At 36.1% G+C, this 285,817-nt stretch overlaps 26 protein-coding genes, 6 long non-coding RNA genes and 1 other non-coding gene across 41 annotated transcripts in view; 20 read left to right on the top strand and 13 right to left on the bottom strand.

Annotated features, from left to right (window-relative positions):
• The window catches only part of LOC124435111, a 1,967-nt gene extending 45 nt beyond the window's left edge, over positions 1–1,922 (top strand). The window contains exons 1-2 of the mRNA XM_046985060.1: positions 1–1,156; positions 1,294–1,922. The exon at positions 1–1,156 is cut by the window's left edge and continues 45 nt beyond it. Coding sequence (XP_046841016.1) covers positions 1–1,156; positions 1,294–1,922 — 1,785 coding nt within the window. The remainder of the gene's footprint in view (positions 1,157–1,293) is intronic.
• A 5,530-nt stretch (positions 1,923–7,452) lies between these two features.
• Positions 7,453–9,337, bottom strand: LOC124433753. Its single transcript, XR_006944604.1, has 3 exons — positions 9,033–9,337; positions 8,659–8,704; positions 7,453–7,562 (listed from the first exon to the last, which is right to left on the bottom strand). It is a non-coding gene; the product is annotated as an uncharacterized LOC124433753 (long non-coding RNA).
• On the top strand, positions 9,258–18,803 carry LOC124433752. Of its 2 annotated transcripts, none has more exons than XR_006944602.1 (3): positions 9,258–9,275; positions 9,360–9,533; positions 14,683–15,054. It is a non-coding gene; the product is annotated as an uncharacterized LOC124433752 (long non-coding RNA). The 2 variants fall into 2 exon arrangements; XR_006944603.1 differs by lacking the exon at positions 9,258–9,275 and adding an exon at positions 18,409–18,803 and having other exon boundaries at positions 9,343–9,533; positions 14,683–15,283.
• Positions 9,994–10,643, bottom strand: LOC124433754. Its single transcript, XR_006944605.1, has 2 exons — positions 10,459–10,643; positions 9,994–10,269 (listed from the first exon to the last, which is right to left on the bottom strand). It is a non-coding gene; the product is annotated as an uncharacterized LOC124433754 (long non-coding RNA).
• Positions 18,804–22,197: 3,394 nt separating the features above from the next.
• On the bottom strand, positions 22,198–25,281 carry LOC124433750 (fez family zinc finger protein 1-like). The gene is given in 3 exon segments (XM_046983530.1): positions 22,198–23,471; positions 23,473–24,000; positions 24,999–25,281. Coding segments are annotated over 2 exon segments (663 nt in total). The 5' UTR covers positions 23,833–24,000; positions 24,999–25,281; the 3' UTR covers positions 22,198–23,168.
• A 10,252-nt stretch (positions 25,282–35,533) lies between these two features.
• On the top strand, positions 35,534–38,128 carry LOC124433749 (zinc finger protein 90-like). Of its 2 annotated transcripts, none has more exons than XM_046983528.1 (2): positions 35,534–35,660; positions 36,186–38,128. In XM_046983528.1, the coding sequence occupies exon 2, from the start codon at positions 36,304–36,306 to the stop codon at positions 37,186–37,188; it is 885 nt and encodes a 294-aa protein (XP_046839484.1). In that variant the 5' UTR covers positions 35,534–35,660; positions 36,186–36,303; the 3' UTR covers positions 37,189–38,128. The 2 variants fall into 2 exon arrangements, with proteins under 2 accessions (XP_046839484.1, XP_046839483.1); XM_046983527.1 differs by lacking the exon at positions 35,534–35,660 and adding an exon at positions 35,942–36,093.
• Positions 37,896–47,479, bottom strand: LOC124433748 (DNA/RNA-binding protein KIN17-like). The gene is given in 19 exon segments (XM_046983526.1): positions 37,896–38,748; positions 39,566–39,626; positions 39,628–39,664; positions 40,787–40,886; positions 40,991–41,034; positions 41,037–41,058; positions 41,583–41,640; positions 42,240–42,299; positions 42,382–42,459; positions 42,770–42,827; positions 43,933–43,981; positions 44,245–44,297; positions 44,382–44,430; positions 44,716–44,798; positions 45,194–45,236; positions 45,729–45,808; positions 46,496–46,539; positions 46,625–46,719; positions 47,193–47,479. Coding segments are annotated over 19 exon segments (1,200 nt in total). The 5' UTR covers positions 47,313–47,479; the 3' UTR covers positions 37,896–38,682.
• Positions 47,480–47,527: 48 nt separating this feature from the next.
• On the top strand, positions 47,528–50,909 carry LOC124433751 (ragulator complex protein LAMTOR5 homolog). Its single transcript, XM_046983531.1, has 4 exons — positions 47,528–47,826; positions 49,953–50,014; positions 50,128–50,245; positions 50,629–50,909. Exons 1-4 carry the CDS (start codon positions 47,792–47,794, stop codon positions 50,687–50,689), a joined length of 276 nt encoding a protein of 91 aa, XP_046839487.1. The 5' UTR covers positions 47,528–47,791; the 3' UTR covers positions 50,690–50,909.
• A 4,242-nt stretch (positions 50,910–55,151) lies between these two features.
• LOC124434207 (protein BRICK1-like) lies at positions 55,152–56,193 on the top strand. The gene is made up of 3 exons (XM_046984089.1): positions 55,152–55,300; positions 55,458–55,540; positions 56,013–56,193. Exons 1-3 carry the CDS (start codon positions 55,168–55,170, stop codon positions 56,037–56,039), a joined length of 243 nt encoding a protein of 80 aa, XP_046840045.1. The 5' UTR covers positions 55,152–55,167; the 3' UTR covers positions 56,040–56,193.
• Positions 56,194–78,271: 22,078 nt separating this feature from the next.
• LOC124434022 (protein MNN4-like) lies at positions 78,272–81,224 on the top strand. Its single transcript, XM_046983879.1, has 2 exons — positions 78,272–78,501; positions 80,332–81,224. Exons 1-2 carry the CDS (start codon positions 78,381–78,383, stop codon positions 80,628–80,630), a joined length of 420 nt encoding a protein of 139 aa, XP_046839835.1. The 5' UTR covers positions 78,272–78,380; the 3' UTR covers positions 80,631–81,224.
• Positions 81,225–82,229: 1,005 nt separating this feature from the next.
• Positions 82,230–87,412, bottom strand: LOC124434021 (ras-related protein Rap-1b-like). The gene is made up of 7 exons (XM_046983878.1): positions 87,278–87,412; positions 87,064–87,120; positions 86,767–86,835; positions 86,433–86,489; positions 85,101–85,241; positions 84,922–85,019; positions 82,230–82,719 (listed from the first exon to the last, which is right to left on the bottom strand). Exons 2-7 carry the CDS (start codon positions 87,118–87,120, stop codon positions 82,578–82,580), a joined length of 564 nt encoding a protein of 187 aa, XP_046839834.1. The 5' UTR covers positions 87,278–87,412; the 3' UTR covers positions 82,230–82,577.
• Positions 87,413–89,011: 1,599 nt separating this feature from the next.
• On the top strand, positions 89,012–101,799 carry LOC124434340. 2 transcript variants are annotated; one of them, XM_046984226.1, is made up of 13 exons: positions 89,012–91,070; positions 91,553–91,618; positions 91,697–91,841; positions 92,626–92,707; positions 92,827–92,905; positions 94,500–94,590; positions 95,273–95,337; positions 95,653–95,868; positions 97,544–97,711; positions 97,777–97,926; positions 98,780–98,832; positions 100,428–100,485; positions 101,451–101,799. In XM_046984226.1, the coding sequence occupies exons 1-13, from the start codon at positions 89,067–89,069 to the stop codon at positions 101,616–101,618; spliced, it is 3,345 nt and encodes a 1,114-aa protein (XP_046840182.1). In that variant the 5' UTR covers positions 89,012–89,066; the 3' UTR covers positions 101,619–101,799. The 2 variants fall into 2 exon arrangements, with proteins under 2 accessions (XP_046840182.1, XP_046840183.1); XM_046984227.1 differs by lacking the exon at positions 95,653–95,868.
• A 2,785-nt stretch (positions 101,800–104,584) lies between these two features.
• On the top strand, positions 104,585–107,877 carry LOC124434262 (sphingolipid C9-methyltransferase-like). The gene has a single exon (XM_046984143.1). The coding sequence runs from the start codon at positions 105,017–105,019 to the stop codon at positions 106,421–106,423; it is 1,407 nt and encodes a 468-aa protein (XP_046840099.1). The 5' UTR covers positions 104,585–105,016; the 3' UTR covers positions 106,424–107,877.
• Positions 107,878–110,457: 2,580 nt separating this feature from the next.
• LOC124434318 lies at positions 110,458–111,730 on the top strand. Its single transcript, XM_046984203.1, has 3 exons — positions 110,458–110,809; positions 110,881–111,430; positions 111,507–111,730. Exons 1-3 carry the CDS (start codon positions 110,694–110,696, stop codon positions 111,690–111,692), a joined length of 852 nt encoding a protein of 283 aa, XP_046840159.1. The 5' UTR covers positions 110,458–110,693; the 3' UTR covers positions 111,693–111,730.
• A 1,092-nt stretch (positions 111,731–112,822) lies between these two features.
• Positions 112,823–115,011, top strand: LOC124434414. Its single transcript, XR_006944768.1, has 2 exons — positions 112,823–113,003; positions 114,360–115,011. It is a non-coding gene; the product is annotated as an uncharacterized LOC124434414 (long non-coding RNA).
• An 867-nt stretch (positions 115,012–115,878) lies between these two features.
• LOC124434447 lies at positions 115,879–141,320 on the top strand. Its single transcript, XM_046984345.1, has 21 exons — positions 115,879–116,144; positions 118,583–118,666; positions 121,776–121,961; positions 122,323–122,371; positions 127,399–127,494; positions 127,953–128,020; positions 128,758–128,850; positions 129,414–129,509; positions 130,909–131,043; positions 131,748–131,816; positions 132,754–132,880; positions 133,055–133,113; positions 133,691–133,819; positions 134,336–134,374; positions 134,741–134,842; positions 135,375–135,438; positions 136,181–136,299; positions 136,978–137,183; positions 137,646–137,782; positions 138,504–138,666; positions 138,748–141,320. The coding sequence occupies exons 1-21, from the start codon at positions 116,058–116,060 to the stop codon at positions 141,194–141,196; spliced, it is 4,557 nt and encodes a 1,518-aa protein (XP_046840301.1). The 5' UTR covers positions 115,879–116,057; the 3' UTR covers positions 141,197–141,320.
• Positions 141,321–142,971: 1,651 nt separating this feature from the next.
• Positions 142,972–154,806, top strand: LOC124434427 (F-actin-capping protein subunit alpha-1-like). Its single transcript, XM_046984321.1, has 11 exons — positions 142,972–143,105; positions 143,207–143,270; positions 143,343–143,394; positions 144,105–144,168; positions 145,925–146,014; positions 146,360–146,476; positions 147,511–147,590; positions 148,995–149,079; positions 152,923–152,994; positions 153,086–153,148; positions 153,832–154,806. Exons 1-11 carry the CDS (start codon positions 142,974–142,976, stop codon positions 153,973–153,975), a joined length of 963 nt encoding a protein of 320 aa, XP_046840277.1. The 5' UTR covers positions 142,972–142,973; the 3' UTR covers positions 153,976–154,806.
• A 716-nt stretch (positions 154,807–155,522) lies between these two features.
• Positions 155,523–159,067, bottom strand: LOC124434429 (UPF0691 protein C9orf116 homolog). Of its 2 annotated transcripts, XM_046984322.1 has the most exons (5): positions 158,958–159,067; positions 158,805–158,832; positions 158,568–158,705; positions 157,614–157,680; positions 155,523–155,820 (listed from the first exon to the last, which is right to left on the bottom strand). In XM_046984322.1, the coding sequence occupies exons 1-5, from the start codon at positions 158,976–158,978 to the stop codon at positions 155,685–155,687; spliced, it is 390 nt and encodes a 129-aa protein (XP_046840278.1). In that variant the 5' UTR covers positions 158,979–159,067; the 3' UTR covers positions 155,523–155,684. The 2 variants fall into 2 exon arrangements, with proteins under 2 accessions (XP_046840278.1, XP_046840279.1); XM_046984323.1 differs by lacking the exon at positions 158,568–158,705 and having other exon boundaries at positions 158,739–158,832.
• Positions 159,068–159,153: 86 nt separating this feature from the next.
• LOC124434391 (nicolin-1-like) lies at positions 159,154–168,454 on the top strand. 2 transcript variants are annotated; one of them, XM_046984283.1, is made up of 6 exons: positions 159,154–159,386; positions 160,411–160,474; positions 161,450–161,658; positions 165,991–166,056; positions 167,805–167,915; positions 168,215–168,454. In XM_046984283.1, exons 1-6 carry the CDS (start codon positions 159,246–159,248, stop codon positions 168,254–168,256), a joined length of 633 nt encoding a protein of 210 aa, XP_046840239.1. In that variant the 5' UTR covers positions 159,154–159,245; the 3' UTR covers positions 168,257–168,454. The 2 variants fall into 2 exon arrangements, with proteins under 2 accessions (XP_046840239.1, XP_046840240.1); XM_046984284.1 differs by lacking the exon at positions 167,805–167,915.
• Positions 168,455–168,812: 358 nt separating this feature from the next.
• LOC124434392 (ras-like GTP-binding protein Rho1) lies at positions 168,813–171,946 on the bottom strand. Its single transcript, XM_046984285.1, has 2 exons — positions 171,803–171,946; positions 168,813–169,856 (listed from the first exon to the last, which is right to left on the bottom strand). The coding sequence occupies exon 2, from the start codon at positions 169,842–169,844 to the stop codon at positions 169,236–169,238; it is 609 nt and encodes a 202-aa protein (XP_046840241.1). The 5' UTR covers positions 169,845–169,856; positions 171,803–171,946; the 3' UTR covers positions 168,813–169,235.
• Positions 171,947–174,394: 2,448 nt separating this feature from the next.
• On the top strand, positions 174,395–175,868 carry LOC124434475. The gene is made up of 2 exons (XR_006944779.1): positions 174,395–174,775; positions 175,690–175,868. It is a non-coding gene; the product is annotated as an uncharacterized LOC124434475 (long non-coding RNA).
• Positions 175,869–175,910: 42 nt separating this feature from the next.
• Positions 175,911–176,997, top strand: LOC124434474. Its single transcript, XR_006944778.1, has 2 exons — positions 175,911–176,219; positions 176,705–176,997. It is a non-coding gene; the product is annotated as an uncharacterized LOC124434474 (long non-coding RNA).
• A 456-nt stretch (positions 176,998–177,453) lies between these two features.
• On the top strand, positions 177,454–180,158 carry LOC124435028 (cytochrome P450 1A1-like). Its single transcript, XM_046984972.1, has 2 exons — positions 177,454–177,712; positions 178,409–180,158. The coding sequence occupies exons 1-2, from the start codon at positions 177,598–177,600 to the stop codon at positions 179,791–179,793; spliced, it is 1,500 nt and encodes a 499-aa protein (XP_046840928.1). The 5' UTR covers positions 177,454–177,597; the 3' UTR covers positions 179,794–180,158.
• Positions 180,159–182,180: 2,022 nt separating this feature from the next.
• LOC124435422 (N-fatty-acyl-amino acid synthase/hydrolase PM20D1.1-like) lies at positions 182,181–193,610 on the top strand. Of its 2 annotated transcripts, XM_046985359.1 has the most exons (12): positions 182,181–182,508; positions 183,204–183,436; positions 183,534–183,620; positions 185,331–185,464; positions 186,234–186,353; positions 187,219–187,294; positions 187,393–187,454; positions 188,143–188,221; positions 190,230–190,301; positions 191,546–191,711; positions 193,023–193,242; positions 193,309–193,610. In XM_046985359.1, exons 1-11 carry the CDS (start codon positions 182,211–182,213, stop codon positions 193,220–193,222), a joined length of 1,527 nt encoding a protein of 508 aa, XP_046841315.1. In that variant the 5' UTR covers positions 182,181–182,210; the 3' UTR covers positions 193,223–193,242; positions 193,309–193,610. The 2 variants fall into 2 exon arrangements, with proteins under 2 accessions (XP_046841315.1, XP_046841314.1); XM_046985358.1 differs by having other exon boundaries at positions 193,023–193,610.
• A 750-nt stretch (positions 193,611–194,360) lies between these two features.
• LOC124435418 (inactive histone-lysine N-methyltransferase 2E-like) lies at positions 194,361–222,116 on the top strand. Its single transcript, XM_046985353.1, has 21 exons — positions 194,361–194,725; positions 197,381–197,520; positions 198,709–198,918; positions 200,170–200,357; positions 201,188–201,375; positions 203,693–203,735; positions 204,477–204,522; positions 205,516–205,591; positions 205,937–206,011; positions 206,252–206,358; positions 207,671–207,779; positions 207,884–208,138; positions 208,971–209,155; positions 209,863–209,919; positions 211,590–211,818; positions 213,367–213,592; positions 214,462–214,607; positions 216,275–217,144; positions 217,978–218,335; positions 220,416–220,627; positions 221,356–222,116. Exons 2-21 carry the CDS (start codon positions 197,459–197,461, stop codon positions 221,476–221,478), a joined length of 3,765 nt encoding a protein of 1,254 aa, XP_046841309.1. The 5' UTR covers positions 194,361–194,725; positions 197,381–197,458; the 3' UTR covers positions 221,479–222,116.
• Positions 222,117–223,089: 973 nt separating this feature from the next.
• Positions 223,090–231,936, bottom strand: LOC124435420 (ubiquitin carboxyl-terminal hydrolase calypso-like). Its single transcript, XM_046985356.1, has 15 exons — positions 231,867–231,936; positions 231,747–231,776; positions 230,822–230,876; positions 230,030–230,162; positions 229,837–229,956; positions 229,429–229,490; positions 228,245–228,396; positions 227,748–227,823; positions 227,515–227,610; positions 226,763–226,790; positions 225,785–226,166; positions 225,584–225,700; positions 225,338–225,456; positions 225,037–225,129; positions 223,090–224,647 (listed from the first exon to the last, which is right to left on the bottom strand). The coding sequence occupies exons 1-15, from the start codon at positions 231,904–231,906 to the stop codon at positions 224,465–224,467; spliced, it is 1,686 nt and encodes a 561-aa protein (XP_046841312.1). The 5' UTR covers positions 231,907–231,936; the 3' UTR covers positions 223,090–224,464.
• Positions 231,937–232,089: 153 nt separating this feature from the next.
• LOC124435419 (RNA helicase Mov10l1-like) lies at positions 232,090–249,451 on the top strand. The gene is given in 20 exon segments (XM_046985354.1): positions 232,090–232,669; positions 232,672–232,885; positions 235,404–235,553; positions 237,610–237,807; positions 238,016–238,237; positions 239,072–239,186; positions 239,479–239,577; positions 240,302–240,407; positions 240,566–240,609; positions 240,819–240,910; positions 241,598–241,659; positions 242,282–242,484; positions 242,668–242,736; positions 243,531–243,761; positions 244,159–244,224; positions 244,687–245,031; positions 246,223–246,372; positions 246,486–246,593; positions 247,117–247,257; positions 247,961–249,451. Coding segments are annotated over 20 exon segments (3,405 nt in total). The 3' UTR covers positions 248,171–249,451.
• Positions 249,452–250,152: 701 nt separating this feature from the next.
• LOC124435421 (alpha-2C adrenergic receptor-like) lies at positions 250,153–253,303 on the bottom strand. The gene is made up of 2 exons (XM_046985357.1): positions 253,174–253,303; positions 250,153–252,160 (listed from the first exon to the last, which is right to left on the bottom strand). The coding sequence occupies exon 2, from the start codon at positions 252,114–252,116 to the stop codon at positions 250,548–250,550; it is 1,569 nt and encodes a 522-aa protein (XP_046841313.1). The 5' UTR covers positions 252,117–252,160; positions 253,174–253,303; the 3' UTR covers positions 250,153–250,547.
• A 1,917-nt stretch (positions 253,304–255,220) lies between these two features.
• Positions 255,221–260,436, bottom strand: LOC124434957 (TBC1 domain family member 25-like). The gene is given in 7 exon segments (XM_046984914.1): positions 255,221–256,232; positions 257,391–257,792; positions 257,873–257,924; positions 257,926–258,250; positions 258,375–258,517; positions 259,980–260,083; positions 260,307–260,436. Coding segments are annotated over 7 exon segments (1,797 nt in total). The 5' UTR covers positions 260,352–260,436; the 3' UTR covers positions 255,221–255,506.
• Positions 260,437–263,043: 2,607 nt separating this feature from the next.
• LOC124435743 lies at positions 263,044–263,162 on the bottom strand. The gene has a single exon (XR_006945140.1). It is a non-coding gene; the product is annotated as a 5S ribosomal RNA (ribosomal RNA).
• An 87-nt stretch (positions 263,163–263,249) lies between these two features.
• Positions 263,250–277,861, top strand: LOC124433979 (GATOR complex protein NPRL2-like). Of its 2 annotated transcripts, XR_006944665.1 has the most exons (12): positions 263,250–263,414; positions 263,655–263,746; positions 264,083–264,251; positions 264,384–264,492; positions 265,367–265,503; positions 266,898–266,995; positions 267,075–267,111; positions 268,432–268,525; positions 268,593–268,710; positions 269,631–269,744; positions 270,349–270,514; positions 277,419–277,861. XR_006944665.1 is itself a non-coding variant. In XM_046983844.1 (11 exons), exons 1-11 carry the CDS (start codon positions 263,343–263,345, stop codon positions 270,461–270,463), a joined length of 1,155 nt encoding a protein of 384 aa, XP_046839800.1. In that variant the 5' UTR covers positions 263,250–263,342; the 3' UTR covers positions 270,464–270,880. The 2 variants fall into 2 exon arrangements, 1 of the variants encoding a protein (XP_046839800.1); XM_046983844.1 differs by lacking the exon at positions 277,419–277,861 and having other exon boundaries at positions 270,349–270,880.
• LOC124433980 (ras-like GTP-binding protein Rho1) lies at positions 271,522–276,184 on the bottom strand. Of its 2 annotated transcripts, none has more exons than XM_046983847.1 (3): positions 276,044–276,184; positions 273,515–273,872; positions 271,522–273,093 (listed from the first exon to the last, which is right to left on the bottom strand). In XM_046983847.1, exons 2-3 carry the CDS (start codon positions 273,858–273,860, stop codon positions 272,858–272,860), a joined length of 582 nt encoding a protein of 193 aa, XP_046839803.1. In that variant the 5' UTR covers positions 273,861–273,872; positions 276,044–276,184; the 3' UTR covers positions 271,522–272,857. The 2 variants fall into 2 exon arrangements, with proteins under 2 accessions (XP_046839803.1, XP_046839802.1); XM_046983846.1 differs by having other exon boundaries at positions 273,515–273,864; positions 276,044–276,107.
• Positions 277,862–278,918: 1,057 nt separating the features above from the next.
• LOC124434353 (ras-like GTP-binding protein Rho1) lies at positions 278,919–282,281 on the bottom strand. Its single transcript, XM_046984235.1, has 3 exons — positions 282,167–282,281; positions 279,695–280,053; positions 278,919–279,356 (listed from the first exon to the last, which is right to left on the bottom strand). The coding sequence occupies exons 2-3, from the start codon at positions 280,038–280,040 to the stop codon at positions 279,082–279,084; spliced, it is 621 nt and encodes a 206-aa protein (XP_046840191.1). The 5' UTR covers positions 280,041–280,053; positions 282,167–282,281; the 3' UTR covers positions 278,919–279,081.
• Positions 282,282–285,817: the final 3,536 nt, after the last annotated feature.

Raw genomic sequence — 285,817 nt, 5'->3', positions numbered from 1 at the left:
GAAAAGGAAGAAATCTTGAAAGAATGGATTTTGAGTGTAACAGGAGGCGACCAAAAAGCATATTGTAAGTATTGCAAAACTCAAATTCGAGCACATCATGGGGAACTAGTTTCTCATGCAAAAACTGAGAAACATAAGCGCAACAAGCAACCTTTTCTCAGTTCAAGAACCTTATTTGAGTTAGGTTGTCAAAGTAAAAAAGTAGACAATTTTCTCAAAGTTACAGAGATAAAGATCGCTGCCCACATCGCGTGTCATTCTAGCTTAAACACCGTGGATCATCTTGGCGAGTTATTTAAAGATGTCTCAGGGAAAGATGTTAAACTCCACACAACAAAGTGTACTGCATTGATTAAATGTGTGTTAGGACCAGCGATGTTAGAACAGCTACTTCAAGAATTGGCCGACATCCCTTATTCACTAATTATAGATGAAAGCACTGACATTGGCAATGAAAAACAACTGTGCATTATGGTTAAGTACTACAGCGCAGCCAAACAACAGATTTTCACAAGCTTCCTTGGACTTTTGTCTATTGAATCAGGAACGGCAGAGGCCATTTTTCAAGCAATAATTGAATTTTTGAGAGCAAAGGAGCTTGATATCAAGCAGTGTATAGGCTTGGCCACTGATGGGTGCAACACAATGTGTGGAAGGAACAATTCTGTAATCACAAAATTTCGTGAACTATGCCCTAACATAATACATATAAGATGCATTTGTCATTCTATCCAACTTTGTTCCTCACATGCTCTTAAAGTAATGCCACGGAATGTGGAGTTAATGGTGTCAGAAACGTACAACTGGTTTTCTCATAGCACTTCTAGGCAACGAAAGTATCGCCAGATCTATTCAGCTATCAACGTGGAGGAAGCAGCTTTGAAGATTTTAAAGCTCTCCGACACACGTTGGCTATCTATTTCTGCATGTGTTGACCGAATACTCCAACAGTTTGACGGACCGAAACTACACTTTCAGCTTGCCAAAGATGAAGATCGCAACTACACTGCAGAATTACTTTTTCAAATGTATGGTGACATGGAGAATAAATTATATCTAATTTTTCTGCAGCCTATCCTTAAAGAATTAAACCGAGTAAATAAGCTGTTTCAGTCAGATTCTGCTAACCCGTTGCAACTCCTCACTGATGTTATGAGTTTGTATAAAGCGTTTCTTTTCCGTACTATTAAGCCTGTGACATTTACAACATGGTGCTCCACTCTCACGTACGACATAGAGGATGAGAGAAATCATTTGCCTCTTTCTGCGGTCGACTTTGTATTTTATTTCAAGTGGCATTGGCGGAATCAAATTTAACTTTTGAAAAGGTTGATGTAATCAAATCTAGATGTCAACAATTTCTGGTTGAGTTGCTCAGGCAAATGAAGCAAAGGTTGCCATGCAATGTGGAGCTGCTTGAGTCTATTGCTGATCTAAGTCCAACTGTTGTTACAGGCAAACAGAAACGATCTCTTCAAGACCTGTCGTTTCTTCCACTATTTTCCGGAGATTTAGGTAAACTTGACCAACAATATAGTCGCATTGGTTCAATCCAGTGGATTGATGTCAACGACCAGAAGATTGAGCAATTTTGGTTTGTCGTCATTAATCATGTTGATGCTTCTGGGGATCACGATTTTCAAGAGTTGGGAAGCCTTGCACTTTCTATTTTGGCTCTTCCTTTTAGCAACGCAGCAGTTGAAAGAGCATTTTCTCTGATGGCTTTGCTAAAATCCAAACTAAGAAATCGAATGGGACAGTCGCTACTAGAGAATCTCTTGCACGTGAAATCATATATGGCAACGCAAAAAATTTGCTGCAACAATTTTACTCCTTGGCCTCAAATGATATCTAGGTTTACTTCAGAAATTTATGAAAGTACAGAAGACGTAAACGATGCGATATACGATATCAATGTGTAGTTTGGTTTAAATTAAATATTTTCAACAGACTTGGGCTAGTTTTTACTTGTTTTGATGCAAATTTGGGCTATTTCTTGCAAAATATAATTGGGCTATTTTTGGGCTACTTTTAAGGTTAGCACTATTTTCCACCCAGCAAACCGCCCTTTACTTTGAAATATAATATTTTACACAATATAATATTTTACACAATCTAATATTTTACACAATATAATATTTTATATAATATTTTACACAATCGTCGAAAAACGACATATTTTCCAGCCTGGATTATAAGTTTATAACTTAAGGTGGTTGCATGAAAATTTATACTGCAACATTTATCTGTAAATATTTTCTTATGTTGATATTAAAAACTGTATTATAAAAATATAAAATTACTCGCCATCTCAAAACGACCTAGCACCAGTGCATGCATGGCTTCCTTTTAGCTTTTGGTTCTTTCCCATTAGCCGCCATCTAATTTATTAACGATTGTGTAAAGTAAAGGGCGGTTGGCTGGGTGGAAAATAGTGCTAACCTACTTTTAAAGGTAGCTCGGGCGGGTTTGCAGGCTACCCATCTGGCAACACTGCACGGCAAGAAGCGCACATGGGAAAGTATACAAAGTAATACATAAATAGAGCAAAAAAATGTCAAATTCATCGAGATCTAGCTCGCTCTCTGAGTCTTCGATCGAGACAAACGCATCGATTTCTTCATCGGAATTTATGACGGCAAATTCGGACGAATCTAATTCGGAAATTTCGCCATTTGCCGATAATACTGAACCGCTTGCTTCGCCCGATGAAATTGCTGAGTACGAAGCTACAGTCGCAGAACGGCGGTTTGAAGACATGCTGCAAGATCGTTTTGATGCCCGTGTTGATGTTACTTCATGGTAAGATGTCATTCTTAGTGTGTTACTTTGATCTGAATCGTCTGCCGTTAGCTATGATAACTTTATGGAAACATACAATTTGGCCAATATTAAAGGTGTGAATGTGGCCATTGTTCGATGGATCTTGTTGTCAACCCTCAAGAGTGCCGATGCTGCATGGAAATAGAGCAATGCCGTGGTAAAATGTATCAGTTCGAAATCGATGAAAGGAAATGCATTTTGGATCACCCTGGCTTTAACGAAGTTTGCCTGAACGAATTTGTTCTTCAAGCAGCTTCGTTAGGTTTAAAGACCAAAGGTCATCGCATGATACAGACACTTCATTTTGTATTTCCTTTAAAACCTTAGTATAAATGTATATTATATATTAAAAGTTTGCCTGGATGTATTATTGGTTTTCTCAAATTTTAAAAATTTATCATCTGCAATATGTAAAAGTATATAATAATTGCAACTTGTGCTAAACTGACGCCGCTCTCTTGACGTTGTTGGTGTTTGTGATTTCTTCCAAATAGTAGGTACGGCACCAGGTTTGAGCCGTCTAGTCATACCACCCAAATGGAATAAACGCTCAAAACAATCATCCGAGAAGTGATTCGAACAAATTATAAATCGAATTTCGCGCGAACTCGGATTAAAGTTTGCGCGCTTCGTCTGAACAAATTTAACCCAAATTCTTCTCAAAGACTCGTCGTTTGGGCTTTTATGTAATGAAATGCCTGTACTTCTATCAGACTTATTACTGCAATCTTGCACGACACAGCGTGTTGAAGGCATGTTAAAAAAATTGAGCTATACAACCTTTTAAATCTCTATTTGTATATAGTGTTATATTGTAAACAGCCGCGAGTTAAGACTATGACGTCACAAGCACCTTCCTTCTTGAAAATTCAAATATGGCGCATTTTAATGGCGTCTCTTAAAGTTCAAGTTTTATCGCTACGTAACTCGAGCGGCATGAAATACATTGCGCTAAAATTTCGCCAGAAGAGATTTTTTACATACACTATTAATATATGAAAAAAAAACGAGAGGCAAAATTTTCGTCATAGTACCACTTTAACAAACAAATTCAGCATGTCAATACTATCTTTTACTTCTGAATACTTAACACCTTTAACACTACATAATTGTAAGCAGCTTCCGCTTCCATCCCCATTGTCTATACACATGTCTTGTATCAGATTTCTTTATATATTAACTCCATTCAAATATTTATTCATTATACTACATAGAAATGGCATAAGTTTACCGAAACATGTTTGCAATAAAAAATTTTAAAAAAGTTGTCGTTTACGTTAAATACATCATAAATGTTATTGCCCAACATAAAACTTTTCATAAGGCCATGAATAGAAGGTTTTATTAATAGTAATATATAATCTTTAACTTTAAGACATCATTAGACTGAAATGCATTCTACATAGGAAGTTTGAAAACGTATATCTAATTATACGATTGATATTCACAGAGATTCTCCATTCAAACCCAGTTTATCGCTTAACGCACAAAATCTCACCACATTGTCATCAACAATCATCACACTTTGTAACCTAACACTCTGTGAATATCGTATAATTAGTATTCATGTTTTCAAACTTTTTATGTATAATGATATATTTCTTAAGTTAAAGACGAAACGTTACTATTAATAAAATCTTCCATCTATGGCCTTATTGAAAGTTTAATGTCGGGCGATAACATTTATATTGAGAAATATAGAGAAAGCCGACGTCAATTCGACGTTGATAAAACAACGTCTATTCGATTTGCGTTTTCGACGTCGCATCAACGTCGATTCGATATCAGTTTGGACGCCGATTTGCCCACTGGGATAAAAAAAAATGATTACTGCAACATGACAAAGCATTTTTCAACATTCCATAGCTACAGCACTATATAAATGTGTTTCAGTGAAATCTTATTCCAGAGGAAGTGAATCACTAGCGTGAATGAAATTTTATGTCTTATGAAATTTTATTTATTTAGCGAGTATTTTCACAGGATAGTCACTTCAGATGTTTGTGAAATAACAAAACATCTGTTATCATGTGCGTCCTGCTGAATATATAAAATTTTGTAACTAAATAATTTAAATAATACAAGTATTATAAGAAAATTAAAAAGAAATGTAGAACTCAAAAGATATTCTGATCATATTCTGAAAGCAAATTTGGCAGTTGGAATCTCCTGCAGGCAACAAATCATTACGCAACAAATCATCTGTTTTTTCACTGACGTTTCGACAACCTTAGAGGTAGTTATCTTCAGAGTCAATACTGTCAATAGCTTAATATTGTCGATAAAAGTCAACATTGAGTTGCAGCAACGCGTTTTACCACCTTTTACTGCACCAAAAGTTATGGGGACAAAACATAAGTGAATACAATGATGCGAAAAGCCTTAGACTGTTTACCATTTCATTTCACGGGGTTTCATTTTTCCAAAAGATGAATAAATAGTCATTAACACTTTCATTCTCCCTGTAAAAAAGTTTAAGGACGTCGGTTGATTACCACCCTTCTGTCCGGCGTTCCTGTGACTGCCAAGTGAGAAAGAAGATTATGAAAAAAATATCCTATACAGAAAAATATGGTCATGCAAAATCAAGAGAGTAAACAGAAACAGAAGTATATTAATCAGATGGTAAAAGTACAAGTGGTTTAAATTAAACAACACACTATGATTTGTACCATCCGTTTGATAATACGAAAGAAGAGAATGATTTATTTAGATTAAGATGTCAGAAAAATACAATTTGCAAAGATGTTCAACTAACTAAGGTAGTCACAGTTTAGAATGGGAATGCTTAGAAAGATACCAGAAGTTTGTTAATTGCCTTGAGGCTATTGATTGACAAAATACCAAGAGCGTGAGATGAAGATGCATGGTGTGTTTATCGACTTGGAATAGCGCACACTCAAATTTTCAAAGCCAAAAGAGGAACTGTGGTATTGTAAGAAGAAGTCTTAAACAATAGAAGTATTTCTGAGCATAATAAAAGATAAGTTTGACAGCATTAAGACAGCATTGACACTTTCTGTAGGCATGTAGGTATGTTGAAGTTTGCTTTGAAAGTAACAGAGTCAGAGAGAATCAGAAGTGCCCTTATTTGAGATAATGCATATATGTGTATGATGCACGTTTTAGAGACAAAGGTTTAGAAGTCAAGCTAAGATGGTTTGAACATGTTCAGCAGTATCATGTATCGTAATTTGTGAGTTTGATATTTTGAAATAACCTTCGACCTTCTTACTTTAAATAGTGAAAATTTAAGAGCAAATAATCTCAATATAAGAGCACCTAAAGTTTCGGAATGTTTTTGGAAAAATTGAAGATTGATCTAATCTTTTGGCATGATTGTGTTATAAACTATTTATAAGACCACCTGAAGTGTGTATGTCACCAACATCACCTAGGATAACAGTGCACTTATTGCCCATAATAAATTCTGTTAAGAAAGGAATGTTCACTAAAATTACAGCTCTTGTTTTAGCTTACACTTATGTTAACGAGATGAACTATTTTTTGCAAATGATGTTAAATTTCAATAACATCAAAATAACGTTGTCTTCAAGAGAAGTTACTAATGATGACTTCTTTAGTTACACTGTACCATCAGACGATTTACACAAGTCTCGTCGTTAAAAAAGAACAGAAAGAGAGATCTTGTTTTACATATATTCTTAGAAAGGCTTACTCAACCAGCGCTTGTAAATGAAAGTATCGTTTGATAGCTATTTTGACGAAGTGAAAGCACGGCGTTAGTCTGTAATATCAAATCAATGATGTGTTTGCCAAGTAAAAATTTGTACGATATTCACGTGTTTTAATTCCTTCAGCGCGCGAGTTACTTTGTTACGTGAGTTTGATTCGCTTTCATGAATGTCCAGTGTACTGGACATTGTGCAATGAAAAGTTGTATGGTTTAGACAAATATTTGGTGTTTTCCAACAATACCGGGAAAAACAACCAGTTTTTGTGCTGATTCAAAGTGCCGAGAAATGTCTTTTTTAGACAAATATTTGGTGTTTTCTATCAACAATGGAAACTGTTTTCGTGCTGATATAAGACCGAGTTGCTGAGAAACTGTCAGGTTTACATTCCATAAATTGTAAATCTTGTGTTCACACACGAAGCGTCACTCACCAAAATTGCATGTGTTTTGACAGTAAATCTTGCGCAACGTATAATGATGTTAGTTGAATATAGATTTTATATATCCGCAACGACGAAAATAGTGAAAAAATACATTGCAACTTCCAATAAATAGAATATAGGAAAAAGTATACCATCCCATGTTACTGGATCAAATATAGTACAAAAAATAAAAGGGCAGTTTCATTGAATGTTGGGTGTTGAGCATGCCGTAAGTTCGGTTGGATACATCCAAATTTTCAAAATACGAAAAGCAAATTAAAGTGAAATGCTTCGCTAGATCATTTTCATGAATTCAATCATTAAGAACGTGTGTATAGCGTGAGTGCCGATGTTTTTATGAGTTATAGCTGGCTGCATTTGCAGGAAACGACAAAAGTGAAATCACTTGTAGTCGGTCATGCACATGTGAAAGTAAACCAAGAAACGTACGTTTTAATTAAAATATTTGCAAGTTTATCACTGGTAAACTTGATTAGAAAAAAGGCGCTATAAAAATGTTTTCAAGTTGTTTTTTTTAACAATTAACAGAAAACACAACAAACTAGAGACTTATTTTGCAACGTCTCTCATTAATGACACGACCAGTCTCTTCCTTTGAGCTAAATAAATAAAAACAATTCTTAATTAAGCTTGCGCACTCGAGCGCCAAGCATGTTCCCCAGCGTGAGGTGTCGTTCTGAACGCTTTCTGGCAAACATATTTAAACTGTGCCAGATGTTTAAAATGTAAGATAATTACATAGTCATGAACTATTTTCTTTATGTACGGGAACAAAAACAATCGCTTTGTAAAGTCTTATAAACACGCATGCGTTTCCATGGATCCATGCATTTACGGGTGAGTATGTGAATCTACTAAAGTCAAGGCGTTTCAAAAAAATAGCACTACTCTTTAAAGAAACCTGCTGTCATTGCTAGGTTTTTTAATAATTTGAAAAATAATTAGTATGCATTTGTTTTATTGGTACGCTGTGACACAACCAGTTTGTTTTATGGACATAGTATAGTGTCCAAATGTAAGCTTCTGTCAGAAGATGCCCAATCTGTCAAAGCTCTTCAGGAATTTGAAGAATATTTCGTAAGCACTAAATAACTTCACAAGAGTCTGGAGGAGGTAAAATGTAAGATTTACCATTCAATGCTTAGCATGAGCATTAACATGGCTAGGTACAACTTGCAACCTAATAAAGATTGTCTGGAAAAACACATCAAACGTGCCAATTAACAAGCAGCAATATAGAAATTGTCACTGTGCCCCACCAAATCCGTCCAACCATGGATGCAAAATTAACAAAAATAAGTATCTCCATTGACTAGATAGATGGCAGTTGTGCACTAATCGATGTGCTAAATATTTAGTTGTACGTAAATGCACTGCTGGTTCCTTAAAATAGATGTTCTGGTAATACCTTTCGTGCTTTAATAAAACAGACAAATTGGAAACGGATGTGTATGGAGAGGTTTTGGATGCAAAAATTCCAGACGAAGAATTGTCAAGTGATAATGAGTCAATGAAGTAAATGAACAGTGAAAATTAGCATCACGATTTCACATCTTTCTCGATTGAACCTTGTCTTCGTATTGTAACACCTCTTTATTAAATAATTCATAAATTGATTTGACCTTGTAGCAAGCTTCAATATTCTGTCGACTTGTATAATCTGTCTTACAAGAAATTGTATTTCGCTTTGCTTACCTCTCAAAATAAACTGTGATAAGTGTACTTCAAGTAAAAAGGTCCCCTAAACAACAAAACGGAACGATCTTCATCGTCAAAATTCTAAAAAACTGCGGGTTTTTTATCTAAAAAACTATACAATACCGTTCATAAAATTTAGCACCGCGATGGTGGCTACGAAAGTAAATATTTTGAGGCCACAAGCAACGGACTATAATATTAGAAAGTGGGTTACGATAATTGTAACATCTGTCTTTTAATAAACATTTAAGTTTTTATGTTGTCTATTTCAACTAGTGGCGAAGCTGTTAAATTATTCGAGATTCGGCAATAACGTTCGGATAGCATGTGAAATATTATGATTTTTATTGTGGAACAAAATAACAACTTACCTTTAAGCTAACAACGATATTACGATAACAAGTTCTTAATATCACTTAATATGACATGTGTCATACCTACGCAATTATGCATGCAATGCTATGTTGTCTATGTTTTTCGCGTGATATTCATATCTTAACAGAAGCAATTCCAAATTTATGACTTGCTAAAACATCTGGGAAATTATGATTTAATTTGATAGAAACCTAACTTCATTCACTGTATTTCCGGTGAATAAAATCGTTACATCAGAGGTGTGTAATGCCTAGCAAGCTTAAACCCACATAGCTGTTGAAAAAAACAGATGTGATTATTTAATTGCACCTCCTTCGTTTCAGTAGTGTCATTTGAGCCTCGCACAGTGACCAGTCTTCAGGCTACAGTATATAAATACCAAAAAATAAATAATCTTCATTAAGTTCGTGCGTGTGATGCAGATAAGAATGATGAGATTAACATCCTTCCTGATCATCTTGACCATTCTATTGGCTGTTCAAGCAAGATACTTTAAGGTATGCTTATTTTTTTAAGATTTTACCCACCCCAATAGCTTTCCCAAAGCATTGTAATTATCAAAAAAATCAATATAGTAATAATTAATATACTTCGTCACTAGTTTTCATGGACAAGTAGTCGGTAACTTGGAGATTCTTAGAACGACAACCCATCGGAATAACAAATTTGAACGACGTAAATTTGATCCGAAATTTAGAAGTCAGATCTCAAAATCCCACTGTATTAGTTTTGCTCCATGTCATATTATCTAAAACTAAACTAATTAGTTTGACAGCGTGATGTTTTAGGAAGACGTAAAAGTAGTTGACTAGAGCAAGACAGCTCAAATGAATATTACACCTCTATGTTTTTTCATCATTGCAAACAACTAAAAGCCTGCGTCAACGCTTTTTAATTTCTTAGTTCTTGTTATTTCGACTAAGATTTCGACAAGTAAAATGGCGAGAATGACATTCATTTTGTTCATCTTGACCTTTTAATGGTTTTTGCTTTCCATGCTAGACGCAGTCACGCATTATTCTATGCTGCGAACGCAACCCGTTTTGATTAGTATAAAAATTATACTTAGTGTACAAAAATTATATCTATATTATAAAAATATTGTTTGAAAAATGCTTAAGAACACATTGACAAAACAATGACACGACTGTCGTTGATCAAGTTACCAAAAAGATTAACTGTTTGTCGATAAAATTCAATGACATATTTTCATCAATTAATATCGGTGTTGATCTAAACGCAGAAGAAATCGACCACAATGAATCAACAGTGAATAGGTCAATCAATCGCATAACGTTTACTGGGTATAACTGAAGCAGAAATGAATCAGTTTTTTTTCGATTTCGTAAAAACTTTTTTGTTCATTCACTCGGAAGCGTTATGTCCATAAATCATTTCAAAGGAGACATTCGACTAACTCACCCATTTTATAGCAAAACAACAAATAGCCTTTCTTGACTATTACGCACAGTAATGGAGACGCCACGGATAAATTCCTTGAAGGAGCCAGTTGTAACCCTACACTAATATTTCACACATTAGTGCAGTAAATCCAACGTCCGTATTTTAAAGAAGCAATCTCTTGCCACGTATAAAAGGAAAGAGTTGTGAATGCACCATTATCAATATCAAATCAGTAAAATTTTATAAGTATAAAAAATAAACAAACGACTCATTTGCTGATATTTCATTTGCTGAAATTTCACTCAAAATAACTCATTTGCTGAAATTTCACCCACGTCAATTTTGAGACGTGACCTGTGATCAGGAAGTTACACATACAGGACCTTCAGAACTAACTGTAGGTCTTTGTCTAAAAAATTTGACATATTCTTTTACTAATTCAAAGATGAAATGGTAATCTGGTAAGAGAACACAGGAACGCAACCTAATAAATAAGTCAATTCAATACAAAGACTTTTGTAAAAATACAAGCTGCAAAGTAAGAATAACTCAATATGACTTTTAATTTGGTATTTATGACATTTTTAATCTATGTCTAGTTCGAGTGCAGAGAACGAATGTTACACGTGCAAGTGCGCGGGATATAAGTCGACTAATTAAATTGTGACGTGTGAGACAATTGAGACGTGTGTGTCCATTCCTTTGTCACTCTTCTAGCCTCCCACTGATTGGTTAATCTACTATTACTATTTGATTTATTCATAATTTGTACATACTGTCATTTATATTCTCATTTTGTAAATTTGTACAATTATTCTAAAGATGTCGCGCGTTGGGACGAAACGTCAATAAAATTCTTCCACTCCATTATTGTATTTTACAACGGCATTTTATATTATTGCAATAAGCTGGGCTCTGATGTTCGTTATAGTTACTGCTACAATAACATGGTCTTGTAGTCAAATAGATTTAACATCATCGTGCATTTTATTATGTAAAAAGTGCTTTTTGTTATGTCTCAACAACCGATCTCAGAAGGAATTTTCTTTAGCCCATTATTTTACACCTTTCGAAATTATATGTTTAAAATATTTGAAATATTGATATATGAAATATTGATGTAGCTAATAAGACAGTGGTTCGATAGTGAGAAAAATCAGCCAACAATGTGTAAGTTAACCTTAGAAACCATAAAAAATTTACAGGCAAAATAACTTCAATAAGTAATTAAGATTGTGAATATACATGTTGCTTAAAAGACCACCAGCCGATGACAGAAAAATTAATCACAAAAATAGGTCCAGATGTTATCCATCGTTTGTTTTATGAAAAATGACCAGAAGAGCAATTACTGTAGTAACTTTTTATCAGCGCCAAAATTTGACAAAGATCAAGAGGTTACTTCCTCCAGCGAATATTCAAACGATTTTTAAGAGATACGATTAAGAGGTTAATCAATTTAATAGCTGGACTTATACAAGTAAAGCAGAATCTTTCAATAGACAGAGCAAACGCATCGGGTGTCATAACTATTGCGGTATTTTAATGTGAACTTTGTCGATCGCTCCATAAATTATGGCTCATAAACATCACTCAAGCACATTAGCGGCACAAACACAAACACAGCAGCGTTCCAGACATTTACTTCTGAAAGAATTTCCATGCCAATTCCGTCACAAACTCGTTAAAGTAGTCAGGCATGTTAGGAATTTATGATGATCTCTCTGGTGCCAAACTTTATATAAAAAAAAATGAGCGAAAAACTATTTGTAAAAGTCCACCTTTTTTGATAGTTAGTTGATAAGCCATATTATAAAGTAAACTCAATGAAACACGTGCGCTGATTGGTCTAGAGATGTGTTAGTATTAGCCTGTGCAAAACGCGATCTGAGCACACCAATCAAATCATTCAATTAATCAAAGAGAATTTGCAAATCAATCATGAACACACGTTAGAAGAATATTAAAACGTTTTATTTGTATCGCATTATTGTTATTTTACAAAAGAAATAAAAGATGTTTTTCGTGTTTGCACTGGCTTATGCAAACCTCGGAGACGTTTGTGATAACACTCGAGCAGGTGATCAGTTCTAGAGTTCTCCTAATAAGCCTGTGCAAACACAGTAAACATCTTTTATTTCTTACATGAAAAAATGTCGCTCGAATTTTTTCCGTAAACTAGGAAATAGCTGCTACATTCCGTTTTACTCAATTTTTGTTGATAAACTATTGTTAATGTTGTTAGGTTAACAAAATTTAAGCCCAATTCACACGACATAAACTAATCGCAGGTTTAAATTAACCAAAGTTAATTTTTTCAGGCGTAAACACTACCATCCCAGGCTTAACCCGGTTTTAAGGCAACCCATCTCTTTAAGAGGTAGGTTGAATTAAACCCAGGTTTAATATGGTTTAGTATTAATACAACTCGTCTCAAGAGTTAGGTTGAACTAAACCCTGTTTTAACTGGGTTAGTAGTGTTAAGACGCAACAGAAATTAACCTCGATTAATTTAAACATGGGTTGAACCCATATTATGTTAATCAATTTTCACAAGCTCCCCAAATGTGTCTAAGCTCTCAGACTTAGTTTTTCATTGTTTTGAAACTGTACTAAATGATCATTTTTAATTAAGCAATAACATGAAAAATCCCCAAAATTACTACATATTATCTTTGAAATATCTTTAAGGAAAGCAAGGCAATAATTTCAATTTTATCTTTTTTTGAAGACTTTATAATTAAAACTTCTTTTTCATACCAAGTTGAGTTTACAAATGCTCATATTTTGCTTTCAGCGCTAAAGTGGCGATGCTCTCAAATATAGAATTATTGATTAGTACGTAAAAATGTACATTACTGCAAAGTTTCATAGTATCATAAGGTTTATGATCGCGTGTTTCTTTTACTAAGTGCAACACCATACAGTGTGTCCCCAAAAAAAACACAGAAACGCCTAAATTAATTATGCATTCGCTGAGATTATCATGCACAATATCGTATCAAGGATTTACAATACTTAAATGAAGTTAACAGTTCTGCGCCTCTGGATTTCAGAGGATTTCTAGAGTATCAGTTAAAGCAATATTGTATACACAGATTTTCATCTCAAATTTCAGAAGAAAAAGCTTTGTAAAATCATAGGGACATAAACTGAATTAAAACAGCCATGCCACAAAACATAACCATATTTTCCATATAAGCTGCAACGAACGTGGACAAACTCATAGAGATTATAATTAATACTAGAGGTGGCATTTTAATATAATCTATAGTTCAAAATATGGTATGCGTTTTGGGGGGGGGGCAAAATTCTTTCCCGGATGTTAAGCCACAGTGGCCGACTATGATTTTTTCACTTTTTTGTATATATTATGCGTAAATACTATAGTAAATACTATCAAATCTAATTGTTGAACAATAATTTCCTTTTTATTGTAATTTTAGATGGCTTGAACCACTGATATATTGCAAAACATGCTTGTGTTCCTTTTACACTCTTTCAGTAATTATAAGTCCATGAGTCATTGCTTGATGAAAACAACTCTTTCGTCTTTAATTCAACAGCTAACAAACTTCAAAAAACATACATTTGTCATCCATACCAGAAAAATGTTAGAAATAGTTAAACTATGTGAATATGTGAAAAAAAATAGAAAAACAAAAAGGAATAACATAAGTTTTCATTGTTTTTAGTTTAATTAAAAAACAAAGCATACGGAGATTATAAACAACATATAATCAAAATAACAGCTCGCTAAAAACAAGTACTAACGCTTTAAAATGACAAATTTTCTTGATGCTCGTACAAAAGAGCAAAAAACTTACTAAAGTATGTTAAAAAAGAACCCATAACTCGAAACAGACGGCAAAATCATCATTTGTTTACTTCGTGTTTTATTCCGGGACCTAAATTTACCCCCCATTCTGGCGTCGCCTAAATTCATCGTGAATGCCACCTCTAGTTTCATTTATAATATTTATGGAAAAACTAGCGTGTAATATAATCATGCAGGCAGAACAAATCGTAATGGCAGAATAAATTATCTTGTACAGATTTTGCTTTAATGCATACATAATTATTTAGGCGTTTTTCGTTTTTTCTTGACATACTGTATATAATGTGATAATTGTGTTTCATTATAGTAACACTTTTAGTCCTATCAGGAACGGAGTACATGCAGGAAGTTATCACATTAAGTTATAGCTAATAAGTAAGTAAACAAATATTTTCACTTCTCAGAAATGCAGTTCAAGTTCGGAGTGCAGAGTTGGGGAATGCTGTTCTCGAGGACGCTGCAAACAAAAAATTTTACCAGGATACCGCTGTAACTTGTATCGAATGCTTTTAAGCCTACAATGTCCATGCACCCCTGGATTTACTTGTATGGTAAAGTCACGTGTTAATAACCGAGAGAGACGAACCTGTCAGGCCATTAATTGGAGACCCAACTTAGATGGAGAGGAGGTTCAAGAAATGTTTGAGAAGTTTCATTGATGGTTAAACTGTGATATTACAATTATCTTCACAAACCAAAATTGCATGTATGATTAAAAAGATTTTGCATCATAGCATAGCTATATATTCGGACCAATAAAGAATTCTTTATGGAAAGTGCATAAATTCTTTATTTTGTTTTACCAGACCGCAAAGAATGTCGATTTCAATGTAATTTAGGATGCTCCGTATATCCCGGTGGAACTTTATATGCATCCTTCTCATACATTTGCCCCAAATATAATTAATCATACAGTTCCCTCCTATTTATATTTTAGGATCTTTATAGATTAAAGCCTTTCACGTGACTATTTCATCAATCTATGGCACAGCAACATTTTTTAAGGTATTGAAATTATTTGCCATAGCATGCAAACTTTCTCTACAGTTGACAAAGAGGCCTTTTCAATTACATTCACAATTTGTTTTCTATAGCCTTAACAACCTCATTCCATTCATTACGTGAGGAAGTTACTGCAATTTTTCTGACTTTTTCAATTGATAAAAAGAAGCAACAACTGCTCTTGGAGAGCGCTAACTTTAGCATTTGACAGCGCTAACTATCAACTAAAACAAATAATAGTACGTTTCATTGGTAAAAATGCAAAAAATTGTACAATTAAAATCATATTCACATGCAATCTTTCCTTTATCAGCTAAAACTGGTTTTTTGTTTTTTTTTACTTAAAAGGCCGTATTTTATTGAATTTTTGTCCTGTTTTTTTGCCTCTCTCTCTTTTGGGTTATTGGATTTTGGCGCAATAAAAGTTAGTACAAATCATTTAAAATCAAAATTCACTCGTTTAGTCTTGCTTTCTGTCTCTTCTCATAATTATGTTTACTACACTATTTCTGCTTCTTTTGCCAAGTCTAATGAAAATTTCCAGTGTCTTTCCTGGATGCCAAAGTGACTATTACTTTTTATTTCAAACAAAACGCAGTCGAGTTACTAGCCGTGTGTAATACTAATTATTAATTTGTCATGATGGATTTTTGTGATGAAGGTAAGCAAAGTGACGTATGATTATGTGCTAACAGCAAGCATGAATATGCTATTTCGACCAACTTGATAAAACCTATCAACCCAAGGAGTATGCCAAATTAAAGAAATGGCAAGAAGTACATGAATGCACGAGAGATATGATGCTTTCCTTTGAAGCCCTACTCTGGTTGTAGTGATAGAGATGCAAAAAAGGGAGTTTTCGTTGACCGTTTGTCTTTTGTAAGGAGTGCTATTGAGAGTACTGTTGGTATTGCTGCAGCACCACAATTCAGAGTAATCAGATCAAGACAAGTCAGATAGGTTTGCTTTTGGATAACCAAAGTAGTTGTAGCGTTACATAACTTTTATGCTTTTTGTTTTTTTTACCTACATGATTTATTCAAAAAGTATTCAAATAAAGGATGATTTTAAAGGTTTTTAATAAGAATACTTGTAAATGAAAAACGCTAAAAAGGCAAACACTCATGTAACAACTGACGTCATACAGCTGCAAATGCTAATGTAATATGCCCACTATAGATTTAACTTGTCTTCACAATTTTATTGCATTGTTTCTATTGTTACTCGTAAATGAAAAATCTATAATCGAAAGACTTTGTGATCTTCTTTCTAAATGTAATATCTGTAAAATATTACAAATTTTGAATTCGAGAACAGTTTCCTTTCACGACACGAAAGCGAAATAGTTAACTTGTACAGATAATTTGGCAAAGATTTTATGCAAAATGTTATATGTCTTTCCTGGCGTTTAATCCTTCGCCCTAGCCTTGTACAGAAAAACGAGATCTCTGAAACCGTAAAGTTGAGAAGCATCACATAGCTCTAACTTTTACAAACAAATTGCAATAACCTTTTTGAGTTTCCAAGTCTTTGGCGGGTCGCTTTTACGTGTGACTATGGGATGAAATACGTGCATAAGATGAATATTTTCCATCAAGAGAGTTTGAAATGTGAGAGAACATAAATTACGCTTTTCCCCTCAAATAATTTGAAGTTAAATAATGAAAACATCGAGTGGATTCTCACGGGAAAATATTGGTTGGCGTAGGATTTCGAATTTTTTCAAAATTACTACAGTATAAGTACAATGATATAAGTACTTTTTATATTCCTTTGTTATATATGTTTTAGAAAAGTAAGTATTTCATTAATTTACGCTGTTGTGAACTCTGTCTCTTTTTCATATTTGGCATATAAAACAAATAACGACTGAAGCCTCTGGTTATACTCAGTCATGATAAAGTAATTGTCAAAGTTCTTCTTTTATACTGACGTATTACGCTGCGTTTACACGCTCAATTTTTATGTGACAATTTGTATGTGAAAATTTTTATTTTATAGTGCACGTGAGAAAAAATAGTTTTTATGCGATTAGACAGTTTATCAAAGAGCTCTAGTATTTGCTTTTCTGTGACCATTAAAAGTTGCCACATCTAAGAATTGCTCGTGTAGATGACACTTGTAATTTTCATGTTGGAAATAACAAGTAGCTCATTATAATTTTTCATTGATATCTTGAAAATCACTTCAGGTAATTCGATTAGCAGAAGGAGTCCACTCTATACCCGACAGTTTTTGTTTTGAATCTACTTTAATAGGTGGATTATGAATATTGAATAATGAAGGTTTTGCATCATATTTAAGTTTACTGTTCGACTTATTGGAGAACGTGCATTCATCAAAATGTGTGGAGCTTAGCTATAAAATTTGGTGTAGGTATTTAGGAGCTTTACCTAAAGCAATGCATTCTTTCTATGAAAGGTAATTTTTTAAAGTTTCCGTTTTTCTGTTTTGTTTTCAAACCTATCTTGCACTTAGTACCTTCAGCTTTAGGGAATTTTTTGATAAGAATCACCTATGTCAAAAATATTTCAGAAAATTTTTGTTTCGAAAAGTTTTGTATTAACATAACAATGTTGCTGGCGTATGAATGCTGGTGCCTTCAATAGCATTTACAACATATTTTTTATTGCCAGGTCACAATATTAGATGAATAGCTAGTAAACAAATAGGAAAAGATGCTGCTAGTAAGACATGTAAATATTTTAACACAAATGTTTTTGGAAATTTGAATAATATAATCACATTAATAACTGTTTAAATTATGGAAACAGATGTTTGCATGGTTGCTCCATTTATTTATAATTCATTAAACGTTTTTGTTTGCCCCATCGCTTAGCTGAATTTTGTTAATGGATTTCTATGTTTTTCGATCAGCTGAATTAAAATTTTTTCTTCCCTTTCAAGTGAGCCACGTACTGCTGGAATAAGGGCTCGTAACTCGTATCATTAATGAAATAAAGGAAATAAATGAGATGAGCATGTAATGCCAGAGCAATCTAATATATGCCAAAGAAATGATACGCAGATATACACGTTTGCATGTAATGTTCAACATTTTGAGAAATAACGGACATATTATTTAAAAAATTAATGAATATAATCGTAATGAATGTTGTACGTTTTAGGAACATAGAAAACCAAGAAAAGAAAGTTGGATGGGCTGGTAACTACATGCAGAAACTTGTCATAGTGCCTTTTCTAAAATGAGATGCAAAAAAGAGAAGTGATGAAAGCATAATGACATATGCATGTCAAAAGGAAAGACTGTACGGCTATCAAAGTCATACACCACAAACCATGTCACCTAAACTACTGCCGCTTGTTGATGCAAAGAGAGCATAGAACTGCGGTTGAGAGTTTAAATCATTTTGAAGATCTTTACAGAACAAGTTATATGACGTTATTTCTTCTAATGTGTATGTGAGATTTATACAGTCTATTTTTTTAACAAAGTAAAAATTTGATGGTTTTGATGTAAATATCTATCGTGTAAATGAGTGATTATATTCAGCTTATTTTACATCGTCCCATGAGCAAACTGCGAAGTCAAAGTTATTTTGTATTCAATGAAGATATGTTTTTGCAAGATGTTGTGGACAGTCAATGCAACAATATTAACATCACTAACAAGTTAATAGACAGAAGTGATAGTGCTTTTCATGTTGCATCTGAAAAAGATGATGAAGTAATCCAAAGTCATCTACAATGAGGATAGGACTCTGTGAAAGGCAATGGAAGGAGAGCGCAACATGAACATGCCGTGTCCACAACCGTGTCAAAATGTTCAATTGAATCAGCTGTATGTCTTAATTTCTCCGATGTCCCTGATATTGCAGCACGCCTTTAAAAAATGATTCTCTGAATAAAAAAGTGTTGTCTATATCTGTCATAAGTGATTTTCATTTCCTCAAGGGGCAAAATGCAATGTGATATAAAATGAAATAAAATAATTTTGGTCAATGTCCAAGTCCTCTGTCTTGGTGTAATTGTGACATATAAAACCGAGATAGCAAAGCTCACTATTGTCTCAGATAACTATTCTCACAGATATTTACAAGAGACCATTCATTTTATAAAAGCTAACAACTTACAGTCTATAGCCCTCAGGTGAAGTACGAAAACAAGTGGAAGAACGTTATAAGCTCTTACATTACTATCTATCCAAAAATTTCCAACCACTTGTTGTCTCAAAAATATATAAAGCCTTTTGTTTGCGTCATCAATAACATTTCAGAACATTAGATTTTGCGTACATTTTTATGAAAATATACCGAGCACAAGTTGATCTTGATTTTCCCCCAATTGGATTGCCTACGATATCGACCATACTGCATGGGATGTAAGCAATACTGAAGAAAAACTTGGCCTGCATACTTCACATCTGTGTGAGCTTTTGTTTGAATTAACTGAGCAAAAGAAAATTTATTAACTTTTATATCAAAGCAGCAAACAAAGGTAGTGTAATGTTATAGGAAGCAATAAGGCTTGCTCGCTGATATTTGAATGCTTTCATGCCTTCACATTTCCTAAAAAGTATAAATCAGGACAACTGTTTGTACTTCTTATCTCACTGCTTATATCAAAAAATGTAAAAGAACGAAAACGATGTAAAATAATTTATAATAGTTTATAAACATGTTTGTAGATGTAGTTCGCCCAGGATAGTAGAGTTGTGGGTCCTTTTCGTCAATATTGCATATATCCTGCGCAGTATGATCTATAACGTAGACTAAGGTTCGACAGTTTCAACATGCTTTTGAACGACTAAGCATTGCACGTGTATCGAAGATTACATATTTACAAATTTTGGACAACCCTCCTATTGAATACTCTACCTTGTACAGTGCCGTTACAAAAGCTCTAAGATTCCTGATGAGCTTTTGTTGCAAAGTTTTTTTGCCAAAATACAACAAATCAGGTAGGAAAAACTAAATCAAGATGGTACAATGTGTTGTCAAACTGAGTGAATTTTATACTATACATTGTCATTTTTGAGCAGTATTAGCATTTTCTTTAGAGATGTAGGATTACAGGTAATATTGTATACAGTGATGATGATGATGATGATGAAACTTTATTAAAGAGGGTAACACGTGACACAACCAAGTGTGAAAAACTTGTGGCCCTCAAACTAACAAACTACGAGATCAATTACAATTTAAAAACCAGAATTACACAAGACTAAAATACTAAAAAACTAAATAATAAATTATTCTGTCAGCATATCTGAGTTAGCTTTATCATAAAGTTTCTTTTTAAAAAGTGTAGCTGATGAAAGTTTACGAATAGTAAGAGGTTAACTGTTTTAAAATCGAATTGCAGTAGCAGCAAAAGATCTCCCAGCATCGTTTTGTCTCTTAATTTGGGGTAAACAAATAGTTAAGTCTTTATAACGAGTATTTCTATTGTGGCGACTGGCATTTGTTGGTAGAATACCAATAATATAAGTTAGACAGTTACCATAGAAACGTTTATGACAAATCACGGCCTTTCTAATTTCCACTTCCTTACTATAAGGTATCAAGCCCAATTTGCAAAAGAGTGGAATACTCCTATCGCGTGTTGAGGCATCTAGAATTACGCAAGCAGCTCTCTTTTGTAATTTTGTAATTTGATCCGAGTTATCTTTTGTTGTATTTGACCAAACACAGCTACCAAACATCACAGAAGATTTAATAGTGGCATTATAAAACGCAATGCGTTCATCCAATGGTAGATAATATCTTAACTTTTTAAGAAGGCCAATTCCTTTAGCTAATTTGGAACATAGCTTATCAATATGATTTGAAATACTTAGGTCTTCATCTAAAATGATTCCCAGAAGCTTCTGGTGGGAAACCTGCTCTAACATATTCACAGTACAAGCGATAAAACTGTCTTGATAACATGCAATAATTTCATGCATGGATACTTGCTATGTACAACTGCATAAACTATTTTTGTTTCAAAAAAATGCTATGACTTGGAAGCTTCTCAAATAAAAAGATGTGACAAAGATGTATTAGTAGTTCAGAGAGTAGCTTATTTGATTTCCTTTTTGAAACATTTTTGATTTCAAAGTTTTCATTCATCAAACGTTGACAACTGAGGTGTAGTCTGTCGAAATGAATAGTGTCTTTTACCTTTAAAAAAAGTTCTTTTAGAATTGTTGGGTTAGTATTATGGTTATAAAAAATTCTTTTAAGAACTATTACGTCATTATTTTGACCATTCACCATGGTATTTGCTATTTTTAAAACAATTTTACCACGACAATGTCTTTATTTTACTACGTATCATTGGTTGAGCGATTTATTACCGAGATACAATCCAAAAGCGAATTTATTGAAAGTCAAGAGAATAACTGAATAAAACTAGAAAAAAAAAGTGCAGAACATTTGACTTCTGCCAGAATTTTTGTCGTCGAGCAACTTTATTTTGTTTTCTACATTTTCGTCATTATGTCGCCACCATAGAGATTAAAAATAATACTAGAGGTGGCCTCGTGAAAGTCATGTATCATATTTCTTTATATATTAACTTTATGTAAATAATTCATTCATTATACTTCACTGAAGATGGTATCAGTTTGCCAAAACATGCATGCATTAAAGAATTTTAAAAAAGTCGTCGTTTACGTTAAATGTATCATTTTAATCGTGCTGCTACAAAATCATGGAAATTCTTATTTACTGACCATGAATGTGTAGCAGTTGCTTGAGATATCTTGCTTTAATCATTTCTCTTTTAAATTATATTCTCCTTTCATAATTCAATGTATGTTAGTTCATTACGATAGCATGTTAGGATCATTAAGAATAAGACTCTTTGTGTCTTTATTATTTCAAAGCAAGTATGGAGTCTTTTTATCCATTATCCACAGCCAGGTTATTCTAATCACATATGGCAACCAGGAATAAAAAAAATCCATATTCTTTAATATTTCTACTTTTATTGTCTCTACTTTTGCATTTCCATTCTTCTGTATCATGTATTTAGCCTAATTTTACAGACAGTAACCATATTGTGACAATGAATTTGCCAGGCGGAAAGCAAATTCTTAGTATGAATATAATTTCCCAACATAAAACTTTTAATATGGCTATGGGTATATAATTTTATTAACAATAACATTTCGTCTTTAACTTCAGATCACAATACATACATGTAGGAAGTTAGAAAACATATATACTAATTATACATTATTTTCAGGGTGCTAAATTACAAGGTATAGTGATGACAGTGTTGTGTGATTTTTATGTTAAGGCATAGAGTGGGATTGAATGGAATTAGAAAATATTTAGTGAGATAGAACTGCCTTGAACAATAAGAGATGATTTAAGCTTGGAAATGAGGAGGCTTTCGTGGATGGATAGTTCGTATGCATTAGGAGAGGATGTTAGAATGACGAAGTCTTCAAAGTCTGTGGAGTAATTTGTAGTTTTGAGGTGGGTGAGCACACTGAAATTGATTGGACTGGATGAAGTTTTTTCTGCCAATGGAGAGACACCCAAATTTTCTAATACTCTGGTGTGTAAATGGCGCGTGATTTGACTAGCGTACGACGCATAGCATTGTCGACACTTAAATAGATAAACAACACCAGATTTCAGAAATTTGGGAACTATATCTTTCAAGAGAAAGTAGGATGAAAGGCGTTTAATTAGAACCATGTATTTTATAAAGAGTTTACACATGTATGAAATTCGTCGTATGATTAGTTTCTTAGTTGGTGTGTGTGGCAGAGGAGAGACTTTGCTTTCCATGTCTTGAACAACTCAGAAAAAAATTAATTAAATAAGCGATTACATAAAGGTTACTACTAAAGTATATAAAGCAGGCAAAACCGCCTCAAACAGCTGACATCATTATGCAGCATACAGAGAACATGCATTTTTTAACACGTTCATATTTCATCAATTTCGGTAAGCAAATCATTGCTCTGCTCTTCGTGTGTCGTGCGAATATGCTGTTTGAGATCACAACGGCGAGAGAAGGCCGTTTTACAGTAACGGCAACGATAAGGCGTGTTGTCCGTGTGAACGTGAAGGTGAAATTTCAGATTCGACAGTTTGTTGAATGCTTTGTTGCACAGTCTGCAATTGTATGGCTTTTCTCCAGTGTGAATAAGCAAGTGGTTGCGAAGATTGCCTTTTTGATGAAATCCTTTACCGCAAATGTCGCAAACAAATTCCTTTTCTCGCTGTGTGTCGAATGTGCGTCTTTAAAGTGGAGCTGCGGTTAAACGCTTTTTGGCAAACGTTGCACTTGTGGGGTTTGTCGTTTGTATGAATTATCTTATGTCGACACAACGTGCTCGAAAGACGAAAGCCTTTTCCGCAAATGTTGCAAACGAACGGTCGTGCGCCTGTGTGACTGGGCATCTTGAGATGAATCGTCAAAGTATACTTTGTTTTGAAGATTTTTCCACATTGTTCACATTTATAGACGGGTTTCCCCGACGAAGGCGGTGGAACTGACCGGCTACATATGCTTTTTGCCGTTTGCGGGTCTTCTATGCCATTTATATCAAGTGAAGATACGAGGTCAAACAATCTCCGATCATTCATAGCACGTTTGCTGTTTTCAAGTCATCACCATCGATGAAACTTTGATACGTGAAAGATGCCTTAGTTTTGGTGTCCCGTTGCCAAGCCAAAATACTCTCGACTGCGAAAAAGACCTGTCTCGTTCTTCCAATTTTGGTTTATCACATTGCAACAACCCTGTGTCATATCCTATGAAGAATTAATTTATCGATATCATTAGGTTCTTTGCGTGCAGATAATTGCACTAATAGGTTGGGCAGAATTCTGTAAAATTGCAAGGAATTTGCACGATTTGATGATAAGCAGAATTATTTTCATTCATATTGCTTTAGAAAGATGTCGACCTTTTAATTATGTTAAAGCAGATGTGAAAGGCTATAGCTACTAGCATAGTCTGAGTGCCCTTAGATAAATACAAACAAAACGCATTCACCACCAACCTACGGTTAAATGCAGCTTCAAAATGAATCACTGACTAGAGTAGCTGATTCGATAGACAGTGGATAAAATTTAAAAAGTTTACTTGCCTCGTCTCGAAAAAAGTATGTGTTCTGACACTTTATTGCCTACATGGTTAACTTTTCTCTGGCGTTTTAAAAATTTATAGTAATGAAAAATACAAAAAAGATTGCTCTTCATAATCACAGTAGAGATTAATTAATGTAAAATATTATTTGGTTTTCGGCTCTCCCAAAGAGTTTTGAAATGAGTACTTTTTTAAAGCAATTCAGAATTCACAATTAAATTTCCGTTGAAATTTTCATCGACACGGTTCAGCAATATAGATACATACAAGCTATTCTATACTCTATATTTTCAAAGAGTTGTCACTTGACAAGAGTAAATCAATTGAAATCGCCTCCATAAGGTAGCTAAAGTTCCACTTCAACGCTGAACTTTGAAAATCAATATTTGTTGCTACAAAAGTTTGTGGAAACTTTTGGAGGCCATTCGAAAGATATTTTATTTACAAAAAGAGTGCAGTTTTCACTGCTGTATGAAATTTTTAACTAAGCTCATAAAGAAAGTCGTTCGTGGATATTTCGAATATAATAATGTTAAAAGTCGACGGTCGCTTAAATTTATGTCTGGGTTGAGAGCTTCATGATTAGCTACAAGCACAAAATCGACTGATACATACTTGTACAGTTGAAGCTTGTTGTTCAGTTTAAATGCCGAACTCATACCTTTTTCGGGTAATATGGCACCATTGTCGTTTGTTTGATTTGACACATTTCTACGTAGAAGAAAAGATCTTGGCATGTCACTTGAGTTAAATGAGGACTGCGAGGACTAACGTTCAACTTATAAGTCGATGAAAAAAGTTTGGAATAAACTTTTCTATAGAAAGGGTCGCTGTGAGGATTGTCTCCAAACTTATCCCAAGTAAAAGATGTCTTTGTGCTTGACAAGCTGCAAGTTTATCACCTTAAGTGGATTGTACTCTTGCCTGCCTACTCAGAAATGCGTCAACGCTGGCCGCAAATTGAGCATATGAAGCATTCGAGTGAGCTGAAGGAAACCGCAATGCAAGGAAAGGTTACAAAACAATGTAGGGATTGACCAATGATGATCTTTGTCTTAATAAACATCGGGCCATCAACGGCAACTGGCATACAACTGGTTTTTGCAGAGATCATCTGTCTTCGTCATTAAATTGAACACTACATTTTTGGTAATTTTAGTCAAAAACATTAAGTTCAAATGCAATGTTTTATATTGAATGAATGTTTCTGATTTAGCGTTTGAAGTTGGGAATTTTTAATTTTAGCGTGCGCAGAGTCAATCTCCTTGTAAATCCACGGCACTCATTCAGACAACAAAGTGCTCAATGTACTCTTAAGAACAACGTGTTTGGAAATTTTTCAAACATTAAGGAAATGAGAACGTTTCCGATTGGAGACTGCTTGCAACGAACTCCACAGAAGAATGCACATGTTAAACAAAAGACTGTTGTAGGGTTGAGTAGTGTTTACAATATCCAAAGATAGAAAATCTTGTTCATGAAAATTGAGTTGTAGAAACTTTTCATTCATAATATGGCAGAACAATAGATAAGGAAATTCATCAATATATTTCGCAAACTTGTTTATTGGCATAATCACATGAAAGTTTTGTTTAACAAAATGCATAAATCGTGAAAAGTTTCTTTTAGTCGTAAAATTAACGTTCAGTGAAAAAGAAACCTGTCCTAATCTCCGTTACATGTTGCATTTTTCTGAGTCTATTGACTGAAATGCATGTGATTTCTTATCTTTCGACGAGATTCGTAGCAAGCTGTGACATTGAATAATATTAAAATTAAAAGCCAATTTGTATTATCATTCGGTCATTGTTTTGTAAACGCTGAAACAGTATCTAGTGCGATTGCCAATTTGAAACTCTGTGATGAGTTGGCCATGACAAGTAAGTCATACGGCGACGTCTAAATAGCGCCAAATCCACTTTCCGCAACTGTTGTGCCTTTTTAAGCATTTGAAATCAAAACAAAAAGCGCTGCATAAAAATTGTGAATAAATTGTGGTTAGCCAAGCATGCTGCATCCATGCGTGTCCTATTCATAAGCATGGCATCTGCGAAGCTTTCTGATTGCTGGCAACAGTTTCGTTCTAGGCAGACTCGTGAAAAGTTTCCATGACCTGACATAGAAATTTAATGTAGCAATATGGAATGCAACTGCATGATATTTAACGGCGTCTGTCATTTTGACTGCACGCTTTTTTCGCTCCATTTTCGTAGCTTATTAAAATTTTATTGATTTAAAAACATCAGCCGACTGACCTACGACCACAAGCGTGTTGTTCATATAAACGAAAACTAAAAATAAAAATGAAGCTTAATTGTGTTTTCCTATCACCGGTGTTGTGATAACGTTGTTTATTTGCCTGGAAAACGTTTCGAAATCGTCAAAGTAACGATATATTTTACATACACACAAACAACAAAGCATTAAACGTTAACAAAAATTGTATGATTTCGTTCGATGGTTCGAAGTCAATATGGCCGAGTTAGTTTTAACAGCTTGCGCAATACATTGACCGCAGCAGTAATGTCTCTTTGTTTAGCGACCGAAATAACGTCATTATCTTTCATTAGTGGCATGAAAAAGAAACGCACTTTTTAAGGTAAAGTCATGATTCGAGGTATTTCATTTAGTGCGATCGACAATTGACTTCATTTTCATTCAAAAAATAGCTTATGATATCTCTCTTTTAAACAGCATATATGATTAACCTTGATTGTTACACTTAGTACACAAATAAATAGTCTCTGACTAGGCCAGGCTGTACGTGAAACAATTAATTCTTTAAAGAGTTTCTGGCGCAGACCCATTGGTATATTCTATATTATACTAAAGGCTTCTAAATTTTCAAATCAAACAAGTCCGTTTCAAGGTGAAATAAAATGCACATGTTATTACAGTTTTACAATTTCGAATTAAGTTCATTCATGTAGAAAATACAGTTTACTAATTGAAATTTCGTTTTTTCTTCGTGTCCTGCGAACTATTTTATTTGTTGAAGAGAGAAAAAGTGCTCATAAAAGGCATCCTCAAATTGTTTTTGACTTGTCGATGTTAATTTCATAACCGCATCACTGAGTTGATGCCAATAGTTTGAACAATATTTTTTCGTGATTGGCTGTCAACTGTCATTGACTTAATCACAACAACACATTTATTTTAAAATCGATGTTGTCCTGCAAAACACCCTTATTCTTGAGATATTTAATGCACTGGTGTTGAATTGTATTCCATGTTTGAAAAAATAAAATGACTAAAATTACTCCAGGGTAGAGGACAGAATTGTGCCTTTTGTTCTATTTTTTGTTGTTGCACATGTCAAACATGAAATTTTTTCCAACCAATTAATTTGGTTCAATAAAACGACTCATCACATGTGAGCGAAGAAACTTAATAAACGAAAATATACGACCCTGTTCATATATGAGTAAGGTTGAGCCGCCGTACCAGCTCGCCCGGCACTGAGATGTCATGACTTAACTTGTTTGCCCGAAATAAAGAGACAAAATGATGATGGGAGACAGCCGACTGCCTGTCAATTTTAGAACAGTTTACCCATTACAACGCATAAACTTTCATCTATAGTCCAGTTCCTGCGAAAATAAGAAAATATAGTCCAGTTTTAGCGAAAAACTTTGCATTATGCAGGTCCTTCCTCCCCCCCCCCGTCCTCCCCCAAGAAAAAAATACAAGTTTTGACTGTGGTTCTGGACACCCTGTACCTTTATAATGACCCAGTAAGGCATTCTTCTATAGGTCAATTTTCAGAGAAAATGTTTTTCAGCTTAATTCATTAATATTCTTAACTGACACGTGCAACAAATTTTTCTGCTCATTTATTCGCGCAAAAAAATAGTACATTTCTAATAATATCGTTACAAAGTTCTCTCGGGAAGAGACTTTTGAACCAACGATCACTATACGTAGATCATACTTTTATGAGCATAAGCCAAAACTGATGTATCTCAGTTTGCTAACATCGTTTACGATATCTACCCTCAATACACTATATTTCTTTATCGATATATTTACTAAAACTTGTGCTTTTCATTTTTCGAAAAAATTACTTTTGTCAAGCAAATTAAAGTATTTGTCATTATAGCAAATGTAATATGGCAAAAACGTCACGACATATTTCATATTGCACGTTTCAAAATAATCTATTATAATTTCACGTCAAATTATTTTTAGTACATAGTCATGATTTTATATGAACTTTTTAAATCTTAGAGAAAATAGTTATATGTAAATTACGTAGGGCATATATTTACATAAATAATTGTTATAATCTTGTAAATTCATCAGTAACAAAGTTCACAAGACTGTATTTATTGATTTTTTAAACGTTCTAACTATCTATCTGTCAATCTATTGTATAAATTTTGCTGGTTTTAAAAACATTTGCCAGACGACTTGGAGGCGAAGAAACCTAATGAAAATATACGACAGACAGCTAATTGTTGATGTTGTAATCAGAGCAGGGGAGATGAATAACAAGAGCAGTCAAGGTTGGGAACTTGGAATTTGAACCTTATAGCAAAGTTTCAGTCAGAGTATGTAAAATTGTAGATTGCCATTGAAATACTTCATTATGTTGATAGATTAATGTACATAACATATGAATGAAGTTCGAGTAGGATTTGTCTTTGTCTTCGCAGAGCTGGAGCCAGGCCAGAGCTTGGGTACGATTTTCTGCTTCTTTCACAATGTAAAAGTAGAATGCAGTCAACAGCTTATCAGATCTTTGTCTTTTGAGAAAATGCATAGGTCGTGTAGCTACTGAGCGGGCTCCTTCTGAATTGATGTCACTGGTCTGCAATGTTCTACACAATAGCTCCATTGCATTGAACATCATGAACGAGAATCACAGACCAAAAAATGCCTGAAAGTTATCCATCCATCAGCGTCAATAAGCAAGATTATTGGCGATGATGGATGGATAACTTTCACATCCCTTTCGCAGCATCTTTGATTTTCGATCTTCTCCACCTCTGTACAAACAAGAGAACCAACTGCATGATTCTTGTTTTTCAGTTTGTGGTTTGTTGTGTATTTTGTTAATACTTTGTTGATAAAGTTTCGTGAGTAATTGTTGTTTATGAATGTAGAGTATAAGTAGTTGCGTTCATTCTTCTTGGCTTCTTCTGTATTGCAGTGTGTTTTAATCCTATTAAAGAGAGTTCGTATGCAACTAATTTTGTGTTGTGTTGGGTGATTGCTATTAAAGTTGAGTATTTGGTCTGTGTGTGTATTTTTGCGGAATACTTGTGTGTTTAATGTGCGTCATGTGATCTGGTAAGTAGAATATCTAGGAATGTAAGTTGTTTGTTCCGTTCTTTGTCCATGGTGAAGGTTATGTTCTGTGTGGTGTTGTTTATTGTGTGTAAAATGTGTTCTGTTTTGTCTTTTCGACGATAGCAAAGATGTCGTCAACAAATCTCTCCATAGTCTGATGTGTGTTGTTGGTGACTGACTGCTTTTCAAGGTGTTGCATAACAGTTGCATAAAAAAATCAAAATAAAATCCAGAGAATCCTTATCATTATCATAATATGCCTGGGTTACCAATTTTCAAATATATTAAATCGACATATGGGATGGATACTCTCAGAATAACGAGAAAGTGGGAATTATTTCGGACTTTAATGACAGATGCCAAATCCATTGACGAAACCATCAAAGAAACAACAAACGCGTATCGAACAAAACGACACAACGAATTCCAACGAAAACTACAAAAATCGAGATCATTTAAGGAAATTAACACCGACACGCATTCATGGGTCAAGAACATATCAAGCAAACCACTCACCGTACAGCAGACTAAAATTTTAAGCAAAGGCTTAAATTACAACATCAAAGACGCCAACAAACTTGACTTCGTTGCCGATCTAGAATCCACACTGAAATTCACCAACTTAAGTGATGAAATCAAAGAAGACATTCGCCACAAAGTAACGACAAACCTCTGCCTCAAAAGACCAGTCACACTTAACAACGAAGAACAAAAAGCTATCAGAAACTTACGAAACGACGAAGACATAGTCATACTACCAGCCGAAAAAGGACGCAAAACTGTAATCATGGACAAGTCAGACTACATCAACAAAGCACAGAACCTCTTACAAGACACCAACACGTATGAACCTCTACAAACAGACCCCAACAAAACCACTACCAATCGCATCAACAAGAAATTAAAACAACTAAAGACAAAAAGAAACTTAACGAAACCGTCTACAAAAGAATCCGACCCAACGACTCCTCCACCGCCAAATTCTATGGACTACCAAAGATTCACAAAGAAAACAACCCGCTACGACCAATTGTATCTCTTCCTGGATCTCCCACGTATGAACTATCAAAATATCTTTCTAATATTCTGCACCCGCTAGTCAAATCATCACATCACACTATCAAAAATGCCACAACTTTCCTCACCAATATTCAAAATGTAAAACTAAAACCAGACGAAATCATGATATCTTGCGATGTAGTGTCACTTTTCACATCCATACCACTAAACATAGCCAAAACAGTCACAAACGAACTACTTACTAACAACAACTCATGGAAAATCACAACCGAACTAGACCAAGACGATATCATCGACCTGCTCGAGCTCTGCCTCTCCACTGAATTCACCTTCCAAAATTCATAGTACCGACAAATCTCAGGAACACCAATGGGTTCTCCTTTATCCACCTCCCTTGCAGAAGCTGTTATGCAACACCTTGAAAAGCAGTCAGTCACCAACAACACACACATCAGACTATGGAGAAGATTTGTTGACGACATCTTTGCTATCGTCGAAAAAGACAAAACAGAACACATTCTACACACAATAAACAACACCACACAGAACATAACCTTCACCATGGACAAAGAACAGAACAAACAACTTACCTTCCTAGATATTTTACTTACCAGATCACATGACGGCACATTAAACACACAAGTATTCCGCAAAAATACACACACAGACCAAATACTCAACTTTAATAGCAATCACCCAACACAACACAAAATTAGTTGCATACGAACTCTCTTTAACAGGATTAAAACACTCTGCAATACAGAAGAAGCCAAGAAGAATGAACGCAACTACTTATACTCTACATTCAAAAACAACAATTACCCTCGAAACTTTATCAACAAAGTACTAAACAAAATACACAACAAACCACAAACTGAAAAACCTAACGAAGATACAGACGAACCAGTAAAATAGTGACATTACCATATATAAACGGAACATCAGAAATGACATCAAGACTACTCCGACCATTCAAAATAAACATCGCACAAAACCAACACACAAACTCAAATCATACTTCACTAAACATAAAGACCGAACAACGACATTTGACACAACCAACGCGGTCTACATGATACCATGTAAAGATTGCCCCAAACAGTACATAGGACAAACATCCAAAAATTGAAACAAGACTCACTGAACACAAGAATGCCATCAAACGACGCGACCCAAAATCACTACCAGCAGAACATACCTACGATACCAACCACACATTTGACTGGACAAAACACAACTTCTTGGACGCGCACAGACAAAACACGCACGAGAATTCAAAGAGGCATGGTACAGCAAAGACAACAACACAATAAACAGACATATTGACATCCCCATCATCTATTCACAACTAAAGACAAAACCAAGACAACAAACTGATAACACAACGACTAAAATAAAACACTCAAATTTCATTAACGCAATCCATACACCCGAAACCATGACAACGCATCTTATACCATCCAATAATATCAACTCAACTACTAACCAACCAATCAGACGCTCCAAACGCCTACAAAATCTTTGTAAATAATATATTCACATTCTGACGAAGGCTCGAAGCACCGAGTTGAAAGCTTAATAAAAATTTCAAAATAAAATCCAGAGAATCCTTATCATTATCATAATATGCCTGGGTTACCAATTTTCAAATATATATATATATATATATATATATATGATAATGATAAGGATTCTCTGGATTTGTTTTAAATTTTTTATTGCTTTCAACTCGGTGCTCGTCAGAATGTGACAATATATTATTTACAAAGATTTTGTAACGTTTGGAGAATCCTTATCATTATCATAATATGCCTGGGTTACCAATTTTCAATATATATATATATATATATATATATATATATAATTGAAAATAAAATAAACCACGAATTACTTCATCGAAATTTATTCCCGGAAATTCGTAATTTATTCATCGAAAATTATACCGCTCTGCCGTGGCATTGAGCACTCTATCCGTGCGATTTTGTTTGCGATATATCACAAAATCCCATTATATATATATATATATGTGTAGAGAGTCTCATATGGAGACGTTCACCGTGTTCGCGATATGCAAAGCTCACCTTTATAGGTTTGAGCACTGTGGTGACTCTACAATACAATCCATACAATGTGTAACCGTACGTCCTGTGTCCCAAGTGCAGGAGTCGCCATTTTAATATGGTGATAACGGGAGGGCACATTGTATATACACTTATATATATATATATATATATATATATATATTTGAAAATTGGTATATACATAAAAGATAAAAGTTTCTCCGGATTTTAAGTGATTTTTATTGAGCTTTCGACTCGTTGCTTCGAGCCTTCATCAGAATGAGAATATTTATTTACACGTGATATTTATTTACACGACATATCGACATACCCATCATATACTCACAACTAAAGAAAAAGGACAAAAAAACTACAAACAACACCAAAACTAAAACACTACACTCTAATATTATTAACACCAATCATATTCACAATACACCAAAACCCATGGCAACGCATTTCACCCCATCCAATCACATTGATCCACCCACTAATCCAATTAGACGCTCTAAACGTCTCCAAGCTAAAAAGCACGTGTAAATAAATATCCTCATTCTGATGAAGGCTCGAAGCAACGAGTCGAAAGCTCAATAAAAATCACTTAAAATCCGGAGAAACTTTTATCTTTTATGTATTAAATGCCTGGATTACAAATTTTCAAACTTATATATATATATAAAAGGAAATAAAATCGACAAGTTTTTGCTGTCGCTACTCGGAGTTTCACGTCGTAGAGCGATCTTCAGGCAACTCTGAGTTTCACGCAATCAAAAATTTTTGCTGAAAGGGTCATTTTGTGCGTGCAGTTAAAAGAAGAAAAATTCTAAAGTAATTAATATCAAGCCGTTTCATCATCGGTTTATGTACATTATGCTCGATCAAAGAGCGAGCATGGATCAAATACAGCTTTTGCAGTCTTTAAAAAACTCACGAGTGCATGTTTGGCCGTAATTTTGAGATATTCCTCGACTGTACCGTCTAGCTCTGTCTCGTTTTGTTTCTCTTTATCGTTTCAGAAAACACTCGTTACGCAGCCTTACTGTTAAAAACATTTGCCAGAAAAAATTTCTTCCTGTTTTGTTTTATTCTTTGCATTTTCTTGTATATCTTGAATTTCAAGCGATTGCAATTGTGGAAATCTTTGTTTTCATACAACTGCCGCCATGTTTTTGTTCTAAATTGAAAAGAAGTTTGTTTGTCACTGCTTTTCAGCCAATCAGGTTACAGTATTTACAGTGCAATTATACTTTCTACAGTGCAATTACAGATAAACTGCACTGCAATCAACAAATCGCAGTCGAGAATATCTCAATATATATTATAATACAGGTTATACTGTGGTAGTAAAGAAACTTGGTATGATGATGAAACCCCATCTAAAACAGCCAATGTTGAACTTTCTGAGCAATTGAAAACCTCGATGATGCAAGAAGTTAGGTTTGATTTGAATGCCTAGATCTTATTTCATTTGCTGATTTTACACAGAATCATAAAGAAAAGTTTAGATTTCGATGAATGGCCATGGGGAAAGGGGAGCGGTAGAAAATATAGAAGTGGAATGTACAGCTTAAGGTACGTATGCTTGAGCCAAAGCTAAATGATGCACTCATCTTGGAGGAATACAAAAGAATCAAAAGATTCAGCTGTTGATCTCTTATTACGACAGCAAGGAAGACGAAAATCACCTTTTTGCGAAGCGGAAATGTCAACGGTCTTAGATTTAGTTACCATAGCATTTAGCCACGAGGTCTGCAAAGGATGACTGTAATACGGCAATTTTTAATTATATGTAGTGTTAAAGATTTCATCTTGCATTAGTAAATTCAAGCTCGCAAGGCCGTTCAAAGAAATTGAGATGCTATGGACACAATCAATTTTTGGGCGTTTGCTCCCAGACAACCCCAACGAACGGCCCTGCAAGCTCGTTAGCTCGTTAGTCATTCTAAAATCATTCGAGAATATTTTACTTCGTAATAAAGTAAATGGTTTGAACCCCGGAGTATCGCTACATGTTTGTAAATGTCGATCGTCCAGGTTGCTATAGTCCTGAGAAGGACTGTTTTCGTTGTTGTTGACTGACGTTTCGACAACCTTAGCGGTAGTCATCTTCAGATTCAAAATGACTCTGAAGAGTCAAAATGACTCTTTTGACTCTGAAGATGACTACCGCTAAGATTGAAGTCATCGATGTTTCGCCTATACATATGGTTTTCTATCACATTGTCAACATTGCATGCAGTCGATGTAATGACGCCGAATGACAGCCGAGCTGCCGAACAAGAAACGAACTATTGTTAGCAATGAATTTCGTAAATGGTTAACGCGGGAAATTCATATTATGATTTATGAACCAATTTTTAAACAATGTGAAAAAACAACCGGTAATTTATTACAACAAAAGCTGCGCTTAACAGTGAGTCGGCGAACAGACAGCGTCGAAAAACATAAAAAGATGACAAAAGCGTGAGGTTATCTTTATGTAGACGTTGTAATTGGTGACTGGCATCAAGTATTCCTTTTCCAGAAAGAAGCATGATTTATTTTGAAAATGACACTTAATGTAAAGTAAATGGGACAAACCACGCCAAGAGTGGACCATCTGTCAAGCAAACTAAAGCAGTTTGTACGAGTGCATAAATTGAGTGGCAGGTGACAAAATAAATTAACATCTGACAATTTCATACTCAAAGCAAAACGCAGCAATATCATTGGGCCCGCGTCCTCGTTTGCAATTCAAAGCGCAATTCTATAAATGTTTAAAAAGTTAATTTAGGATTACAGCACGAGCTCTCGACAGATGATAATACATTAGAGTTCAAGCAAAGCGCAGCGGAGTGGACAAAGAACAGTCGACGTTTATGACATCCGAATACAACTGCCCCAACGATACGTGGAAGAAGGAAAAGCAAGATTTATAAAATTATCGTAATTAAAATTTTATTATCGAAGAGGTAAGTTTGAAGATGCCAACAAGCAACAGCCTTTACGATGTTTTGCAACGTTAGAGTACACCACTTGACAACTATATATCCTTGGAAACAAAAACAAAGCCAAGCGATACTGCATGCAGGAGCTAAGTCTGGTCACCGTGTGTAAAAAAAGGCAAGTTCATCTATTACATTTCAGCCAGAGTATCAAAGTGAATATGAAGTAAGACATAATACTATTTAAATAGCAACAAAATGAGTTCATCAATTATGAAGTAGGTGCATGCATAGAGCATGCGCAAAGAGCTCTACTTTCAGTGAAACTCGCTCTCGAAAAAATTCTTTCGTTCTGTCATTGGAATCTTACCACAAAAGTTTCTAAATGGAAAGAAAACTGCAGTGATAGGCCAACAAGAAATTCTATAGTTTTTGGTTACAGAACACGGAGAAAAAAATTGTAAGCCGAAATAAAATTAATGGTGAAAATTTATGTAACTCGCGATGCAGCATCCAACTTTTTCACCGATAGATTTTTCCTCTTTACTATAGAATATGAAGTCAAATAAAGACGTCCAAAATGGCAGTCGGAACGCTCTTCAAAATTCTCCCAAGTCAAACTCTGCGCTTTCTTGCAAGATGAAAATTTTGCGAAACGCATCGCAAACGAATGGAGCAACTGAACTATGCTCATATCTTAACATCCCTTGCTAATGAATCCATTCAAAACGACACAACTGTACTGGTAAAAATAACAAAACAATGTGTCAGAAGAGCCTTCCATGAGGAATCTAAAGACACCGTTTGTTTTAATCAAACGCGGAAAGAAAACGAAACAGAACAAAGAAAAAAGTTTTTGCAACGAAAAAAGCGGCGTATCACGCCCAGTAGAAAAATTCGCGATTTCCTAGAAGTCGATGATGTAAAAGGTTTTCATATCGATCTCATCAAGCGGGATGTTTCATATGCAAACAGGGACGGAAACACGACAAACACCAAAACAAGAAACAAGAGCTCAGCAAAAAGTTGTTATCAAATCATTAACGTGCGAAACAATGCACAAAGTCACACAAAGGTCCCACCACGAAAAGCTTTTCCAACCTCTAAACTCGCGGTAGATGGAAGAGAAAAACCAAGTTATCATAAGGAATTCGATGAAAATTTTACAGACAAAGTGAACGAGACAGGCAAAGAAATGCAAACTTTAGCAGGTAATATGATGCAAAATATGGAAAACGCGAAAATCGAAGTGGAAAAATTACAGATACTCAAAAATACTCATAAAGAGGACTGGGGCAAGAACAGCCCAGAGGAAGCTGTAAAATGTAGGGAAAAGTTTAACTACCAGTGTAAGCAGTGTGGGAAACACTTCAAAACTTACTATACATTCAGCATTCACGTGAAAATGCCAGTTCACACAAAGGAATATCCGTTTGTTTGCAACATTTGTGGGAAAGGCTTTCGTCTGTCGAGCACGTTGTGTCGACATAAGATAATTCATACAAACGAAAAACCACACAAATGCCAGAAAACTTTAATCGCTCTTCCACGTTAAAGATGCATGCGCACGCACAGCGCATGCAAGCAGCACGTATGCCACACGTGCGGCAAAGGTTTTCACCAGAGGGGAAATTTGCGCAATCACATGTTCGTCCATTCGGGCGAGCGACCATTTTGCTGCGAGACGTGCGGTCGTCATTTTAACAAGAAGTCGAATCTCAAACAGCACGTGAAGATTCACGAAAAAAACGGTAAATTTTCTTGCACGGTGCAAAAGATATTTGATGATCATTCCACATTGAAAGATCACATGAAGGACAAACATTTTCATTACTAACTACGAGTTGCCCACACATTCAGTCCCCGGACGATAGCACTGACGTTATCTCTTTGAGTGTATTCGTTTCAAGAATTTGATCCTGCCTTCCCACTCGCCTTAGAGCAGACTGAATACATGAATATAAACTTCCTTCCCCCACAAAATAGCCTTCTGCTTTCGCCCATGGCCTTATCCCCAGGGGCAAATATAGAGCAGCAATTGGGCGGATGATAAAATTTACGCTCCTCTTCCCCCCACCATCCACCACTCCCACCAACACAAACGCGGTATTAATTTTTATCTATAATCATCGCTAGTTCTCATCCAAAATATTGTGCCTGTTCTTTCTTCCTGTATTTTGACAACAATTTGAAGGGCAGTAACAACAAATATGGATTACGTCAATGATAAATCAAAGGAAGAGAGAATATAGTCAATGCAGATTGGTGTGCACATCGTTGTATTTAATTAAAAAGGACAAAAGAATGACAATAAATAACGTGAGTTTTCCGGGTTTCATTCATGTAGAATTCATAACAATATATCTAAGGGGTAAATTTACTTTTCATGAGGTGTTCAGTCAAATGTGTCTTTGCAAGTTTCAAAATCTTTTCTTTTCAATACATCTAGTAGAAATGACGGTAAATCTGAATAAAGCTATATGTTTTCAGCCGCATGAATGCATCGTCTTATCGATATTTCAAAATAATACAAGGATATTTCGACCATTCTCTCAACAAACGACACTTGCCGAGCAACCATTTGTAGTTTGTCACATTTCTCTGACAGATACGAGCTTGACCTTCGCATTGAAATCCAGAAAGCGCTTGCAATGCCAAACCAACTTTTTTCATTTTTTGACAACTATAAACTCCGAAGTGAATTTGTTCGTGGTTCGCAGTCTTGTTCGACAGCTTCGAAACGCGAGATAAACTATTTTTCAAATACTTTATATGGAGATCAAATTACGTTACAATTATTTTTAACTTCCAACTGCTTTCACCTTCCATCGGCAAATGGCGATCGGTTTTTGCCAAGTTTGTCGCTATTTTCTTTCATGAAACGACACTTGTAGAAGAATTTGAGAGTATCAGTCAAAAACTGTCATTTTTAAGTAGCCTTTTTTTCAAAAAACAATCTTTTCCAGTTCAAATAGCCTTTTGCCATTCACCCGGTCGGAACTATAAATACATAAACTGTACATACGTGATTGAGAGTAATTGAGAGTCGTTACAATTCCAACTTGGAGATGTCTTCATAAGGGAGTTTGTTGACGATTCGTCCCCGATGTTCACCCTAATATGTATCAAAAAATAAACACAATAAAACGCGTGCGCTGATTGGTCTATAGGTGTGTTTGAACGATCCTGTTAAAACCGATCTGACCTCAACCAATCAAAACAATGAAACAAACAGAATTTGCAAATCAATCAGGAATACATTTAAGGGGAAAAATTGAAACGTTTGTCTGTCTTTTTTCACATTTTGTTATTATAAAAGAAATAAAAGATGTTTTCGTGCAGGAGCAGGTGCGACCCTCGACCTTCGGTCTTGCGCTTGCTGATCTGCTCTCAAATTCTCCCAAAGGTCTCCTCGGTTGGCATATAAGCCTGTGCAAAGACAGTAAACGTTTTTATTTCTTAAATAATACACATCCTCAAAACATATGACTAGGAGGTGCGATTCGAACGGAACGACTACAGTAGCCTAGATTTCGCGGAAAACCTAACTTTATTTAAATCAAACATTTGGTGAGCTTTAACATAACGCTTGCACTGAGCTTTAACATAACGCTTGCACTGATTGGTCTATAGCTGAGTTTACATTAACCAGTGCAAACACAATAAACACCTTCATAACAGAATTACTTGGTCAACGGGGAAAAAAATATGTTCTAAAACGACAAGGGGTGAAACTAAACCGTTAATTGGGGAGGGGGGGAGAATATTCGTTTATTCAGCTCTCTCTGCCCGACTGTTTTTTTTGAAAACAATTTTAATTGGAAAAGAAATCAATAGGGCTGAACTAAATGTAGAAATATTCACCTCTCCCCGCGATTAGCATTCCAGTTTCACCACTGAAACGACAGTAACTTGAAACAATATTGAACTACCTCCGTCAACTCGACCGAGACACTGAAGGATTTCTCGTCCAAATCACGTAATGTCCCTTCATTCTCTATAACGACCATTTAATATCAACACTGATCTACCTGAAAAATGAAACATCACATCCATGTTCTTACAAAAAATATTGTTGAGCCTCACTCGGTAAGAAATATATCTTCAGTTAACCAAACATTTACTTTGATAAACACATATGCATGTATACAAAACTGGTGCTTACTGCAGATGAAAATGCATGAAACGTCCACTTTCTTCAATACTGCAATAATTTAAAGTGCCCATATATCAGGGTCAGGGAAATAACCTCTTTAGATAGTTAAATCCATTTTACGAACTTTTGTAATATATTAGATAGGTCGAAAATTTCATCTTATTGGGTTTTTCGGGCCTAAAAGTAGGTGACTCTGCACAGGAAGTGACGCAAAAAATAGAAAACGCTCGTTTCGTAAAGTATAAACACTGCACAAAAATGTTAATTGCTTCAACTGAGAACTTAAACAGCAACTTATTACAAATCACTGTTCATGCTAAATTAAGCACCTGACGTAGCTAAGTGGTTGGGGAGGAGTAAAATCCCAGTAAAATTAGTCACGCCTTGCCATGTGTCAGAATTCTTGTTTGACCCATAAAGTATATGATGACTTAAGTAAATAGATAAATAACGATAACAGAGGAAGTTAAATAAAGATAAGAAGGAAATAAATAAGGACAAGACAGGTAGATAAATAAGGATAAGAGATGTTGATAGATAAGGATAAAATTGTAGATAAATAAGGATAGGAAGGAAATAAATAAGGGGAGAAAACAGGGAGATAAATAAGAAGAGCCAATAGGAAATAAATAAGGGTGAAAATGTTTAGCTGTATATTAAATATATTTTCAATGGTGAAGTCAGCCCGATCTTTTACTAAGATTTTCACAGATTTCAACGATTGCAATCGTTTGAAATTCAAGTATTACATAAGAATGCAAAGAATAGAAACAAAACAGCAAGTACTGTTTTGAGTGAATGTTTTAAACTGGTGGGTTTTAAAGACTGCAAATAGTCCTCGTTCTTCAGTGCTATTTTGCTGCGGTCTTTGAAAACTCACTCATGCATGTTCAGCTGTAATTGCACTCAAAACTATACTATGACCTATACGGATAACGGACATATATCGTATAAAAATGGAGTGCTTATTCCACATCAAATTGGACATAGTGCTTACCTAATGCGGGAATGACCGTTTCCAAATACGTTTGATCAATTTTCAAAACATCTCCACTGTCCAGCATTTTCACAATACCGGTAAAAACATCTTTTACTTCCTGTAAATTAGACAAAACTTTTCAAAACGTCCGCGAGTATGGAAAATGGACAGCCAAAACGCGACATCATGACACATAAACTTTAACGGCAAGCATAATCATACCGTAACAACCGCTTTCTTTTTGTAATATTTCTCTCCTAGTTTTTATGCATAACTTTCACCACGATTCCCTACCAAAGAAACATCGACTTGAAAAGAAAAACGTACAAGGCCAGTAGCTAAACATTAATAAAATTGGATAAATCAGCAAACCACGTGCTCTGCACGCGCGAAGATTCTATTTGTCAATCATTGTTATCATTTCATGTCGAGACGAGAGGCGAAATACTAATTACGAGGCCTGTAGGCTAAGACAAAGTCGTTGGGCTTTAAGTAATATTTATTCCTTCAAATGAGTTCAGTGTCCTGTGGACATTTGCATTTCTCATGCTCCTTTGCTTTTGCCTTTAACCCTTCGCGTGGGTTAATAATATAAAAATGATTTATTTCACTGAAATGAAGTCTCAGCGATGCGTTTTAAAAAGAAATTGTTCGAACGTGTGCGTTTTGAAGACTGGGGAGAAAGCGGCTTCAAAATTATAGGAAAAGGTTTCATTCCAGTTATATTCACTTCAATGAGTTTAATTTATTCTAGCGCAAACCGCTGGCGCACGCGATAGCGGCTCGATGTATGATTCTGTAATTGTTTGAGTACCTTCATTAACCAATTGTCCTTCCTCAAATTTCCTTTTTGCTTTCTTTGCCTCCTCTTCCTTAAAACAGACAACATAATCTATCGTACCAATGTCACAACAATAATACAGCATTGAAGATCTAATGCAAATAAAATTTGAAATAAACAGCAACATACTTCCATATACACAAAACGAATAATTAAACTAAAGCTATATGTAAACTATTAATTGTTTATAAGTTTAATCTAGAAATTAGAGACTATATATAATGTCACTCGACTGTTAAATACTGTTTAATAATTAAGTTTGGGAGCTTGGAAAATTGAGTTTGGAGCATTGTCACATGACCGCTTACCTGCAATGGCGAAACTTGAACGTTTGGTGGGGGTGATTATTCATATATTCAGCTCCCCTTGCTAATTTCTTTTGAAACTATAATCGCTAACAATGCAAATCAGTCAAGCTGAGCTGAATATATGAGCATTCTTCCCTCCCCACATACACAAACACACACACTTAAAGTTCTAGTTTCGCCCTGACGACAGGTTCGACTGTAGTTTGGTTATGATTGCAAAACTTTGCAAATGGGCAATACATTGACGATGCTGTTGTTTATCGCAGGAGCTCAAGCAAATGAAGGAAAATGATTGATGTGAAGAAAATAGAAAGCATAATACCTGCATGATTTCATCAAGAGCCGATTTACGTTTCTGTCTGTTATAAAATATATCAGAAACATAAACAAGAACAGAAAATAAGCATGTTTATCATGAATGTCCTAAGCTGCACTCAACCTAATAAGACTGAACTTTAACTCACGATTCTTTTTCCTTCTTTTTGCTGTCTTTCTCCTTGGTCTTATCGAGTTTTACAAATGGATTTGAATTGCCAGCTTTGCTAAAATAAAAGTAAATAACAGTGATTCTTTGTCAGCCGCAAAAAGGAGTATATATAAGAACTCAAGTTTCAACATCAGATCACTCTTTAGAAGACATTTGACTGGAGGGTATAAGAATTCAAGTTTCAACATCAGATCACTCCTGATATAAACATTTAACAACAGATCAGTCTTGACGAATACCCTACGTACACTGTAGTATGTAAGGACTCTATTTTTAACATCAGACCACTCCTGATGAAGACACGATTGACTGGGAGGGGTGTGGGGTTAGTTTAAATTATTCACTCTGTAATATGGAAATTCAACCTCAACGGTTTCGGCATTTCTTTCTCTTTGTCAGATTTCAAGTTCAGATTAAGAGTAACTGAAACACAAAATATCAACACTTTATTATAACGAAGATACAAAAACTGAATGGCAGAAGCTATTGAATCTAAAAACTGAATGGCAGAAGCTATTGACACCCATAATTTTCTAATATAACAATATACTAGCAGGTTTAACTAAGTACTTAAAGATTTAACTAAGTACTTGCAGGTCTAACAAAGTACTTGCAGGTTTTTTCTAAATTTTTCCAGGTTATAGAGATTATAAATAAGACTAGAGGTGGCATCGTATTATAATCTATAGTTCAAAATATAGTATGCGTTTTTTTGTGGAGCAAAATCGATTCCCGGATGTTAAGCTACAGTGGAAAACTGTGATTTTTTCACTTTTTTGTACATATTATGCGTAAATACTGCAGTAAATATTTTTACAATCTAATTGTTGAACAATGCTTTCCTTTTTATCGTAATTTTAGATGGCTTAAGCCACTCGTATTTGGCAAAACTTGTTGTGTTGCTTTTATACTTATTCCGTAAATTATATAAGTCTATGAATCATTGCTTGATAAGAAGTCCTTTTCGTGTTTAATTCATCCACCAACAGACTTCAAAAACATATGTGTCATCCATAACGGAAAATGTTTAAAATTGTTAAACTATGTGAATATGGGTTGTAAAATAGAGAAACAACAAAAACATCATAAGTTCTCATTGCGTACAGTTTAACTAAAACATACAAAGTATACGGAGATTATAAACAACATACAATCATAATAACAACTCGCTAAAACAATTACTAACGTTTTAAAATGACAAATTTTCTTGATGCTCGTACAAAAACGTAAAGTATGCTAAAAAGAATTGAAGCAGACGGCAAAACATCATTTGTTTACTTCGAGGTTTAATGTGGGACCTAGATTCGCAAGTTTGCCACAATACTCGCAGTTTCAACAAAGGCATCACAGGTTTGAAAAGAGCCCACAGGTTTTACAGAGTACTAAAGCCGCATCTGTTTCTGAGAGGCGTCCGTAAGTAGAGATTCAACTGTATATATTATTTCGAGTAAAACAAAAGTTGAATCCCGGAAAACCAAATCAACTTGTGCTCTTGGTGGTGCGACACAGAGAGCAAACAAAACAATACCTTTCTCGTCTTCGTCATTTCTTTCCAGTTCTGTGGGACAAGATTGAGGCTAAAACAGAAGCAAAATCTCGTTTAGACAAAATTTACGTGGTAGAGATCTTCGAAAGAAAAAAACGCATTTAGAAATTGTGAATTAAGATTCGACTTTGTCAGGAGAACTTTCAACTGAGTTGGAAACACAGACAAAATAAAATGCACAGTGTAAGGTTATTAGGTTATTAAATGAACTCAGACGCTATGCTATGCGCTGCAAAATCTACATTTATTCTTTATTTTCTCATTCAAATGAAAAAAAAATCCCCATAGTACTACCTGATCAAGTTTCCTTGCTAATTCTCTTTCAATTTGTTTTTCAATGAACTTGGCTACAAATTAAAACTGTTGAATCACTAATAAAAAATATTGAACGACCAATGAAAACCAAAAAAACTCTCCCACGTGTGAAGTACCTGTTTTCTCATCATCATCCATCTCCATCTTTTCCTTACTTTCTGATGCCTGGTGATTGAAACAGAAAAATTAAACAAATTAGTCGGACAAAAATCTTCATGAACTATGTAAAAAATTTCCGCCTTTGACATCGATCTCAAGATTCAAATTCGAGAATCAGAGAACAAGAGAATTGAAAAGAAAATTTCTTTTGTTTTGTTTCCTCCAACTTTAAGAAAATATGCTTTGCTTTGATTTCTTTCTCGTTCTTACGTATGTCAGTAGTGAAAACTAGGCTTACTTGGTGTGTCTTACTTACAAGTAACACTTACTTGTAAGTCTTGGGCGACTTACCTTTTGCCTCGCGAGCGTCTCAGGATCTCTATCAATATACGTAATAAACCATCCTTTCTCAGTGTTGTCCACTTTACATTTACCTAATCAGTGAGAGATACATACAAGTAAATGGTCGCTCGCGTAGAAAAATATGCTTAAGTATGCATAGTGAGGTTACTTATTGATTAGCTAAATGTACTCAAAAGCCGAGGAAGGTTGAGAAAATATGATTGCGTTTTTGTGGATGGTATAAATCAGTTAATGTTGCTTTGATGTTACAAAGCTTTTGCTTCATAAATTTACGATGAAAATCAGTGTATACAGTAGTTTCAGTTTGTTTTGCATTAAAGACTTTAAAACCTTATGAAATCCTGGAGGCGCAGAACTGTCAAGTTTATTAAACTGTTTTGAATGCTATTTTCACCATAGCAAATGCGCTTTTCAAGGCAATATTGAGACTAGTCACAAGTATATTCGAGTTTAAAACGCACTTTACCTTCACGACCCAACCATTTCACAAACTCTGTCAATGTTACCCACTAGATAAAACAAAAATTACAACTCGAAAGCTTTCTTCGGAGATGGGGGAGTAATTACTTCAGTTTCCAGCACTGGCTGAAGGCAAATCATTGCCGTATAGCGCTTACGAAAAATTATCGAAGTTGACCTTCTTTTTGATATTTTTGGAGACAGCAGATCATCTTAATTTTTTTAGGAGGGGATTTATGTATTCATGTATCTTTCTAACATAAGAAATGTGAAAAAAAACTAATATTTTATCAAAGCAATCTTAGTCTTGTTATATTTGTACATTGGGTCTGAAAAGGCTCTTCGCGGAAAGTTAAGCAAATATTACATCACATGTATGTACGTATATTATATTGCATAGTATGTTATATATTTTATATTACTTATTATATTGTTATTTAATGTAAAACGTAGCATTCCCGTGATTTTGGCTGGCATTTTGCATTGGTTTATATTTACATTCTGGAACTCTAAACAGCTCAACAAAAATTTCTCTCACTGACCTGTGTGGAATTCATATGAAGATGATTTCTGTCACTAATATATTCCTGATATACAACATTGGCATGGACTCGTCGCGTACCTTTAAAAAAAAGTTTTCAGCCACTTCCATACATTGTAATTGACCTAATCTTGTACATTTAAAATATATTCTCTAGTTGTAAAATAAATAGGCAGTAATCAAAGAAATATGATGGCTGCATGATCGCAACTGAAAGTAGAAACTAACTTAACTAAAACAAAATGCTGTACTGTATTTACCCCCCAGGCAAAATTATTGCCAACATAAAATAATACGTTTTACTTACATCATACTGTTTAAACAATCTTCAGTTATGGCCCCATCTCCCTTTCAAATGCCACCCTCCCCCCTTGACACAAAATCCTGGCTACGCCACTGTACAGAATAAAGTTTATTAGTTCATGTAAACAGAAACCTGCTAACTAATTGCAGATTAAAATCATCTCTGTCATAGGTACATTATTAGAACTTTTGACTGAGAAAATCACTGAAGTATATTAATGGTAATAATGTTAAGGTAAGTTCAATCTGAATGATTGAAAAAGTCAATGTCGTACGTATAACAACATTAGGCTTTAAAGTTTAATCTTAGAGATTAAAAAATTACTGTTGTATATTTAAGCTAAGTTATTCTTAGTCATTAAAAAATCACACATTAATTTTAAGCTAAGTTTATTCTTGCAGGTCTAGAAAAATTGCTAGTGTTGTTTATCAGAATCCCAAAATTGCTAATTATTTGCATCTTACCAAACCTTCTTCTCAGTAGCAACATAAAATCATCTTCAAATTCCCTATGATGAAATTAAGATTGTCATTAGTCCTGTGTGAGCTATGCTAATGAAAGGGCCAAAAACAAAAATGTCCTTTTCTCCTTACTTTGAGAATGAATCAATGAATCTATTTGGATTATCAGCAAATATCAGCAACTGTCGTTGATGTGATTCTGACATGCAGTGGCATTTGAAACCATTCTACAACACCAGGTAATACATGAATTGGACTGTTTATGTTTGCTGGCAGGCAGCTTTGGTCAAGTTCTTTTGGACAACACTAGCAACAATGATAAACCTCCCTTGGCATAAATCTGCCTGCCAGCAAAATGCAAACAATTTATTTCATCTGTAATATTTAAGAAATTTTGTATATTTATGAAACATTTAATCATTGCTCGCAAGTGTAACGCATCAATGTGCAAATAAATTCATTTTGAATAGAATGGTAGCATTCTACCATCTGACAGATACAAATTCAATCAATTCAACTCGGTGTGGCTCGAGCATTTTACACGAGACATAGGAAGTTTGAACAGTCATTGAATTCGAATTAAAGATAAAGTTTATGACTAATCCAGGCCCAATTGACACCCTAGCATCAACCATGTTCACTGGTGCTTTTTTCAAAAGTAATCAAAGAAGAGTGTACAAGTCTTGACGTAATCATGTACCTCATCTCTACATTGTTTTTGACACATTTGACAATACCATCTCAATTTTTGCAAACCCTTGGCTTTTATTCTGTTGCTAATTGCTTTCGGCGTCAATGGACCAGCTTTTTCTTTTCCCATTTTATGGAAACTTTAAATGCCCTCTTTGCCAACCTTTACCACCTTTTTAGAAAATAACACTAACACATACCTTTCTCTCAGATATATTCAACTACAGTTTTACAACTTCTAAACTAACATGACGTCATTTCGCGCGACTGAATATTCTCGGCGTCCCGTCGGCTTACTCCGCTTATTTCCCGAACAAACACCTAAAGTAAAAGATGGGAGCCTCAGTAAACAAGTGAGTATTGTTCATCGGGATGAAGATGAATAATGAATAGTAGTTATAAAAAGTAGAGCATCAACACAAAATAGAGTTTGAGTTAGGTAAAAGTTAAATTTTACTTAAAAAGTTTTACACATTCCACATTACGTATGCCTGAAAGTTTGGCTAACGCACGTGACGTGCTCCTCGATATCGGCGGGCTTAATTTTCAATTTTCACATCAACAGTGCATCAAATAAGTTGCCTTATTTACAATATATTTTTGATCAAGATGGAATCTGAACTTGAAAATTCTGTGGACAGCCTGTAAGTATGACCTCATTGCCTTTGTATTATATATTTACAAATTCAACTCAAACTATACGAAATCGATTGCAAGCACTGTGAACATTCTGTCCGTCATTGTCAACTTTCAAGAGGAATTTGCAGAAGTCACCATTCACCAAACCTGACAATTTTTTGATTATCTGCATTGAAAATTTAAATTCAGGAATTCCTCATTTTTGCGTTTTGTCCTTTAATATTTTTGTTACCTACATATTAAACTTCTTACCTTTATTCAATTCAATTGTAAATTTCAACATACATTGCTGAAAACAAACTTGCCAATACTTGCTGAATCAAATGGGGACTTTTTATTTAAAAGTGAGATTGTCTTGAAAAACGTGAGACTTTAATGTGCTCACAATAATATAATATTGCCTGTGTTTATTTTCAATCGAAAAATAATCATTTGGTATTTAATCTTGCAACAGTGCGTAATTATATATTTATAACTACAGTAGAACCTTTACTAAGAGGTTACCTTTTGGGATTTCTCGTGTGACCACTTAATACCAGTTGACCATTTAATACACGTTTTTAAGAAAATCACAAGACAGCCTAAATGTAATACAATATAACTAAAATTGAATCAAGCATTGTTCCTCAACATCCCATTCTCTAAGGTATGTTTTTGTTTCATTGGCTGAAGGGAAATTTAAACGAGAAAAATTCAAATTGCTGTAGAAATATGTATGCAAAAACACTGCTGACACTTTAGTTTCAAGGTTAAATACATTACAATATAAAGCTTTGGCATGCTCCAGAATAAATACTTAACTATATAGTTTATTATATAAAGTATATATTTTTTCCAGACCATTTAATTGCAGTTTCAAAACATTGAAAAATAAACTTTGGGACATCGGAAAAGGTGACTGCATATGTATAATAGAGGTCACTTTTTAATAAAGGTCACTTTAATAGTATTTATATTATGAAATTTTTGGGACTTTGAGACATGACCGCTTTACGTAGGTCACCATTTCACACAGAGTCTCTTAATATAGGCTGAACTGTATAAACAATGCAAAACTAAAATTTGAAAAACTTATTGGAATCTTTTCGTTGTTTGCAGTGTGCGAATAAACAGTGTGCAATGTGCAATTTGCACATCGTTTTAGCTAAAATGAAAAATTGCACACTTTTTCAAACGATGTGCAAAATCAGCAGTTTTAACGAAAAACACTGTCGTAAATCATATGAATTTGTTCTCACTTAAAAATATTATATTTGCAATTAGCGCTATATGATAATTAAGGTATTATCAATTTGATAATGCTCTTAAGAAACACTTTTGTCAAAAAAATTACAAATCATTTTTTCTGAACTAATCCGCACACTGGTTGTTTGTATCCAGCTGGTCCTGCAAAGCCAATAAGCAGATAAGCCTGTCGAACAGCAAATTTAATGTTCAATTCAAAAATAGTTTGTTTACCTTTATATATAATGTGGGTTAAATATGTTTTTCTTTGAGTTCCATCATTTGGGTTTAAGTTTTCTATAAGTTTTACCATTCACCTCTTTATGTGAGAAGAATCCGAATATAAACATTGTAATAATAATGACCCAAAATACCATAATTTTCTTTTTTCAAGACAGTCATATGCACCCAATATTTCACATTATGGCAAATAATGTGAGATTATGTATAATAGCAGGAAAGTGAGCAAGTAAGAAAACTTGTGAGTCTCATCATCAAATCATGAGAGTTGACAGTTCTGTCATATGTAGATGTTGAGCACTCAATTTTCATATTCAGTGAGTCTTTGTGTGTATTTCAAAAGCTCGTCAATACTTTAAAAGAATTTTACACAATGAAATCAAAAAAATAGCTCACATGCCATGGTTTAAAATATGATTTAGCACATGTATGCTTTATATGATGTTTATTCCTAACTTGCACTGTGTACATGGACGAAGTTAAACAAGAATAATATCGTCACAATTGCAAGTAGCACACTTCAATTCAAACTCTTATTTTATCATATAAAATGTGCTTGGCATTTTAACTTTGACAAAATGCTCCATCATTTGTTGTCAAGACAACATAAATATACCAGTAGATCTTATTGTTTTCATCAATAACAACAAATGGGCATTTTTTATAGGATACGGGTGAGAGGGGTAATAGGAGTCTTGTGTGTGAATGACGAAGGGCTTGCACTTGCAGGTAACTTAAGCAAAAAACTTGTTGGAGAAAGTCAAAGTAGTGTTTTTCTTTGGTTTTTCAGTTTTTCAAAAGAATACATTGTGCACATAATTTCAGTACTTTCTTATTTTTAGTGGAAGGTTCAGCATCAGAAGTACATGCTGGTATAATATCGGGGATTGCTCAAGAAGCTGAGAAACTCTATCCTGATATTGATGAATCACCTGTTATTGTGTTGGAATCAGATACTTGGTAATTAGTTCAGGATTTTTGTTAGTTTTTTCTATAATTGATATATATGTAGATACACATTTTACTCATGACATCTTACAGGCAGATTGGGGATTTTAAGATTATAACAAATGCTTAATTTTCCACGACTTTAAGTTTGGCTGACAATTAAGTTTTTTCATGACAATTCATTGAAATTATAGATTTATGGCAATATATGTTTGTACATACTTTGTCATAGATTTCGGGTAAATTTTTGTCGTACATTTTAAATGGCATCAGAACTCACTCAGAAGTTACTTGAAAATAGACTATTCGTGTACGTACAATATATTTCTTCATTAATCCAGCCAAGCACATCCATTAAATAGGGATAAGTGGTAAAATAGTTTTTGTACTTTTAGTAATTTGCTGATCAGATCCTATGAAAATGCAACCACTGGCATTTACAAGGTGCCATCCTAAGCAGGATGTGTTTCCTACAGCAAGAAATCATTTATAAGTCCATTACACGTTGAACCAACTAGTTTCCTAATGATATTGACTTTATATCCAATTTGATTGTTAAAGAAAATTGTAAAATATTGATTTGGTGCAAAATGTTGGAAAAAAATATTCTGGTAGATGTAAACATTTACGTACGCATGACTATTTTTCTACAAAGAAGTCCTTGTCAAAAAAACAATTCAATGAATAATCTGAATTTTTGCCTAATTACGCATAAAAACATAAAAATGTTTCTGAGACCAATAGCAGTGGCGTAGCCAGCACGGAATTTGCTCCTGCTCAGTGGCGTATCTCGCAAAAAAATTTGGTCACGCTATTGTATGCAGAGCCACGCCTTATGACGTCGTGATTTTCATTAATACGTAGTATAAGACATAAGACTTAAAGTTTAATGAACAAATTTTTTATATAAATAATTTTTAGATAATTTTTTATATAAATAATCTTTAAATAATTCATTGTTCGTTAGCTTGCCGAATGGAGAAAAGATCGTCTTTCATAAAGCTATAGCTGTATAATTTCGCCTTAACTTCAGTAAAGCTTAAGTAAAATACTTGCGTGAGTCTGTGAATCCGTTACAAACCTATTAAGTATACGTTGTTTTGCCGATTTTTAGTGTTGAAGGCTCAAGTCGGGTTCTATAAAATGAGCGTGACTAGTTTCTCCAAATCTGTAAGTTTGAGCATGCTCAGATGTCATCAGCCAATTAGATTAGAATATTTTTTCTATAAAATATATTGTATGGTTGGGCTGAATTTTGAGAGCCCGACTAAGCTGCGAAAAGCATGGAACGGCACACTGTTGCTACGCAACATCTCACTAAATGCAAATTTTGAGTTTAATTAGACCAAAATCGCTCTTTAAAGATTTGGATTATCCTCTCAACATCCGCAGTAAATTGATTAAAACTGTTTTGAAATTCAAACTCATTTATTTTGAATTTTTAATCGAACAAATTCTTTCTTTTTGGGGAAATTTTTGTTCGGGCTGAGCCCGACCAGCCTGACCTCTAGACACGCCACTGGTCCTGCTATGTTAATTTTTCTGTGTTCACTCACTATAGAAACAACAGATTTCTACAGAAATGAATGATGTTAATGATCTAAAATTTACATAGCAACACCAAAACTTGGGGGCTGGCTACACCACTAACCAAAAGACAACCCACCATATTAATGACAATATCATAATTGTATGTGGAAGGGGTGCAAACTCACGTTCCCAAGGAGTGGGTAGGGGTGTTTATAAGAGGCGTTAATTTAGACCCCGTCTACACTAATACGTTTTCGTTTGAAAACGGATACTTTTTGATGCGTTTTTGCCTTCCGTCCACACTGAAACTCTCAAAAACGGATACACTGCCAAATGAAAACGGATCGATTTGAAAACGCTATCCAAAGGGGAGCGATTTGAAAACGGATGCGTTTTGTTTTAGTGTGGACGGTCAAAAACGGAGCCTTTTAAAAACGATGCCGTGAATGACGTCCTAAAATGGCGGAAAATGTCACTTGATGTCACAACAACCGTGGGCGTTTTATGTATAAGCATGCGCAGTGAAATCATTGAAATCAATATTAAAATAACTGGAATGATATCTGAAGCCAAAAATTGAAGCCAAAAAAATATTCGTCGTCATCAATCGTCATCACTCGTTTTTCTCGCACGTTAATAAATAATTTCTATTTTTTCGGATCTTAGATCTTTAATTTGACCTCATTTGATTTCATTTTACCAGTCAGTTTTATCTTCATCATGAAAATATTTTGAACGATGTTTATTTCAATTCTACGTTACCCACATAGCAAAAGTATTAGGTTTTTCAAATAAACTAAAAGGATTTGTCGGTATGATTTTTTTTCGACAAAATTTACATATAAAAATGAAAACATTGACAAAACAAAACAAATCTAGAGAAAAAACCAATCACTTTGCCGAACATCACCAAATCACAAAGCACAACATGACTGGGACTCGCCAAAATGCATTACTTACAGTACTGACTATAGACAACGGCTTACATTAGAAAGTTGGTATACCAACTTGGAACAAACCCCCCTGAGCAAATCACACCAATTACCGGCACCTTACAAACGACTTATTCACAATACAAACAAACCATCAACTAAAAACATTACACTTCACACTGATTCACAATGACAATACACAATTGACACCCACACATTACAACTGAAAACATCACAACTAAATCACACCTAAATCACACATCACAACTAAAAATAAAATATTTCACTTCACACTAATTCACAATGACAATACACATTTCCTGTACACACAATACGATGACGTAAGAACCAGATAACAAATACGGCTAACCTGACGTTTACTCCTCATTTGACTCTGAAGATGACTACTGCTAAGGTTGTCGAAACGTCATTCAACAACAACAAAAACAGTCCTTCTCAGGACTATACCAACCTGGACGATCTACATTTACAAACATGTAACGATGCTCCCGGGTTCAAACCATTTACTTTATTACGATCATTATAGCTGCTATATACTTTTGTCATACACTGTCGATCTGCTTTTAAGCTGCGATTCTCCTTTAAAACATATTTAAGTCTTTCAGGATATTCAATTATTGATACCGAGAGGACAACCATTTAGTATTTCAAGCACTATCCAAATCGATGAAAGTGACAAAAAATTTTCCCTCTGAATAGTAAAAATGCGAGTTATAGGCTCGGATATCCAAGTTTCTTTTTTTTTCGGAAAAACAGATTATTAAATCCACTGAAATGACAAAGAAAGACAAACACTGTCTGACACCGTTTTGAAATTTACCTTCCGATGAAAGAAAAATTTTGCTTGAATATTTCCTCGTCATATTTTCTTATTGTAGTGTCTTTTTAGCGTAGAATGTAATTTTCAGTTGGCTGTTCCTCGTTAGAACTTGTAAGTTACAACGAACTCAATGTAGTAAAGTTTTAGCTATAAAAAAAACCTTTTGCGAAGAGTTGGCTTTTGTGTGTTGTTTGTCGTGATGTTGTTTATATGTTTATACTTTTGCAATTTGTATTCAAATTTATATTGGCCGTGTATGTTTGGCACTCAGGGGAATGAAACTGACGTACAAACTGCGTGAGTATTCGGCAGTGAACTCCATATATATATATATCTGGAATGATAACTACAATACATTTTATACATAAAAAGTTGAAGCCAAAGTCCTAGTCTCTTGCGCGGTTTGTACGTCAGTTCCAGTCCTTCAAAGTCGAATATTCACGCGGTTTGTACGTCAGTTTCATTCCCCTGAGTGCCAAACATACACGGCCAATATAAATTTGAATACAAATTGCAAAAGCATAAACATATAAACAACATCACGACGAACAACACACGAGGCCAACTCTTCGCAAAAGGTTATTTTTTACAGCGGAAACTTTACTACAGTGAGTTCGTTTTAACTTACAACTTGTAACGAGGAAAAGCCAACTGAAAATTACACTGTTTGCTAAAAAGACAATACAATAGAAAATATGACGAAAAAATATTCAAGCATAAATTTTTCTTTCGTCGGAAGGTAAACTTTCAGACGGAAAACAAAAAAGACAGTGTTTGTGTTTTTTGTCATTTAAGTGGATTTAAAGATCTGTTTTTCCGAATAAAAAAGAAACTTGAATATCAGTTTCATAAAAATACGAGTCTATAACTGCATTTTACTTTTACAGAGCGATTGTATTTTCATCGATTTTGATAGTGCTTGAAACTTGAAATACTAAATGGTTGTCATCTCGATATCAATAATTGAATATCCTTAAAGACTTTGATATTTTAAAGGAAAACCGCAGCGTAAGAGCAGATCGACTAAGTTCACCTCATCTTGCTTCTCGATTTATCACTTTGATTCACTTTCCGTGAACCTTTTATTACAAACATTTCGTTATTTTTACGCTTCTGATCAAGATCCGAACTCTACCATTACCAAGGGACAAATGATTTAAAAAAAAAATGAACCGAGAGACTAGAGCCTGACGTGTGATGACGAATGATGACGACAAATATTTTTTTGGCTTCAATTTTTGGCTTCGGTTATCATTCCAGTTATTCAAATGTCGAGTTCACTGGTATTCGGCTTTGAAAGACTGGAACTGACGTACAAACAGGGCAAGAGACTATGACTTAGGCTTCAATTTTTTATCTATAAAATGTATTGTCCACTGATCTCGAAAAAGACTGAATCAAGCAACTTTATATTGTTAGTAACAATGAACTCTATTTAGTAACAATGAAATCTGGTTAGTAAACAAATTTTGAAGCCACCACCGCCATTACTAATGGCCCAACACATCGAAAGATTTTTAAAAAAACTCCAGTCTTATTTCGAGATCAGTGGGACAGGGTCTTAATGTGGCGTTTATTGGATCAATTACGGTGGACAATTATGAAGATAAAGGAGATTGAATTATGTAAACATGAAATGGAAACATGATGTCAAAATGGCGAATTTGACAAGTGAGCAGATTCAACAAGATTGGGAAAATCGCGAATTTATCGAGATTTTGTCCGAAAGCATAAAGAACATTGCAAAGTTTTTAAACAACTTTGGTGAGTAGTGTACTCTTCTATCTTCAACTTGCTCTTTCAATTTGATAAAGTGTAAAAATTCGTATCGTTTCGTACTAGATGTACTGGGCGTGTGATGTGTACTAAAAGATGCTTTTATTTTGTGATATAAGGTATATTTAATCGTTTAATTTATAAGACATGTCATGTCGTGGTAAATTGGCAAAGTTGGATGAAAAGTTGACGTTAATGGAGCAGAGAGTGGAGTATATTGAAGCGAGAGTATGTGAAAATAGTCAATTTTTCCTTCCAATCAAAATTTTTATTTCTGATATTAATTTTAGATATGATTTCTACCTTACCAGTGAAAAACGGTTTTTGATTTGGTCTAATCAGTCCATTTTTATTCTGGTTTAAAGTTGGCAAAAAGGTCTTTTAATGGATCTTGTCTGCCTAGAACGTCTTATTTTGTGACGTCATTCAAGGGCTTGTCATTACAAAATATATATACCAGCTTCCTTAAATGACGTCAGAATTTAGCTAGACTCAGACTCTCATTTTTCGCCCTGGTCCATTGAAAGCCATATTAAAACCAACCATAATGAAAAGACAGGTTGACCAAATCAAAGATTTTTCTTGCCAGTGTATTAAAAATCACACCTGGTTTTAACATTGATAATAATATTCTTTGCTTGCACTTGAAGTGCTTGTTGTCTTGTTTTTAAAAAATTTATTCCTGGTTTTTCCTGCTTAGGTAACAAAAGGAGAGGTGTTGTCATGAGCAAACATGCAAAGTAGTGAATCGTGAGTGATGCAAATATGGACACTTAGTAATTATATAATAAAGTTCATTTGTAAATGTCATTCTTTTGTAAATGTATGTTATGGGTTGACTGGTGTCAACAATTTTCAAATATATAAATGAAAGTCTTAAATGCAGAATTGATTTGACGAAACTTCTATGGAATGCGTGATGAAAGCTCTCTGCATGTTCAAAATTTTTTTACTGCAGTTTCTATTTATCATTCATAATGCAATCACATCAAATTACCTCTGCACATGCACACTATGATGTGACAATCTTTAAACCAAAAGCCCTTCTGTGCATATTTTGTCACATCTCTGAGACTGAATACCTCACTTCTGGACAGTTGGGAAGTCAGTCCAATCTTTACTCCTACAATGCAAATTTTTCCGTGAAATTATTATTCATTTCTTTAGAAAATTAATTAAATTCATTCTTTTTCCAGTGATTGAACTCAAAAATATTTCCATTATAAGAGAAAAAGGGGCTGGCTTTATTATTGATTTTGGACAACCTATTGGACAATTATTCAGTAGTAACCATGTGATCCTCACTCAGTAGTACCCCTATTATCCTGGAAAATAAGCCCTTTTACTAAAGTTTTAGTTGTAGTTCACTTCGAAGTAGCACATAAAGTCTTTCCAGCATGAATTTTACCTATCAATTTTGTTATTGTGTTTCGTGATTGTGCCTGTGCAGCATAATTATGATAATATTTGCTTCCAGCCACATCTGTGGTGGATCGCACTCTTCACTAGAAATGTTTTTTATATGTGGCATCTTGACAGAACTTGATGTTTACTGATTTTATTTGTCAATGTATTGATATGTACATTTATGACTTGTGACAAAAGCATGCAGTAAAGGGTTCGGCAATATAGTTTACTAAGGTAAACTAAATAATGGCTTTGGTAGCAAATGGACCGAGAACATTTGACCAAAGATGGCAATTGCCAAAGGTTTAAAGCAGTGTTTTTTTTTAATTTTAAACAATTTTAAAAGATATAGTGAAAAAAATTTTTGTAGTAAGAGATTTGGTAAAGTTTTGTCAAACGTCAGAGATTCGCTTATTTATTGTAACATTCTTGTTCGAATTCATGTTATCACTAAAGAGGTTACAACCAAGGCCACCGCCTGAACGTTCATCCGAGGCGAGGCGAGGGGGTGACTATTCATTTATTCTGCTGTGTTTGACTTATTTCTTTTGAGAGTAAGTCGACTTATGAAAGTTAATATTTGAATGTTCACCCTCGGATTAACGTGCCAGCAACCGCATGGATGCAACTTACGTTAGCTAAGGTGCTTACCACCTCACAACCCAACCCAACCCCCTATTCGGAGATTGTGTGTGACAATATCGCCATTCTTTATTTGACAGCCTTTATTCAAAAGGTGTCTTCAACTCTTCACATTTTTACTTCTATTGACGCTTTAATTTCAAAAATTGTTGACCAATATGAAAAACTTTTCTTTGTAAAAATGTCTTTCTGAGAAAGAGTTTTGATAACATAATTTCAACTTATAAGCTCAAGTTGATTATGAAATAGGATGATTTTTATTTTTAATTATACAGGCAGGTTAACTTCTTTTAATAATCATTTCATGGATGAAGGTCATGCTGTTTGTCTGATGGCTTCCTCTGATAACTTCAACTCTTTGGACTACAATTACGAGTCTCAATCTCTGAGAATTATAAATAAATTATTAAAATACAAGGAACATTTCCAAGTTCAACCAAATTTGAAAATAAAATGGTTAAGAGACTTAAAGATTTTAAAACTCTTGTTGACTGATTTGTTCGGTGATGGTGGCAAATGGACTTAATTTCAAGGCATTCAGGGTATAAACCTTAAGGACTTAATACTTAAAATATCAGATGACGGTTTTTCGATTTCGAGTAGCTAAATTTGTCGTGGGATGGAGTTTGTTGTTTCAAGTAACACTAATGTGAACCAAGTTGAAGTTGAAGCTACTATTACTTCTGGCACTAGTAAAAGCGATAATCGTAAAGATGATGTGCCAGGTACAAAATGAGATTCTTCTACTGTTGAAGAACTCAAAAATTTTATCGATATGTCATCAAAATATATTTGAAAGAGTCAAGGCTAATGATTTCCCTATTTCAGTTGTCAATGTTCTTCTACGCCAATTGCTGATAGTTCAGTAGACGCAGAAAATGTGGAAGACCGTTCTTTTCTCACTAAATGAAATAATATAATCAAAATTTAAAACTTTGATGACAAAACTTTCTGAACAAACCAAAATCATTCACCAAAACAAGCAAAATATATGCGAATTAACTAAAGAAAATAACACGTTAAAGTCATGCATGACCGATTTAGAAGGAAAAGTGTCCCTTAGGAACAGATCTGACAATGACCATCAAAATGCAATTAAGTCCAATAATTCCAACAACAGCAATTCCAATATTATTGACCCAAATAAGCATATAATTCTCCTCAAAAAAAGTTAACATAAGAAGAAATTAGGGTTATTAATCATGTGCACAATCCTGGTGAGTCTCGATCTTTCCAAAACCAACTGAAAAATTGTTTGAAACAAAAGAATAAAGCCAATTTTCGACATGTGAAATCAATTACAAGAAAAGTAAATAAAAAGTGAAAAAATGTTCCAACAGATCCCCCAACATTCCAAAACCAACTAAGCGCTTATCGAAATAAACAAAAGAATGATTTTTCTTCTCTTTGCAATCGGAATTTTCATGAAACCCCTTATGGGGAGGTATAGTTGCTCTTCCCCCGGAAGACCAAAAGCTCAGACGTATTAATGCACCCCAAGATCAGAACTTACAATGGAGAAACCACCTACGCTTTGTCAGTCTAAATACTTCAAAATAGTACATGAAATACCAGTAAGAATTACACAGCGAGGTAATGATAGCAAGTACAGACAATCGTATAATGTGGTAGAAGTTATGAATCACATTAAAAAACCTTGTTTAATAAGAATTCCTTGTACACCAACGAATAATGTTGGTGAAGCTTACAACTCCCTTATATTCGATATGCCAAAACAACGTTCATTACGTCCCTGCCTTCTTTTTGTCTAACGTAATGTCATTAGCCCCTAAAATCGACAAAATACAGGATGTTATCCGACGTGAAAATTACCAATGTATTAGCATCGTGGAGACTTGGTTGCAGAGCCATATACACGATGATGTGGGTGATCTCCAAGGGTATAACCTTATTCGCAGAGATAGAGGTAACGATCAACACGGAGTATATGTATTTACATTGAAAACACAATTGGCTTTCAAATAAGTGAAAACCTACATGACGACTCGTTTGAGGTGTTTTGGATCAAAATACTTATTCTAAGATTGCCGAGAAGATTCAATAACCTGGTTGTTGAAAACTGTGCCTGCAGGTGTTCCTCAAGGAACAGAGCTTGATCCTTGGCTTTTCTTAGTAATGATAAATGAACTCGACGTTACGAACAACAAGAATCTTTGGAAATACGCAGATGACTCAACTATGTCTGAAGTTGTTCTCTGAAGGCCAACCTAGTTTAATGCAAAATTACGTAAACGAATTTTTTCGCAAAATCTGAATATGATGGTATGCAATTAAAGGAATCCAAATGTAAAGAACTTCGTATTAGGTTTTCAAATGAAAAAGTATAATTTGATTCCATCATTATCAATAACAAAAAATTGAGGCGGTTCAGATTGCGAAGCTACTCGGATTAACCATCACCGACAATTTGAAATGGAATAAACACATTGAAGCAATTTGAAAATTTCAACTCGTTTATACTTTCTCCGACAGTTTTAAACGTGCGAAACTACCTCCAAAGGACCTTCTGTTGTTTCATACCACCTGCATACGACCGGTCGCTGAATATGCATGTTTCATGAATCTCTAACGAAATACCATTCAGACGAACTGGAAAGTTTATAGCGTAGAGCTTGCAAAATAATTCTCCCTGATCAGTCGTATCTCGCTTAATCAATTGGGTCTATTATCCTTGTTTGAACGTAGACAAACTTTGACTAGTAAGTTTTTTCGGAAAATAGTCAATGATCCGCATAACAAGTTGTATCAGTTATTACCGCCATTATATTTCTCTTAGCAATTTATGAGAGAAAGAAGAAAATTCCAGTCTCCAAATTTCAAAAAAATTAGATTTAAAGACGATTTTATTACTTATAACTATATTAATTATATTCAATATGATTCACCAAATCGTAAATAACGTAAGTTTTTTTTAATTGTAAATACTCCTAACAACAATTTTTAGTATTTGTAATACTTATACGTTTTTCAGCCGAAGTGATGCTACCGAGGCTGCAAGTTTTTTAAGTAATAAACTATCTTCTATCTATCTATCTATCTATCTATCTATCTATCTATCTATCTATCTATATATCTATCTATCTATATATCTATCTATCTATCTATCTACAAGTAAACGGCTAAAGACTCGTTCACACAATCCAATTTGTCAGATCCGATTTTTTGGATCTTAAAAAATGGTCGTGTGATATACACAAATAAAGTGAGCCTCCGACAGTCGGATCCATCAATTTAAAAAATCGGATGGAAATAGAACTTGCTCTATTTTCATTCGACAAGATCAAAGGAAGCCGACTACTTAAATTACATAGACTTGTAATCAAGAACAAAAATACGAAAAATCTCAATCTATCGATAAATGTACTGTATAACACGGGACATTTTACCAAATCACTCGAGGTATAAGGGAACATTTAATTACTAATTTCTACCTGAAAGCATGCGCTTAGATATCGTTCACAAGAAGCCGTTTCAAAACTCTATATAGTGCTATACCGTTTTGCACTGTTCACACCAAGCCGTTAGAAATTTGTTCCGTTCTGGTGTTGTGTTCACACTACCCTGGATTGATACCGGTTTTCGTTCTATTTCGTTTTATTTATTTGAAGTCTACGAATTTTTGCTCACAAAATTCATCACTAAGGTGCTCACACCGTTTATTGTCCGCTTTACTTTATTTCAGCACGCTGCAAATAAAATTTTCTTTGCACTGCTAACGAAAAAAGTTAGCACACTGCAAATAAAAAATTAGCACACTGCAAATAAAAGTTAAAAACTAGGACTTGCTTTCTCAAGGGATTGTATCTCTCCCCACCAGCAAAGATCAACACATCCATTAACACCAACAATTATATGGTGTCATATATGTATGTCTCAGTCTCCCAGGGTTGTGTGCAAGTATATTATTTGATTTTATCTGGATTCATGTTACTCAGTTGTTTTCAACAAGGAATAACTTTTATATATATACAACCTTGAATGGTACATTCAATGTTGCGGTCACTATTCATGGCCATCAGCATTGTAATTACATACATTATACATAAAGTGATTATGGGCATGGAATTGATAAGTTGTAGAGGACTGATTACACATTACATTAAACAAAGGGGAATGCGACCTATTGGAGTCCATGTCTTTCGCAAGCTGTAATGTTTGTTCTTTAAAATATTAAAATCATTGAGTTATATTAAGACTGGAGGGAATATCTCATCCAAATTACTATAAATTATAAGCGCGCGGCCCGTCGTCAAAAACATGGCGGATTTTGGCAGTCAAAGTCAGCAGAAAGACCCGGGCACATAAAATAAAATTTTTGTCACCCACCCGGCTTTGACCACCACGAATGTGAGCATAGGAAATATCAAAACTATTTATCCAAACAAAACACTTTTTTAAAATTTTATTTATTAAAAAATCTGCACATTACCGTGGTATGCGGATACCAAATAGCGGTGAATAGCATAGTACAGGGGCGGATCTAGGATTTTGAAGACCGTAGGCAAATTTTATGACGTCAGACATGTGACGTCATGTCATAATTAATTAAAGTTGAAAAATCAGGCAACTTAAGTATGTAAGTCTACACAGTCATGCTGACTTATCAATATGTACTTCAGTTAGCATTTATCAATAAAAACGATGACAACATACTAAAATGAATAAGTACACACTTGAGCAAATCTGATATCCAACACACCTTTTTACTTTTACAAAACAAAATAGACAGTAAGCCGATTGGATAGCAAGTAACATGAATACTATTCAAAATAGAAAAGGTGTTTTGTAAGAATTATATGTGGTTTCTTACATCATTCCATAAAATTATTATATACTTTACCACCACAACACAATCATTGAACTCCAAATACCCAACAATTAGTGATGGTTCATGCACTTTTGATTAAAATAGAGAACTATATAGAGCTATGTGTGATTTTTAATTTGAGTTTATGAAAGAAATATTTAGTGCAATATACTATATTCGCAAAATTTATTCTCACTGATGTTCATATTTGTAATTTTTTAGAGATTTAGAAAAAAGAAGATGTTCTTCTCTTTTCTAAATGACAACTGAGGTTGGTACATAGTTTAGGTTAAAATGAAAGTTAAACATTTTATTAATAAATCAGTAAGAGGAGTATTTCTCTACCCCAATTTTACATCAGTTATCTACCTCACTTTTTATATCAGTTATCAGTTATTTTGTTCAGACTATTACTAAAACCTTCTTATTTTTTTAACTTCCCTTTGTAATGTACACCGCACAATGTTTTATCTCTACATTTTTCCAGCGACACAAAACATTCTTCTGTTTCCGTACATATCAAACATCCAAAACTGATCAGGCAATCTCAAAAGATGTTAAAATAGCAACAGTGAACAAAAGATAGAAGATGGTATAAGATTGAAGATAGAAATCAAAGAAAATTGTAGGTACATGAATATTTCTGAATGTAATGGGACATGGCATAACAAAGACTAAGGGTTGCAAAAGTAGAGATAGAAGAATGTTCATGTAGCATTAAAAGTGAAAGTCAGTTAGGAAACTGTATTTGGAGATAAAATATGTATAGTCTACAACTACTGATGAAACGAAGTTATGAACTATGTATGTTTGACTTATAGTTGGAACACTTGAAATAATCTGCAAGAAATTCTGCATTTCGTTCCAATGGATTAAAAGTACCTCAGTACTGAGTACAGTAAACATCATGAGAAAAGTAGTGTAATACAAAAAAAAAGTAAATAAGGACGGACTTGAGAGCACGCTTTTGTTATGATTTGCATGATTTGCTGTTCATTTGATATAGCAATATTATATAAGACCCATTAAACGACAACAGGTAAAAACCACCTCCTATAGTTTGTCATATCGAGCAACCCCATTTAACATGTTTTTAACAATTTAAAAATTTTAAATTAAAATTAAAACCCGAAAGATTGTTTAATTATGTGTTTTATATATATATAGCAAGTCTTTGTTTCTTTGATCTATTTAAAGTGACCTTATAGTTTGAAGTTAACAATACTATAAAAACAAAAGTATTAGCGAAACCAACTCACTCACTAGTGATTAAAAAAGTTTAAAAAATTTGAGAAAGATCAGGTTAAGTCACTCAGCATGATCGTTTTATTGACACCACATGTGTGTGTGCATCACCTACCAAAATCCTTTGATTTAGATAATACATTTCAATCATGCATTTCAAATAGTATATTTAAGTCATTTAACACTTAGAGCTTTTGCTAAAGTTCTGCCCGTTTTTCAACGACATGAATGCAATTTTTAAAAAAATTTAAAAACCATGTATCTCGAAGTCTTCAACACGGATTTGTAGTTATGATGATTCTTTAGTATATTTACCTGCATGTAACGACGTATAAGACGTGAGAGACTGTTACATAATGAGCTACTAAAAGAACTAAGTTGGAATTGTAGTTATAATCAAATTTATCTCTATAACCGATCTCCTTGACTGTTTCTCCGAAAATCTGCAAAGTTTTCAACATTTTCTGATAAAGTTTTCAAAGTTCCATCACCTTATTTGCATGTCTTTATTTTTCTATTACCAACCACACATGACTTTCCTAACCCTACCCCTTACCCTGACCATGTCTCAGTCCCACCCCTTCTTGTTTGCCTATGATTTCATGAATAATTACAAATAATTTTCCTCGTAATCATAAAGTTCCTTTTCTATAAATCCCGTCGGAGGTGCCACGTTTTGTGAATCTTTACCGTCGGATGATGATTTTCCGTCATAGTAATTACTATATAGGTCAGTGCTTTCGCCTAAACGCTGACGGATAAGCTGACGAGTCGAAGTCACATCGACTTTCATCGCAAGCCATGCGCAACGGCAAATACAACATTGCGGTTATGTAGGAAGACATTATGCAGCAAGTGAATCAAGACGGAAACTTGCGTCACTTGCATGTTATAGTACCAAAAAACATTGAAGATGACGATAGTATAGATGAACTTTTAATCGAAGAGGTCAGAAACCACGGAATTCTCTGGAATACATCTTTACGTGATTACAAAGATATTGCAAAAAATTTCAGGCTTGCGGTGAAATTGCCTCTCGTTTGAACCAAAATAGTAAGTTTTCTTGATTGATTCTGTTAATTGTGTCGTTTAGTTTGTATTACCTTTATAAACGCTGAACAGTGAACACTATCAAGCACATGTTTGAGGATGAAGATCGTCCAGGTGACTTCACTTGACTCTGAAGATGACTACCACTAAGGTTTTCGAGACGTCGGTCTACATCAATAACAACAGTCCTTCTCGGGACTCTACTAACCTGGACGATCTTCATCCATAAACATGTTGCGATACTCCCGGGTTCAAACCATTTACTTTATTACTATCAAGTACCATATGCTATGTCAAATTTTATCTGCTAACTGAGACTAGTAAACATTTGTTTTCAATAGAAATTTTTTATTAATATGTTCTCAGGGTCAGGAATTGTGAATTGTTTTATTATTTTCTTCTGAGAAGTGAAATAGTTTTGCAAACATGTTATATACTGTTGTACTAATGGTACTCAGTACTGTGTTTACAGTTGTTTAATCAGATGAAATTATAATGTTGTTGAGGAAAAAATCTAGAATTGAATTTTTGTAGGTAGTTTTGAGTTGAGTATGACTTGAAATAGTAGAACAAAAGCCATCAACTTTGAATTTACAGAGCAAAAAATGCTGTCTAAGTTTTTTGTCTTTTTATCTATTTTAGATAAAATGCTCAAACGAAGGTGGAAAACCCTACGCGATGGCATGATGCGTAGCTTAAGAAGATAAATGATGGACAAAAGTCTAGAGTGGGTGCTACAAAGATACCCGCAGGCAAATTCTTAGACCAATTGCTTTTTTTACGTGATTTTGTTTCCGATCGTGAAACAGAAAGCAACATAAACGTCACCCCAATGAATATTCCAAACAATCAGATGCACGAACAAAAAACAGAATCTGCTGCACAGATATCAGTAAGGTTCACAACATACAAATATGACAGCCCAAAAGAATTTTGTAAACGGAAACTGGATGTAGATCAGTGTGACAAATGAAACTATCGGTCGTAGTGGAGGCGATTGTTCTGGTTCTCGTTTCTTGTGAAGTTTCGGTAAGCCATAGAAGCGTGAGGGTTGAGAACTTCTGGGGAAGATATCATTATAAACTTTGTTGTTAATCGAGTCTTTCTTTAGAAGCTTCCTTAACAGTCATTGCAGTTTCGCTTCACGTGATAGTGTGACGTCTTCTTTGAGTGGGGTAAACTTTGCTGTATTGTTAATGATTTTAAGGCAGGAGTTACGATACATTTGAAGATCCATGATTACGACGCCGTTGCCTTTGTCCGGTTTGAGAATGATAATGTTTGGATTGTTACGAATGTTTTTAAGGATACAACAATCGCCTCCACTACGACCGATAGTTTCATCAATTAACTTGTACCACTACAATTTAACTAAGTATCTTAGTTCTCTACTAACACCACTCATACCAGATGACCACTCCACTAAAGATTCTTTCACTTTCCTCGACGACTTCTCATCTTTCAACTCATCAAAATCTTGTCACAAATTCTTCATCTCCTACGACGTTGAAAGCCTATTTACTAACATGCCACTTAATGAAACCATCAACCTAGAAATTGACCTAATATTCACTCACAACCCCAGGTTCAGTATAAACAGGACAGACCTCACACAACTGTTTTTAATAGCAACAGCACAGACGCATTTTTTATTTAATGGAAAATTTTATGACCAGACGGACGGTGTTGCGATGGGCTCTCCCTCAGCACCCATACTTGCTAACATTTTCATGGGCTCACATGAACGAAACTGGCTAAACAACTACAACGACACTAAATCACTATTTTACCGCAGATACGTTGACGATATCTTTTGTGTTTTTACTAACGAAACTGAGGCCATGAAGTTTTATAATTACATTAACACACAGCACGCAAGCATTAGATTTTCATTTGAAACTGAACAACAAGATCAACTGCCATTTCTTGACATTTTACTAACAAAATCTCACGACAGCTGTACAACATCTACATACCACAAACCAACAAACACAGGACTGGTACTTCAAACTACCATACATCGGACATTACTCACGACACACACAACGCAGACTTACAAACATTATGAAACGCTTCTGTACAGATATTGACATTCGACTAATTTTCACATCATTCAAAATCAAAAACCTTTTCTCATTCAAAGACCCGATCCCTGATTCAATTAAATCTATGGTGGTATATGAATTCAATTGCGCGGGATGTAATTCCCGATACATTGGCGAAACTTCGCGCCATTTATCCACCAGAATCAGGTAACATACCACAACAGACAAAAACTCTCATATATACCGACACCTTCTTAAATCTCACTCATGTAAAACCAACTATTCACCCTCTTGTTTCAAAATCATCGACACTGCCGACACCTCATTCACCCTTAAAATCAAAGAAGCACTCCACATTAACAAAACTAACCCTGACCTCAATGTTCAAGTTTTTAAATTTGGTTTATAATACGCTCGGACGCTCCCCATCATTTTATCTTATTTCCTTTCTATTGTTGTAATTTATGTATCATATTACTTTTTTATAAACCTTGTATCACTTATTATTTCACTCATACTGAAGATGGCATCATGTCGAAACGTGTCTATTTTAAAAAAACTTGTCGTGTATATTAAATGCGCATTAGCAATAGTGCTTTTACGAAATTATGAAAAGTATATTTATTACAAAAAAGAAATATAGTGTTTTGTTTAATGCTGAATTAACCATTAAGAGTGTATATCACTCCACTGTTTCATCTAATACAAGTCTGTCAAACATACAGGGTCGTGATGTTACAATCATGTCTTGCCATGGCACAGAACTTATTGTTGAGTTGAAATAATCTCTATAACAGTCTCTGATAATTTTTGATTGTATAGAGTAGTTATTGGATCCAAGATGTGTTACATCCTGAATTCTACTATTATTGGCATTCTCTCAGGGATCTGGATCTCCCCCCTAGGTTAGGGTTTCATCAAATAATTTTTAAGATGGAAAGCATCGTCTCCTTCCTACAAACACATATTGTACACTAATCTTTGTCCCAGGTAGCAGTCGTGGGTGTGGAAGGCTTAATTTGTTCTGTTCCATAGCAATACTAAGTTGGCTACTTGAAAAAACACTACCGTTACTTAGACGTCCACAGTCGCCTACTTTAACCATCGTAAATTGATATTTTGCATTCACAACTACCATCAGTATAACACTGTGGAACTTCTTGTAGTTGAAAAGCATACATCCTGCTCGTGAAGGACACTGGATAGTAATATGCTTACCGTCAATCGCTACGACGCAATTCGGGAAATTCCACCTTCTCTCAAAGTCTTGACTTATATCTAGCCATTCTTTAGACGAACTCGGAACAGATAAAAAACTATTTTCTGCCATAATATTCCACAAAGCTTTACAAGTCTCCCTTATAATTCGTCCCAGAACAGTATCGCTTACACGGTAATTTGCTGCAATAGTTCTAAAGGTGTCTCAAGTGACCAAATATCTTAAAGTGAAGCAAAGCCTTTCTGTAGGTCCAATAGCTTCTCTTCTTGCATGCCAGCGTATTATTTTTGGTGCAACCAAGGTCAGTCATTCTTCAAACTTGAAAGGTGTCTTACGAAACAAACGAAAAAAATTCTTCTTGAACTAGAGTATTGTAATGTCTTTTTTCTTTCCTTTCTTGTAATATATTCCTTACCGAAAATCTTTTCTTGTATTTTTGTTTTTTTAACCTTCGTCTTAAAAGAAGTAGCAGAAAAAGTCGTTGTCGATCATTCGGAGCCGCCATGTTTTGCTTAAATTTCCCACCATCTCTGGCGAAAATAATGGAAATAATATCCAGCGGGCGGCCAACGCTCTCATAACACAGATTTCACATGCGTGGGCAAAGTGACCGTAATGGAAAACCGCTTTTAGAGTGAAGGGGAGAGAAGTGAAATGTCAAACATTTTGAGCCCAGTCACTGTGTCCCAGTTTGATTTTTCTAGCTAACTGTTACTGGAAGGTTGAAGTAATACTAATTTTGCATTATTCTTTAATGCTTCGAAGTTGACAATTTCCGATAGTACGTACAACCCTTTATGTCATGTTATTCAAACAAATATGTCTGCACTTTTATATGATATGCAAGTCAGTGTGATTACACGGTTTCAATTCAAACAAAATATGGGAAAGAATCCTTGATGTTTTTCACTAGCAAATCAATTTTTCAAAAAGGCTATTTAAAAAAAGTTAAATTTTGAAAGGGTCTATTTCGAATAACGAAAAATCCTTAAAAACATCCCAAATGTTTTAAAAACATTCAATCTTTTAAATCAGTGACATCTGGTGCCTGGAAAATAAAGTGAACTCACACACATTTTAGCCAAAATATCAGTTGCCATATAGCCAACTTCTAGTATCAAGCTCACTGTTTGAACTGTGCCAGAAAAAAGTGGGTGATTACCCCTAAATCAGAGCTCACCAGCATGCCTGGAAAGAGAGGAAACGCATTATTCTAATACCAGAAATGTGGGACATAATGGCGGATAAGAAAGCTATTTTTTTCAAAGTGGTGTCTGTTTTTATTAGTAAAGGAGTGGTGGAAATTTTAAATTGAAAATTACACATGACAATATAGCATATTACCAAGTTGCCACACTCAATAAATGTGGCAAAGCTGCCAAACATTATAAATTACCTATAAATGACAATAGAAAACGAAGTGTACATACTTCCCAATGTACATATGTGACGAAAACGTTGATTTGCAGCTAATGTTTCTATAGCGATTATATGAGTATGCTAAAAATGGTTGACGAAGACGGGCAAATAATGCATCACCTAGTCCTCATATCCCAAGTGCCACACTCTTAAACTAAGTCCAATATTTCCTTTACTGAAATTTTTTGTTAAATAGTTGATTTAGTCACGATAGAGTACTTCCAAAACCTCTTAAGCTTTCGACAAATTTGCTTCGGTAGAATAATGAATAAGGTTGTTGCTTTTGAATGTGTTGCTATGAGACTCCATACACTTTCATATTTTTCTCAAGCATGTCAAACATCGTAATTTTCGAAAACAAAACCTACGTTCGTACTCTTAATATTTATTTTTATTTTTATAAGTTCCTCAAAAGATTAATTTAACAAAAAAAAAAAACTTTTAAGAGCTTAGAAAACTCTGTGAAACGCCCACATTTAATATAATATTAGTTACTTAAAAGAGCAACCGCTGAGTGGCAAAATGTCCCTAATTTCTGGTGATGCGTTATGTACTATTCACATCTTATACAATTGCGAATCTGACATGGACAGTCTAAAAAAGGCTTATGAATAACTGGTTTGCAACGTAAAAGTGCCTGAAACGTGCTGTTTATTCACTGTAAGGAATTGTAAAGGAAGTAATTAGAAATGGGTGACATTTTACAACATTTCATGGATATGCAAATGCTAGAGTTTCTTATATTTCCAGTCGAATGAAATTTTTTAGTGTTTAAACGATTCTCAACTCTATTTGTAGCTCCAACAAAATATAATCAAAAACCTGAGCAAATTACAAAAGAATTTATTACTTAAATATTTAAATACATGCTGTGATTGTACTAATTAAGTTTAAATGTTTTATACATGGAATACTTTCTATATATGATGATGTTTAAGAAATAGAATAGTTCATTAAGCCACCATCTATGATTAATGTCATATCGGTAAATAAAATTAAGAAACTTGGGTTTGCGAATTAGAGCTTTTTTAAGAATTCCTCAGTGGGAGGAGAGAAGGCAGAGTGACGAAAGTGATCTAGTGTAATGATTGAGAGGGACAATATACATAAAGTCACAAAGGACCTTAATTAGCGGGCACCTCTCGGAAACGGGTACTTCCTGTAAGCGATACTGTTGTTAGGTTTCTGTCAATACACTATTATGTTACTATGTTTACAACGTAGCTCTCATAAGCAAATACCCCGTAAGTGGGCACGAAGTCGTGATCCCAATGTTATCCGAAAACGGGAGGATTAACAGTATATAGTAGAAAGGGCATATCCAGCTTTATGTTGACCGAAGAAATTCGAGCTCTAGGGGAGTATGGGGGCATTCTCCCCAGGAAAAGTTTGAAATTTCGACTCTCGGGAAACGCAATTTCCTGGGTTTTGACGAAGAATCAGGAATATTTAAGCAGTACACTCCCAAGGAAAAATAATAAAATATCCTAAGCTTTCATTATCAATGAAGGAATAAAAAGTGCCACCCGCTATCTTGTAATAATTTGTTCGTCGCACTTGTAATAATTTGTTTTTGGGATGAGGGTAAATATTCTTCTAATTAGTCCCCCTCCCGATATTAACGTTTTAGCGATGTCTTATTTCCTTTTCAACAAAAAAATCAGTTAAATACACTTAGTTTAAAGATAACCATTTCTTTCTTTAGTTTGTAGAAAGCCTGTATGTATTTTGCTTTAACTTAATCGCTGCACCCTGAGCAGCGTAGTCAGGACTGTAAAAGAGAGAGGACTAGAAAAAGCTCAGTTCTACCTTGATTAACATATATTATAATAAAACCAAAACTTTCAATCTTTAAAAAGCAATAAATATTTTAGTAATTGCAACAGAAAAACTAGTCAGCACCACATTGTTAGTTTTATACCCAAATCAAAGACCCCAGACACAGATTACATCTTATATTTCTGAAGCAAAAAAACAAACAGATCGATGTAAAGAAAAATCATACAGTATCATATATGAAAGAGCTTGATTTAAAAATAGTCCTACATTGAATGGGATGATAGGTGTGTAACACTTGGCCTGATCAGGAATTGAAATCAACTGTTCACTTTTCTAGTTTAATTTTTATATTTATATAACCTTAAATTTAAGAAGAAAGTTTGTAACTACAGTTTGTTGATAGTATTATGCTTACTTTTTGAATTTCATAATACTAATTATTACATTCTATTCAATATGCAAATAGCTTTAATACAATAATTAGAGAAACATAATACAATAAATACAGAAACTAAAGTACTTCGACGCGCACAAACAAAACACGCACGGGAAATCAAAGAAGCCTGGTACAGTAAAGTCAACGACACAATAAACAGACATATCGGCATACTCATCATATATTCACAACTAAAGAAAAAGCACAGAACTACAAACAACATCAAGACTGCAGCAACACACTCTAATAATATTCATGAATACACGAATCACATTCACAATATACCAAAACCCATGGCAACGCATTTCACACCATCCAAAACATACGAAAATATACGAAAATATACGAAGTGGGAGATGTGAAGTGGGTTAAAAAGTAGAATTTTTTGCATTTTGATTATAAGCTATTGCACAGTTGCGATTGGCAAAACAATGGCGTAATAATTGCGCATTCTTACAAACAGTTTTTAGCATTTTCGGATGCTACGGCCTACTGGTATTAGTGTTATATAGACTTCATGATGTCTAAAATAGTTTCACCGACACCTGCGCTTTTTGTGTGGACTGGCAATTTCTCATTAAATACGTCTTTAAGTTTTATAATGTACTGCAGACAAGTAGAAGATACGGAATGGCTGATTTGCTTTGTTCAAAAACTTTGAAGTGTCAGAATAACAGCGTGTTATCATCTAATTCAGTCCTATGAAAGAGCATTTCTGCATTTAAGACTAACGCGGAGTTTGAAACACTTCATGAGAAGAAAATCTGACGTATATTGTCTGTCATGATATTAACTCCAACTGTTTAGCTTCTGGTAGTCAGTAAAGACCAATTTATTGCTAGGGCATGCGGTTGTAGAGTTGGAGTGACTTGAACCGCTTTCTTTTGGTTCACTTTATTTTTTTGCAGCATTTTTAGAATACTCAGCCGGCATGAAGTCTAGGTCAATGGCGTAGTTTACAGATGAAAAGGTGAAACATCCACAACTTGCTTTACTCCCAATTTTGGGGGGCTTTAGTGATTAGGTATTCGTAATTGAATGACATTTAGAAACTTATTTTATCATGGCATTTCTGAGTTGTAAAAATATTTTAAAAAAAATGAAAATATTACTTTAGTATATTCGTTTTACACTGACTACAGGTCCAAAAACAGGTCTTAGCCCTTGATGATCAATATTGTGTATAAATAGCTTTAACAATCACAAAACTGTTTAAATTTAAAATGCGTGTATGTTATGCAGTAGAGTGTACAGAATATAGAATACATAAAACCAGTCTATACATATCATTTAATAATTAAATAACTTCATTATTAAAAATACAAGCCCTGTTGGTCTTTGGATTAAATAATACACAGTACAAGTCACTTGCAACACAATCCTCACTTTAGAATCAAGCAAGCACTTGGCTAGCAACTAGAAAGAAAAATCAATTATAACTTTGGTGATAACTTTTACAGAGCACAAATTGCTTCGAAGCAAAGTTATAAGAATTAATATAGGTAAAAAAATTGTATACCTCTAAAAATAATATTTGATATCAAAAATGCTATTAGAAAAACAAATATTCACTCACGCTTAAGTGATAAAACAAACTCTCCCTTGTGTTGAATTGAATGTCACTAAAAACTAAAGGTCTATTGGACTATTATTAGTTATCATTTATAAACAAGCATCATGAATGATTTTTGAATTGCTTGGTAAAACGTTTTACTGTGTTATTGAATTTATTTTTGTGTGTGAACATGGAAATCAATCAAGGACAGCCAAACGTCGCGTATGCCACGACCAACCCCTACGTTCATACTGAAAACGAGAGATAAGGGGTCCGACAATCTTGGTGCGAAAGAAAAGATTGGTTGTGCGGTATTGTGGGAAACAGTGGTTATTTTGTTGCCTTTATTTACTGATTTGTTCAAAGTCCACTACATTGACTCAATTTGATTATGTCAACATGCATAATTTACTGGGCTATTGCCAAAAGCATGAAATATCAAAGTCGCACATTGAAGCGTACATAACCGGCGGCACAGATAACTTATGTTGCCACCAACTGTACAGGAACTTCATGTTTGTTCTCGCTATAGCACGCCCAGTTGTTTTTGTATAGCTACGCGACTGTAGCCAATGTAGGGTAGTTTAAAAAATAAGTCTCGAGTTTGTGTAGGTGTAAGTTCGTTTCTGGTGTTTTCGTTTGAGATTGTCAATGAGAGCGTTTAAGTCATGATAATAATCAGTCGACGTGTTGTTAATTTTCTGTATGCATGTGGTCGATGAGAGTTTTAATCAGTCCTGTCTTATACTTTTGTGAGGTGAAGCTAAAGAAGTTAAGTAAGAGTCTAGTGTAGGTTTTCTTATGAAAAGTAGATGTCGTGTATGTGTTCGCGGCTGTGTTTTTAGTAATGAGTATGTCTAGAAATGGTAACTTGTTGTTATGTTCTTTTTCTATGGTAAAGTCAATATTTTTGTGTTGTATGTTTAAATAATTAAAAAAAAAGAAGAGAGAGCGTCATCCTGGTTGTTAAAAAATACAATATATGTCATCTACGTAGCGTCTGTAAAACAAAACTATAGGTCCGTCATAGTTCTTGATCCAATTCTTTTCATGATATCCCATGAAAAGATTGGCAAGAAGTTATGCTAATGATGAGCCCATCGCGACTCCGCCGAGTTGGTCAAAAAATTGTTCGTTAAATGGGAAATGAGTTTGTGATGTGGCAATGAAAAAAAGTTGTTTTAGATCTTGTTTTTAATCGTAAGGTTTGGCTGGTGTGAATAAATAAGATCTAATGCTTTAGTCCTGAGAAGGACTGTTTTTGTTGTTGTTGACTGACGTTTCGACAACTCATCACGACATCTTCATTTGCTTTAAAGGGGTAACTGTACGAAGTAAAAGCTTATTAAGCTGATAGATTTAGTCTATTTGATTGTGTTTCTGACGTTGAACAATTTCACTGCCTTTTGATATAAAGAATATTCAACCTGCTACGATAGAAATCTGATATAGTGTAAACGTGGTCTAAGTATCTGAATATGTGTGAGTTTTTGTCCGTGGCTGCATGTTCTTTAATCCGTGTGGAAAGGTGGCGGGTGGTCTCCCCATGTAACTGGAGTTACATCCAGCACAAGAAAATTCATAACCCACGTTGGATTTTAAAAGAGTGGGAATAGGATCTTTGAAGCCAAAGTGATGTTTGATTTTGAAAGATGAAAAAACTAGTTTGATGTCTAAGTCTGTGCATTAGCGTTTGTTAAGATGTGTAATTTTCGTTCTGTGATTTGTGAAACGTAGCCAATGTAGGGTAGTTTGATAAAGTAAGTCTCGAGTTGGGTAGTTGTGGGTTCGTTTCTGGGGTTTATTTTGTTTGTGATTTAGTCATGGTCATATGATTTAATGATTTTTTCTATGAAAGGTGAGGGAAAGGAGTTTCGTTTGAGATTGTCAATGAGAGCGCTTAAATCATGATAATAGCAAGTCGACGTGTTGTTAATTTTCCTTATGCGGTCGATGAGAGTTTTAATCAGTCCTTAATGACGCCGACATCCTCTCCACATTCGAACGAATCTACTACACCATCACTAACAAGCTGAAAAATAATGACGATTATATTCACATCAAGAACGAACTCATACACATCGCACAAAGTTATACCTCGTCATACAGTCCTTCACCATCTAACCTCAAAAAACACCGTTTCTTGAAGAACATTAAAACAACAAGGACATCATTTTACTCAAACCTGTTACCAGACAAAGGAAATGGAGTAGTTATTATGGACAGAAAGGTATATAATAATGCATGTATAAATATATAACTAACAACAAATCTAAATTCAAACCATTAGATAATTACTCCACTCTACACAGAGAAGGCAGACTACAACGCTTTCTCATAAATCTTAAAGAACAGGGCTCCATAGACAACCATATATACTACTCAGTTTTCCCTAGAGGCTCACAACCAGCTCGTTTTATGGTCTCCCCAAATTTCATAGATATAGAGGAAACTATTCCCTCCCATTCCATCTATAGTCTAGTCCACCAACTCTTATAACTATAATCTCTCCAAGTACTTACGCACTCTACTTAACCCTGTCATACCCAACGATTACACTATATCAGGCTCTTTTATTTTTGTTAATGAACTACACGCCCAAAACCACAACAACTTCGTTTCTTTTGATATCCAAAGTCTTTTCACTAATATCCCCTTATCCGAAAACATAAATATTGCATTAGATCTTAATAAAGTAAATGGTTTGAACCCGGGAGTATCGTTACATGTTTGTAAATGTAGATCGTCCAGGTTGGTATAGTCCTGAGAAGGACTGTTTTTGTTGTTGTTGACTGACGTTTCGACAACCTTAGCGGTAGTCATCTTCAGAGTCAAATGAGGAGTAAACGTCAGGTTAGCCGTATTTGTTATCTGGTTCTTACGTCATTGTATTGTGTGTACAGGAAATGTGTATTGTCATTGTGAATTAGTGTGAAGTGAAATATTTTATTTTTAGTTGTGATGTGTGATTTAGGTGTGATGTTTTCAGTTGTAACGTGTGGGTGTCAATTGTGTATTGTCATTGTGAATTAGTGTGAAGTGTAATGTTTTTAGTCGATCGTTTGTTTGTATTGTGAATAAGTCGTTTGTAAGGTGCCGGTAATTGCTGTGATCTGTTCAGGGGGTTTGTTCCAAGTTAGTATACCAACTTTCTAATGTAAGCCGTTGTCAGTATTGTAAGTAATGCATTTTGCCGAGTCCCAGTCAATGTTGTGCTTTGTGATTCGGTGATGTTCGCCAATGTGATTAGTTTTGTCTTGTTTCTTAGTACCTCGTTTTTGTTCAGTAAGTCTTATGTTTAAGTTCCTGCCAGTTCCCCCGATATAGGAGGCGTGGCAGTCGGAGCAGTTTATTTTGTAAACTGCACCTTGTCGTTCGTTGGGTTGTTCTTTGTCCTTTATGTTCGTTAGTACTTGTCGTAACGTTGTGATTGGATTATGTGCGACACGTATGTTGTATGGTCGTAAGATACGCGAGATAGTCTCAGACGTACCTTTGATGTAAGGTATCGTTGCTGTTGTCACTGAGTTGTTCGTTTCGTTGGTTTCGTTGAGTTTGTAAGTGTTGCGTTTGATAAAGTCAGAGTTATAGTTGTTTTTGTCAAAAACACGTTTGAGATAGTTGTTTTCGTTTTGTAGAGCGTCCGGTGAATCACATATGATTTGTGCACGTCTTGTTAATGTTCTGATTGTGGTGGCTTTGTGTGATGTGGGGTTGTAAGATGATTGGTCTAGTAGTCGGTCAGTATGTGTTGGCTTGCGATAAACTGTTGTTCGTAGTTTTAGATTGTCATGTTTTAACAAACAGTCGAGAAAAGGAAGAGTTCCGTTTTTTTCGACATCTTTGGTAAATTGTATGTGACTGTTCTGTTTGTTGATGTGAGTATGAAAGTCATCAATGTCGTCTGCATGTAGTGCTGTGATTGTTCATCTACGTAGCGAAACCAAAAAGGTAGTGCATGTTTGTAAGTCTTGAGCGCCCGTTCCTCTATAGATTGCATTACAATTTCAGCAACTACAACAGAAACGGGCGAGCCCATTGCTGTCCCATGTAATTGTTTGTAGTGTGTTCCTTTGTATTGGAAGTAAGTCGAAGTGAGGCAGAGCTCTAGTAACTCCATAATGTCTTCTGTCGGTAATGGCAGTACGTCCGTGGTGTTTGTAATGAGGGTTTTTGTACAAGTAAGTGCCAGATTAAGTGGAATACTGGTGAACAATGAACAACCCAACGAACGACAAGGTGCAGTTTACAAAATAAACTGCTCCAACTGTCCCGCCTCCTATATCGGGGAAACTGGCAGGAACTTAAACATAAGACTTACTGAACACAAACGAGCTACTAAGAAACAAGACAAAACTAATCACATTGCCGAACATCACCGAATCACAAAGCACAACATTGACTGGGACTCGGCAAAATGCATTACTTACAGTACTGACTATAGACAACGGCTTACATTAGAAAGTTGGTATTAAAAGGCAGTGAAATTGTTCAACGTCAGAAACACAATCAAATAGACTAAATCTATCAACTTAATAAGCTTTTACTCCGTACAGTTACCCCTTTAAAGCAAATGAAGATGTCGTGATGAGCGAATCCGGTATAGTGTAAACGCAGCCTCATTCTCGTCACCACACTGCAAAAACAAATACACACAATCCTGCTTCTGTATCTTAGACACCGTTCACACTCCTTTCGCCCTTAAACTCAAAGAAGCCCTTTATATCAAGAAACGTAAACCTAACCTCAACAAACAAATACAACATCTTAACACTATCTTCGACCTGTAAATAGCAATTGTTACTTTATTATTTGTTATCCATTTGCTTTGTAGTTTTTTCTTTTCTTTTATAAATCCTAACACAAACATTTTATAACACCTTAATCAATTGTAAATAATTATTCATAACTAGTCGATACTTTCGATTTATCACTGTATACATATTATCATGTAAACTTCCTATATTGATTCACTTCGCGCTGAAGATGGCATTAAGTATGCCGAAACATGTTTGCTCTAAAGAAATTTGTCGTGTATTTTAAATGTTTCATGACTATTGTGCTCTTACGAAATTATAGATTCAACACTCGAGTGTCTTCTTAAATAGAGTTCATTTGAATCATTTCGTCCCTACGTGTTTAATAAAATCAGGAGGGGGGAAGTACGAGTAATACAAATCTATTGAAATTTATGCCCATTTAGTAAAATTTGGGCTGATGTTTGCTAAGTACCTCTGGGTACAAATGGTCACATTGGACTAATGAAACGCGGATAAACTCGAGAAATGTGGCAGGTAGCTACTACAGGTGTTGAATTATTCAAGTTGTATACAAACATTGCGCGTCCCGGACAGAAAAAACGTCGTATTGCGTTTGCAGCAGCTTATAAATTTTTGTATAGTCTTTTCCCACAAGTCTGTAGTAAAGGCAAGAAAACGAAGGAATGTCGGGCGAGGAGGAAAGTTCCGCAAAGACGTCGGCTAGTGAACAAGCGACTTTAGTGGATTCAGAAGAGAAACCGACGGAGGACGATGTGAATGTCAACGGAAACGCCAAAGATAAAGGTAGCTTGCTCTCGTGCATTCGAGTTATTTGCTCACAAAAATACAGAAATGAGATTCCATAGAAGTGAATTTAATTAAAACTTTTACTGCAGTTTTTCCATTTACAAAACGGGAACCATATGCAACGCCTATTACTGCAATTTTTGCTTCTTATAAGCAGTGGGAAAGAACACTGTTATTCTTCTAACTTGTGTTGCTGGTTTTGCATTGTAATTAGTTGTTGTGGAGTACTTCGGTATTGTAAGAAAAATGCCTTCTGAAATCCTCTTGCGCTAAGGATTAGCGTTGAGTTTGAAGTCACCTTAAAGTGTTGGAATGTATCAATAATGCCAATTCATTCTTCTATATTTTAGCTCCGTTATCGAGATACGTTTGACTTGACTGTCTACTTTCTATAATTTTCTCCACATGTTTTGGATATGCATAGCTACGAAGTCCTAAGCAAGGAGCTTGCCGGTAGCTTACTTTGCGGGTAGCAAATTTGACGCTTAAGTAACGCATAACAGAGTAGTATTGTAGCTACTTTAGTCAGTGATTGTGAAAATAAGCTGCCAAAACATTTCATTTTTTCGCCCAATATTAACGAAGACAACATGTTTTTATTTTTATATGAACACTTTTATACGATCTATTGCTTTCGATGCTTTAAAGAAAGCCTTTCGCGGCTCATTGCAAAAAAAAATTAAAATTTCTTATTACCCAGGGGCGTAACCAGCCAGCAATTTTAGTCCTGCTATTAAAAGATTGGAACAATATCATTAATCAATAGAAATCTTTGATAAGAAATCTATCATAGCACGACTAAATAAGCAAGCCAGTGCCCAACGGCTGTGCTGTATACTTAGGAGGCTTTTTCACGTGTCAGTTAAATTGATTCTGCGCATGCTCATGTTTAGTGTTTTGTACTGTCTCTTGTCCCAACGCCCCTTCCTACTTGTGGTCGTTTGTTTCTTTATGTAGGAACAGCCGGTATGTATGCATCATTTATGTTTGTTAGTTTTGATGAAGACTTCATCTGCTCGTCTACGACTTTCAGGCACTCTGGAAGCTTTTGAAAACTAAGGGTGTCCACATGTTTTTATCACGTTCTCTCAAAAAAGCAATATTTTTCCCTATATATACTATACGCAAAATCTATCTTAAACGGTACAACGGATAGGAATATCATGGATTGACACATACTGCTTCTTTTTACATTCTATAAATGATCACAGTCATTTTCCAAAATCTTTCTGTCGCTGTTCATTAGCTACAAGCAAATGCCTTGCAAATTACATTAATGTTTAACGCATAAAGCATATCTTTGTGCGCATGGCAGTGAAATCTATTATGGAGAACTAGTCTACCGAAGGACCAGTTGGAAAACACCAATTGTTACTTTGAAAAATTTGCAAATTTTGCCGGTGTCCTGCTTATATAGGACACCTGTAGTTTGTCTGTTATAAGAGTGTTTTTCTATTAAGATGGTGATAAATTGTAACTGTTTCAAAAAGTAGGCAGTGACGTTTTCATCAGCTTATAGCTACTTTAAGAAAGTCATGTCTTCCTGTTCGGCTAAATGTGAGGTTAAATTAGTGAATGTCTTCCATGCTCCCCCGGTTTTTAATGCCTGTATTCGAGAACACGTCAGTCACATGTTTTACTGATTACAGTTCTAATTTTGTACGGCGACTTATTTGCCTCATTTAGTTTTAGCCTTTTAGGTACCAGAGTACTGCGTGCACTCTCTGAAAATTTTTGCTACGCTCGTATGGAGACTGCAAACAGCAAAGAAAAGTTTACGGCTGTCTTTAAGTTTTGTGTAAACCAATGTACAGTTTAAAACTTTAGGGGCAAACGTTAATGAAGCAGGAGGAGGACCACCAGACAAAGAGGAATCAAATGAGAACAATCCTACAACAGACGAGTCTGGAGAAAAGGACGTTGGCGATCCCGTAAAGACCGAAGAAACTCAGGAGAAAGGTGTTCAACCGAAAGAAAGTGATAACGTGTCGAAGGATAAGCAAAACAACTCGAACGAAGACAAAAAGGCGCCAAAAAACGAGGACGAAAAGTCGCCAAAAAACGAAGATGAAAAGTCGCAAAAAAATGACGAAGAAGAATACGGATGCTGCTGTATTTTAATTTGAACCTTTTTCACACATAGTCTAGATATTATGGATTTAAAATAAATTTTTTTTATGGTCAGGGACGTACCGAGCAGGGTTGGTGTGATGGTGAGGCGCCTAGCCCCCCCCCGTTTTTTTCAAACATGGTTATGGTGATAAGTGGTCCACATCGGTTTTTTTAACGTAACCAATCGTTAATTTTTAAATTTATGCCAGCAAGAACCATTTCATTCATTTACTGCTTGTGAGGGAGATGGGTCTTTCACCTTAACTGTATTCAGTCTTTACAAACTTACATACAAAGTATTCCAAAAATAGTCAAGTAGCTTTGCTGTTTCAAATCATCGACTTCAACGGTTGAAATGATTGAGAAACACCCTACGAATCTGAATGCACTTGGTACGCTTCTGATTGGGGTCGACGAAATTGACCGACTCACAGGGCCTGTGAAGTGACTCAAAATACTTCATGAATCTTGACATGACATTTCTTATATTACCATGAATAGCGTATGTACTACAGGTGTTTCGAATATCGAAAATGCATTAGGAGACTTGTAGCGTTTAGCAGTAAATTAAAAACGCAACCACGACAATAAATCTTTCAGAGACGCAATGTTTAGAGAAGGCAGTCTTCCCTATTGGAGTGTATAATTTACGAACCGTCAGTTAAAACACATAATCATCACCTCCGCATTGTAACGAAATGAATTTCTGCATAGGTTAACAAGTATTACAAAAGAGAAAAGTAGACTCTCGTCTCCCATTTCAGTGAAATTAGGGGGGTCGTCTTAACTTTAATGACACAAATCATCCAATTAAGAAACAAATATTGACGCAATCATTATCCATATTAAAAGATGTTTACTGCCTTGAACAGGTCTATGCATACCAAGAAGACATTTAGCAGAACTCGAGAGCTGATCTATGAAATCCCGAGGCCGAAGGTCGAGAGTTCTTATGAACGTCTCCGAGGTTTGCATAATCCCGTGAAAACACTAAAAAATAAATATTTATAAAATAACAGTAATGTGGTTGAAACAGATACATTAAAAACAAAGGTTTTCATTTTTCCTCTAACATGTAAGTTTATAGATAAGTTTGCACGCGGGCTAAAGTCCCGCTCACACGATCCGATTTGTCGAATCCTAAAAAACGGATCGTGTGAACACCTGTAACGGATAGTCGGATCAGTCAATCTAAAAAATCGGATGGAAATAGAAGTTGCTCTAATTTCATCCGACAATATCAAAGGAACCGACCAGCCAAATTACATAAATCCAAAAAGACTTGGAACAAGAACAAAACTACGAAAAATATATCGATGAATGTACTGGATAACACAAATGGCTGCTCAAACGGCTAAAACACCGAAGCGAATATAAAATATCACCAAAAATTTTCGTAACCTCTGAAGACGCAACCAAAAGTCGGAAACGATACAATCAGATCAGACAAATCGGATCGTGTGAACGGGCTAACTCAGCCATAAACCAATCAGCACGATACTCGAAATGCTATGACAAAGTCCTTCCTTCCTGTGAAATCTTTCTGACTTGTTTAACTGGAATTCTTGAGAGCCATAAAAAACCTTTAAGAAAATTGACTAGATTCGAAAAGCTAAATTTTGGCTGAAATTTTTAATATTGCTCGTCTCAATTGACTGTCTCACGATAATGTATAAATGGTAGAAATAGGCTTTAAAGCCTCAAACATTTACATACATCATACAAAAATATGCAAAATCAATGTAATGTCAATTTTCGAACTCCTAGCTAAACTTTTTTAAATTTATGTTTTATATACCACACGGTCGGTGTCCATATATTTATCTGATATACACATTAATATAGCAACGTGTGCAAAAAAGTTATAAATAAAGTGAAATGGATCTTTCGGTGTATACTTGAATACACGCGCTTTGGAACAACGTCAAAGAAGTAATGGCGTCCTTTTACCCTCAATGAATTCACAAAATCACGCAAAATCTTCTAAAGATATTTCGACTTGGCTTCTTCACTTCGGGAGTTTTTCGGTTGATCTGTCGCACGAGGTCGAAAAATATTTCCGTCACATTAACTTTGGTCTTCGCAGAAGTCTCTAAAAACGTGCTAAAACAAGAGAAAATTTAAACAGGTGAGGAACTAAAGATATTTCAACCCCTATTATGACACGTTTCACTCTCCTCACACGTCGTTCAGTGAACGCAATCGTTATTCGCCACCCTCCCCCTTGGCCACAGCTGCTCATTTTTTTGGGGGAGGAGCGGTGCAGAAATGAACAAGAGGCGTCGAATTTTGAATTTGTGTTGGAAAAACGCATTTTAACTTATATTTTATTTCATCACCCTGAGTAAAAAAAAACAGCATTTTCGAGATTCTTAAATTTTCCAGAAGACCATGCACCCAGACCTCCTAGCACGACTTTTAAGGCGCCAGTGCGATTACCATAGTAATCAGGAATTGAAATTTCACTACAGGTTAATTTTAAAGGTCTTTTTGATACACCAAGTACTACGTTAATTGGGAGGGGGGTATTCATAAATTCAGTTTTGTCGCACTGATTTCTTTTGAAAGTTAATTTCTTTTTAAAAGAAATTACTTGAGCGCAACTGATTACATGAATAACCCCCCAATTAATGTTCTTGTTACGTCAGAAGTAGCGATGTAGCCAACCCCCTCCCCTCCAATTAATGTTCTCGTTACGTCAGAAGGTTAGCACTATTTTCCACCCAGCAAACCGCCCTTTACTTTACACAATCGGAAATAAATTAAAGATGGCGGCTAATGGGAAAGAACCAAGAGCTAAAAGGAAACCATGCATGCACTGGTGCTAGGTCGTTTTGAGATGGCGAGTAATTTTATATTTTTATAATACAGTTTTTAATATCAACATATGAAAATATTTACAGATAAATGTTGCAGTATAAATTTTCATGCAACCTCCTTAAGTTATAAACTTATAATCCAGGCTGGAAAATATGTCGTTTTTCGACGATTGTGTAAAATTTTATATAAAATATTATATTGTGTAAAATATTAGATTGTGTAAAATATTATATTGTGTAAAATATTATATTTCAAAGTAAAGGGCGGTTTGCTGGGTGGAAAATAGTGCTAACCACGTCAGAAGTAGCGATGTAGCCACCCCCCCTACAATTAATGTTCTCGTTACGTCAGAAGTAGCGACGTAGCTAACCCCTCCCTCAATTAATGTTCTCGTTACGTCAGAAGTAGCGATGTAGCCACCCTCCAATTAATGTTCTCGTTACGTCAGAAGTAGCGATGTAATTAACCCACAAGTTTGTAACTTTTTTTGTGCAAATATTTCTGGATTTGCTGTCACAAAACGATAGATTTTTAAAATGAATGCTAATGACCTGAACTAACTGGCAAGTGGCTATGGCAGGGGCACAATTGAATTCCAAAGCACCTTAACCATGACCCTTGCACACACATTACAATTATTCTTTGCCTTATGTTTTCAAATTGTTCCCTTTACCCCCTACCTTCTCTGAACAGTAATACACATCACAAATAATACATTGGACTAAGTCACCGTAATCTGGCAATTGACAAAGTAAATTTCGCACAATGATTTCTGCACCTATACCAACAAATTTAGAGAACTTGCGATGGGCAAGGGTCTTGAAAGTAAATGGAGTGGGGTGGGATGGGCAAGGATCAATCCAAAAGGAACAAAGATCTGGGAGATCCCGTGACAAAAGTTGAGGGAATTACCTCAAAATAGAAATTAAATAAATATATTTGGGCAATCCTTAAAAGTTTACCGGAGAAATACCAAAGCATGTCGTGATTGTCACACTCTTTCCTCATCAATAATGAAAGAGCTTAAGTCAAAATTCAGTTCAACCAAGATAGCATACTGGTCTCAACAAAAAGTCCAAGGAAACGGAAGACACACAGTGGAATTAAGATAAAGACCACAGTCAGCCAAATATATACAAATATAAAGTACAAAATCTAAATAAAACCATTGATACTTAAGATGAATGGTTAAGTGCCCAGCATGTCTCTATGTTGTAAAAAAATTCTAGTAGCAAGGAGACCATTTCCAACTAATTCAATCATTTGTCCATTCTTATTCGTTGTATATCTTAAAGTCAAATTTTCTTGGACGCTTTTTGATTTTGCGACATTATCACACTTCCATAATTATTTTCTCAAGAGAATGATCAGTCAACAAAAAGATTCCTGAGTACACAAGTGAGGGTTTCATAAAGATAAAATGGGAAGAGAAAAACAAAGATTTTCACATGCAAGCCTTGAAAAAAGTTGAATGTTAACACTCACCAATTTCCAAATTGTTTAGCCAAGGCCTGCCCTTGGTCTTTCCCCACAATTCTCTCATCTTCAAGATCACATTTGTTGCCAGCCAAGACCATGGGTACCTTTCACAAGCACAAGAAAACTAGTTCACTAGCAATCTTTAAGAATAACAAAAATTGCATAAACTGATCTGGTCAACTCACGTCACTGGTATCTTTCACCCTTATAATCTGATCGCGAAGATCTTCCAAATCATTGAAAGAGGATTGTGATGTGATGGAATATACCAAGACAAAACCCTGACCATTTTTCATGTAAAGATCCCTCATGGCTGTGAATTGTTCCTGAAGAAAGATACAGAAATTAAAATTTAAAATTGAACAATTTCAGTATGCTTTGTCATGCTCACTACTCAAAATCCAGAAAGGATTGCAATGGCAATGCATTTTTTCACTGCTATAAGACGAAATGTACTGAAAGCAACAACAAAAGAGCTTTTAGCAATTAGAAAATATTGTTTTCCTGAAATGTAATTTAATAATAGTTTTCACTGCTGATGATTTGGCTTATAAACATTTAGTTGCCACATAATTCAGGCTAGTAAATTATATGACAACTGAAAGAAATTCCTCATAGAGAAATGAAAATTCATTGGGTCTCAAAATTTAATCAATGCTTAGCAATCACAAATAATACAAGATTGTGCCCCACAACCCACACCACTTCCTAAAGAATTCCCATTGATCTTCATCAAAGGAACTTGGCACAATGTCTCTTAGGACACTTAACATTTGTAAAACAATTGTAAACAAAATAAAAAGAACACTCAAAGAAATCTGGTTTTTTTGCTCTTCAAGAGCCACTTTTGAAATCTTGTGAAAGAGGAGAGTCATTGAGTCAGACTGAGATATTATTTACAATTTGAAAAACGGAACAAAGTCTGAAAAAATAACAGACCCACCACTGTAGCTTTATAAATATAGTTTCATGGTTAAGGCAATCCATGTACAAAGATGTCATTTTTAAGATAAGAGCCAGACTTGAAAAACCCCAAAGTACCTTGCTGAATATTGAATGGCATTTTATAATGAAAGTTTTATGCCAGTAAGATGAATTATTAGGGTAATCAATTTTACGGCGCGCAACGTACGACTTAAAGAGTGTTAATGTTTTAACAATTCAGTAGATAAATAATTTCCCATTCAAGTGAGACTCCAACAAATGCCTTTCGTGGTAAATTTCTACTAGTCCACTTATCATGAATTTTAAATATTACAAATTTCGATGACGTTCGTGTGGTTTTGTGCACAAAAGAATGATTCAAATTTAAAGAACAAAATTACGTAAAACAGTTCGACAATATTTCCAAAGCGCAGTATGGAAAATTCTTCGTGAAACTTGCCATAACATGGATCATGGAGGAATATTATACATCGGATTATCATAATTTTATAATCCTCGCAAAACAATCGAGCTTTTATATTACCACACGATACTTCCGAAAAGACGGCAAGTGTGTGGCGAAATAAATTTACCGTTCCAGCAGTGTCCAATATTTCCAGCATACATTGCTGATTATCGACTTCGACTTGCTAAAGGAGGAAGAAAACAATTATTTAAATGCCAAAGTATATGACAAAAAGTGCTTTTACGAAAATGTCAAATATTCCACATAAGCAGCTGGCAACAATTTGTGTATACGAATACACATCGCAACAAGGATATATCCGTAAAACATCATTTAAAAGAAGAGCAACTTCGAGAGTTGCGAGCGCCACAAAGAAACGATTTGATATAGCAGAAGTCAAAGCGATGAGCGATTCGTTCGAATATGAGAATTGAATAAAAATCCAGGAGAAATATACTCGCCTTTCTGTATGAATCCTCGATGGTCGGATCGTATTTTTCAACAAAAATACCTTGAACGAATTGCACCGTCTAAAAACATACTTGAAACTTTACCTAATATATTAATAAATGTCAATACTCTAAACCATAGGTTTTCGAAACTATAATTTGATGTTAATATGAGACAAAAATGATATTCGAACGTTATAAAAACGGCTATATCATAAGGAAGGTGTTGCCAACCAGCCATTGCACTTTGTGCTTAGACATACACATCATAAACAGCAATATAACACACAACCGCTTCGATTTACTTACCAAAGCCGATTTACCAACGCCGCCACTTCCAAGCACGACTAACTTGTATTCTCGCATCTAAAATCGTCGCCAAAAATTGAGCAAAGCGACATTATTTTGAATCAATAACAAGAACGCATACCACGAATAGTGCCATGGAATATTCACAATTTTTCAAGGGAAGCAAAAGAAAAAGGCGCAACTTTAAAGCGCAGCATAACTGTAGCAAACTCACCTTTTTTTCTGGCAAACTTTGCCTTAAAAAAGCTATACAAGCGAATTTTTATATATCTCGTCTTTGTTGACTTCGATACTGAACAGACAGAATAGGCGTAGGTTTCTCGATTTACGATTTATCATTTATACCTGTCGCTATTTTTAAAGCTGCGGACGTTCATTTCCGTGGGGGGGAGGGAGGTAAAAGGAAGTGACGACATAATAACGATCATTTTACATCCTTACGTTTTGAAAACATTTGTTACATTATTTGAGATGCTCAAATGTCTATGAGCTTCGAAATTATTGAGCCCCAAAGTAGCCTTCACGAAAAACTGCCCTCAATGATGGAATTTTGTTATAGTTAAAATTTCCTACTGCTTCCATAATGCAAATGTGCAAAATTGACTTTGTCATATTGCGCTCTTTTTGCATTTGCAACATTCTTCAGCGAGCTGAATACAATTGCTGTTTATGCACAATCTAGACGTAAAACGAAGAAAGAGAAAGTCTTCTGTTTCCGGCCGGCTTCGCACGTGCTTGTGCGAAATGTCACCCCATCTCACGTGCTGAATTGTAAGTCCTGAACTGTTCAAAAGCGAGGGGTTTAGGAAAATTTGCGCTAAGGAAAAACCTTGTTGGAGCCCCAAAACAAAGAAGGAAATAATAAATTAAGACAAGTTAGTGCCACTGCAACCAAGACAGTTTTAGAGAAAAATCGCTTGATCAGAAGTGAATTATTGAATTATATGAAATCAATAGGTGAATCATATAAAATTGACGATGTGGAATGGAAACACTGCTTTCTTAATTTCGCGCAATGCATGATGGGGGAGAATCGAAGTAAATTTGCAATAGAAAGTCAATACAATCAATGTGACATTTGAGTGGATACTTAGTCAAATTTAGTTATGTTTTAGAATTTTACGGCTGTCGAACCTTTGCCAAATATTGGTGAAGGATGTATGAAGAAGACCCCGCTTGTGTGCTCCTGAAAGCCGATAAACTCGCGGGCAAACCGTCCATGTGATAATGGATCATGGATGAACAGGATATTGAAATTCACGACGCCAAAAACACAAGAAAGAACCGTTGCCATGAATGTTATGAACGTATTTTGAAACTTGGTAGGACTAAATCTCGCGTTTTAAAAAGAGTCATCGGGTTTAGTGGCCGCACAAGTAGTGCTGCGAAGGATGTGTGCGAATGTCAGACGGATAGTAGAATACATGACACTGATGACAGCGAGAGGAAAGCCTGGAGAGCAAGATCATGGTCACTGGCCCGGTCTGCCAGCAGAAAATTTCGACGATCCATTCGTAGAAAACAGCATTCCGGATCCTTTAAAGAACATCAAAGTCAAACTGTGAAAAGCTCTCAGCCAGGTCATCAAAATGAGAGTTTTTGTCACAGCAGGGCAAACAGCCCCACTGCAACTGGACATTTTTATGACTTTGGTGCAAATACTCTACAAAAGTGTAAAAGTTCTGGAAAGCAAAGACATTCGCCTGCATTAATGGATATAGCTCGTGATATAAACCCGCCATTATCCAGTCCCTCTTTTTCTTTACCTGATGACACCATAATTAGACCAGCAAAGAAGCTCTCAAAGTCTGCTTCCTTAGCATGCTGTTCATCACATTCTCTTCAGAGTACCAGACAAAGAAGTGCATATCGCTCAGAAAGCTTTCCCAGCTTACAAATGCATGTTGATGCTTTGAAATCTTATGGTCATGTTAAAGGATTTCAGCTCCCACTGCAAGATGCAGCATCATTAAATCAAATTGAGCAAGGATGGTCTGAAACCAATGCTGAAGAAATCCAAGGACACAAATACATGGAAACTTGAAAAGACAACTTCCCTTTGCAAAATTCAAGATCAAAGTGGAAAAATCATTGGTGTTGCCCATTTTTATAAATCCCCTGTGAAATCTTCATTTGCTAGAATGGACAGTTTGAATCCTGATTCGAGTAAGCATGATATGCCAGTTGAAAAAAATAATGACAAAGATGGACAAGTTATTCATGCCGCCGAATTGGACACTAGCAAATCGATAAATGACAGTAAAATGCTTCAAGAAATTTCCGAAACCATTATACCAGTAGAAAACACTTGTGGTAGCATTTGCAAAGTCAGTTATTGTCAAAACTTTGCAGCAAACCAGAGACTTGTTGATTTTTTAACAAATTTTGAGTTAAATAAATTTTCAGGAGACATGTCTCATGGAAATGCTAAAGAGCTTTCAAATGTACATGATTGTAGTGATTATTTAAACGCGACGTCTCTTGAGGAATCCAAGAAATATTCAAAATGCAATCTCTCAAAGAGTAGTGTAGATGGTAAATTTGATACAATCACCCGTACCATTTCTAACTCAACACACAAAATTCCCATTGATGAGCAAGCTTTAGTCATCAATAACAACATGTCACATAGCCCTGGTCTACGTCACACACATTCTGATATTCGTGGTGTTTTGTCGCACGGGACTTTTGAACCTCCGCAAAACAAACTGTCAAATAACAGTTTTGTCGTTTCGCCTTCGTTTCAAAGTAACGATAATCACGCCATCAGACTTGGATGGTGTTCGAGAACTTGCACCGAAAGTACGTTTCAACCGCTCTACAGAAGTGCGTCGAGTAGGGACGTGGATGTTGATTCCGACTTAAAGATCAACATCAACGATGGCACATCATCTGGTACCTGTAATGACGCAATTGCACCGCACGACTTGTTTTTCGTCCGGTCTGTCAACAATGATACATCATCTGGCAAGATCGTGGCAAGCAATGCCAAATCGTCCACAAAAACTCATAGATTCTCAGTTGAAGAATTTGGTAAACCTTGTGGAATGAGCAAAGTAGACGTACCTCGAGATCAGGCAATTGATAGAAAATCCATTCACGAGTGGTTTTATCAAAGTTCTGCGGACTTGCATTCTAAATATCATGAAGGCAGCTGTCCTGAAGGATTTTTGAAGAGCAAACCACGTGTTGATAATCAACCAATCGGCGACTACGGTTTTCAGTTTAAGGGCAAAGTAAATTCAGAAAGGAACGAACAACAAAGAAATAAAATGATCGACGAGGAGAATATTAGCAAGAATACTGAACGCTGGTTTCCTGAAGAAACCAAGGAAGGCTCGAGGAATATTGAAACTTTTGAATCTCTTGATGCCATAAATAACCTAGGGGGATATCCGGCGAGCTCCTTTCCCAATGAATCAGAATCTGTTTTAGAATCCGCTCTTGTTCCAGAAGTATCTCATGATCGAAACAGTGGTCTGACTAGTCCAGGAACGAAGGAATGTTGTGATACTTCCTCCAGTACCCTCGAGGATTATGTCTCTTTGGATCGCAATTTACAGTGCCTGCAACTGGCATCCGAAAGTTCTTTTAATTCTATCTCACCTGAAATCGACGATCATGTTCAAAAGCATGTTTGCCGTGAATCTGTTTCCTTTGATGCCAAAGTAACACCTGAATCATTCAAGGTTTCAAAAACCAATCGAAACGAACTTAATTGTCCACTAGGGATACTCAGAGATAGATACCAAGATATTCAGGGATACCATTCGACTGTATTTGAGTCCGAAAAAAATTTCGAACCTTCCGAGCATATCACATGGCCAGAAACGCCTGCCTTATTGCATTTAACAAACCATTCCGACTATGTGTCTTTCGTAAACAGCACAACTCAAAGCAAATCACCTCACGTTCCCATCCATACATGGAAGAGTTCCGAAACAGAGTTACGTGACATCGGGATTGGGCTTCCTGTTCCTGGTGAGACATTCAAAATGCAAACTGAGGTATTACGTATGGGAGAATTTTAAAAGGGAAGATTAACTCATGTCTCAATTTTTGCTGTAGAAGTTCTGCAGAAAGTTTTCGCAGACTCGCACTTTTTGCATGTTTATTTAATTTCATACTATTATTGTTTATTTTAACTCGCTCAATTACAAGCTGTATTTGACTTTTCTTTCAATTTATCTTATTATTTTGATCCTTGAGTGGATATTTTTGCCCTGCAAAGAATGCATAAAATCAAGTAAAGCGCTGCCATAACATCATTTTGAAAGGGAATCTTTGCTCGGGGCGATAATATTCATTCGAAAATTACGATTCCCGCCATGAAGATCAGTTGAAAATATTCCATATTTCTTTACAAACTCTTGCTCATCTTTTTGCTTTAAAAACGTATTCTTTTATACCAAAACTCCTCTTTTATGAACTATTACCAATGTAAAACGTGTATTTGCTTGGTATAATCTTTTGAATACGTATTTTTCAGTTAATGCTGGACTGGTTCAAGCAGTTCAACGATGAACAGAGGAATATTCTACTAAAGAAGATCCTTGTACGTAATTTATTGATTAACGCAATTACGAGTACCTTTCCTCGCCACTGTGCCTCATTTTTCTATGGATTTCTTTAGTCCTGCTGCGATATGCCTCAAATGCATCTTCTTTCCGTAATGATGGAGAACAATCTTCACAAATCGTGTCCACCAAATTGTCAGGACATGTTGGTGTGGCTGCCACACACCGTGACGCTGAAAATACTTATGTACTTGGACCCGGGTATGTGAACAGTTCTCCAATGGCGATTGAAAATGGCCATATTCATATACTCATTTTATAATCCGTGAAAAAAATGGAAAGAAACTACTAAGCCATGTCATGCATATATGAATATGCCTTCCACTCCCCAATTATTGTTCTAGCTACGTGCCTGCTGCATTCCCTCCGGCAATTGTGCGCACTCTTTATAAACAATCCTTTATAAACAAAAACACGAATGATTGTTTTTTGTTTTAGAAAACAATATGTGCAATAAAAATTGTGATGTTCACAAAGAATGCTTCAGAAAAATGTTTTACATTGTCAATTTCACAGCATAATTATTATTCATTTCTTTAGAAAATTAATTAAATTCGTTGTTTTCCAGTGATTTAACAAAAAAGATTTGCAATGTAGGAGTAAAAAAGGGCGGGCTTTGCTGCTGCGAAGGTTATGTTTCTATAATGATCTTCTTAACAACAATGAGCTGTAACGTTGTATTTATGAAACAAAACGCCAAGTTGACACCTAATGGAATGGAAGCACTTGAAACTTCGCCTTTAATATGAAGTTTTATTAAGTAACCAAAATACGATCTTCTGTTTTGCCATTTTCGTATTGCTCATGCGACATGAAGGCGGTATTTTCGTAGAAAAAATGACTTTGCTTTGCGCGGGACCCCTGTTTTTCGCTCAGAACACGCCCACCCTTCATCCGCCCGAAGTGTTCGAAGATGAGATATAATTGTACGTAAAAGAAGGCTGAAAATGAACAGGCGAGTAAAAGTTGCGCTTTATATTTTTAGTCAGCTTGTGCCGCTGTAATCAAGTTAACCGCGCCTGGAAAGAACTTTCGGACAATCCCTTGTTGTGGCAACGATTAACCAGGTTCGTTGACGAACAATTTTGCGCGAACATGTATATGAGTGAATGATTTAAAATCGTGAATAAAAATCAATTTTCAGAACAATGCAGTGTTTCCTAATGCATCTTTTGTATTATCATAGAAATCCCGATCATCGGTTGTCTGAAGCAAGCAGCAAAAGGCAGTTCCAAAAGTTTACTCTACCAACTGGCGATATTCATGTAAGATTTTGTTTCACCTACAGTCTTCCTGTGTATCTTATTGGGATTTACTTGAATAAGGGGTGTTTCGTAAGGGAGCCAATCAGATAGCTCAAAAAAGAAACGACATCAGGAACACTCGAAATTTTTAACAGAATCGTAGATTGTTGATTTGGACGATCGGTTTTTACACAAAATAATGGAAATCAATTAATATAGTGCTTCGGCGAATTAGAGAAAAACGAAAATTCCCTTTGTTGACATGCTCTTGTAACTTGTTCATGAACGAGATTATTCTTCATGATCAAGTCATCATAGAAATAGAGCTCGTGATAAATCATTTAGAAAATCTGAGATCTTGTTAATTTCCGTCGTCGCCAAATGAGTTATTTCCTGGTTTCCCTCACCATCTTTACCTTGGTGCTCACAAACTAGCTAATTCACGAGCTTCAAATCTATAGAAAGCATCGTTTGTAAATTGTAGTGGAAAGTCCTGTTTACCTCGCGTTCATAAAAGCAAAACTCATTTGTCTACTCTTTTGTTATATTGTTCAATTTGGATTTTTGCCTAAAACTACTATTTTGTCCAAAACTACTATTTTGTCCAAAACTACTATTTTGCCAAATCAACTATTTTGTCCAAAACTACTATTTTGTCCAAAACTACTATTTTGTCCAAAACTACTATTTTGTCTAAAACTACTATTTTGCCAAAACAACTATTTTGCCAAAACTACTATTTTGTCCAAAACTACTATTTTGTCCAAAACTACTATTTTGTCCAAAACTACTATTTTGTCCAAAACTACTATTTTGCCCAAAACTACTATTTTGTCCAAAACTACTAGTTTTGGACAAAATAGTAGTTTTGGACAAAATAGTAGTTTTTGCCCAAAACTACTATTTTGCCCAAAACTACTATTTTGTCCAAAACTACTATTTTGCCTAAAACTACTATTTTGCCCAAAACTACTATTTTGCCAAAACTACTATTTTGTCCAAAACTACTATTTTGCCCAAAACTACTATTTTGTCCAAAACTACTATTTTGCCTAAAACTACTATTTTGCCAAAACTACTATTTTGTCCAAAACTACTATTTTGCCTAAAACTACTATTTTGCCCAAAACTACTATTTTGCTTAAAACTACTATTTTGCCCACTGGTGTATATTGTATTTATTGCGAAGTCAATTAACCAATCAACAAACAACGTTCAGTCGTTTTCTCGAAACTTCCCAAATTGACTTAGAGGCATAAAAGTTAGTAGCGTCACGAAATATTCCAAAATATTTTCTTTGTTGTTCGTGTTAACGACAAGTTCTATTAGAACGAACGTCTGTCGAAGAATATTGCCAACAGTAAAATAGCCAGCAATGCAAATGCACAGCGAACAACATAAGAGCATTGTTTTTGTTGCGTCGTCTGAATCACCCAATAAACTGAATACAACAGGAATGCTACTTCCCGCCAAAATTTGAAGCCTGCAGCTCAACTAGTCCCAATGTTTTCACGCACGGCCCTCTCATCAAGTTTTTCTTTTATACGTTGTTGAACCTTTGTAGCATAGTTCATGCATCCACAGTTTCATTGTTATATTTTGCTTAATTACATAGTGGAAAAAAGTGTTCGCCGAGCGATACCTTCTTCAGAAGAACTGGTTGAATGGAACGTATACGCTTCGCACATTTGAAGGACATCATCAAGGTAGAGATTTTAGGTGATGTTTAGAATATGGACACCATGCACAAAAGCATATTCTTGCAATATAAATGATAGGATTACTAAAATCACTTTAAGTCGTCAATAATGATGTAGATGTCAGACTGGTGTTGAGGATGTGAAGTATTAACATTTAACGAAGGCTCTAGACTAGAATATAGAAAAACTCATTTTTAGAACCTTATCACTCCTAATGAAGACACTAGACTGGAGTAAATAAGGGCTCTGGTTTCAAAGTCAAAATACTCTTAATGAAGACACTAGACTTGAGTATATAAGAACTCAAGTTTCAACATCAGGTCACTCCTGATGAAGACATTAGACTGGAGTATAGGAAAACTCAAGTTTCAACATCAGGTCACTCCTGATGAAGACATTAGACTGGAGTATATAAGGACTCAAGTTTCAACATCAAAATAATCCTGAGAAAGACCCTATTCTGGAGACTGGACTATAGGTCGTGGACTCAAGTTTCAACACGAGATTTCTCTTTATGAAAATACTGGATTGGGTCAAGCTTCAACATATCATCACTATTAATTTAAACAGTAGACTGGATTATATATGAACTACGAACTCGAAAACAAGTTAATAAAAACAGGAACTCCATATTTAGCGAAAAGATTATTGATCGACATAGTTTATCATGTTCACATTTCTTCTTCAGGTATTGCTTGTGTTCAATTTGACGACACAAGAATCGTGAGTGGTTCTTCTGACAAGACCATTAAAGTAGGTAGCATCTTCAGTTATGCGAGTCTACTCGTTACCAGTCCATTCGATATGCATCCTGAAAATCTAATCGTCTGAGTTGATAGCAACATTGAGTTAGACTCAGGGATAGTGTTGGGGTCAAACGTTTGTGTCCGAAAGAATGAAGACAATTCAATCTCAATATAACTTTTAAAATTCCTTTCACGCTATTAAATTTACAATTTTGATAGCTTTTTTGACACAATTTGACAAAATATTTTATATGTTGAATCATCTACCCACCTATCCCACTCCCTAGGGTATTGTTACCTCATCGTGGTTTCCAACTTTTAGTTATGGGATATAAGCAACAAGCCGACCGAACTTATGCTCACGCTCGAAGGGCATTCCGGGACTGTCCGCTGTCTCGATCTGAACGGAAACAGACTGGTCAGCGGTTCAACAGATCGTACCATCAAAGTGTGGGATCTGTCATTTGCGTCTTACTGGTCAGGTGCTTCATGTAAAGTCACTATGGTGGGACATTTCCATACGGTGCGCTGTTTACAGGTTTGTGTTTTCATGCTCGCGCGTGTTGTGTTGTCTTACATCGGTGAAATATTAAATCAAGATAGATCGTGTAGAAACGTTCTAGATTTATAGCTGACTGATGCATTTGCACTGATTTGATCATCAAGGCGTTTGCTTGAAGTCACAGTGCACCCAGCCCACGCAATCCATGATACTGCTAATGACTTTTATCGACGGCTCACGTTAGCAATAAAGTAAACTACCCGTTATGAACTTTAAGTTTCATTCATCTCTATTACTTACCAAAATTTTCTTGTTTTTGCTAAAGTACACGAAATTTGCGTTGCTCAAACTTTTACACATACGTCGCCCTTTTGTTTTTCAAACTGAATTTACCATATTAAGTTTTCAAGTGCACTGTGTTTTTAAAAGATACAAAGATACATCGACTTAGGACTCATTATTGGACAAGTCACAACATCACATCACTCCTGATGAAAACACCAACCTGAAACGCGTAAAGAATCTTGTTTTAACATCACCTTAACCTTGATAAACACGATTGAACGATACATGAAGCTTACATTGGACCACATTTGATGAAGACTTCATGAAAATTTTCCGGACTTAAGTTTCATCATCATATCACACTTGAAGACATTAGACTGGAGTGACTAAACCAGCCATTTAAAGACTGTAGCTCGCGTTTCAACATTAGATTACTCCTGGCGAAGACATTACATTGGAGTGGTTACGTATAAAGACTTGAGCTCGAGTTTCAACATAAGTTAACTCTTGATGAGAACACTATACTTAAGTATAGAAGAACTCAAATTTGCGACATATCATCTCGGCTGTAGATAGTTTGTTGTCTTTATCACTTGAGCTCAAATTACGATAGGATTTACCTGACAAAAGACTTAAGTTTCATCGTCAAATCTCAAGATTTCCTCAATAGAGGAAATCTTGCGGACTGTTGATGTTTTTATCCATTAAGAGCTTTAGAATGATCTTAAAGACAATTTTTAACTCCCTTTGATTATTTTGTATGTTGTCCTAGAGTGGATTTTTTGGGTGGTGCAGATAGTTGAATCGCCCTTAAATTCTCTCACCCACCAAGAAAAATTCTAAAATGGTATTACATACTGTAGACTGTTATTATAATAATAGAGGTTAGGAAATTGTACAGTAAATCTGAGTAAAAAGTGAAACTTCTCATTTCAAAGGCAATAACATATTTTATACTACCACCATTTTGCCATTGAGTTACTACCATGCCCGTTTTCATGCAAACATTAAAGTTGAAATAAATTACTAAACGTGAAGTATCCTATTACTTTGTCATGTCAACTCCGATGTCCCTTTACTTTCTTCTCCCTTGTTTGTCATGGGTGAAAGAAACTGTTGTATTCGTGTCTCACTCGTCGTTGGCAATAGTTGGATACATAATTTATGAAGCTTTGTAGATTATTTAAGTACTGTATAGCTGTACAACCATAGGAATTGTAATTTACTTGATTTGATAAAAAAAAAATTAAAAAAGCTAATAACACTTACATTTCGCAAGGTTCACTTAAATGTAAGCCTATATATTTAAGCCAGGGGCCCCTGAACCTATAGCTAGAACAATGAGCACCCCCCTTTTAAAATCTACACCCCTCCTGTCTATTGAGCACCGATTCGCCCCTGATTTTGACCACTTTCATGTTTCTAGGCTGACGAGGGGAAACTGGTGAGCGGTTCGTACGACAAAACAGTAAAAGTTTGGGATTTGAAAACGGGAGAATGCAGGTTGACAATGAGAGGACACACTGCCGCTGTATTGTGTGTGCAATTTGATGAACAAAAAATTGTGTCTGGGTCTTACGATAAGAAGATAAAGGTTCGTATCACCTCGGTGAAAGTGCTTAAGATTTGGATCAAATGCAGAAATGAGTTTTTCTCCAGGTTTGGGATTTACACGAAGGGACTTGTTTAATGACATTGGATGGCCACCAGGATGCAGTCACGTGTCTAAACTTGACCCATGATGGTATGAAGATCATAACTGGCTCCTTGGATTATTCTCTTAAATTCTGGGATCTTTGTACCGGAAAGGTATTCGTAATGCATTGAATAACTTTATTTGCTACCACTTTTGCAATCACGTGTTTGTAAATGTAGATCGTGCAGTTCGGTATAGTCCTGAGAAGGACTGTTGGTGTTGATGTTGAGTGACGTTTCGACAACCTTAGCGATAGTCATCTTCAGAGTAAAGTGAGGAGTAAATATGCTTCTGAACATGACAACTGCTAGGATGACTCTGAATATGTGTACCGCTAAGGCTGTCAAAATGTCAATCAACATCAACACCAAAAGCCTTTCTCAGGGCTCTACTAATCTTGACATTTTTGGTAAATATCGCAATTGCTCAGATTTTTATTTCTAAACAAAAAAAACCATTGATGTATTTTTTGGGTTTTGATTATATTGAGGATGTCGGTACCGGGGGAGGGATGGTTGAGGGGATTTGGTTCAACAGAGATCCACGTTAGCTTAATACTCCCCTGAATGTGAATAGGGATATAATATCGTGTTGCGTTTTTTACTGAAGGATACATTAGGATAAGAAATTGTTACAAGACCTTTGTTGTTGTCCAACTCACACCTCGCTAGTCCCAACTCCCCCGACCCCTTCTGATGTAACAATTAAGAAATAAAAGATGTTTAATGCAATAATGCAAAAAAGGCAAATGTCAAACAGACGTTTCAATTTTCCTCTCGAATGTATTCATGATTGATTTGCAAATTCTCTTTGATTGTTTGAGATCAGATCGGTGTGCACATGCTAATATGCAAACACGGCTATTGACCAATCACCGTACGTGTTTTATTGTTTTTATTTTATAATAGTTGTCAAAAACACTGGTGTATGCCATGTATTTGTGAAACGCTTTCATTTTTTCTACAGTGTTATGGAACATTAGACTGGATCACCTCGGAGGGTCATACAGCAGTTGTAAGGTGAGTCGTGAAACACACCAATAAATTGATTTAATGATTTCAAAAATCTAGAAGAAAGCTGGTGCATTTTCAGGGCAATTTATGTGAGGAAGACGTAGCTTAGGATTAGGGAGTTTTAGGTTTTTGGAGAGAAACTGACTTGGACTGCTTATCTATACAACTCATGTAGCCTTTTGATAAGTCAATTTGTTCAGCTTTAGATCTTACAACAGCAAGGGGTACTTCCCTCTTGCCTGCGCACTCGTAAAAACTCAGGAGTTTTGTTATTAGAAGTTTATATAGAAGTCTGAAGTTGGATCTTCACGTGTCAAAGGTTTGTGACTCTGTCAAAGTCGACCGTTACATGTTTTACGTTCTTACCATTGTCATTGGCGTTGGTAAGGGGTATTAAATATAGATCAACTATATTTTCAAAGCGTAAAATTTAAATTAAAAATTAGTAAGTGGGTTTGAAAATAAGGGGTTAATATGGTTGAATTACATACTTAGAAAATGACAAATATTCCTGAAGTTTACATGCATATGTAAGAGAATCTATCTTTAAATTGCCTTTTTCAAAGTTTATTGTTCGTCGTCCCAGAAGTACGTACGTATCTCGTCGATGCTTTTTGTATAAAGTGCTTTTCACGAAATTAAAATCTTTTAATCTTCATCATGCTAACTTATTTACTAGTTTACACTTTCTACATTTATTATAAACTGTATAGGTAGGCGTTGTAGTTAGTAATTTTAGTATTGTGTATAATGCAAAAATTGTTAAAATTTAGGTTTTTTAGGGGGGGGGTAGAGTCAGGTTCAGAAGGAGTAAGAATGTCGTTACGTCGTGAGAATTGCGTGGTGTTGGAGGTTAACGAGAAATTGAGCATATTCATCTTGAGAAAATATTGGCTTACGGTAAAAGTGGTTGTAAGGACAAGTGTGTCTTCAACGTGTCTCTTATAAAATATAAGTATGTTGAATAAGTTCTGATCCAGCCAAAAGCTCAGATTTAGTAAGAATTACGTTCACTAAAACAGGAGCTAGCAAAGAGCCCATCAGTGGGAGGTGATTTTCGATGTATTGTACGTAAACAATATAGCTCAAGCCTTTTGATTTACTAGAACTATTGCTACAATTAAAGAAAATCTCCTTTAGATGTTGCAATTATGCCAAATGAATTAAGAGTCAGAACCGGGCTGCTGTATATTTCATAACAGTAACGACGCGAACAAATTTTTTTTGATGAACTTGATATTTATTAACAGAAAGACAATAATTTGCAATTTATTGGGAAAACTCTGGAAGTGCCATCAAAGACAAACCGAAAATATTTGAAATTTCCAAAATTTAGATTTAATCGTCATGAAATTGTGAAATTTTCCTTCACAAACTTCAAGAAACTTGATGGAATCCTCGTTTTTTTAAAGAAACATTTCATAAGTCTCTTATTTAATTATAGTGATTGATTATTAATTTCGTTTGCAGCTTTCCCAAAAACAAAAATTACAGTCATTCGCAGCTCCCCTCAAAAAAGAATTGGAGTCCTAGTTACGCCCCTGGCCATTGTCGGCGTCTTTTTCAATGTATTTTTATTCTCTTTCATCTTTTATACATAGATGTTTGCAGGTGGACAGCTGGCGAATTGTAAGTGGCGGAGATGATAAAACGCTAAAAGTAAGTTGAAATAGTTTTGACGTTGTTTTTTTTTTTGCTTGCGATCTTCGAGTTTAGGATTTTTTTATCACACCATTTTGTACGAGTTCTTGCACTTTCTTCCGTACATCAAGAAACTTCATCAATTTAAAGCTTTAGTAAATTTGTTTTGCGAGCAGTTTGTGATTATAAGTTGTTTATAATGTCTATGCTTTGTACGCTTTCATCTGACTATAGCGACGAAACCTTATGTTGTTCTTGCTTGTTTTTCTATTTTTACAGCCTGCATATTTTCATGTTTTAATAAATGTGTGTTAACCAAGATGCTTTGCGCGCCTTTTGTTTATATTTACATTAACTGAAGGTTTAGCGAAAAGAAACATTGATTAAAAACTCTATTTTACATTAATTATTGTCGTTTGTCTAAATTGCATGGACTACAATAACAAAATCCTCTGTTTTCTCGACCCACAAAATATCCGTGACGCTGTGATTCACACACATTCTTTAAATGAAATTAACAGTTCTGCGCCCCTGGGATTTCATATTATTTGTACACTACCAGTTGGTACGTTTTAACATTTTTCCGTTATGAATGACTAACGTGTTTTTGAAGTCACTTAGCAGTTTAATTAATGGCGAAAAGGCCTTTTTTGTCAAGCAGCACTCCCGACTTATAATTTACTACTGAATAAGTAAAAAAGCAGTATAAAAGCAACACAAACATGTTTTGCAAAGTATGAGTAGTTTAAACCATCTAAAATTAGGATGAAAAGAAAAACATAGTTCGACAAATCGACTTTACAAAAAGTCAAAAAACACAGTCGGCCACTTAAGCGTAACATCCGGGAATCGATTTTACCCGTACTCCCACCCCGCCCCGCCCCAACGACGTGTACCATTTTTTGAACTATAGATTATGCTACGATGTCACCTCTAAACGTTTCATAGCCGCTTCATTTATATCACAGACTTTCCTTTTCCAGGTATGGGAACTCGCAACCGGGCAACGTCTGCTCACGCTTCGTTACCATAGTGATGGTGTCACGTGCATGCAATTCAATGACTTTGCGATTGTATCAGGGTCGTACGACAGAACTGTGAAACTTTGGGATTTTACTCCTAAACATCCCTATCTCGAGACTTTATATTGAAGTGACAACTGGAGACGACTGCTTGCACTTCGTTGCCTTGATAAATACGTCAGGTGTATGATTGTAGTTAGGTCACGTTGTCTTTGAAGAAACTGCCCCAGTTGAACTGTGTGACTACACTCTAAACATCCATGCTTGCGTCATTTATTTAAATTATATCAACAAAGAGATTGTACATTGACAACTGTGATGTTTTACTATCTTTGTGCATTATATCCGTTGTGAATCGTGGGGGTTATAATCGTAAAAATCCTCTGGTAGAAATCCACTTTTGCTGGTGCGAATTTAAATAAAGCATCGTGCTTGCATAGAAACTCGACTGGAAGGATAACGAATAAAGTTTCTACATAGGGTAACTCCTGATGAAAACACTCAGACTGGAGTATATAATGATTCAAGTTTCAATACTGGCTAACGCCTGACGAAGATACTAGACTGGGGTATATATTGACTCAAATTTCAACGTCAGACAGATTACTCTTTTACTAAGCTAGAGCAAATGAGGACCAAAGTTTCAACATAGGATAACTCGTGATGAAGATACTAGACTGAAGTCTAGACTGAAGTATATGAGCACTAAAGTTTCGAAAATAAGTTCATTCGTGAAAGATTTTTGACCGGAGTAAGTTTCAAACTCCAAGGTCACTCCTAATGAAGACATCAGACTGGAATAATTAAAGAATAAAGTTTCAAATACAAAGGTCACTCCTGATGAAGACATTGAACGTGTTTTGTCAGATGCTTTCTTGTGCATGCAGAAGTCTAAAGTTCATTATGATTCAAGTTTCAACATCATAGTCTACATCGTTGTCCAAATAAGATCCTAAATTTGTGGCTTAGATGAGAGTGTTTATGTATTCAAACAAATTGTAAGCGGACAGTCTTTAACAAGTCCCAGTCTTTTCTCAGCGCCATACATGAAAATCTTGAATATAGGCACATCTGTTCTGCCGAGAATTCCCTCAAAGAATATATTAGCATTCTGTAAAAGTTCACAGTGGTCTACCATGTGGGCTTTTTGATTCATTTAAAGGTCAGCCTAAACGTTTGCTATATTGTCGAACAGGTTTCAGCTTTGGCGTTCAAGGTTACTTTTTGCAATCATTGTAAAATAAATCTGCTGGTCTTAACCGCTTTATTGTATAATATTCCATTTCTTTTTTCGATGGAAAAAGGCATATAGTTGATTCAGTATTCTTTGTTTTATTTTTCTGCGTATTCCCTAAGAGCAGAAAAGCAATGAAAAAAAAGTTTGACATAATTTTCTGCACTACATACATAACTAACTCCTTGCTTTGGCTTTGTATGATCGATATCCCCAAGATTAAAGTCACTCGATATGTTATTAATTAACGCTATATCCGAAGCAGAAATTCCGCGTATATTTACATATGTCATTTTTTCAATCATTTGTAACATTATCAGTCTTGGTTTTTGGCATACTCAAGCATAGTGCGGAAGTATTGCGATCGTTTCTGTTATTTTATTATTTAAAAATATTTATTAACGGCAGTCCTTCAGGGCACTCGGGCAATTTCTTTTCAAGAAGCTAATACATTATATTACGGACATGCTAAAAAGATCTTGGGCTTCTTTTTTTCAAAGATCCATTTCTTAGCGTTCTGGTCAATGACGTTTTGACCAGTTTTGACTAAGAAGCTTATGAGCACTCCCATTCCTGATTACATAATTAGATTATGTTCCCAACGATATAAGCTTCTTTTGTAATGAGTCCCCACCTGTCAGTAGGTGTATCAATTACATCAAGATCAATGGTTTCTGCTTTCTATAATGTATGTGTTATGTTTTTGTCCATTCATGGCTTAATGAAGAGCGTTAAGAGTGGGGCTTATTGTTGACAGTTAGTCATCTTAAGGCTCAGTTATTTTCGGACTTTGGGCATCAGCCTTGTCAAGTGCAAGTCATTTAAAAGTATATTTACTGTCTGTACGATTAACGATTATTCTCACGCTCGTGTCTCGAGATCAGACTCGTGCATTGTTTTCATTACAGGCTTTTATAACTTGCATTGTTTCTCAAAATCTTCTTACATTCGCCCCAAAAACAACAAACTTGAGTGCAACTCAACGAAACAACAAAAAACAACAAACTTGAGTGCACTCATGCATCTGTCAAAACCAGATGACAAGACGTGTTTTGACTAAAATATACAAAATAAAAGCCTTCCACTCCTCCTTGCGAAGTTTTACTCCATAAGTCCCTGGCTTGCGACCGGCATAGCTAGTTACATAGATGAAAGGATTCGTATATTGCTCTCATCTTCTCAAAAATCACTGCTCCGGTCACAAGCTTGGGACTTGCGGAGTATAACTTTGAGAGGAGAAAGAGTGGAAGGAGTTTACTTTGTATGTCTCAATCACTTGTTGAGTGGGTTATAGAATGACAGCGTTTGTAGTTGAGCCTGGTTTTTTTGTGTGTGATTTTGATTAAATGAAAAAGTTGCAGTAGCATATGAAGTATCTCCAAATTACAAGTTTTAGAATTAGTCTTAGTGATTTACTAATTAATACTGCGCTATGTGAAGTGAATGTCTGGCATTTAAAATGAAATATTTTACGTATCATAAACATCTTAGACGCAAGTCATTTCATGCTCAACATTTTCGAAATAAAGTTTGTTTCACGTTAGATTGCAAATATAAAAAGCAGACTACAAAGAGTACAGCCATCTTGAAATTCAACATTTGAATTAAAAAAAACGTAAAATTGAATGCTAATTTTCGACTTTATTTCAAAGCCTTTGTCGGACTTAAATTTATTAAAATCATCGGCTGGACGTTGTGTTTGCTCGCTTGCGATGCATGTGTAATTCATTGTTGAGAATATTTCATTTTTTTGCCTTCGCGATTTTTAGCGGTCTGTTCAATTCATTGTTGCGGTTATTCATTGGGTCACCTGTCTTATAGTGGTAATCATTATATTCAAATAACACGTGAGAGACAAAGTCGAATGCGTCCGATGTGAATAATTTAGTTGATGTAGCATCTGTCACTGAGCTTCGTCGTTGCATGTTTCAACGTGTTTGCGAATGCTTTGTTCTTTTCCGAGAGAAAAAGGAGAGTTTGCACGTGGATTCACTTAAAAAACGGCGAAATAAATTTGACGCAGTGAACAGGCTTCTTGCATTTTCCCTTTCATTTTATGGACAATGTACGAGGTGCTTGATCGCGTATTGTGACGCCATAATACAATACATAAATGTAAAGATTGACGATGACGTGTGGTTTGGCGTTCGAGCGCATCCAATCAGAATGGGTTAAATTCACGCGATATAAGTGTGATAAGTAGATACCACGATTTTGTAACTAAGTTTCAATCAAACTTCAGTTTCATCTCTCATCGGCCATCGTCTACCTTTTTTACTTCTCAAAGAACAAGATGACGATGAATGGCGATGTGGCCCATCACGTCAATGGTGGCAGATACATACAATCAAACGGAGTCCACACAACAGGTTCAAGTACCGTAAAAACCCTTGCTTGGTACAACGTCTCGTACAAGTTGTTCTTCGCTTTGGCATTTGGAATTCCTGCATTGATCTTGTGCTACTTTGGTTTACCTTTTTGGTTGTATCCCCTGATTGCAATCGTTTGCCTGCTACCCGTCTTCCTAGGCTTCATGTTGGTTTTCAATTTGATCGATGCTCGTCGATTTAATAAGGCGTCGAGCATTGGTGATTTTGTGCAATTTCACGACGAGTCGTTGCGAAAACGCTACAATTCGAGGAAAATACCTTTGGAAACGTTGGTCGAAGCGTACGCTGACGGGCTCGTCGATTTCAAGGGCGATGTTCTGGCGTGTTTTGAGAGACGAGAGCAGTTCTCGAATTTCGCGCTGACGTGGAATCACGTCAAAACATTTTGTTGTAATTTCATTCCGGAGATGCTCAGTCATTCTCGCGTTCAAGATTTGGACCAAGTGCGAGATCATTATGACCGCGGAAACGATTTTTACGAGGCGTTCCTCGGCTCTACGATGATATACACGGCGGGATATCTGCGTAGGCAGGACGAGACCTTGGAGGAATTGCAAATGAATAAACTGAACCGACTTTGCGACAAAATCGGACTGAAATCTGGCGAACGTATATTGGACATTGGTTGCGGGTGGGGGACACTCGTCAACTTTGCTGCGGGCGAACGGGGTGCGGATGCGACTGGCGTATCCATCAGCAAGAATCAGGTCGCTTACGCGAAGACGATCACCGATGAGAAACAACTGAAACACAAAGCTAAATTTCTTTGCATCGACTATCGTGACATTCCTAAAGAAGGTCGCTACGATAAGATCACGTGCTTGGAAATGGCCGAGCACGTTGGCATACTTCATTTCCAGTCCTTCATATGCCAGGTTCGTGATCTCCTCGAGGATGACGGTGTTTTCTTCCTGCAAATCGCGGGTCTACGGCGCGCTTTTCAATGGGAGGATTTTGTTTGGGGCCTTTTCATGGACAAGTACGTCTTTCCCGGTGCCGATGCTAGTTGCCCTTTAAGTTTCGTCGTCCAGCATCTTGAGGCAGCCGGATTTGAAGTGGCGAACGTCGAGACCATTGGCGTTCATTACTCTTATACCATTCATCGTTGGTACAAAAATTGGATACGACCGGAAGTAAAATCTGCTATTTGCGAAAAGTACGGAGTTCGGCTGTATCGCATATGGGAGGTTTTCCTGGCTTGGTCAACGATTATCGCACGTCAAGGGAACTCTACTTGCTATCAGATCGTATGTCATAAAAATCTAAACGGGTATGATCGAAGCAAGTTCTTCGCCATTAAAGGAAGTTAGATTTACAAATGGTCCGTGAGCGGATATCACGCCAAATAATACACAATTTATGAATTTCGTGAACGTACCGCATTCATAACAAATATTGCAACTTGTTTTAAGTGCTTTTGTCTGCCGCGTGTATGAATATGACTCGTGTTTTGCCAGTGCATTTATCGTTATTCTGGGGTTTTGGTTAGTGGAAAAAAATTTTCACCTTGTTGTTTTCAAGGCCGTTGCATGGCTTTTCTTACTTTTTTCGAAAAAAAATGAAACGTGTTCTGTCAAGTGCCGGTTTCAAAAATGCGGTTTTCCGTTTCACATGTTATTCTCAACCTAAAATCATTTTAAAATTTCTATACTTGACGCATCATATCAACAATCTATCTTTTAAAATCAACAACCTTGCATGTGCGAATGATTTATATATTCGATTTATACATTGTTTCGATATGCCCGTTCGCCGACATATTCACTAGTGGTGATGAAAAATACGTTTTCTAGACAAAAAGTTATGTAGCTACAATATTTATGATTTTCGGCAGATCCTTACTCGCTATAAATCTAATACAACCTGGGGTAGGTTGCACGAATGCCGAAGATTTAGCAAAATATTTTTTGGAACATTTAGAAAATGGTCTTTAAAAGGAAAATATAAGATTTGAATTGAGCAATCACTAAAATAAAATACTGCTTCTAAGATTACAAACTTTTTTTGGCGAATGAGAAATACACCCTTTTTAGAGTTTCAAAATTTTACAATGTAGTGGACAACGCTGTCCAGGCTTTCCTGCAACCCATCCCTGGAGTTTCTTTTCTGAATATTTAATCAAGGGGGACTAACTTTAGGGAATTTCATAATTTAGAGGGAGGAAATTCAAACAAATATTATCGATATTTAGTTGTTCGTATATCAACGTGATTTAAATTGTCAAAAAGACAAAATTAGACACATTTTATGGAAAACGTAAATTATGCATGTTTTTGAATTTTTCTTATCGTAAGTCATGATTCAGGCATTCAGAAACACATCTGCTTCACTTAGCGTTGATAAAAGATAGATATTAGGCCTTCAGAAAAATAATTGGCCACAATTCCCAATAAATGCCTGCGCTCGCATCCTGGCGTTCAGCAGCCAACGGTCATTCGCGAAGTGCGTGTTTGAGAGCTTCTATTTCCACATTGGGTTGCGGGCTCGGCCCTTGTAGAAATGCGAGCTTTATGGTTGTCCAGCGTCATGGTGAGATATGGCAACGTTTCTACTTCATGTTAACTATCTTAAATTGAATTTCCAAATATTCACTTTACGTTAAGTTATAACTTGTGAATTATATGCATTATTACTTTGAATTGGAGAAATTGAACATGTACTTTATATTAATTGTGATTGAACTTTTAGCGTTTTATGTACTGAGTTTGTATGTTTACAAATACTATTTCACCATATATTATATGACTTCGTTTTAAATACTTTACAACTCTGCGTTGTACGACAATTTATTTGTTAGTCTATTTTCAACGAGGTCTCTCTTTTCAACAAGGTCTTCACGACAATTTTTTGATGGTGGTTGATAATTAATCGCTCTGCTCTAGAAACGCGGAGCCGAGGCTACGCTCTCTTTGTGTTTGTAAGCCCAAAAACATCACAGTCGTTGTAAAACTGAAACTACCAAAGGTACAATACTCTGGGATGCAAATCTTGGAACGTAGAGACCACAGTCGGGAAATCATCGATGAAAGGGCGATTTCTATTTTTGAGCTCTATTTCTCATAAGCAAAATTTCAAACCAAAAGCAAAATTTCAAACCAAACTGTCAAGTAAAATTCTCTATTTTAAATCTTATGCCCGATATAAATCACCGAAAAAAGCGTAAAGAGCCTTCCTCATTTCCTTTGTTAAAAGTGTCCAAATTGGGGGTGGGGTATTGGGCGTGTACAGCACTTCAGCTGACAGCTGTTATACTTGCGCATAAAAACGACCCTCGGGAAGGGGGGGGGGTGATTATTCATGTGTTCTTTGTGCCAAGATGATTCTTTTCAAAAGGCTTTCAAAAGAAATCAGTATGACACAACGACATTTATAGCTAAACACCCCCAATTAACGTTCTAGCTACGGCGCTATCATTCTGTTTATTCCTAAATGTTAGAAAAGAATACTTGTATCTATCTGCGCAGTTCTGCTTTGGTAGACATCAGGCTCTCACGTTTTGGGAAATTTCCACAAAATGGGGAAATTTTTGAAAAATTTAAAATGGAAAATTGGGGATTGTATTTTACCGGGAAATTTTTGGGGAATTTCTTGTCCATATTCGTCATATACTCGCTATTATATAAAATATATGATTTCTGAACTAGTTTAAAGATGATTGGATGAATAATTTTTTCAAATTAATTGTAAACCGAAAAGTGGGAAAGTTGCACATGTTTATATTTCTGAGTCTGCTAGATTTTTATAAGGCAAACCTTTTGATCTTCGAAGATCTGTAAATACCTGTCCAGTCCGAGGTCGCCGATACTCACAGGGGGCTTTCGATTCTCAATAATAGCTCGTGTAAATATGCAATTTATTTCATCAAAAATGTTTGAGATTTTGACTTTGAGTAGAAACTTCAGCGGTAAAAACAACAAATTTTGTTCAAGGGGAATAAGCTACTAATTGCCTTTCTAATTCTTATACTGGTGTAATTAGTTATTTTTCATGGACCTTTAAAGCCCTATTCACAAATGAACGCAAATATCGTGAAAAATCTCAAGTAGATTTGTTTGCTAGATGGTAAATATTGGAAGCTTTCAACATGAAAAATCATTTAATGCTTTGTTGAATCGTGGTAATCCGAGCTTTTGTGTACTCAGCTTCATATCATGCCATGGTGCTCGTTGTTGAGCGCAAAATATGACAGACGACGACAGTAGGCTTTCGCTTATTGCTAAAAAAGTTTCTGTTCATCTCGTTGTATGTGAGACTAAACCGGATATTACGGCTGCGGCTGTGCCAAAGCAAACCGAAAATGCGAAAACGAAGTTTGTTTAACGAAAGAAAAAAGATGTTGCCGGAAGAAAGATCTTTTAAAATATTGACAAGTTGATGTAAATTTAATGGTAAGTTGAAAGATTAGTGCGTTTTTTAATGCAGCAAAAGCGGAAAAAGCCTTTGAACCGAGAATATTTCAGCTAATTTGCAATATTTCTTTCTAATTGCAATATTTCTATAGCGATAAATTTTTACAACTAGCGAATTGTGTGACAAACAGAAAGGTGAAGTTTTCTTTTTTTGAAACCGAAGGAATTATATTGTGTGTTAAAGTGTTTATATTACGAATTTTAGCCTCCATTTTTTATTAGCTAAATTGAAAGACCTTGTTTCAGTGATTTTAAATCTGCAATTATAATTGAAGTTGGATTGGTGAAAGCGATTTTACGGACTTTCAAAGTCACGATTTTCAGCATTTTTTTGCGAACTTTTTGATCGGTATGCTTATGACTTTTGACGTACAAAGTTGAACGCATATATCAACATGGCGTATTCTACTAGTAATCTTAATAAGAAACGCGGAGGAAAACGCTGTGTTGCTGGCGGACCTAATCAAATTAGTTGCGCCAATGATTCAAAAACCGAAGGAATGTCGGTGCATCTGTTTCCTAAAAAAGAAACAGAGCCGCAAAGACATAGAAAATGGGTAAATTTTGTGCGTAAACATAGACCGGGTTTTGAGGCTTCCTCTACCTCGTGTCTGTGTTCTGCGCATTTTGAAGATTCTTGTTTTGACCTTAATTTGAGCGTGCAAGCCAAGCTCAAAAGAAGGTTGAAGAAAGATGCTATCCCAACCATTGACGTGGCTGGGATTCCTGAACCATTACAGGACGAAATAACCGATCGAAAGCGAAGACAAGTAAGTTTACGCTTGTTTATGTTAATTTTTCTTTTGTTATATGTAAATTCGATATAAGTAGTTTTGTAGATTATTCGACATACTCTCCATAAGCCATCGCTGAAGGAAACATGTTATCTCGATGAGGAAGTACCATCTACTAGTGATGGAGCTGAGCATGTTGAAGTATGCACTGGGAAAGCAAACGATTCGCCATTTGAAGAAGAACTACGTGCAGTTGGTGAAGATATTTGTGAATCCCAGTCTCCATGTAAATCGTGCCATCGTCTTAAGAAAAAACTTACATCTTTACAAAAGACTTTAAGCTGGTATAAAAAGACAAAAGCATCTTTGAAGAAAAAGGCCCAGAAGTTGCAAAATGAATATCGAAGCGAAATCAGGGAAAATCATAATACATCGAAATGCAGGGGAGTGCTGAAGAGCTTTTCGAAGGAGAATCATACATGGACTACTCCTCTTTCGAAGAGTCTAGTCAGAGTGAAGATTTAGATGAAGATACCACAAGTAATACAGTCAGGTATTTTATCTTATAAAGAATTAGATCTCTGTTGTATTTCATAATAATGAATTTTCTTAATTGTGTTACAGAATTGATGAAGGAGCAAGCTCGCATGAACAACCTATGTTCATGGTATTTTACATCTCATTGGTTGAGTTATTTGAAAAATTTTGCTTTAACTGCAAGGCTGAAAATCCAAAAGTACACATTAAAAACATTGGTTTGATGGCAATTGTAGAGCAAAATTGTGGTAAATGTGTTGAAAAGAGCTTTATGTGGAGAAGCGAACCTATGGTTTTGGGAAGACATCCAGCTGGAAACGTTATGACTAGTTTTGGTATATTGATGTCTGGTGTCAGTATAAGTCAGGCCATGCTGATGTTCAAGCACATGAATCTCTCAGCAAATAGTGTGTCCACTTATCATGTGCATCAACGCACCTTCTTGTTTCCAGCTATTCTGAAGCATTGGGAAAGCTATCAGTCAAAGTTAATTGAAGATGTGAAAAAAAGTGATGCGGATTTCCAGACATGGTCAGGAGATGGACGCTTTGATTCTATGGGGCACAGTGCGAAATATGGAGTCTACACAATTTGGAGCCACACAACATCAAAGCTGGTTCATTTTGGATTGCTTCAGGTATTATCGAATGATGAAAATCATTGTTTGTAGTGTTTTTACTTTCAATGATGGAAGCATTTTGATTTTTAAACAGGCCAATAAAGTTGGTAGCAGTAATGCCATGGAACTGGAGGGAGCAAAAAGATCTTTTCAGTTTCTTGAGAAATCTGGGCTTACCATGGATGTTTTCATCAGTGACAGGCACAAAGGGATTGTAAAGTGGATCCAAAACGAAAAAAACGAAACAAAGCACTTTAATGATATCTGGCATGTAAATTAAAGTCGTTTAAATGCCCGACATAACCCACGGATTCCAAGCTCGAATCAGATACGCATTCAGACATCGAATTCGAACTATCTGAGCACTGATTTGAGGCCATACTTTCCGGAAAACTTGTTTTTTACTATTTTATTGAATATACTGTCATTATTTGTTTTTAAGACAAGAAAAACGACAACAAAATCACCTCCTATAATATTATATTATATTGACGGAAACAGACGTGTTCAACTATCTACGTCACAAGTATCAATATGGCGTCGTAAAAAATTCGCAAATAGTACCCGACTTTGGAGGCAAAATTAAGGAACTCATATTTATCTGTTTAAGTCCAGCGACATGTCATAGTTCTTCAAATAAACTAAATTTTCAATTAAGATCATAAAAAAGGGGGGCTAAAATTCGTAATATAAGCACTTTAAATGATAAGGTTTGTATTTTTAATTACTTCGAGCTCAAAAATTTGAATAATGCTGTAAACGTGGGAATCGTAGCCTTGCAGCAATGTTTAAAAACAATCCGAATAAAGAATATAAAATTGCTACACGTTTAACAAGAGGATTGCTCGGCATTGTAATTGATACCTATTATTCAGTAAGGTTGCCAGGGAGGGGACGAGGGGGAATGTCTTCCCCCCGTTATTCGAAGACCAGTTTTGAGGTTTTTCAAAAGGCGAATATAAAGGAAAAGAGAAAGTAACAATTTGCCCAATTTCATCTAGACATATCAATGGTCGTTTCCTGTAAACGGGAAGGTAGCCGAGTAAATATAATAAGCAACAGCCTTCGAGCGTCGTTATCTTTGAGATTGACTTGATTACACATATTGAGTTTTATTGCCACATCAGAAAGCTGCCCTTCTAAAACAGGGGACTTATAGATTACCATCAATCCTTTTTAATTTGTTGTTAATTTGTTCATTAAACCGTAGTTTAATTTGTTGAGCTGCGCAAGAGTATTTCTATCTTTTTCATAGTAAAATTAAAAATTTCGAGATATTCATCTGTTTTGCTTTTAATTTATGATTCATGGAGAAGTTTTAGAAAAATTCATTACAATTAATTGTCGCAAGAATCAGCCAATTAATCAGTATTTTTCACTCGTACGCGTTCTTTTCAACAGGAGAATATGACCAACGTTATATTTCAGTTTAAACTTTAAACAAAGTTGTTTGTGATGGTTTTCACATTAATTCACTAAATTATCTTTCCTCCGCTGTATTTGTTGAAGGAACGGGCATCAAACATAACAGCTGTGGCGTTGGATAAGCATATGAAATGAATATTGAGTTTTTCGTTATCTTCGGACTCAGGTGATGTCATGTTTATATGCATTTATGTATATTAATATTAGGTACACTTTATCAATAGGCATCTTCATGTCCAACAAAAAAGATGCTTTTAAGAGTAGGTTCCAATTTCCGCGAATAAGGAAGAACGTCTCTTCTGTAACAAAAGAAGAGGTATGCTGTGAAAAGGACATCGATCTGGTCTTCTTAAAACATTATCAGTTGCAACAGTTACTCCAAGTAGAAATGCACACAATGGCGGGATTCACCACATAAAGATAATCTCCAATAACAGGTGTCTGTAAAATACACTGACAAAACTTATACGTGTGTAAGCAACTTAATAAATCTATAGCTCCCTCGCGAGTTGCAAAGGACGACAAGGCTAAAATAAGTGATATGTTACAAGTATAACATAGGTAATTGAAGATACAGACTGGATTAAGCTCCTTATTCGGTGACGAGTCGAAAAGGTGCGACAAACAGCCTTAACAACAAGTCTTAGTTGAAAGGTGTTGAAGCGCCTAAGTTGTGTAACATTTCACACATACAGACATGAAACATCTTGGGTCATCTAGCTGGTCTCTAGATGTGGCTCAGCTGTGCTGACCTGTTCAAATTGTGATGGGAGCTGGGAGTAGACCAACAATAATATTTACATATTTTTAAACTCTGTTAAGATTGCTAGTAGAAACGACCCAAAACAACCAAATTCACTTTTTGACATGCAGACTTGTATAAATTAGCTGGCGGTTATCATTTTAACGATGATGGAAGTTGCCTCAAGCGGAGAATTGATTCAATATCGTTTACACGGCTCACGGAGATTCTCATTCCTGGTTTTCCGCCAAAAATTTCACAGTAACAATAATTGCATTGGTGGAAAATTGCTTGTGCTTACTGTTGATAACGGACTTTTAATAGCTGACGCAGATTTTAAGGGATTGTTTTCCGACTTATGTTAACGTCTTGCTTTAACTTAACTCGTGTTATGTCTTCTTCACTTCATGGTCTTCCACGCTTTGGCGTTGATGGACCAGGTAAAAGTTGACATATTTCTGCACTAACAATCAAATATGTCATCATTTTGCGATTGTAAAAGCCCGCGATTGTGAAACTCAAGAGCCGTTACAAAGGTTATTGCCATCTTACACGACAAAATGTTTTAACATTTTCATTTTCTATTGTTAAGTTTGCAAGGTTAATAAACTCGCAATCCAACATATAGCTGATAACAGTGTATTTCTAGGTTTTTTTGTTTTCTTTGGACTTCCTTCGTTGCATTTTTTTAAAGAGTCACGCACGCCTTAAATCAAACAATGTCTGAACTGTTCGTGTAAAAATAGCATTGAAAGTCAAACATCGCTCTTTCACTTATAGATTTAATGCATTTTGTCAAATTTAATTACGTTTCGTCAAGATTGACATCATGAACATGGTTGCTAGTGGATTACCGGGGATCAGCTTCAGAGATTAAGGGATCGGAAATTACAGATAAAAACTCTTTTTTTGCCATTGAAAATACGGAAGAAAAGAAATGAAAAGGAAATAACTCACGTTCCGAGCAAAAGAGAAGGGAGATCGGAAAGACGCATTTAGATGATGCTTTGCAGGGTTCTTAGGGGGTTCTAAGCATGATGCTTGGGGTTCCTAAGCAACAACCAATAAATAAAGGTTTAGGCGAAAGATTGGATCATTTGAAATGAACTGAAATTGTTGATCAAATGGAAATTCACTCCAAGTAACCCGATGCATCCCTAAGTGAAGTTTGGTTACTATCTGCTGTAGTTTAGAGACTCGAACTCCTGAAAAAGAAACAACATACCAAGTTCCTTGTTATCATACAAAAAAAATTTAACAATTGCCACTTTGGCCATTTGTTAGCCTATCTTAGGTCTTTTCACTGAATTTTCTTGGAAGAGGACTGGAGAAATAATCGTAACAACACAAAGTTATTGAACTGACAACGAAAGCTAAATTATTTAGCGCAATATTATGCCTTACACAAAATATAACCACACTCACAGCACAATCAGTTTTCTTTTTTATGGTCTATTTTCGCGGAAGAAGGCTTAGGAAAGATATTTTTAAAGATGCTTTAACATTCTGGAGTCTGGTTCCGGATAACAAAAACAATATAACGAAACGAAATTATAAAATTTAGAAATGAGGAATTCAGGTTTGGACTTCCTAATATCATACTTATCATTATCTTTTTGACAAAAAAATTTACAACTTTGCTGTGTTGAACGAGTTCAATATATAATCAAGTCTTCAAAGAGAACACCGAATACCTGTGAGATGTTTTTGATACGGAAATGCATTATCAAAATGACTAATCCTATAAAGGAAGGCAATACCAAACGTTGATGCTAAGACAGGTAATGGCAAAGTTTTTCAAGGAATTACTCGACATATTTCTAAAACCTTTATTGAAACGTTGATGAAAGTTCTGATGAGACGATGAAGACCAGAGGTCAGAGATGGGAAGATATAGCTACCCCATATATGACCACAAGGTGTTTAATAGAGAGAGAGTTCATTCCATTTCTATCTCTTAATTGTGATTTGTGAATGAATATAACCAAAGTTGAGACTAAATTTTCTTAGCCCAATCGATGACAAACTCTCTAAATATGGCGTGGACTTAAATCTATGGGCATATCATGCCATTTTTACGTCATTTTCACGACGTCATATAGGATACGTCGTGTTTGCTAAATTTCGCTACTATCATATTGGAGGGTCTTTATTAGAATAGGGCGGTTATTATAGATGGTTATTAAATACGAGGCATTTTTTTGGTAGGGGCGTTTATTAGATCATTCACTGGACGATGAACAACAGTGTATGAAGGGGATTCGTCCCCGGATTAATTACAATATGGAAATTCAAACAAAGTTATTGTTCATTTTTATGTCAAGTGACAATTGCAACGTACAAAGTGCCCGTGTTCAGTCAGTTATCTCGCTTGTTTCTAGCAGATTGTGCTACTCAGTCTTGCTTGCAAATGTACCACGTACAGTGTCTATGGTCTAACTGCGATGCTCGATTGCTGGTAAGGTGAATGTAAAAGTCATGACGGAATCATCTGAGGTTTTTGTTCAAACGAGACGTTTAAGAAACGTTACAATACCGTCAACGCAGTTTCAACACGATCATGTGGTAGGTGTGAGATTATTTCTGTACGGACAAGCTAAGTGCATACTCTGGAATAATAGTGGAATTAGACATAAATGGTCAGACATAAGTGACATTCAGGAAGGTCGAATTTTCATTTTGAATTATAAAGGTTCTAATTGTCAATTTGTAATTATTGAGTTTTATGCGTGCATGAATCAATGGCGAAGGAGAAAATATCATTTTCGAGGGAGAAAACCCGGCATCATAATTTCACAGGTTGTAGAGGACAACAATTATCCAAAGCACTTGTAATAGTTTATTTATTGAGGCAATATATTATGCGAGAATGCTCCAACTTTTATTATTGAAGGGCCCATGCTACAATGGCTCTGCAATGACTTAATACACTTGCCATGAGCACATTTGATAAAACAAAGAATATTGTTTTGTATTTAACTATTTGTATTGAACTAGACTTAATTGTTTTGTATTGAAATAGAATTAATTGTTTTGTATTTAACTAGTATTAATTGGTTTGTATTAATCTAGTATTAATTGTTTTGTATTAAACTAGTATTAATTGTTTTGTATTAAAATAGTATTAATTTTTTTTTAAACATTTGAATGATTTAATGAAGTTTAAATAAAAATATATATATAACTACATCATACAAATATAAATGTTAACTAAAATCTATGTTTAAAAAATATCCATGATAAAGGGACATTCAAGTGTAAAGACAACTTTCCCAATAACCTAGGTCAATATTTAAAGTATGTTCACGAGTTGAGGCAGATCGACTTCCTCGTATCGCAGTAATTGCTGACCTAATCAGTGCGGAAGACAGTTTACAATGCATCCACGCTAGCATGATGCCATATTGCAGCTTTCTCTTTTGTGCCAGCAGATCAGCTAGCCGTTTATAAGCAATTGCTGTCTCTTTCCCCATACTATCTGATGTTGAAAAGACCAGTGGTGTAAAAGCAGCATATTCAATCTTTCTTACTCGATCACCATATTCCTTTTCTTAGCCATCTCATGCTGACGATAGAGTTCAGGTAGATTGGTGTTTTGGTAGCTCGACGCATTTGGGTGGAATACCCTTACATCAAAATAGTATTAATTGTTTTGTATTAAACTAGTATTAATTGTTTTGTATTAAAATAGTATTGTTTTGTATTAAACTACTATTAATTGCTTTGTAATAAAATAGTATTAATTGTTTTGTATTAAACTAGTATTAATTGTTTTGTATTAAACTGGTATTAATTTTTTTGTATTAAACTAGTATAAATTGTTTTGTATCAAACTAATATAAATTGTTTTGTATTAAACTAGTATTAATTGTTTTGTATTAAAATAGTATTGTTTTGTATTAAACTACTATTAATTGCTTTGTAATAAAATAGTATTAATTGTTTTGTATTAAGCTAGTATTAATTGTTTTGTATTAAACTAGTATTAATTGTTTTGTATTAAACTAGTATTAATTGTTTTGTATTAAACTAGTATTAATTGTTTTGTATTAAACTAGTATTAATTGTTTTGTATTAAACTAGTATTAATTGTTTTGTATTAAACTAGTATTAATTGTTTTGTATTAAACTAGTATTAATTGTTTTGTATTAAAATAGTATTGTTTTGTATTAAACTACTATTAATTGCTTTGTAATAAAATAGTATTAATTGTTTTGTATTAAGCTAGTATTAATTGTTTTGTATTAAACTAGTATTAATTGTTTTGTATTAAACTAGTATTAATTGTTTTGTATTAAACTAGTATAAATTGTTTTGTATTAAGCTTGTATTAATTGTTTTGTATTAAACTAGTATTAATTGTTTTGTATTAAACTAGTATTAATTGTTTTGTATTAAACTGTTATTAATTGTTTTGTAAATTGTGAATACCGGGTCTGCAAGTACACTTTCACTGGGAGAGATTTGATGAATAAGTCATAATTGTACTTTTAAGTAGAATGTAACTCTTCTGATTTGATTAATTGACATATGCGTTCATTCTGGCAGTTTGGTAAATCCTGAGGGGGAGCAGTATTCGTAAACACATGTTATAATTTGCAGAATACAATTGATTTCAAAAGAATTGTATTCTTAAGAATTTCATGTTTTCAATTATTGTCAAAACAATAGATTTTCAAAGAAATAAACAATTATAATGTTCTGAAAGTAACATAGCAGAACTAAATGGTATGGGCTCGTTACACCACCATATCAGAGCCATCACTAGAAGTTTAATTGGGGTATGTTTTATTCATATATTTAGTTGCACCCAACCAATTTCTTTCAAAAACAACTCATTTAAAGAATTAAGAAATTCACTTTCAAAAGGGATTAGTCTGGCATATTTAAATATATTAATGAACAACCCCCCCCCCTATTAACATTCCAACTAAGGGCTGTGTAAAGAGAAGTTTCCTTGTAACCCATCCTGTTTTCATCATCATATCCAAATTTGTTGTAGATTTATAGCATCAAGGTGTGCTTGCATGATTGCTCGTGGATTGTACGTAAAAGATATCGGGAATTTATTGAACTTCATGAAAAGGTTAGTCTTTGTATGTTTTTTATGCTATTTGCTTTTGGCAGGTATTTCGCATCAAATTTTTCAGTTTTATTAGAATTGTATGAATTTAATCATGTCGAAATATAAATACAATATTGAATTCATGGCTAGCAAGGCCATGAGAAGTGCTAGGCACCATGATGTGCAAGTTTGTGGAAGAAATACCAAGAGCCTATGTGTGAAGTACTGGAAAATATGGTACTAGGAAGTTGTTGTAAATTGTCATGTCAAATGCTGTTGATGCAAGCGAGAAAGCGTATTGCGCGCTAGTATATTTTGTTTGTCGCACGAGTGTTGGAGTCTTTGTGAAATTGTTAACAGCAAAAACTAGAGTTGCGCCGCTGAAGTAGCTTACTATACCGCGCTTAGAACTAATGTCCGTGCTGATGTTAGCAAAGTTAATGGAATCTGTGCGGAAAGCTTTAGTAGGCCAAGTAGGGAAAATATAAGCAAGGTACTGGTTAGATAGTATTACAGCATTATATTGGATTCTGAATCGCGGTAAGTGGAAACAGTTTGTTAGACATAGAGTAAATGAAATCTTAGCAATAACACAGAAGGAGAAGTAGGGACATTGTCCAGGAATGCAAAATCCCGCTGACTTAGGAAGCAGGGGAGTATTTGCGTCGAAGATACAAGAGCAATCACTTTGGTGGATAGGACCAAGGTAGCTGAGTAGCGTAGTAAGAGAATGGCCGCAATCAGAGGTAGGCGTAACTGAGGAGAGTAAAGAAGAAAAGCGAACGGCACTATTGGTAGTAGCTACTAAGGAAGAAATAGGTATTCAGAACATGATCTCTATAGAGAGGTACAGTACGGTTGAGAAGTTATTCGTGGTAACGGCATGGGTCACACGATTTGTCAGGAATTTGATCGCTAGGATCAAAGGGAAACATGAAGATTTAACTTTCATGGAATTAGAGAGTCAGGAGATAAGTAAAGCAGAAAAACTTTGATTGAAGGCTTCACAAGACAGGCTAAAGAAGGAGGATAAGTTCAAGCAGTTAGAGGTACAACTCAAGGTAGTAGAAAATGAGGGGTTACTAAAATGTCAGGGTAGGCTAGCAGAATCAGACTTGGAAGAGGAAACGAAGTTTCCAATCTTATTACCAAAGGAAGGTAGATTGACGGAATTAATAGTTGAGCATTGCCACGAAAAGGTACATCATAGCGGAGTTAGGGCAACTTTAGCAGAGATAAGGTCAAGGTTCTGGATTCCACAAGGCAGACAGAAGGTAAAATCAATTCTCAACAAATGTGTCGTGTGTAAGAAATTAGAGGGTAAACCATATAATAGACCTAACGAAGCAAACCTTCCGGCATTCAGAGTAGAGCAAGCGGAACCATTTTCGAAGACAGGGGTAGATTTTGCTGGACCACTATTTGTGAAGAATACATCAGGGGGGCAGACAAAGTATACATTGCATTGTTTTCCTGTTGCGTAATTAGAGCCATGCATTTAGACTTAGTTAAAGATTTGTCTGCGGATAAATTCATGAGATGCCTTAGACGATTTTCAGCTAGAAAGGGGACCCCATCATTAATGGTATCAGACAATGCAAAAACATTCAAAGCAACAGTCACGACTTTAGAAAACCTCTATAATAATGCAAGTGTGCAAGGGTATTTGGGAAACAATAGGATAGAGTGGAAATTCAATCTAGAAAGAGCTCCCTGGTGGGTTGGATTTTTTGAAAGGATGGTTAGATCAGTGAAGAGGTGCTTGAAGAAGGTATTAGGAAATGCTAGGTTGACATTTGACGAACTACTGACAGTGAGGGTAGAAGTTGAGGCAACATTAAATTCTAGGCCATTGACTTACACGTACGACGAGGTGGGTAGTGAACCACTAACTCCGTCGCATTTGGTGACGGGAAGAAGGTTGTTGTCCATGCCAGACGAAGGGTCTGGTGAAGAGGAGTCTGATGAGGGTTACTGTAAAAAACGGTATCAGTATTTGAGTAAGAAAAAAATGCATTTCTGGAATAGGTGGCGTAAAGAGTATTTGGTTGGTTTAAGTCAGTTTCATAAGAAGGACAAGGACAAGGACAATGCCATTAGGGTAGTAGATAAGGGAGATGTCGTGACTGTTTATGAGGATAATGTCAAAAGAGGAAATTGGAAGACAGGTGTAATAGAGGAGTTGTTTTTAGGGAGAGATGGGTTGGTAAGAGGCGCTAACGTCAGGCTAGTTAAGAACGGTAAAGTCATTCACCTCAATCGTCCCGTCCAAAAGCTCTTTCCTACCGAGTTAAAGCACGACGAAAGGGAATGTGAGCGAAAAGAGAATGAAAAAGAGATGAGAGGAAGGGAGGCAGAACATGAGGGTAGACGCAAGAGAGCCGCTGCTCTTTATTCTGTATGGAAGGCACAGAGTATGCTTGATTAGTGGGACTAATCAAGGTGGGGAGTGTGTTGTAAAATAGTATAGTCAAGTTAAGAGAACACTTCCTCACCGCAATGCGTCATTGCGGTAGGATGTAGGTAGAAACGGAATTTCCCAAACCAATAACTTGTAATTGAGTATTTAGATATTTTGGCTTTGTTATATTTGGCTCATTACCCAACCAAATGAAATTAGCGTAGACACTTAATTACTTGTTTTGAGAAAGTTATTTTAACCTTTTATACTTATGTCCTTGAGAGAGGGGAATGCATTTACTGTATTAATCTGCAATAATCTTCACACACGACACATTTATTATAATGGTGTAAATATATAGGTTTTGCATGTGGTTGAGCAATTACACTGATGGGATTTTATGTGGAATGAGTTGATTGTCACTACAGGCAAAGGTTAACTTTAATCTATTTTGCAAAACCCTGGCCGTGGCGTAACTTCTATGAGCTCTGGGTGAGCAGAGCCACGAGCACTCAAGCATTACCTTGCAAAGGGACATGCTGAACTGTGTTATTTATGAAAATAAAGATAAAAAATAGACTTATATTAGTGCAAATGGAAGCACTGGATATTTCTCATAAAAATCATAGGTCTATGATTACAGAGTGTTTGAGTGGCAAAACTTGGCGCAGGTTTTTAATTGCCGTTTGTTTTCTTTCATAAGGAACGCTAGTTTTCATTATTTTTTAGTTGTCAAACGAATTTCCAATCGACGTCAAGATGATCACCTTTCCACCCAAAAAGTTGTTTGGAAACTTGAACCACGATCATGTGGAGAAGAGACGCGGTTTACTTGAAACATATTTACAAAATGTTGTTGCAAACTTGAACGAAATACCCCGAGTCCTACAAACGTTCCTCGAGTTTCACATTTATGTAAGTTTGTAATTTGACATGTAATTTATATGAGAAATCCTGAACTCTTTATCATGGCAATAGAATCCCGACGGCACCAAGAGTATTCAAACCTCGAAACCAGGGATTTTTATTTTGTGAATTTATGGTCAGCGAGAAATTGTCTGGCATTGGCTTTCAGCCGAGTTCAAAGACTGAAAGATATGTCAATTTGAAGCGTCGAAGTACATTTGGGAACAAAAGGAAGGGGGCAGCCAAATTTTGTACATTGGTGTAATGTGTATGAAGGGGAGAGGGGTGTTTAAAATTCGAAAAATTTTGAGTATGTGCTAAATGTACTACCCCTAAGTACTTATTGCTTTTTTGTTTATTATAAATTTAGGATGTGTTGGCAGTAACTCAAACAATGGCCGAGCAGCTTTTCAATACAGGTAAAGTAATATCCAGTGAACTCCATACTCCTGACGAGTGTGGCAAGTTAAGTAAAGTGTTCTCCGTTAGACCGATGTAGGTTTCTTTGTGTTTGGTTAGTGTGTTGGTGACTATGGCTTGGTAGACTACCCCTTTGGTTTGGCATTCTCCTTTTAGTGGGCATTCCTCTTTCTTCCGCCAGTTGCATTTTCTGTCTGTGGTGGCGTTTTTCATCGTTTCTTCTTTGGTTAAAACGGTCTTATTGTGTGTAGAAATTATTGTATCGATGTTTGGCATGCAACTGTAACTTAGCTTAAGTGTGTTTCTGTTGAAGATTTTGCTGAGTGGATGGGTTTTTGGAAAGGACCTGTTGATTATACTAAGGAACTTGTGTCCGATGTCTGTGTGGACATTGGAGTTGTATGGTGGGTTGTACCAGGTGATGTTTCTATTTCTGTTTCTGTTTTTTGACTTTCGTGTGGTTTGTGGGTTGTATGGTAATTTGTAGTTAAAGCCGCTTCTTGGTATGGGTGTATGCTTGAGTCGAATGATTACTTGTTGGATGAGATTCTTGAGAGCCGCTGGTTGATGGTTTCCGAAAACCGAAATCATTAGGGAAGAGAGATCAATAGCGAAAGACCTCAAGCTCGAAAGCAGAATCGACGCTCTAGCCGAGAAAGATTGCTTTATCACACTAAAAGACCACAAACCAAACTTCAACAACAACCCGACATCGCGACTCATCAATCCAACAAAATCCAAGATTGGCATCATCAGTAAAAAGATTCTCGAAAGGATCAATAACAAAATAATAGCACGCACCGGCGTAAAACAATGGCAAAGCAGCGACTCAGTGATTGAATGGTTCAAAAGCATCCCCAACAAGCGCTCGCAATCATTCATTAGCTTTGACGTCGTTGATTTTACTCCTCAATATCAGACGACCTTCTACACAAAGCCCTGGAATTTTCTTCCGAATTTGTAGAAATCTCAGAGAAAGACAAGCGCATAATCATACAAGCTAAGAATTCCCTATTATTCAACAGACCTGAAGCATGGCGCAAGAAAGGCAGCAGCTCAAATTTCGACGTAACAATGGGTAGCTTTGACGGAGCGGAAAGATGCCAGTTGGTAGGCTGATTTCTACCCTCACAACTTCCTACCGACTACAGAAATAAAACTGGTTTATATCGCGACGATGGCCTCGGTGCATTCAATGCTCCCCCCAATACGATTGAAAAAATCAAGAAAGTACTGTGCCGAATATTCAACGAAAACCACCTGAAATTAACCATTGAAGCAAATAAGAAATCCGTGAACTTCCTTGACATCACCTTTGATTTACGATCTGACTCCTTTAAGCCATACAACAAACCTGGAAACATTCCTCAATACATAAGCATTCACAGCAACCACCCCCCCATCTATCCTACGCAGAATCCCGGAAACCATCAACCAGCGGCTCTCAAGAATCTCATCCAACAAGCAATCATTCGACTCAAGCATACACCCATACTAAGAAGCGGCTTTAACTACAAATTACAATACAACCCACAAACCACACGAAAGTCAAAAAACAGAAACAGAAATAGAAACATCACCTGGTACAACCCACCATACAACTCCAATGTCCACACAGACATCGGACACAAGTTCCTTAGTATAATCAACAGGTCCTTTCCAAAAAACCATCCACTCAGCAAAATCTTCAACAGAAACACACTTAAGATAAGTTACAGTTGCATGCCAAACATCGATACAATAATTTCTACACACAATAAGACCGCTTTAACCAAAGAAGAAACGATGAAAAACGCCACCACAGACAGAAAATGCAACTGGCGGAAGAAAGAGGAATGCCCACTAAAAGGAGAATGCCAAACCAAAGGGGTAGTCTACCAAGCCACAGTCACCAACACACTAACCAAACACAAAGAAACCTACATCGGTCTAACGGAGAACACTTTTAAAACACGCTACTTGAACCACACCAGCTCATTCTGAAATAAATCAAATTATACCGCTCTGATTTAAATCCCCTGAAGAGTGAGCAATCACGAAACAGGCTTGTCGGGATGAAATTGTAGTTTTTGTGTATTTTCTTCTTCTTATCAATATATTATATATATATATATATATGATAATGATAAGGATTCTCTGGATTTGTTTTAAATTTTTTATTATTAAGCTTTCAACTCGGTGCTTCGAGCCTTCGTCAGAATGTGACAATATATTATTTACAAAGATTTTGTAGGCGTTTGGAGCGTCTGATTGGTTGGTTAGTAGTTGAGTTGATATTACTGGATGGTATAAGATGCGTTGTCATGGTTTCGGGTGTATCGATTACGTTAATGAAATTCGAGTGTTTTATTTTAGTCGTTGTGTTATTAGTTTGTTGTTTTGGTTTTGTCTTTAGTTGTGAATAGATGATGGGGATGTCAATATGTCTGTTAATTGTGTTGTTGTCTTTGCTGTACCATGCCTCTTTGAATTCTCGTGCGTGTTTGTCTGTGCGCGTCCAAGAAGTTGTGTTTTTGTCCAGTCAAATGTGTGGTTGGTATCGTAGGTATGTTCTGCTGGTAGTGATTTTGGGTCGCGTCGTTTGATGGCATTCTTGTGTTCAGTGAGTCTTGTTTCAATTTTCTTGGACGTTTGTCCTATGTACTGTTTGGGGCAATCTTCACATGGTATCATGTAGACCGCGTTGGTTGTGTCGAATGTCGTTGTTCGGTCTTTATGTTTAGTGAAGTATGATTTGAGTTTGTGTGTTGGTTTATGTGCGATGTTTATTTTGAATGGTCGGAGTAGTCTTGATGTCATTTCTGATGTTCCGTTTATATATGGTAATGTCACTATTTTTACTGGTTCGTCTGTATCTTCGTTAGGTTTTTCAGTTAGTGGTTTGTTGTGTATTTTGTTTAATACTTTGTTGATAAAGTTTCGTGGGTAATTGTTGTTTATGAATGTAGAGTATAAGTAGTTGCGTTCATTCTTCTTGGCTTCTTCTGTATTGCAGTGTGTTTTAATCCTGTTAAAGAGAGTTCGTATGCAACTAATTTTGTGTTGTGTTGGGTGATTGCTATTAAAGTTGAGTATTTGGTCTGTGTGTGTGTTTTGCGGTATACTTGTGTGTTTAGTGTACCGTCATCTGTTCTCGTTAGTAGGATGTCGAGGAAGGTAAGTTGTTTGTCGTGTTCTTCGTCTTTAGTAAAGGTAATGTTCTTTGTGGTATTGTTTATGGTGTGTAGGATTTGTTCAGTTTTGTCTTTCTTGACTATGGCAAAGATGTCGTCGACATATCTTTTCCATAGTTTGATGTTTGTGTTGTTTGTGACTGATTGTGTTTCGAGGTGTTGCATGACAGCTTCTGCGAGGAAGGTGGATAGTGGTGATCCCATTGGTGTGCCTGAAATTTGTCTGTAGTATGTGTTTTGGAAGGTGAATTCAGTGGCGAGGCAAAGGTTGAGTAAGTCTAGGATGTCATTTTTGTCTAGTTGTGTTGTAGCTTGCCAAGTTTTGTCGTTTGTGAGTAGTTCGTTTGTAATTTGTTTGGCAATGTCCAGTGGTATGGATGTGAAGAGTGATGTCACGTCGTAGGATATCATGATTTCGTCTGGTCGTAGTTTAATGTTTTCAATACCGGCGAGGAAAGTGGTGGCATTTCGGATGGTGTGAGGTGAATTTTTGACTAATGGATACAGAATGTTATAAGTTCATACGTGGGAGATCCAGGAAGAGATACAATTGGTCGTAGCGGGTATCGTAGCATCTTATACCATCCAGTAATATCAACTCAACTACTAACCAACCAATCAGACGCTCCAAACGCCTACAAAAATCTTTGTAAATAATATATTGTCACATTCTGACGAAGGCTCGAAGCACCGAGTTGAAAGCTTAATAAAAAAAAAAAAACAAACCAATTTTCAAATATATATATATATATATATATATATATATATATATATGAACTAAAATAAAATGGACAATACTCAGAATACGAATGAAGATCGTAGGGCGATCTTCATGTCTCATTTTATAAATATATAGAATATTGATTTATCCATTATCCATATATATATATATATATATCTGGAACGATAACGACAATACGTTTTATAGATATAAAATTGAAGCCTAAGTCCTAGTCTCTTGCGCGGTTTGTACGTCAGTTCCAGTCCTTCAAAGTCGAATATTCACGCGGTTTGTACGTCAGTTTCATTCCCGAGTGCCAAACATACACGGCCAATATAAATTTGAATACAAATTGTAAAAGTATAAACGTATAAACAACATCACGACAAACAACACACGAGGCCAACTCTTCGCAAAAGGTTATTTTTTACAGCTGAAACTTTACTACAGTGGAAGGTAAATTTTCAAACGGTGTCAGACAGTGTTTTTTTTTGTCATTTCAGTGGATTTAAAGATCTGTTTTTCCGAAGAAAAAAGAAACTTGAATATCCAGTTTCATAAAAAATCTATAAGTCTATAACTCGCATTTTTACTTTTTACAGAGCGATTGTCATTTTCATTGATTTTGATAGTACTTGAAGTACTAAATGGTTTCATCTCGATATCAATAGTTGAATATCCTTAAAGACTTTGATATGTTTTGAAAGAATACCGCATCTTAAGAGCAGATCGACTGTGTATGACAAAAATATATAGTAGCTATGTTAAAGATGTTTTCAAAGTATTATTCGAATAAAAATTCATACCAACAAAACCTTTTAGTTTATTTGAAAAACGTAATAATACTTTTGCACTGAGGATGATGTAGAATTGAAATAAATATAATTCAAAAGATTTTCTTCGTGAAGATAAAACTGACTACTAAAATGAAATCAACTGAGGTCAAACTAAAGATCTAGAATCCAAAAAAATACAAGTGATGACGAATGATGACGACAAATATTTTTTTGGCTTCAATTTTTGGCTTCAGTTATCATTCCAGTTATTTAAATATTGAGTTCACTGGTAATATCTTGCCATTGGAGTCACGTGAATATGTTTCGATCACGTGATTTCCTCCGTACGTTTGCAGGTGATGGCATTCTGTCCCAAAAAGAGGTATTCAAAGTCACGCCTTTGCAACTTTACTGCATTTCGAAAAGGTTGAAAATGCCGATTCCAACTTGTGGTATGTGATTATTTCTTATTCAAGACAGCTACCTTTTATGAAACTGTTTGGGGAGACTACTTTGTCATTAGAGGGATTACGTATTGGAATGTAGATAACTTTATTAAGAAATAAATTATTGAAACTAACATCATGCTGAAAGTGAGTCCTTTGTTACTCCAGTCTAACGTCTTCATTAGGAATGATCAGATGTTGAAACTTGAGTCCTTGTGTACTCCAGTCAAGTGTCTTCATCAGGAGTGATCTGATGTTGAAACTTGAGTCCTTGTGTACTCCATTCAAGTGTCTTCATCAGGAGTGACCTGATGTTGAAACTTGAGTTCTCATATACTCCAGTTTAGTGTCTTCATTAATCATCTGATTTTGAAATTGGAGTCCTGGTGTTGCCATTCTAACATCGTTAATTCACCAAATGCTATTTCCAAGTTCTAAATTCGTCATATGTTTCGTACTTCAAGGTGGTAACGGATATCTTTATGACGTTGGCAATCTCTATGATATTGTTTGTCGTGTCCAAAGTGTTCAGGTATCTTGTTTTCTAGGCCTTGAATTATTTGCCCATCTATTCTACATACGGGTATTGTCATTGACGTTAGAAAGTCGACAATTTGGGAGGGGGGGGGGCTAGTATTCATTTAAAGAAATAAAAGATGTTTACTGTGTTTCACAGGCTTATGAAAACCGAAGAGATTTTTGGGAGAACTCGAGAGCAGTTTAGTTTAAGCTCGAGAACAGGTCGAGAGTTGCACCTTCTCGAGAATTCTCACAAACGTCTCCGACGTTTGCAGTGCAAACACGAAAGACGTTTTTTATTTCTTGAATAAAATAACGAAAATGTGGAACAGACAAATTTAAGACAAGCGTTTTAATAAATCCTTTATTCATGATTGATTTGCAAATTCTCTTTGTTTGATTGATTAATTGATTGATTTGATTTGATTGGTTGAGCTCAGATAGGTTTGCACATGCCAATGCAAACACAGTTATCGACCTATAACTGTTTTTATAAATATGCATGATGTGCCGTATTAATTTCCTCTGGAATCTATTGTTTTTTACGGATTATAACATGCATATATAAATATATAAGCCTCCCAATTATCGATCTTCCTATGCAAAATGTTTTCTTCTTTCAAACATATTTTCTTCTTCCAAACGAAAGAATCCTACATAATCTATGAATGCTCGTTGACGTTTGTATATTTAAGTTAACTGAAAAACGATCAGTTCTGTGAACAAGTTTCGTTCGCGATTATTTTACAGATCATCGAGGATAACAAGCACAAAGATGTCGATTTTTTCGACGAAGCGATATTCTTTGATCTGTCCATTTTTAAAAAGCTCAATGTCTTGCAGGTTTGTTCGTGTGTGTTCAAAGTTTTTTTTAGCCGTTGAGAATTGTGTTTCGTACAATGAATTGTTAAGTTTGATAATTAAGAAGTAAATGGAGGATGTTGTACGAAAGCTGTTTGTTTAACATTAAGGCTACGTCTAAACGCTCTCAACATGTTTACTGAACATGCGCACAACATGTCTGGTAGACTCAACTTGTGGAGTGAACATGGGCACAACATGAATGGTAGACTCAACATGTTGACTGAACATGGGCACAACATGGATGGTAGACTCAACATATTGAGAGCATTTTCACACTTCGTTAAGGGGTGTTGAGTGGTATTGAACGGTGTTGAGCGTTGTTGAGGGAAGTTCAAACTTGCTCACATGACAGAGCCCGTCATGAGAAAGAAAAACCCATTGATATGAGCATTTTTAAACTCAGGCTTACTTTCCGTAGCTCAAGTAACGATAGAGCACGTCTGCTGCATGGTTATGGGTATAATAATTCCTGCTCGGTGAATGAAAAAAATACAAACAGTCGTTTGAAATATTTCAAAGTAAGTTGTCTTTGTTTTTAACAGATATCGAAATGCAACGTAGAAAAACTTAAAGGAATTTATCTTTTACAAGAAAATCTCGAGAAGCTTGTTGTCCATGATTCGCTCCATCGTCTTAAGGTTTGTCCTTTTTTTTGGTGTCATTTGATAGTTGAATATTCTTTAGCATGGTCAACCCGTGGGTTGGCATTTTATTCTGTTAACTGCGCAATTTCTTTTGCATGTCTTTTTCGTTTAGTTTGTTTGTCTATATAAAGCCTTACATGAAGTCGGGGCACGCATCTCAAAAATCAAGAGGGGGCTCAACAAGACCACAATTTTAGCCGAGACCGACATTTTATAATGTTTTACAAAAGCTAGACCGACACTTTTCGTTCTCCATCAGTTTTTCGACAAACATTTAATACATATTTCAAAAAAACTGGGAGGTGCAGCACTCCCCCTTCACACCCTAATGTGTGACAATGACTTGAAGTAGTTATGTAAGATAAGTAACACACCTACACCGCCGTTGTCTTTCTTCGGATGGCTTCATATTGTCTTCCGCTACTCTACGTATTTATAACGTTTTTTTTGTGATGACCGCTATGGTCTTGCTGTCTGTCTCTTCAATAGTTTGTTAACCAGTCTCCGACAATTACACACGGCAGTTCATCTGCTTCCTCATGTTATCTTCTATGTCTTTCGATGAGTCATCTTGAAAAGTATAAAGATTTTCACTTTCAACAACTACATTTTAGTTATTGTAAACTTAAACAGATACTGGTGAGACTTTGATACTTTCGAATTAATGTTTTATTCTATTGATTTTCCAGTTTAAATGTTATATTTTTCTTTTTGAAGGGATTTTTAAAACTAGTTACTAATGAGTGGAAAGCCCCAATCAGCATTCATGCATGCAACCGGCCCCCAAATTATAAACGTGTAGACTAAGCTCTAAGACGTCCCTGTTGCGTATAATCAGCCTATCTAGCCTCGATCTTTACGATGTCATTCAAAACCTTATCTTAAAGGGTCACATAACGAAAAACTTGCTGGTAAAATTATTGTTTTGTGAAATGACAGCGGACTTTCGGAAACAGATTAGTCAGATCTCATTGCATTCTCAAGATATTGAAGATTTGTGATTTATAGAGAAAGGGACGACACATTGTATTATGAGAATTTGAACGATTAAGAACATTTGCTGATATATTGTACATCAACGGGGAGTTCCTGTCGTTGTAAAGTGTTAATGGCATTTTATTCAAATGCGGGCACGTAACTAAAAGATGTTTATAAATTTGCTACATCTTAATAAATGACGTCACTTTCTCCAGAAATCAGATATCAAAAAACTTAAATATCTTGAGAATACAAAGAGGTATAGTTTAGAAAGTCTGCTTTCGTTTTATAAGTCCTTTTCGATGAAACTATAATTTCAGTAGCAAATTATTCGTTATACTGGCGTTTAAAGATTTCAAAATTTGCGACCGTCTCGATAATAGAAGTTTACCATTCCCAAATTTCTTCACAACAGGATGTATTAATCGATCGAGAAGTCTGTATGTATAAGGATATTTTCTTGCAAGGAAGTTTGAACGCATCGATGTGGAAGCTTTTGACTGATGTCGACTTCAGTCGGAATCATATATCTTACATTGATGATTCTGTGGTAAGGATGCAATAGGTTAGTTTGTAACTTGATAATTTAGCTTCTTCATCTAATGTAAAACATTAAAATGCAAGATGTTTTATGATCATGTCAAACTGGTATTTGCTTGCATGCGTTGTTTTTGCGCTGTGTTGTACGCTTTATTTTGTTATAAATAACTAAATTTTACTTTTAAGATACGACGTTTGTATTTTGTTAAGATTTGTATTTATGACTTGTTGCATGTGAGGCTGTTTTCATTGATTAAACAGACGTTGAAACTCACGTCTACCGTCAGCAATGCCAACCTAAATGACAAGCTAAAAATTATTGCAATGAAATTCAGGTCGACTACGTTTTGAAACTTGGATAGCTTTGAAAACACTCATTTAGTCACTGCTTAAACCGATTGATTCTTCTTACGTTTTATCGTTTTAACTTGCTATTGACGTCTCTTGTACCTCTTCTAACTCAATGATAAGGGTGGTGCACCCCCACCCCCTGGGTAAATCTACCCCCTGGAGTGAAGAATACAAACGATTTACACAGTACACATGCTTGTAGCACACAATCAAATCATATTTTTGTTGGACGTGAGAGATATATTGTTGATTGTTTGAAATTTTTTCGCCCACTTACATTGACCATTATTGTTGTAATGTTTAGGCTTTGATCATAAACTTGTATTACACATGGCGTTATCCTGTTTCTTTGTCCTTTTGTAGACTTTGCTTCGTGCTCTATCGAGATTGAACTTAAGTTATAACAACATCCGGGACGTCGAGCATTTGCAGGTGCGAATTACATACGTTACACCCCCACCACCCCACATGCATGTATTTTGAATCCTGTACTTCCATTGTTGAATTTTCAGATTATTTTCGAAAAGTGAAAGTGCAGTAGCACTTAAGTTTTAAACGGTACCGTATTAAGCGGTTACACTGCTTTAAGCAATCATGTGATACTGTCGACGGCCTTTATTGAAGGATCATTCGCTATCAAAATTATAGTTTTTGCTATCAAAATTATAGTTTTATTTCATCACATTTGCTATCAAAATTATAGTTTTATCGAAAGGAGCTCGTAAAATGACTGCCGACTTTTTAAAACAGTTTAATCATATCTCTTTGCATTCTCAAGATATTGAAGTTTTCTGATGTCGACTTTACAGAGAAGGTGAATTGCATATGAAATACTCGCATTGCATAATGAGTATTTGAATTATTAAGAACATTCACTATTATGTTACATCAACCTGGAAATTCTCATGGCGTAGATTCTGCATCGGTATTTCGTCCAAAAGCCGGCAGGCCACAAAAAGATTTAAATTTGCAGCGACTCGTGTGATATGTGACGTCACTTTTTCTATAAATAGGGCGTGACAAAACTTAAACTAAAATATATTGAGACTTAACAAATCATAATTCCATTGAAAAGCTCTCGATAATGACTTTTTGCTGGTGCTTTTCAATGGAACTATAATTTTAAACGCCATTTTTTCGTTATACTGGCGCTTTAAGCAGACGAGGTCATCTTTTCCCAACGGAAATTTTTATGCAATGCGATGTCAATGTAGATGATAAAGATATAATTACATAGCATTAGTTTCGTTTTGTAGGCTCTTTAAGTTCACTGGTTAAGTAGTGACTCGTCATCATCTTGTTTGTCTATTGTAGAGCGGAAGTCTATGCTTGTTTCAGTTGTGTGTTTTTCTTTTATGTGTCAATTTAGGATCTTCCAAATCTTCGAAAGTTGGACTTGTCTTATAATTTGTTTGAAAGCCTCGAATCCATTCATAGAAAGTTGGGCAACATTGAGTCTCTTAGACTAGCCGGCAATAAGTTGAATGCGGTTGGAGGTTAGTTTCAACGAATTGCCTAATCAGAACTTCTGAGACTATGCTTAATACAATTTCTATTAGGAATTATATTAAGAACTTCTGAAAGTTAGGATTTATGTATCAAAGCTCTTTATGCCTGTTCCTGATTTTTGTTTTAATCTTATGTAAAATTTCCTTTACTTTTTTGTCTAGACTTGCCGAAGCTGTTCTCTTTGGTTAATCTTGATCTTAGTGAAAATTCTATAAGCGAGGCAAGTTTAAACTTTCGTAGTTTTTAAGGAGGTCTGTACGTCATTTGGGCAGCGGTTATCATTTACTGTATATACTTGTCAACCAAGTTGGCATGCGACCAGAACGGGGATTGACTCCGGGGGAGAAGTGCGGGGGAGCGCGTCCAACTCTTAGTCTTTACGAGAGAGGATGCAAGGACGGTTGCCAATTTCCCTGTAAATCTATTAAGATAAGGCAACTTTGATTTACGTATAACGGAGCACACGCCCTAAATCACGCAATTACAACTAAAAGGTCTCACACACTACGGCAACAAGTTGCCACCTAAGTAGAATCTGTAGCGCTCCCCTTACAAAATCATTAAGGATCCATCCTTGAACAAGACTGTCGAATTGAATTCTTATAAAATATACCGAAGTTGGTTCGACTCACATCTCCAATTTTACTGCACTTAATTCGGCAACTGTCAGCAGAACATGTGAAGTACAGAGTATGAAACGGACCTCGGACGTCCCATGAAAAACTAATTCTTATAAAAATGTGTGAATTATCCAATACCGTATTTGTCATATAACATTTTATCCATGACTTCCTTAGGTTAGCGATGTAATTCGTCTTGCCAAACTACCGTGCTTGGAAAATTTAATTTTGCTTGCGAACTCTGTACGATATGTACCTATGTATCGCATGCTCATGTTAGTTGCTTTCGAAGACAGAGTTTCTCAAGTAAGTGCCTTCTTTCTCACTCTTCACAACTTCATTACATCGTCTCAATTACATGAAGGTTAATTTTTTGTAATTTTGCATATATGGCTTTTGCTAAAACCGTTTGCAAGACATTTTATAAAATGAAAATTTTAAAACGCGTGCGCTGATCCATCTATGGCTGAATTTGCATTATAACCTGTGCATGAAAACGGATCTGCGCTCAATCGATTGAACAATGAAAGAGAATTTGGAAATCAATCATGAATACATGTTAGAGCAAAAATTAAAACATTTTTGTTAAATTTATCTGTTTTGTATCATTGTTGTTTTACAAAGGATACAAACGATGTTTTTTGTGTTTGCCCCGGCTTATGCAAACATCGGAGAGGTTTATGAGAACTCGGCTTTTCCACAGATCTTCTCTCGAGTTCTCCCCCGAATGTCTCCCTGGTTTGCATAAGTCTGTGCAAACATATAGTAAACATCTTTTATTTCTTAAAATTTATGCATCTGTAAATTTCTTATCGCCTGCAGATATGTCTCGATAAAGTCCTTCCAACAGAAACGGAAATCGTAAGTAAGATGTTCTTTTTTTTTACAGTGTTTGACGATGATTGGTTTAATTTTGCCCACCAATAGCTATTCACGCCATATCAATGCAATGTGTCGTGCGTGAGCGACAAGCTCGCTACCTTTAAGAAAACAATCTTTTTTGGGTATTATAAATAGAATGAAATTTAAAACCCTATAGCATGAAAATTTGTGTCAGAAACATTAAACTTAGGAAAGTAATTCTAACTGCGTTCGTCTCTTATGCTAATTCTGCACAAATCAAACATTCAAACAATTTTACCGATTTTTTTTAATGTGATACATACAGCCTGCACCCTAAACCATGTCATGTTCTGGAAATGTTTACTTCTTGTAATGTGTTGACAGAAAAATGTGATGCAGATCCTGGAGGAAGAGAGCCTTTTTGAAATTATCGATCCTCTTGACGGTCAATCCGACCGAAGAAGGATTAAAAATGGCCACAAGAAGGTTTAGCTTTTTCAAATTGCCTGTAGCTATAATTTTTTTGTAATTTGGTCTGTTTTGGCCACGGAGATCTTACTTTTTCAAATCATCAAAAATGCTACCCAAGAGTTTAAAAACGTTTAAACTATGAAAATGGCCCAAATGAGAAACATGGGCTTTAAAACTCAATAAAGAGGTTATAGGAAGAGAACCATATTTTATACAGTTTTGTAAAATTTCTCTCAGAAATTTCGGGAGATTATTGACTCGCGGGCTCTTGTGCAAGGAACTTCTCCAAAACATTAAATGGCAGGAAAAAAACATAAATTATTTCTTTTCCTGTGCAAAGACAGGGTTAATTTATGCTATCTTTAGAAGGATTTATTAAAAAAATTCCTACTCCTAAAAACTTCTAGATGCAAACTATATTATAATTTGTGTATGGACTTTAATTGTTAACCCATCATGACTTAGAACATATGAAATTGTATTTGATAAGAAGTTTCTTTTAGAGTTTCTGCGTAAACGTTCAACTGTTTTCTTTCTCTAAATCCAGGTAGCTTGTCGGAAAATAGACATTTCGAATGAAAATTGTTCTGATCGTAATGACGACTGTAAAGGTACGTCACTTTGCTTACTTAGTGTATTCTACGGCCATTGGCCGTCGTTCTGGCAGAACTGGGACGAGTTCGTTGCTATAGACACAGTAAATATAGCTTAATTGTATAGCTTAAGTAATAAAGATCTATACCCTCAACTTGCTGGTCCTTTTTCTTCAATAATAAATTTTAATGAATTCAAAATATCACTAAAGAATTGTATCCTCACTTTCCACAGTTGTACAGATGACACTGTGAGATTTTAAATTTTAAGTTGAAGATGGATATTTTTCTTCATAAAATTGTTGGCTGGTTATGGATTAACCAGGATATACGTGTAGTTTGTCTTGTATTCTTTACTGGTGTGAACTTCTGTCATCATGATGATAGAAACGCTAATCAGTTCATTTCGTCTCTCATTTTCTCAAAATATATTCCTCATCTTTACGTAGGCGAGGAAAACATGAAAAAAATATGAAGATACACATTGACTTACCTCCGAAGATGCATGGTTTAGATTTAGCCCGGGTCACCCACGGTTTTACCGCGTTCACACGACAAAATCTAAACCGGATTTGTTTCAACTCGGGTGTTGAACCTAAGTTTACACCTTGTGAATATAAGGCTCTATTATGATGGTTTGCAAAGCTCACTTTTTCATTTATGCGTGATTTGGTCCTACCCTCGACAGAATATGATATTTTTTTCACTCTACAAAATGATGAGCGGTCTCCAGTCTTATCATCATCCGTATTTCTTTCAGCAAGGCAGTTTGAGCTTTCGGGTGAAACGCGAGAATTTCGAAAACTAGTAGAAAAGGTTCGTCGGCTCGGTGGTGACGACTGGCTGGGACTGCTTAACGAGATACAAAACAAGAAAAAGGTACTGTCATTTTCACGATGGATCTTAACATTACCCCATGGTTTCAAACAAGACCATGGTTTCTTTCTCTTATCGAACCAGGACTACTAAGAGAAATTAGGAGGCCTGGGGAAATATTATCTCTAGCCATCCGACGTATGCATTTTCTCCTCTGGAGTCTCCAAACTTTCTCACTTCAACATGAAAGAGCCTCGTTTTATATTAGGTCTTCTCTCAAGCTTGGAGAGACCTACAGGTTGCAAAATCTTTCTTGTGCCGGATGCCTTGTTTCAACATCGTTTATATTGCTAAATGTTTGTCAAAAAATTTCAACATCGGCCTTTCTCAGAATTCAGTTAGCTACATCACATCTCAAAACACAATTCGCACGTCAAGCAATGATATTTGTGGTACCGTTGCGTTTTTGCTTTTGTTTCCCGTATTTTCAATTTTGTTGTTTTATAAAATTGAATGTCGACCGACGTTGATCATCTGATTTTTATTCTATGACAGAAGTGACGGATCTTTTTGGGTGTGGATAAAATGGTGCTTTAGCTGCGAACAAACCGGTGTTTTTCGGGGGGGGGAGAATTTGATGTTTCGAGCGGAATATATTAGCCTTTAATGGGGTGCAGTTAAACTGGTGTTTTAGCGGGAATATCCTTATCATTTTGCCGTCAATTCTTTTTTTCTTTTCAGGATGGTTGCAATTTAAGAAATCGTCAAGAATCCGCTGGTCAAGATACTAATGTCGCGTGCGCAAGTTCTGCCATCAATTCCAACTCGGCAGAAAAGAAAACTCATTTGTTGTCTGATGAAGACTCTGAAGATGTTGTTCAACAGTTTGGATTTTCCTTGGAACTTGAAAACCTGGTACAATTGACCATGAAGAAGGAACGTGATGCGTGAGTTAATCTGAACATTTGTAAGGTTAATTACCTATGACGCATTGTGACGTTTTGTGACAGTCCAGCCGATACTTGCACAGTTGTACAGTACTGATCTTAAACTTATACATGTACGTAATTTATACTCATTGTTTTGTATTCAAAAAAAAACAAAACATTCTGTTAAATGAATGCTTTATTCCAACATTTTAAGAAACGTTGATAGTCTTTGGCAAAAACGTGTTTCAATTATAACTCTCTAAAATACTAGTATATCGAGATTTGACGTGATTAATATTTGTGCTCTGTAATATTTCTTCGAAATGGCCTTCCTGCTTGAAAATATAGCGACAGAACTATTTGATCATTTTAAGCGAAGAAACAAGAGCATTTGCATACATATCAAGTTTTACAAGCAGAAAATATTTTTTGAGCATGTGATAAATCTGACAAAGTCATGTGGGAATGTTGTATTTTCAGGCTAGTGGGATGGTTTTTTGCCTGCGCCACCGGCATCGATGACGAGCAAGAACTCATGATTGGAATCGACTTGACGAAAGAAACGTTGATCGAGATCGTCGTGGTATCTGGGGAAACTTTGAGAAAACTCGATCTAAGTAAGAATGAAGCATAAATTTGCATACCAAGTCTATTTTCAGTCTACTGATCACGTGATTGTTAATATTTAAGCAAAAATCTTTCATTCATTGAGAAACGAGTTTCCATTGATTAGTGGGAGCAGGATTTCTTTGTTGCAAAGAGGGGGAGGCTAGGGGCTTCCACCCGCCCTCTTTTTCCCCATGATAAACGTTTTGATAATATTCATGTATTGTAGCCTAATTTGAGGTGAAGTATGACGCAGTAAATTCAGTAATATAAGTCATAGCCCACAAGATTCGATTTTTAGCGTTGTCCCTGGGATCGATCTTTTAGAATACAAGCCCCATGGGATCGAGCTTTTATAACACAAGTCCAAGGGATCGAGCTTTTAGAATACAAATGATGGTATGACTGAACAACATACTTCACACGATTACCCCATTCGAAATGAACGACTATTAATAAAGATATGAGATGTCTATTTCTCTTTATTTTTTCTTTGAGCATGTTTCTGTCCGTTGCAAGCATTAAAAGTCATTACTCATATATATCTGAGGTCATGTTTTAGTGACGTCCTTACTGACGTCAGTGATTATTTATAAAGAGAAACTGATCAAACAAGGCATCTTCGACGGATTTTAAACGATTTCAGTTCGAAAGAATTTAGATAAAGTAAACATTCCAGCGTCTTTTTAAGTATCAGCGTACAAAAGTATGATCAATCGTCATTGTTACTAGATTGTGCGTCGAGCGTTGATGTTTTGGAGACCTCAAAAGGAATGTTCGTGGAGCTCGCTGTCCGCGATCTTCCTGCTATTAAGTATCGCATGAGGACGATGAAAGATACCTCTGAACTATTTGTTCTACTTCATAAGTTTGTGAGACGATCTTCCAGAAAGAGGTAACGACGGAAAACCTAAAAAGGGGGGAATGAGATGCTTCTCTATGACGTCATTAATACGGTTGGTTAACTACGTTTTAGGTATTCGGAAAGAGCCAATTCACTGTCGTCACGCGAAACTATCGCTAGTGACGTCAAGTTGACTTATGGCAACCCGATTGGCTTATCAGAAGATTTGTTGAAAAAGTTTTTAAATCGGCAAATTTCTTCACTATCCAAAAATGATGTTATGGAATCGATGCATCATCGTGAAGATACGGTGCATCGTCGTGAAGAAACGGCGAAGTATCGTGATGAGACGGTACAGTCGATTTTTTGGACGAACTGTTTACTTTACGCCTTCCCTGAACACGAGCTTCAAATATGCCTGGTTATGACAAACTTCAAATTGTTATTGTTCAAGTTGATCGATTACTTTAACTCATCCAAAAATATTGAAGAAATATTTTTGCCAATGTTTTGCGTGTCACTCGATGAGATTTCCTGCGTTGTTCGTGGAATATTTGATTTGACTCTCCGTCTTGAATGCTCTGCACGTGGTTTTCATGGAACGTTCACATTCCTCGTGTGTGATCCGGACGTCACCGACATGTTCATGCAATCTCTGCAATCGTCATTGCCATTGTCCAGCGGTAGAATGTTGGACATGCTCAGTTGTGATGTCCTAAACTTGAACGACTACCTTCTCGAGAAAATGAAACGGGAGATCGCAATGTCTTGTGAGAAGAAGTTTGAAGAAGACGAGCATGTGCTTGTGTATGCCATAGTCAAAGAACTCACACTTAAAAACGCAAAATCAACTCCAAAAACAGGTGTTTTTACGTCATCAGAAAATGAGGATACTCGCTCCATGATGAATTCACATAGTGACGTGTTGTTTTCGAGCGTAACACGAAGTTTGGTTCTGACGAACTATAACATCTTCCTTTGCGAGGAGGATCACCTTCATTGGCCATTGCCTAGTTACATTCGTGAGGCCCCATCTACTCCACAATGGGCTGTGATCAAACATGATGACGTCAAGCATATCGTTGGCATCGAAATCTATGACGTCACTGGTGATCCTGCGTTTGTTGGAAGCTGTGGTATGACATTAATCATTGATGCGAATCGTCAGGAATACTTACATCGTGCATCGTGCAAGGAAGAGTCGTCTTTGCGCGTTGGGGAAAATCGAGAGTTGAAATTAATTTTCAAATTATTCGAAGAACGGGCACAGTTTCAGCGGTCACTTTCTCAAATGTGGTCGTCGAAATTTCACGGCAAACTTCAAGTGACCGAGTCCAGCGCATTATCCTCTTTAAAGATTTCTCAAACCCTTCGATCAGATGTCACTGAGCCTATTTTCCAGGAAGGCTTTGCTGCTTGTAGTTCCGAAGACTCTCATAATTCTAATGAAAAATGCCATCGGCAAAATGGATGCCGGCAATCCAGTTCAACACCTCCCAAAGATGCAGTTTACCAATCAATTCATGAACTACGCAATGCGCGTACGGCAGTACTTGAGAATTATTTCTCAGAAACATTACGTAAGATTTCTGGAAACGACATGTCCGAGATCCTCGTGTATAGTGCGTGGACAGACTGCATAGCCTACATGCACCCCGAACGAGAAGTTCACGTTTGGCTAATTTTATCTTGCTCGAAGATCTATGTCGTTGCCGATGGCGAGGAGAAAACATTTTTTTCAAGTGCGTATGATGCTCTATATGGAATCGGTGGAAAACTTTGTGTTCATTGGTTGCCCTTTGTAGCGATACGTCAAGTCTGTGTCGGTCTTTTTGATCAGACTTTTCGGGTGGAGACGGATGACCCCGCCAATACTTATACTTTCATTACACGTGACTATCACGTGACAAGTTCCTTTATAGAAAACCTCAAGAACGCGTTAAAAGCTATGGCAGTGGAGCCTAATGCCAGGCCTAAAACTGTGGACAGCATTCCGAGTATCTACGACAATTATCAAAGTTCAGAAATAGGCAGCGAACAACTCGAATCATTTCATCATTCAAATGGCGTTATACAGTTTGTCTACCCAAACGACGATACAGTAGAGATTTTGAAGCATAGCATCCTTGTGTATGATTGTCAGACTAAAATATTCAAATGTTTGAATGATATTAGTATATTACTTTACCTTTTAATGTTTCAAGTTATTGAGCGTAAAAAGTCTTCAAGAACGTTCATCGTTTTGAATGACGCGCTCTGCACTTGCATTGAAAATCACGTTAACTTTCCTTTGCCGCTGTTCGTGAAAGGTTTGCCTGCAGGCTCGCGCTATGACATTCAGCTTCTTCGGCGAATAACCGACGTCAGACGAGTCGAGTTCAGCGGTTTTTGCTCTCTTGATTTTACGGTAGTTTTCAGTGACGGACATGAAGACGGGAAATTGCTGTCAAGTATTACACAATTGAAAGACCGCTGGCATATGATAGCGCAGACGTACGAAGAGAGAGAGAAAGCGCTGGGGATAATTGCTAGAGTATGGAAGGAGAATTTTGGCAAGGATTTGCCTGTTGTAAAAGTTTGAAGATATCGCAGTGCATGTTTCTATTTGTATGGAAGTTTGTTGGTCGAAGAGTTAGCTAGAGTAAAGATATATACATATTTATATACTTATAGATATTAATTTAATAAATATAGTTAGTTTTTTCTTCTCGAGTGTTAAATGTTTTTAACTTATACGTCGACGTTGATTCAGTTAGGATTGTACGGAAAGTCGTATTATGTTATAAACACTCGTTAGGTATACGACAAAGGAATTAATCAGTGGTGTTTGTCTGAAAGTACTTTGAATTTAAAATTGAGCAGCTATAATTTATTCTGAGTAACACTGCTCTGTTAATGGATTGATGCGTGCAGCTCGACAATTTGTTGTTGTTTTCAAGAAGTTCATTTTTTTATTCGTTAAATGCAGGGGACGAAATTCTTAATGTTAGTTCCATTATCCAGGGTCGTAAAATTTAAAGTTTGCTGTTTTTGTCAGGATCAACTTAGTAGCGAACGAAGGCAATCCTCAATGCAGAATTATTAGTGTTGAATGATAAGATAGGAACTTGTGATGTCGATGGATCATTTACAATGAATGGGAACAACTTGTTTGAAGTTGAAGATCGTCCAAGATGGAAGAATCCTGAGATGGACTGTTGGTGTTGATTGTAACTGTCTTCTTGTCTCAGAAGATAACTATACTAAGGTTGTCAACTCTTGTCTTCTCAACACTCTTCGTTTCCATTCTTTTTTCTTTCAACTTTTTAAAACAACGGCTGAATTTAGTTGACTGGTATGAAATGATATTTCATCATTTATACTTCGAAGGTATATTACTTCGTTTACTTTCAGTCACTCGTTTATGAACCATCAACGAATGGTTTTTACCATGATGCTGACTCAGAATTTTAATGTCTTGTCTTATACTACAGCAGACAGACCTGCCAACTCGCCTGATTTTATGGGCTGTCACCTATATCTTAAAAAATCTTCAGAACACCAGATTTTCAAACACTTTCAACCTTTTTTAATTTTTGTTATGACTAGTATTTAGTAAAACAATTTTGAAAAATCAAGACCAAGTGAGTGTTTAACAGAGAATTGTATTCACCAACATACTGACGAACAGAAGATTTCGATGGAAAAGAAATGTGTAAAAACAGCAAACAGAAAAAACTCAAGTAGATTTTTTTGTTCATAATAAGAAAGCGCATAGAAAATTTAGAAGTGTAACATATAACATACATCCATAAAATCGGGTGAGTTGGCAGGTCTGCTTGTGGTATAAAGACAAGAACTTAAAATGCTGAATCAGCATCATGGTGAAAAAACATTCGTTGGCACTTCACAAACGAGTGACTGAAAGTAAACAGTGTAATATACTTTTTACTCATTTCATTCAAGTCTGTCGAGTGGTACTCAGAATTTTTGGAATTTGCAAATTTTTTGGTTTTGATAATTATCGATGACGTCATCGTGAGTAAAACGTAAATTTCTGCATATTGTGCACACCAACACAGAATAGATAACGTAATCTATTCTGTGACACCAGTGGTGCACACTTATCGCTTGGGGCCACATTAATTTCTCGCTTTTGCATTATTCTCCATAACATTACGAAAGAAATTATCCGTTGTTAGAAGTGTGCAGCAAAAATATTTTTTACGCACATGTTTACCGTCTGGTCACGGTCTATTGGACTTCTGTTTGTTTCTTTTGATGTGGTGATGGTAATCATGGTTCTAATGGTTATGATATTTATACCTACCAACATACCAACGATACCTACATACCAAATACCACATTTGCTTCTCCCCATGATTCCAAGCGGCACTACTATTTCCGCTCAGGGGCGCCATATTTGTTGTGATAGTTACTTCCTCGAGAGGAACGGCATTCAACTTTTAGTTATGGCTGATTACGACCAACAAATCTCTAAAGAAGAAAAGGTAGTTAAAATTAAACATTTTATTACCCCTTTGGCTGACTTTTCCTGACGGTTTGTCGTTTTTTACTCACCGACTTTTTCGATGTAAACTTGCTGTTTTAGCTTCGCATTGCGGATGATTTTATAAAACACGCCCCTCCGGGCGAGTTTAACGAAGTTTTCAACGGTAAGTTTGCTGTAAAATTCTCTTGCATTCGCGCTTACATGCCTTACTTTGTCAATATTCTTGATTTAACAGATGTCAGAGTGTTATTTGACGACGATCCGTTGTTAAAGAGCGGTGCTGCTAGGTAAAGTGTATTATTCGTGTTGTTTTATGGAATTGCCATTTTCTTCTAACTAATCGTGTTTACGCGAAAGTCCGTAATGGCAATTCTTTTCTATCAAAGGTGTTCATTTGATTGTTAGTTTTTAATCTTCAGACGGAGCCACTTATATAACTGTCGTAGCTAATAAACGAACGCTAGGTGGTCTGTTAATGTTTTAAAAGTTGCTGTTTCATTTGAGCAATACACAAGCACACAAACATTTTTTCAACCCAAATGTAGCATTTTATCAAGCTAGCTGAGTCATTACGTGAAACTATGTTATATCTTAGAAATTCACCCCCTGCAATTTATAGATATTGATATGAAATCAGGGGGTGCTGTACACTGTTGCACTTGTTGAGGACATGTCAGTTTGGTTCATCACTTACCTTAAATTTGCTTTGTCTGTGACACTGGCATAGCCAGCCTGCAAATATCGTCCTGCTATGTTAATAATTTCTCTGTTCACTCACTGTAAAAACAATAGATTTCTAAAGAAATGAATAAGGATAATGCTTTATAGTTTACAAAACCGGACCGAAACTTGCAGGGTGGCTCTGATAATGTTGTGAAAACAGCAGAATTTGGGGAAATTGTGTTCACCTTTCTCAAAACTTAATGATCCTGCAACAATAATCTAAAAACATGCTTTGCTCTTTTCAAATTGTTTTTTTTATGTTTTTGATGTTCAGCACATTTGCATTATACAATAAAGAACAGTTTACGCCTGTCAAAGTTGAAGGTGCCGAACACCAGGTATGAAGACTTGATGATAGGGATGTGCTGGATACCACTTTGCCAAGTACTGAATAGTACTGGATGGCTGTCTACCGGATACCGGTCAAGTGAAAATAATAAACTGGGTTCCGGATATTAGGCTTATTGGTTGATATAGATATATAGATCTGAATCTATATCATAAATAAAGTGCCTTATCATTGTTTTACCATTGTCATATATAATTATATATAGTCATATAGTTATATAATTATATATAGTTATATTAATTATATATAGTTATAATTATATGTAATTATATATTGACATATATTATATATATACATATAATATATGTCAATGTTGCAACATGTTTACTTCATCCCAAAATAACAAATATTTCTAGCTATACATCGACAAATAATTTTGCTAGCTAGCAAAATTATCTCTTTGATCGCAATCCCCAGCTGAGAATGACTAAGATTAAAACACCAATTTCTGTTTCAGGTGAAAAAATATACTTAGTATTTTTTTGGTAAACATAATAAAAGTTTTCCCACTGTCTGGTTAATGTCCGGTTTACTGGATATCGGATAAAGCCAAATGGGCTCATATTACTGGATGACAGTATCCGGATCCGGCACATCCCTACGTGATGAAAAGTTATTTGTAATTGAAAGAAACTTAGGAAATTTATCTCTCCTTTGTATAAAGCCAAATTAATGTATTTGTAGCTGTAATTGCTGTAATTCTACGGGCGATGAAAGTCTTGAACAATTACAACTATATGTGAAATGTGTTGTAATTGTTGCAATTTAATTGCAGACAAGTTGAGAGCTGTTGTAGAAGTTGAATGTGGCTTAATTTTCACAACAATTGCAACACTCATGGACATAAGAAATTCATATGTGTGAATGCTTATCATCAATGGCAACTCATCTTTTATTTATTTGCTACATAATTATGGCAATTGAAGAACAAGCACTCCTTGATGCATGATTAAAATCCTTTAACTATCCTTGCCATTAAGAAAGTCTGTCACAAAAAATGAGTTTTATCAAATATTGCAACAAGAAGCGGCACATGATTTCGGCTGTGATGTGTAAATGAAATATCTGCCTCGAATTACTACAATTACAACTATATCATGAATAATGAGGGAACTAAGCCTTGAAGGAGATCATTCATATACCAGTGATGGTTGGTGATTGTGCAGGCATTTGGCTGAAGTTCAATCCATCTTGATATTTACATAGTCCTGCTATTTTATTATTTTTTTATTTATTCACTGGGAGTTATTTTTTGTTGAACAAATAATGATTTTGCCTAAAGTTTACAAGGCAAAGAAAAGAGAAACTTAAACAAGAACTTTAGCTGGCTTTGCCATTGATTGTATTGGGGGTCTTGCATTCCAAAATTAATTGAAGACTGTTTTTTTAAAGTACAACACCAACAAAGGCAAAGATAAAAGCAACATGTGAAACAGCTTAAAATTGCATCAACAAACTTATATGCTATTATTATGTCTATTATATGTGAAATTTGTAGCAAACTATCTTTTCTACGGTATATGGTAACCCAAACTTTGACATTGAAGATTCTTTTACAGTTCATTTATTTAAGCTATTTTCAATAATCTGACAAGTTTTTTTTCTCTGAACATGTCCATTGATTACTGACTGAAAGTTATAATGCACAATCCGTACAATTTGCTCATTATTGACTGTCGGCACAACTCGTTTTTCACTGCTGAAATGTCATCTTTGTGATTACATTTTTTCATCATCCTTACCAGGTGTTAGTTACATCACATGGAGAGCTACCAGATGGAACTTTTATTGATCCAAAATCAAAGTTGAAGTTTCGATATGATCACTTAAGAAAGGTTGGTTTTTGTTGATGTAGTTTATTGATAAATTGAATAACCTTTTACCTTGACAAAATTTTCACCAGAATTGCAAATGGAAAAATATAAAATTTCTGAAGTTTTGACAAAAAATATTTTTATATTGAGCCTTTTTAAATCATAAAACTAACACAGTATGTTGAATTATATTCCAAGATTTGAGTGATTTGTGCTTTGAAGAACTTTTAAATATTACATCGAAGGTTTATGCCTTTGAGTTGAATGAAATGATTGAAAAATAACTGTCGAGTGAATGTAACTGTCCTGCTTTGTGCAACCATCATCAAATGCAAGGCTAATCACTTTTCTTGTTATTTTTGGCAGGAAGCTAATAATCCAGAAACAATCGAAGTTGACAAAGAAGCTGAACCTTGGCGTGAACAGCTTGACATCGAATTTAGAAAATACATTCGAAGTCATTATCCCCATGGGATTTCTACGGTACGACCGCTGACCAATTAATTGTACAGTAGGACTGCTGACAAATTCATTGTAAATTGAAAACAGAATGCGAACTTTCTAACATCTCTGATGGTGAAAGTTGCTTTTCTGCATTTTTGAAAGTTCTACCTAATTTTGCGAGGTGGATTATAATACATGTAATTCGTAGCTGTAGAATGCTGGCGAAAATTGGGACAGTATGTTTTAGCGACGTACTTGTACGTAGTGTTTGACGGATTTTGAAGTATTTCTTACAATGTAGAAGCCGGTAGCACGAAGCCTGGATAGCGTTATCCATTGGATAGCAAATTTTTTTAAACTTTTAAAAAGACCTCTAAAATAGGAAAATATACGTTTTGAACTGAGCAATCATTGAAAGAAAGTATTGCTTTTAAGATAACAAAATTTCTTTGTCATAAGGAAAATACAAATATTTTTTACACTTTTGAAAATTTACCATCCAAAGGATAACGCTATCCAAATTTCGTGCAACCGGCCCCAGCATCTTACGAACATTTAGTTGTAACCTGCGCTTAAAATTTAAACTTTTGAACAGTATCCAAATGGGTACTACGGATGGTACTATCAAGATGGTGCATACTACCGAATTTGGATGAGCACTATCAAGAGAATAAAATAACTTATGACATGTTTGTAATTTAAATAACTGTGCATTTTGTTGATGGCTTCAACCAAAACTATTTTGGAAACGAACCTAACAAAATTCCGTTGGCTTATGTTTTGTATAATGAAAGATCATGATTGACACTCGCGAGAGAAAAGCCATACTTGGAAATCATGAAACTAAGTTCGAAAAATTATTCTTTTGAAAACATTTTCTTTAAGATCCTATGAATCTTGTAAATACGATTTTATTGTTTCCCGTATGGATACCAAGCCTGTGATATTTCGTATCCAAAATGAAAATCTCTTCTATCCTATGAACATTGGGGTATCTAATTTCTCAAACTCTTAAAGTTGCAATGTTTGACATTTTGTGGTAATATTCAACGAATGATTTTGTCTTTGCGTAGATTTACGGCAAAAATGTGAATGGGAACATTTCCTTAATTGCGTGCTGCGAAGATCACCAGTTTCAGCCGCAGAACTTCTGGTAAGTTTCGTGTATTTTACTTAAACGTAGTCTCGTGTTCTGCCACTTCCTGAGGAATTTAGCTATTTTCTTGTTTATGTCGAACTTAGAATGGCATTATTGTCGAACGACAATCGTGCATGGTATTGCTTTGAGTATCACGTTAATGTTTTGTTTGTGTTTGTTTTGTTAATGTCAGCGATATCCGATTCGTAGTTTATAGGGATTGCATCCTAGGCTAACCAAATGTAAAATGATATCTTCCTTCAATTTAACTCTTTGTTTCTTTTTCAATTCTTGGCCAACCGCGCTTTAATGTTAACGTGCCAGACTTGGTAATATAAGTAGACATATTGTTACAATAACAACCAAATATGCCGCCATTTTGGGCGCCTTGGAAATTGCTATCTATTTGTGGCTGAGCGCGCTAAGCATTACCGTGAGACTCATGCTTTAACTAATGATAGGTTGGGCGTGCACCATTCCACTCCCTCGGTAAATCCATAACTCGACTGTTGCATAGGTCTGGTGAAAACATTTCACAATTCCTAGCAGCGAACTTTAGCACGTAGTTCAATCTACTTACCATATGGATGGTTAGGTGTTTACTGGGTTGACACAGGGGTGGTCCGGGCACCAGGTCTGTTCCTTGGGTCGAGATTAGGATTCGTGTTTTGACATCCTAAGCTGACCTCCCCATCGCAACTAGCACCTTAACACTGATATGGTGGAAAAACGACGGACATCAATAGAACAAAAAAACACACGCACGAAAAAATTTTGCTCCTCAATCAATCTTGCTTTCCCGCTTATTTTTACAAGTCGTGATGGTTATGATTCACTCTAGAGCCTACGCCTTATATACCCCCTTCGGCGCCTGCAGCTTTGCATGTTGTATGTCCTCATTCAAAAGTAGATGTTTCCAGCGAAAACATTCGTTTATATGTAGTAAAAACAAGCCTTCGCTCATCGCTTTCAGCGGCTGCCTGTGAATTTCCGTATGGTATTGTTTACTTTACATAATACAGATTACAATGTAATCTGGAAAATGTTTTATTGCATATGTATTTGAAATCTACTCCATATTTTCAAAAAATTTCCTGCGGATGTAAAGCTATATTTCCTGTGAATAATTTTATGAAAACTTTCCTAGCAAAAGTACTGTCGGACATTTTCCAGCAATGTAAACGAAATACACTGGCTGATAGCAAACAAGCAAGTCAAATTTTTATGGACGTGATGTATATTAGCTTTTTGGTGAAATTTTGGGAATTTCAAGGGCTAAGAATGCTTTATATTCCGATTATTTATAAACTAATCTGTTTTCATGTTTTGGTTTCCTGGAGGTCTTCGTTTTGTTTTGTTTGTATTTTGGCATTCAAAACACCATTTCTGTTGTATTTACCTAGTACTGTAAATGTTTAGGAATGGTCGACTGAGGGCAGAATGGTCCATATCATTCAAAGGTCCTGGTGAAACTTCCCAGTTGAAAGGAATTATTAAAGTACAGGTTCGCCTAAATTGGTTGTCAGATTTCATAAAATTTGTCTTGATCACTCTTATAGTGCATATATCATGTTTTTGCAAAAGGGCTATTTAGATAGTTTATAAGATTTTAAACATACCGGCAATATATTTTATATTAAAAAATCTACGGCGAGAACCAAGACCTGGCGTCCTATCAGGAACACGCTTATCATCTTTAAAGCATAGCTATTGTGTCGTGCTTGTTAAAATGCATCCAATTTTAAATTAGACAATAGACGAATTTTGTTGAAAGTAACATTAATTACCAGCTTTTTTATACTGTCTGTCAAGCGAAGAAATGATTAATTTTTTTCATCCTTTGAGTGGCAAAAAATCCAGCAAAATCATACTTTCAAACTTTAAAGTATATTACAAAATTTTTAAAGTAGCCTGAACTATGTAAATGGCAAAAATGCTGAAATACGATTTAAGCACTTTAATTATCCTTTCATTTCGGGCTTTTTTTGTTTTTTAAAATAGACATATGGCTTTCAATTGTGTTTGCTTTGTTGCCCGTTAATAAAAACACATTTAGGGTGCTTTCCATTGGATGGTAGAAAACGAAACGAACTATGGCTCAGGGTGGAAAGATATTTCGTAAATTTCGGTCGGACCCGACCGAAAATAAATTTCGGTTGACTTTATTCTGAAATATGAAAATTCAATGATGTCGAAATTTTGCGAAATCCTTAAGCCTGGCCGCATTGAATTGTTTCATTTTCACATCGCAGGGCTTGAAATTTCGACCATTTTTTTAAATTTCAGCAAGTATCCAAATGGGTACGAAGGTGTGAAAATCTTTTGCACCAAATTAAAATTTGGTATCCCAAATTTTGATATTATAGTGTGTCATATATAAAATCAAAGTAGCTAATGAAAATAATTGCACTTATGCCATTTAATTACACTATACACTGAGAACAGGGGCGGATCTAGGATTTTTCAAACAGCAGTCATAAAACGTTGGAAGCGCTCCGCACCTGGGGGGATCTGAGGCATTCTCCCCTGAGAAATTTTGAATTTCAGAGCCTTAAAAATGCCATTTTCATCGTTTTAGAGCATTACAAAATGTATTTTGTGGGCATCGTTTTTGCGTAAAAACAACACATTTTGCTTACGTTTTTTTCAAAAAAAAAATGAAGTGAACAATACTTGAATGTTTTGCCAAATATTTAGGCTCATTATTATGCCAAATATATGGCTCATTAGCATGTCTAGGAACGTAAAATTTATTTTATAATAATGCTATTCAAAAACAGATATAGTCTTCAAAAATTTCTACCAAGTTGTCAGGCATAGAACCCCCTAGAGACCCCCATTCAAACCTCTATGTAATGAGTTAAGTTAGAAATTTGGTACTACAAGTGACAGTTCATAGATATAGAAAAGCTCAGACTTCAAACCATGCAAGTTTATTGTAACTCTTTACCCATCTCCACATCAGTGCCAGCAAATTCACCTTTTGAGAAAAAATTCAAAATTTTTTTCTGCCAAAGATTAAGCAAAAATTATCAGTGTGAAAATTTGCAGTTAAGGACAGCTTAATGCCATAAATGTTTATTAGGCATTTCACTTGACTATTATCTTCTGCAAGGTGTGCTATATAGCAATCACTAGTAGCATTGTATTTTCAAATACAAACAGAATGTAACCAACATGTCTTTAATTATATAATTACATGAATGTTAAAATTGGTTCATGTGTCATGCTTACTGGTTATGATAAATATCTTTTCATATGATCATCAGAAAAATTACCTAGTGATAATGAAAAATACTTTGCTGTTTTGCCAAATTTCAAGGTTTATCTGCATACATAGGAAGACATTTTTACTTTATAGAAAATGCTTTTCATACATCAATAGCCCTTTGTAATTTATGGCAAACAATCTGGTATGAGCCGTAGATTAACACACCTTTACATCTCTACATGAGGTGTTCAGTTAGAAAAGGGGACAATATGTGACATGGGACAACATTTCATGTATGTGAAATACTAAGGTTTAATACCATTCCAGTCAAATTGTCAAAATAAAAAGCTTCATGGATCAGAAGACTCAAAATCACAAGTTATAGTAAACAGCTTCTCATGTAATCAATGTTAGTTTTCTCAAATCTTAATATGTAGTATAACTGTCCAATGATTGAATGATCAATGATCTAACTGAAAAGCCCCAAACATTTGTTTATGATAAAGTAAATATAAGTATGGCGCCTTATGGCTACAGATTTTTTGTCCATTGAAATATATTTGAAGGAATGTAGGATTTCGCTGCCATATAACGGTCACGATTCCCCAAGCACTAAAGAAATCATAGCTAAAAGTCCCTCGGCAACAACAATTTTAGAAGCATCAATCTGCTTACCATACGCCATATTAACATAAATCGCATCACACACTCGCATAAATTGACTTTGATATAATACATTCATGCATACACTTCAGTTGTCCTTTACTTACGATTTTGGATGTAAATTTCTGCTGATAAAACTCAAAACAATGTTGGCTTGCTTTTGAACATCAATGACTGAAATGTCGCTCGCGAGATCGTCTTTGCCAAGCATTTACAATTCATCCATAAATTTTTCGCCCTCTTGAAAAAATTCCCAATTTAGAAAGCAGCATTCATGTCAATATATGAATTTGTAAAAGATTTCCATAAATTCCATCTGATTGTAGTTTAGTTTCTATCATGCTTTAGAAAATTACCATAAAACGATCAAACATTCAATTCAGACAGTGAGCTTGACTGTGTTAGTTCAGTTGGCTATCAGTCGAAATCGGTCAAACCAATCACAGTAAGACAAAAATTTAAACGAACCAATTACACGATAGCAAGTAGACTCCCTTATAGGTCCGGCCGCCCCGCTTATCGGTCGAGATTATTCCAGATCGTCCACTGATCTGGCCATTGACCAATAAAATAGCGTTTCTGGCGTTCATAGACTCCTTTATCAGTCGAACCAGTCAAGCCACCCCGCTTATCAGTCGGTTATTCCAGGTCAATTAAAATTCAACTGATCTGGTTACCAACGAGATATTCATTGCATTAGTCATTAGTTTTCAATAATAAATAAAGCTGGATTTTTATCACGAAGTAAATGCGATAATAAAGTAAGAATAATTAATGAATTTTTAATTAATATGAATAGGTAATTTTTGAATTTCAAACATCAGTCGCGCGACGGATTTGACATACTCTAGATCCGCCCCTGACTGAGAATATGAAGAAACTATTGATTGTTCAAATAAGGAAAAAAAAGAAGAAATTCGTAAATTTTCGACCAATGAATATTTAAATGTATATTTTAAATGACAGTTTATATGGTGGATAATCAGCCTCTTTAATGTCAGAATCAAACATTGCTAAGACGTCATGCTGCTCGTAGATACCTCATCAGATACACGTGTCTCTGCACAAATACGTTTTTACCAGCTAGCAGCCTATAAAAGTATGTTGTTATCTCGTGTAACAGGGAAAAACTTCTCCTGGAAAACCTTAATCAAATTTCATTTCGTTACAATGGCGACTAAACCGTACTGCTTTTTATTGTTTATCTGGTTTTGCCAAGCATTTCACCAAGATCCTACTTATGAATCTCGCATGCACTTCCATTTTTATGGTATCCAATGTGGATACTAAACCAGTGATGTTTAGACTCCAAAATAAAAATCTGGTATCAAGTGCATATCGAGGGATACCGCAAATTTCGAGTCCTACATCGAATATTCCGCAATATGAATCTGGCTTATTGGTGTGTGCAAAAGGATAGCTCTAAAAATGGTCTGTTAACGTTTTGATTCATATGGCAATTTTCTTAATCAGGTTCATTACTATGAAGATGGCAACGTCCAGCTAGTTTCGTCCAAAGAAATTACATCGGACATTAAAATAACTGTGAGTTTCGTTTGGTTTTATTTATTTTTCTCGACGTAGGTATTTTTCTCGGCTTGTATTTATTCGTTTGTGTAATTTGATTTTCCCTCAGAGTGAAAGCGCAACTGCTCGGAGTATTGTTGATGTTATAGGAGTTGAAGAGGAAAAGTTTCAGGTAAATTTATTGAACCTGGCATCCTATACGTTCATAGTGGTATAACATTTCTTGTCTTTTAAATTTTTAAGTGTTCGCTTGTCGGTTTGAAGTGTCGAAGTTGATTTACAAAAAAAATGAACGTGTACGAAAAATTTGCTATATTTTTGGCTAAAATAGACGGCTTTGCGTTTCTCTGCCTTTATCAAGATTATTAAATATGGCTTCACTCAAATCATTATTCGAAGCAAGTTTTCGATATCAAGTTCAGATCGCGAGTCTAACTTAAATGTTTATTCGCTTCGGTTATACATCTCATATGCTCCAGACTAGTTTCTTTACACGAAATGATCTGATGCGTGTACCAGGCTGGTGTATTTTCGTTTAAACATGAGACCAAACATACTCCAGTTTGTTATGTTTTATATGGTGAGATTTGATGAAACTAGACTCTGTGTGTACTCTTTTCTATTGTCTTTGTAAAGAGTAATCTGATGTTGAAACTTGAGTCCTTATATACTTCAGCCTGATGTCTTTATCAGAAGTTCTCTAATGTAGAAACTTGAGTCCTTTTTTACTCAAGTCTAAGTGTATTTATCAGGAGTGAACAGATTTTAAACTTCAGTAATTATGTACTCCTGTCTAGTGTCTATATCAGGAGTGATATGATATTGATAAATCCTAAAATGAATTTCCAATTTCAGAATGCTCTAACGGAGAACTACAGTACAATGTCTCAAACGACTTTCAAAGCCCTTCGGCGCCAGTTACCTGTGACTAGAACTCGCTTGGACTGGAATAAGATTGCTGGCTACAAAATTGGTAAAGAACTGAAGACCACGTCATAGACGCAATCGTAAATAATATGTACTCCAACAAACTTGATTTAATGATTGACATATATTCATCCTATAATCAATATGCTCAAAAATCGTCATTTTCGCTCGAGCACGATAAAATATGTTAAAATTTTCAGTATTTTTGAAGCATAGCTAGTAAGTCCGAGATTTTCGTCTAGCTCAAACTTGGTTGTTCAAAGTTCTGCTTTCAGCCTAATGTTAAAAATGTGTTATGTTCTAACCACTAAACACACGCACAGTGTAAGAGAGAGGTACTTTATGACCAAGAGGCAAAACTTGAAACGTTGAACTTGGGCATCCAAGTTGGAGTTAGCTTTAATATAATGTTGAGCCGTGTCCATTTTGAACAACTAGTTCTTAAGCCCGTTTTGAGTTGGCGAATTTGTTCGCGCGATACAAAAGCAAAATCTGTTTAACTGTACTGTTTGGCGGAAAGATGCTTGCATAAAATCTGTGTGCTTTTTAATATCAGCACCAAAACTTATTAAAATTTTGTTCATGCTTATTTGTTAGTCAGCAATATCCCAAAAGTCTAATCGACGTAAACGGCGTATGCACAATGATTCATTAAGGACTTAAGGTGTTTCTTGGTTCGCGCGCACAAATTCGTCGTGTATAGCTAATTGTTTTAGAGAAGAACAAACTATTCTCTATTGTTTTGCATGGTAGCAATTTAGAAATAAGAAATTATTTTATTTCTGAGCCCGCCTTGTGTAAGTTTGTTGCTGAATATGTTGCCAATAGTGTTGTATCTTTTAATTAGTTCGACTTATGAAATGGTCTGGGAGTTATCATGAATAATTACAGCTATAAAGATGAGAAAATTTTACTTTGATCAAATCTGAACAAGTAATTTTTACATCAAAGTTGCAAACTCCGAACGTCTTAAATTTAAAAAGCTGGTAATTCTAGAAATTTGGTAGAGCCGAAATTTTCAAATATCTCAAAAAAGTATCTATAGAATTCCTTCATTGTTAAACTTCATGTTCCTTTGATGAATGACAATCGTCACGCAAAAAATCAGAAAAATTCACCAACCAAAAAAAGATACGGTCAATTCTTTTAAAACTTGACAAAAAATTCTTAAAGAAAATGAGACATGGTTTTCATAACAACGCAAACAGTTATCCCATTCAAGCATCTTTAGACCTTACTGGCATTCTTGAATACTCCCGCATATCATATTTCCAATGTTTGAGTGTGTTTGATCAAAATAATGTTGTAAGTGAAAGTTACCTGAAACACCCGAATTTCAAGTGAACTGTAGGGAGCCTCCTTAAGGCAGGGGTCGAGAGTGGTCGAGAGTAACGTCCGAGAGACTGGGAAGGGAGTGGATTGCAAATATAAACAACATCTTTTTGTAACTTGTTTGTCCGACGTTACTCAACTGAGAAATCTTGTGGTAAATTCCAAAAAGATTGCGTCAAATTCAACGATCTCAATTGAACGAAACGACTTTTGCAATTCTCATATCATTAGTTTTTAATCTTTTTATCAACAGCTCTTCTCCAAAGTAAATAAAAGAACGCATTAAATTTTAGCTCTCCATCTTTTCTGGACATATATTGAACTACTCAACTTCTTGACACGTATCATTTTTTGAAACTTGCATTGTGTGTACATACATTTTTCCATCACTTGTATCTAACTGACTGCATTAGAAATTATATTTACAGAAATTATTGTGTGTAAGACGGTCAAACTGTACTCTTGTCCATGGCCGTGTTTAGAGAATGGTCTCTATACATTCCACATTTGCTGAGATGCGCGGAGAACTTCTGATTTTTGGCATGAAACATCGTCGGCATTGTATGTACCGTGGGCTGTCGTGAACTGGAACGAGAGAAGTAGACACACATGTGAAGTACATAGTTGTTAGAGAAGACGAAATTAACACATGCATGTGAATTAGTAGTTGGAGAAGACGAAATGAACTAACAAATGACACGTGTGAATTTGTAGTTGGAGACGACGAAATGAACTAACAAATGACACGTGTGCATTTGTAGTTAGAGACGACGAATTTAAAACGCACTTGTGTGAATTAGTAGTTGAGAGAAGACGAATTTAAAATGTACATGTGTGAATTAGTAGTTGGGAGAAGACGAAATTAACACATGCATGTGAATTAGTCGTTGGGAGAAGACGTAATGAATTAACAAATGACACGTGTGAATTTGTAGTTGGAGAAGAATAATTTAAAACGCACTTGTGTGAATTAGTAGTTGGAAGAAGACGAAATTAAAACGCACTTGTGTGAATTAGTAGTTGGGAGAAGACGAATTTAAACGCACTTGTGTGAATTAGTAGTTGGGAGAAGACGAATTTAAAATGCACATGTGAGAATTAGTCGTTGGGAGAAGACGAATTTAAAATGCACATGTGAGAATTAGTAGTTGGGAGAAGACGAAATGAACTATTAAATGACACGTGTGCATTTGTAGTTGGAGACGACGAATTTAAAACACACTTGTGTGAATTAGTAGTTGGGAGAAGACGAATTTAAAATGCACATGTGAGAATTAGTAGTTGGGAGAAGACGAATTTAAAATGCACATGTGTGCATTTGTAGTTGGAGACGACGAATTTAAAACGCACTTGTGTGAATTAGTAGTTGGGAGAAGACGAATTTAAAATGCACATGTGTGAATTAGTAGTTGGGAGAAGACGAATTTAAAATGCACATGTGAATTAGTAGTTGGGAGAAGACGAATTTAAAATGCACATGTGTGAATTAGTAGTTGGGAGAAGACGAATTTAAAATGTACATGTGAGAATTAGTAGTTGGGAGAAGACGAATTTAAAATGCACATGTGTGAATTAGTAGTTGGGAGAAGACGAATTTAAAATGCACATGTGTGAATTAGTAGTTGGGAGAAGACGAATTTAAAATGCACATGTGAGAATTAGTAGTTGGGAGAAGACGAATTTAACCGACAAATGTGAATTAGTATAGTTATGGAGAACGAATTTAACGACCTAGTTCGTTGTTGAAAAATTGGAAAGGAAAAAAAACATGGCACGTGAAAATACCTGGGAAATAACATCATTAGATAGAGGTATCGATTTTAAGAACATTTGCTAAAAGTTTGATGGGTTGAAAATTTCATCTTCATGGGCTTTTTGGGCCTAGAAGTAGCTGCCTCAACACTGGAAGTGACGTAAAAAGAAAAACACGATCGTTTGGTAAAGTACCTATAAACACCGTATAGTATTATGGAGTTTTAAGAGGAAATAGCGTCTGAATGAGATCTGTGGTCAGAACATTTTTACTTTTTAACTTTTTATTTGCTATAAACCTGCATCATGAACGCAATATCTTCAACACACGTGTTCTCCTTTTACGTCACTACCGGCGCGGACTTCATCTTCTCCCACGCCCGATAAGTCCTTGAAGCTAAAATTTTCGACTTATCAAATGTATTGCTAATGTTCGTAAAATCAATTTGACTATCTGAAGGAGTCATTTCCCTGACCCTGATATACGCACTTTAATAGTCACAAGGAGAGAGTTCCAAAACTCGACATACTCAACACTAAAATCAAGTCTACTAATTTAGCATTAGTTGTATCAGGGCGATTATCAGTCCATGTTCATGAAAAATAATAATAAGAAAAACAAATACCCATAATCCATGGAACTCGTCATGTACATTGGGTGTTGCTTCTTGGTGTTGTAGCCTTGAAATACGTCTGAAAATTGAATAAGAAATGCTCGCGTTCAGAAAATTATGATTATTTTGCATGTTGTATGTTATGTAAGGCTTCTCGCTTTGAGCGGAACGCAGTGACTCTTATCAAAAAGAGGGAATGGTGGTTATTCATAACGTTGTATGCGAAAAGATTTCAGCTAAGGGACCTGGGACGGATGATTTTTTTGTCGATAGGCGAATCAAGCAGCGCAAGATTTACGGGCACGTTAAGGTATGAAAGGCACAAAGTGTTGTGAAAGACTGGTAGTGCTTCAAAGGAAGGCACTTCAAACTCAAATTTTCGTCAATTGCCACATCAATTGTAACAGTAGAATTTTACGCGCGATTCGTATAGTATCTCCCCGACAAGCTATGTGTTTTGTTAGAATATGCATATGTAAATTCAAACTCCTGATTTGTATTTTATACCAGAGTAAACGACAATACTATGTCACAATACATGTGTGACATTACATCACAGGAGATACACGTCAATAGAGCTACAGAATGTAAGGACATTTATACATTTAGCAATTTGGAAATCTGAATTAGTCGAGTTGATGAGTAAAATCCATTTCTCCTTTCTTTTACTACCATACTATGTCCATTAGGTATAGATTTGTCACTGATCAGATAAGGGTGTGATGGACATGAATTCTAATCTGGTACTAAAACCACTACACGGTCAAATGAATTAGCCAGTACCTAACGTCATCTTATTATATAAACCCTGAAGATAGTCGAAGTCGACTGCCCTCTCGCACATACGATTGACGCTACACACAGTAGATAGATCATAGATTAGATTCACCAGCTCTACGGATTCTCAATCTCTGTTTCACACGTCACATACAGTATGAATATGGTCGAAAACTGCCCAGTACACACCTTCACTTGCCGTCAAAACAGGCGTCGCAGCCACGTCAGTTGCATTTATATTTGTCAAACATGAAAAGACGGGATTGCCTGAGTTATTTACTGCTTCGCGTGCATTTGTAATAGCCTCCGCGTCATTCAGGCCGAAGACTATAGAAAACGGAAAGAGAGATAAGCATTTACCGGGATTGTCGAAGCGTTGAGGAATATTTTGAGTGCGATAGTAATTAGAAGTTCTAGCTCCATTACCAGGTTTCGTCGCTTCGAGTTCACTTGTCTACAAGAGGAAGGGAAAATGAGAAATCACTTAGTCCGTCATTTAATTTTGTTTATGAATACCATCAATTTCGTTGAATTTTCGAGTATTTTTTAATGTTTTTCCAAAACAGCGATTTTACTTACACGTGAACCTTTAGAATTCATCAAGAGCAATGAGAAATTTAGTTGTCTATCTTACTTTTCAAAAGAAACAACTGTTCCACTTTACTTATTGTCTTACTTTTATCGATGAAGTTGTGTATCCGTTGCTAGGAAACAGCAAGTTTCAATTTTTTCCGGTAAAAATATTCGGAAAGAAAACGCGATTAATTTGCGACAGTGAAAATTTTGTTTACTGTAAAAAGTGAGAGGAAATATTTGACTAGTGACAGAAATATTTCTTCTTAGGATGTTATTCAGCTCTATGGAGTAATGGAAAATGTGGAAAGGGAGGATTTCCTTGAGTATACTCTGAAGAAACCAATATTTTTACGTGTGGGGAGTCCTACAGTTGAATTTAAGTCTGGTTGCTGTGTTAGAGACGTGTTGTTTCTGCAAGAGCAACCAGTTGAGGTAAGGAATGTTATTTTGAGGCAAGCGTGAATAATTACAGCCGCTGAAGTTTGTCTGAGTTGTACTAAAATTGTGGGCTTTTTTATCAAATACAGATAGATACAACAAAAGCTGGTTCTAAAATCCAAAAATACCCCTCCCCCCCTCCCCCATTGAAGAAAAAAATTGGGGTGCGCATTGTTGGACTGACTTTGTTGTTTCTTTATTTGATAAAAAGTCAACATTTTTGGCTGGACAGATATTTTTTATCTTGTATAAAATTCTTGAGCTACTTTTTGTGTTTCACCAAAGCTGGGAGTGTAGCACACACTCAAATTGTACTAACGTGTACCCCTAAAAAGTTTTCGGAGATGTGCACTTTTAAGTTTAGGAATCATGGGGCCAAGGAGTAAATGTGGTGGGAAAAAATTTGGATAAATGTTTTGCACATTTGTTGAATTTTTGTGTATGGGATGGAATCATTTGACATGACAAGAGAATGGACAAGATTGCAGTATGTGATAAAGAATGTGGTGAATTGAACATGTTTGTTTCAGCATAGGACATAAAATACTGGTGTGGTGCTTTCTAAGACTTCAAGAATCAATTAGTTCAAAGTTAAACTAAAGTAACAGTAAAGATATTAGTAAACAGATTTTTATGAAATACTGGCTACATTTCTGTTATTTTTACTACAACCTTAAGACTTGTAGCATGTCATAGCATTTACCACTTGTTTTGTTTCTGTTTTGTGGTGCATTGGTAAATTAAGCTAACAAAACAATTCTTAGCATCAAAAAAATGAATGGGAAATGAATAAATATCTTATCAATTTAAGTTTCAGACGTAAATCATTCAGAGATGCACATTTTTATGGGGGGGGGGTGAGAAGAAGTGTCCAGAAACTAAGGTCAGTGCCAGACAACAGAACACAGAAATTTTTGGTGAGGTTTTCTCCTTTGACTTCAATAAATGCAGTGTTTAATCAACATTTCTGTTTATTTTTTTGCATTCTAGAATCCACTTTTGATTTTTATTTTACCAGATTGGATATTTTTCATTCCAAAACAACTACACAGCATCCATTAGTGTAAAATACAAATCATCAGGTATGTGCCATTAACTCACAAAGATAGAGACTTTGTCGTGGTGACAAATTAAAAAATGTTTTAAAAATATCAATTATCATGGTGATTGATCAAAGATAATAACACCATATATTACAAGATAATAACACAAATAACACAACTTTTAAGAATTGTTGTGTTATTATCTTTTACCATTCACCATGACATTTGCTATTTTTTAACACCTAGTTTACTCTACTTACCATTTGGATGGTTAGGTGTTAACTGGTATGACTCAGGGGTTGCCTGGGCACCAAAACTGTTCCTTTGATGGAGATTAGGATTCATGTACCTGACATATTGCATATCCTCATTGAAACAATTTTAAATCATGAAGAAAATGAAAATTGATAGCTAATTTGTTTTATTGTAATACAATGACCTTATAAGCTCTTGAGAAGAATTCACTTAATGTACTTTTTTCTAGAGATTTTTAACGATTTTCTTTATGAAAATGACATCGTTATGACGTCACAGAGCATAATGACATTTTAAAGATCATCAATTTGTACTACATCGTTAGAACGTTTTAAGCGCAACTACAACAATTTCATGGTTACATGTGTTGATGAATACTTGTCAAGATGCCAAAGATAGATATTTTAATGGTAATTGTCGACGAAAACTAGTTTTTCGTAATGCAAATTATGCAGTATGATGCAATAACGATGTCATTCGCAAATCGAGGAAAACAATTAAAAAACACAATGGAAAAATTTGCTGTCGTTAATACTTTAAAGAAAGGAAGCTGCCATTGGTAGATTTAGATGCATATTACAGGTGTCAGAAGTAAAGAAAAATTGATTTTTTAATAAATGGCAGAATTTTTTTCTTCTCTTGTCGTCGAAAAAATTTTCCACCTCCGCTTTAGAGTGCCATCAATTGAATGGTAAAATTTTTATTTGATTCCAAAATCTATGTTCGAAATGCGAAAATGATCATTTTAAATAATTCCAGATGGATCGTGGAAAGTTTGTTTAAAAAATCACATTTTGATGCCATCAGCTCACTGCGAGGAAGGAAGTCAGAGTGTTTTCACCGTAAAATCAGATATGATGTTATGTCCCATACGAAAAGCAAATATGGTTCGTCTTCTTCTCAGGCAACCCTCTCCACATTGGCTGGATTTTTCCATAGAAGATCTAAGATTTTACCCCCCGCGCAAGGTACGTAATAAATCGGATACAGTGGTGGATAGAGCGAGAATTTTTTAAGTAGGTGCTTGGCTTAGTGATCAACTAACGTTCAGCGGTTATAAATCAATTATTTATTTACCTACTCATTGTTAAAGATGGGTGCTAGTTCCCGTTTTTGTCAACAAAATAAATATCTTGACGCCTTTTAATCATAATATTATTGACAGTCAATAAACTCAAATGATATAGTCAATAAAGGCTTTGTAGGATGGATTTTGTTTTTTATTTGCAATTTGCACCCCCTCTATGCGCTCCTTTTGACAATTGCCTACAGGGGTAAGCACCCTCACCCCGCATAAAACCCCTTCTGATCGCATAGGGGAATGTTATTGGCATGCCCCTTTTGCCCACGGCGTCACTAAAAGGCGTCACATTTACGATCGGCGTTTATAGTTATGAGGTATGTTGAATATGACAAACCTAATCTTTTGGATATTGTTGTGTGAGATGATAATCAGAATTCACCATTGTAAACAACAGTGTACACCAATGAAAACAACAAAAACTTTTCATTTCTGCTCATCTTATCGGATGCTTTGCATTTTCACTTTCTGCTCACATGCTGACTCGTGTACTTCACTCTCGATTTTATTAAAGATATGACATGCTTACAAGACTGATTATGACTTGTTGTTAGACTACTTTTCACGCGAGATCTGTTGCTAGGTCTATTGATTTTTCCTATTGAATCTTGTGTATTTATTATGCGTCTGGTAACGACTCTTGTAGATCAAATTGAAACACTTGCAGCGCGTGTTATTGGGTCATTGGATTGAAAATCGTAAATAAACAATTAAAACCATTGTACAGTCATTAGCAACTATTTAAAACCAACTGTAATGACCAGAAATATCGTAACTAAGCCCTAATCTAGCTATTTTTTCTACAGTTTCAGTATGTCGACTTACTCTTTATTTATCAATACTCTGATATGCTGCAACAGTGGAACAGCCTATACAGTGTGTCCCCCAAAAACTGAACACGAAAATCAGTGTATGACAGTATTTTAACTGATATTGTATAAACCTTATGACATCGCAGAGACACAGAACTGTCAAGTTTATTCTTAAACTGTTGTGAATGTTTGGACATTCTTTTTCATAATAATTTCAGTGAACACATAATTTATGCGGGTCCAGTATTTTTTTAGACATAATTTGTTCAGTTACACCGCGAGTATTCCACCTTCTGATGTAAACTTTTGCTTTTTTGGCATCCGATTTTGCAGTGAAAAAGGTCGTTTTCATCTCTTTTTACGAACAGTCGTGAATAACAGTTATAACCGCCTCGCTCCGAGTACTGTTCCTTCATACCTATAAACAATGCTTCCGAGTAATCTCTTCAGACTATACAACAGTGCAGCTTTGATAAATGTCTGAATATAATGAATATCATTATATCATTAGTACAAGGCTATTATACAGGGCAATGTTGATGTTGTTGTCAAATATGCCATTTTCTAAAATTTTGGTTCAGTATCTACCTGTTCGATTGCTAAATGTTGGAGTAGAAAGAAAACAAAGCAAAATGAGGAGATTAATGTAATGATGGTCGGACATGGGTGAAAGTAAACATGTTGCGACTCATTTAAGATAAGTGGCAAAATAGAGACTGGGGCACATAAGTCAAGGGTACAATAAAGAGACCTGACACAATAAGAAGACTGGGGCACGTAAGTCCAGGGCCCAGTAAACAAGGGCTGATTTTCTTGTGGGTTCAGGGGGTGCACACCCCTTCAATTCTCCCGATTCCCCTAAAGAAAAATTCTAAAATGGTATTACATACTGTAAACTGTTATTATAGTAGTTTCGGAGGCTAGGAAGTACAGTAAAACTGAGTAAAAAGTGAAACTTAATAAAGGCAATTACATATTTTATACCAACACTATTTGCAATTGAGTTACTGCCATGAGTGTTTTCATGCAAACATGAAAGTTGAAATAAATTACTAAACGCGAAGTATCCTGTTACTTTGTCATGTCAACTCCGTTTGCTCTTTATTGTCTCTTCCATTGTGTGTCACGTGTGAAGTAACCTGTTACTTTGTCATGTCAACTCCGTTTGCTCTTTATTGTTGTTACATGATAGCAACTACTATCATGTAATATCATTATTATATCATATTATAATTTCATATATTACTAATTAGGACATAATCTAGAAGCTTGCTTGCATGCGCTAGAAGCTTGCTTACATGCGTAAACATATTTTAGAACCGCAACCGCATTTGTTGTTATTGTGGTTAACTACATCTTGCTGTAACATACTGTATTGCGTATGGGATGTAGGTCACAAAACCACAATACTTCCCATTAGATATTATATATATATCAGTAGTTTAGACCACTGAGTACAACCTACGAGGACAACCTCCAACGCACTTAGGAGGCATAGCCTACCGAAGTAGGTTGACAAGCTACAATCTACCAGATAACTATCTTGGCTTCTGTGCCATAACTATCTTTTGGCTTCTGTGCCTTTAATCTATTGGAAAACTATTGTGAGTCATTGTTGGACTCACGAACGCTCAAGAACAATGACTCACGGTTGTACTCAGACAGAGGAGATAGGTTTTACTCATACTTATTGATATTATTATTAAGACACTTATCTACTTTAATATTTACGCGTTGATTAATAAATTGTTTGAGAAATATAACTGGTTCACACTATCTTTGTTGCGTGTGGAAATAGGACCAAAATTAATAGTTATTCTTTAGGGACCACGCACGTAACAATTGTCTCTTCCATTGTTTGTCACGTGTGAAGTAACCTGTTACTTTGTCATGTCAACTCCGTTTGCTCTTTATTGTCTCTTCCATTGTGTGTCACGTGTGAAGTAACCTGTTACTTTGTCATGTCAACTCCGTTGGCCCTTTACTTTTTGTCCCTTGTTGGTCATGTTTGAAAGAAACTGTTGTATTCGTGTCTCACTCGTCGTTGACAATATTTGCATACATAATTTATGAAGTTTTGTAGATGGTACAGCTTTAGAACTGCTATAAATTATGTAAAAAGCTATTAACACTTTCATCACGCAAGGTTCATTCATCTATAAACCTATAAATCTACAATAGCCGGAGGTTCTGGCATCTTAAGCTAGGACAATGATGCACACACCTTGAAAAATCTGCACCCCTCCTATCAAAGTAGCATTGATCCGACCTTGCCTATAAAGACGCTGGACCATACGAATGTAGAGAATGGGTCACTATTTCAGACTTTGGCGCAATGAAGAGAAATTGACACATGTTTAGACTATGTTGCAGTAAAGAAACTGAGCCATATGTTTAGATTGCGGTGAAAATACACAAACTGTACCGAAGAGTACAAGTCATAGTCCCCTTTATTTTATCACATGCGATGGCACTCTAATGAGGGACGACTTCATAAACATCAGATTGTATCTCTTCGTAGTGTTTTTCCAGTAGCTTGTCTTTTGTGCATTTCATCAAATCAAGAGGGTTCCCCTCAGTTTGACATACTTGTTTAGAATATGATAGTTGATCTCATTGATTTATTCATAATTAGATGTTGATATGCTTCGTTTGCATATACATATATATGTACTATCGATAAGCAATGAGTGCCGTCGCAAGCTGCTTCAGACTAAGGGGGACGAAGCTACCGCCAAGACCTTAATGGTGGTTTGAAAGCATGCCCCCTTGAAAATGTTTGATTGTATGTTCTTTAAACGCTATTGCTTTGAGACAGTTTTTATAATCATCTTAAAGCCACACGTTTTTAGATGGGTAACTTTCTGTTACATGTTTCAATGCAATCTTATAGACAATTGTGCATGAAGGCTGCTTTTTACTGTACTATTTTTGTCATATGACTGTATACAACTCAATGACCTAGAGCCCAATCTACTAGATATCTGACTCCGCCAAAATTCTTGAGGCAAGCCGCCATCTTGAAAGGTGGCAAAACTGACGTTGTTTACGATTAATATCCACTTTTCGTGTGTTTGTATACAGTTGCAGAGTTGATGGTGTAGGTGTAAGTTTTAAAGTGCTTGATAGTATTGGGTTTTTAAATCTTCTTTTAGCTTACTTTTCATTTTGAGTTTTGCTTTTTGCCACCTTTCAAGATGGCGTCTCTCCCAGTCTCACCTTAACACGGTAGTTAGATATCTAGAGGAATGGGTTCTAAATCATTGATACGACTAAATTGGACTCATTGCATTTTTTCCTTCAATTTTTTTCAAAATTGGTCTTGGAATAACTGGGGAGGGGGGGACACGTTCCCCTCAGCTCCCTCCATGACAACATCACTGTAAGCAATTCGATTTCTTTTTTAGGTAAGCAGTTGCTTGGCGAATGTTCTTGCCTCAAACGTCGAAGATATCTCTGTTGATGATGATAAGGTATTATAAAATAAAAGCAATAAAACGCATGCGCTGATTGGTCTATAGCTTTGTTTCCATTAGCCTGTGCAAACCGATCTGAGCTCAACCGATCGAATCAATCAACCACTGAGAACTTGAAAATCAATCATGAATTGTTTTGAAAGGAATGTTGAAACGTTTGTTTAAATTTGTCTGTTTGGCATAATTTTTATTTCTTGAAAATCATGAATAACTCAATCTCTTGTGAATGAATAATTGCGATAAAATAGAAAGTTAAACAGCACTTTCCACAATTTGATGTTTCTAGATTATTTTTTACAGCATTGGTAATGTAGTTAAAGAGTCGTGTCAACCTGACTCGTTACACTTCAACCGCCTACGTCAGCCTAATTCTTCGGTTAATAACGCCCACATCTTCGTAGATAATTCTGGGCATCATGCTCAACTTCATCTAATAACTACAATTTTTCTATAAGAAGCGGTCAGTGGTTGTTTACCGCCGCCTATTTTGCCTCAGACAGCCGCTTGTTCGCTTATCAGTCTGAAAATAATATAGAAGAGTAGAGGATATTTTTTTATTTATTGCTATACAAATCGTACGAAAAATCAAATAATATATAGCAGTTTTATTTGTCTTTGAACTTAGTGACGTAGTGAAGGAAATTTCAAGTTGTCATCCGGTAGTGAAATGTGATGAAACTTTAAGAAATTGTTAAAGTGATAAAAAGCAAGCGAATCGTTTTCCAGTTTAGAAATATTCTGTAGAAGACTACCCATTTTCAATATTGTTATCGATGTACAAAATATAAAATGTGACTTTTGAGAATTTTTGGATGCAGACGCCTATTTTTGTAGTACAGCTTGCTATGAGGACTCCTAATGAAAACGCTGAATTATTTAATATATTTTTTTAAGCCTGCGATATAGTATGTTATGAAACCATCAAATCGGTTTTTTAATTATTAAATCAATAAATATACTTTGTGATGCGTGGGTTAAATTTTTCACTGCAACAGTAAATACGTCAATCGAAAACAAATGAGATTTTAATAGCGGTAATATACTTTAAAGTAGTGATTGATGTTTCCTCAAAGTACATGAACTTAAAATAGAACACCTTAGCGTCTCAAAGTATCCCCAGGAAGTATCTGCCGCGGCGAAATTAACCGACTTCTCGAAAGTTACCGCCCTCTTTAATAACTGAAAGCTTTACAAAATAATTCATTTATACTTCATTATCCAAATAAAACATTCATGTAGATTTTATCAACTACTGCAACCTTACACAACTTTAAACGCATTGAAAAATACCGTTTATACAGCGTGGATTTAGAGTTAAATATTAATTAGAGTCAGCTGATGCTGAAAATAACAACTAAAAATTAAGCGCTCGCCGAAAGTAAGTGCCTCCCTCCCCCGAATATTGCAGTCTCTGAAGAAATACCGTTTATACAGCGTGGATTTAGAGTTAAATATTAATTAGAGTCAGCTGATGCTGAAAATAACAACTAAAAATTAAGCGCTCGCCGAAAGTAAGTGCCTCCCTCCCCCGAATATTGCAGTCTCTTGAGGACACCATGTATACGATGTAAAGAGAAGTGATTTCGACGTAATCAAAAGCGAAAACGCCAGTTAGTTTGAAACTTTGCACTATCCCGGGATTCACCGTGAACAACAAAAAGACTGGGACCAAAACGACTTGATAACAACGTTCACCTCCATTAATATCGTGGTCAATTAAACGAGAAGTTTTCTTTCTTGTACAGACTGAAAGTGAACGTGTTGTGAATGTCGCAAGTAAGCTTCAACACATGTGGGCCCTGACTCAGTCCGTATCTTCTGAGAATGGATCGACCGATGAAAACACCCATTTCGACGTAAGTTCAAATTTATCATCGTAGTTACGTCACTTCCTTAAAGCGTCATTTCCGACGAGTTACGATGCGCACGGGTTCGATTGAAACCATGCTTGCTGTTACGTCACATTCCTTAAGGCACGCAATGGCAGTTCAATTTTCAAGGAATTTTTATCGGTCAGGAGTCAGGACTCCTTGAATGATATTGAAAACATTGCTGAAGAAATAATTTTTTGATTTCTAAGATTTTAAGCGATGGGGTGTGCGTTTTATTTACCTACTCATCATCATCAAAACTGACGGACTTTTTTTCAAACTAGATTGATGGCTGTTACGACCTGAATCTTTTGTCTTACACGTGACATGACAAGAGTGAATTCCTGTCATCGACCATGTCAAGGTTAGCATTTGTCTCGAAGGAGAGGAACTACTGCAATCTGTTCTTATTGCCAATTTTTAGGATGAAGTTTTTGAAACTCTGCAAATGTTTTGGCGCTTGGTTTAATAGTGTTGTAGATAAACTCAATTTGTGCAAAGAAATGTAGTATATATTGCTCAAATGTTCGAAATCTTTTTGTCCCTTATCAATGACATAAAACGCGGAGGTTGGTGAGGATGGCTCACCACCCCCTCCCCCTTTTGTCTTGCAGTTTTGTTGGGCAAAACTTAGTAACCACTCCGGCGAGAAAGTAGAAAACCGAGTTTTTTTGAACGTGAAGCGTAATTGCTCGCGAAATTTTCGACAAAAGTTTGTGAAATTCATTTTCATTGCATTACTATACAAAATTGTACTAGGCCCTGTTCTTTGGCCAATTAAATAGCACGCCCTTTTGCCGAGCAAATTCAGTCCTCGCCCCTCGACTCGAGGCCCAAGTTGCACCCCCTTATCTTTACATATTCTTTATCAACATCCAGCAATTGAAAAAAAGAATAGAATAAATCACGTTTTCATTGTTCTATGTACATGCTACTTTTTCGTTATTCTGTACATTTTCTGTAGCTCTATTCCCTCCTATTTATCATAGATTTTTAAATATTAGATATTGTATCTGTCGTGATTAACTGAATCACACGTAAATTGTCACATTTTGGACGGTCACGTAATGCCCAATTATTTATTAATATATTAAGTAATGTTATAACAGCGACATATGACAGTTCTTGAGTATTTAGCATCGCTCATACTAATGTCTTCTCAAACCAATCGGACCAACGGTTTGGGTTACGGAGACGCAAGCGCGCTATAACTCTTTTGAACGAAACACCCATGTTCAAGTTCAGCCATGCTGACCTAAAAACGATTGTATTTCGACTTGATTTCAAATTTTTGAAGTAACATTATTAAACTGGAATGAAGCAGGAGTATTTTCTCAGGCGATATTTGAACTTTTTCCTGCGCTGAAGAGTTGCTTTTATGGCGCTTTCGAAAACATCGTTCACCGCTTCCCCTGTGAGTGACGAACACTCGACAAATGCGGACGCCGAAATAGACTCCGACATTTTCCTCCCTTCGTCACGCAAAACAAAGTCCACTTTGTTGCTGTTTTCGATGTCCGAACTCGTGATTATTTCGCTGCGCAAATCTTTTTTCGTGCCGACCAAAACAATTGGAATTTTCGGACAATATTGTTTGAGTTCCTCTTGCCATTTGTTAATTATGTTGTCGAAGCTCTCTCGTTGGTCGATAGCATAACACAATAGGATTACGTCGGTATCCGGGTAAGACAAAGGTCGTATACTGTCGTAGTCTTCTTGTCCAGCGGTATCCCATAGCACAAGCTCTATCCCTTTACCCTCGTACGTTAAATATTTCACGTAATTTTCGAAAACCGTTGCGACGTATTCTTGCGGGAATTTTTCCTCCTTATACACCATCAACAAGCATGTTTTGCCTGTTGCACCGTCCCCAACAATGGTCAACTTTATTCTTTTCGGTTTTGGGGTCGTCATTTCCAGAATGTTCTAAACGAAATGGAGGAAAACATATTTTAGGCAATGCCATTTGTAATCGAGTTTCGATACATATTGAGTTCTTCAGCCTAGGTGTGGTGAAACAATGTGAAGTTTTTGATTCGTAAGAAACTGATGTGTTTGCTTTCACTTTAACTCTCAGTTATTCAATACGTGTATACAGAATTCACGCGGGCGTAGCGTAATTCATAAAAGGAAGACGTACTATTCCCAGAATTTACAATTTGGAATTTTATAACGAACAACTACGAAGTTGATATTTCATTAAAAGCACATTTTATACTTGGGTAGGAATACGCTTTATTGTTGCCTTTTTGTCGCCGATAACAATGTTTGATATCGCCAATAAACGACACTGAAATTATTAGATAAACTGAAACTATCAACGTCAGGAGATATAGTGTGGGTTTTTTTGAGAGTTGGTAATAATGATTACATGCCAGATGCCCAGATCCAATCTCGTTCATGTTTGTACGTCATACTTATCACTCAAAGACAATTTTGTATCAATATTTTACAAGAAAATTACATGTTGTTAAGTGTGGTCGAGTGAGTGCACGAATTCAAAGGTTTGACTCATTTTTGGCCCGGCACGAGTTCGCTCGGAACGTTTCGCAATTTTGGAACTGGGACGCGGTGTAAAGGAGAAAAAAGATTTCTTTATCAATTTGGTTTCGAAAATTCAATTGGAAACTTATTTTAAAATAAACTATTCGTCAATTTGGAATAACCTTATTTCAAATTCTCACAAAGTTGAACAAGACTGCATTCATTGAAATATATCAAATTTGAAACATATTATTGCACGAATGACTGATGGCGAATTTATTTTTGTCCGTTACAGTTTATTTTCACTCAATTTCGTCCATTAAACTGTATTTCGTGACTTCATTATTCATCTCGTTATTCATTCTTTGTGCGTGGCATTTCATTAATTTTTTTCAATTTGCTATATTTAAACGTAGTACGAAGCTAAAATTAAGTCCTTCACAATACAATACATAAATATGTCCCCTGCTGGCAATAATTTAATTTGTGGTGGTTGCCTAACAACAGGTACAGCATGAATCGTTCTTATTGAATGAATTCTGTCATAAGATCTTAGATCTACTCATGGCGATAAACATACTCTCGATTGAATGTATAGGTCTTAGTAAAGTCGTTTGTATACGCCTTCAATACCCGCGTCTTTGTTAAAAGATGAAGGAACTTTTGACAAACACAAAACGGCCTTATTTTTACCCACACCTATGAGAAGGCGTGGGTTTAAACATATTCAGAACTTAGTCGAAGTTTGCCAACATGTGATGTAGCAATTAACAGTTCGCTGATATACGCTGATATAATTTCGAGACTGGCAAATACAATATTTACAGCTAGCGTTTTTTGCATTCGTCGAATTAACTATAAAATCATCGGGAATATTGTTGTCTTCCTCCCGCGTCACTTATGAAACACTTCTTGTATTGTGATACGTGTTGAGCCAATATCGGCTATCGATACCGAAAATGCGATTTATTTTTATTGAGGATTGTAAGGGATTTTCTTTGACCATAAACAGAATGAAAGAACAAATTGAACATTATTTGAACCAAGCATACATTTGCGTATTTATTAATCTCTAAAGCGTCTTCAATAAGAAACAATTTTCACTTCAATGCACTTTATTACTTTCTCAAATATACCCGCGTCGATTTTACTTTTCATTTCAAATTCGTATTCGTGCGAAAATGTTTCTTTTTAAATATGGTCATCAATTTGAAGTATAAAATGTTAACCAAATAGCTAGTACATTCAAGGCTGTTACAGATGAACCGTGCCGATTTTTGATTAAATCAATACTCAATAGTAATTTTCTTGGATAAAATTATAATATAATTTCAAACCAACAGTGGAACGTATAGCTATGTGCTCAAACAAATTCACTCGACACTCACCTGTTCACAACTTTTGATTTTCAGAAATCTTTCGGCGAAATCGAGAATACAGTAGATGTCAACTTCCCAGGTTTAGACACAAGTGAATCACTTTCAAAATATTATCACTCATGACGTCCTTACCAGCTTTATATAATATCGGGGCCGGAAATCAAAAAATAAAGAGGTTTAAAGACTTGCGATTAGCATATTTGACATTGCGTCATTTTTTAAGAAGGATGAAAGCATAGCATAAGCGTTCTGCTTTCGAGCTTTAATAAGGAAATAGAGATGTCAAACTCCTTTTATTGCCACAATTATAGTACGAAATACAAGGGGAGTTTGGCCGTATTGATTGGCTTAAGTTAAAGTTGGCCATATGACACGTGCCACAATTAACACCTAGTTAGCATATTTTGTACTTGTTAAAACATTAACATATTTTCTTGGTAATTGTTTTAATTTGATTATAATTACGTGTTGTTGAAAGCGTCTTGGTTGATGTAGGAACTTTGAAGTTTGAAGGATACTTCTAGTTACGTATGTAGAGAGTCCTGTTTGTCGTTGTTCTTATTTTTGTTATGTAATGAGGTTCTGGTTGTTTAAATGATTGGATTGTTGTGTAGCTTCTAATAGTTTTCTTCAAACTGTTAAAATATTGGAATTCAGAACATTTTTTGTGTGGTCACCATTTGATTGGTGTTTGCGACACGAACGATGCCCGAAGTTGCACGATTGCTTGACGAACGATTTCCCTTCGGAAAACATCCGCCGAGGGCTCTCGCTGCCTCTCGTTTGTCGTCATAGACGGTTTCGATTGTAAAAGAATAACAAACGTTGTTTCGGCGGATGTTAGTAGAAAACGTTCCCAGTAAAGAAAAACTACTTACACTGTTTCTTTATTTCATAAAGAAATAACATATTCTTTAACAGGTAATACGCATGCCATGTCACATCCGACAAAATTTTGTAACCATATCCACGTCTGATGTAAAAATACGCATCAAGGTGAGAATTAGCCTGGATGGGTGGAGCGATTGACGTTTATTAAAGAATAAATTAACTTTGTACCTGGCGCACACATCTTTGAAATACAGGGGGATGAGCGGCGTTTGTATTAAGGGGGTGGGATATTTTAGGCGTTTCTAAAGTTAATTGCGCGTAATGATATAATTGCTAATGTTGCTAATGAGAAAAATAAAACGTGACACATAGGTGCAATATTTTTCAACAAAGACCATCAAAGTTTTTTTATTTTTTCTGATCATCTCAAGCATTGTTTTAATGATGCCACTTAAGAAGGTCTCTAATCGCTTCGCTTAAATCGCGATAAGTTTGTTTTTTGGCTCTTGACACACATGCTACATGCAACCTACAAGAGAGGGCTTCTTGCGGCTTTGTCTTTGATTCATCTGTGTAAATAGCTTATGGTTTAAGAAAACTACCACGAAGGGCCGTATATAAAAATAACCAATCTTGTGATCTGGTTTGCCTACCGAGGAATTGAATCCTATAAAGAAATTATTTATTTTTCAAAGCAACGACTTAAATACCGCATGATTTCTCATCTCGTTATTGCTTTAGGTATCGATACATGCCAGTTCGTATCATTTTATATGAATATGGTGCGCGGCATATTGCTCACTTTGATGTATATGACGACGAAATCTCTTTTTTGTTCCCATCTGTAACGCTTTCTCCCTGAAAAGTTAAAGTTTTCAGTCGTACCAACAGAACCCAATATGAGTCATGAAGTAGTGAAAAGTTTCCAGAGTTTCGTCTGAGTATTTTTATCAGCGTGTCATACTTTTCATACTTTGAAAAATATTTTGTTGTGTAAAAATGCTGACTGTCAAACGCGTTGTTTGAGATGCTACGTGTATGAAACTCAGTATGTTTTCGTTCCAACTACAGTTAAGGAGGGTCTCCTTCATCTTATCTTAAAATGGCTAACCTATCTGTTGGGTCTTTTAAAAGGAATTGTTTGCCTACTTTTTTGTACTTGTAAAGAAATTAGTCTCTTCACTATATAATTTTAGGTTTTTATGCTATCTTATTGTTAATATGCATGCATATATTTTTATTCCTGTAGACATATATTTAACTAAATTAGAGGGCCTATTGTTTGTCAGATTAAGTACTGTTTAATGTAACTGAACACTGTCTTGAATATAGAATAGAATGGAATAGATTAGAATAGACTAGAATAGAATAGAAGGAATATGGTATAGAGTGGAATGGAATGGAATAGAATTTAGTTAAATCAGCAAAATGTATACCTACCGCCCGCTGGGGCTTCTAGCTTTCCGATTTACGCTAGTTCATTTCTTGGTAAGAGAAAGACAACAGGATCAATGAAGTAAACTGTACGATATGTATCAAGCTCAAAAAAACCCACGCGAATCTATAATATTGTGTTTACACGATGGTTTTATTCAAAACATGCTTTTTTGTATAGTTTTCGGCTTTTAAAGAAGTGAACTGTGCTCCTTGTTGGTTTTTGTATATGACTTAGCATTGTTTAGATAAACTTCGTTGTCCATGGTAATTTTAACGCAACGCATGAAATATAATGTGCACACGAAGGGAATTTTATTTTCATCTTGCAGAAAATGCGAGGAATTTGTTGTATGTCATTCTTGTCATATCTCATCGAGAAGCATCGACGTTTTTTTAATCCCCTTACGAAATCATTTTTCATCTTGGTCACGTATCTTGATTCCAAAGCGCAATACGATCCACCGCCAGAAAAATGCTCGAGATATGTTCGTGGAACCTAAGCTCTGCTCAACTATTTCATGCACGTTCATAATATTACTGAAGAAAATTATGAGAGAAAACATTACAACACTTGGCGGGGATGTTTACCTGAATTGGAACCTTAGATTGCAGTCCTTAGATTTCAGTTATAACAGGGGCGTGCTGGAACTGCAAGAACAACAACAAATGAGCAAAATTTTAGGGGTTACATGTTTGTAGATGTAGATCGTCCAGGTGAGTAATTTGTTATGTAAGGGCTCGTAATGCCGGGGACCCACAACGAGTTCTCGTTGTCTCGTACCTTGCCATGACGTCCCTGTATCATAAAGACTGCCAACAACAATCAGGCTAGGTTATGCTTGGAAAAAGGGTTTGAGTTGGGGTCGGGCGTGCAGGTAAGGTATTCTATAAGTGCTATTGCTACAAACTAAACCTTTTCGCTCATGCTTTAGCACACTACAGTAACAGCTACAACAAGGCGAAATGTTTTCTATGCTAAGGATGACGGGGTAAAGTCATCTTGAGTCGATCATATAATTGTGGCAGAGTTGTGTTGTACGTAGTCAGCAAAACGAAGACTTTCAATAAGAAAAAATCAATGAAACTTGAAATGGTTGTAGATGCTACGCCGCTTGAATGCAATCTGAGTTTGTATTTTAATTGGCAATGACTACAAATCATACGGTTGCATTTTTGTCATATACACTTTGTAGTTAGTGTATATCTTAGTGTTCATCAAAAGAGGCAGTCTCAGTTTCTTACAAAGTGCTCTGCTAATAAGTACTCTGAGCCCGCGAATTGCCTGATAACTAAACAACCCACGTAATGATCGGTGGTCCCGAGCACAGTATGGAGAATGTACAGTGGGTCCATTTTTCTGTTCAACTGGCTGCTGTATATTTCATTAGATTACTTGTTTTCGTTAGCCATTTCATCATTCCTGCTGGTCGGAAAAAAAACAATTGATTGACTATGGTAATCACATGCGTATTAAGATACGCGTGAAACGAAAAAAATTCAATGGAGTGACTCTACTGTATATTCACTATTATGTGGTCCCGGGTTAAGACTGAAAATTTTCGCTACGGAAGTGAAGCATCTTAGCCATTTCCTGGCATGCTGACACAATTTTCTTTTCACGTTTTTAGAGAATCTTTGCCATGGGTCTTGCTCATTCTTCAATTCAACCTTGGAAAGATTATGCGCGCATAGTATGAGTTGTGGACCAACTCGACTTGTTGTTTCTGTGTGTGTGCGAATTACTTTCTTTGTTAGAAGATATGCAAGTGACGCAATTAACGACTAATAAAATTTTATTAATATGTTAGTTTTATGTTTGATGCTTGCGAAGTAACAATATTCTTCTTTCGACAGATATTTTTTATGGATTTACGTAAGAAACGAAGAATCGCTGTCTTTCATCGCTTTGTTTCAAGTAAACTTTAAAGAAAACAATCGTTAAACTTTAAGGTGTGGTTCACACAATTTCTTTGTTACGTTGTCGCCCACGGACGGAGATGGTATTGACTGTCGGTTATTAATACATTTTTATTGGTTGATTTACGACAAAGATTTCGATATGGCTGTTTGAGAAAAACATATCCTTTCATGATATACGTCCATAGATGGCATCAAAAGGATACTTAGCCTTGTGTTTCCTGTGCTTATGCTTTTTATAGTAAGTTGTTTCTCTGTTGTCTCACGTGTTTACGAAAGGTTTTAAAAAACTTCCCAAATATATCGTTTCTTTCTTTTTTTGGTTGTAAGACTGTCCACTTTCTGTTCAACCGCTTCCTTTATCCTTGATATCCGTCAACTTGATATTTTAAGATGATGGAAAAGGATTGAATCCCTTTCTTTTGTATTTTACCAAGTTTGGTCTAAGTCTTTTTTTACACCAGCGACCGATAATTGAGGGAAGGGGTGAGTTATTCATGTAAGCATGTTCTACTTTATTAGTTTCTATTGAAAACAATTATGATTACAGATTGTATCATATGTATACACGTATATACCCCTCTTACCTCGGTCTCTGTCAGTGCCGTAGCTAGCCTCGATAATTTGTGGGAGGGAATTCATATATGAATATTTCCCAACCAAATTATCGAGCTAGCTACGACCTTGGTCTCTGTTTAACATGTACATGTATTTCTATCTCAAAAGGTCTGTACACACGGAAGCCGACGTGATTAAAAGTAGTGACAAAAAGCCAATTTTTTTAGAACGGATTACAAACAATTCTATGTTGGTGAGATATCGTAATCGAACTATTCGTATCGTTCAACAGGAAAAATTGAACAGTTGCATGATTTTACAGACGTTTGTACCACAAGAATGATAGGAATTCGTGTATTGTATTTTAGGTAAACACGCTTCGATCTTCATGTAAACTTTGATGACTTGATCACATTTTATATATGTACTGTTTTATGACATTATGCACTACTCTTGTAAAAGTATGATTTTTTCTTTATATATTTTAACGTCCGGACACATAAAGCTTTAAGGATATTGTGCTCGAGCTTCAAGTTTTGTTTCACTTTTTTGAAGTACCATGTGTGTTCAGTATGTTCCTTCTTCAATTTTTTTCTTGTTCAAAACGAATTTGGAAAAGATTTTTTAGCCGTATAGGGTAAAACAGCACTACCGTGCGGTGGTCGAAAGGCTTGGATGCGACTTAAGTTGTTGTGAAATTTGTATTTTATGAAAAACTTTAAGGAATGTTGACAGCACAGCAAAGTGTCATGTGCTTGAACACTCTATCATGTGGATGTTTTGTGAACAAACACTTCTTTCTATAAATAATTAAATACTTCTTTCTATAAATAATCGAATCAATTTCCGTTGCTGCCTACGCTTTTATCGGTATTTCATGCCAAAAAATCACTCAAGTATCAAATATTCTCGTGAATATTCTAAAAAAATTCTTGCGGGTTCAACATATACCGAATATTGTGAAAGTTGTCAAAGTTGGTCGCAGTGCGTTCACTCTTTCGATTAAATTGAACATGTTTTGAACAAAAGTTTGGGAAAGATTTCATGGATCTTCCTCAAGGATGGATGGTGTGGTCACTTTTGCTTTAATCCTTATTTATTATGTTCACGTTGCAATACGAAGGTATTTTCAATGGATGAAATTACCACCGGGCCCGTTTGGATTGCCTATCATAGGTAATTTCATCGACACTAATTTGCCGTATATTTGCATGTACATATTGGAATGTTGGGTACAATTATACATTCATTTTCACGATATACCGTTATATTGATTAATGTACAAATTACTGTACTTTGTACCCTTGGGAAACTTGTAAGAGGGAAATTGGGGTGTTTTTAACTCATTATGGTGACAATGTGTTTGTGCTTAACTCCAAGGGTTCGACTTCAGTCTGAATTATTTTGTAAACTACGAAAATTTGATGCTGTCTGGAATGTGACTGAAAAATGAGAATTAATAGATAGTTAGCTACCAGGCCAAAATTTTTGTAAGATAAGTAATAAAGTTTGTTATATGGCAAATAGTGAATAGTTTTACTCGGTCATTACTGTCAGAAATCAGGTACAGCATAAATGACTAATGACCGTATTGTATATCCTGTCGGCTTGGTGGGTACAAAAAGACGGTCATAGTGCGATATATTTCACTAAAGGCCTGGCGTAGCCAGCCCGCATGCAGGTTTTGCTCATACTGTGTAAATTTCAGGTATAACCATTTTTCTAGGTCATTGGCTGTGGCGTTGTATTCGCCCGGGCTCAATCCTGTACAAAAAGACGTCAGTCCAATATTTTAACGCAATTCGACTGCATACTTTTTACATATTTTTTGTTCTAAAGCTAGTTTGTAAAACATGTCAATCTTGTCAATAGGGTCCTTGTTTTGGCTCGGCTTTAATCCACACCTTTCGCTCACTAAACTATCTCGAAGATATGGCGACGTCTTTACCATAACATTTGGCAGTTACTATTCCATTGTATTGAACAGCATAGAAAGCGTTCGGGAGACGCTCGTGAAGCGATCGCGCGTCTACGGAGGCCGCCCGCAGCTGTATTCGTTCACAGAAGTGCGTGGTGGTCTTGGTGTACTTTTCATCGACCACACACCAAAATACGAACGTCAACGAAAACTTGTTATCCGTTCGTTGCATAGAACGTTCTACGTCACCAAAAATCTCGACGCCATTTTGAAGACGGAAGTTTTAAAACTGTTGCACGAATTTGCAAAATGCGAAAACGAGGCATTTCATCCGAAAGTTTTACTCAGGCTTTTGGCTGCAAATATAATATTAAAATCATTTTTTGACTTGAATTTCGAGTTTAATGGATCCGAGGCCAACGAGATTGTAGATATGGTTGAAGACTTCACCAAAAACACAAGCCCTGTTAACTTATCGGACATTGTGCCCTGGCTGCAAAAATTACCCATCGGATATTTCTCTAAAATGCGAAGAATGTTTCTGGATTTTGTGGGGATGCACGAAAAGTATTATACTTCCACTACTCTAAGTAGAGTCCCCGGATGCCCGCGGTGTCTGACCGATGCATTGTTGGAAAACCTACCGCTGTACAACAAAGGGATCGATGATGCTGGCTCACTTATAACCGAGAAAGACCTCGTGTATGTGTTAGCTGATCTTGTCGGAGCAGCATTCGAGACCATTGCTAACACACTTAGCTGGGCTCTGATGCTCGTTGCTGCCCATCCAGCATGGCAAATCGCCTTGCAGTCGGAACTTGACGCCGTTATCAAAGGAGATCGCCTGCCGTCTTTGAACGATAGAGAAAACCTTCCAACGATAAACGCAGCACTATATGAAGTATTGAGGATGAGTTGTGTCGTGCCAGTCTCCTTGCCTCACTCGACTACGCAAGATACTAATTTTCGTGATTATAACATTCCAAAGGGTACTTTCGTTTTCGTGAACTTGTGGGGAATTCATCACGACCCGAAATACTGGAAATCACCATACGATTTTAATCCCCAGCGATTCTTGAACAACGACGGGAGGTTTTTCGTACCGAAACACGAAAGTTTTATTCCGTTTTCAACGGGTGGACGTTCGTGTCTGGGTGAGCGTTTGGCAAAGGACGAAATCTTCGTATTTTTTGCTGCAATTTTGCAACAGTTTCACTTGCGTCTGGTAGAGAACGAGAATGTAAATGATTTTAATGGAGAATACCGTCTGACGTTAGCACCCAAACCTTATTTAATGAAGCTTCAAAAAAGAAAAGCCTTTGTGAGCGAGAAAACCTGATACAGTTTTCATTTTTGATTAAAAGACCCAAATGATAGGGATTTATGCCGTGGGACCAAGGATATTCCGACGGAGCTATAAGTTTGCTATTGATCAGTGGTTGCGAGATTTCTGCGTTGCACCCTTGGTGTCACGTGCTAGTATGAGTGGGCTTTGAGAATGCCGGCGTTACTCTCGAGAATGAGTTTTGTTACTTTCTTATAAAAATTTGAAAAAGTCCTTCGACCGTATTCCTGTAATAGATTTAGTTTATAGAGTAATGTTTTTGTTGTATAACGCTTCAGCACATGATACGATTCTAACTCAATGATAAATCATAATTCTGGATTAAAATTTTTAGTCTATGTAATGTATTCTACCAGCAACCTTGCTTGTTTGTCTTTTGTGTTTTATTCGTCATGATTCATGTTTTTGTACGTATTATCGATTCTCTATTTTGAATAGAACATGCCTTTTCTCGATGGCGAATTTAATTTTTCTCGTTCACGCTCTTGCTTAGGAAAAAACATTGATCGGCTTTTAATGAATACACCGTAAAAAAATATGGAGAATACATGTCAAAAATATAGAAATCATTGCCAAAGGTGTGTCTGATGTGGATTTAACTAAAGATGTTTTCTTGGTTTTACTCGTATTCAGTTGCTAAGCTATCATGCAGTGGAATTTTTTCTCCTGTAATGTCTATCTTATTTCGCCAGTAGGCCTCTTTTGGTAACGGAGACTACACTTTCCACCCAATTCAAGTGCCTTCCTGGTGGGCCCATCCAGGAGATACCCCTCCCCACACATACACCATTCACGGTCCCGATAAATAAGTTCCAGCAGGTTTATGGCTTCATCATCCACTTTATGAGATTCTTTATGAGGTAAATAAGCCTTGCATCTCGTTGTGTGCAAATATACAGACTTGACGACTTTCGAAGTTACCAGGTATGCTCCTCCCCTCCCAGTTACAAGTCCTTATCGAGATAATTTAGAGACCATATTTATGCATGGTTTCATGGTTGCCTCAATTTCTATTACCCTAGCAAGCAGAAATAATAACGTACTGACCTTAGTAGAATTCACTATTACTAGAATTCTCTTACTACTCAGAACAATCCCGAATTTTAAGCGTGAAATGATAAAAATCACTACAAAGTATTAACAAAAACACAAAAACCTTTAATTTATACCAGGGGTCTCCAAACTACGCGGGCCAGATGCGGCCCGTTGGGACTCTCAATCCGGCCCGCAGAGACACTTAAGAAAGCCAATTTCACCACTCACATTGAGAAAACTGAACAGACTGTGATTTTGTTATGATATTACTCTTGGTTGAAATTCAACCTTTAACGAAGCTTGTGTGATGTGCTTCGTTTTGCGCATTTGATATACGTGACAAGTTTTTTTTAAAATAGACATGTTTCGACATCTCATGATGCCATCTTCAGTATAAGTGAAATAATAAATGATACAAGGTTTATATAAAAGTAATATGATACAGAAATTACAACAATAAAAAGGAAATAAGATAAAATTAAGGGGGAGCGTCCGAGCGTATTATAAACTAAACATTGTATTGAATTTAAAATCTTGAACATTGAGGTCAGGGTAAGTTCTGTTAACGTGGAGTGCTTCTTTGATTTTAAGGGAGAATGAGGTGTCGGCAGTGTAAATGATTTTGAAGCAAGAGGGTGAATAGTTGGTTTTACATGAGTGAGATTTAAGAAGGTGTGGGTTAGATATCGGAGTTTTTGTCTGTTGTGGTATGTTCCCTGATTCTGGTGGATAAATGGCGCGAAGTTTCGCCAATGTATCTTATTTCCTTTTTATTGTTGTCATTTATGTATCATATTACTTTTATATAAACCTTCTATCATTTATTATTTCACTTATACTGAAGATGGGATCATGAGATGTCGAAACATGTCTATTTTCAAAAGTACTTCGTTTTATTAAAATATTCGTTTTAATATATACGGTTCGTCGGCCCTCAACATGCTGGATGAAAGTTCATGTGGCCCTCTGGCTGTAAAGTTTGGAGACCCCTGATTTATACCATCATTGACAAGTGAGCGAAACACTAAAATATTTCGAAAATCATGGTGTTACAATGTAAAACCATGGTACTGAAGATGAAATGTACAGGAACAACTTGTGAGGTTGGCCGGTAAAAGTCCTTCGGCTAGCAGCGTCACTCATCCTCCTTCGGCTTTCGAGTACCTTTAATAACTAAATAATCTCACTACCATGGTTTTATTTATAGTTATTACGTTGTGAACAAATGAAAACAAAGCTAAGACTAAATATAGGGTTTCTGAGCCCAATCAATCGTGGTGGGAAGGAAATCGTTGAAGTTTATAACCCTCTCCCCACCCCCCTCAGAGAAAAACACGACTTTGGTATTGCCAGGATTGCGTAGTGCCTTAGCGAAAATGGCTTCGGCGTTTCAATCAGAGGTGAACGTCCTGTTCGGCTTTGGTGTCGGATTTGCTGGCGTTCTGATGCTTTTATCGTTATTTATCGTGAAAAGAGTGGTGGATCTGTCTTCCCCCTCTAGAAAGCGCTCGTTAAAGAAAACAAAAGCGGGGAAGTACATAGAAATAGACGATGAAATGTTGACACGATTCTCCAAGGCCATTCAATGCCAAACTGTATCCTACAGTATATCTGAGAATGATGAACCATGGAACAAAGACGAGCTGATCAAACTTCATCAACATATCAGAATTTGTAAGTATTTGCAAATGACAGATCACGTTTGCCGGGAAATGTAGTTTCTATTAAATTCGTTTCGAAAATCGAATTGAGAGATGGTAAATTTTGAAACCTTGCCAAACCCGGCCTGGCGAAGGAAAATGAATTGGTGTTATTTCATTATGAGATAGCTCAAGCACGTTATTTGCACATCTCAAATATTGTATGACAATTATCAAAAAGGCTTTACTCATCAATGTCTAAGACGACTGTGATGACACCGTATCCTCATGAGCAACTGAGCATGTCGTTATCTTAACTACTCTTCATGAGTTATCTCCTGTTGTAGACAGGACTGGAGTACAAGTTTTTTGTATCGGATGGTCCCTATTGAAAATACTTGAAAATACTAGTCAGTGACCTGGAGTGAAGTTTCAACATCAGATCACTTTTGATGAAGGCACTAGACTGAAGTATATGAGGACTAAAGTTTTAACATCTGATCACTCCTGATAAAGGCACCAATTTGCAGTATATGTGGACTCAAGTTGAATGACAGATCATATCTGATGAAGAAAACCAGACTGGATTATGACAGGCTTTTTGCTTTTGAAGAAATTAAGCTTCAGTTTGAACATATTTGAGTATATGCATCGGATGTAGCCAAATCCTGACTAATCAATCTTGAATAAAAATCACTGAAATTAATATGCATTAACTTGTGTTTTTAGCATTTCCTCATGTGCATTCTTCTCCATTGGTGAAATGTGAAATGATCAACAAATACAGTCTCCTGTACACAGTCAAAGGTAGTGACTCCAACCTGAAACCTTACCTACTGATATCCCATCTGGATGTCGTGCCAGTCAAAGATCAAAAATGGGATGTACCACAGTTTGGTGGTATTGTGAAGGATGGTTTCATATGGGGTAGGGGCACACTGGATGTGAAAAATGGTGTCATGGTATGGTGTGGTTATGTATTTGCCAAATGAATTATTTATCTTAAAGATTGAAGGGTGGGTGTTTTACTTTACAATAAATGTATTTTGTATAATCTAGGGATCTTTAGAGGCACTTGAGGTTCTTCTAAAATCAGGACACATACCAAACCGTGGTTTCTTCCTTTCATTTGGACATGATGAAGAGGTGCTTTTTTGCTTTTATTGTTGTTTTGGGAGTCGGGGTGGTGTTTGGCATAAATATGGTTGTTTTAGGAGGGGATGGAGGTGGTGTTGGCATAAATATGGCTGTTTTAGGAGGAAGTGGGTGGTGTTTGGTATTAATATGATTGTTTTAGGAGGGAGTGGGTGGTGTTTGGTATTAATGTGGTTGTTTTAGCAGGGAGTAGGGGGTGTTTGGTATTAATGTGGTTGTTTTAGGAGAGAGTGGGGTGGTGTTTGGTATTAATATGGTTGTTTTAGGAGGGAGTGGGTGGTGTTTGGTATTAATGTGGTTGTTTTAGCAGGAGTAGGGGTGTTTGGTATTAATGTGGTTGTTTTAGGAGAGTTGGGTGGTGTTTGGTATTAATATGGTTGTTTTAGGAGGGAGTGGGTAGTGTTTTGGTATTAATATGGTTGTTTTAGGATGAGGGGTGGTGTTTGGTAATAATATGGTTGTTTTAGGAGGTGTTTGGTATTAATATGGTTGTTTTAGGAGGTGGTGTTTATTAATATGGTTGTTTTAGGAGTAGGGGGTGTTTTGGTATAATATGTTTTAGGAGGGAGTGGGGTGGTGTTTGGTATTAATATGGTTTTAGGGGAGTGGGGTGGTGTTTGGTATTAATATGGTTGTTTTAGGAGGGAGTGGGGTGGTGTTTGGTATTAATGTGGTTGTTTTAGGAGGGAGTGGGTGGTGTTTGGTATTAATATGGTTGTTTTTGGAGGGAGTGGGGTGGTGTTTGGTATTAATATGGTTGTTTTTGGAGGGAGTAGGTGGTGTTTGGTATTAATGTGGTTGTTTTAGGAGAGAGTGGGTGGTGTTTGATACAAATATGGATGTTTTGGGAGGAAGTGAGGCTGATGTTATGTATAATTATTGTTTTTTTTAGATTTGGGATGGTTTTTAGTATAAATATGGTTGTTTTAGGGTGGGAGGGAGTATTTTGTGTTATTTTTTCACTTGTATAAATTAAAACATCTCAAAGCGAGTGAATATTATAGCTATTTTGTATATTTTACACCAGCTAAACTGTCTTTTAGTTATTAAAGCAGTTCTTTCTTTTAGAACTATTTGGTTGGTGTTTTAGTTCAGGGAGCGCGGAAAATCGATTACTTGGGGATAATTTTTCCTATACATATGCAAATTAACATGTTATTATCCGTGAAACACCATGAAATTTCAAAGGACTTATCATTGGTGGATTTATAGGGGGAGGTGCTCACCCTTGTAGGCAATGGTCAACAGGGGTGCGTAGAGGAGTGCAAATTGCAAAAATAAAATTAAAATGCATCCTACTTTTAATGGAAAAAGCCTTTATTGACTTTATCATTAAAGTTTATTGACTGTCGATGATATTTATTTTGTTCACCAAAATGAAAACTAGTATCCATTTATATTACTGAGTATGTTGATAAATAGTTGGTTTCTAACCTCTGAACTCTAGCTGATCACTAAGCCAAGCACCCCCCTGAAAGGATCCTTGCTTAATCTACCACTGGTACATATCATGCATGGATGAATATGAGCCCCCAATCATCGATCTTCTGCGGTCCCTGTAGTTTTGAAGCAATTCTTTTTAGAACTAATCGGTGAAAACTGCAAATATCGCCGATAAATCTTGAAGTACAAAAGACAGATAAAAATTTACAGTTTGTGTTAAAGATTTGACTGAAATTATTCCCACGTCTTGCGTTCAAGGTGTTTGGCCACCATGGAGCCGCGCACATCGCTCGAGAACTGGTATCGAGAGGTGTATCTTTGGAGTTCGTTCAAGACGAAGGCCTGATGATTTTCAACGATGTTTTACCCGGTATCAAAACACCCGCCGCCTTGTACGTTTTTGTTTTCATTTTTGTTTTATCGAGATTTTCTTGCTTGAAGAATGTGAGCTTTTACTTCACTTGTAATTATAGTCTGCTTCCATTTTATTACGAAGACACCTGGAAGGCCATCTACCACCAATATGTCATGTCAATATAATTTAACTGCTAGCACCAATTTATAAACGCGTACTCACTCCGAAGTTTGTTGCAATATCAAGCTAAGATGCGGGATTTTACCTCAAACACGCATGTCTGGAGTTAAAAATTTGCTTCGTGCAACGTAAACATGTTCATCGCAAATCTATGAAATAAACACTGCACAGGAACGTTTTAGAAACTGTACTTGTATGATGTGCCATAACAATGTGCCAATTAAGTGTCAATTACTATTATCGGATGAAGCATTTTGTGTATTTTAAATTACTTTTTCATATGAAAATTCACAAAGCGTGGCACTTGTGAGAACATGGAAAAATGTCAATATTTTTGTCACCAACGTGACGTAGCACATTTAAAAACCATAACAACACATGTTTTCAGTTAAATTTATCCTAAAACACCATAACATTCTATAGTTTGTTAAGTCTTGCTTATTGTCTACGCTTGGAGAAAAGAATAACATCCATCCGGGAATCGCTCTTTACCTATATGTAGCATTCCAGTTATATATTCAGCTCAATGGACTTGCATCGTCCTTTTTAATGGTTCGATCGCGGTAATTGGGAACAATCAATCCATTTGTGACTTGTGATGTAAACGTTGCTGCTTTTCTCTACAGGGTCGCTGTTGCAGAAAAAGGCGCTCTGTCTGTCAAATTGAAGGTCGAGTCGACGGTCGGTCACGCATCTATGCCACCAAAGGAAAGTAGCATTGGTATTCTTGCCAACGCTGTGGCAAGGTAGGCCATTTACGTTTTGGAGACTGGAGAGGAATGACACGGGGCTCTATCACTTATGTATGTATGGATAAGACATCCTCGTATATTTCACTCTCGGACAGGCTCATTTTCATACATTTGATCGGTTTTCATACTTTACTACAATTTTGTATGACAATGTCGCACTTTTTTGTGTTATTTGTTTAGCACATTCCCGCTACAATAATGCTATTACATGGAAAGAAAGACCCCTTAAGCATTTAAATCGTGAACCTATAGAAAATTTCCGGCTTTAGTTGTCACATTAATGTTTTATCCATTCTATGATACATATCAGTGAGTTCAATACACCTTTCTAGAAACGGATTAGTGTTGGAGGTGTCACCGCGTGCTGACCACAGATCTAATAATACACATTATTATTATTATTAGATCTGTGGTGCTATTATTAGATGTGTATTATTAGATCTGTGGTGCTATTATTAGATGTGTATTATTAGATCTGTGGTGCTGACGTCTCGGGGTCTTTGATGACGTCATAGAAGAAACTCAATTGATCTGACCCGTATTTATAATTTTGGTCTTAAATGAATGCGTACGCTTGTACTGAAAAAGAAATTTTAATATTTTTAACAAACTGACACTTACGCCATTTCTGATTATAATTGTTCGTAGATTTTTCGTAGTTATCCCAATCCCACGCTTAGGAGATCCTAAAATGTTTCTTGCTACATTGCAGGCTTGTAATGTATTATCATATATAGGCTGTAAACCAGCACCCGCAACTCCCTTATATTGTACAAAACTTAAGTGATGAATTTTTTTAATCAACAGCAATTCTATTTTGTTTTGTTGCTATTGCTGATGACATTCCATTTCCACACAGAATCGAGCGAAATGCAATGCCATCAGCCTTCGGCCATGGACCCGAGGTCGAGCTTTTCTCCGGACTTTCGCCTGTGGTATGTAAACACAAAAAGTTTTTACGAACGTAGTTATGTTTGGGGAGGTCGTAGTGTTAAATTATGCAGACTTTTTTATTCGACTCTTTCATTTGCAGCTTCCTTTTCTCTTGAGAGTAATCATGTCGAACATGTGGCTTTTCAAACCTTTGGTTAGCTGGTATGAATCTTCAATTTTATATCTTTTTCTTTCGAAGATATTTCATGTAGAAAATTTAGTTTAGTATTTAATGAGATCTGTGTTGGAATTGAACTCCTCATATCCTTCAAGCTGGCGTCTTTATCAAAATTTATCTTATGTTAATGTCCTCATTAGGCAGTAATGGATTATCCATTAGGCTAAGTAGGCTGAAGCCTACATGCCCAAGCTTTTGAGAGGCCCGTGCATGGTATCTAGGCAATGTTCTTAAATTAGACCATTTATACTTTTGAACACCGTACGATCTAGCTACTTTGAAATTTAAATGTACGATGCTCCGACTTCATAAAGTAGTGGGTTTTCCAAGTTTCAACTTTAGGTTTATTCCCTATTGTTTACATTACGAGTTACAAAAACAACCGGGAAATGCAAAGGCAGAGAATCGTGAGGTCCGCAAATATCGTCAAGAGACCAATCTTATTGGGGGCAATAGACAACGCTTAAAGGCCCGCAAGTTAGCTACTACTTTATTTTTTATGTCATCGCGGCAGTTGATCACGGTAAACTTTCGATTACAATCAATCATCTCTCTATCACTGTTTTGACGAATGATCACTCATTCAGACTTTGAAGTCGTATTCTTCAGCTTCTATTACATCTTTGTCAACGTTCTGCAACTATTACGTAAGTTTTTCTATTTGCTCTTAAGGATCCTCAGTAGAAAGGCGTCAACAAACGCGTTAGTTCGCTCCACCATTGCTGTAACCAAAATACACGGAGGAACAAAGGTATCGACTATTTTTGCAGCTAAAATATAGCAACGTATATGACTAATTGATTTAATTGTTAGCAATTACGAAGGAAGTTTTATTGTTAAGTTTAAAATATGAATCCCGCTGTCAAATGTACTGTGATTGAACTAACTGAATCTGATCTTTTATATACCTTAATCATAATTCTCATGCAGTCTAACCCTATGTTAAAACTGCTTAATTCCATAGTCTAAACTTGTATTTAATTACTTAATCTTAGTTCGTAGTCTAAACCTGTGTTTAAACACCTTGATCTTAATTGCCATGCAGTCTAACCCTATGTTAAGACACCTTAATTTCCATAGTCTAAAACCTATATTTAATAACTTAATATTAGTTCCTAGTCCAAACCTGTTTTTGAACACGTTAATCCCTTAATCTTAATTCCCATGCAGTCCAACCCTATGTTAAAACACCGTAATTTACATAGTTTAAACCTATGTTTGATATCTTGATCTTAGTCTAAACCTGTGTTTAAACACCTTCATCTTATTTCCTAGTCTAGACCCAAGTTTAAATATGCAAAGGCTAAAACACATTGTGCAGTTGCTTTGGTCGCGTGAATTAATGCGCGCGCAAGTCGTTTGTAGAAGCGAGCATTGAGATCACATTGCGACTATCAACATGAGTCTAGTCATCAGGCTAAGTTAGTAACATCTGTTTGCTATTTGTACAAGCTGGAAGAGATAGAAAAACGGGGAAAAAAGAATAAAATAAAAAGGCATTGGTGAGTTTATCAATTAAGCAAGCAGAGAGGAGCACAGAGAGATTTTCTGCACTTGGTCCAAGAACTAAGAACCGATGAAGAGCATGAGCCATCGAATACTTGATGAGCTGCTGCTATCATTTTTATAATTTTTGTCTCCAAGATTGTCTCCAATAAAACAGAAAAATTACGAAAAAAATTTATGAGCGCTTCTTCCTAACCAGCCATCTTTGTTCACGTAAACTTTATATATTAGCATTTTGAGCTAGGAAATAACCAATCACATGCAAGCGACTGAAGCGACCAAGGTCATAAGTTCAACATGCTCTACTTCCAAAGCGAGTATACTCGTGACTTAAACTACTAGCTTAGTGACCACGCAATTTGGTAGTTTTAGTCGCGCGACCAAAGCGACTGCACAGTGTGTTTTATCCTTAAAACTTAGTTCCCAGTCTTTATTCCGAAGACGTCAAGGAGTCGGAGCAATAATTCTGACGTGGTCATAAACACTTAAAAATATGTGACTTTGATGGTACCTTTATGTCCGTCGCTCGAACTGTTGATGTATCTAGGCCCCAAGGGATATTTTAGGGATTTTACTCTGGGAGGCCATTAACTTTAAAAGGAACTGTGTGAGCCATGTGGCAGAGGGTCCGGAAATACCCTTCCCAGTGAAATTGTAAGAAGTGCAATTTCGTAAACGCTATTTTATGCTTCAAAGAGCAATTTGCATACGTGTTACGAAATAAGCATTCTTACTTTAAGCTAGCAATATTTTATTTGCAATGAAATATTTGAAATACCAACTACACAAAACACCAAAAGGCTCAAGAAGGGGGGGATTTTCTTTCAGGGTAAACAAGAGGCCCTGGGAGACCAAATCATCCCCGGTATATTTGTTAAAATATGCCTAGTATCATGCCAACAGGAAGCGAAGACGAGTGATATCATTTTAAATTGCATGTGGATGATACATGCGACAACTAACAGTGCTCTTAAAGGCCCCGTGTTTAGGTGAATGCTCAGGATCTACTTGGGGGGAGTCACAACCCCCTTAGCCTTGTTTGTATCAGGATTTACTTGGGGGTCACAACCCTCTTAGCCTTGTTTAGAAGCGACGCCAATCCCATTTACTCACTTGTTTAGCATCGTCATGCCTTTCACTGAATTCTTAGTATCCACCTTACATTCTTTTTGTCGAGTGTCGAAAATTTAACTTTCAAACGCTCATGTTCAAATTTCAGGTCAACATCTTTGTTTGCCGTTAATTTTTCATAGGATAATGTTGTTCCGGCTTCCGCCACAGCACATTTAAACATCAGAATTCATCCTGGTGACACCGCAGAAAAGGTTGGAATTTATTATGTATTTTTGTTGTTTTTCACTTTTTCATGCTTTGAGTCTGCAACCCGAGTCCTTCTTATGGTAATAGTTTGTGGAATAGTAAACCAAATGATTTTGTAACCCCTTTTTTATGATATATCGGGGATGGATGTATCGTGGACACGGAGGGATGCAGAGGGATGCAGATAGGGTGCCAATTCACTTGCAAAATATTAATAAATCCAGCAACTAAGCAAAAGCAACTGTGATCTTTGTGTTTGATGGAGCACAAATCCAAAATGTTGTACATGTTGATCATCAAGGTTAGTAAAGTCTTGAGAAGTACTGTTGCAGTTGATGTTGCTTAAGCTTCGACAACCTTAGCGATAGTCATCATCAGACAACGTCAGAAACAACTGTCCTTAGAACTGCACTAACCTTGGACGATCTTCATCTACAAACATGTAAAGCTAAGAATGTTTTACGGGGCCTCGAGTACGAATTTCTTACCTGATTAGGTATTAACTGAGCCCTCTCTATTTATAAGAGTTAGGACACGTATTGTTCTCTGCATTTTGCGTTATGATCATGGTGATTGGATAATTATGGTCACGTGGGCATCTCGCCGCCATTTTTAATCCAAAAACACAAATTATAACCATTTTTTTACGTATTAATAGACAAACTATCAGAAAATATTTACAATGATTTTATGTTGCGTTGTAATAGTGCCAATTCAGCCCCCCAAGATGTTTTGTCATTCAGCCCTCCTCCCGGGGGGGGAGGGCTGAATAACAAAAATGTCTTGGTAGGGGCGTGGCGTTTTGACCTTTGTAGTTGTTGTTGTTGAACTCACAAATAATATTATTTTTTGCTTTTCTTGCTTCGGTACCAGACTAGTGAAAAGCTATTTAATTTAGACTGCGCCATTTTGTCATTGGATTTACGCCATTCTTTTAATATATTTAGCGCGATTTTCTTCCTAGCGTCAACTTTCAGTACTTCAAGTAAATGAAAGTCTATAGGAGAAACAAGCTTTCAAAATGGCTCTCAGTATTTAATAGTCCATCTATGTCGATGATTTTTCCTTGTCAAACATAAACATATATTACGGAGAAAATATTCCCGTATTAGGGGCTAATCCCCCCCCCACAATTCAGATGAGGGGGCTAAGCACCTATCTGTCATTCGTTAAGTAACATGAAGTATATATACGTTAAGTATCTATAAATAACATGAAGTATCAATACGCTTGTATTTATACGCTGCAGATAATCAACCACCTGCGTTCTTGCATTCATGACGACCGCGTTCAAATTGAGATCATCGAAACATATCCTCAGTCGCCGATAGCGTCCAGTGATAGCGACAGCTTTGGTTACAATACTGTCGTCTCTTCTATTTTGGATGTTTTCCCTGATGTCGCTGTCGTGCCAGGTATATTTGTGTTTACATCGAGAATTCTCGTTCATGTACAAAATCCGAATGTGAAGGCCGTTATTTTTTCGGCATGTAGCTTTGGGCATGCTTAGTTTAAAAATTGAGTTTCAAAGTTAACCAAACAATCAATAGGTGAAATTTTAAATACAAAACACGATTTTTGTCATCTGTTGGTACGTTACCCGTGAAGTGAAAACAGCCTTTATCAGTTTCGACCAAGTGCTCGTTCATCCAAAGAGCGTTTTGTTTACATTTGTAACTTCTCATTGATTGCCTTCTATGACGTGCGTTTGAGTAGTAACTGAAGGCGTGCCTATTTGAAAACCTGATTGAAATCTTTGGTACAACATACATCTTCCGCAAAACAAACTTCTGCAAACAGCTTTTTAAAGTACCCCTGAGCGATTGCTCAAAAATGGTGTTCATGCAGTGTTCACATGTAACGAGTGCTGAAAACCCTTCAGATGAACTTAAAAACAGGAAAAGCTTTCAGATCAATGACCTAGAAACCAGTCAACTAGTTAACCGACTGCCGAAATTCTGTAGAGGCAAGCCGCCCTGTTCAAAGGTAACAATACCGAGTTGTTAGTGTATGTTTGGTTTTTAAAATGTTGGAGAAGATTAGTTTTTATACTCTCTTTTAACTTGTTTTTCATTTTGAGTTTTGCTTTTTGCCACCTTTCAAGATGGCGTCGTTGACTCTCCCTTACACCTAGGGTATTGTTGGAATTCTATTTGTATCGGAATGATGAAATAGCCGGTATTGGTCAACTTTGTTAAGCTTTTACTACTTTTAAGATCACCTGAACAATATTCTTAAGACCCACTACTTTTGACCGTCGACCAATATCTGTCGTCGCAACATGGGGAATGTTTGGTGGTAGAATATGTCATAAGTGCTTTCTATTCCTAAATATCTCCCTAGCTGCCGACATGCTTTGGTTTGTTGGTGTTGAAAACGCATTCAAAAAATATGCCAACCTATTTTCGAACCTTGATCCAAGTGCCGACGTTTTTATTTTTAAACTTATGTTGTGTTTTCGATTTCTGCAAGACATTTAACAAGATTAAGTGGTTTATCTTCTGTGATTATTTTTCGCAGCAGGAGCCTAGTTTGCTTATGTTTTTCATTGTATTTCGTTTAAAAACTCATTCAAGAATGTGTACTTTTCCTGTTCCCCGTGGATTGCTTGGCAGCGAGTGAATTGCCTGTCATATCCACCGAACGATCTCCAAACTCCAAACACGACAAAATTTCTATATCATTTCTTTTTAACATGACTATGACTATTCCTTTTCTGAATGTAGGCTTGCTTGTTGCCGGCACCGATTCCAAACATTTTCAAAAACTGACGAGCGAGATCTACCGCTTCATGCCGTCGCAGTTGAACATGGCCGACGTGTCTTGCATACATGGCTCCAATGAACGCATTTCTGTAAAGAACTACGAACAAACAATTAATTTCTACTATCGATTAATGATAAATGCCGACCAGGCTACGTTGTAAAAGTATCCACTTAGACCATGGTAAGGGTCCGTATCCACTCGTGGAGATTTTCCTTGGAAAAACCATTTTTTGTTTTGGACCTGTAGGTGCTGCAGACGTTCGTGCACTGCTCGTGTCTTAGGCTTGCTATACAAAAGGGAATTGTTTGTTCAGGAAAATTCTTTGGAGTGGAAAAGAGCCTTGATTTACAGTGGAGTTTGCAATTCGACCTTGATGGGTATCTTATATCGTCTGCTGGAGATCTCATTACGTCATCGGCGTATATCTTGTTACGTCATTGTGGATATCATATTACGTCATTGGTAGATATTTTATTTGGTCAACTTGTTTTGTAAAATACGTTGTTAGAGTCTTGTTTCTATCGTCGGATCTATATTGGGATTTCCTACACGAGTTTGTCTTTGTTGTTGGGATAATTTTTCGTGTATTTTCTACGTCACTGAGGAGTTTCAATCCCTGGGCCCTGGGCTTTTCCTCCGATCTGGTAATCGCGATTATTTAGTTGTTTACATTCTAGCAAAATTTGCTCATTTTTCATAAATTCCTTTTTTTCCTTTTATCTTTCGAATATTGACGAATGTTATGCTTGTTATTGACTTATGTGATGGTAGTATATAGAAGCTTTGTAGTAAAGTAGTGTATAAAAGCGTGCGAAGGTTTTCTGGCTGAGGAACATTAGCTTTACCATCAAGTTTTTAAAAGCTAATGTAACTTGTCAATTGCTGTTGTACTGACCTGTCAACGACTTATGAAGAGAAACACTTCATGTATGTTCAAATACAGGGAACGGTTGCGACCAATCCGAGAGGGTAATGCAGGAAATGGTTGCGAGAATCATGAATAGTAAGTTGCAAGTTGCACCAACCCAGGCCAGAGGGTTATGCTGGGAATGGTTGCGAGAATAATGATAGTTGCAACCAATTCCAGAGGAATGTATAAAATCAACTGTACTCTTGTTTATTGACTGGTAATTCACCAGTATATCTAAGTATATATTTAGTAAAGTCAGTAATTCTTGTTCGATTAATAGATGCACATCATGCATATTTGATCGTAGCTGTCAATAGTAATTCGGCGTTTATTTCCATGATCATAGTTTATATTTCAGATATTCAGTAGAATGTGATGCAAATCGAGGAAGAAAATTTCATGCTTTTTGCTCAGATATCTCAATTGTTATCCAAGCATCTTTCAGTTGTCATCAATTCCTTTTCACGCGAGACTCTCGCACAAATAAACGTTAAATGCCACGCAGGAGCCACGTGAAGGACTGGGGATATGCGCCGCCATTTTACTTTTTACTATCACTGGCAACGAGGCGTTGAGTATACGTCAGTGTTTTAGGCTGTATTTTGAAATTTGTCCATAAAAAATAAGGTGCAATGTATTGAACTTCCTTGGGACTATATTATACGTTTTTTGGAAATTTGTGTACTGTTCTATGCTGTCAACAAAACTTTCAATGAGGAATAATTTCCCTGCAATTCTGCTAGTTTTCTGAAGGTTAGTTGTGTTGTGTGAAATTGTTATTGTATTTTTCAAAGTTGAGGTGTTTCTCTTGTAAATCTTGGCACATTCGCCTACGCTTTGTCCATATTATATACCATTCCCTTCAGGTTTGTAGCTATTGCCGCGATTTAAAGAATAATGTTGTATTTTCCTGATTTATTCGACGAGAAACGAGCGATTGTGTGGACAAAATGTAGATATTAGTTAGCTGTCTGTTGTGGCCAAAATGCGACCGCAAGGACGTCGACCGATTGAATGCTGCTTATGCGTTTTGTTCGTTAGGAAAATACCTATATCGAAACGCTCACGAATTAGGTTTGGAGTAAAGTCTGTGTCTTAGTTTTCACTAGAATTTACTGTCCGAGCGAAGTTGTTTTTTAGCCACACATTTTTCAAATCGACAACGACCTTTATTTGAAATGACGGAAGGCAATGGCGTTTTCAGACCACATATGGACGTGTTTTTGTGCTTGTTAGGAATGGTATTAATTGCTCTCGCTGGAGTCGAGTACAATTCGTATTGCTATACGTGAAAACATGTTATCCATTTAGCAATTTAGTGGGAAATAGATTGCCTGATTTGTGAACGACGACAACTCGTCGTGTTTTGAAATTCGTATCGATCAGAAAAGTAAAACTTGTCGTGTTCGACATGTTATGGGTTGTGCAAGTATTGCGACAAAATATTCTCGTGTTTTGAGGAAAAAAGTAGCGATTTTGAGAGTGCATAGTCGAATTTTGGATGTTTTTAATCGTAATAATCTTTGAGCCATATTCGGTTCCCTCCGCGGGTAGCGTTATCTATGATTATAGCTCAGTGTGATGACCAGTGGCTAAGTTTTGTGGCAAAAAGAACCTGCCCGATTTTTTGTTTCAAAATGATACTATGTCGTTTTCTCTGTCAAAGCTGTATTTTATAAATGTTGCGTTAATATCGAGAATCATTTATATATTGCCCGTCGAAGATGACCCCGCAACATGTGTGATTTTCTATTTACATAAAAGCGAGTCTTTTGTTGGCAAATTTATCGAATAGGAACTTTGTTGATGGGAAAGTAACGCGTCCTGCAACCGCGAAAATTGTACAAATCCCTCGGTTGTTATAACAATTTCGACATGCAAATTTGCAATCATTTTCGAGATAAGATCTCTCTGTTTTTCAATTGTAGTCTTCACGAACGGATAAGTTTCGGATAACGAATCGCTTTTACGTTTTAATTGAATGTAAAATTGCCCTCGTTCATGTGGCATCATCGCTGATATCGATCAAGATTCTTGCAATATATATGTACTTTTCTTGTCGCCTCCCTTTTAATAATCATTTGAGACTAACCATTTGAAAACGTATTTTGATTTCTTGGATGTTATCGTTGTGTTATTCTTGACCCTACTAGCCTCGTTAAATCGATCCATACTTTATGCTTTAACAGAAGTGAACGACGACAACGAGGAACTTTGTAAAAGCGATATTTTTCTTAATGAAGCGCTTGCGGAAACCTCGCGCCATTTTGAATATATAAGCGACTTAGCGAAGGCTATGTTTTTGCCTAACTTTCCATCTTGCAAAATATTTGAGTTCAAAAATGATATGATCTCGGTTTTCAATATCTTCCCGAAAATACTTTTTTTTTAGTTCGCTCAAGAAGGCTTATTTTGTAAAGCATAGTTCATACCTTCGACTGTCACATGAAAGCACTTTGAATACTCGTAACTAAACACGTTTTGAAAAGCATATGGTTTGATGAAGTTTAAGCAAAATTGATATGGCGAGCACTTCGCTCATTACAAAGTGCCAAGGATTACACGAAAATTATCTTGTGATCGTTTTTATTCATCTAAAAAAAGAAGCAACTCGTTTTTACGTATGTCTAATCTCTACATTTTTGTTCCAATTGCTTGTTCTTGCCGACGTTTACGCCGGATATTGAAATATGACAAATATTTTATGTAAATGCATATCAGTTTACAATGACGCTAAAAATGATGCAATATTTCTGTATTTTTGTTCGACGACATGATTCGCAGGTTGCTTTGTTGAATTGCTAGACGCTAAACGACATGTCCTCCCTTTCCTGCCCGTTTCTTGAACTTGTTTACCTTCGAGTGCATTTTCCCTTCTTTTCGGCGCCTCGTTTCCCGTCAATTGAGATATTAGAGCGTGACAAAATCTTGATAATGCAAGGCATTTATTTTTAAAATTCGCAATAATGGAAACATTGACTTTTGTAAACGAGAAACCTGCCGCGTTTGAGATGTAATTATGCTACAACGTTTGGCAAATTTGCAACTCATTTTTATGTTTCAAAAATTGCGATTTGTAACATTTACTGGATGCATATCACGTTAAACTTTAGGCACTCATAGAATTAGGAGTCGAAATAAAATCTTACATTTTTGTAAGAATTGCTTACAAATATCCAGACCTTCGTTACTTTGACTGGAATTTACTATCGATATCTGTTTGTTTCAAACTTTCTCACATATAAAGTCATTCAAATTGCAAACCTTACGCGCAAACTTTCGCATAGATTTGATTCAAAATCAAAATTTAATTTCATTCTATGGAGTGATAAGTTGTAAAAAGCATGTATGACAATTATGGATGACTTGTTCCGTTTATTACTAATATTACCTTTGATTTATTATTAGCATGAATGTAGCATATAGCATGGTTGGTGCATCCACTTTGCTGCCTCGCACAACCATCACGTTTATCAAGAATAGAAAATGAATGGTGATGCTTTTGGTGAAAATGCTCAAGCGTGCTTGACAATGGCTGCAGGCTCAGAGTAAGTATCAGATCTATGCATGGTCTTTTCATTTTGTTTATTCATTTAAACATTAGCAAGTTGGCATGAACATCTGAGTGTTGCAAAAAAGGAAGGTTCTTGAATCAGGGTCTGAAATTTTTTTTCAATTATCCACATCAATACCAGTGTGTTAGAATTTAGTATCCTTCCCTATCGTCTGGCATCCCAATTATGGAATTATGGATACATTACTAGTTGCCTTTTCTTACTCTCATGTTAAGATTAATGTAGAAGTTCCTTTCAGAATATTAAAAGGAACTTCTTGTTTGAAATTTAATAACAATTGCAATGTTGCTTAATAATATACATTGAGATATTTCTCAATTGTCATTGGCTGATTGCAGTGCAGTTTATCTGTAATTGCACTGTGAAAATGTGTAATTGCACTGTTGAAAATCTGTAATTGCACTGTAAATACTGTTTCCTGATTGGCTGAAAAGCAGCAAAAGCCAAACAAACTTCTTTCGATTAAAAAAAACCCATGGCAGTAGTTGTAAGTAAACAAAGATTTCCACAATTGCAATTGTTTGAAATTCAAGAATTAAAAAAAATGGTAAGAATAAAAACAAAACAGGAAATTTTGTTTTTTGCATGAAAGTTTTTGACAGTAAGGCCATGTAACAAGGCTTTTCCGAAGCGATAAAGAGTAACTAAGAGAAATCGAGTTAGACGGCACAGTCAAGAAATATCTCAAATTATATTATTAAGTAATAGCGTAGTTTCTTGTGCAATTACTGTTAAACATGAACTCCTGAGGGTTTTGAAGACTGCGAATAGCTATCTTTTCCTGTATTTCATTTCAGTCTTACTTGTGCATATATATCTGTAATTGCACTCGTAAATATACTGTTACCTATCCCAATTATATGAGAGATCCTATCAGTGTCAAGTTAAGTAAACTTAGTGTCAAAAACCAAATCATACCATCTTGTGGTTATGATTTTGTTTTGGTGCCTGAGAAGTCACAATTTCTCATTATGTTATGTTAGGTTATTTATACAGTAAGTGTTATAGTAGATGTTCCTGTGCTCTGCAAGTCTCTTTGTTATTGAATTTACACTGCTCAAACAAATACTTGTTACGCTACCAGGAAAGATAAAATGTACTACGTATGTATAGCATGTATTATAGCATGTTATGTATAATACTTTTTTAATATTTTTGTAGTCGGAAACCAATTGAGTCACCTATTGTGCCTAATTGTGGAAAGCCAATGCCAAATTCATTGATTCGACTACCAGGTGTAAGGAATCACATCCCATATTCTGACCATAACTACGGTAAACCACTCACTCCACCAGATTCATGTAGCCCCGATCATCCTGCAGAGGAAGTTGATACTGCCAATGAAGATGAAGGCTTTACCAGATGTATTTGGTGAGAATTCCTGAAGAAATTTTAAAATTTGTATGTCAGTTTTTTTAGGGGAGGGAGGGAGGGGTCATTTTTATTTGCCACAAAAGAATTTTTCCAGGGTAATTGTTAATAATGGTGGTTAAAATTGTTCATTAGGTATTGAAAACATTGTGTGAAAGCAGTAAAGCACAAAAGTGTCAATTTTGACTTAACCCTTTGCTGGCAATATCGAGATAAGGCTCCTTGTAGGAAAATTGTCATATGGCAACATCACTTCCGGAGAAATAGCGTGCTTTGATGGGCTATAAGTAACTATTTTGTCCGTCCATTATTTTCCCGCCATGGACCGGTAGTTCATTTTGCACAATTTTACAACTAGATCTAAATGAATCTCGTAAACAGACATCAATTACAAAGGATATATTTTTTACTGATGAAAAGTGAAGGATTGGAAGTCAGTCTTTGCAAAAGAGCAAAGACCAGAAAGGAAAGGGAACTTCGTTTCAGGTCAATCGGTCCGATGTTTCTCCGTAAAGACCTGCATCTTCGTTAGCTACGTAAGAAAGACTCGTTAAAGTATCCCTACCAACAAAAAATTTTGCTGGAGTTATTAAAACTGCGTGCGATTTCCAGCGTATCTGTGAAATGTTTTTTTAATTTAATCAAATCGCTCCTGGTTAATAGCGATGTATAGTGGGCAAAAATGCTCTTTCTGATTGATGAATCTTGTCCGTCACGACTTTTTTCTTTTTGTGACGTCATTTAAGGGACTCATCATTTATATGCCACCTACCTTCGAATGACTTCAGAATGGGGCTCAACCCAGACTTCATGTGACGAAGGACAAAGTCCATTGAAAGCCAAGTATAAATCGTAGTTACAAGAGAACGATTTCTCCAAATTGTAAATTTTATCATTTATACGCTGGAAATTGTCCTTAGTTTCATTGGTGTGACGCCAATAAATTATTTTTGCTAGAAAGGGTACTTTATCAATGGCGAAATTCATATATCCAAGTTTTAGCCATTGAATTATAGTACATGGAACGCTATCTGAAGCAAATAATTGAAGCCAAGTTTAAATTTATTCACTGCATACGTGTGTCTGGGTGTAATCACGGCTGCAAAAAATTATTAGGGTTTTGTATTACAGCGGTAGCGTTCCATGTATTTTAGTTCAATGGTTTTAGCCTATCCCTTTCGTGTATTTGCGATAACCTTTCTGAGAGCGAACATGTTTTTTCATTAACAATGGTTGAACTATATATTTTAGCGGTTTCAAACACGATGATGGTTACATGATCTGTTGTGATAAATGTAGTGCGTGGCAGCACGTGGAATGTGTAGGGATCAAGAGCAACAGTGTACCCGACACGTACCTCTGTGACCTGTGTGATCCCAGACAATTGGATAGAGAGCGAGCGTTTCAAATACAATTGAAGAAGACTAGAGATATGTCAGGTAAAGGAAGGCTTGTAGGAATTATCTTTCATCGCCGTTCTTATAGTTCAAGCAACTAAAATGAGACAAAGAACACACGAGTTGCTCTTCTTCAGCTAGCGACGTCGTTGGGTTTATTTTGACGTACTGAGGAAAATTTTGATTCTGTATTGTATAGCGCAGAACAAAGAATGTACTAAAGGGCCGTTCTCCATTGAACTTTTTTTCCATCACGCATATCTTATTTTTGATACAATTGATTATGAATTGTTTTTTTTTTCACCAGTAGGAATGGTGCAATGTCTGGATTACTGCAGCAAGTATTCTAATTAAATATACTGCACCGAGCTGCGCAGGAGCGCTCATAAAACTGGGAAGGGGGCCTGGCTCTACGTTCTGGGGCAGACCCTTGCAGTGTCTTTATTTCATACAGAAGCACAAAATTTTAGCCGAACTGATTTTCTTTGTCTCCTTTCCGTTTATGGACAGAATTTTCATACATATTTCACAAAAGCTGGGCGTGTCACAACACTACCACCTCCACAATGTCCGCCACTGTTCTTGTGGTATATATTCCTTCTACAGTGCTATTAGTCACACTCAAAACAAACCTTCACACCTTTACCTCTACAACTTCCAGCTAAATTCTTTTTGACTTTGGTCCAGGACGATTTGACGCAATCACGATAGGTCACAGTTTTGAGAGCGGTTCTTATTGTGCTGTCACGGTTCTTTTAAAAACCTACAACCGAAAACTGTTTGGATGAATTAGGAGAACCAAACATTCACTCACAAAACCTCTTAGAAGTTGTTTTAATGCTTACCGATGTGTACGTTGTGTATTCATTCAGAATTGGAAGACGAAGAAGACGGTGACGTTAGCGAACATGACAGTGACAACGTTTCATCACGTGTTCCATTGCCGCCAAATTCAGCGTCGTCGTTGATGAAGGAAAATCTAGTGACCAAAGGCAAGAGGAAGAAACGAGAATCGACGCGTAAAATGCACCAGAAGGAAATGAAACACAGCAAAAGAAAGGTCAGGGTTAGATACACTGTATTCAAATGTTTTCCACAGCGCTGCTATACCGCAAGTGAAGTTACGCTATGCATGGAGCTATCCCGTAATGTAAGTCGTGCTGTGCACGTAGCTATCCTGTAAGTTAAGTCGTGCTATGCATGTAGCTATCCTGTAAATTAACTTGTGCTATGCATGTAGCTATCCTGTAAGTTAAGTCGTGCTATGCATGTAGCTAGCCTGTAAGTTAAGTCGTGCTATGCATGTAGCTATCCCATAAGTAAGTTGTGCTGTGCATGTACCTATCTTGTGAGATAAGTCGTGCTATGCTTGTAGCTGTATGTAGTTATCCCACAAGTTAAGACGTGCTGCGCATGTAGCTATCCCACAAGAAAGTTGTGCTTTGCATTAATCATGAACATTATTGATTAATTTCTTTGGATGTCTATTGTTTTCATTGTGAGTAAACATGGGGAAATTGCATGGCGGACTAAATCAACAACTTGGCTACGTCAATGTTTCCCAATTCTTTGTAATATTTCCATAATTTCGTAGCAGCACTATTGAAATCAGACATCTAACGTAAACGACAACTTTTTTTAAAATTTTTTAATGCATACATACTTTCTGTTCATAGCTAACTTTTCCAATGTTCGGAAGTCGACAAGGGAAGCTTTCCCATCGTATTTTTGTGCCAAGTCGAAAAAAATAATATTTCCATACTTTCGTAGCAGCACGATTGAAATCAGGCATTTCACGTAAACGACAACTTTTTAAAATTTTTAATGCATTCATGTTTCATTAAAACATTTGAAAAAATTGTTTAAATGTCTGATTTTTTTGTAATACCGAGTAAAGGTGTTAACCTCTTGGTTTTTCTTTTTACGGAAAGTTCACGGATGATTTCAATGTTGACTTCGTTACGTGTTAATATGACTTCAATTTTTACTTCTTCATTAAAATTCTCCATATTGAAAGCGATTTAACAGCTGTGACTTTATCATCTTGACAGTATCTTCGAGATAACGTGATAGGATATTAAAATGCCATAATTAAGAGATAGACAATATATGATCTACGTTAATGCCATTCTTCCGTTGTGTTGTTCAAGGCTGCTGCTATCGGGTGCGTGAAAGATGGTGTGGGATCTTGTTGGTGCTTTGTAAGAATGTTTGCCGTTTAAAACTTCTTATTATATAAAGGTTGCTCTAATTCTGTTAGAATAGACGTGGACATAGTAAATTAACTGATAAGAAAAAATTTCTAAAATCTTTTTTTTGCCATGTGGTGCCGAACTTGGCACAAAACGGTTTTCTCGCATCGTAGCTCCGACTTCACGGAGTTTAATCAATTTATTGCTCTTGAGCGTAACTGAATCAACTATTGCTTGAAACTTGTTGAATCCGCCTCTAGTGAGTAATAAATTCCAATCAAGACAACTTTACATCGTACAACCCATGCCTTAGTTTTATTTAAGTAACTTAGAAAATATTGACTTTATATCAAGCAATAGTCTGGTGTACTTGCATATACATTCATGTACATGCATACACTTGTAAAACTATTTCGTTCTTAATAATCAATCACACAATTCTTTTTTCCGTATAAACTTCACGGGCGTCTTGGCCATTTCTTTGCCTTCACAGAATTAAAGCGAATTCTGGGAAATGTTTATCATCTGTCGTTCTCCTATCAGTGGGTTATAACTCCGATCGGAGACTTCGGTGCGTGAAACTTCAAGTTGGTATCTGTTTACCTAGCTCTTTCCTAGTGGCAAGATGGTTGGTTGTCTATAAAATATGTACTCGTTGGATTTATAACAACTTCTATTAAATCAAAAATGTATTCTTCTTTCAAGTATCGCTTCGTGTTGCAGCCGAAGGAGTTTCTGCTTTTATGTTCTTTTTCTTTTGGATTTTCCTTATTTTGCTTAACAAGTCATAATTGACGAAGTTTTCGTTGTTAGTCAACTAGTACTCCATGTAGTCAGTAGTAAGCGGCAAATGGACGCATAACATGTGAATAATTTGAATTTTGACTCGATAGTATATTAAGTCAATAGCGATACGAAACTAAAATTACTATGAGAAGTTTCTGTTGACATGTTCTCGTTTGTGAAACGTTCAGAAGGCGAAATGTAAGGCGTCCAAATGAATGATGAAATGAGAATAAAAGAAAAAACTAAGAGAGCCATATGTAGGGTTAGTGCAAATCGAGGTGTCGTTATATATGTGAGTTCCCAGGGAAGATAGTTGTTTCAACTGCGGGTTTTTTATGAATTTCATGTAACGGTTTTTCAAACATCATTTATATATTCTCATTGTTTTATTTTAAACAGCGACGGAAAAAGAAGCACATGCCAAACAACGATGCAATTCCCGGTAAGTTGTTTATATTTTTGTGAAATGTACATTATTGGAGCGGAGATTCCAGGAAATTTGATATATGATGACCTCGAAAATGCATTTTACAAAATGGTCGCCTATTTTCTACTGCCCAACGATTCGCGTTTCGTATGACTGTCGGCTCACTTACAAAAAACCTAATGAAAGGTGAACTAATGTACATGCTTATCATGGAGTGATAATTTTCCCTTTTATTGTCGTATTTGTTTTGTCAAGCCTGAATTTATCGGCAGTTTAGACGAAATTAGCGGGCGATTAATCGAGGTGTATACTGAAACAAATGGCGAACGCCCTACCTGCTACCAAGACGTGAGGTAATGAAGAAGAGTGAAACCTGTTATATAAACTGCATGTGAATCTGACATTCTCGCGACTAGCAGTGCTCATTTTTAATGACTTTGTGCTACAAGTAGTCGAGTTTTGATATGCGTAGCGTGACAATGATGGCCTTTGTAGTTTGATCGTAGTTTCTTTATAACTGAACGGATGGCTTTAGATCTCTTAATTTTGTCACTTTTGATAGAATTGCGCTGATATACCCGTTTTATTTTTGAGTAATCCGTAATAAGTTGATTAGTCTTTATCATATTGAAGAATTGATAAAGATATTGATATTTTGGCAAATCTTGTTTTACAAAAAATCCTGCCCTTCTTAAGCCAATAAAAAAGCAGTATCTACTTTTATTTAATCAACTGTCTGTATTTTCTCTTGTTTAGTCGATGAAGATGCGAATGGACCTTGGAATATAGCACCATTCCCCGAGTAAGTCCCACTCGATAAAATTCACGATATGTTCAGCGCTCAAAATAATTGCCGAAATGTCTCCGGTCAACTTCATTTGAGCTCGGTCGAAGTCGGTTTTTGACAATACACAAAAATTACATGTTTGTAGATGTAGACCGTCCAGGTTAGAGGAGTCTTGAGAGGGACTGTCAGTGTTGATGTTGACTGTCCAGGTTAGAGGAGTCTTGAGAGGGACTGTCAGTGTTGATGTTGACTGTTCAGGTTAGAGGAGTCTTGAGAGGGACTGTCAGTGTTGATGTTGACTGACTTTTCCACCACCTAAAGGTAGTGTTAAATGAGGAACAACTTGTACTTGTAGCTCTCACTTAACTCTGAAGATGGCTACTGCTAAGGTTGTCATCAACACCGACAGTCTTTCTCAAGACTCCACTTACCTACATCTACAAACTCGCTTGTAACGACACTCCCAGATTCAAATTAATTTCATGCATAAATTACACCAAAGAACGTTTAAAGATAATTTTTTGAGACAACAAATTCTCGTGTTAACGTTTTAAGCTTTCAAGATTTTGCCTTTTTACGTATGACTAAAGTACTATTGGAAAAGACTTAAACGTTAACCGTAATTGTTCGAAAACGGTACGATCCGTAACAGTTTGAAAACGGTATGAAACTATGCCGTTTCCGTTACGTGAACACGCAACCATATGAGTTTCATTGTGGTTTGGCGAAACTTTTTTCTCTGCTAAAAATGACGCGATAAAATAATCGAACACAATCGTGGCGGCGATTGATATTGTCAGCAAAAGGAGATAGACTTCAAATAGATATAACTCAAATAAACAGAAAGGCAGCATTAATCAGGAGTAGTGTGAACACAACACCAAAACAGAGCTAAACTCTGACGGTATCGTGTGAACAGTTCGAAACGATTTGAAACTATACCGGTAGAGTTAAGTACCGCTATCGTGTGAACGTAATCTAAGCCTATTGTTGTTCCCATTTTGACAGTCGTGCATTGTACGAAGAAGCCGATAAGACAGAGTATATTGGAGAATTGATGAATCAATCATTCCCACCTATTGAGGTTTGTTAAGTCCTATATCTCGTATCACAACAGATTTTTTTGACCTCGAATTATTGCATGTGTGGCTGTGGCTTAGCCAATACGCAACTTTGGTCGTGTTATAGAAATTTCAGATCATTATAGCATTGATCATTTCTTTAGAAATCTATTGTGTTTACTGCAAGTGAACACCTAAACATTTACATAACGCGACCAAACTTGTGAACTGGCTACCCCACTGACGTGTGCACAGCGGTAAATTGCATGATCTATATCATAAATATGCGATCTTTGGCCTCTTCGAAGAACGTACGTTTTAGCCTGTAAATGGACTTGTCGATGATAATATTTTGCATTTCTCCACAGCCAAGCTTCAATCTTAACATGAACATGAAAACTGAACAATTGTGTAAAGTCGTAGACGTTCAAAGGAATAAAAAGGTAAAATTGCATGTTTTTGCAGCAATGCTCGTTGAAATTTACCCTGAAATATTACATTCAAATTTTACATTCAAGTTACAAGTCTCTCACATGGAGCGTTGCGTTATTGCACATACTGACCCCCGCCCCCCACTTGGCGAGGGAATTGAATCAGCATAAAAGCATTTTCAATCTCTTACCCCTCCCCCGTGCTTGCAAAATTGTGTCCAAATTAGCAGCTGGAATTGTCACTAATTTCAGGGAGTTGTGTTGACCGGCGACCTGAATAAGCAACAGTTTATTCTCGAATGCAAAGGAAAGCTGATGTTAGAATCAAAATTCAAGGAAGATCATCCTGTTTTTGCCAGGTAAGTATATGAATAGCTGTTACATTCAGGAGATCATGCATCTATTTCATAGATCTTTAGTGAGTTGCACTCTTGAGCTAGATCTACATCAATGGCATGTTAGATAACTCCAAAATTATAATCTTAACAACGTAGTTTCTCGTCTTGCTCTGTTAAATAATATTGAAAACTCTGAGATGTATGTGAGTGCGCTAAACTGTGCGACCAATGTGACCAGACTTGGTAATTTTTATTACCAGATCTGCTCTGGTGAGCTTAGACAGCCCCACCTGATTCAATAATTGCTACATTTGGAGTGGGAGAGAGGCATTCTGCGCAGATAAATGCATTTTTGATAGTAAATTATTCATGTATGTTCACAAAGTGTGCGACAGGCAATATTTGATGATGATGATGATGACGATGATCGACTTTATTTAGTTTGGCATTCAATGTTCACACGCTTGACCTGAGGCGTTTGGCATTTAATGTTTATATGCTTGACTCGAGGTGTGAAATTCAATATTATAGATCAGAATTAATTAATTTAGAAATTACAATTAAAATGTGCAATACATGACCATATCACAGAATAAAATATACTTATGTGTATATGTTATTTACCGACTGGGGAGGTCCGTACGGAAAAAATATTTTCACGAGGTCTCAAAAGTGTTGATGAAGTCTTTTGCAAAACAAAGTTAGGTTGGTTATCTCGCGAGGTTTGTTGATTCCTTATAGTTTAGTTCGGTCATTTAAAAAATACTGTTTTAGCTATAATTTGTATGTTTCTCGTCAAGTTCAGTTAAATTACCTATATCAAATACGTTCATTTGTAGAAAGTTTTATCACAGTATGGAAAAAAACAGTACTTTCACTCTATTGAAAAAATTTGTCTATGGCTTATTTTATTACGCATGCGATTAGCATAGTTGCAGCCATTAAGTTGCATTTTTCGACCAATAGGAGTAGTGAGCTGGCGAATCGCAGCTAGTAAACTTATTGAATATACAGCAGCCATTTGCTCTTTTAAGTGAGACCACTATTTGTTTCCTATACTGTGGTTTTACTATGCTACTATGCATAAATAATTTACTATCAAAAATACGTTGATCTGTGCGGAATGCCTCCCCCTGCTCCAAATGTCGCAATTATTTAAAGCAGGTGGGGCAGTCTAAGCTCACCAGAGCGGATCTGGTAATAAAAATTACCTAGTCTGGTCACACTGACGGGGCAGACAATATTTCCATAGCAGAACAAAGTGTTCTTGCAGAATATGCTGCAGGTTGGATATATGTATTTAAATGATTTTTACTCGTCTTTATCATTTCAGATGTGATCCATATATAATGCATTATCTTCGTCTTGGACTTGTGATGGATTTCTCCGAATATGGCAACGACGCTCGTTTCATTCGCAGGTCTTGTTCACCGACTGCTGAGGTAAGAGATCTCACTTCCTTCGATTTTAGTTCATGGCAACCAACGTGCTGTGCAGCGATGTTAAATGACTTTGTTTCTTACTTGATTCTCTAATATTTCCCAAGGTTGGTCATGTTATTTTGGAGGGCAAGCCCCACCTAATTGTCGTTTCCATAACACCGCTTGGAAAGGGGGCAGAAGTGACGCTGGCGTTCGAGTTCCCTTTCGAAGACTATCGCCGCCAGTTGGAATGCGCATGCGCTCAGGAGAACTGCGAAGTGTTAAAACACAACAGGATGATCCAACGCGTGGAGCAGGCAAACGGTTATCGAAGTAGTAAAGATGAGCTCGGCTGTTTGGATAGCAGTCAAAGCAATCATGTGAGCGCTTATCTGATTTGTTGGTGGGTGGGGGAGGGTTGCTATTTCATTTGTGCCTGAAGGGTGTTCTGAACTTCAGCAAAGGCCATCTTTGAAACCTGAACGTTGTATTCAGATGTGAGTTTGAAATTAGCTTTCACATAGTCTCAATGTTTATCATCTCATTCCACGTTGTGAAATATATTACTTTGTGTAACTGAGTATTAGCCCTATTCACTCAGCGTAGGCCAACTCTAGCTTGTCTTTATATCATTAACACAAACTTGGGGTGAATCACGGTTAGCTGTTATTGGAGGAGGAGAATTCTTCATTGAAAGTGGGAATGTGGCATAGCGCGGCCAGGGTTCTCGCATCGTAAGACTTCATGAGAGGCAAGTTGCTGTCCTAGAACGACCAGCCAACATTTTTTCTTAAGAGTCGATCTTGTCCACTGGCTTTTAACAACCTGGCCATTTTTCTGTCACCACTGCGTCCGAATAACTTTACCAGACCGAACGTTGTGATGAAGCTTAGATGCTGAAATGTAGCAGAAATATGGCGGCATAAAGTGACGAAACTGTAAAAAACGAGCAACGGTTGATGGGTGGTAATCGTACAAGGTGGCATGTGTAAAATTAGCAACGACTAACCCTGGTTCGACACTGTTTTGCAGCGTTTAGTAATAAACTAGAACGGTTTGATATCAAGCTGAGTCGAACCTGGGTCATTTTATGCTGTGTGAACAGAGGTCTTTCCTTACTATACATTGTCTGACAATACGTGGTGTTTTAATGCCCATTTTATGATCACTTTACGCCATATAAATACGATGTATTTTTGTCTGCTCTTTCAGATGGATAGCGACTCGGATGGCGATCAAAACGCGAAACGAAATCGTGCAAAAATGTCACGCGAAGACAGAAAGATGCAGCAAATTATGCGGCAGTTCGAGAAGATGGAAAATAAAAAGAAGAAGAAACAACATGGTGGCATTACAAGAGAGACGGGTAGTCGAACTACTGGTATACTTACTCAACGGTAAGACAGTTCAACTACATAAACAACAATATATATTTATATGTAAAATGAATGGTTGGTAGCCTTGTAGCATGGTGGGAAACCCGGAAGCATCGTTAGATGTTTGTAGATGTAGATCGTTCAGGTTAGTAGAGTCCTGAGAAGACTGTTGATATTTATGTTGACTGACTTTTCGACCACCTTAGTAGTAGTCATCTTCAGAGTGAAGTGAGGAAAAATAGTCTGGTTCGTCGTATTTATTGTCTGGTTCATACCTGGCTCATGTTGTCTCGTTCTACACACAATTCGAGGGCGTATGAACCAGACAGCAAATACGGCTAACCTGACTTTTACTCCTCATTTGACTCTGAAAATGACTACCGCTAAGGTTGTCGAAACGTATATATACTTTATATGTTATTTACTGGCTGTGAGGTCGTTCTGAAGCGACGCGATGTTGAATGCCGTAATTCAAAAGTTCTTTTGTTTAAATTTTGATGTTTTAACGATTTCTCATTTTATTTGTGCTTTGTGTGCCATCCAAAGTTTTCCTCGTCCTTAAATTTTTCAAAATATGTCCTTGAAAGTCCTTGAAAAGTGCACCAATTTTCATTACAGCTTTGTGCTCACCATGCTGAGTTTGCTCTGAGTAAATAATCCACACCAGGAAATTATCTGAGTTAAATTGTCCGAACTAAACCATTAAAAATTTGTGTTTTGCCATTTAGAAATCATCTGGATGAAATAAACGGTGAAACGCCATCAAAGGCGTCAAAAGGAATAAGGTAGAATATGTTACTACTATAATAATGTACTTTGAAATATTTCTCGACTCTGATTGGTTGGTTGTAGTGCAGTTTATAAGTATTTGGAAAAGTGTAAATGCACTGTCCTTCGGACTCGCGCTATTTCGCCGCAGTTTTTTTAAAAAAAGTCACTCGTGCATGTTTGCCCGTAATTGTCCTCGATCCATACTATTACCTGTACCAATGATTGCACGAGTGACGTCATTGTCTCAATAAGCATGCGCGACTACTTCGTAATTTTAACGCATTCTAGTTTTCTTAAATACGCTCGAGTACGTTTTACGGACTTATACATCTTTAATCTTTACCTTTAATCATTTAGTTTCACATTGATAGTATGTAATAGCATATGTACTAATTTACTATTTGTAAAATACATATGTTATTTATTGGCTAGGAGGTCCGTACGGAAAAAATATTTTTACGAGGTCTGAACATATTTACTTATGTATTTTTGTTATGAAGAAATTTGCGTTGTAAAATGGCCGTTGCAAGTTTATGATGAGACTATAACTGGATTGCTTTCTACAAACTTCTCTTCGTCTGGATTGTAAAATTCACTCTTGCTATGAAAACTTTCATTTGATTACACTTTGCTTTCTCGTCGAACAATTTACATCGCTTTAAATCACTTTTGTAAATTCACATTTCACTTTGTAAACAAATACATTGCGAAAAAAATATGTTGAGACCAATGGTTGAGACTACACTTGGATTTTTTCCACAAACTTAGCTTCGTCTGGCTATTAAAATTCACTTTAGCTTTGATAACTTTCATCTGAATAGACTTTGCTTACTCGTCCGACAATTTACACCCCTCTTAAATCAATTTTAAAATTTAATTTCACTTCGTCAACAAATACATTGCGAAAACAATATCACTTTTGGCCCATGGGCAAGATATCGTAAAAAGCTCCCCGCTGAGGCAGCCAATCAATTTGCTGGAAATAAAAAATATCGCTTCGCATGCATAAATAGAAAACTAAATGTAGTTACCACAAATTAAGAATATGGTTTAACTAACTTAACTTAAGTGTTTCTGTTGAGCTATTCCATAAAATTTGAAACTACAAGCTTATGACCTAGGATTAAATTACAAAACATCGTGTTAGAATCATATTTATAGTAAAATTTCACTACTGTTTGGTTAAAATGTTCAATTCCATGCACAAATTGGCTATTTTGAAATCATTCAGTTTGGTTCGGTATGTAGAATTATACAACTTGTCGCCATTGGATGTAGTCTGCCTTAGTTGATGAACTGTCTGTGGTAATATATATATTGCTTGATCTGTTTCCGGGATTCATCGTCTTCTTTATCAGATTTACGCGTGTATTTTTATATTGGACTGTATGTTAGACTGGATAACCTATCTAGTGTGAAAAATAAAGCCGGAATTTGGCTGTTGTTGAAAAGGTTTTATCTGTCCCACTTTCCTATATATTCCTTTACAGGTCATTCTTTCTATATTTGATTGAAGTTTTTCTGTAATATGCGTAACTTTGTATTACAAAATTGCTGCAAAGCGATACCGATGAAACGTTTACAAATAAGCCAGGAAACCTTACTATATTTTATGTATACGCGGATGCTTTATCCAGTTTATTATACATATCAGTGATCTACAAATTCTAATTTTTCAATACAGGAAACAAGGTTTGAGTCAGCGGCATCAACGTAAGATACATGCGCTACGACGTGGACAGCACCGTTTAACGAGCTGTTCATCCGAGCCACTCTCTCCCGAAGATCACTTCAGTAGTACGGCCTCGACACCTACGACACCTTATGTGAACGCCATGGAAGAACATCAGGATGAGCAACACTATTCCGAAACGACACACGAGAAGTCTTTTAAATTCCCCAAGTTTAAAAAGGTTTGTTGCGCGTCCATTCTGTGCTTTAGCTTAATCCGAACTCAATACATTTTTGGTTTTGTTTTGAAGTTACTGTTTGTTATCTTCGTGTTCAAGTTATTAGGCTGTTTTAAAGGCGCAAGTCTCATATCGTTACCCATTGGTTTAAAATCATCGCTTTCAACTCGCGATATATAATGATGTCGTAATAATAGTTATCGCCGATATAGTTATATGGTCATTGTCAATAGTGTTAAAGTGCCCATTTCAGCAAGAATTTTCAATTGCGATATTAAATTTAGGTGTGATTTCCAACGTATTGGTGAGAAGAGTTTTTAAGTTAAATCAAATCGTTGCATTTTTATGGCTGTTTAAAGTTTGCGAAAATGCTCTTTTTTAAGGACCTTGTCCGCCGTAGAAAGACTGGTACGACCATTGAACTAAAATACATGGAACGCTACCTAAAGCAATTAATCGAAGCCAAATCTTACACCCTGATACGCGAGATTACACCCAGACACGCGTGTGCAGTGTTTCGAGTTCTGAAAATTGATTGACTACACACGCGTGTCTGGGTGTAAAATTTGGCTTCAAAAAATTATTAGATTTTTATTACAGGTAGCGTTCCATGTATTTTAGTTCAATGGGTACGACGTACTTTTATGACGTCATGTAAGGAAATCCTCGCTATAAGTTAGATATATGTACCAACTACCTTGGATGACGTCAGAATTTGGCTTGACTCGGACTGCATGCCACGAAGGAAAAAGACCATTAAAAAGTAACTTTAAAACCGCCATAACAAGATGTCGATTTGACAAAATTGAATTTTTTCACCGATACGTTAGACTATTAAAGAAGAGAATTTTTGCCTCGAGTTTTTGTATAAACTTCGTCGTAGAAGCGTTTATTGAAGCAAAACTTTCGACTGCTCTACACGGTTTTTCATTCACGAAAAGGTGCTGCCTCACGTCCAAGGGGAATTATTGTTTCCTCAGACGCAGATTTTGTACATTTTAGAATAAGCTTTGGATGAAGGTCTCTAAGGTGGTGATTATTTCTGCACGTAATGTTATAATATTGAGGGAAAAAATTAGTTTGGACTTAGAAATTTTTGTATTAGGTGTATATTAAAAAGTATACCTTGGGAAAAAGTTCTTTAAAACAAGACAAGCGCGGAATAAGCAAAAGTGTTCAGTGGTTATAAGTACTTTAACGTTCTCTGGTACAGCCGGCACTGAAATTTTTGTTTGCAAGTGAGTGAACTGTTTTAAAAGTCCTTCTAAACGGGCCTGTCGCACACAAATTACTCATCGGAAAGTCAACATATGAACTGTGTTGCTACAAGCTATCAATTCATAAATTCAATTTCAATTGAAAAGTTCTAGCAGTTTGTTGCACTTGTAGGCCAGAGAACGCTAAAGTTCTTTGAAGGTTTTAGCTTATTCCGCGCGTGTTTTATATTAGATAACTTTTTCCAAGGCTCACGAAGAGTATACTTATTTTACTGCACCTTATATGTTGATTGTTTAAGGTAGAATCATTTTAATTTTCCTCTTTCCTTTGTAGGGTTCAATGACTGATCTGTCGTCAAACGTTGATGCTTCTCGAAATGATCCGTCCTTAGAGGCATCATTGGGCTATCCCATTCCGATGAAGTCGTCGTTCGAATCTCGGATTGACATCGGCGAGTCTACTTATGAGCGATTGAATCAACTGCACGCCGTTATTAATGGCAACGCATCTCCAAGATCTGAACCTGTTTACTCCCCGAGCCCTTCTCATTCCACATACGGTATGTCGTTTGGTGTTTATAGTAATTCCAAAGCAATGATTCAGAACTCAATCCCATACTTGGGTGTACGGAGCCAACATTTTTAGAGGGTCATTGGGAACATTTTCTATCTCAAATGACCTAAATTGTCCAACTTTCTTGAAAATAATGCTCGACTGGCTTTGTCTGCTCAATATATATATATTTTTTTTTGGGGGGGGAGGGGCGGGCTACTGCTGCTCTCTTCCCCCGTCTAATACGCCTATGATCCCATAGATGTTTGACAACCCTGTCAAAGTGATAACGCCATCTTGAAAGGTGGTACAAATGTAAAACCCCAATTTAAAAACCAGTTGAAGAACGAATCCTATCAAAAATTTGAAAGATCAAAGCCAAGACCATCAACTGTCATCAACGCAGACGAAACAGAATGTACTCGTAAATGTCGTCAGTTTAGCCTTGAAGTCTGCTTGCCTTACTCGTAACTATACAATATTTACTATTGAATCTGTTATCGAGTAGATTGGGTTCTGGGTCATTGTTCCAAAGATCCTTAACTTTAAAATTTGCCGAGTTCGAAAGAGCGCACTAATAATATTCTAGGTGGAAATATTTGTCGGCTGTTTTTTCAGAAATATTTATCAATATTATAAAGTCGATCATATGATAATATTTCGATAGATATCTATTTATATCATACGTTCGTGTTGTTATAATTTAAATCATCGGTGAATGAGTGATTTCGACAATGCCATTGACTCACTGCTCGTTCAGACATACCTCGGTTTTAAGATTTCATTTTAATTATTGATCGGAGATTTAAACGAGTGATAATTAAGGGAAAACAATTCATTGAAAGTAATTAAGTATTCTTTTTTTTAATCTTTTAGCCTCACCGACGCATTCCGAATGTGCAGATATGCCGGAAATGTTTTCTCGCCATCATCTTGCTTCTCCCACAGGCAGCTTGATCTCCTCTTCAGGTCTCAGCTCAGCATTAAACATCAGCAATCCCGCCAGTACGACGTTGAAAAAGGTGAGTCTGTCGCTGTTTACATTAGAGGTGGGCCAGCTCCCTACCAGCGGAGGTCTCGCTATTATTTACACGAGATCTCGCCATGTATGGCTGAAAATTGTCCATGTAAACGCAACAGGCAGGGCTAGCCTTCCTGTAGGGCTGAAAATTTAATGCGAATACGCATGCAATAAGGCATCGCTTTTTAGCAATGACCGCAAGAAAAAGCATGAACTTGAGCTTAGTCACAAAGAAATCGAAAAAAATATAAAAAGCCACAACTATTTTTGTTTTTTCCAGCCGTTTGATTTTTTATTCAGCGCCAAAACTCACTGTGCAAGCTAGGCTCTTGATGCGGGGCTAGAACTTGCTTTTAAAACAGAGGTAAAATACGCCCTTTCAGGCAGGCTAAACCCTTCCCGTATAGCTCAAGTAAACAGTCCCTTAATCAACAAAACAGTTAACATCTGCACTTTATTTAAGGTGGTAGAATCCATCCAGATATCGCGGGAACTTTTAAACCATGACATCTAAATTGTATAACTTTTTTCTTGCAAGTTAGCTATACAATAACTTTGACTTTTTTTCATCCGAGAAACTATCTATTAATTAGTCTAGTCTCATTTGGCAAGTTATAATAAACTGTAGTTTGAGGTTTTTGAAAAAGTTCATTAAAGTTCTCGATAAAGGAAACTAAAATGTAATTTGTAGGAGTGTCATTATATAGATAATCAGAGTTTTGCAATGTGAAAGTTATAAGTTCAGTATTTGGGCTAAAGGAAACATCAGACACATGAATATCAATTTGTCCTCGGTTTACATTAAACAATAAGATTATTGAGATGATAGCTTATGGAAGATTTCATTGACTACGGATGTGGATTGTAGTTGGTTCTTGCAAGCATCTCCATTTCAACATACTTATCCCAGGTTGCCCAAGAGCGTTCTAGTTTTTAGCATACATCAGTTGCACGATAAGTTTACTTTGCTAGTTTACTTTAACCTTGCACGGATGGTAGTGGAGATACTTGGGTTGCATTTTCCATGTTTTTTTTTTGTTTGAACAGCTCAAATCTCATATTGCTAAGAAATAACGCCCAAGACCCAATGGTATTAATTCATTCAATATATTTCATATTGTGGGAAAAACTTTTTTCATTAAATTTTTTGGACTTCATACGTGATCTCGGAGTGCGTCTTCATGCAAAATTTTTCTCAAATTCATACTGAAACCCTTTGGATAGAAAATAGCTATCACCAGCTGCGACATTTTGTCCAACAATTTAATTTTCACAATTCACGATTTAATTTTTTAAATTGTGCAATTTCCTGACGATTTGCTTTTCAGCAAATATAATGGCAACATTTCGTTATAGCATAAGAACGCAAGATTCCATAGTGATTGTTGTGAGGCATTATTTTATGTCTTTCGAAATTGAGTGGATGTTTCCAGATTGCATCCACCCGGTGTCGTAGCGCTTGTTAAGGGTTAAGCAAGTGAGGAAATCGGCTTCGAGCTTCTTGCCCGAAAGTTAAAAAACGATACATTTTTGATAAATAAAAAATTTGCAGAAAAATCAGTGAATCCATTACAACAGTCAACAAGGGCCAGCCATCTTTCGTTACCCCCACTGCATCCACCACGAGATAGGTGTTCAATGACTAAAATCTTTCTCATATCGTTTTAGCGCTGGTTGCTACAGTACGGAAACCAACAACCATGTAACAAGACACCGCCTGCTTACGAAACGATCACGACAAGCGTGTATAGACCGAGTCTAATCTCGAAGAGGTCATTTTCGTCTACGTCATTTCCTCTTCCGTTCAAACGACGTAAATTGATGGAATACAAGAATCGTGTGCAAAACTCGTTATTGGCCTCCCCGCTTGACGAAAATCATGTTTCGCCGAGCAGTGAGTGCGCTAGCTCTAATAGCGTCGAAACTATCTCCACTACGAAGTTGTTAACTGTGTCTGCCATGTCACCTGTGACATCACAGTTAGCTATGACGTCACTGGAATCGTCTTCAGTCATTTCAACGAACGTTGTATCATCTCAGTTAGCAACATCATCAGATGTGTCGTCAATTAATACGTCATCGCCGTTAACATCAGTATCGTCTGATACGAGTACGTCAACCGTTACGGCTGTGGTCGTATCGAATCATCAAACTTCCGTTTCTATGGTGACTCAAGAAACTATTAGCAAAGACACCGCACGGCCGCACGTCACCGGAAGTGACGAAGTTATTTCGCGTCGACTCAGTGGTGGAAGTGATGAGGCAAATTTTGAGCGAAGTAGTGTATTAAGCATCAGCTCGACAGATGATGTTAAAACGGACCTTGTATCGTCTAATAGTAATACACAAAAAACGGAACTAATAAATGTAGGAGATCACGTCGGAAGTAGTTCGGAAGTTAATCGGGAGGCGTCTCTTCTTACGCCGATGCAACGCACGAACAATAGTACTGTAAATGTGACAAGCGATGATGTAGGTGTCACAGATGGATTGGGAGTGGTGAGCACGACACAAACAACGCCTGGTGGCAAGAAAAAGGTCTGTAAGTCATGATTGGGTTTGAAAATTTCTGGTACTTTGGTAATTTTCTATGGTAGAATAGGTATTTTCGTAGTATTTTTCGTGCTTGAATACGTACTTTCGTGGTATTTTTTTCCATGGTGCATTGGATACTTTTGTTAGTATTTTCTATTGGTAGTGTAGATTTTTGGGTTGTATTTTCCATGGTAGTGTGTAACATTACTTTAGACCAATCCACGATGAGAATACACTATTGACATCAACACACCTACAAATTTCCTGCACACACGATGCGATGACGTAGGAACCAGACAACAAATACGGCGAACCAGACTTTTACTCCCCACTCTCAACTCTAAAGATGTCTACCAGTAAGGTTGTCGAAACGTCAGTCAACAGCAACAGTCCTTCGCAGGAGTATATTAACCTGGACGATATACATCCACAAACATGTAACGATACTCGCGGGTTCAAACGATTTACTTTGCATTTGCCAAGGTGGAATAAATTCTTCGGTCGCATTTTCCATGGTAGAATCGAACTTTTGTAGCATTTTAAATGTATATTTAGCGCGCGAAATTCATGTGTGAAATAAACTGACCTCACGACCGCATCATCTTCGCTTTTGCGAAGAAGTCGTCAAGTAAACTGTAGGTAGTTGATTAGAAAATGCTGCTGTGCCATGAAATACATACCTATGTATTTTGTAAATGTCCAGTTATGACCCATAAAACCACGAGCCTTTTTGGCTAGCAGACCATTCGGGATAGGAATTACGGAACATTTGCCCATGCTCTCTTCAAGAACATGTTTTAAGGTCATCTGAAGCTATTTACATTGTTTGATCGTAGGTGTCTTTATCTGAATATCTCAATCGCAAACGAACCACAGGATCGGCGATTAAAAGAGATATAACCGGATCGGCCATCACATGTGACGTTGCTACGACGAGTTTATCACGTGTCATTGATTCGGCCAGTGCTATGGCCATCAACAGCAATTCTGTGTCATCTGCGGTGGAGCGTTGCTCTCCAAGTTTAGGTGTAAATATGAATCATACTGGATGTGGGAGTACTTTGATGCACGGAACGACGGGCGTGAGTAGTAGTACAAATGGGGTGATGATTGAACCAGTGAGCCCTGACGATGGAAGTCGTTTCAATAATGAGAGACCTGGTGAGAAAGAAATCATCGAGAGAACCTCCATTGGTAAGTAAAGACTTATTGTTTGCTTGCTCGAAGAGGCTTCCGGTAAATTTCTATTTTAACGCGTTTGTTTGTGATAAATTATGAAATTTCTCAAATAACGAAGAACATTCGGTTTCGAAGGATGTTTACCAACTCGAAAAAAGCCGCGTCGACCGGGCAAGATAAATATTTCATTAACTTATCGCCACCATCTTTGACTTTCGTTTCAGTTAATATTAAAGAAGATTTATAAACATACGCTACAGGCCAAAAAGTTTAAAGCCACTTTCGGTGTCGTTTAAACATGAACAGAAACGACTAATTAAACACGCCATACATAGGACATAGGTTAACATGTCAACAAAACGATTTTGTATTTCTTTATCAGCCCAAGTGCAATTTAGCGATATATTACATCACTGGCCACACCAAGATAACGCGACCAAAGCTTTACGTCTTACACTAGAGCTCATTTACTCTAAATTACAACTGAACTGCGAGGATACATGAAGTCTGAATGGAATAAAAGGTGCCTATTGCAATTCTTCAAAAGCGTTTACACCAAGTGCTAGAATTTGTGCTGCAATTTTAAAAGCAAGAGGCGACTTTTTTAAACAAAGTAAAGTGCTAGCGAAACTTTGTTCGTTAAGCATTTGTCATGTGTCAATGTAAAATTGTTAAGGACATTATATTTACCATCATTTGCGGTCATTATCGTATTTTTGCGTGAACACAAATGCTCGTTTACTATTGTTATTTTTTTAATTACCCATGGTGGTCTTAAACTTTTGAACTGTGGTGTATTTTACTCTCTTTCGTAGAGTTGTGATTTCAATCTTAGAGCGATGTAACGACAGCAAATATTTCCGAAAATATGTAAGCTTGTTCTTGTCAACTTAGCTGATATTGAAGAAATTTCTTGTCATATTTTACTTTTTGTACCTTATACACCGTTAAAGTTAACTATGCTTACTAGCATTTCCTAATCACAACACTCCTTCGAACATTGAAAATCGTTTCTTCCATGAGATTTTCATGAACGATTTAAACTGGAGTGAGATAAATGTCTGACCCTGTTCACATGCTGTTACGTTAATCATTCGTACAGTGTGATGTAACTGTCAGAGACACGTCAAATCATTCGTTGTACTCGATTACCAAAGCCTTCGCGAGGAAACTTCAAACGACCCTCCGAATTTCGTATCGTTTTTGAAAATCTACAAGAAAGGATCATTGATCAGTAATGTGACCCACGTTGGTTTTGTTATGGGAGGGAGTCTTTCGTTGGATTACCTTATTCCTCTATTTATCCCCTTGTGGGGTGATGTTATTTTGCAACTATTCAAGTGGTGAATTGCTTGAAGGGGAAACTAAAAACACGCCGTAAGATTAGATAAATTTTCGTGCGAAATTGCCAGCCCATACTAATTCACCCTACATATGTTTCAATATTAATTTTTATTTATTAACATGCCCAATTCAGAACGTGCATAAGTGCATTTTGAAAGTTTGAACTGAGGAAAGCTTAGAGAAAAACTTTGACATATGACGATAAGTTTTGTCTAAAATCTTAACACAAAGCAATTTCCTATTTTGCTTTTTGCAATATAGTAAATTTCACAGGAATTAAAAGTTTTATATCATTGAATATGAGCACTCGTGTTATGTTGTGATTTCATCGTGAGGTCGACTTCCCGGTGTTTTTCAATTTGCCGTGAGAAGGGGATAAAAAGAGGGGGGGGGGGTGATTTATTTTGCTACCTTTGTAGTGCGGGCTTAACGGAGGAAAAACAGTTAATGTTGTAGCCTTGTTTAACGATTGGGAGATTTTTAAAGTGTGCTCTATACAACACTTATCACAGTTGATTTTGGTTAATTGTTTGGTTGTGTTAGTGTTTTGTAAGGAAATCGGCACCACTTCACGCAAGGTCTTCGCACCCCTCCTCAAATACATCCTTATCACTGGTGTCGATTGACATTCACCCCGCGTGAAGTTGTTAATAAACCCACATTCAAAGTATTCGACAGGTTGCAAAATTCACCGATATCAAATGAGGAAAGTTCGTAAATGATCGTAGCTATTTTTCCTTTGTTCTTTTAGGCAACAGTAGTGATGCTATGGATATCGAAGATGACGACAACGAGCCTTCCTCTAGTACGAGTCTCATCGACATTCCAACTGGGGCAAGACCAATAGGCGTTTCGTCTTCCGACATGGTCTCTTCCCTCACTGGGACATCTTACTCCTATATTGGCCAGCATCCAACCAGTGTTGGTAATATGACACCGGAACAGCCATCGTCAAGAAGACAGGTACTTCTTTTGATTTTCGTATTCAAAATTCCAGGTAGATAGCAGTGGCGGACATGTTATGAAATGTTGGGGGGGGGGGGTTTGTCCTCAAATCATAAGATTTCTAGAGAGATTCTAGAGCATGCCTATTGGTATACTTTTAAAATTTGACCACGTGCACAGGAACCTGCACACAAAAGGTTTAGTGCGTCTGCTGGTACGTGTATAGTACAGAAGTCTCTCAAATGGTTATTATTTAACATCACATTTATGTTATGTAAGTGTGATTTAAGGGATTTGGTGTAAGATTTTAAATCTTTCAAAATTGTTGTGGGGACTTAAGCCCTCCCCATCCCCTAGTCTCCGCGGGTGGTGGATAGAAAGAAAGGCTTTAGTATTTGTCTCTTACATTTGATCTTACAATTTGGCTGACGTGCATAAGGAGTGAAGTTTCACCGTCTAGACACTCCTGATAGAGGCACCGGACAGGAATAAATAAGGACTCTGAATTTAACATTATCACTCCCGAATGAGACACTTGACTGGAATTTGAAAGTATTCGTGTTTCAACATCAGATCACTTATGATTGGAGAGAATTAGAGTTTAGTAGAACAAGATTCAATGTATAACATCCGATCACCCTGAGTGAACTCACTATGTGTCGTATAAAGGCACTTGACTGTTGACATCACTTTTCAACCAATTTAGTTGACACTAATTCATCAATATCTTCATTTTTTTGCGTCAGGTTTTGAACGCGGCGGTGCCGACGTCTGTCATGCCAGCGGACTGTCTTGGTCGCTCGCTAAGTCGAACGTCGATCACCCCAAACGTCTCCCAACAACCACAACGTCCTCATATCACCGAATGATTGTCGCCCGTAACCTTGCAGTAATGCATTCGTAACACATTCACATTGTCTTTATTCGTGGTGTCGTTCTGATTTTCTGTTGGTTGACAATGGCTGTTTGTGAGCATAGTTCACAATGCTTCTTGCGTGATTCGTGCCATTCGTGTTTTTTGCGTGTTATTCGTGGGTCTGTATTGTACATTGTGTGTCGATTGTAGTTCTTATTATCGGGCGATTCGCACATCGTTACTCGAACTGTGAATCCCACTGAGTTGTTAACTCTTATGAAAAGTTCCAGTTAACTTTTAGCAACAAATTACTTGACCGAGATGTTACTAGTAGCGCACCGTCCTTTGTTAACATCTTCGGTTTTCATTCGGTTTATTCAGTTCTCTATATCTTCATCGATATTTTCATCAATGCTCAAAGCTGTGTACATTGGCTGCGTTATCTCGTTGTGAAAAGAAAAACACGTGACCCCAATGTGGCTGTTGCAGAGAAAACATTTGGTTGCGTTTACAAACGTGAAATTTTGTGTGCGCTCTTTTGCTTGTACATATGACAAGATAATAATAGATGTTTGTTAATCTTGTTGGAATGATTAAACGGCCTTCGTTTTGCCTTGTTTAATTAAATTAAATCAACACACTTCATATAAATGTTTCTAAAGTATTGTTGTTTGATAAAAGCTTATGTGTTTTACGACTGCTCTCAGACAGGAATATTATCGTTGCTTACTTTGATAGAAAAGATAGCGTATTGAAGTTGATCAGAATGAATAGGCTATAAACAAAGGACTAGGATTGGTGAGCCTATAGGCTATAATCAAAGGGCTAGGATTGGTGAGCATACAGGCTATAAACAAAGGACTAGGATTGGTGAGCTTATAGGCTATAATCAAAGGACTAGGATTGGTGAGCATATAGGCTATAAACAAAGCACTAGGATTGGTGAGCTTATAGGCTATAATCAAAGGACTAGGATTGGTGAGCTTATAGGCTATAAACAAAGCACTAGGATTGGTGAGCTTATAGGCTATAATCAAAGGACTAGGATTGGTGAGCTTATAGGCTATAAACAAAGGACTAGGATTAGTGAGCTTATAGGCTATAAACAAAGGACTAGGATTGGTGAGCTTAAAGATCTCCAAAAACTGTGACGGACTCTCTTTTTAACATTTATGTTTCTATGTTTAGTTTTGGATTTCTGAAAGTTTGTGACTTGTAAATTAGGTAATGTATGTTCAGTCGTTTCCTAATTAACATATTCGTTATTTTTATTTATTTTAGCCAAAAATAAACATATTTGCTTTATATTAGAAAGGTTATCAGTTCACTTAATTTGAAAATAGGTTTCACCAAAGACTAGCAGTTTTATAAACATGTAAATTAGGAAACGACAAAACATAAATTCTCAATTTACATATTACTATAACTTTAATCATTTCAGGACCAAACATGCGAACATTGATGTTAAAAAGAAAATCCATAACAGTTTTTAGTGATCTTATATTTAACACAATAAAAAAGTTGTATTAAAGGCGATATAAACGAAAACTTATCAGCGATAGCGGGATCAAAGCCCCAGAGTGCATGGATTAATAGAACTATATGCCCGGTAAAGGCATCAAAGTTCGTGTGCAAAGAAAAACTTTATTTACATTTTTTTCAATTGGTACATTTAATGTCTATGACTGTGCAACTATCCAATGACTCTATTGGTTGATGATAGTTTTACAAGATTTTGAAGTTCCCAATGAAAGAAAAAAACTGTATTTAGATATTTAAAACTGTTTTTAGAAATGACAGCGAACTTTATGAAACAGTTAGTGCACATCTTTTTTTATTCCCAATGACGTCATATACACGCAATGAGAAATATTGAATCATACGCCATTACAGTTGCACGGCTCCTTATTGAAATGTATCGTTACTTCTAGTATTACTGAGCATTAATTGCGTATGAGTATTTTTAATGTCTAATCTTATGTTCATTTTCAAGCTATTTTAGTTCAATTTGTGCAGCTATGAAACAAATTAAACAGCGTCTGATATGTTTGATAGAACTGTGGGTAAGTAATTTTGTTGATGTTAATTGTAACAAGGCAATGGTGGCGTTAGAGATGTATGAAATGCAAAACTTACTAAGCAATCAAGAATAGGATTTTATTGGTTAAAAAAAATGGTGTAAGTGGCTTGCAGGAGCAAAAAACCATGTATTATAAGCACGTCGCATGAGTGACAAAACGTTTCTTAATTAAAAAGGTGTTTTTATCGCTGTAATGTTTTGTTATATCACAACGTGCTTTCAATAATGATAAAATGATAAAGTTACAAAGTCCATAGGGACACCAAAAGCTATTGTTTTCGTCTACAAGACGTGACGATCACAACTTGAATCTTTAATCTTCTAAAGACACATCATTAGATGAATTCATCAATTGAATTATACACAAAATGATAAAATAGACTTCGTCCATCTAACAAATTCAAATATTGTCTTAAAAAGAGCAATTGCAATGGTGGATGGCCTGAAAGCCAAGAAAAACCAAGAGTTCTGAAAAAAACTGTTTTAGCGCCAGAGCACTTTCGGGTTAGTGGGTTACTCTTGAGTTTTTATCGCTTTTCCCTTGAGTTTCTTGGTTTTTCTCGGGTTTCATGCCTTTCACCTTGGCAATTGCTCTTTTTAAGACAATGTACAAAATACAATCCAGGGGCAGGTTGCTCGAAGCTTGGATATCGTTGTGCATTGGATAGTATTTTTCAATCTTGTGAAAAAGGTGGTTATACTTTCTACATGATTATGAAACTTTGTTATTCTAGAAACAAAATATAGTATTTTATTGATTGTTCAGCTGAAATCATGCAATTGTTCAAGCAAACTTTTGAAGCGTTCAAATATATTGCTATCCAGGCTTCGTGCAACCGGCCCCGGTACTTTACTAAACGACATGTCATCGGCAATTCAAATACCTAAATTACTGAACTTTTCCCATTCGATTTCAATTTCAACGCTTTCTCTTTTTATAACTTTTTTTCTTCAAATTTTTGTTCGAAGTCGATTGTACCAAATGTCGTTTGACCGACGATTGTTCTTCCACTAAGGAGGCGAGATGTCCTTGTTCTGCGAGCATGCGAAGAAATGTACAGATAAACGGGTCGAAGTCGTGCGTTCTTCGGCAATGGTCGATCTGTGAGTAGATTTGAAATAATACAGTACTATATAAAGGAGGTAAATTTTAGTTTCAAGCGCGCACGGGCAACGTAACTCAATTGTTGCATTCCAGTTACATATGCAGTTCAATGCAAGCACCCTAATTTTTTCGTAACGAAATCGTTCAAAAACAAGGCTTGGTAATGTCATTGAAGGAAATTTGAATTATGCAACATTCAGTCACATTCTTCTACCTATCTTTCTGAGGTGGACACATCCAGGATAATAATGCAATGCAAACGACTGACGGTCGGGCCGAATTGAATTTAAAATCGAGAACATTAGAAATTTAGAACTGCAAAAATTCAGTTTTGAAATGCCCTTTGAAGATGCTGCAAAATTTTCAATCGAAGTAAAATAACAGACCTTGTATTTTCGTCTTCTGTACGTCTCCTCTGAAACAACCGTTTGAAATTTATTGATCTCCTGATTGAGCACATCCATAAGTAGGTACAAATCCTGATGAAAAAATCTCGAGTTATGATGCCGTCAACTTTAGTTTTTATTGTCAATGCAACATGGCTTCATTCAAATGAATACTCTGACATACTCACTAAACAATCCGAGGACTAGTGATTGCAGTGAAGGCATTACGCCGATTGCGAGCTCAAAAGATATGGTGACAGAGTGCATGTTGGGTAATGAAAGACAACGTGTGCGTACAAACCTGGGCATCTGGCGGTTCGTCACGGGTTACCAGTCCCATGGCCGCGTCGACCGCTTCCGTTGGAATGTCCAAAGATGCCATCGTTGCTTGCTCGTGGAAAACAGCAAAATACTTAGAATCTGTAACAGACATCACGAGAAATCAATGAATGACGTAAATTCCGAACATGTTGAGCATATCTATTTTAAATGTTAAAATATTTCATTCACAAACACGCAAGCGATAAATGAGAGAACTTGCTTCTACCTTCTGTAAATAATGTTGCATTTCTTTCGAAGTAAACGGGAGCACTGGCCTTAAAATCCAACTTTTCTACGTTCACGTCACTTGAATTGTCTGAAGCTGAAGGATTCATCTGTGGTTCTACGTTAAAAATAGATCTTACATCAGCTTCTCATCCATATCTATATTAGTGCCCAGTCAGGATATATTTTATGGTAGACGTACCTTGGTTGGTTATATTTCCTATCGAGGATGTATCAACTAGAGGCGGTTTTTTCGTGGGGTCGTTGTTCATACAGGCTAAAATTCCGGGAGCATTTTCCGTAGAATTTTCAACGATTGATTTGTCGTCTTCGCGTGATGTTTCTGACGACAGTGTTATGGAATCCGAAAGCATGGAAAGCGACTGCTGTAGTACATTTTCCGGTATTTCTGCATCGACTTTTACGTCAAGGGAAAAGTTCCGGTGATAAGATTTTCCCGCCTTATGATTGGCTCGTCCAGAAGGGATTCTTAATTTATGTTTAGCTTTTTTCACGGGATGTTCGGAGGTGAGGTCGGTTTCACCTTCGGAAGCCGTATCTGTACTGGAGTCACCACGACCAGCCTAGGGAATTTACAAAAGTTAAATTGTGTGGTGTTTTTCACGTTTTAATGAAGTATAGTCAAAAATCCTGTAGACTTGTACTTTCATTATCCACAATGAAAGGTGCTTAAGAAGCAGCACTATAAAACCAACATTTGAATTGTGTCCAATTCATTCATATGATCCTGGAGCATTACAGGAGCACGAGGATGACAGAGGACTAAGCTTACGAAGGGCTGTTCTCGGGAAGTTAACAAAGATATACGACCCTCTGGACAACCCGATACAGCCAAGGATTTGTGAGAAACAATCTTTGATGGAGATCTTTGAATCGACATAAGTGAAAAATAATGCCAGCAACTTCTAGCCGAATGCAGGCAGCGTACTAATTGCAAAATACTTGAGATGGAATTGTTTTAAAGTGTGCAACTTATAACTGCAAAGGGAATCTTGGGATACTTTTAAGGGTTAAGTAATCACCCTCGCATTGGCGGAGCGCCTTAAAAAGTTGTGTAGTTTAGGAGTACATTACGATTGTTTTTTTTATCCAACTGAATGAAAATTGATGTGGGAAATATCATTGGCAGGCTTATAGTTTTTAACATTCTAATTTTCACCTTGTTCAGCGTATCCAATACAATCTTCCTGAAAGAAATGGAAATTTTGATAAATATGTTTATATAATAATAGTTAATGAGCTAAATGTTTTGCTAAGAATATAGCGACAATGAGGGATGTAAATGAGACAATATTTTTTGTCAGGGAGTTTGGTGGGTGGGATTGTGATGCTCCAAATTTGTATGGTCTGTAGTGACTGTCAAATTGCTAGAGTATGATTGCTTAAAAAGGAAACGTTTTGAATACAATTTGCATGGGTAACAGCATGGTTTCTAGTGCAACTTTGGAAAAAACATGCACAAGTGAGTTTTTCAAAGACTATCAAAATTGCACGAGTCCGAAGGACAAGTGCAGTTGGAAGTCTTTTGGAAAACTCACGAATATGTTTTAGCATAGCATAGCTTGAATAGCATAGCTTCTAGTGCACCAAACTGCACTAGAAACTATGCTATTACTCATCTATAAAATACATAAAAAATCTCTGTTGATTTTTAACTTCCGCTTACGACCATGTCAGCCAATTGTGTTTTTCGATTTCATTTTTTCATTGTTTGACTAACCAATCAGAAGCACAAAAGAAATCAACACTGGTATTTCCTTTTTATGCCACTAATGTTTAGAAAAATTGCGCTGCTCTTAATCAATCAAAATTGACAATTTTTTTAAGTATATTTAGACACAAATATTACGCTTAAGGAATCAAAGAAATATTGCTCCGGTTTTCCAGGAATCGCTGAGTCGATAAACGAACCTTTTTTCCTTTAGCGTTTTCAATTTCATCTCGCATTCGGGACGTTTATCAGCCACAATAGCAATGAGATTATAGCGAATGTCATGGCAAGGTTCACTAAAAGCCACAAATAAAATAAAAAACACCTAAAGTGATCGTTATTAATACTGACAATGATCAAAACAACAGATAACATTCTTGATATACTGAAGTTAGCTAATATTACTTCTGTAACTGCTCATAAATATACCCACCCCGATGCAATACCAATGCGCTCGGTGATAACTCTACGGAATTTCTCGGTCCAGTCCTCGTTCTCTCTCCAACGACCTAAATAGTGACGTAGTCTGAATGTTGATATGTAATTTTAACAAGCCATGGATAGCAACAAGCTTTTACGTAAGGTGATCATTTGATTCCAAATGGTGGCTTTACATGCGCAATTGCTAAGCTATTAGGAAAATTGAGAATATGTCCATTCCATAGGTTCTACCCATCCGTGTTTCTCAGTGCTATGGTAAATAATAATCATAAAATCTGACCATGTTTGTTGTTCAGTGCTATGGTAAGCAAATGTAATAGTCATATAATCTGACCATGTTTGTTGTTCCGTGCTATGGTAAGCAAATGTACTAATCATAAAATCTGACCATGTTTGTTCAGTGTGCTATGGTAAACAAATGTAATAATCATATAATTTGACCATCGTTTCTCAGTAAAAAACAGTGAACAAACATCAACCTGTTCATACCGTGGTCTATAGGATAAGGTTTAAGTCCATCGAGTTCGAACAATTTCCCATTGATTGGCAAGTAGCTAACGAAGTGAAACGCCTCGCCGGCCTTGCCCGATGAAAGAGTGTTTGTTCCGGGTTTACTGTCGGGTAGGATGCGGTGAATGGGTCTGTGGAAGTCAAACTAAACGTTAGTCAAGTATGCATTGAACAGAGTTATTAAACCGGAGTAATGAATTACTTTTATTCTCCGTAGATTTTTTAAGAAAGTAGAGTGTTTAAGGAAGTTACTCGATCGTCTGAAACTGTCCGTTCGATTAAAAAACATGCGATAGGAAACAATTCAAGATGAGTTGTTACTTTGCCTGCAATGGATTTGAAACAGTTCCCACATTCCCCCCCCCCCCAAACTTTCCACTCAAAAATTTCAACCTATAGCAAGCAAGCCATCCCTTACATTCCGCGGAAGAAAAATTTTTATGTCACAGTGGTGGATTTATAGGGAGGGGGGGGGGTGCTCACCCCTGTAGGCAATGGTCAACAGAGATGCATAGAGGGGTGCAAATTGCAAATAATAAAATTAAAATCCATCCCACTTTTAATGGAAAAAGCCTGAATGAACTATGTCAATAAAGTTTATTGACATAGTCAATGACATCTATTTGTTGAACAAAACGGGAACTAGTATCCATGATTAATAATAACTACATGATTTAATGAATAACTGCAACCCCATGAAAAACTCTCGCTGGATTTCACTGAGTTTGCCCGCTAAGTTCTATTTCGAAAGTTAGTTGACCTCTCGATTTATAAAAGTGTATAGTCTAACGTATACTAAACAGACAACCCCGGGGATTTTCTACGTAACCGTTTGATGCGGGTCTCGCAAAAAACGAGGTAGAAAATAAGAGGGCTTAAACTGCAGAAAAACAAACATAAATTGTTGTTTGTTGTCGCGGACGGCTCAGACACTAAGTTTTTTAAAAGTTCTCGAACAAAGACTTAATAATATATCTTATTATAGGCTGTTGTTACTTCACCCGACCGAAAACAGTTTTAAAATAATAAAGAATTTAACAGCAAAAATTTTCGGGACATTTCCACATGACCACTTGACGCGCAGGGTTATCCCGTAACACGGTGCTCAAGTTGAATTGAACGAGGGAAATATCACATTGAGATTTCATTACTTATTTCATTACCTCGCGTATTTGTTGTGAACAATGGCAATCTCTGGTATATTTCCAATGGCGTAACCTTTAGTCTTGATAAGAAAAGAATTTTTAGAGAACATAAAGCAAAGCAGTGGTGACTAAGCATATTAGCGTTGTTGCTTATCTCTAATATTCAAGAACAGTCTCATGTTAAAACTGAAGTATTTGGTTACATACTCCAGTCTATAGTCTTCATGATCATTGAAAAGTTTACAGTCTTCATGATGTTGAAACTAGAGTCCTTATCATACTCCAGGCTAATGTCTTCATCAGATATGTTCTGATGTTGAAACTTGAGTCCTTACACATATTCCAGTCTAGTGTCTTCATCAGGAGTGACCAAACGTTCAGACTTGTTTCCATCGCCAGTAATTCCACCTTCTGCGAAGTACGTACCTCCGGGTCAAAACCTTTAGTATCTTCCTTCAGTCTACTCAACGTCTCGCCAGGATGAAGTTCATCGCAGTTCAATAGAACACTCAACAGCGCATGCGTGGCACAAGAATTGGGAATAATCTACGAAAAAATTAAAAAAGTTTCATATGTTAATGACCTAACATGTCGGCACGCAAAAATTGTTAAAGCTCACCTGCTGAGCAAAGAACATATTGTTGACAACATCGTCGCTCTCGACAAACGCCTCGTCAAGAGGAACGGTTCCTTTCCTTCTCGAGCGACGTTCTTCGTTCCATTTGAAGAGAAACACAAAGCCATAAACGTGCCTTGTGGTGGAAAAAAATTGCAACATGACATGTCATCGACATACCGGGTTCAACATAATCATGATACAGGAGGCGCGCGAAAATGAGCCGTTTTGCAAAATAGTGAAGATGTATTATGGTAAGTTTGATAGACTAAGACTTAATACTTAAATAGAATATTCGTCGCTGAAATGAAAAAACGCGTTTGGATGTTGTTTTCGACTTATAGGTTAAATTTTAGTTACATTCTAAGACTGGTGGTAAGAAAACTTATAAAAACCTCTTGCTTGGTGTCTCAGTAGTTGTTTTAATTTGTCATTATTGTTAAAGTTGCAAAATTGAAGACAAAACCTTTCATGGCATGAATGACATTCATTTATTTTCAGGTTTGTAGCTAGAATGTTAATTGGGGATGTTGTTTCTAAGTACCAGACTGATTTTTTTTGAAAGTGATTTGTTTTCAGAAGAAATCAGTTGGGCACAAATGAATTTACATAAACAACCACCGTCCCCCCTCCCATTGATGTTCTAGCTATGCCCCTGTTTATTTTTTATGTAAAAGTTCATGTCTGTGCAAATGACTACAATACAGTTCATCTGGAATTCCACTTGAAGAAACTACATTCAAAATACTAGTTTACAACATTGCTGATCCAATCAAAACCCGTAACCATGCTTACCCTTTGATAGGTTTGGATAAATCATATATTTCATCCACTTGAACACCATTTATTCCTAAAATTGTATCCAAAAATCTTTAATCTAAATAGTTGTTTTGATCTGTGATTTGAATCAAATGCAGAATGAAAAAATGATATTGAGACATTGAAATGAAAACACAAAAGACTAAAGTGAATGAAAAGACTTTGTCATGCATCCAAAATATCAACTAGCAGTAAGACTTGACAATCACAGTTCTAATCTGTTTATACGTACAGGGGCTACATAGCCTAATCGAAAAACTGAATTGTGTCAAAATAAAAATCTAATGCAATGAAAATTGAAAGCAGTTATAAATTACGTGACTTTGCTGGCAATGAAATATTGTGGTGATGCATTTAATCTTGCTGCATATCTAACCAATGATACCCTTCATATAAAATAGTTTCTATGCCATAGATATTCATCTGGCATCTAGTTTTTAATTTTTGTATAGGCAATTCACCTATTTTATAAAGTTAAATTTCCCTGGCTTTGTGCCGACGGTTGTGTAGCCTAGTGGTAAAGGCAAGAATTACGATGTCAACATGCCAAATACTAGTTCGAAACCTATCTCTGCAAAGACAGATTTTATCAAATTATTCAGATATTTTTTCATTCTCAAAATCGACTTAATCTTTCATTTTTTAATAACTAAAACATAAAAATATAAAAATAATCTTGGTTAGCATTAAGGTCAGGGTTGGGGTTAGGATTTGGGTAAAGTATATTTAAGTTTTTAAGACATAAATAGTTATGTCGGATGAATAGCACTTGAAAATTAAGTTCCAATGTCGGATGAATATCCATGGCGAAGTTTATAACGCTTTGAGTCAATCAAATGCCTATTGCACTTTGAAATAATGACAGAAGATATTTTAATACAACAATAGGTTAATGAATTACCAAATTCTTCTATGAGTAGCAGAAATATCCCTAGAGGAGTATTTGAAAGGAATAAATTATGATTTAATTGTGAAATCCTTTGGGGGGGATAAAATCGATCACTTAAGTGACTAAACTCACCGGGGTCGCTTTCCAATTCCAACCACCCGTTTGCCGCCATATTTAATTTCTATTTTTGGATGGAATCTGGTTGCTCGTATGCATAATTCCATCCTTCAAGTGTAGTTTTACAGAGGGGGGGTCGTCACGTTTTGCGGGGGGGAAGGGTATTTTGTATTGATGAAAAATTGGAAATATTTATTGGAAAACTGAAAATGTAAAGTGATAGAGATGTTTGTGAAACATGTTCGGAATAATATCCCGATTATTTTCTCAAGTTTGGGATAGTTCTTCTGTCGATGGAAGCCAAAATCCAGCAAACACGACTGACAGTTTGTCGTCTAAGCCAAATTCAGAACGGAATGGACAAGATGACAGCTTCGGCGCACGTGGTAGCAAAACTGCAAACGTATCAAGCGAGCTAAGCAAAGTGCTCTACGGAAAAGTTACCAAAATCTATGATGATTCTGGACTTATTGATAATGAGATATACTTCACCTATGATAAGCTTACTGGAGGAGTACGGCCCAAGGTCAATGATGAAGTCCATGTTTGGGCAAGTCGGTCATCATCAAACGATGGATGGCAGGCCGAGCGAGTGGAGGTTCAAGGGCTTGATTGGGATGAGTGCACAGACCAAGGGGAAGATGAAATTCTGATTGGAGACATAACAGAACTTAACGAAAGATACCTCATTGTTTGCCATGATGTACACTGCCCAATGACATCCCTTGCTTTTGGTTACATGCCAGCAAAGGGAGACTGGGTTAGAGCTGAAGTTGTGCGTCATAGAGGACAGGTGTCAGAGGTCAAAGTAGTCCAACCCTGCGACAAAAAAGTCTTACTGGCGCAGTTACTGCTGTTGGATGTGGTCATGGTTATATCAATGATGACATATTTTTTTCTTTTTTTTCTTGCCGGACCAATTATCTACCGAGAAAGGGACACACAGTCAAGGTTACTGCTATAGAGTCCAATCAAGGCAATTGCAAATGGAGGGCAATAAAGGTTGAGCCAAGGATTCCTGTAAAAGATACCAAGTAAGTTGAAAAATTTGAATATAAAGTTTACTTTACCGTACAGGAATAATATCTTAGTTGTTGTGGAGAACTTCCAGCACAATGATTGGAGGCTCTCTACCTTTTTCTTCTATTCATCCCAAATTGCTGGCATAAAAAAATGTGCTTGCTCAATTATGTAGTATTATAATCTGTTTTAACAGGCAATTCAAGTAAATGACAATTTTTTTTAGAGTAAACATGTTTTGGCATGCTTATGCCATCTTCAGCACAAGGAATGATTATGATATCTATTTAGAAGTTAAATTTATATTATTTAAGTGAGAGTGTATCAAATTACTAGATGATGGAATTATTTATAAGTTGAATATCATGTAGATGTGATGTATTTGATGTATTTGCTGATGTATCAGCACAATATTCAACTTATAAATAATTCCATCATCTAGTAATTTGATACACTCTCACTTAAATAATATAAATTTAACTTTAAATAAATAACATAATCATTCCTTGTACTGAAGATGGCATAAGCATGCCAAAACATGTTTACTTTAAAGAAACATGTCATTCACTTGAAATGCCTGATGTATATAGTGCTTTTAAGAAATCTGTTTTATGATATGGAGTTTTCAAATCCATAGGCTTACAAAGCTATTGCTTTACAAGCTGATTAATGCTTTATGAAACCTGCCATTAGACTGTCAGGGGCTTTAAGGTACTGGTATTAATTTCCTTTTTTAGAATTTATTCTTTAAGTTTTGATAAAACTACGTTTCTAATCCGACAATAAACATGTCATGAATAGTGACGTCATCTAACAGACGGATGTTAGTTTTATTATAAAACATTAAAAAAAATTTACAATAATACGTTGTTGCTGTACACAAACACGTGCTTTGATTGGTCAAAAGCTGAGCCCCGCGCTGGCCAGTGCAAACCAATATGAGCTTAGTCAATGAAATCAGTGAAAGAAATTTGCAAATCAATCGTCGTTTAATGTCAGAGGAAAAATGTAAACACTGTTTCAATAGACCTTTTCAAGGTTATCGCAGCCATATTGCAGGGGTGCAAAAACATTGCGCCGAGCGCGCGGTCACGCATGGCGTCCATATAAATTACTAATAAATGCGCAAAAATTATCCTTATACATATTGGCCATTTCTTTCAAAAATATTTCTCAAACTCGTTCATCTTAATAGTCGAATTATTATTTGCGATTTTTTATATACGTGAGTCCAATTTTGTGGTAATCAACAAGCGGAAAGTTAAAGAAAACATTTGTTTTCTTTGAACAACTTGACCGTCGTTTGCGCGATGTTCTTGAGTTCGCAAATGTGCGGAACTCATAAGCCAAGTCAAACGAACTAAACCCTAAACTAGCCGAGTAGCTGTGAGCAGTCATAACCGAAATGGTAAAAAATGCGCGTTGTGCAGTTGGATATTGCGATAATGATAAACGCTATCCTGATTATCAAGTTAAGAGGTCTCACGTAGAAAAGTTAGTTTTCCATTAGTGGCCCAAAGATCAAGCACTTGCTGAAATTTTGCGAAAACAAATTGCAAACAGCAGAGTCGATGACTTTAACCCAAAGCCCTTTCATTTGCACAAGGGACTTTCATTTGCTCAAATTATTTTCCCTTGGGAAGAAGAACCCCAAATAACCGCGGAACGGATTATCCTTCGGTTTTTATTACGCTATCAGAGTACGAGCAATCGAGGACTCTGCTTAAACGTAAACGAAGAGAAACATGGACGACATCAAAGCGTCCTCATCAAGCCTATGACACCGAGGATTCTGATTCAAGTTTTGATGGAAATCTAGCAAAATCTGAGGCATCTTTACTCCCTGTCCCTTTGGAATTGGAACAGTTGACGAGAGAGTATGATGTAAGGTTTCACACCGGCCTGCCATCGACTAACAGTTTTAAGTGTGTATTTGAATACTTGGCTGTTTCTTCTTCTGGCTGTTTAGTCGCTTTACATAATAATAAAAATAGCAATGTCTCTTTACAAATAATTGGAAATACTAATAAGAGTTTGCCGTAGAATAGTTCCTCGCGATACTTGCTGACTTTGCTGTAGACATGTGCGTGTGTTGCGAACTGAAGAACATCGCTCAAACGACGGTCAAGTTGTTCAAAGAAAACAAATGTTTTTTTAACTTTCCGCTTTTTGATTACCACAAAATTGGACTCACATATGTGAAAAATCGCAAATAATAATTCGACTATTAAAATGGACGAGTTTGAGAAATATTTTTGAAAGAAATGGCCAATATGTATAAGGGCAAGTTTTGAGCATTTATTAGTAATTTATATGGACGCCATGCGTGACCGCGCGCTCGGCCCAATGTTTTTGCACCCCCTGCAATATGGCTGCGATAACCTTGAAAAGGTCTATTTAACATCAGGGCTTTGCGTGCTTAAAAATTTTGACTTTTCCAAAACATTATTTTTCAATTTTTGTAATTCCTAGCTCTCCTTGTTTTTACGAAGGACTCAAGTAAACCAAAGCAATATTTTTTGTAATTCCTAGCTCTATTTTTGTTTCACGAACGACTCAAATAAGCCAAAGCAAGTTTACAATGAAACTCCTGGAAAACAAAGGTGGAGTTGAAATTTCAGAAGATATCAATTTTCCAGATGTCATACTGGGTCACAGTCAGGATATGATGATTTCGATAAGGTAAAGTTGAACCTGTGTTAAGGGACACACCGTATTTAGGTCACCCTTCGCTAACATGACATCCTGCACTGTCCCGAAAATTTCATAAGAGATTGTAGAGGGTATCCCAAGAAAATGGAACTCGTATAAATTTATTTATTTGTGTGCTAAAATTTTTATGCGGAAATTATCTATTTAGTAAAATTCTCATGCGCAGTAATGTAACTAGCATTGAAAACAGTTTAATGAGTTGTAGCAGCCACACTGAGAAGGTAATCATATTTTTCTTAAGTTGCAACGAACGTCGACAAACTTCTGAAACCAGCGTCAAACTAAATTAACCACGCTGAGCCACTGAACTGTAATATTAACTGGAATGCTAACTATGCCACCAAGTTTGAGGCCAGTACTGATGATAGTTTTTCTGCGTTTTTAGAAGTTCCATGATATTATTTTAACAAATTAACAACGATAAACATAAAATACTGTAGCACAAATGGCCATGATAAGTTTTACCTCACGATATTAGGTAATATGCCTAAAAACGCAGATAAAAGGCATCATAGTTGGCTTCAAAATGGCCTTTAGCCCTGTTATAGCGTTCCAGTTAATATTACAGTTCACTGGAACAAATAGTTGTGGATACTAAATTATTTAAACAGGTTCCATTTTTTAGGGGAGGGGGGGGGGCAACTGTGTAACTTCTATTCAACTAACCTTTACTGAACGGTCACCTCGATGAAGCAGACGCGGTCACCTTCTCCAGGCTCCCAAAATTGTTCATTTCAAAACGGTCAGGTGACATTATTCTACACAATTACTAGATTTAACTTGGAAACAATTCAAAATTTTATGTAGTTTTTTGTTTGTTATTTGTATTGAAATTTATTGCTGTCAATTTCAAATTTAGTTACAAAGGTTAGCTGAGTAAAGTAAAGGTTAGCTGTAAAGTAAAGTAAAGGTTAGCTGAGTAAAGTAAAGGTTAGCTGAGTAAAGTAAGGTTAGTTGAATAAAGTAAAGGCTGAGTAAAGTAAAGGTTAGCTGAGTAAAGAAAGTAAGGTTAGCTGAGTAAAGTAAAGGTTAGCTGAATAAAGTAAAGTAAAGTAAAGTTAGCTGAAAGTAAAGGTTAGTAAAGGTTAGTTGAATAAAGTAAAGGTTAGCTGAATAAAGTAAAGGTTAAAAAGGTGAGTAAAGCTCAGTAAAGGTTAGTTGAATAAGGTTAGCTAAAGGTTAGCTGAGTAAAGTAAAGGTTAGTTGAATTGAAGTAAAGGTTAGTTGAATAAAGAAGGTTAGCTGAGTAAAGTAAAGGTTAGTTGAATAAAGTAAAGGTTAGTTGAATAAAGCTGAGTAAAGGTTAGTGTAAAGGTTAGCTGAGTAAAGTAAAGGTTAGCTGAGTAAAGTAAAGGTTAGCTGAGTAAAGTAAAGGTTAGCTGAGTAAAGTAAAGGTTAGTTGAATAAAGTAAAGGTTAGGTGAGTAAAGAAAGGTTAGTTGAATAAAGTAAAGTGAATAAAGTAAAGGTTAGCTGAGTAAAGTAAAGGTTAGCTGAGTAAAGTAAAGGTTAGCTGAGTAAAGTAAAGTAAAGGTAAAGTAGCTGAGTTAAAAAGTAAAGGTTAGCTGAGTAAAGTAAAGGTTAGTTGAATAAAGGTTAGCTGAGTAAAGTAAAGGTTAGTTGAATAAAGTAAAGGTTAGCTGAGTAAAGTAAAGGTTAGCTGAATAAAGTAAAGGTTAGCTGAGTAAAGTAAAGGTTAGTTGAATAAAGTAAAGGTTAGCTGAATAAAGTAAAGGTTAGCTGAGTAAAGTAAAGGTTAGTTGAATAAAGTAAAGGTTAGCTGAATAAAGTAAAGGTTAGCTGAGTAAAGTAAAGGTTAGTTGAATAGAAGTTCCCCGGGGAAAAAGGAGCAATAAAGAATGAAAATTGTTCTTGCCCTCGAGGTAGTTTTTCATTCTAGTATTCAACAAGAAATGAAGATAGAAGCCTCCTTCGTATGAAATCTGTTGCAGCTCCTGCTCGACTCTTGTGCTCGCTTCTAAAATATTTCAAAGGATTTTTTATTCGGACGATTGTATTTCTTTCAGAAACAATGGTAATTTTTCGGTCGTTTTGAAGTCAATCGAAGGTTTAATGTCGACGGGAAATGTGTTTGAGATAAAAATGATCGGGGAAGATGTTAACGTCAGCAGGTCTTCGACGTTTGATCACGTTGGTGGAATTCCTTTTGATGTCCTCATAACGTCAAATTGTTTGGTAGAATTTAAAGTCAGTTTTAAATCAAGGTGAGTGAGTAGCTCAATTAGCTATGCGGCAAACTGCTCTGTTTTTTTGAAATGTTTCAAGTACTTTTCACCGCTAAAATTGTGTTTTCGATAAAAATATATACAGAACTCCTTAGGCATTATGTCAAAAGGCACGTTGATGTCATTGACGAACCACTGCAATTGTGTCGGGCTTCTCGCTTAAATTTTAAATCTTTTCATTTTTTAGACTTTTGGGCGAATTTTCACAAATGGTCGTATTTCATTTTGGCGACTTTCAAATCGGTCGTTTTTTCAAAGCGACTGTTCGTGACGAACGGCAGCAGTTGCTCGATGCAAAAACACCATATCACCGTAGGAAGTTCGTCGACAAGAAAGAGTCATTGAACAAGATCGTTGAAATGAGAAACAGTCGGCAATGGGTGATTCCAGGAGAAAGACCAATGTTCAAGTGCGTGAACTTTTTCTAGCTTTATGGTACATCTGTAAAGAGTACTGGAGAAACTGTGAAACCGTGGTACTGTCCCATGCTCCCGTGACGTCATGATTTCAAACATTTGCGATTGCATGAAATGTGTGCTACATGCATGTCTTGAAAGTCAGAACAACTATTATTTTCTTAAGTGGAGGTCTTGTCTTCAATTAGATGCTCTTTTACCTCCCCAGTCCATGGCAAAATTCCCTACCTACCCCCTCCCGGCAGGCTTGTCTTTGTTTTCAATAAAACTATAGTAACATCATAGTTCTTGATATTCTGTAGTAGGTTTTAGTATCTATGTCATTTCAATGTACACTTCCCAAAATATTGGAGGCAGTCAGGCACAAAACGGATCATAACTGAATTTCAGTTTTCGTAATAAAGTTATTTCACTGTTTTGACCAAAGGTGTTCAACAAATACTGCAATTTGTCTTCAGGATTTGCAAATAAATCCTTTTGCATCTAAATTGTCAATCACTTCCAATGTTCTCTCGCGTGATTGTAAAAGCCAAAATTGTCGATTTTGTTACCATTACAGTTGCATGAAGTTGATGTAAAGCATCGTTGCATGTTGTTGTCGGTTTCAACTTGCCTTTTTAAAACAGACTTGGAATATTTATTGGTAATTATTCAAACTGTTGTCCGAGAGCTCTAAAATTGTTTCGAGGTTGTTTCCCCAACGTTTGTTTTGGAAGTTTGTAGCTACTGATGTTTTTCTCGAAGCTTGTATAAAGTAGGCTCTTTTGGACGTTCTTTCCGTAATTCCTCCTGTTAACATTTAAGATTTATGGCATTTTTCTTTTTAGGCAGAAGTCGATAAACATCTCCACGAAGTTGGACCAATTCGAAATTCCCCGAACTTTGAGGCAAAATATCTTGGACAAAACGGATCTATCTTCTATTGTACCTTGTTTATTGCAGGTATTTCGACAAATGTGAAACATAAACAGAAATATTTTGATACAGTCTTTTACGTAAAATGGGTTTCCCTTACCAGTTTTCAAAACCTGTTTCGAAAGTTTTCCTTCCGAAAATTTTGAACAATCCCTGTCTCAACAATACTTAGGATTTAGAATGATGATTCCTGGATATGACAACCGTACTATTATCGATTTACACTCGTGTTAAGCGTGTGTACTGTGTTTGATAATAAAGTTTAGAATCCATGTTTTACTAATTGTTGCTTTGTTCTATATTTTCTGTCTTTTTCTAGCTGCTTTCGTTGAGAAATTACAAGGAAAGGTTTTCCGTCTTATTGCATGCCGAAGAAGTTCAAATGGAATTGGAAATGCGAGAATTTGATATGAAAGGGGTTCGTCTCATTTTGATTGCATCCTTTAAATGTCTTCCAATATCCACTGTAAATTCTGTTAATGTTTTCATCAAATGCTTGAAATGTCTTGACTTTATCACTGTACCACTTAATATAGCAAATATCGTCTTTTTTATGTATCACTAGCTTCATTTTTTTCGTGTAATGCTGTAGTTTGTATACATGCACCCGATGCTTGGAATTGACATCATTTCTCCAACAACACATCGTTTTTAAATGTTTTTGCATTACCATTAGGCATGTTGTAAATGGCGGATTACTAATTACGGGGCCTGTAGGCTAAAACAAAGTTGTTGGACTTTAAGTCGGATATCTACTCCTCCCACTATGTTCAGTGTCTTGATGACATTTGCGTTTCTTACGCTTTGTCGTTTGCATTTCCCAGCTTGTTTTTGTAACTCATAGTATCAACAATAAGGAATAAATCTAAAGTTTAAACTTCATGAGTTCTGAGCATCGTGCATTTGAACATTAGATCATAAGGTTTTTAACAGCATAAATGCATGGTCTAAATTAAGAACATTTAACTTGTCCGGAATGGCAAAAACTAAAAACTAAATATGTCAAGATACAACGTGCCTCTCAAAAGCTCTAGGCTCTAGGCTTCAGCCTGCTTAGCCTACAGAGTAATCCGCCACTGCATATCGTGTTGCATATGTTTTCATTGGTTTTGTCATAACAATATTTCATTTATATATTTTAGGTGACATTGAAACCATTTGGCGAGTTTTTGAGTCTTTTTGTACCAGGATTGGCAGAAGGTCGACCGTCACTGCTTATTGGTGATCGTGTTATTTTGTGTGTCAGTGGTATGTGTGTTGACTTCAAACCATTTAAACTGGAGGGTTAGCTGGCTATTGCTCGAAAAAAATTGTGGAAACAAATAAAACAAATTAAATCTTTTCACAGAATTTCGCCTTCCATTTTATGTTTTCATATTCTTAAAATCATTACGTAATTTTTTCAGATGGTTCAAACAATTCTCCGAAATATGAAGGTTTTATTCACGAGGTATTGGTCGATATATGTGTTTAAGTAATCTCGCTTAAGAACGGTTGTGATTAAAGTTGTCGCATTGTAAGGAGATTTTACAAATTCATCATCGACTGCATGTTTTTCAAGATAAGTGTTTGCATCAAGCTGCATTTGCCACTTCCAAGGAATTTTTTATTATCACAGTTTTACATTTAATTATTTGTTTTTATTTATAATATATTCAGGTGATGAGTACAGAAGTCTTACTGAGATTCCACGAGGAGTTTCACGTGACCTATGACGAGGATTCCTGTGACGTCATGTTCTTCTTTAACAGGTGCGTGTAAAGCAAAGAAATCACTTTTCTTTGAATATTGCCGATGCACAGGAGTGCACAGACCATGTTGCTCTCAAAATGAATAAAATACGCAACTGGAAGTCTATTCCTTATGTACTGCGTGAGAATTTCTGTTGGTTTATACTTGTTTCAAAAGTCTATATAGATGTTTTATAAGTTTTTATAGTTGAACGTTGTTTTATACAATTCACAAGTCTTTTTTAAGAGATACTCTGTAAGTGATCTAATAAACGCCGTAGGTGTTTAATAAATTCTAGCAACTCCGGGGGGTGGGGCGTTAAATTAATACAATGCTTTAGTAGAGAGAGGCGTTTGTATAATCTATTATCTTAGTGTGAACAAATGAAAACAACACAAGGACAAAATATATGGTTTCTGAGCCCACACAGCGACAGACTATTATAATGATATTATAACAATGGACGTGTGGTGGGGCGTCTATTAGAAACGGGCGTTTATCAAAGACAGGCGTTTATGCAAACTCGCACTTCAAGGGTGCGTTTATTAGATATAATGTTTTTGAACATTTGCTGTGAATATGATCTCGTTTGATGAACTCAAGGAAAACTTGCGAGGGGAGTGCAAGTTTTATTTACATCTGTGACTCCAAGTTTTGTGTAAAATATCACATGAGCAATTCTCGCATGGCTTGTGCTTTTTGTTCAGAACACCTCTAAGGCGATGTCACAAGGCCGTCGATGTGGCATCGAAATTTGTTGGCAGTCAAGGTATCCACGCATAAACTTGTATTATTCGAATATCGATTTTATCCTCTTAAAATCCTTTTGAGCGTTGTAAGAGTATATTTAATCAGGCGTCCGTGATCCATGATACAAGGATGGACGAATCCATAATGCCTTTTAGAAGGGGAGAAAGAGAGCGCTCTGGTTTCGATTCGATTTCACTGGCCAATTGTTGTCGTGACATATCAGATATTTTTGTTAAAATCTCTAAATCTTTTATTGATTTGGAGATTTTAGGAAGTGTGCTCCATTAAACATTAATGACAATTGCTTCTGGTTAATTGTTTGTCATACTAGTACTTTACTTAGGGAAATTGTCTGGTGTATTATTTTTTTATGAGGAAATCGCCAAGGCTAGAAGAGATGCGCAAAAATGTGCATTTGATTTTCACCGACATACAGTTGAATTCGCTTGATTCTTGAAGAAGTATTTCATCAAGATTTTTTCGATGTTTCTTTATTTGAATAAGCCGAAAATACAACTTTGATTGTACAATTTGATACTCGTTGATTACAACTTAATCGTGAGGTGTTTTAGATCGTAAATTTTAGAAGCAAGTTAGCCTTGTTTCTTATAAATAATACACATTGTTTGGAACACTTGTAGTTTTGTTCCCGAACGAAGCGATCGCTAAACTACCTCTACAGGCAAGTAACCACGACAAGCGCCTGTTTGACGACAAGTTGAACGAGCGACAACGGGCGGCTGTTAGACGAATTCTTATAGGTGTTGCTCGGCCAATGCCCTATGTTCTGTTTGGGCCACCTGGCACTGGCAAGACTGTCACTCTTGTTGAAACAATACTTCAAGTAAGAGCAATGTCTGATGTTACAACTCGTGTTCATCTGCTGACTTTGAAATTGTACGCCTTATATTCTCTATAGAACCGTATTTTCAATATAGGAGTGATCGCATGTTGAAATTTGAGTTTATATGTGCATTATAGGCGATACTATTTTCATCCGAATATTAGCGATATTAATGTTTTACAGATATTTCATCGCTTCAGTGAAAGTAGAATTCTCGTTTGCACTCCTTCAAACAGCGCAGCAGATCTCATTGTAAGTCAATAAGCAGCATCTTTAACTTGTCCAATTCCTTTTGAATGATGGCGTCAACGTTGAGTTTGACGGCCTTGCTCAAAAATGTATATTCTCTGGACGATGTATGATGTGTTTGCATGGAGCTTATGGTTTATGGTTAGTTTATGGTTTTTCCACTACCATGGCGGCCTGTAAAATACTGTGTAACTTTTATTATTACAACGTGGTACCAATCAGTACTCAAGGCTCAGAATAACGGCCGAAGTGTGTACGGTCAAGATCACTTATCAAATTCATTTAAGCTCTGTCAAAGTCGGTTTTTTGACCGGTGACTAATATGCATAGCTACATCATTTGCTTCGATAACGTAAACACATCAAATTTGGTTTGAGATCTTCATGTTTGACGTTCAAAGCGCTTATTCATCACTATTGTATTTTGGGGGAAATCCATATATGGCAAAATTGGCTAGCACAAAAATATAAATCTAGGCTAAAGGATCTAATCAAAACACTACGTATATAAAAAAGGAATCAATGCCTACTTCGATCCAAGTTCACCCAACACGTAATTTCAAAAGAAAACGCGGTTTTTCTTTACAAATTATACGTTAAATGTTTCAAAAAAGCATTGAAGGAAAAACCGATCAATGATTGTTGTGGAAGGCCTGGAAATGTGCGCGATCTATAGGAAATTTTGGCCGGTGATTTTGGTCAGTTTGTTGAGACCCGAATACCTTAATTGATCGTTTGCTTATAAAGTTGTGGCTGCAGGCTCAAGATTTGACCATGTACGAATTTAATCATTTGTAGACTGAACGTTTACATCTCAGTGGTGCAATAAAGGGTGGTGACATGGTGAGGCTGAATGCCTTCCAACGTCAGCAAAGTATCCCGGAAGATATCGAGAATTATAGCACGAATATCGACAAACTTGATGTAGCTGCTCATTTTCGTATCGTCATATGCACCTGCACTACTGCCGGTCAGCTGCATACGCTTGGATTGGCAACGGGACATTTTACTCACGTCTTAGTTGACGAGGTAAGTTGAGAACATTTCTTTTTGAAGACTATCCTATCTAGGGTAGGTCAAAATAAATTGTAGAAGCTCGTTTTGAATTGAAAATTCTTTTTCAACCACACTAGTTGCTGGAAATTTCTTAAGAATAGTTGAAATATTCCCAATAGGATTTGCTCTAAAGTATTTTAAAATTGAGGTATATATTTAATAATGTTTCTGACCTACCCTGGACTCGCAACTGCACCCTACTTATTGCTTTTTTTACTTAATGATGTACCTTAACATAACAAATGGCAATTGTTAATTTAATTTAATATTACAAAGAAATGTCGTGACCAAGTATTTAGCCTAGTGACTTTTAGGAAAGTGCAATGCCACTATTCCATCATCGTCATAGTGTTTATTTTAATGTTTTAAGGCTGGACAAGCGACGGAACCTGAATGTCTAGTTCCAATCTCTTTATTGGCTGGCTCCGAGGGACAGGTATTGTGTGATTTAGCTTTTGCAAGTTGCATGCAATGATGAGTATTTTTACAACAGATTTATCATAGTTTTATTTTATGTACATACAACAGATTTATCATACAACAGATTTATCATGTTTTATTTTATGTACACACGCATTGCACCACGGGATTTGGTAAAAGTATTTGTTGATCGACGGCAATACCCGCATTATTTGTGCTTTACTCGCTCTGCCATTTTTGTGGAAATTACTCCACAGTTTCGTTATTCGGTATTGTTTTTGTGTGTTTGTACAACACTAAATTATCCTCGCATCTTGGAGGAAATTTGTTTAACATCGTTTTTCTTTTTAACAAGTTCCAATGTGTGCACAAATTTTTAGAGAATTTACTGAGCGTGTAGCAAGACCTTATTGTAGACAACATAATCAGAGCGGTCATCGCACTCAGTCATGAACTGATGTTTCCACTTTTATTTCAGATAGTACTAAGCGGTGATCTTCATCAACTTGGGGCTGTTCTCCGTTCTCCAATCACTCAAACATATGGTTTAAATTTATCGCTGTTAGAGCGACTCATGTCGCGAATACCGTATCTTCGAGATCCCGGGAAGTTTTCGAACCACGGCTGTTACGATCCCTTAGTCGTGACAAAACTTGTTCAGAACTATCGTTCTCACGAAGCGATACTTGCGATATCTTCGCGTCTCTTTTATCATTCAGAGATGATTTCTTGTGCCGAAGAGAGCCTCAAGAACTGTTTGTGCGAATGGGACGCTCTGCCAAAAAAGGATGGAGGATTTCCATTGCTTTTTCATGGCGTTAAAGTACGTATGTTTTATTGCAAATACACGCAATGGGCATGGTATCCAGCCACTCTTCAAATTAACTCAAGTCTTGTCGACTTTTATTGCTTCTTTTTCTTTGTGTAATAAAGATATTTATTGCGACGTGTGCAATGTCATAATTGTTCACTCGTAGAAGCTGCTATAAGTTTAATTCGATGCTTTGTATATTTTTCATTTCAATGTTGAAATAGTGTAGATTATTCAGTAAGCTCTTTAGTAAGCACGAAAACATTTCGAAAAGAAAGTTTATAACGGAGTTGTTTTACTTTAGAACGTAAAAAGGTTCGTGCAATAGGAGAGGTCCCCTGTGCGAACAATTGCGACTGTGGGAAACAATTGCGACTGTGGGAAACACAAAATGCGTAAAAGGATGGAAAAGTCTGTTTTTTAAATAATTTCTGTGAATATGCATAGAAAAGTCGACGTGAATTGTCTTTTGACACTAGTTAATATATGAAAGAAATTAGACAATGTTGAAGTTTAATTGATGAAGTCGCCAATTAATATGTCTCGAGCTAACAAATTAGTCACAATAAAGATAGTGTTAGGCTCCTCATTACTGTCTAATTGGGAACATCATTTTGTAGTATGCACTTTCTATCTATATCAACTGCCGTTTTATATAAATTAGTTAGCCAATTGTATTTTTATTAAATATGGATTAAAATAAGAAAGCAAATAAATGTCGGTATAAAGTTTAAAAGTCGGGATGACTCAGCATGACTGATCATAGAAGGTTCTTTAAGATTTTGCTAATTTTAACTTAAGTGTTCTAGATAGTTTTTGTATGTACTTCGTGGTGAATATTTTAATTCATTACAATGTTTCTAAGTCTATATTTTTATGCGGGGCGAGCCTCATTTCCTTCGTGTTTTTCTTTTTGAAAATACCCATAAACTAAAATTGGTTTTTTGAAGCGTTTTTATTATGTTTGTGCCAACCACTTTATGTGAGCCTTCTTCGAAACACTTTTTTGTCATTCATATTTTTTTTACAAGCCAAAATATCTTAACCAAAAGATGCAAAAGTGCTTGCCTTAACACAAATATTGTGACATTAATAAAACTTATACATTTCATAGAGTTTCAAGTGATTTATTTGTTCGATGTTATGCATGCTGGAGTCCCTCATTGATTCACATATGACTTGTGTTCATCTCGCCTGTTTTAGGGCGAAGACATGCGCGAAGGTAACAGTCCATCCTGGTTCAACCCAGTCGAGGCCGTGCAAGTCATCCGTTACGCTCGGGATTTAAGAAAGTTTAGTAAACATCCCGTTGACTTAGATGACATTGGAATCATAACACCTTATAGGAAACAGGTAAGGAAAAATCAAATATGTCTGCGGTCTTATATACTCTTTATATCATGTAGCATTATCATTTCGATTGCGCTGATTTTAATGTTTTCTTTATGTTTTTGATTTGCTCGTAGGTAGAGAAGATACGTATGCTGTTGGATAGACTGGGTATGAGTGAAATCAAAGTTGGTTCTGTTGAAGAGTTTCAAGGACAAGAAAGATTGGTGATTATCATATCCACTGTAAGTGAATGGCTCATCACATCGTCATCTCCAAATCTTTTTTATGAGTTATTTGATGTTGAAACTTGAGTCTATTTATACTACAGCTTAGTGTCTTTATCAGGAATGATCTCGTGTTGTGATTTGAGTCCGTATACAATCCGTCTGTTGTTTCATTAACAGTGATCTGATGATCTAAAGCTTCATGTGTGCTTCAGTCTAATGTCTTCATCAGGAGTGATCTGTTGTTGAAACTTGAGTCCTTATATACTCCAGTCTATTGTCTTCATTAGGAGTGATCTGATGTTGAAACTCCAGTCCTGATATACTCCAGTGTAATGTCTTCAACAGGAGTAATGTGATGTTGAAACTTGAGTCCTTGTATAATCCAGTCTAATGTCTTCATCTGGAGTGATCTGCATGATGTCGAAACTTAAGTTTTTATTTATTCCAGTCTATATAGTGTTTTATCAAAAGTAATTGAAAAATTAGCATGTCAACTTATCGTTCATAATTAACATCATAATTTTAACGGTTCTCCTAGGTAAGGTCAAGTGGGACAATGGTACAATTTGACTGCTCACACAATATTGGATTTCTCAGTAATCCGAAACGTTTCAACGTCGCTATAACCAGAGCTCAAGCATTGATGATCATTGTCGGCAATCCGCACGTTCTGATTAAGGTAGGATAATTTATTCACACATGCGATTTTGTAAAGCTCACTATGCGTAAGTTTTTGCATCTTTTCGTCTTGCTCTCGAGGATAAGTGAGGTCTTATTTTTTACCGGCAAAAAAGGAAGGGAGAAAGGCAATGTTGACAAACATGAAGTCCATTCACTGAAGGACGATTTTCAATCGTTTCTCAATTGATCATTAATATGTGCGCGATGATCTAATTGAATGAACTGAAATATATTTAAAACAAAAGCAACTACACTATATTTGGTCAAAGCCAAAGTAGTGATGAAATTCTGGATACAGTGGTTTTGCCTCGGTCTATTTCTTTCATTCGGAATGTAAAGCCAGCCTCCGAATCTATATAGCAGCACAAAGGTTTAAGTCGTCGTTCTGTTAACATTTATACATTTCTATAATCAGCGGATAACATTTGTTAAATTACATTTCTAGGACACGGACAACATTCGTTAATTTATATTTCTAGGACACGGCCGGCTTTTAGTGAAACATAAATGTGATAACACTTAGAATGTGCGAAACTTTGAAATAGTTGTTTCCGATCAAAAAAATTTTACTTCAAATGAAGTTTTGTGGAAGTTTTTAACATAAACTTGTAGCTAAATTACGACAAAATGTTATATATAGCTTTTGAACTCTCGAGACAAGTCCGGATCCATTTATAAATGTACGTACTCAAATGTTTCAGGATTATTACTGGCGTGCTCTTTTGCGTTATTGTGTGGACAATAATTCCTACATTGGCTGTGATTTGCCACCGTTTGATAACGAGTTTGAAAAACTTTCCGAGACAAATGACGCCCATGTTGACGTGACTGGGTTGAATCGGGAATTTCGAACACAAAATGGCGTCTCTGCATCAAATGTTTGCAATGGTGAAACTACTCGACAATGGTAATTCAGGCAATGGTGAAACTACTGGACAATGGTAATTCAGGTAATGGTGAAACTACTGGACAATGGTAATTCAGGTAATGGTGAAACTACTGGACAATGGTAATTCAGGTAATGGTGAAACTATTGGACAATGGTAATTCAGGTGATGGTGAAACTACTGGACAATGGTAATTCAGGTAATGGTGAAACTACTGGACAATGGTAATTCAGGTAATGGTGAAATTATTGGACAATGGTAATTCAGGTAATGGTGAAACTACTGGACAATGGTAATTCAGGTAATGGTGAAACTACTGGACAATGGTAATTCAGGCAATGGTGGAACTATTGGACAATGGTAATTTAGGCAATAATGAAACTATTGGACAATGGTAATTAAGGCAATGATGAAACTATTGGACAATGGTAGTTCAGGCAATGGTGGAACTATTGGACATTGTCGATTGAGCCTTGAACCCAAACATTGATTATTATGTTGGTATTGACAATGTCCCGATCGTCGGAAAAAACTGAGCACACTATTTGTTGTTTCGGCAACAAAAACGTAGGAACGAAGAGGTTTCTTGCAGAAGCATCAAGAGTATTGAATTTGACTCATATATCTATGTATGTGCAGTCGTCTTTAGTTAGCTGATGAGGAGCCTTCACTGGATTTTTATAAAAAAGACCCAAGCCTTTAATGAGAAGAGATAAAGAAAGCGGGCTTAGCTTTGAATTTGCGAATACAATACTAAAAATGCCAGAAATCTGTTTTATAAATGGTGCATGCTTGTCGAGAAGATGACGATGTGAATTTAAGTGCTCATGAAAGAGAAGTAGTTCCATATCAAAGTGTTTTAGATGTCAAGGCATTTACGGTGTCCAATTTGAAAATCTGGGAAATATCACAACAAGTCATTAAAGTCAATACTATTTGGTATATTTGTTCTCTAGTCGTCTTCTTTCAAAAGCTTTCTATCGTTGTAGCAACTCAGTATGAACAACTTAATCGTACATGAGATTTAAAGTTTACGATCTGCGACTGTTAAGAATACACATTGAGCATGAAATATTTTCTTGCATATCGAGTGACATTTTCATTAGGAAGAAATTTTATTTGGAATCACAACTGTCAGCTGTCAAATCTAAAGCTGCAAATTCGAAAATAGCATTATTGCGATTTTAAGATTGCTATTTTTAAAGGAATATTTTGAAAGTTACTATCTCCCCTATCAATAAATTGAAAAAACGTGTGAGAGAATCGTAGGCAATAATTTTAAAGTTAAAAAAATCTAAAAATGCAGGCTCAGACTTTGTATGTGTTTACTGCTTTTGAATTCTGCGCATTATGATTGGTGCGAGAGCACGAATACAAGAAAATTTGCCACTCACAAACTTGACCGCTTTGTTTGTCATGTGTGAAAACATACGCTGACCCCCAGTCAAGTTCATTTTTGTTTTGTTTGCATTTTTGAAAGCGCTTTTGTTTTCCAGCATCTGTTCTCCTTATCGTTCGTTAAAGTTTTATGAATGAATTTGTGAGTTTTTATGAATAAGTATAATTTTAACCTCGGGAGTAGGGTGTTTGAACGCTGTGTATACGTTAAACGATTGTAATTTGCCGTCAACAAAAGTCGGTGTACTTCATTTTGATTTTATTTTGTTTTGAAGAGTGCAAACACCCACCCACCCCCAATAGAAAACGTTTGACTTACATAATATTGAACAACCAAAAATGACAAACATAATTGTATTTGCAAGCTTGAGCGTTCATTTGTTGCACGGATTTGAACAGTACGCTGTTTGAAATATTGTGTTGTTTTTGAATTTTCGCCGCTAATAATATTGTTATCGTTAATTTTTTGATTTTATCTCCAATCTCATCGTATTTGGATCGTTATGTCCGTTATCATGTAATCCTTAAAATCTTTATGCATTTTGCTTGGGCGTGCGCACATAGCTTCTGTTGACGGAATTTACTGAAGATCTTTTTTCACGAGATCGTAATTTGCGATTGCGATATTGCTCGCATGAAAGACTTGTTATTTTGAGATGAAGTGTACACAAAGACAAGCAATCTCTACAGCAAATTTGTGATGAGACTTTGAATTTTTTGCCACAGCGTAGGGTGATACTGGTGATACTTTAGTTTAGAGCTTTTTGTATAAAATTTACGTCATGTGAACAGTGAATCAAAATTTTTTGCATCTAATACATTTGCTGTTGACTATTCAAAGCCCTGCTCACGGATATATTGGTATATATTAGCGAAAGTGCATGCGGTTTCATCTACCGATTTTGTTTATGCACGGAGTGATAGAGTAACGATTTACATGAGTTACGTGCTTGTAGTAATAGTTAATATCTTGATTGTTGAAATGCTACTGCAAAATTTTTATTTAGCATTTGAGTTTTTCCTTCGACTCTTGTTTGTATTTGGCGTCTTTGGCGGGCACAAAAAGTTTCTGCAATCTCCTTTTGAACGCAGAGCGGAAGTCGTTCTTGAAAAACGTATACAAAATGGGGTTGACGAATGAGACGGAGAAGCGTAAGATGTCAAAACAATCCAACACCACTGACGGTATGTGGACCCCGTACATAAAATCGAGGACCACTATGTACCAAGATATCCAACTCAAAGCGAACACCGACAACATTGTCACGAATACCAAGAGTACACGATGCTCCCCTTTGATCTTTGTTGTACTCCAACGGTCCTCACTGCTTCCATGTCTAAGCATGCGCAGTTTTGTCACTGCTGACTCGCACACATCGGAAAATCTGTCAGCAAGCGAAGAGTGTTCTTTTTTTCGACGATTAATGATTACGTCATCACTTCGGTATTTCCCTATAGGCTCTGCACTTCTTGTTAGCTCGATGGACTGGGTCGAGTTTGTCAGCCAAGTTGTTGACTTAAACTTGTTTTTTACGTTGAGAAAGCGGTCATAAGATCCATGATGTTTGGGATAACGACTTGCCTCGTTAACAGGTAGCTCTAGATGAGGGGACTTCGGAAAACGTCGTGCATGCTTCGGTTCAGACAGCTTATTTGATGAATCTTTTTGTGCCGTGATAAGCATCGGTAATTGGGTTTCACAGCAATGTGGAGAAGACGGAAGACTACCCAGATTTTCATGAACAGCTAAATGTGAACTGCTGCGCATGCTCGTAGGAGTCTGTGATAATGTTTGGAAGTAATCAGACCTAGACGGACGGTTCAAATAGGAATCAACTGTAACACTCCGTGGGCGCGTGATTCGTATCTCGAGGTGACTTCGCGGTGTGGAAGATTGCGAACGCTCGAATTTTTTCAAATACGTCCGCGCCTTCGATTCGAGACTCTTTGCTTTGGAGATAGTACGAAACATTTTGGCGTACAGGATAGCCATTGTGAATAGTGGTAGAATAAAGAATGTCACAAATGAGAAAAGGAAATAGGCTCTTTCGAATTGAGCCTCTCTCATAGGGACGTTTTCGTTGCCGGCTGGCACTGTAATAAGCCACGAGCAGGACACGAGGGCTGCCGAGATCGAAGTCGCCCACGATAACGTGACCAGAATACACATGCGAGTCTTCGTGAGAATAACTTGGTATCTAATGGGATAGAGTATCCCAATATACCTTTCGATCGTAATCATGAGGATGTTCAGCATGGTTGAAATCGCCAAAAAGCGGAAACAGATGGCTTGTGCCAAGATTAGAGTTTGCAACTGCTGATTAAGACAGTTCGAGGCGATATGAAGGGGAATGGAAACCAGTCCGGTCATGAGATCTGAAACGCTGAGGCTAAGCAGGAATGCATTTCTCTTCGTCTGAAGCATTTTGTTGGAGGCCATGGTGAAGATAACATCAAGATTTATGTATGTAGTTAAGAAAGAGACGACGACGAGTAGCGAATAATAAACACCATCATCCTTGAAACATTTTCCTGACCATAAGTCATCGTCGTTCCTTGTCTCATTCTCCATTTTTGTTATTGGACCATTAGAAACGACTGCTTCTAGCTGTGAAACTAAAATCGACGAAGAAATTATACAGTGTTAGATATTTGACGGATCAACCATCTACTGGAACTGTTTTGAGTCTTTTTTTAGTTCGTGAATTGATTCGCAAAAATGGCGGAAAATCATCCGCGTAGTTTTACGGTTTTTTCGCTTATTTTATTTTTGATCGCTGATATGAAGTCGATGTTTATTCATGATAATTTAGAACACTCTTGTTTTTCAGACTAACTGTAACGGAAACAGATTGTTATCTGTTTTAAACTGCTGCCGTTACTCCGTACATCCATTTTAGGGTTTTTATAAGAACGTGAGCCTTCATCAGATTCAATTATCTCTCTAAAACATCCATAAAGCGATATCGGGCATTATCCAGGTCAACAATGTTGAAATTCTTACATTCATATGACTGATGCACGCGTTGGCACCTGACTACATAATCATCCTTTAACTTCAAATGTTCTGATTTGTTGTGCTTTGTTTTAACCGCAAAAGAATCATTAGAATGTTCTTGAGATTGAACTGTATACGTAAATAGAGACGAATTCAATTTCCGAACAGCCGTTATGAAATTTTAATTATTATATTTCGTGTGTCATAATTTTGTGTTTGCCTAACATACTGCATTAAATTGTTATTGCCTTTCTGCACTGAAAAGTTTTTTCTGTAGCAAAATACACGAAAGTTGTTTTGATCGCTGAAACAAACGATTTTACTCGCTTAAGATGATTTCTCCGATTGTGGTTTTTCTCTATACACACAATTACAAAAACATATGAATCACATTTGGAAAAAATTTTTTAAAGGCATTGTCAAAGCTTTTGCAAATTGACCATTTATCAGGTTAAACAACCGTTCGTTGCAGGGGCGAAATCTTCACTCCAATAACATTTATACTAACGCAATGTCGAAAATCATGTATGCAAACAGGTACATTACATTACATATCTCGATTTATCGAAAGTTTTATTTGCAAAATTAGGTTTTTGAGATGAAGTTGATGTGATCTAGACATTCCGCTTACCTTTCGTGGAGAATCGATCTTTTTGTCCGTCGTACACACGCTTTTGAACGTCTAAAATAAACTACACTGTCTTAATTGCGACGGCCCAACGACTGATTAACTTCCCTAGCACACAGCGCAATTACATGACGTAAAGATATTGCTCGAGAAAGATTGCGGTGCCACAAAGTAAACAAGACTTTTTATCTTTAATACGCAGAAATTTGCGAAAAGTCTCTTGCGTTAAGGAATTTTGAAATTGCCTTTCAAGATGTTAAAACAAAGTTGGGCGTGTGTCAACTGTCAGCACTTTTTAAATGCACATGGAGCTTCCTGAATACGACAGAGAAAAACGTGAAATAGCTCACGAAAACTTCCGCGTTGTGCAGCTGTTATCGCCGGCTTGAGCGCGCAGTGAATACATTTCGAAAAGATTATAAATAGAGCATGGGGTTAAAAAGGCTTATATCTTACAGATTTTGAAAAAGTCAAATCAGTTGCAATTCTTCTGGGATACGGAGGCGCATGCGTATGTCATAAGCACTGTGCATCAGAAAAGTGCTATTTTTGTGCATCTTCAGACGAACTTTACGAAACCTATAGACTTCCTGTGTATCGCGTTCACAGCATGCATTAAAACGTTATGATTGACAACGTTGATTTTTTACATAACATCTTCCCACAGGTGTGAGTATAAACAGTATAAATATTTTATATTTATTGATCTTAAGAGACACATATGGAAGGCATGTCAAGTGCATTGATTTTGCACACATGTACCGTCGTCATTTTTAATATTCTCACTATGACATAAAGACACAGAGATCAACTATATTGACTTCTTATGTTCATTATCGTTATGACATGTATATCATGTATAATATATTTCTCATGCAACATCGTCACAATGAAATTTAAGTTTAAGGTGATCCAGCGCTATTGCTGCTTGGATATCCTCACTATTACATAAGCATTCGAAAATTAGGGAAAACAATCACGTTGATTTCTGATGTACGACTCTCGTTAGTACATAAGTATAAGGAGATCAAGTACATTGATTACTTATGTATCATCCTCACTGTAACTAGATGAAGTACATTATTTCTGACGTACCGTCTTCATTATGTCTCAAGAATAAGGAAATAAGTGCATATATTTCTTATATACCATTTTCATTATAACATTACCATGCAGAAGATCAACGTTTCTTTCATTAGTGTTCAATGTGAAGGGATTTATTTTCGTTTATAAACTATAAAGATTTTTGAATCTAATCTAAAATTTAAAAAGGTTTTCACGGACGTTGTTCTTAATATAAAATTGCTTATAATCCACGCGCAACAACCTATTGATCGTGGTTTAGTTGCACTATGTGAATGATTTGGAGAAGGATGGATAAAGGAAGTAAGCTAGATAGAAGGATGGATAAAGGAAGTAAGCTAGATAGAAGGATGGATAAAGGAAGTAAGCTAGATAGAAGGATGGATAAAGGAAGTAAGCTAGATAGAAGGATGGATAAAGGAAGTAAGCTAGATAGAAGGATGGATAAAGGAAGTAAGCTAGATAGAAGGCAAAAACGAATAAGGAAGTGCTGATAATGGTAGATGAAAAGGAAGAGTTGTTTGATAAAATCATAACTAAAAAAGAGGTAAATTGCATCCATCATTTTTGTTGTTGATAACTTGGTAAAAGAAGTAATCGCAGGGAATATGAGTTGAAGGCAAAAGACGAAAATGAAGGACGATGATTGGATATAGCAACATAAAAAGAAGAGCTGAAAACAGAGAGACCTGAAGAAGATCACTGCTATTTCAACGGACATAACACTATATAGACACACAATAGTGTAAACGTTAAGCAAAGTTGTCAGCAAGGAGTCAGCGTTGGGTGTCATACAAATGAACAAGAATTAATTTACTACAGTCTGTAAGGTATATATGTCGTTTACTGACTTATGTCACGGGGTCTAAAAAACGGCTCTGAAGTCTTATACGGACTCAAACGCACCGCTTGCACAGCCAATCAGATTGCAGGAAGAAAACGCTAAGATATGAAGTTGGACCACAAATGAAAAATATATAACTTTTTAATGGTTAGAGCGTAGGTCATTTATCAGTGAAGTTGATTCGTGAATTAATCCTCCTTTGCTTGAACAATGCTTTATCCTGCCGTGAATGGCGACTGCCGTGAATTTGTTCATTTCTATCAGAGAAATTTGAAGTTATCATTGCCAAAGTGTAAAGTAAAAGTGAATGATTGGAAAGTTTAAAATACACAGCATTCTCAAACATGAACGGCAATGCCGAACCATTCTTTACTATTATCCTGGAAGTCGACGGCATGGCGTGTGGCCATTAACATTGTATCTCTAGGCTCGACTTCTTCACAATTGCACACGAATTATCGTCGAACCACGAGGACGACGAAGAAGCGTCTTTCGAGGACGAAGTCTCCTTCGACAACGATAGTTCTTTTTCTTTTGTTTTGCTCGTCTTTTGTAACGAAACAAATTCGTTGTTGTCAACAAGTTCGCAATGTTGCAGATACTGGGAGAAAAGTTTCCTCGCTTTTGTCAACACCTTCAAGGCGTCGTTTTTCCGTACTTTTTTGTCGAAAGACGACGCTAAAGAGTTGTAGTCCTGCTCTTGAAAAACCCGTTCGCGATTTAGCATAAGAATGGCGAGACATATAAACAAAACGAACGGATTTCCGTCGCCTAAATGATAAGGATCTGGTAAACTAAGCAATTCCAGTTTCCCGTCAAAATCGTTCAGGTTTACTAGTGAACATTCCGCTTCATCAGTAAAATTTTCGTCGTCGTTTGCGTACACGAGCGAGTGATAAGAGTATGGTAACGAGTTGTAACCCTCTGAACGCAAGATTGCACTGGAGTTATTGCAGAGGTTATTCGTTGTGTTAAACGTCTCGGTGCTTGGAGACTGGAGTATATCTTTAGGAGGTGGGGGCAGTAAAGAACTCCAAATGACTTCCATAATCCAAAGGGCATCGTCAAATTGAAACTCACGTTTGAGATCAAGAACAAGCCATCGATAACAAAAAAACATGTCATCTGCATCAACCTAAAAATATATAGGTATGCCTTTAGTTAATGGTTTTAATGCTCACTTGTCTTCCCTTGTTTTGGGATTACATGTCACTTGTGTTCCCATGGGATATGTTTAAGCATTATCGTTATTCCTTCTACAGAAAACTATTGTTTTCAGAGTAAGCGAACACAGAAAATTTGCATTGCATGACGAAATTTGTGAGCTGACTTACGCCACTGTCCTTAAGTTACGTCATTCACGTCTTCTCAATATGTCCAGCCATCATCGTAAATGTCTTCTCTTGTCCTATGTTCATGTTATACATGTCTTCCCTTGTGTTATGTTTATGTTTACGTTATACATGTCTTTCTTTGTGTTATGTTTATGTTTACGTTATACATGTCTTTCTTTGTGTTATGTTTATGTTTACGTTGTACATGTCTTTCTTTGTGTTATGTTTATGTTTACGTTATACATGTCTTTCTTTGTGTTATGTTTATGTTTACGTCATACATGTCTTTGTTATGTTTATGTTTTTATACATGTCTCTTTATGTTTATGTTTATTTACATGTCTTTCTTTTTAGGTTATGTTTATGTTTACGTTATACATGTCTTTCTTTGTGTTATGTTTATGTTTACGTTATACATGTCTTTCTTTGTGTTATGTTTATGTTTACGTTATACATGTTTTTCTTTGTGTTATGTTTATGTTTACGTCATACATGTCTTTCTTTGTGTTATGTTTATGTTTACGTTATACATGTCTTTCTTTGTGTTATGTTTATGTTTACGTCATACATGTCTTTGTGTTATGTTTATGTTTACGTTATACATGTCTTTCTTTGTGTTATGTTTATGTTTACGTTATACATGTCTTTCTTTGTGTTATGTTTATGTTTACGTTATACATGTCTTTCTTTGTGTTATGTTTATGTTTACGTTATACATGTCTTCCCTTGTTTTCCAATGTCATGTGCCTCCATCATTCATGTGTTCACTTGTCTTATGTTGATGTTACTCATCTTCCCTGATTTTTGTCGACGTCATACATGTGTGACTTCATTTACTTCATGCATGCGTCATGAAGGGAAGACATGTATGACTTACGTAGCAGTTGATACTTGTCTTACGCCAGGATGTCTTAGTACTTCTTTTATTGACTGAAAATAAATGGTTACTACATGGTCACCTTTAACAGACACTTGTACAGCTCTGGATCAAATTTCTGCACCAATTGCGTGAGATGGTCAAATTTTAAAGACATCGCCTTGCCGTCTGGAAGAAAGTGTTTCTTACAGCGCGCCATGAGCGCTGAAAAACAGGTGAACGCCACGGCCTCATCGTCCATGACAACCATCAGCGGAGAGGCTAGGTCGCTCATGCCTTGCGCGTACGACACATCCGGGTTAAGTACGGCGTAAGTGACCAATATGTTGAACAATGACGTCAGATGATCGTGGTCGTCAGGGACATCGAAGTATGGGTAAGTCCTATCTGTACGGGTGACATCCTTCCACACCATGTCTCTGAGGGATTTGGTTTTTGACAATTGATCTTCTCTTTTCCACGAGGCTAGCATTTTCCAGTACACCTGGGAATTTTTGAATAGCGAGATGTAGAAATGTAAAAATCCCCCCCTAAATACCATAAAAACTTGCAGCACGTCCTCACCTTACATTTCATCGCCAAGAATTTTTCTCGTTCTGTTTGAGTCAAATCCGGGGAAAACGTTCAGGAGATGTTTCCACACGTAATGCCGTAATTGAGGTTCGATCCCCCAGTTGAAAACAATCACCCACAAATCTTTGGGGTTCATCAAGCGGCCATCGTCGTCGAGGTGCGTCGACCAATCGTCAACACCCAGCGGAGTCTTGCGCGTTGTGTCAACGAATGCGCTGGTTATCTGGTAGAACGTGCTCTCAAAGCGTTTCCGTAAGGCAGATGCAATGGGTAGGGTGAGTTTATTACCAAATGATTTTATGTCTTTTATCATGGGAATATCAAATGCATTCAGTACTATCCAATCATTGCTATTGTTTTCCACGATAGCTAAAAATACATCATTGAAAAAAAATCACTTTTCAAAGTACAAGTCAACTAAAAAAGCTAATCATATCATTTCGTGCGTGTCTTATTTCAATGCTGAAAGTTATCAAAATACAAGTTCGCTTACGTCCGTCCACGACACGAGTCGCAATTTCAAGGTAGGGAGAATTTGTTGTTGCCATTATCGCTTCGTGAAGGTCGTCGTCGGATGTAATTGCAGTGTTTGTCAGGCGACCTCTCCTTAAAAGTCTGTAGAAGATTTCTACATGCCTGTACAAAATAATGTATACGTTTTTAAAACATAAGTAAAACACCCAGAAAAAGAAAACAGCGCACCCTTCAAACTTTTCATCAGTCAACAGGACTGTATACCCCTTTGGCCGGTTAGTCCCTTGGCCAAAAGGATAGAAAGCCAACTTTTTCATGTGGTAATTTTACCATGACCCCATGAGGTTCCAGGGGGTGCCACTTCGTTAGAAAGTCTAGAGTAGTTGTTGTGATTCATACAGTAGCAAAGCCAGCCCGTTTTTTGCTACTACAATGCAAGTATTTTTGTGTTCAATCACTGGAAAGACAATTGACTTAATTTTGCAAAATAAATAATAATTTTGCTGAGAAATGTACATTGTCGGGCTTGGGTTCTCACCACTGGTGGCATAGCCAGCACACAAGTTTTTCATGCAATATAAATTTTTTGGTTTACACTCACTGTAAAAACAATAAGTTTCTGAAGGAATGAATAATTGACTTAGAAGATGACTACCGCTAAGGTTGTTGAAACGTCAGTCAACAACAACAAAAACAGTCCTTCTCTAGACTTCACCAACCTGGACAATCTAAATCTACAAACATTGAATGAATAATGTTAATGAAGAAAATTTACATGGTATGAACAAATTTGTGGGCTGGCTATGCCACTGGATTCCCACCTTCTATGGTTCAATAGTTCTGCTTAAATAGACTCTTTTATTGAGGTAATAAAGGGACTTGCTATAAAAGAGTCTGTTATGAAGATGGGTGATCTATCCCTTCTGCAACTTGACAGAAAGGGATCTCCGTTTACTGTAAATACAGGGGAGACTTAAATTAGCAAAATCTGTCATCTTTTTTGTGAAAGTGAAAAGATAGTTAGAGGACAGTAGAAATGTCCTGTTGCATGATGCAATTGTGAAGGAATTCCTCTCAATGCTTGTTTACAAACATACATGTTTCTTGTATATTTCATCATTTGAATCTTAATCAAATCATAAATCAACAAGTTTCCCGCTTCTTTCCTTCACCATGAGATCATACAACACAAACACAAGTTTCCTGCTTCTTTCCTTCACCATGAGATCATACAACACAAACATTAATGCTAGCTTCTTCATGATTGTTAAATTTTGGGAAAGACTCAGTGGCAAAGCCAGCCTGCCTATTAGTTCAGTTATGCAATTTTTTGTGTTGACTTACAGGCTGGCTATGGTGCTGGAGTCCCTTCACTGATTTCGTAAACATATTGAGATCTATAAGTTCTTATGAATCAGTCCTGAGAGATTAGAGGAATGATTATTTACCAATAGCGGATGATGGTGGATAAATATGAATGCCTTCAATGACAACTGTTTATAATGAAGATTTAAAAAATGATGTAATTTATATAAAATCTTAATTGTTTAATGGTTAATAATCAACTACATTTTGCGCAAGACCACCCATCAACTGTGTGGGTTATAATGTCATTATATAATACCTTTGGACATAAAACGCTCGCTGAATCCATTTACACAAGTCATTGTACGTTGTAATGTTCGGATCAATCACAAAACGACGGATGTCTTCCGGATTTTCTTCCAGCTATAATAATACAAAAGTTTCGTCTTCACATCTTATTGGACAAAGAGGTAATGAAAAATTTGACAAATTAAAAACGAAATTAGTGCAGTTTTAGGAGCCAGATGTGAATAATAAAGACAAGATTCTATTTACACATGAATAATAACGCTTTAACAGGTATAATCAATTAATAAATTTTAACAAAAAGATAAAAAATCAAAGCATTGAAATTGTATATACTTACACACACTTTTACCCTTACAGCGTTTATTTCGGCAATCGAACTCATTTCACACTGTGAATTTTCCAATCATTAATTAACTGTGGAGTAAAATTTCACTTACGGAGATATCTGTTTGTAAACAATGCCTCCTTTTTTACAGCGCGTGGTATCACGCGGTTGGCCGCTACTCGATACACGCAAGATCAATACACGCGAGGCGGTGACCGTCGTCAAATAAACACACACCCCTTACAGAAAAATTATTCTATACAATGTATTATTAAGCCTTTAATAACAGAGCTCGAGATCTTTACGGAGAAATAACGGACCGAGTTCTTTTTGTACAGACCGAGCCCGTAGGGCGAGGTTTGTACAAAAAGACAGTGGTCCGATATTTCTCAGTAAAGACCGAGAAAACGAGGTTATTAAAAGGTTTATTATATATTAAATAGAGTTAATTTAGAATGAAATATGATACATAAGTTTGCCGAAACATGCACGCATTAAAAAAGTTTAAAAAAGTTGTCGTTTGCGTTAAATGATGTATAAATCGTTGATTCCTCATTTGCAACGTGTCAAAGACCATCCATACTTGCAGGTGATGACATGATGCATCTCCAGGATGCTGTCGGGAAGAATTCGTTTTGAAGGTCAATTTGTGATAAAGAGCTGTTTTACTAGGTTTTGCTAGGTCACCATTGCATTGCAAGTATGTGAAAGGAGCAAAGAATAAAACACTTTGCAACACGTCAAAGACCATCAAAGATAAAATTTTTGTCCTAAGAAATCAAATTCACAAAATACCTTACTAGAAAACAGCGAACATTGAAAACAAGATATTTCGAAAGAAGGAATGAAGACCACCAATAATATTGTCAAGAATTCAAATAGCTTATGGAGGCAGAATGAATGCATTAATACTTGAAAAGTTTAGAGTTTAAAGTTCAAACATTTTTAAAAAGTTTAGATGCTCTGGCTCATAAGAAAATTGGGCATTGGAAAGCTGAAATTCACATGCAAAATTGTTTTTTCCAGCGATGATTCTATCCTGTTAGAGGTTAGTACAACCAGTTAAGTCCTAAGCACTTCTCTGTTATTTCGAAAATCCAAACGAAAAAGGGCAAAAGAATGAATAGATAATCGAAGGCTTTTTAATGTCAAGTCATGTCATAATAAACATAAGATCTATCCTGAATTCGGTTGATTCTGACAAATTATGCAGTAAACAGAATAAATATATGTTTCACATCAAACTTTCGTGTTTGATTGGTGGAATGTACAAGCACAGTCTAACCACTTGTACATCTACACTCCTCATTTTCAGTTTTGATATTCAAACGTGAACCATTGACTATTACTAATGAACTATAAAATTAAAATTTCACTTCTTAGTAATTCACATTGAATGATGTTTGAAGCCAGTACATTAAAGAAACTTGACGTTAGATAGTTTTCGGGCATACTCATATGTTTTTATCTTTAAATATAATATCTAATTTAATATTTATTTTGATAAAGATACATTAATGATGAAATTTGTAACAAAAAGTAAATACCGATTACTAACTCTCTGCGCTGAACAGATTCAAGCTAAAAATGTTGCTTGATTTCGTGTAAAATTCTAGTGATATCTGCAACAAGCAACGTTCTATCTTTAGACTGCTCAGTTCTATCATTCCTTTTAAGTTTGGGCAACGAAATTTCTCTCTTTTCATTCCCCGGGCTGACTTCCCATTCATGTTTGTGGTGTTGCTCGTATGAGTTTATTTCGCCTTCGACTTGCTCGAGTTTTTTGCAAATAGAGTGAAACCTTGCGTCACTTGTCAAGCTCACAATGTCCGGGTTTTCTCTATCAAGCGAACGTTTTTCGAACCAATTTCTTATGATGTTTTGTGCTTCTGTTTCATTCCTGTCGTGAGTTTCTTCCATATTTTGTTCAATGCCAAAAGATGTTGTATTGTTATCATCAATGATCGCGTCTATGGTTGCCGTTTTACTCATTATGTTACGTCACAAAAGCCTTGCCGCGCGACAAATAAATCCTCGTTTGTTGCACGCAGCATTGAAGGTCTAAACTGCAAGAAAGTGCTTTAATTTCACTGTCTGAAGCAGGGATCGCGTAGCATGTGTTTGATGAGGGGTAGTGGTATTTGATTTCCACTGAAGTCACGGAGATATAAAGTGCGTAGGGGATTCGAAAACAAATTTCAATGGCAGCAAAATTATTGAAGTGGCAGTAGCTCCACCACGCCTTTGGTGATAAGCATTAGTTTACGGAAATGAAACCTGTTTTGCACTTCATAAAATCATTGAAAACTTTTTTAAGCCTTTAGTATGTCGTCCAGTTGGCTGTATATTGTTGCAAAGAGTTTCATAATTGAAAACGACGAACGACGTTATTTTTTGTTATCTTTTTTTGTTATCAACGATTTGGCTTAGAAATAAAGCTCACTTCAATTCCGAGGTGGAAAATTTTGGCAACTCGGCCAAATGCATAATGATCTCGCTTCAAACTATGTTGCGTAGCTCATTTCCCTTTTTGCAGTGAATTACAAAGTTTTCCAAATAATGGAAGAAAAATTTGTAGTGGTAGAAAAATTTTAACTGTCTTATGTTGATCCTTTCTGAAACGTTATCTCAGGGTATTTCAATAACAATAATATTCTACTGGACAATAAATGAGAGAATTGTCTTAATAATGTGTATTTATTATATAAAACTTCCTCGTAAGTTTTGATCAAAAGAAAAAATCTAAAAAAGTCTACAACACGAAGTATTCCCAGGCGGTCACCCATCCAAGTACTAACTTCGCCCGACGAGGCTTAACTTCGGTGATCAGACGAGAACCGGTGATTTCCTCGTGGTATGGTCGTAGACATCACGTTGGCAATTTTATTTTTATTTAAATGCAGCAATATAAAACAATATAATCCCCAAATGAAAAGAAATCATGTTCTTTACAAGTTTGAGTTGTGTGAGAAAGAAAACATTGCCAAAAGTTTTATTATCTTTGTTGAATGCTTTCTTTAGTGTTTTTACACATTGTACTTAAAACACATGGCGATTAATATAAAAGCGATTATGTTCTGCGAGTTTCACCCAATTGCTGGACCTAAGATTGTCTACCAGGTAATATTCGCGCTATTAAAACTTTCCCTTTGTGTGATATGCCATTTACCTGCTGTACAAATTTCATTTAATGTGTCCTTTCCATGCAAATAAGTGCATTTAGTTAAGACCTCTATATTTCTGCATTAGCATAAGCACACTGCACCGTGCACACATTGGCCTGGTTAGTCAACGCATTCCAAAAGTTGACTATATGGAAGGCAGTATATGGTATGAAAAATCCACGTATTTTGTTTACAGGTGCCAGAAGACTTCATTTCAAAGGAGTCATTTGATTGTATTGCAGTCTACATAATAACCAAGCCTGAATTGCAAAGCAAAGTCATTACTGTGTACGTGGTGAGATTCATTATGATGATTTTTTGAAGGATTGAGATGTGATGAGTTTCTTAGATGTTTCTAAGGATGATGAGTTTCATGTATTGTTTAGCTATTAAATGTGAAACATATTTTACCAGTAAGGAAGCCAGCCATACCATACCATACTATACCATACCATACCATACCATACCATACCATACCATACCATACCATACCATACCATACCATGCCATAACATACCATACCATACCATACCATACCATACCATACCATGCCATATCATTACTTATTGCTTTGCACCACGACAAATGTAATAGAGTTTGATATTTTCTTTGTTCTTTCAACAGAAATGCATTTGGTGACAAGTTTATTGGTTATCCAGTGTGTATAACCAATGCAAAGTATTCTCGCAATGCGCTTCTATTCAATGTTTGTTTTGTTCTGGATGAGTCTGCAGAAGTTCAAGCCTTTCAACCTGTAGTGAAGAAGCTCGCAGCATATCTTACATCACTTGAGGTGAAAGTTACTCCTGAGTTCTATAAACTCAGACATAAACATTTCCCCTTTGTCGATTTTCCCCTGGAGTTGGTGTCCAAATGCTTGATTAATAAGGGCTTATTAATGCCATTAGTCTGTTAAATATTTCAGCTGGAAAATGGGTTTATATCTGAAGAAGACAGCAAGAAAAGAATTCCTGCAATTCTCACTACTATCTTGCATGGTCTCAATGAAGAAAGAAAATGCATTATTCCCATAAGTATGACATAATAAGTATGACATAATAAGTTTGACATAATAGATTAGTGAAACAGGGGCAAATATGCATTTGAAATTTGCATATGAACAATTCACTGACCCGACCACTATTTGTCAACATTTTTGTCAAAATATTGACTGTGGATGATTTTTGTTGAAGTAGTGAAACTATATATTGTCATTAGCCATTAGGAGAAATTGAAAATATAACACAACAAGTTCATTGTGAATTGTTTGAGCACATTTCTGATGTTAAAACGATCATTGCTTCTTGGGGATTAAAACACAATCCTTATGAAAATTCTTTGCTGACTATTGGCTACTCTTTTTTTTTCAAACATCTACATGCATCTCCAGGGCTGCAGAGAATATCGTATTTTTTTGGCACTGCAAGGCCAACTAAATTAGTTTTTTCAAAAAAATGCTTCATTGAAATTTTTACTCAACCATTGAATGAAGTCATTTGCATCAATCACTGTTATTAAATGCAGTAGATGAAGAAATGGCTTGTAAGAACTACGAAGATGACTTTTTCTTACTTTCTTCCAACTTTCTGAATGCCGAGTGCCTGCTGTCAGGCAGGACGTGTGCCTGTATGTACCTGAAACTTATTCTTTCTTTTTATTTTTCCTTTCTGTATCAACCCTGTTTTCTTTTCTTTGAGAATTCTTACTATTTGTACTTTCAACCAAATTTTTTTCTCCCAACTTCAAAAATATTCTGGAACCGATGGTCCTGTGGTCCGTTATATTATACAGCCCTGTATAGCTCAGTTATCGTCTAAAAAACTTATTTGGCACGGCATATACCAAAAAACACAAGGTAGCTGGTCCTTTTAAATTTTATGAAATGGTCTCTTTTTGTCTTTCTTTAAGATGCGGTGACAACGATCTATCTTCATTTGTCAATGACTAAAGATGACCAGCCTGAAGTGTTTAATCATCATGTTCCTATATTTCTATGGGACAGCTCAATCATTACTGCTGCTCAATGGGATATAACCACTCAACAGGTCAGGCAACAACTTATTATCGTCAAACCAGTGTAATTAACGGTCTTTCTTTTGGAAAATCTTGTGCCGCTATCAGCAAAAACTTTTATTTGCGTATATTGAAATTAGGTGTAATGTCCAACGTATAAGTCGAAAAATTTTTCAATTTAGTTGAATTTTCTTCTTGTTATGGAGGTGTAAAGTTGATTTTCAATGGACCTTGTCCATCGTGTAACGTAGTCTGGGTCGAACAAAACTCTGACGTTCTTGTATTGAGGAATCCCTTTGCAGACGTCATAAAAGTAAGTCGATCCATACTTTTGGGACGACGGACAAAGTCCATTAAAACGAGCATAGTTGCCAACTTTAAAAAGCCATATTTGCCAACTTTAAAAAGCCAAAATGAAACAATTCGACAAACGTAAAAACTTTTTTCGCTGATATTTTGGAATTCACACCTAAATTTAGTATCGCAATTAAAATTTTTGTTGAAAGGGGCGCTTTTACTGTACATTGCTCATTTCTGTAAGAAATTATTAGCAAAATTTGCCATGATTTGTCTTTTTCGTTTCCTGCGGTATCATTATGTTCCAATGGTATGGATTCTAAGGTTTGTAGGAGTTGTGATGGAGGGTGTTGTTGATGGTTGTAGTGACTGACGTTTTTGACCTCCGTTATTGTTTTTGTTCATTTTTTAATCTGAAAATATAGAGGTCAAAACAACACTCACTACAACCATCGCCAAGCATTGAACTAAATTATGACTGGAAGGCCACTTTTAAATAAACATGCCTGTACCTGCATAAAGCCTGGCGAAATGAAGCCATGTTGCAAATCTTACCCCCGAACACGCGTGTTTAGAGGTTAAGTCACGCCTTTTAGTTTACCGTTGTAAACGTAAATTAACTTTCTTTGGACCGTGCGTTGAGAGATTGGGACTAGGTCAATTGCTGGCTTCAAATTTTGGCGGGAAGTATCCGTCCGCTTATTGTCTTTTCAATGTCGGCAAAGCAGCAACAGTTTAACTATCAATACTTCACCTTTTTTCTTCCCTGGGCGATCAACTTCCACAAACTTTGAACGATACTTACAGGATTAAACTATCACTTTAGCATGGATTATCGTGAATTTGGAAAAATCTTGAGCTTGCGAATTTGTCATGTGTTCAAAAATTTCAATGACCAGACCTTATTCTTTAAGTCACTTGTGCGTGCTTCTTGCGAATTGCAATCGACCAGATGAAATTTCCTGTACTAAATGGCGACATTCACAGCATTGATTTGTAGATATTTGCTTATATTCTTTGTTTACTTGTTTGTTTTAAAAGGGTTCAAGGCAAAACGCCTGGAAAGCATTAAGAGACAAGAGAGGCTCCCGTATTCACATATTTACGAGGTGTGCCTATTTTCTTCTAGATTTTACCTTACATAGACGGCTTTCAGCATATAAAGAAGATAGCAGCTCAAGCGGATGTTGATATAAATTTGGTCAGACTTTGTATTCAGAATATGGTGTAAGTTACACGAAGTACATGTTACATTTTCCCGATGTTACATTTTCTCTTAAGCGATGTTATCTCGTCTCTGTTTTAGTCATTTCCAAGTTGTGACATTGATTTCAATTTTTCAGGTACGTTTGTAAATATCAATGGTAAATACTATTTATTTTAACGTGCATTGTATCCTCTTTAGTACGTCAAAGCACCCTAAATCACAACTCCGTATATTTTCCTGTATCACACCACCGTGCATCACACCACTCTACATTTCCCCACCCTTCATCACAGCATTGCATCACATCACCCTACATCACACCACCCTACATCAAAACACTCTACATCACACCACCCTACTTCACAACATCCTCCTTCACACCACTCTACATCACACCACCCTACATTGCACCATTATATATCACACCACCCTACAGAACACCACCCTACATCATACGACCTTACATCACATCACCCTACATTAAACCACCCTACATCACACTACCTTACATTACACCACCTTACATCACACTACCTTACATTACACCTCCTTACATCACACCATCACGTCACACCACCTTTATCCCACATCACAACACCTTACATCAAACCACCTTACATCATACCACCCTACATCACACACCCTACATCACACCACCCATCACACCACCCTAACCACCCCATTCACCATTCACCACCCTACATCACACCACCTTACATTACACTACCCTACATCACACCATCCTACATTACACCACCTTACATCACACCACCTTACATCACATCACCCTACATCACCTTACACCACCCTACATCACACCACCCTACATTACATTACCCTTCATCACAGCACCCTACATCACACCACCTACATCACACCACCCTACATTACACCACCTTACATCACAACACCCTACATCACACCACTCCTACATTCATCACCCCATCTTCCATCATCCACCACCATTCCATACACCCTACATCACAGCACTCTACATCACACCACACCACATTACACCACCCTACATTACATCATTTTAAATCACATCACCCCACATCACACCACCCTACATCACACAACACTACATTACACTACCCTACATTACACTATCTTACATCACACCACCTTACATCACACATCATACATTACACTAACACACATCTCCCCACCTTGCACACCCTATGTCACACCACCGTACATCACATTACATCACATCTTTATGCCAGTTCTTCAAACTTGAGAGAGGAGTGACAGTTTTAAAGACTGTTTAATCAGGAGGGCAGATTAATGAAAGAAAAACATATAAATGGGTAAACTAGTGAAAAAACGGTTTTGTATGGAAAACTTAGAGCATGAAGAAAAACTCTTAGAGAGGATTGAAATGAACAAAATAGGGATGTTTACTTACATCGTCACCACATGTTAAATATGTTACATGAAGTTTTTCACTCTGTAGTACTCCAACGTGTACATTCCAACTCCGAAGATAAACAATTTATTTCAAGACAAGCAACTACAAGAGGAATGCACGAATTATGTTGCTAGGAAATGTAAGTGCTTAATATAACTGTCAACACTTTGGTGTTTTCCGTTCATTTGCAGCCATTTAATTTCTAGTTCGCCGTCCTCCATTGTTTCGTGACGTATTTCAGTTATATTCTGGGCTCAGTGCTGGTGCAACCGTGCGAGACCTTTGTTCGAGATACAACCCGGCGTTTCTACGCATCGACGAACGGTAAATTGTTTAGCTAACTCGTGTGACCAAAGATAGCAAACACAAGCTCGATGGTTTTTGCCCAAAATTGTTTATGAAATGTCAACAAATCTATAAGAGACTAAAAAATGAATGGGTTTATAGGATTTATATGCATATGGGGGATGGTGTGCACCTTCTTGTCATTTCTATAAGGGGGTTAACATTGGTAATTTAGGGAGCAAATCTGTCTTCTGACTTATGTTTTATAGTTAGGAAGAAAAGTCATCATCACTTGTCAAACTAGATCTAGGGCTTACACCATCCATCAAACCATTGCTGACCACTTTCCTCCCTCTATTACCTTATGCTGGATTAGCACGTGAACGCAAAGCCCTTTCTGCTAACCCAGGGCCACAATATAGAGAATATACAGTAGATCGTGTGCAATTGACTGCAATATATTTATTGAGATTACTGGTTGCCGTGAGCCATTTTATCATTCCTCTTGGTCAAAAAAAGCAATTGACTGGATGCCACTATGATAATCACATGTGTAAAAAGATAATCATGGCACGAAAATTTCGATGGAGTGGCTCTACTGTATTTTCACCATACTGTGACAGGGCCATTGGAAGATCGGTAATTTAGGGGCTCATATTCATAAAGACCAATGTACCACAATAGATCATTTTCTCTGATTCCCCTGGGATCAACCTGACTGTGGATGAAGCAGCAATATTTGTGTTTGAAACAAAAGAACTTAATTAAAGTTCTTCTCAATTACTACACCCATATGGCGGCCATGACGTAAGGTGAAGACGATCTATAAAGAACGTTCCTCTTACGCTATGCTGCTGCAACGTCCAACCTGCAATTACACATTCAAGAATTTAATGCTTCATTCAAATTCAAACATTGGCGATTCATGATTTGCCATTAACACTTGTTCTTTATTCCAGATGTTTGATTCAGTTCGGTTTGATGAAAGGTTTCATACGTCGTTTACACAAATTTCCGGTACTTTTGAAACCAGATGATGGCATGCAAGCTTCGCAAAATGAACGTCTAGCAAGGTACGGTTAATACATAACATTAAAATAACCCGAAATCTGAACTCTACAGCCCTCGATCGAGGAAGACGTCCGGACTTAAGTCGATACTCCAGTCAACAGCCTTCGACTAGTGTGTTGAATTTGAGTTCGTACATATTTCAGTCTACTCGGTATATTTAAAAAAACACTTGTAGAAATTAACTAATGTAATATTTCAATATCTAAATACTCACCGCCTCGCCGGGAACTCGCTTGCACAAACAGAAAAAATGTCAGGCATTTAACATATGTAAGTGACATTTTGAGAGTGTCCCCCCTCCCAAAAAAAAAATAAAAAAATAAAATTCTACCGGCGCTATTGTCTTTATACTGCATTAGGAGTCAGTTGATGTTAAAACTCGAGTCCTTATGTTTGTAGTATTTATTTTTCGTACTTATTTTTCCTCTCACCTGCTTTCTCCCTCGTCTTTTCCTTTCTTTTCAACACAGCAACCCCCCATCCTTAAATGTACATAAGTGTCCCGGTGACAAACTACGTCACACGACTCTATAATGTTTCCTAATACTTGAGTCCTTATGTTCCTTGAGTGACCTTATGTTGAAATGAATGCTATTTCTTCCTCAGATGGTTGAATGGAAGCCATAATTATGACGAAATCTGTACCGAAACTGGCATGAGTCACCAAAAATTGGACGAAATCATTGAAAACCACCCTAACATCACCGTTATTTGGAAATGAGAGAAGGGTGAATACCGCTGACAAAGTCGGTCGTGGCGTCCAGCATTCTAGGTGAGTTCTGATTTGGGATTTACCATCAAGAAATTCGGATTGTTGTAATTTTCCATTCGTCGTTAATTCTGACCTTCCTCCCCATGAAATTATATAAATGCAGCTTATAGTAATTATCCGATTACCGATAATTTTTCATAGTAATTATCGATTTATATATTTATCTAATAAAATATTTAAGAGGTACGTATTATAAGCTACAAGTAGTCAAACACCGTTAAAATGACTACCACTAAGGATGTTGAAACTTCAGTCAACTCTTACACAAACAGTCCTTCTCGGGACTCTACTAACCAGGACGTACTACTTTTACAAGCATGTAGCGATACTCTCGAAATCCAACCATTCACTATTTTATTTTATATACATTGTTTATGCAAGGAACTGAAAAGAATTTTAACGTAACATATGTCTTTTCATTTGCAACACTGGACAGTGCAACATATTTTGTTGCAAGTTTCAACCAATGTTTTTCAACTAATTCTTCAGTTTGCCAAAACTGAGACTCGTGTAGTATCAATGTAGCTATCGTCGTAGTAAAGTCAATGGTTTGAACCCGGGAGTTTTGTTAGATGTTTGTAGATGTAGATCGTCCAGCTTGGTAGGGTTTCGAGAAGGACTGATGGTGTTGATGTTGACTGACGTTTTGGCAACCTTAGCGGTAGTCATCTTCAGACTCAAGTGAGGAGTAAAAGTCAGGTTAGTCGTATTTTCCCGCTCTCTCTAGTCAATGACAACATCATTTCTCACTTAACTCTGAAGATGACTACCGCTAAGGTTGTTGAAACGTCAGTTAACATCAATACCAACAGTCGTTCTCAGGACTCTACTAAGCCGGACGATCTACTTCTACAAACATGTTGCTATCATTGCAGCTATCATTGATCGTAGGTAATGACATGTCTTCGGTGAAATTTCAAATCAACAGTAAACTAAAGCTAACTGCGTAACGGTCGAGCCGTGACATTCGCCATTCAAGCTTCCAATTGAGGTAGTTACGCCAACAGTTAGTTATCATATTCATTTATTGAACGTTTGAAAAAAATGACTAAGGATAGTTTTGACGTGCTAAATTAATTAACATGTATAACAATTGTAAATAAGTAAGAAACTAGTTATGTTTCATCATAATTATTGGAACACATTCCTAAATAGTTGAATACGACGTGAACATTAACATATTGCATGTGGCAAACTTCGTTTTTCACGAACAATGTTCGACTCGTTCCGACGTGTCAGAATATTGCATGATTCCAGATTAATGGAAAATTAGCCGTTGATTCTTCACAAACTATGCAGATCGTATTGCCTGCTATTCATTGTCCCCGGGCTCATTTAAAGCCTACTGCCCGTAATCTAAAGGCTCGCTCACACTCACTGAGTGCGACAGAAAAATCACGCTCTCTCTAGTCAATGACTACGTCATTTCTCCAGCGATGCCAATATTTGTGGTTATATATAATATATAAGCCATCAGTTGACAGAATGTTCAGCAGTATACAGCCGTCTTCGAAGAGTTACGAGGTGATTTTAAAGCCACGTTCAGTAAGTGTGAGTGTGTGCGAGTTTTATGATACGGGTTTTTATGTCAACTAAAATGCAGAAAATAAAATAAAACATACATGTGATTGTTGAAAGTGTAACAGACGGCGCCACAAAGGGGACTGGGGAGGCTCAAGATATCCCTTTTCCTCGAAGGTAATATTTTTGCTGCTATTTTTTGTACTTAAGAGTAACTAGGGGCAAAGTGAGACGCCGTAAGTTTAGTAAATGCTTTCTACCCAGTTTCAATTTCCTGGCTCCGTGCCTATACGACAATGAATTTAATGAAAGCCAGAGAAAAACATCAATTTATTTCGCATTTGACACGTTATATATCATATTTAAAGATGGCAACACGAGGTGCATTATGGTAACATGATAACTCAAATTTATTATTGGTTTTCCCGCCATTTTTAAGTTATGTATTCTGAGGCGAAAATTTTATGGTGTCAAGGATCCGGTTGCGTCAAATTGGTGGGAAATGTAAAAAGGGTTCACTTCATGAAAAGTGCGACATTTTGTTTTAAAAATTATTTTTTCTTTATACTACTACGTCAGCCTACAGTTCCTCTATAACGTATCAAAAGCTAACTACGATCGTTTTTCTCATTGTATTTCACTAGTATTAATCGTTGAGCCCGCGATAAAAATAGCGGTAATGCATATTCTTCTAGGAATTCGTGCAGTATAAAATATAATTGTCAAATCTAGTTCCGTTTTACTATAACTTCCACTTACGATTCATATTTCTTCAATTATCAACGTGAGACTCTTTTTCAGAGTCAAAAATATGTTCTATTCCTAAAGGATCACGCAGCAACAACCCGAATCTACTTTCTTTTTTATGATGGCCGCCCTCACTGCAGCATGAAACACATCGTGTACGCCGTCACGTTTCAAAGCGGAGCATTCGTGAAATGCCGTTGCACCGGTGTCCCTAGCCAGTTTTTCTCCATCCGCGGTGCTCACAGGTTCCTCGCCTTGCTCTTTCAGATCGTCTATCGTATTCGTGTCGTCACGCAAATCTTTCTTTAAAGCTACACAAATATAACACATAGAAAACATTGTTGATTCATTGTCAGCGGTCTAGAGCGCAGGCAAGTGCGCAAAGTGACTCATCCACCAGCACATTCGACCTAAGTCATATTATTCGTTACGTGAATATCAATGAAGGATAACAGTTCCCGGATATTATACTCTTCCATGCGCACTGGACGTAAATTCGTGCATTTTGGCTCACTTTCGTTAATGAACTTTCTTTGGGCCATTCATAAAAGGATTGGGACTAGTTAAATGACAGGCTTCATATTTTGGCGGGAAGTACCCTTCCAGATACATTCTGTTCGACGGTCTTAATTGAAAACGTTCCTTTGAAGCAACACAGGGAGTGACTACTTTTATATCAATAACAGTGCTGACAAAATATATTCTACTAGCTATATGTTAAACATTACATACCAACAAGCACTATGGGCGTACGCGGGCAAAATTGCTCAACTTCTGGTATCCATCTTTCCCTGACGTTTTCATAACTATTTGGCGAATCAACAGAGTAACAGATGAGTATGACATCACTTCCCGGATAAGAGAGCGGTCTGAGCCTGTCGTAGTCCTCTTGTCCAGCAGTATCGTATAGTTCAAGTTCGATGTCTCGCTCGTCAACTGTTAGTTCCTTGACGTAATTCTCGAAAACCGTCGGAACGTAGTCGGGTGGAAATTCGTCATTGCGAAACACCATTAGTAGACATGTTTTCCCACATGCACCATCTCCGACAATGACAAGTTTTAATTTTATAAACGACATTACTCTAGTTTTAAAAATAAAAAAGTTATTAAAGAAAAGTAAGGGTGTAGCCAGGACCTTCATTTGGTTGGTAAGCGTTAGACGGTCGGGCATCACTAACTACTCAAAGTTGACTTGAAAAAAACAGACTTTTGTAGTCCTGTAGAGAAAGATTAAAATTGTCGTTTGCCCAGTCATGGATAAAAGTCCATAATTCTATTTTTATCTGAATTTTTTCATCATTAGACATTCTGCGATGAGTTTTATCAAGTCTCACTATGTTACTACCGATGATTGATGGAAAAATCAGAATTAATCGCAAATTATCATAATTACAATTTAGAAATGACACACAGCACTAGACTAGTCAGAAGTGAAACGATTTTGGGAGCCTTGACAATGCTTCCAAATAATTTCCTTTCAAATAATTTACTCTTTCACTTATATTTGACAGGAAAGGCGAATCCGAATCTTTGAGACTATTTATGTCTTTTGAATCACATTTTCTTAAAATGGTATGTGAATTCTTCTAAAGATTCTGTTTTTGTTCCAATTTTTTATTGTTTTGACAAGTGCAAGTGGCGGCCAATTGAAATTGGATTGACTGGTTTCAATCGGAAATATCGTTGCTAAAAACTATCTGAAACTCGTTCCAATATTCTATGCATATTTTCCCACTGGAGTCGGGTTATCAGCCTGCTACATATATCAAATTTATTACGATATTAAAATGTACATTAATCTTTGCAATCGCAAGAAATTCGATGGTTCAATTTTTTTCTATAAAAAGATTGAAAGCAATTACCGTTGATATATTTTTCGCCTTTGTCGACACCGATTTGAAAATACCTACGTGTAAACGATATTCTGGTGACATTTATCTATTGTGAATTCACCGAATGGTCACAAGTCAGAAATTTCATTGTATTAACCGACTTTTCGTAGCGGTATTTATGAATACACGCCGTGTAACTAAGAGCAAACCACAATCAAGTATAAGTGCGTATTATAAAAACAACTTTGGCGGTGTTTTGTAAGTATAAATCACACTAATAAGATAATAACTGAGATTTCGTAAGTACTGCATAAATTTGCATAAAAGTTAAAGACTTTTGTTTATATGTGAAGAGGGGAGAGAGTATGAAATAAGTCTACGTTTAGTCCTACGTCTACCGGAAAATTGAACAGCAAGGTGTTTCGTCGGCAGTACAATTATCAACGGAAATTTCAAACATTTAAAACTATCATACCGAATATTTTCCTTGATCGCTTTATAATGATATAAATATTTGCTTTTCGAAGCCCAAATCAAGTGATTTTCCCTAGTTCAGCAACGATTTCACAGTATTTTTATCTAAGTTTCAACTGATATAGAAGTACTTAACGAATACAACATGAGGTCGACATTCAAACATTTCTTACACTGACAACCTTCGGCAGAACATTTCTATTGGCCTGTAGTTATCGACAAAACAGTATCCAAACATGTCATACATCAATATCTAAACTTCACCGTATCGATGTAAGCAAGATAAATTGCGATAAATCACGAGATAATCACAAATGCAAGTGTTTGAGCATTTGAAATCACTATCTCATGACCGTTTAACCTTTATAGGCGAAGTATGAAAGGAATTTATCATTGAATACCGTGGTGAAAATTTATACCGAGTCCCCTGTGTGTAAACAATCGAAATGAAGGGCCAACTTACTTCGAAATCAATGCCACAAATTCGGTAAACAACAACTACACAGTATACAACTGTTTTCATTGTGTTTAATGATAAAATTTCAAACATAAAATGAGTGATTTCCAAGGTTAGATAAAACATAGCCGCTTTTTTCGTTTCTGTCAAGTCTGGATAATTTAAGTCGCGGATACGATAGTTATCGACAAGAGTTATCGTGTTCGACCTTCGCACGATGAATTTAAATCGTTTCCTTTACAAGATTATTTTCAAACCGCATTTGAATTGAAAGGACAAGCATTTGAAGTATTGTTCTGATTCTTGGTGCAATGTGATTGCCGATAGAAAAATATAATAAGATATTTCCTAATCATAATCCTTCGCACACATATTTAGCTTCAATGAAGAACGACATTCGAAATTATTACAAGTCATAATTCGTGTTTGGAATGTTGCAATATCACTACTTGTCTTTAAATTTTCGTAGAAATAAAATCGTCTAATGAAGTCGGTTACCTTTGCTAAGAATCTTCGATTTTCTTCGGTAAATGTGAATCGAACTCCGCCCAATAAGTCAGCTTTCCTGCTCAATCGTCGTATAGAAAGTTGCTGTGTTCTTATGCTGTTAAATATTTCTCCGCGGTAGGCGGTTGCTCCTACTTTTATGAATTTATTCTAATTTATGCACGTACGCGCGGATTAAATTGCGGTTATGTAAAATACATGAGTGCGCGCGGAGCTATCGAACTTTGTTGAAGAAGTGTAGCGCACGATAATCGAGGGCATTTTTGTCTGCAATACCGTTGTTTTTTTTCCAGTTATACTTGCAGTCAGTTTTCCGCAATCTTTATGATTGAATTTGATCTATTCGTCAGCTCAAGCATGCTGTGTTTGTAATCTGTCGCCAGACAAATGCATGTGAAGAGCATTTGTTCTAAAGACTCGATATTTTTCAAAACTTCAAAGCATATATAAAGGATGATACCCAAATAGGAAGTATATAGATTCAAGCTTGGAATTGATCTCAGATTCTCATATTTTATAGCAGAGCAGCCCAGTTAGTTACCGGTTTTGAAATCTTTTGTCCAGAGAGAGGACAAAAGCGCTCCAGAGATGTAGTAAAAAGAAATTCCTAAAAATGTGGTCTCCACCTTATTTGAATTTTTATAGTATCTTGTTTCATGTTGCGCACAAAAACGGAACTACACAATTTGGCATTTTGTTTTCTCTGTTCGCGAGGAGTCAGGTTCGTAGGAGGATTGGGAAGGAGGGGGGGAGTGATTGTGTGCTCTAGATCACTTAAAATAGATGTTTAAATGTATTTGCCATTTTTTAATCCCTTTGTTTGTTATCCTAAGAGCTACATTCTTTTTGTTAAATTGTCTTCTACGCTTGTACATCCACAGAGTTTCTAACAGAACGAAAAACGTGCACGCAAAACAGCTGAGTGGTGTCCGTATGAGCAACAGAATCATCCCTCAGCATTTTTGCATATCATGATATTCCATGCATGGAAATTTTATTTCTGATTAAGTTTGGAACTGACTGCAGTGGTCTTAAAATGACATGACCGCCATCGACGCCAAGACATATCTTTAAAAGTTGTATCACCGCACAGTAAAAAGAAATGGGCCATTTTAGCCCCATGAGGTCGTTTTGGCTTTTGAAATTGCTAGCCGTATTGGCTAACAATGAGGGCTAAAACAGACAAAGTTGTTAAGCTAAAACTGGAATTATATCTTTACTATAAAATGAGTATTACCATACTACTTCATTTTTGTTTCTCACATAACAAAAAGTAACTTGTGAACCCTAATGAAATTAGACACTTACGACTTTATTGTGCAGTCTCAAGCTAATTTTCTAAATTTCTGCTGTCTTTTTATCGTAGAATGGCGCTTTCCTTGATGAAAAAATAAGAACGCAAATTCAACCTTGTATTTTGGTAGTGGATGACCTTTATCAAAGTGACACTATATATGTGGTGGCAGAAGGAATAGTTTTGTGCCATGTAACAACCAAAAAGATTGGCGATGCTCTTGTTGCTTTGTTGGCCACGTACTATATGTACAATATAAAATACATTGAGGGCAAGAATGTCTATAGCTTTCTTGACATGGCATTATTGGGAATTATCCCAGAGAAGTGTCCATCTTCTGTGAAAAGTTTAGTTGGAGTGTTATCAAATGTGTTCAACTAATCATGAATGCACATGGTTATATAGATTATGTTTTATTTCAATTCTTTTTTGTGAAGTTTAATTTGAGTGAGATGAAAATATGTGCACGTAAAGTATTTTAATGAAGATGTTAAGCACTTATGTGCTTACGTATATTATACGAGTCTTGTTTATTGTAAGCTTTCAGTAATTTCATTTCTTTCCAGGGCAATGGGCTGCTTTTTAGCCATTGCCGATTTGATGAGATAATGGGGCTAAATTGGCTATTCTGTTTAGAGCTGAATTTCACACAAAAGGGGCAAAATAGCTCGCTATGGGGCTAAATTGGTCCTCTTACCTGGGGCTGTTTCAGCTACGTTTTGGGGCCAAATTCGGCCCCTCTTTAAAGGGCCAAAATTAGCTCTGAATTATGGGGCCATTCTGGGGTCAATATTTTGGCTCCTTTTCTTTTACTGTGCGTATGTTATATATTTCCGGACTTATGTATAAGCTACACACAGTCACACAGTTCGATATCGTTCCAAAAGCTACATAAATTCGATACAATTCTTCTGTTACACAATATTTAGAATTTAATGCGGAAACCAAATTAAGGGACTGTGTAACATGATCCCAGCTAACCGGGATTCAGTATGGCATGAAATGATTTTGAGGCATTAAAAGGAGGCAAAACTTCAAGCGTAAAAGTTGCATCTGTTTGTTAAGCACCACAAGTCATTCCTGTTGTAATTCTCAAATAAGGCCAAATTGGTCGTTTTAATTTTAAATGTTTTGCGAATTTATTAAATCAGAATATTCTGAAATTAAATTGCTCGAGAAGATTTATCTGCTGATGATAAGTATCGAATCGTTTCCATTTGCCAAAATCCTTTAACGCTTGGCTAAATCCCGGCTACCCGGGTTCATCTATCAGTTCCTAAGCGGCTGATACAATTGGCTTTGCAAACAGTTGAAATTTTTAACCTTGAAGTTTTGGCTTCTTTCAATCCCTTGAAATCATCGGGCTAGCTCGCTATCTGGGCCAGCTCGCCTCCACATAATCAGGTCCTAAGCCAATTTCATGTTGATTCTGAGCTCGATTCTTAGCTTGAATTATTTATTTCTTTAGCTCGATTATTTATCTTTACAAAATTGATGAAGTTATCTGACGTGGATGCATTTCCTTGGTACAACGCGTTAGATCTTTGACTTCGCATTTTTAAGATAATGTTCATTTTATCGAAGACTTAAAGCCCTGACGGAAAATACTAGTGACTGATGCCCTAACGCTCCTGGGATAATGATATACCGAGACCGTGGCTTATTACCACGGTCAGCAGTCTTTTCTCAACGAGATGTCGTAAAAATCAATAACGAAATATTTAGAAAGACAAATTTAAAATTTTTTTACTATTAAAAGAGAATTTTTCATTTTTACGAGATTAAACAACGAAAACTCGAATGCGCTTTCTTTTTCCTTATGGCCGCCTCTTGCAGCGGCATGGAACACCTCATCTACATCGTCTCGTTTCAACGCTGAACATTCGTGAAATGCCGCTGCTCGTTTCTTCTTCGCCAGTTTTCTTCCTTGTTCAGTGCTCACGGGCTGCTGCCCATTTGTTGCCAGGTATTCAGTCGTCGTTGTGTCGTCACGTAAATCTTTTTTTAAACCTACAAATTACAATTAAAACAAAATCCTGTTAATTTATTCGTTAGTTGTTAAGAACGCGGGCTCGTGAAAAGCTACTGAGTGGAGTCCCCTGCGTGATAAAATCTATATTGTGGTAAACGTGAAAGGATTTTACTGACTAGCGCTGCAATTTGTAAATCACTCCAAACAAATTGAATGTTATGAAAAAATTTTTGGTGATTTTTTTGTTTGGATTTCTAAATCGGCGATGGAATGTTTGAAATTATTCAAGGTGACTCTGAACCAACACGGAAATTGAGTACTTCTGCAATTATGAATGAAACAACTAAATTTGGTCTATTTATTAAACATCACATACCCACAAGCACTATGGGTACACCAGAGCAATATTTCTTAACTTCCGAAAACCATTTTTCCTTGACGTTGGTAAAACTTGATGGCGAATCAACCGAGTAACAGATGAGAATGACATCACTTCCTTGATAAGAAAACGGTCTGCTGCTGTCGTAGTCCTCCTGACCTTTGGTATCATTTAGTTCAAGTTCGATGTCGTGCTCGTCAATTCTGAGTGCTTTAACGTAATTCTTGAACTCGGGTGGATCGTATTCGGGTGGATATTCGTCGTTACGAAATACCATCAACAGACAGGTTTTTCCACATACTCCATCGCCGATGACGACCAGTTTTAGTTTAGTATACGACATTATTCCTTATTTTCTAAAAATAGACAAAAATGTTAACTGGGCAAATACGCAGAAAAAGTTGAACGACTTCTGAATTCCCTCTAAATCAACACACCATGTTGTTTTTTTTAATGGTCTGTGAACTATACTGATCTCTCCCAAGGATTTAGAACTCAATCCCTAAGATATCTATAACTACCGTGTCAAGGGAGGCAAAGACGCCATATTGAAAGGTGGAAAAACGCAAAATTCTTGATCAACATATCATATCAAAAATTTTAAAAACCAAACCTAGACCATCGATTTTGCAACTGTAATCAATGTTGAAGAAGCGGGTGTAAATATCGTCTCTTTTGCCACTTTTCAAGATGGCGGCTTGCCTCAATCGTAGTGTTTAGGTCTTTTATACCTCTTCTTTTCTATAGTACAGCAATGTTGTCTGTTTTTTCCGAGAGTACGGCTGCCGGATGTTACCCACCATATTAAAAAAATATTTTTTAAAAAATCACATTTGCAATAAAAACTTAAAAATATCAGTACTTTATGTTTATGTTATAATATAAAACCAATATTAAAGAAACATTAAAATATTTAAGTTTTTGCCTGTAATATTTGTATTTTGTAGTGTGCAGGTTCTAGACAGAGGCGTAACTAGATTATTAATTGGGGGTGCATATTCATATTTTCCGTTGTGCCTTACTGATTTCTATCAAAAGTGATTTGAATTTCAAAAGAAATCAGGCACAACTGAATATATGAATATACACCCCCTCCCAATTAACGTTCCGGTTACGCTTCTGGTCGTAGATTTCAGGTCGGCCCCAAAGAACATCATTTTAACAGGGCTTCTTAAAGGTATATGAATTCTCAAGTTTCCCGCGTGTTTCTGGTCTGCTTTTTTGACTTATTGATTGTTTTAAGAAACGTTAACGTATTTGATTGGTTAGAAAAGTGCCGTTCGTCAACATTTCGAAAACAAGATGGCGGCCTATTGAATTTGGATAAATTTAGTGTAATAAAAAAAGAAAATGAAACTGTAGGATGGTATCCAAACATTTTACATATTCCAATCTATTGTTTTTACAAATAAAATGTGCAATGTACGTATTTCATGTATATCTTATCTGCCATTTGCCGTTTTTCTTTAGGTTTTGCAATTTGTGTTACTCTAAAAATCTAGTTATATGAGCCTTCTGCCTATACCAAAATGCCTGTGATAACGAGACTGTCTGTTCTATACCAAAAAGTCATTGATGCAAATTATACATTAATTTCCCAATCGAAAAAATTCGGCTAATAAAACATTTCAACGAAACAATTTGAAAAAGTAACAATACACAATGTCGGCGTCTCGCAACGTATAAATAAGTCATATTGGCGGTGACTGAACATAATTCTAATGCTGATTGTTATAACAAACTTACTCGCTTGCTTGGACTTGAGTGTTGAGCTGAACAATTTTATATTACTTTTTGGAGAGAACAAGGCTGCGAAATAAGCAGAAAACAACAAAGAAGAGATTTTGCGAATTTTTACTGGATTTGTTTCGCTCCCCTGAGAGTAAATGATATGATAATCGTGGTCGTTAAAATCCCCAGCGCTCGATATTAAGGTCCATACTTTTTTTGCCTGGGGAAAATAACAAATTTTGAGCAAATAAACGTGCACTTATTAAGCATGCGCGGATATGGATGCGAATTGATCGATGTGTTTTGGTTTTTCAAAAATGCCAGAAAGCGTTTGGTGTAGAGGTATAAAACGTGAATCATAAAATAGAATGAATTTCAATAGACCAATGGCTTTCTTACATGTGAAACAGTAAAGCTTAGATCTCCTCAATAGCCCATGGTCGTTCACTTTTGCCAAGAAATGCTCGCAGTGAAGAATTTGATACAGTTGTACGATGATGTTAAATATAACATCTTGTTATGCGTATTTTCTATGTCTAATTGCATTTAAATCATTGCTCAGATTCTTGGCGCAATGCTTGACTGCCGAAGAAAAATATAATGACAAATTACTAAATTATAATTCTTTATAGTCTATGCTTCAGAAATGAACAATATTTCAAATTCTTTTGGAATGTTGCAACCTCATGACATTGTGCGAAAATTCGCTTTGAAATAAATTTGTCTCATGAAGATTACCTTCGGTAAGAACCTTTAATTTTCTTCAAAAATGTGAATCATCCAATAAGTCGCTCTTCCTGTTCAAACGTATCGAAAGTTGCCGTGTTGTTATGAAGGTAAATATTTCTCTATAATTCGCTCAACCATGCTGTGTTCGTAATTCGCCGCTATGCAAACTACTTTATTATGTAAATAATTTCACACTAAATGTTGGGTCTCTTACAAAGCTTTAAATGAGTAAATAAATGACGATAACCGAGCCAAGGACTCGATGTTAGGAGTCTTGGACGAATTCACACTTTTAACAGCCCAGTCATGGGTCTTGAGAGGGTGAATGTCATAAATTGTCTATTAAAGAGACGAGAATCAAAAATAGCTATGTAAAACACCGCGATTATTGCTACTTTCCCATTGACGCAGAATTAACTAAGAAACTTGATCGTAATAAAAATCGCTCGAGAAAGCGTCCAAAAAAGTTGGAATAACTAGAGGTTCGTTTAGAAGAAGTAACATAGGAGGAAACATAAAGGGTAACATTGAAAGGAAAGAAGTAACATCGGAGGGAAAGGAGTAACATTGGAGGGAAAGAAGTAACATTGGAGGAAAAGAAGTAACATTGGAGGGAAAGGAGTAACATTGGAGGAAAAGAGTAACAATGGAGGGAAAGGAGTAACATTGGAGGGAAAGGAGTAACATTGAGGAAAGGAGCAACATTGAGGAAAGATAACAATGGAGGAAAGGATAACATTGGAAAGATAACATTGATGGAAAGGAGGACATGAAAGGAAAGGAGAAGGAAAGGAAATGGAAGGAAAGGGAACATGAAAGAAAGGAGAACGAAAGGATAACATTGGAAAGAAAGGAGATTGAAAGGAGGACATTGAAAGGAAAGGATAAGGAAGGAAGGAGAACAACATTGGAAAGAATAATGGAGGGAGAAAAATGGAGGGAAAGGAAAAATGGAGGGAAAGGAGTAACGAGGATGAAAGGAAAGGAACATTGGAAGGAAAGGGGTAACATTGGAAGGAAAGGAGTAGCATTGGAAAGAAAGGAGTAACTTTGGAGGGAAAGGAGTAACATTGAAGGGGAAGGAGTAACATTGGAGGGAAAGAAGTAACATTGGAGGGAAAGAAGTAATATTGGAGAGAAAGGAGTATCATTGGAAGGAAAGGAGTAACATTGGAAGGAAAGGGGTAACATTATTAGGGTAACATATATTGCCTTGTATTGAGTGTTATTGGTTTTATGCATCTAGTCCCTGAGTCTGGTTACGTAAGTACTGTGAGACATGCTGTAGCAATGACGTCAATCAACGATTCAAAGTGCTTGCTAACACAAAGTGATTGTTGCTTGAAACTGTTCAAAGCATTTATTGTCTTTACTTCATGTAATTGTTTCGTTAAAGATAATAACAGTATACTCGACAGTTTATAATAACCCCATAATGACCATTTATTCGTTTTCCTGACCCATACAGGTGAATGATCTCCCCCACCTTAGGTATATTTGAATGTATTGCTGAGGTGCTCATATGGCCCTGGAGATCTGGAAATAATACAAATTGAAAAACTACGTGTTTTGTTAATGCAAATTCTAAGCCATAACCATTCCATCGTGCACTATTTCAAATCATATTTTCGTAGCGATATCGTCCTTAACATTAGCTTCTACACCTCCACCAATCCTAGAGCATAAGTCTCTTCTCTAATAGCAATACGTTGGTTGGCTATACCCAAAACAAGTAAGATGTTATTTACTTTTATGCTCAAAGATATTTTCTTTTGTAAATATTATTTTCGCCACACCAATTCTTTGTTAGATTTACAATTTACCATACCATCTTTCTAATGCACGACAAGACACTATTTTTCACCGGACTTTTATTGTTACTGTATTAAATGTTACAGGTACAAATGACGTGTAGGATCAAATTAAGGTTTGTTTTATGTAGTCAAAGTTAGAGTAAACTGTAAAAGTTAGTGTATATGTAGTCATCCTAGGCGATCGTGGCCAATTTTGGCACTTTTTCAATTTTGGTTACATTTCTAATTTGTATTTTATTTAAATACATGCACCATAGAGGAATTGCTATTTGTAATACGATTTATTTTGCGGTCCATCTGGAAATTAGGGCTATCATCAGAGCAGGTGTTGCATTGATGCAACCAGTTACAACCCTGTAACCAATATGCACGCTACTCTGTCGGTAGGATTTCGCCATTTTTAAAGGTGTTTGTCGAAAGTACGGCAAATTTGCTTCAATTCGCATTTTGGGGATACGATGTTCTAACAGTTAATTTGACACTCCGAGTGATGTTACGAAATACGAAGTTCGTTAAATTACAAATGACAAATTTAGTTTATGAACTTCGATACACGAAGTTTGTGTGAACTTTGAACGAAATTGACTGTAACAGAGTAGATTTTTAAAATTATGTCACGTTGTTTCTGTTGCGTTTATTAGAAATATGTCTAATTCAATGAATTTTTCAAATTTACTTACAAGTAGTATACACTCTTTAGGAAACATTGTCTTTCATGTAATGATTTAGAATTTGTTATACCATCTTGTGTAATTACGACACATTTACAGCAGTGGCTGACATATTTGAAAAAAGACAGGAATTTTCATTGCACATTTATTTGTACCACAACTAAGGCACAAATGATGTGTGGGCTCACAGATTAAGCTTTATTTCAATTGGGATTGAGCTAAACTGTTAACCAAACATCAATGTTACTCATGTGCTAATCATCAGCAGCATGGCATATCAGCAGATTTAGTCCTACTGCGTAAATTATAAACATTACGATGCATTATTCATGTATTTTAATTAATTGTTTTTATAGTTAGTAATTGATAAAACCTTGCCAGGTTGACTTTTTCTTAGCATATCATGAAACACAATAACTTTCCTCATCTTATTTCTTGCTTCCCTTTCATTGTGCAGGTTTATTTTCATGGCATCCGACCATGATGGTTTGGTGCGATGAAACTGTAATAAATAATACACCATTAAATCTTCCTGATCAATTACAATCATCCAACCAACATACACCTTATAAAGGGTTTAACTAACAATCATCAAATATTGGAGGCATGGGCGCACGGGCCAGCGTTTTTATGGGGTAGTCGCTACATTTTCGATCTCAAATGACCTAATTTACCCAACTTTCTAGCAAAAATGCCCGACTGGCTTTGTCTGTCCAATTATTAGAATAAGCCACATTCCACATCCTAACATGGCTTTCATGGAGCTTTCACTCTTGAATAAAAATTCACCTGCTTTACAAAAACAAATTAGGATGTATTTTATAGGAGACAAATATTGGAGCTTTAACCCTCAGAATCTAGCTCATTGTTCTTTGTTGTCAAAAAATGACACAAGAAAATTTTAGATGTATGGGACATTTTGCATGTTTATACACACTATATATATGTATATAAAATATACCAGTAGTATTATATGATGAGATGTATATTTGAAACAACATAATTCATTTTGATGTAGCTCATGACTGTTTGAATAGAAAGAATCTTAATTCGTATTTTTTTGCAGATGTGTAATAAGACTAAATTCGTGCATGTTCAATATTTCTGTTTTACATAATTGCCGTAATTTAGAAAGTACTTGAGATCTTTAAGATAAAACGATTAAAATAACATAA

This window comes from Xenia sp. Carnegie-2017, unplaced genomic scaffold (genome assembly GCF_021976095.1).
Source record: "Xenia sp. Carnegie-2017 unplaced genomic scaffold, XeniaSp_v1 HiC_scaffold_14, whole genome shotgun sequence".
Taxonomy (NCBI): Eukaryota; Metazoa; Cnidaria; class Anthozoa; order Malacalcyonacea; family Xeniidae; genus Xenia; species Xenia sp. Carnegie-2017.
Note: the sequence above shows the minus strand (reverse complement) of the source record. Positions and strands in the feature narration are given on the sequence as shown.

What these genes read in the sequence shown, in the direction of transcription:
- LOC124434391 (XM_046984283.1), top strand. Translation starts at nt 159,246, where the DNA reads ATGGAAAATGTGGAAAGGGAGGATTTCCTTGAGTATACTCTGAAGAAA. An exon ending in TGTAAAATACAAATCATCAG is followed by an intron (nt 160,475 to 161,449) that starts GTATGTGCCATT and finishes AAATAATTCCAG; the next exon opens with ATGGATCGTGGAAAGTTTGT. An exon ending in ATGAAAACACCCATTTCGAC is followed by an intron (nt 167,916 to 168,214) that starts GTAAGTTCAAAT and finishes TTTTCAAACTAG; the next exon opens with ATTGATGGCTGTTACGACCT.
- LOC124434021 (XM_046983878.1), bottom strand. Translation starts at nt 87,120, where the DNA reads ATGCGAGAATACAAGTTAGTCGTGCTTGGAAGTGGCGGCGTTGGTAAA. An exon ending in TATTGGACACTGCTGGAACG is followed by an intron (nt 85,242 to 86,432) that starts GTAAATTTATTT and finishes ATCTTTCTTCAG; the next exon opens with GAACAATTCACAGCCATGAG. An exon ending in GGGTGAAAGATACCAGTGAC is followed by an intron (nt 85,020 to 85,100) that starts GTGAGTTGACCA and finishes TGCTTGTGAAAG; the next exon opens with GTACCCATGGTCTTGGCTGG.
- LOC124435420 (XM_046985356.1), bottom strand. Translation starts at nt 231,906, where the DNA reads ATGGCGGCAAACGGGTGGTTGGAATTGGAAAGCGACCCCG. An exon ending in GGAATTGGAAAGCGACCCCG is followed by an intron (nt 231,777 to 231,866) that starts GTGAGTTTAGTC and finishes ATACTCCTCTAG; the next exon opens with GGATATTTCTGCTACTCATA. An exon ending in TATTGGATACGCTGAACAAG is followed by an intron (nt 226,167 to 226,762) that starts GTGAAAATTAGA and finishes TAAATTCCCTAG; the next exon opens with GCTGGTCGTGGTGACTCCAG.
- LOC124434318 (XM_046984203.1), top strand. Translation starts at nt 110,694, where the DNA reads ATGCAGGGGAGTGCTGAAGAGCTTTTCGAAGGAGAATCATACATGGAC. An exon ending in ACCACAAGTAATACAGTCAG is followed by an intron (nt 110,810 to 110,880) that starts GTATTTTATCTT and finishes ATTGTGTTACAG; the next exon opens with AATTGATGAAGGAGCAAGCT. An exon ending in TTCATTTTGGATTGCTTCAG is followed by an intron (nt 111,431 to 111,506) that starts GTATTATCGAAT and finishes ATTTTTAAACAG; the next exon opens with GCCAATAAAGTTGGTAGCAG.
- LOC124433979 (XM_046983844.1), top strand. Translation starts at nt 263,343, where the DNA reads ATGGCGATTAATATAAAAGCGATTATGTTCTGCGAGTTTCACCCAATT. An exon ending in GACCTAAGATTGTCTACCAG is followed by an intron (nt 263,415 to 263,654) that starts GTAATATTCGCG and finishes TTTTGTTTACAG; the next exon opens with GTGCCAGAAGACTTCATTTC. An exon ending in CATTGATTTCAATTTTTCAG is followed by an intron (nt 267,112 to 268,431) that starts GTACGTTTGTAA and finishes TTCACTCTGTAG; the next exon opens with TACTCCAACGTGTACATTCC.
- LOC124433751 (XM_046983531.1), top strand. Translation starts at nt 47,792, where the DNA reads ATGGAATCTGAACTTGAAAATTCTGTGGACAGCCT. An exon ending in GAAAATTCTGTGGACAGCCT is followed by an intron (nt 47,827 to 49,952) that starts GTAAGTATGACC and finishes CATTTTTTATAG; the next exon opens with GATACGGGTGAGAGGGGTAA. An exon ending in CGAAGGGCTTGCACTTGCAG is followed by an intron (nt 50,015 to 50,127) that starts GTAACTTAAGCA and finishes TCTTATTTTTAG; the next exon opens with TGGAAGGTTCAGCATCAGAA.
- LOC124434447 (XM_046984345.1), top strand. Translation starts at nt 116,058, where the DNA reads ATGACGGAATCATCTGAGGTTTTTGTTCAAACGAGACGTTTAAGAAAC. An exon ending in CTTACATTGATGATTCTGTG is followed by an intron (nt 131,044 to 131,747) that starts GTAAGGATGCAA and finishes GTCCTTTTGTAG; the next exon opens with ACTTTGCTTCGTGCTCTATC. An exon ending in AGATACAAAACAAGAAAAAG is followed by an intron (nt 136,300 to 136,977) that starts GTACTGTCATTT and finishes TTTTCTTTTCAG; the next exon opens with GATGGTTGCAATTTAAGAAA.
- LOC124433749 (XM_046983528.1), top strand. Translation starts at nt 36,304, where the DNA reads ATGGAGCAACTGAACTATGCTCATATCTTAACATCCCTTGCTAATGAA.
- LOC124434022 (XM_046983879.1), top strand. Translation starts at nt 78,381, where the DNA reads ATGTCGGGCGAGGAGGAAAGTTCCGCAAAGACGTCGGCTAGTGAACAA. An exon ending in CGGAAACGCCAAAGATAAAG is followed by an intron (nt 78,502 to 80,331) that starts GTAGCTTGCTCT and finishes TTAAAACTTTAG; the next exon opens with GGGCAAACGTTAATGAAGCA.
- LOC124435418 (XM_046985353.1), top strand. Translation starts at nt 197,459, where the DNA reads ATGAATGGTGATGCTTTTGGTGAAAATGCTCAAGCGTGCTTGACAATG. An exon ending in GAAGACTAGAGATATGTCAG is followed by an intron (nt 200,358 to 201,187) that starts GTAAAGGAAGGC and finishes GTATTCATTCAG; the next exon opens with AATTGGAAGACGAAGAAGAC. An exon ending in ACGTTCAAAGGAATAAAAAG is followed by an intron (nt 206,012 to 206,251) that starts GTAAAATTGCAT and finishes CACTAATTTCAG; the next exon opens with GGAGTTGTGTTGACCGGCGA.
- LOC124434429 (XM_046984322.1), bottom strand. Translation starts at nt 158,978, where the DNA reads ATGAATTCTAAAGGTTCACGT. An exon ending in ACTCGAAGCGACGAAACCTG is followed by an intron (nt 158,706 to 158,804) that starts GTAATGGAGCTA and finishes CGTTTTCTATAG; the next exon opens with TCTTCGGCCTGAATGACGCG. An exon ending in TGTTTTGACGGCAAGTGAAG is followed by an intron (nt 157,681 to 158,567) that starts GTGTGTACTGGG and finishes TTCAATTTTCAG; the next exon opens with ACGTATTTCAAGGCTACAAC.
- LOC124434340 (XM_046984226.1), top strand. Translation starts at nt 89,067, where the DNA reads ATGCTGAAGAAATCCAAGGACACAAATACATGGAAACTTGAAAAGACA. An exon ending in ATTTGAAGGACATCATCAAG is followed by an intron (nt 94,591 to 95,272) that starts GTAGAGATTTTA and finishes TTTCTTCTTCAG; the next exon opens with GTATTGCTTGTGTTCAATTT. An exon ending in ATACGGTGCGCTGTTTACAG is followed by an intron (nt 95,869 to 97,543) that starts GTTTGTGTTTTC and finishes TCATGTTTCTAG; the next exon opens with GCTGACGAGGGGAAACTGGT.
- LOC124434262 (XM_046984143.1), top strand. Translation starts at nt 105,017, where the DNA reads ATGACGATGAATGGCGATGTGGCCCATCACGTCAATGGTGGCAGATAC.
- LOC124434392 (XM_046984285.1), bottom strand. Translation starts at nt 169,844, where the DNA reads ATGACGACCCCAAAACCGAAAAGAATAAAGTTGACCATTGTTGGGGAC.
- LOC124434427 (XM_046984321.1), top strand. Translation starts at nt 142,974, where the DNA reads ATGATTCCAAGCGGCACTACTATTTCCGCTCAGGGGCGCCATATTTGT. An exon ending in GATATGATCACTTAAGAAAG is followed by an intron (nt 146,015 to 146,359) that starts GTTGGTTTTTGT and finishes TATTTTTGGCAG; the next exon opens with GAAGCTAATAATCCAGAAAC. An exon ending in TTTCAGCCGCAGAACTTCTG is followed by an intron (nt 147,591 to 148,994) that starts GTAAGTTTCGTG and finishes GTAAATGTTTAG; the next exon opens with GAATGGTCGACTGAGGGCAG.
- LOC124435421 (XM_046985357.1), bottom strand. Translation starts at nt 252,116, where the DNA reads ATGGAGAATGAGACAAGGAACGACGATGACTTATGGTCAGGAAAATGT.
- LOC124433980 (XM_046983847.1), bottom strand. Translation starts at nt 273,860, where the DNA reads ATGTCGTTTATAAAATTAAAACTTGTCATTGTCGGAGATGGTGCATGT. An exon ending in TACGCCCATAGTGCTTGTTG is followed by an intron (nt 273,094 to 273,514) that starts GTATGTAATGTT and finishes ATATTTGTGTAG; the next exon opens with CTTTAAAGAAAGATTTGCGT.
- LOC124435422 (XM_046985359.1), top strand. Translation starts at nt 182,211, where the DNA reads ATGGCTTCGGCGTTTCAATCAGAGGTGAACGTCCTGTTCGGCTTTGGT. An exon ending in CATTTGGACATGATGAAGAG is followed by an intron (nt 183,621 to 185,330) that starts GTGCTTTTTTGC and finishes CTTGCGTTCAAG; the next exon opens with GTGTTTGGCCACCATGGAGC. An exon ending in AAATACACGGAGGAACAAAG is followed by an intron (nt 188,222 to 190,229) that starts GTATCGACTATT and finishes AATTTTTCATAG; the next exon opens with GATAATGTTGTTCCGGCTTC.
- LOC124434353 (XM_046984235.1), bottom strand. Translation starts at nt 280,040, where the DNA reads ATGTCGTATACTAAACTAAAACTGGTCGTCATCGGCGATGGAGTATGT. An exon ending in TGTACCCATAGTGCTTGTGG is followed by an intron (nt 279,357 to 279,694) that starts GTATGTGATGTT and finishes TGTAATTTGTAG; the next exon opens with GTTTAAAAAAAGATTTACGT.
- LOC124435028 (XM_046984972.1), top strand. Translation starts at nt 177,598, where the DNA reads ATGGATGGTGTGGTCACTTTTGCTTTAATCCTTATTTATTATGTTCAC. An exon ending in GTTTGGATTGCCTATCATAG is followed by an intron (nt 177,713 to 178,408) that starts GTAATTTCATCG and finishes TCTTGTCAATAG; the next exon opens with GGTCCTTGTTTTGGCTCGGC.
- LOC124434207 (XM_046984089.1), top strand. Translation starts at nt 55,168, where the DNA reads ATGAAATGGAAACATGATGTCAAAATGGCGAATTTGACAAGTGAGCAG. An exon ending in AAAGTTTTTAAACAACTTTG is followed by an intron (nt 55,301 to 55,457) that starts GTGAGTAGTGTA and finishes TTAATTTATAAG; the next exon opens with ACATGTCATGTCGTGGTAAA. An exon ending in TGGAGTATATTGAAGCGAGA is followed by an intron (nt 55,541 to 56,012) that starts GTATGTGAAAAT and finishes TTTCCTGCTTAG; the next exon opens with GTAACAAAAGGAGAGGTGTT.